This window comes from Netta rufina, assembly GCF_964035555.1.
Source record: "Netta rufina genome assembly, chromosome: 1".
Lineage (NCBI taxonomy): Eukaryota > Metazoa > Chordata > Aves > Anseriformes > Anatidae > Netta > Netta rufina.
The window spans coordinates 70010247-70229696 of NC_140123.1; the positions used below are offsets into that span (position 1 = coordinate 70010247).

At 38.4% G+C, this 219450-nt stretch overlaps 1 protein-coding gene across 1 annotated transcript; it reads right to left on the reverse strand.

Annotated features, from left to right (window-relative positions):
• Nucleotides 1-767: 767 nt before the first annotated feature.
• On the reverse strand, nt 768-213628 carry OCA2 (OCA2 melanosomal transmembrane protein; the record flags this gene model as incomplete). Its single annotated transcript, XM_084297206.1, has 24 exons — nt 213499-213628; nt 180392-180681; nt 158082-158180; nt 157260-157448; nt 153574-153631; nt 152298-152370; nt 143165-143322; nt 140919-141001; nt 140428-140581; nt 123947-124018; nt 122997-123062; nt 121851-121907; nt 120747-120871; nt 117053-117191; nt 107396-107528; nt 91345-91492; nt 89725-89782; nt 88227-88335; nt 71889-72016; nt 66964-67023; nt 66372-66476; nt 50374-50467; nt 38116-38209; nt 768-855 (listed from the first exon to the last, which is right to left on the reverse strand). The coding sequence occupies exons 2-24, from the start codon at nt 180658-180660 to the stop codon at nt 768-770; spliced, it is 2559 nt and encodes an 852-aa protein (XP_084153332.1). The 5' UTR covers nt 180661-180681; nt 213499-213628.
• Between the last annotated feature and the right edge of the window lie 5822 nt (nt 213629-219450).

The following is a 219450-nucleotide window of genomic DNA, read 5'->3' on the forward strand; positions in this document are numbered from 1 at the left end:
ATACTGTATTAACCTATTTAAAGACTTAGAATACTCCATCACAGAAGTGACTTAATAATTAAATGGAAAATGTCTGGTGCTTTATCACACTTTATGTCTCTGCTTTGGTAAAGTGAGGGGCATTTGCTTATTTTAAGAAAAAAAATAAAACAGTTTAACACTGATGAGGAGCTTTAGAATGAAAAACAAAGCCTCCATAGAATGTAATTTCATATCCAAAATAATAATTCCTTCCACAGCACATTTTCAGGAGCTGTGTTTATTTTTAAACATAGATAATGATACATCCTCCATAGTGCACAGACTGCTTAACTGTCTATTACAACTTGAATATTAGTTACTTTAATACAAATAGCTAAATACATTGACAAAGACGAATGAAGACCTAAAAAGAAATTAACGAACATCTGCTATTATGAATGAGTTTTTCATCTGTGACTACTCATATTGTGTTGATACAAATTTTTAGGCACAACATATTCACTGGCGATGGTGCCTTTTCATCCGCACAGTAACTTTTTTCACAATTAAATATAAGTATTCTTTCAGTTTTGAATGTCTAGTCCTGCAAATTGTTCACAGAACAGAAGAAGAATGACCAAACCTGACAAGACAGTCATCTTGATTTATACCACTCGTGGGTTTTATTTTGGTTGGTTGGTACGTTGGTTTTTACCACCTTTTTCCTTTTATGTATCTTCTTTGTATTCTGACATACAAACTAAACGAAACAGAAAGCTTTTTTTGAGTCTTGAAAGTATAAATTATTATGAGTTCCAACCTACTACAACATGAGCAACAAGAAGATAGCACATCCCGATGGTACAGGACACAATCATCATGGGGAAACCTAACCTGAAACAACAAGAAAACAAAAGAAATATCAATAACATTACAATATTTTGTTCTCCAAGTACATAATGAAAAGGAAGTTTAAGTTATCCTGCACATTCCAAGCCTGGAATATGCTTATGCAGTGCCAAAAGCATGGTTATACTGTGAGATCATGACAAGGTCAAGGAATCTAATATTCAATTTCACATTTCTTCTGCTGGCCTGTTTAAAAGATAGGTGGACAAAATCAACATAATTTCATTGATTTCAGTTCATCTCTTCCAATTTACTTTGTCTCAGAATCTGGCATGCCCAGTTGTTTCTTTTTCTTTTTACATTTTTCTCCCCCCCCCCCCCCCCCAACAATAAGCAATTATACAGGTAAAATAACAATTCTTAGAAGTTAGGTAATGTTGGAATAGATCGTTCAGTAAGTATCACATCAGTATGGTGCTTTATTACAATCTTTGGCTCAAACTCCTTATATCGTTTCCCTGTTGAGCTGTAGTCACATACAGATGGTATTCCTCTCACCAGGTTTAACGGATTTTAATATTAAATCCCAGACAGCTGTAAAAGTGCTAAAACATTGCTGTTGTATTGAGAACGGCTATTTGCTTTTCATCACAGATTAAGCTTTTCACACCACACCCATCATTTTTATAGCTTTCTTTAGCCTGGCAAACACAAGCAGCAGAAATGGACAACTAGAAAGGGTGTTGTGGGGTTGTCTGAGTCCTGCTCACAGGACTCTTCCACATCTGTGAAAATAAGTGAGTTTTCTGAAACTTAAAAATGTTGTTGTATGGCTCTGAAAGACTATGAAGTACCACTTTTTTGATCACACTTTTTTTTTTTTTTTTTTTTGTTACTAAAATTATAAGAATTGAGATGAGAAAATGATTTTGTGACAAACAACTCTCCTTATGTAATACCTTTTGTCAAGTTCAGTCATGAATTTCCATAAACCTCATCAGAGCATGGTAATGTTCTCTGAAGTGCAGCATTTCATTTATTCTCTTCCTTGAAGTAAGACCTGCTTATTACATATGGGTATATTACTTGTGCCTTTTTGCCTTGCTTGTTAGGCGTCCTTGGTAAGGTTCCAGGAGCATATTTGTTGATGATAGGAGAACATTCTTGAGCTTGAGTGGATGAATAGCTCCTTGCCTTAAGAAGCTACAGCTAAAAGGGACTTCTTGGTGCATTAAATCTGGCCACCACTTCCTCAGTATATGAAACCACTCACATAAAATTAAAATTAAACTTCTCAATGGATCACTGCAGCCTGATCACCTTTCCTCTTTCTACCTGCAGCTCCAATGTTATTCTAAACCTTGTGATTTTCAGAAGTCATGTTTTTTTTCACTGCTTTTTTGCTGAAAAACAGACTGAAAGAAGCATAGCTGTGACCAACAGAATACAGGAGCTCTCACCTTAACAGTCATTCAAGCTACAGACAATAGAATTTGTTCAGGAAACAGGGTCACAGCCAGCATACACACACTGACCTATAAAGTTGACAGAACAATTAGGAAACTAATAAAATTCAAACACTATAAAGAAAATGTTGGAATTATTTAGTGAAGAATAATCTTGCCCATAATGATGGCTATGTGGCTGTTCTTGACCTCCTATCAAAGTGAAGCCATCCCAAGTAATGGTAGAAATAGAGGCAAACCAAGAAAATAAAAATACCTGCAAGGCTGGAAATGTATAAGGGCTAACAGATCATCTCATTTCTGTCTCCTTGAAAGAAGAAGAACCTGGCATTGCCCCATGTCCATGACCAAATATTGCCTGTACCAAAAGGACAGTTCCAATGCCTGGCTCTAGTGTCTCTGCCTCTCCAGGATTTAGGACCTGGTGTGCCAGCCACTTCTGCCATTCATGTAAGAGTCATTATTATTGGTATTCTAGCTTCAAATGTGTTAACATGAAGTTGGTATTTGGAATTGGAAAAGAAGAAAGAATGACAGGGTTTGTTCAAGTGCTGAAAAGTATGAAGAATTGTTAGAAAGGATCATAGGATTTTCACAGCATTCAAATCATCAGAAGTCTGCAATACATTTGGAAGTGCTCATTTATTTTTCTTTTTTTGTTGTTCAGATGAATATGCGTAACTATACTGCAGGTAAGTGTTATTTCAAATTCAAATGGTTAGATCCTTGTTTTTGAACAACTCTTTACTAGAAAGAGCTGAGTCAGTAATCAGCTCTTTATCGTTATATTTTCTTATTCAGTATTCACTAAATGGTCAAGTTGATAATAAATGATCAAGCTGAAAATATTACAAAGCAGGAGAAAAAGCTAAATCCATTGGAAATATTTTAGAAAAAAAAAAAAAAAAAAAGTAAAATTAATTTGATGTCTAGATAATTGCTCGGAGTCCTTCCTTCCTTCTCTCAGCATATCTGACCTCCAGACCTCCCTAATTTCACTAACATAAAAGTATCGAGATAGGACAAAAAAAGCAAAACCAGCTATGGCTGTGGGAATAAAATAGCATGGCTATAAAATCCTCTTACATCCTTTAGTATATCTCATGAACATTCCCCTGCAGCTGTATCCACATGGCAGGCTGGTGAACCAGAGATTTCTACAACTCTCATAAGAAAACAGGTTGTTATTTGACAGAAAACAGAATTTTATTGACCTCACAGTTAGCAAACAAAGAACCGGTACTGGGAGGAGAGGGGATAGTGCAGATCTTAATCTGTACTAATACAACCTAACAAACCTCCGTGGGGAAAGCACAGCAGCTCAGCAGTGACTGGCAACAAAATGCCTTTGTAAAGACTGGCAAGGGTAGGGGAGAATCCAAACAGATTTAGTGGCTCTTGGACCATGAAAAAGAGAACAGAAAAACTAACCCCAGGTCGGGGGTAGGGGGTGGGTTCATGTGAGAAAATGGATGAATTATATGGGACCACATATAAATATGCAGGCATTCTAATTATGCCCTACTTAGAGTGGGAGTCAAAGCAAGTAGCCAGAGCCACACACAGCCTGGGGAGGTACCTCACTTCATTTAGCCTGGATGTTTGCACAGGGCCCAGGTATAAAGCCATTACTCTCATTGCATGGACAATTAGCCCTCAACTTGAGGCCTGAATCTTAGGCCCACTGGCCTGAGCACAAATGTAATTGTATCAAATTCACCGTGGAATCTGTGCACCAGGGAGAGAGGAGATGAAGCCTGCTCAGTGAGTATTAGGTACTGGAGAGTTAGTTGATTACCCAAATCAGTTTAGTGCCCTATTGTGCTATTGCATGACATCAAAGATACAACTCCTGTCCCAGCCTATGCACAACATAACGTTTAGCCACCTACATTTTCACAGAATCACAGAATCGTCTAGGTTGGAAGAGACCTTCAAGATCACCTAGTCCAACCTCTGTCCTAACACTAACCAGTCCTCCACTAAACCATATCACTGAGCTCTACATCTAAACGCCTTTTAAAGACCTCCAGGGATGGTGACTCAACCACTTCCCTGGGCTGCCATATCTTTCCAATGCCTGATAACAATCTCCTTTAGTTACATCAAATAAGAACACGCTTTAAACAATGTGAAAATTCCTTTCCATAAATGCTCGTTTGCTGCATACATGTGGGTCAAAAAGCAACATGTCAGTTGTTGTTCCTGCCCAGGAAAAACAAACAGCAGGGTGTCGTGGTTCCGCTCGAGTGGGCAGCCGAGCTCCACCACAGCCGCTCTCTCACTCCCCCTCCTCAAAGAGGAATGGGGAGAAAATATGTGAAAAGGGCTCAAGGATTGAGATAAGGACGAGAAAATCACGCAATAATTATTGTAACGGGCAAAACAGACTCGGCATAAGGAGATAGTAAGATTTATTGCCTACAACTAACAAGCGAGAGAAGTGAGAAAACAAAGGAAAAAAAACAAACAAAAGCACCTTCCCCCCCCATCCACCCTCTTCCACCTCCTCCCCCCGAGCGGCGCAGGGGAACGGGGAATGGGGGTTATGGTCAGTCTACAGCACTTCTTCTCTGCCGCTCCTTCTCGGTCACTCTCGTCCCCTGTGCTGTGGGGTCCCACCCACGGGATGCAGTCCTTGATGAACTGATCCGGCGTGGGCTTCCCACAGGCAGCAGCTCTTCCAGAACTGCTCCAGATATGGGTCCGTACCACGGGGTCCATCCCTCAGGAGAAAACTGCTCCAACCTGGCTCCCCTACGGGCAGCAGCTCCTGCCAGGTCACCTGCTCCTGTGTGGGCTCCTCTCCACGGGCTACAGGTCCGGCCCGGAATCTGCTCCGGCAGGGGTCTTCCACAGGCGGCAGCCTCCGTCGGTGCAGGGCCACCTGCTCCACCGTGGTCTCCTCCACGGGCTGCAGCGTGGAACCCTGCTCCACCGTGGTACTCCATGGGCTGCAGGGGGACATCCTGCTTCACCATGGTCCTCACCACAGGCCGCAGGGGACTTCTGCTCCGGCGCCTGGAGCACCTCTCCCCCTCCTTCTACACTGACCTTGGTGCAAGGCTGTTCTCTCACTCCCTTGACTCTCCCGGCTGCTGTGTGGCGCAGCGTTTTTTCCCTGTCTTAAATATGCTCTCACAGAGGCACAAAACAACATCGCTTATTGGCTCGGATCTGGAAAACAATGGGGCCCTTCCCAAACATGGGGCAGCTTCTAGATCTTTCTCACAGAAACCACCCCTATGGCTCCATGCTACCAAAACCTTGCCACGTAAACCCACTACACAGGGCTTAGAAGTTCTAAAAACTTCTGAAGTTTTAGTTCAAGAGATTAGTAAGAAACACTAATTAGCCTCTGTCATAAAAACTCATTTTTCCATGACCCTGTAACAGCAGCACATCTGATATGACATTTCTATGTACCAACTAAGGAAAGAGGACAGATGTACCCTGCGTTGGGCAGCCTTTCATCCCTCATGCCCACTGCACACAGGGAGAAACACAAGTGCTGCACGGCCCTGACCCTCCACAGCTCATGGAGACTGCACTGAGTTTTCACTGCTTCAGAGATGAAGAACAAGGAAGGGACAGATGACAGAATCATTCACCCTAGACTTCCCTCCTCTTCTTCTTAACAGAAGTTTACATATAAAACTGTAATCTAAATGAAATCATGCAGCTTAAATATACACAACATGCAGATGTTAGTTCAGTGTGAGATACCGAGAACAGTTCCAGCAGAAGCCCTAGGGATTTGTCTTAGACAAAGTTTTGCTTATTAATAACTTCAATGACCCACTGGTGAAGACCTTGCAAATCACCTCAGTGCAGGAGAGATGTCAGACTCTGGAGAACAGAATTCAGCATGTTCTTAACAAATTAAAATGAGAATTTGAAACGTACAAGACAAAACTCTGTAAAGATAGCTGTGAAGTATGCATTAGGAGAAGTCAAACCATGGGCACAAAAAAAGCAAGGAAAGAGAAGCTTTTTACTTTTAATGACCTAGTTATTTTTGATCCTGCCTCACTGCAAGATGTCTGGCCCTGTGCATACTTAGAGGAAAAGGAAACTGTTGTATAATTATTCTGGGGATAAATCCCATTTTAATGAGTACCTATTGATGTGAATATTACAGTTTTCTTAGCTTATATGTTTATTTAATTGTATTTGCTAAATACTAATAGTGAAGCCTTTAGGGTCTGAATTGCATTTTTCTGAACAAACTGATCTCTTACAGTACCTTGAAGCTCTGGTCTGTCATGCTTCAAGAGCCAGCAGGACCAGGGATGTACAAGACCCAGGTTCAGTGACTTGTTCTGCCTGACTTGGGACATGACATGACTCTTATCTGTAAAACCATACCTACAGGCACCACCTTCCTGACATTTCTGAGCCAGTAAATTACGCAGCCTGTGCATCCTCAGGGGGATCTGTGGAAGAACAACACATCCAAGGAAATGAGGAACCTTCAGCTGCTCCTCATTGGGAAAGCAACAGCATAAAAATCCCAGACAAAACCACTGGCAATGAAAGAAAACTGGTAGTTTTCTTTCCTCTTTTACCAGGGGTAAGAGTTAGTGCTAAAAACTTCTGCTCCTGCTTTCACTCACAATTTAATGCACAGTTCACGTTATACTGGTGGAGTTTGCATCAGGCTTAAAATTTTGCTTTTCTCACTTCATATCTGTTTCACCAAAGGTTCTGTAGAAGGTATAACCTTCCCACCCACCCACTTGTTCCTCCATTATTCAGCACAGGGTACAAAAGCATCATCTGCACATCTAAAGATTGCCATGCCATCTGAAAATATTTAACAAAAGAAAGATAGTGGGTAATTCACCTCATTCTTGGACACTTACTATGCAGTGCCTTGCTCTGGAAGTTGGACAAACACAAGCTCGTTTTTAAAAGCATATCTAAATGTCTACAAAAGCAGCCTCAAAAATGAGACTCAGATAAGGTACATTTTTAAGATACATAAAGTTATTTCTGAATGAAAGAAAAGTTACACCTATTAATGTAATTTCACAATTCAATTTGCAAAGTAACTCATCTATATTTCATCTAAACAATAAGGTAAAACTGCAATATTCATGGATCTTAATTAAAAGAAAATCATAACCTTCATGAATCAAACAATACCGGTTGTTCTCTGGATACCCAGTACCCTGAGCTGGTGGAAGGGGATGGGGAGCAGGATGTGGCCCTCACTATCCATGAAGAACTGGTTGGTGACCTGCTACGGCACTTGTATGTGCACAAGTCGATGGGGCCGGATGGGATCCACTCAAGGGTACTGAGAGAACTGGCAGAGGAGCTGGCCAAGCCACTGTCCATCATTTATCAGACGTCCTGGCGATCGGGGGAGGTCCCAGTTAACTGGCGGCTAGCAAATGTGACGCCCATCTACAAGAAGGGCCGGAGGGCAGACCCGGGAAACTACAGGCCTGTCAGTTTGACCTCAGTGCCAGGGAAGCTCATGGAGCAGATCCTCCTGAGAGTCATCATGCAGCACTTGCAGGGCAAGCAGGCAATCAGGCCCAGTCAGCATGGGTTTATGAAAGGCAGATCCTGCTTGACGAACCTGATCTCCTTCTATGACAAAGTGACGCGCTGGGTGGATGAGGGAAAGGCTGTGGATGTGGTCTACCTTGACTTCAGCAAGGCTTTTGACACCGTCTCCCACAGCATTCTCCTCAAGAAACTGGCTGCTCTTGGCTTGGACTGGCGCACGCTTCGTTGGGTTAGAAACTGGCTGGATAGCCGGGCCCAAAGAGTCGTGGTGAATGGAGCTAAGTCCAGTTGGAGGCCAGTCACTAGTGGCGTCCCCCAGGGCTCGGTGCTGGGGCCGGTCCTCTTTAATATCTTCATCGATGATCTGGACAAGGGCATCGAGTGCACCCTCAGTAAGTTTGCAGATGACACCAAGTTAGGTGCCTGTATCGATCTGCTCGAGGGTAGGAAAGCTCTGCAGGAGGATCTGAATAGGCTGCACCGATGGGCTGAGGTCAACTGCATGAAGTTCAACAAGGCCAATGCCGGGTCCTGCACCTGGGGCGCAATAACCCCAAGCAGAGCTACAGGCTGGGAGAGGAATGGTTGGAGAGCTCCCAGGCAGAGAAGGACCTGGGAGTGATGGTGGATAGTCGGCTGAATATGAGCCAGCAGTGTGCTCAGGTGGCCAAGAAGGCCAACGGCATCCTGGCTTGTATAAGAAACAGTGTGACCAGCAGGGCTAGGGAGGTGATCGTCCCCCTGTACTCAGTTCTGGTGAGGCCACACCTCAAGTACTGTGTTCAGTTTTGGGCCCCTCACTACAAAAAGGACATTGAGCGGGTGCAGAGAAGGGCGACGAAGCTGGTGAGGGGCCTGGAGAACAAGTCCTACGAGGAGCGGCTGAGGGAGCTGGGCTTGTTCAGCCTGGAGAAGAGGAGGCTCAGGGGCGACCTTATCGCTCTCTATAGGTACCTCAAGGGAGGCTGTAGCGAGGTGGGGGTTGGTCTGTTCTCCCACGTGCCTGGTGACAGGACGAGGGGGAATGGGCTAAAGTTGCGCCAGTGGAGTTTTAGGTTGGATCTTAGGAAGAACTTCTTCACCGAAAGGGTTGTTAGACATTGGAAGAGGCTGCTCAGGGAAGTGGTGGAGTCACCATCCCTGGAAGTCTTCAAAAGACGTTTAGATGTAGAGCTTAGGGATATGGTTTAGTGGGGACTGCTAGCGTTAGGTCAGAGGTTGGACTCGATGATCTTGAGGTCTCTTCCAACCTAGAAATTCTGTGATTCTGTGAAATCAGCTAGTTAACAAAACTTATATAGGTCCATGTAAGTCATAGTTCACACAGTACAGCTCAGTGAGCAAATTCTTTTTCTATACATCAGCTAAGATTAAATAGCATAGGGAAATATTGGGGTGAGGAGGGGAAGAAAATGAGACATAACATTACCATTACAGATTTATTATTATTTTATTTCTATTAACATTCTTAGGTATATAGATCATTTTCATTGTGATTACTTTCTGTCGCATTCTGCTACAAAGAGATTTTCTGGAAAGATTATGTTGACTTTTGATACTAATTGTTAAAAAAAAATGCTCAATTTTTTGAAAAAAAAAATCCATTTTTATTAACTCTATTGATTAATTCTTTACTTTTTTTTCCACCTTTGGCTTTGTGAAGGAGTAGAAACTGAAAGGAAAGATTTTAAATTTCTTGTCTGCTTTACTCTCAAAGCCACTGACAATTCCACTCTTCACTAATTTCTCTGTTTTTATCATATTTATGATCACTGTCTTGTCATCCTATTTCTTCACTGCCTTTCTTTCAATGCAGACTGCATGTCCTGTCAGTTTGGTTGTGTCAACCTTGCCATCATTTCAAGTCTTTGACATACCGATCCAGTTTACCTGAAAGGTAAGTACAGGCTTAACTATACATTCCTATACTTAAAGAAAACCCCTAAAAAATATTTATAACATGCCCATGACCTCTTCAAATCTAACACCTGTTGTACCTCAAAAAACAGGTGGCTAAAACTGCCAGTGAGCATTAATGCAACATTAAATTGCTGTGAATTTCATATAGTGTAGAATTACATAAAAATTACAGTGTAGTCACCTACCAGTTACCATACACAGGTGTTACTGTGTAATTGAAATCACAGAACAAAACCTATAATCCCATTTTCTTCTGATTGCCAATTTTTTTTTTTTATTTTTTTTTTGTGATATTCTATCTGTTTTGAGTCTATGCCAAGATTTTCCATACAGTCACTAACAGGACTAAAACTGAGATTAGGAAAATCAGTGAGGAAATCTAAAGGTGTTAAGTTTTGCCTCCTACAGTCTGGAACATCTGGAAACATTCACTGTAAACCTCTGATCTTATGTGCAGAACAAGTAATAGGCTTTTCCTTGACCTTCCAAACTTCTGAGTATCTAAATAAAAAAGTTCATTCATTGCAAAAGAGCACTTAGTCTGGCAGCTCCACCTGGCAGACTCAAATGACCATTGATAGAATATTTGTTGCAGTATCTGTTTGTGTCTCTGTGGTACAAATGAGATAAAATACAAGACTGTCAGAACAAGAGACTCTGATAACTATGGGGAAAAAAAAAAAAAAAAAAAAGGAAAACATGTCAAATTCTACTTTAAAAAAAATAAAATGTTGTAATTGATTATTTAAAGAAGAAAGACACCACTTGTTAGATGATAAACAACATCTGGCCTTTCTGTTAGAACCAAACATGCACCCATGCACCTCCAATAGGAAATGATGAAATTCAGGAGACACCCAAGAAACTAAAGCTCAAATACAGAAACAATCCTGAAAATACAGAACTAGCAGTGACATTTTACTGGGGAAGAGCAACATATCACCAATAAATATGTGAAAGTTGTTTTATTTTTTCTTGTTCTTCTAATATCCTTTTAAGTTAATAAATCAGTATGACTAATTTACTAACACGCATGAGGTGTCCAGAACCTCATATATATCTGACAACAGGGAAAAAACAGTAACTTTCCACATTTAGCTTTTGGCCATGACCAACATAAATACCCCACATTTAAATGAGAAAAAGAACGACTTTGAACAAGCTCATTGGAGTCACAGCATGTAAAGGAAGCTAGACTAAGACCTCTATGTGTGTCAGAATGTTTTATTAAAGCTATAGAGCATACAAAACCAGATTACCTTGCTCTATAAATTAGGCCATAGTAGGATGATATTATAGAGATATACGCAAGCCAATAGCTGAAAAATCTCTTAAGCTTACATCAGAGGAATAATGCCATAAAGTAGAAAACAAAATGAAGTGTTGTGCTAGATCAGGAGTCAAATAGACAATCAAGTGACCCCCATGTAAATCATCTGCAGAGTTTCTTCTGGAAGATGACCAAAAGCAGGAAAGCCAACATAACAGTAGGACACTGTGGATTCCCCTGTTTTCCCAGCTTTGCTGTACCTGTGGGAGTTCTAACTTTTCTTCATCTAAATGCCCTATGGCATAAAATACCCCTCAGAGTCTCCAACAGCAGTTGGAGTTTCAGCTTTAGTTGTAGCTTCAAGTAAAGATTTAGTTACTCTTGACATTAATGATACAGTAACCCAAAGCAACTCAGATTTTCCAAAGTTTAACACTGATAGCTTTCTAATTAACAATACCTACAGTGAACCAACCATGTTTGAACACTCCAGTCACATCCTTTCTTCAAGAAAGCTTGCAGCAACCTTCAGCCAAGGTGAGAGCCAGAAACACAGAGAGCAGAGGAAGCTCTTGCATTAAGGATGGCCAGCTGAGACTGCTCCCAGCACTTTCCTTTTCCTGAGACTTGTATAACTATTAATTACATAAGAGAAAGTTGCAGGTGGCCATGACACACTCACTTTACACAGCTGAAACTCTATCACATGCTATTCTCGTTTTACATGAAGTGGGCTAATCTTTTATTAGTTTCCAGAAGAGCGTGATCTCCTACACAGTTGTGCAACATTTTGACACCCAGAGGGGCTGGACAAACCCACACTTTTATAAAGAGAAAGCAGCCTTTACAAAGTCAAGACTATGACTATAAGACTTAATTCACATAAGAAAATTTTACATTCAGACCTTGTATACCATTACAGCTTTAAACAACTAATTTGAGCACTTGAATTTTTGCTAGATCTCCTGAGTCTTAATAATAACAATAATAATAAATAAAAAATAAATCACGTATCTTTCATCTTGTTTTTTAAAAAATGGGCAAGCACTTTGTGCTAGTAACTTGAACAATATTTGTATATAGCTCAGAGCACCAGTATTATATCACAACATTGAGAAACAATTGAGAAAATAAATGTTGCCAATACAACAAGGCCAATACTAACACTAACTAATTACAATTAAAAAAAAATAAAAAAAATCTTAGATTACACTAGATGCTTTCCAAAATCCAGTAAAAAAACTGGGCAGAGTGAAATAATCTGGAAGCATCTTTCCTCTTTTTTGTTCAGATTTTTCCATTCAAATATAATGCAAGTTTAGTTTTCCTGTTTTACCTTATTTTATTTCTAAGCCCCCATGAAAAACAGAAGATACAGCAGAGTAAAACTGTGTGCCATTATAGTCATCATATTTTCTATCATATATAGTCTCTTTAGAGATACAAAGGTCCTTCAAGCAATTTTATTAGACAGCTTTGTATGTAAGCAGCTTTCCTGAAGTTTTAATACTACTAAAATCTACAAGTCCCTTGAAAATCTAAATTGCTTTGTATTTCCTTCTTCTCAGTAATTCAGTCTCTATATACATGTACATTCCATTTAAAAGGATGTATTTTCTCTTTTCCATCAAGAGATACTCCCAAGAAACATGCAATACACATTGTTAAAGCTCCAAAGCAAGCTGTCTAAACTATGAAAGTTTATAGTCAAATAACTCTATTCTCTGCCAAGAAGTGTTATGACTATTAGAAAGCACGTGATATTATACATCATATGTTGGCAAAAGGGAGCATGCCTCACATTGAATTTCAGTTCCATCCTCAGTCAGATTTTTCTTATTTTTACAATGTAACATACTTGTTCTTGTTTCTGACATTTGTGTTTCAAAGAGACCGAAGAATTACAAACACAGTATGTGTCTGTGAGATAATGGGTATGGCAAAAATTAATGATGATTTATTTTAGTTCCAAAATGTTTCAAAATTAAAAGACTCTGCATTGTGTTGCTTTTCCTTGGTGAGGATTCAGGAATAGAAGTTGCCTGAATGTCATTTCCATGAATGTGATTAATCCCAACCCTCACAAACCGTATTGTGGAACACTTTTCTTAGTCTCTCTCTCTCTCTCTCTCTCTTTATTTCATTGTGCTCTTTTATTTTCATTAAAGCACAAGATAAAAGGAAAACTTCAGTTTTCCAGTAGAGATTAATCATTTAATTCTTTAATAATATCAACAGGGCATTCTGAACTGTTATAAAAGTCATGGAGCTCAAAAAAAAACAGATGCTACATAAGAAAAAACATGATCTGTTTCATTCTCCTCTTCTCCTTCTACTTGCTTTGAGACTCCTAGTTGTGTGCCACATAATGTGATGACAGAGAATTCATGTAGAGCAGTTTGCCAGGACAAAGGAGCAAAGTAACTGCATGATATAACAATAATAATTAAGAATATATTTTAAAACCATATCTTTAATTTAAAATAGAAGCATGCCTCTAGTTTAGCAAGATTATTTTTCATTAAGAACTCAGAAGATGCCTTCTGATAAAAATTTATTGTTTTTATAAGGCCAGTAAACTTTCTACCACAAACCCTATGCTTTAGGAGTCCTCAGACCCAGTCTAGGGTAGGAGCAGAAAGTGAGATATTTTCTTTCCAGCAGTGTGAACTGGAATACTTCTCTCCAGCCATGAAATGCCAGTCAGAAGGAAATAAGGGACCAGCAGGAACCTGGTCTTACCACAGGTCTGATTTTAAGTACACTAGCAAACTAAGGCGAAGCCTAAAGTGAATCCAGTTCTAAGTCCATCTGTTCCTTCAGAAGTTAAAGCTCTGGTGTACAAAGCACCAGAAAAATGCATTCTGTATAAATATATGTCCACAGACTATCACAAGTATATACCAATATTTCTTATGAAATGGAAAAGACCTAACAGATAGGCAAGATAGGAAAAGCGTAGCATAGAGATGCAGGTAAGTATTGCTAGCAGGTTGATTTAATATGGACTAGCTACATGACCAGTTCACAGACACTGCAAGTCAAAAAGAAGCATCAAAAGGAGTTGGCTGCCAAATTATTATGGATGGCGCATAACCCCTAAGTTGCTCCAAGTTGAAAGGTCAGAGCCTGAGAAACTTCAGTTCTCTACTCCTAGAAAAGCATATGCTAAATTTTCAGAGGTCATCTAAACTGCACCATCAAGAGTGTTATTCAGGCCCACATTAGAAACAAGGATAAGAGAGTGACTGAAATGAAGGAAATACAGGAATGAAATTATTAGGCTTTTAAGATTTATAAAGATATTTTACTAAGTTCACATTTTCAACAAACACATGAAAACTAACCCAGCTGTTTGACTAATTTCTGCCTCCTTCCTCCTGTCTCCATCTCTGCAGTGGAAAAGATGGATTGCTCTCCGGCAATGCAAGCATCTACCAGCAGTTGAGTTATGCAGATGGTCTGGCCCAGCTATTTATACAAAGGCTGCATGTACCACAGTCTTCCTTCTTTATTATTTTAGATGTTTTATTTTCATTTGAACGGTTTGGACAATCAAGTGGTTGGTTTAAATGTCATCAAGTGATTCTGAACCATTCCTAAGTCCCACCAAAACATCATCTTATTATCTTTCTAAAATATCAGGATCATTGTTTCAGGTATGTTATGACATTTTTCATTTTAGTTTATTTCTCTGAATTTGGTCTTTTTTTTTTGCCAAGGTCAATAGACTTTTGAATTTCTTGTCTTAGAAACAGATGGTGCAGAGATGTATTTTAATGAAATTCAGCTGTACAATTATGGAACAAAATCTTAAGGAAATGCTTGTCATTAATATCCTTAAAATGCTAGAAACAGAATCTGAATATTTCTTGACTGGCTGGAATAATCTAGTTTCTCTTTTTACTTTGGAAAATCTATTCATTAGATTGTTTTCCTACTACTACAGAAACTATTTACATGTATAGTTGACACTTAGTTTGAACTTCTCTCATTTTTTTATTCAGCCTTCATTATCAGTGGATAGAAAAGGCTTAATGAACAACAACGAATTTGAAAACTAATATTTTAGTAGTATATGTTACATACTATTACAAGAGAAAACAAAAATAAACAACAATGACAACAAAAAAAGAATCAAAACAAAACAACAACAAAACAGAATTCCATTTCAAACTGTCCTAGGATGATTTCTTCCCTTTTCCTTACTAGACTTTTCAAGGCATATAGAATGAAATGAATCCCTAAAAAACAACAACAAAATAAAAAATTTTAAAAATATTCAAAACATTATCTCTCTTTCAGGAAAAGGTCCTATATTATCCCAAAGAGCAGCTCTTAGTCATTATCGGTTTAAAACTGAAATCATTAAATAACCATTACCCTTTTTGCCTATTTAACTGATACATGTGATCTTCAAACTTGAATCTCGTTATTTAAGTAACTCTCACTGAAGCTGAACAACTGCAAATATTGACCTAGGAAGTTATTATTCAAGTGATTTAAAAATGTAATACTGTTTAAAATAATATAATACCCCTGAGTGCAAGTATTATCAGGAAAATAATAATTTTAAGAGGTTATCAAAATTCATTGCTAAGTTCAAGCAGTAAACAGAAATATAGTAATTGCAACCATATTTTTTATGTGAGAAACAATGGCCAGCTTACACAAGAAAATAAAAATCTACTTACTCTTTCATGTAAAAGAGCTAGTTGCTTTGAGTAGTTCTTGTTTCAAATGCATTATAATGAAGATAATGTAACCATTAAATCCTCCTTTCTTCTGATTGTCTTGGTATATGTGTATGTCTGACACCTTATTTAGTAACAGAGGGGAACACACCTTTCTATTCCTATTAAAATTTTTCTGAGGAAATGAAATACTACATAAAATATGATTCTGATGTAATTTTCAATGTCTATATGTTTTGGCAAGCAAATATGAAGCATGGGATAATGTAAATTCAAGCTGAGGAGAATTAATATATTCTCTCTGAACAAGGCTTATTAGTCAGGGTTCATAGACAAATACAAGTTCAAACATCCAATATTCTCCGGTTCCAAGACTTCGTGTCTCTTCCTGCTATGTAAACTACCTTTGTATTTGGAACTCATGCTGTTTTGCAAAACAATGTTACAAGATACAAAATTTATCTGAGCAAATATTTTCAATACAGCACTTTCTGACTAAATTCTGTTAATTACCAAAGTACCCTATTTACGTAGAAAATCACTTTCTAATTTTGATATTCTTTGAATAAGACTCTTGTTCAGTAACGATACTGTCTAATCAAATTGAGCATATTCTAATTAACTGTACACTTGGCACTTGATGTAACTACATGAAATAACTATATGAAGCTGAAAAAAGTAGTGATGTCTTGGGTAACAAAAACTATTTATACCATCACATACAATATGCAAGGGTTCAAATATGCCTTGTTTGATACCAAAAATATATAAAAAATTTATGTCAACTCCCAGTTGGAATGAAAATAGAAGCTAACTCAAGACCGTTTGATTTTGCATGTCACCAAGTCAAATTAGAAAATGCATGAAAATGAGCAAATATTTCACTAATTCTCTTCTTGCAATCACCCCTACGTGACTCAACTTATACCCTGTCCAAACTCTCCTTTTTCCACTAACTTGTCTCCAGCTTAAGACACACAATTTTTCAGAACAGGACTTTTTCCACTCTGCTCTTCATGAGCTCATAACCCCTTCCTGGGCATACAGCTCATACTTTTTGACCATTACTGAGGACAGTGTTGGCCCCACAACTCCCCATAAAACTCTTAGGCTACCAGTAGTCAAAAAGTGACAGTAATAATCAGCCAGGAACACCCAAGAAGATTTGGAGATATGCTTCTCCAGTGAGAGATCAACCAGACTGAAGAAAGGAGATTTTCAGTTCAGTCTCAAAATCATGAGTCACACCTGGAATCACAATACAGCACTCTCATTCCGGGGAGTACAGTGACTGATCAGCTAGTTGTTTCTTTAAAATCCAGACACAAATGATCAATGTATGTTTAACTCCAATGAACTATGAGCAGATGAACAAAACACTGTAGCCAAATCATCTTACCCTCACTATGATTACTTCAGTTTCTTTATATAGAAACTCTTGGCCACAGTTCCTCCCTGCATCTCGCTGAAGTTGAGTGCCACCTTTGCCTGCCATTACCCAATACTTTTGTTTTGCTTTACGACTCGATCTTTAAAACAGACCACACCACAGGCTTTCATATCTGTTTAACGGCAGTTATCCTTAAAAAGGCACTAAATGAACATGTGGAAAAAGATTATTTGTTGTGGTACACATCTGTAAAAGACTAAATCTGAGTGACTGGCCTTTCTAGGACACAATTTGTTTGACTTCTATTAGATGCATACATTGGGACGAAAAGAATCATTATCCAAAACTTATTTCTTTCCGTTGACTATAATGAGAGCCATCAATGACTAGTTGAAATAAAGATATCAACAATGTCTAATGGAAAAGTGAGATGAGATCTATCTTACCTTTACTGACAAGCAGCTCTGTGAACACTGGGAAGTAATGAAGCCTTATTTCCTACCAATTTGTGTCTTAAGTTTGATTGACTTTCTGTCTAAGTAGAAAGCTCCAACTGAACCTTTCTTCTATAACCTATATTGATGTTCTCCTGGATGTTTTTTCAGCATGTGAGGACATATGGGCTCAGACTGTACATTCCCTTGCTGGAATACTAATAAGAGTTTCTATTTCTCTTTCCAGCCACCAAATTTGATGACATTTCAGGGATTTTAATTATATTTGAGAAATTAAGCCCCTTTTCCCCATCCTCTCCTCTGTCAAATGTGTTTGAAGTTGATAAGCACTTCAGAAGTTATTAGGTGGGAGACACACAGACACATTCACAGCAGTATGATTGCACAGGAAACCAGATAAAAAGTTAGGCTTTGATGGAAAGAAAGGAACAAAGAGCTTTTCTAAAGCTTTTTTTTTTTTTTTTTGAAACATACTTGTAACAGATAGCTAACTGATATAGCTAACTGAAACACTTACTATGACATAACTCAAGAATGACTAAAGAAAGAGATCTACCTTTGCATGTGCTTACATTATGTAGTTCTAGTTTCCAACTTATTATCAGAATGCTTGTAGGCGTGGGAAGGTAATGGGGAAGAGAAAGAAATGTGAAGTTAAAAGTCAGCATGAATTAGCATATATTTTGATTTGAAATTTCATACAATCCCTAAGGAATTAAGTTAAACATAAAAACTAAAATTCACTTATTAAGCTATAAGAAATAAAAATTATCACAATTAAATTGTAAATCTCAAGGCAATCTTGACTAGAGTGATTCTGCTGATACTCCTGCAGTATATAGCTCAGAATTTAATATAAAATAGAAAAGTGAAGTGCCATTTACCAAAATATTTTAAAGCACCTCTGTGATCTGATAAATGATCTCTAACAAAGTCCAAATAAAAGAAGCATTTTAATCAGTCTATTACTTAGATGTATACATGAAAACATTGCTGGACTAAGAAATAATTTATCATTATTACTCCAAGTGATAATACTTCTGCATGCACTTTGCATTCAGAATATATAACTATTCTGAACAATATTCAGAAATCTCACAAAACCAAACATTAATATTCTAGCAGCATACCTCATATCTGAAAAGTCTATGTATTCTTACAATGAAGAATAATATCTGACAAAATACAAAGAACAATTGAACTGCTTGTATTTCTTGGTTAAAATCATTAAAATATGAAATATGTATTTGAAGTTGTTTTTCCAAATGTGACTACATCCTTAGTTTGCACCAATATACCATGCTCTGCTAGTTACAATGGAAATAAACAACTTGTACCAGTGTCACTGGAGTAATTTATTTAATTATAAGCTTCAGCACGTTATTTAGTATTTCAAAATCTTCTATGCATTGACATACTAATTGCTAGCACTTCAGAATATATACTGACTAAATATATTTTGTGTCAGAAGAATACACTCACCAGATTTTCTGTACAATATTCAAAACGTGATAATCTTAGTAACCATTTAAGTGAGGAGATCTTTATTCTGAAGTCTGACTAGTACAATGCCAGAACACCACAGTCCATGTAAATAGGCGAAGTGACTGCAGATTTAACTTTGTCTTTTTGAATGTCAGTATATCAGACATAAAACTTTTCCTTGGTATGCATGCGCATGCATTTTTTGGCAGGGAAAGGAAATGAGTTAACCCTGTAAGCCAAAAAGCCTTGCAATGGCAATGTGAAAGATATATATCTCTTGTTGCTTACTTCTCCTTGTGGGGAGCATACATCTTGTGCACTATTCACAGCATCTGGTGTCTAATTCATGTTAATATATGTACATGTTTCAAAAACTATGATTTTCCTCAATTAAGCCATGATGTAAACTACTACAGTCAAATACAGATATAATTTCAGGCCTTAGCTTGATCCCCAGCCTGTTTCTTTTTTCTCTTCAGTCAGTGACAGAAACTAAAATTACTTTATTTTACTAAAACATTTTATTTTACTGACAAGAAAATCACTCTCACCAAAGTCCATTCTACTGACCTCTCAAGAGAAACTAGCAGCAATGTTCCTTACTCATCCTCCCAGAGAGTCACTGCTTTTGACATGGCTGCCTATACTATTCTTGGGTTTGGAGGCTGATTCATCTTCCATCTCTCTGATCTCTCTTCATATGTGCTTCAACTGATCCTTCACTGTATTTTCTCTTGCTGAAGAGATGTTGTTCTTGATCTTCTTCTCCTTCTTTCTCTGTCACTCATCTCTGCGAAATTTCACCACAGATGACGTGTAATTCAACAGCATTCCCTGTGCTAAAAATTCACTTGATTTCATCCCCTCCAATTAAACTAACCTTACTTTTTCCAAATCAAATGTTAGTGCAGTCTTTTGCCAGGCTTTTATTAATCTCTAGCTATGAGTTTACTCTCAACACCATCCCAGCACCGTTCTAATTTTTTTCCCTGCAAATATTCTCCTTCATTTCCTTTCTTCACAGTACTGTAATCGTACTCCTTACCTTCACATATCATTTTAGTCAGTTTGGATTTACGTCTCTCTTCTCACATCCAACCTACATTTAAAATTCTTGAAGATTGCCTCTGCATAAGTCTTCTTTCCTGCTTATTCATGTAATGAAAATGCTAACCTAGGACTCTCTCATCTCAGTTTCTTAACATCCTTTTCTTTGGCCTCAAGAAATACAAAGGGTTAATTTCCAATATCAACAGTACAATCCTTTCAAGACCCTTGTTGCATTCTCCCATTTGTTTCCTTTTGCACAAAGCAGAAGCTTTTTTCAATTTATATACACTATCAAAGCCTACACCACCTCATTAATTATCTGCTTATTCACAGCAAAATGTTTACAGCTGCATCACAGTGCCAGCCCTCATCAACACTTTTCATATTTTCTACCAGTACCTTACCCCCACAATACTTCCCAGCGTTGGTAGGAATCCCCTACAACTGGTTATAAAGCTACCTTACCAGTATGCCTCTATTCCATTTTGCCCTGATACAATGATATTACTTACCTATATATTAGACCCTTCCTCACCTTTGGTAGAGCAAAGCATTACTCTTCTGTTTGTCATTTGCCGAGTTTTGCTAACACAGCTCCATAACCATTTCTAGAGTGCTATCTCTTACTATATAATTGGACTAAATTAATTAGAATTCTAAGGAGTAATGCGGGCTCACGAGAGTTTTTTGCTCCAGCTTTCCCATATGATGAAGTAACTGTCACGTTAGTGCTAAGCCAAAGTGCATGCAAACACAATATGAAATCAATGATAATATTCTGTTTATATTGACCACAAAGAATATACACGGCAAGGTGAATACCTCACTTTAGTAGTCTAAATAAGGTGAGATGAATCCTACTGTTTGTATCCATTACTATTGGACAAGTTTGCATTCAGTTTATAGACTGGCTGCACAGATAGCATGTTTTTGATCATTTTAGAGTGCACTCCTTTTTTACTGTGCTGGGCTTTGACAAGAGCTTGTGGTAACAGGAAATTCAAGAATCAGCACAACCAACCTAAGTGGAATAGACAGCCCTGGGTTGAGGACACACATATGAATGCTATCCTCTTGAAACTGCCTACACAATAAACCCACCTTGCGCTATTGCAGCATAAATCAGAAGTGCAATGTGTTTCTAAGGCAAGACAAAAGAAATGCTTACTAGAAGAAACACAGTGATCTCCTCAAATTGGGTTGATATCAAATGAACCAGGAAAATTCTGTGATAACAAAATATTTTGCCTTGACTGTCTCAGTTCACAGTCCTGACACCACACATTATGGTAACCTTAGGGGATACATAACTCCTATAGACTAGGGAACTGAAATTCTGTTACATTAATTTATATACCTGCATCTTCTTTGGGATTGTACTTTTCCATGAATTACATTTAAATTAACAAACACAGAAAGAAAGAAAAAAAAGAAAAAAAAAAAAAGTGGTATCAGCAACAAGCAGATGCAGGTACTAGATTAACCAAACAATTCGGGTCCCAAGGCAAGGCAAATGGCTCAAGAGTCATTTAGTATTTTATAAGCAGACTTGTAATCATCTATCAGCAAGGTACAGCTCCATCTGGCAGAAGAAAATTTCTTGCATTACATTTCTTGTATCGCCTCCTGGGTTACACCACATTACTGAACTATCTCATAAACCTGTATATAATCCAACAGCGCCTACAATGACAGCACACAGTCTAAATGTTTGGATGAAGACAAAAAAATTCTTTCACAGCAGTAGGTAAAACAAATGTACAAGAGAAAATCTAAATATCATTAAACTGCAAGTAAAAAATATTTTTCTGGTTCAAGGCTATCATTAGCAGGACTAGTATTTGTTCCATCAATGTCTAAAACTTAAGGAGGCATGAGCAACAGTGGAGTTTTTCAATAGGGCATGGTCTGGCCTCATTCTGCCCTCCTCCAAACTCACTGGATAATGTCCATTAGCTTCAATTAAGGCATTATTAGGCCAACAATGTATACATTCAGCAGAGTCCTCGCTGTTTTGTTTTTAAAAAATGATCAGCCTTGGCAAAGAGCAATAAAAGAAAAACAGTTCAGCCTTTTATTTTTCCATCTGTCTCAGAAACAAGGTTAAGAGCAATCGTGTGTGACATGGACCTCAGTACAGTGAATGAAATGGATGTCCCTCATTGAGAGCAGAACTCTCTGCATCTCTAACATGCACATTTAGAGCCAGAGGCATACTGGACAGTGGTAACAGCTGTTGCCTTAAAATATCAAATCCAACCATCCCATGCACAAAGAGCTCCTGAAAAAATAAATAAATAAATAATAAAAAAGAAACAGGTATTGTACCAGTCTAAGGATTCTGTTCCATTTTCTCAGAAGTACTTGCAGAATGTGGGCAGACAGATTTTGGTTTTCCCAGTGTTTGGCTGCAGGGTACTTATTCCTGGATGTACACTAGTTGAGACATGTGCCCTTATCTAAAATGAATCAGATCATTTATTTTGCGAGAAAACACAACTTGCTGGTTTTCCACATTCCACTGTCTGCTATTAAGAGAAGATTATTTATTTATTTAATAGTAAGATGGCTTGCTTGGGATGTATGGCATCACAGTTATAGCAAAGATCTCAGTACTTTGGAAACAACATGAAAAGGGCTGAGCTAGCATTACATTTGCAAGTAAAGGTACCAGCCACAGTCTAATCCCAGCAGTAGGCTGTTCAGAATTTTCTGCTTTTCAAGTGCTCCTGCAGCTGGACTGTGATTACACTGATACAGCTGATTAAGGCCTGAAAGGTGCCTTGTGTTTAGACATTTACGTGAGATGCGGCTGAGTTCTCACTGCAGCCCGTGGAAACCTAGCAAACAGAAACTGCAGAAGTGTTTACCTGATCCTGCTTTGACACCTGGATTTTGTAAATGAGAAACTTTTTACAGATAGACAAAACTCTTGAGGAGAAAGAAATTTTTGTTTGTTTTTAACTATTTAAATAGACTGACAAACGTAAACTAAAAAGTATTTATGTCAGCCGTTCCTGTTTTTCTATGTTTAAACATGTCTTTTTTCCACTAAGAGTTTACATAAAGATGCACAAAGCACAGATTCTCTCTGTAAAAAGCTGCTTGTGATGGCAATGAAATCAAAAGATAAACCAGACTACCTTATTCTTTCCCACTGTCACCATATCAAAATGCCCCCACTGTCTAAGACTTACTTGCAACACAATTCACTGTTCATCCCAAGAGTGATAAATAAATATTTTAATAGTATAAGATCAGGAATCTTATACAGACCAAAATTATTTGTAAATTCCAAAGTTTTGTAATTTCCTGTTGATTTCCAAAAGGAGAGCCAACAGACACCAGCAGAAATAACATATGTTCTGTAGAAAACTTTATTAGATATTATTAATATTATTAGGGCTTGTAAGATTTAGGACATCCCAGAAGCCTAAGTTCTCCAAGTTTTTATTATAAGAAGTGTTTTTACCATATGTCCTGTTACCTTCTCTCTGATGCCAGTCAGCATTTAACCAAAAGGCAACAATCAAAGTTTCTCTCTAACTTATTGTCATGTCATTCAGACAGCATTTTATTTTCTTTGGCCTGCTTAATCATGTAAAAATACCTATGGTGTTGTACAGTTCTTAATTCATGAGTTATATGAAGTCTGACCTTGTTTATATTCTGTCAGTTGTGGTCCTTCAGTAGAACACAAATAAGAAATAAAAATAAGTAAATCATTTGAAACGTCTATTTCCAAAATGAAGTCAACCCTGTTGAGTTTCTGACATTCAAGTAATCCAATTCTCTCCTCCCATAATTTCATGTAACAAAAGTCTAAAGCCAACTCTTTTTTCAGACCTCTCTCTTAACTTGGATGTTTAGGTTTCTTCTAAAGGAGAGATACCTTCATTTTGTAACTTTATAATTCAGGGATTTTCTTGTGTTTACTGTGAACTACATACATCCTGATTTCCTGATATGGAGCACATAAAGTACTACAGGACCAAAGATTTTCCAGCAGATTTTCACTGGGCTGCTAAAGTAACTGTATATTCACATAAAGTAGCAGTTGCTTGACTAATTCAAATAGGCATGTATGTATACGTTGGAACAATTTTTTTAATGTACTGTTAAATGGAAAGCTCATTACAACCTTAGCCACTTTTGTATTTAACTTTCTGCAAAAGAATGTTGATGAAAAATAAAAACAAACACTTTTATTTAAGGTAAACCCTGACCCATAGTACTAAAGAAAATTTTTAAAATATACATTATTAATTATTTGCTAGTAAAATAGTCTAGCTAATTATTATTTTATTGATTTATTTATTAATTATTATTTATTTATTTATTTCTAGCTAATGAATTGTAAGTATGTCTAATAGACTTGTAAATAATTAGATAAAATGTTTTGAGAAATGAGATGACAAGCTGAAAAATAAAACAAAGTTGATCTATGGATATACTAAGAGTACACCCTGCTTCAAAGCTGATGAGGTAAACATAGGTTATTATTTGAGGTTCTAGAAACAACAGAAGTTTTCATTCCAGATTACCATTTTCAGAACCCGAAAGTGCACAACACCTAGATAGCAAAATATATTTTTTGGATACCAGCATGGAAAACCTTCCCAACTAAATTTAATTTAAAAATAAATAAAATAAAACAGAACTGGATGAATAGACAAACATTATATTACATGCTAAATCACAAATTTAAGATTTAGTTGATTAGGTTGGCACTAGCAACTAGCAACTGCAACAATGATATAGAAGGAAACAACTACATAAGAAAAAGAAAGGCTAACAATAGCATTGTTCCTGTAGAAAAAATTAGGAGGCCATTCAAGAAGGTCACAAAGATAAAATGTTACTGAATGAATAAATAGACAGTTTTTTATGCAAAACCAACCAAGCAAAATATTTCATTGATGTAGCTAGTGAATCCTGTAGCCAAAAATACTTATAAAATTCCACGTAATTTCCGATTTTTATTTTTGGCCTTTGTCCAGCAAAATACTTAAACCACAAGTATCCTTTTGGTTTAAATAGACTCTTTCCATGCTTAAAATTAGGTATATTATTGGGCAGCCATGAGAACTGGAACTTTTCTTATTTTTGTTCATCAACATGAATTTGAATTATGAAAAAAAAATCATGAAACTGAATTATGAAAACAAAGATCATGCAATCTATGTGACTACACCCATGAGGACAGAAGGAAAGGCCTATCCTAGTTACAGATATCACAGATAACTAGTGATAGGACTAGAGGGAATGGCCTCAAGTTGCACCAGGGGAGGTTTAGGTTGGAGATTAGGAGACATTTCATCTCAGAAAGAGTGGTTAAGCATTGGAATGGGTTGCCGAGGAAGTGGCAGAGTCCCTGTCCCTGGGGGTGTTTAAGGAAAAGTTGGTTGTGGTGCTTGGGGACATGGCTTAGTGGGTGATATAGGTGGTAGAGTGATGGTTGGACCAGATGATCTTGGAGGTCTTTTTGAACCTTAATGATTCTATGATTAGTTTCAGGTTTACCTTTGACTTTCAGCAGAGTTTGTCCTGAGCATACCTGCTCTTAATTTAAAATTATTCTAATTTGTGCTTCAGTCATTGTTTTCACTGGTTTTGAAAATCATATGGAAATATTTCTAATTATCCTCAGTTTAATAAAGGAATCTACTTTGTGGTCACAACATAGTTCAGGATCACAACAGTCTTTCTATCTGTAACAAGTCTTGGCAATGGGAAATGTACAGAAAAAAAAATTGTAGTTTATGCCATGAAGGCCCTGGGCAATAACCAGATGGTGTTTGATTTACTGTTCTTGCACCAGGAAGGCTTTGATTATTTTGATGTTAAATGGCAATGCAATTAATTAAATCCTTAACAGCTTTGCCATTGGAATGCATATTTGTATGTGTATAAAGACAGAATGTGTTCCCCTCTGAACAAACATCATGCTTCTTTGAATTATGTGATTTATGACAAGTATCAGCACCTACCAATGAGAATACTTTAATTCCAGACTACTGTATCATTTTCAGCAGGAACTTATTTCTGATAGATAGCTGCTTTCAATGAAATAATTTATACACAAATAATCACAGTTAATGTTGAAATTTGCAAAAATTCTGTTCATATCACGGGTTTAACTAACTCCTTTTTCAAAATTATCCCTAGATGGTCATCATCTAAGGAAAAATAATAAATCACTTATTTAGAAACATAGCAAAGGATGTAGGAAGCCAGGCAAAAAAAAAACGTTAAAAAAGAAACCTGAGTAAAAGTTGTAAGACGATTATGAGTTTGATAGAGAATAATTATTATGGGACCACAGGTGTTTCTATGATCTAAAAACATAAATGGCTAATTTTGTATTTCTTGCGCAGCAAAAATTCCAACTAGCCACTTTAGCATTAAGGTTCCTATCAAATGCATGATCAGACTCAAAAATTATACCTGTGTCTATACACAAAACACAATTCTTACAGAAGTTATTCTCATAAATCTGATAAACTCAAATGAAATTAAAAATATAGCACATGACAACAGAAGCATAAAAAATATTTTCACAGGGATGAGAACTTTAAGATGAAGCAAACATAGCAAAAGTGTTATTTTTAACATGTTATATGACTGGCTAGTAAAGAACTTTAGGTTGTTAGCTAAATATACTCTTCTCAGTTGGAAAAACAAAAACAAGTCAGTTTCCTTTCCTTTTTACCTTCTGAATACTCTGGACAAATGATGTCTGCTTGCTGCGTGCGTATTTTTTATGAAAGGTGAAATACAATTATTGTGACTAGTTGCCCAAGCATTCATGCACAATATTCAACAAGACTGAGATGTTCAGGGAAAGCCACTCAGACTTTCCTAGGATACAACTGAATGTATTATCCATATGCTTCATTCTCATGAAAGCATGGCCCCTTAGGCCTAACTTATACTACATGAAAGTAACAATATGGTCATTGCAGTGTTTGGAGATAAAGTCTACGTGAAGAAAAGTAGTAGAATGGGAGGAGAGCTGCCCAGCCATGCTGAAGTCAAAGCCCCAGGCTGTCCTAAGCCTAAGGTTCTAGGGACAACACCTTCCCCAGTGTCCTCAGGGCCTTTTACCTGTCCTCTGCTCACAACCAGGCCCAGGGAAACAGACTTTTAAATATGAAAATCAGAACAAGACCCTCAACAGCCCCAAAACAGCAGGTAGTTAGCTAAAGAAGGTGTTTATCATTTAAAGCCCTTTCCATTTATTTAGCCAGATGAAGAATAGTTTTGAACTCAACTCAGAAAGGTCCCAATGTGAAGACGTGACCACTCACCTAACAGTTGTTCAGAAGCTTTTACTTTTGAAGTATTAGGTCTTTTTCTCTGCCTTTCTCATTAGAATCATAGAATCATTAAGGTTGGAAAAGGCCTTCAAGATCATCTGGCCAACCATCACCCTACTACCAATGTCATCCACTGAACCATGTCCCTAAGCACCACATCCAACCTTTCCTTAACATTCCCAGGGACAGGGACTCTGCCACTTCCTCGGCAACCCATTCCAATGCTTAACCACTCTTTCTGAGATGAAATGTCTCCTAATCTCCAACCTAAACCTCCCCTGGTGCAACTTGAGGCCATTCCCTCTAGTTCTATCACTAGTTATCTGCAAGACCAACCCCCAGCTCCCCACATCTTCCTTTCAGGTAGTTGTAGAGAGCAATAAGGTCTCCCTTGAGCATCCTCTTATTCTTGCATATCTCTATGGGAGGAAAAAAAAATTCTACATGCTACTGGGCAGGAAATAACAAAGAAAGAGATATGAATAGATGGAAAAAGCAGACCAACATTAGGGGACAAAGAGAAGAAAGAGTAGAGAGTTAAAAAGAAAAATGAACATAGATGAACATGTTGCACCCCTTCCTCAAGTTCATTATAATATTGAGATTCAAGATATTTTTGTTATATGAACATAGCAGAATATAAATTGTTATAACAGTACATTTATTCAATTTTTATTCAACACTTCTCTTGGATAAAATTAGCCTGGGAAATTTACTGCTTTCATTGGTCAATAATGTCTGAAGATTGCATTAGAATGGTTAGAAGTCTTAATTATTTTAAAATTGATGTTGTTTTAATTTGCTTGTTTTTAAGTAGAATTGTTAATTATCCACTAAAATTATCCACTAAATTAATTATCCACTAAAAATTGTCAAGAATGAATGGTTTCACCATTTAGCTCTCATGAATCAGGAAGTAGTAAAAATAATGTCATATATCAATATATTTAAATATATATGCTATACTAAAGTCTTTACCTAAGAGCTGTTAAAAAAATCAACTATACTTATGGTTTACCAAATATATGATTTGTATTATTTAGCTTTAGGACACAGGAGTAGGTGGTTATTTTTAGTCAGATATGAGAATGGGGCTTCCATAAAGTAATTCTTCCCATCTCACATATCCCTTTAAGATGTCAGGACAAGTTTCCCTTTTCCTCTCCACTGACTGCAGAAGGAACACAAATGAATAGCTTGAATTAAAGGGATGAACTCAGGTGTGATGAGGTGCATTTCAACACAAGTTGAACAATACTTCAAAACATTTTTACGTGGTCTTGTTCTCTGAAAGGAAAAAGGAGAATATCCTGGAGTAACATGACCATAGGGAAAATGTTTAACTTCTGTGAGGTGAAGGTTGACCCAGAAAGGCCACTAACCACACTAAACTTCTTCTAAAATAATATATAAAACTATAGAAATTCACACTTCTTAATGCACAGGTTTTTGTGCTGTGCCTTATTGCTATATGCACACCAGACAGAATAGCCTGCAGACACTGTTCATGTTGGTCAAGTTACACTTCATCTGATTTTCAATTGCATTACCATAGCCCCAAGGGTCCTCACTGACCACACTGCCCGTGCGCATACCCCCTCAAAGCTCCACCCCATCCATCTCATGGGCCAGGACCTCATTCAAGGTTCCTCAGGTGCTCCTCCATTCAGATGTTCTTAATGTCAGAAAACCATGCTGTACCTCCAACAGCAGTGTGCTTTAGCACGTTCTTCTTTTTTTTTTTTTTTTTTAACAGCAATATGCATTAAAACAAAAATGTTTTCTATGCTATAATTTGCTAGAATAGTTCAGAAATTAGTTGTTAATTAATAATAGTTCTTAAAGTATTTTTTGAATTTCCACAGAATCAGAAATATTAAATATTTCCAAGCCTGATACTACTCTATCTGCAACTGTAATTACAACAAGCCCTGGCTTATTATGTTTTTCTTAATTATTTCAGTAATGGTTGTTGATTTTTTTTATTAATAGAGTCATATTCACTGTCTCAAAGCTTACAGAAAAGCTGACCATTCATTTTGAATATGTTTCTATCAAATAGTCATAGAATTAATATTTTTTATGGCAGTTTATTCTGTGCATACAAAAGTGTCAATTGTTTTTAACCTCTAAACTCAGAGAAGGCACATTGTCACTGAACTTTTGAGTCTGACATCAATCAAAGTTCTCCCATTAAAAAGAAGTTATTAGAGCAACACGAAGTCACACAATCAATCTGTCAAAAGCGATATTCCTGTAAAACCTTAAAAAAAAAAAAAAAAACAACTATCTGTGCCTGAGAGGCAAAATTTATAGATGGCAAATTTAACTTCAAAATTAAAGCCCAGAGATCTCCAGACCCCTACTTTGCTCCCATGCTCATGGCAAATAGGAGCTTTTTTTTTTAATATTACTACATTTAAGTAATAAAATGTGATAGACTATGTATTGTATATAAATACTGCCATGTTTCTCACAAGATTACTTATTAGGCCAAATAACCCATACAGTGACAGTTCTAAAATGAGACCATTTAGGTTGCCTTTATTCTCACACAGTTTATATATGTAAGCATATATAATATTAAAATATACTACATTCCAGTATATTAATAAAGCAATGGCCACCTGCTATCTGTACGTCAATGGAAATAATGGATAGGAATATCACAGTCAACAATTTAATCCAAAGTCTTTGGAATTTAACAGAGACCATCGATTTTAATGAGTTCCCAATGAAGCAATGAAAGCAAAGGACTCCATAAGTCATAAACCTGTATTTCACTCTTTTCCCAGTCACTGTAAATAGCCTTTACTATAAACAGCCTTCACCAATATATCATATATAAGAAACACGACAGATTTTGATATATTTTTTTTAATTTTGCTGATTTCAGCTTTTGGTCTTTTGGAATGGCCTCAATTTTATTCTCTCTCTCCTTGTTTTCATTATTCATAGCCATATTGCTCAAATTCTTTTTTTTTTTTTTTTTTTTTTTTTAAACATTTCATTTATCAGCATTACTATACGTAGACCTCCTGCTCTGGCTAAGATCACACTTTAAAGATTTTAAAACCTCCTCATTACAGTGGGAGAAGTAAGAATGGAATTCAGCGTGCTTCAGAGTGAATTCTCTTAAAGACATATGAAGTTTCAGTCACAAAGAAACAAATTAGTAAAGAAAGTTCACATTAATAGTGTGTATGGCACATGAAGAGAAATCAAATGATTTTTTTCATTCTGGCCAACACCTGGGTAAGGCAAATATTCACAGTTTTTTAACAAATTGAAATAACAGTGTTTCAGTACAGATTCCAAATTTGCTTTTTAAAAGGCAAGAACTTAGCCAAAAGGCAACAATGTAGAACCTTTCCAGAAGACACACTATGAGAATAATTAATAAAATAAATACATAAAAAACTTGCAAGATCAAGAGAAACCTATGCAGTAGCTGCTGTCTTTCAGACAGAAAAATAGGAAGAGAGATTAAAGCACATGGCTGTGAAACTGAAATAAAAGACAGAAATGTTTCCAATAAATCCTATACACAAGTTCTATACAAAAGTCTATAAAAATGATCTGGAAATACTTAGCAGGATTATTGTTAGTTCACTTCTTCATATGTGTGCTATTTACACTGTCCTGAAGGGCCATAACAAATGGCTACGGAAAGGCAGGATTTGTTCTGACCACCTGAAAGGCAGAAAACCCAGCTGAGGGAGATGAGTGAGAGAGTGGCTTGGTGGGTAACTGGCAGCCATCCAAGGTTAACCCACATTTCAAAAATAATCTGTTCGTTTCAGGATAAAAAATAAAATAAAATAAAATAAAATAAAATAAAATAAAATAAAATAAAATAAAATAAAATAAAATAAAATAAAATAAAATAAAATAAAATAAATACTAAATGAGGTAAAGATTAACAATTTGCATTATTATATTTTTCCCTTTGTATAACATACAGCTTTTTCAGCACTATACAGCACACAGGCTAACTAGGAGCCACATCTATCAAAAGTAGGCCCTTGCCTTTTCCTTGTGCTATATGAACGGAGATGGTAACAAGAAGAAATTCAGTCCAGCTTCTAGTTTCAAGACATGATGAGGGAAAGTATCAAAGGCTATTTAAATCCTGCTTCTCTTCTTGACAGAAATATTCCTCTAATCTTAGTAAAAAAGCAGGCAATATGAGGCTAGGAATGATTATCAGTGAGTGGTGTAACTAGAAAGAGAATGAAGATGCTCTCTCCTCTCTTCTTACGTGGACCTACTCACAGCATGTAAAGTACTGGCACAGTTTTCATTTAGTTATCTACTAAACAAGCACTAGACCACAATGGCAGTAGAGATGTGGATAGAATAATACTTGACACGTGTCCCACATCTTCATTAACACTACTGACATTGATGAATTTTCTCAGAAAATAATGCACTGACCTCTTAACTACAGAAAATCTCTCTGAATGAACAGTCTCCATGTTTGCTCTTTTATTATTATCTTATTTTTCAACCACAGTCATGAAAAGCCTAACAACATAATGGTACATATGAACTTCACTTTGTACATTTTAGCTTTTAAAAAAAGCATATGCACCTCAACAGAAAGTATAAACTACAGCACAAGGCTCCAGCTTTGATACTGTAGAAGTTTAATCACTTAGAGAGCCTGTTTTCACTCCACGTGCTCCTAAAACTGGGTAACACATTTTAATTATAAGACCTTATATCTAACCATGAAATGCTGTACATTCAGATACAGTACCACTCAAAATAGTTTGAGTATCTGGTAGAAATCAAATTCAGTGAAATGAAAAATGTGGTAATTTACTTGCCTTTTAAAAGCCTGCTAGAAAGGTGAATAGTCTCAACTGATCTCAGCCAATGTTAGTAGTGTTAAAATATGAACCCTCATGGTCAGACGAAAGGACTTTTATTTAAACTCCACCACCTACCAGTGAAAAATTGTTCAATGCAGATTTTTCTAGCATTTCATTCTTCAAGTTTTTACATGACTGCTATTTAAAGAGACACTGAAGAAGCACTGAATTGTTCTTTGGAGCAGATATTCTGATTTTCAAATACACTTTTCAGCACAAGTTAGTCTGCAACTAAAAACCTGGGCCAGACAATTCATGTGCAATTGTCATAGGGAAAATATCATCTATAAAAACTTCAGCATTAAACTAGAGTGTAAAGAAATAAGAAAAGATTTTAAGTCTTTCACAAATACTGAGCTAAGGTGATAGTGAACTTCTCTTTCACAGATAGTGGTTAAAACCACCATATTAGAGTGATTTATTTATTTATTTATTTATTTATTATTTTTGGACTGCCCTATTGTAAAGGCAAAAAAATGCAATAGAAGAAATCACAATTTTTGTCTTTGTGTTAGCTACAAGCATCACTCCATTCTGACACATATTTGATTTTACTTGTGCTTCAGTGTTCATCTTTATGTCAAAACACATTAAATTTCACAGTTCAACACCATGGCAGTAGAGAAGAGGGCTAAGACAAATACAGGTGAAGTATAGGAAGCTAGGAGGAAAAGTGAGACATTTTGCTTGCTCTTAATAGCAGCATGAGAAACCTTGCACCAGAACATGAGCAGTCTCTAAGTAAGCTGTATTCTAGCTATGTACCAGCTCCAATCTGAAATGAGACCTGGGCACACAAAGGCATCTCTTATCCATTTTTTTCCCTCCCCACCTCTTCTCCCATTACCTTCTCCCCTTTGGTTTCTACAGGAAGGAAAGAGAAATAGAAATGCTAGACTGGAGATACAGTACATTTGAACTCATATGTCAAAATGGAAGACTTATGGTCAAGGACAAAGTGAAGGACCATGATACTTCATATCTGCTCCTTGCATTGTTAAGTCCCTTTAACTCATTGGATACTGCTTTGTGAGAATAACCCACGATAGCAAAGTGGCATGTACGTTCCTGGAGAATCAATGCTTCCTATAGAGCCCAATGAAGAAAATGAATGATTGCAATTGTTTTCTAGAAGCTCTTTTTCAGATTTTTGAAAATGGTATGTTTCATTTCATAGTCTTCAAAATATAAAACAATAAAAATAGAATTAAAAAAAATGAATAACAGAATCTTATGCAGTTTAAACTAAGATTAATTAGTTAGATTTCATCTATCTTTTGTGAAAAGTGATTTGCAAATCCAGAAGACTTCACAGCAAAAAGAGAAGGAAAAACAATGCTTGTATGCCCACAGGCCAAATAATTCAAAGATACTGACTTTAGTTAGAAGATATACGTTTGTTAAACTCCACATAAAACTTCACATGGTACAGAAAACTCCTATTTCAAGTTTGAAAATGAAATATCTCCACATTTAAGGGTTCAAAATAGTCTTTCTCCTTTTTTCTTTTTTTTTCTTCCAAAAAATATGACAAAACACAATAGTTCATCTTTCCATTTATGGTAGTTCTTATTCTTAAATAAAAATCAAAAGACACATTCATAAACGCTTATAACTCATGAATTATTCTTAAAATGGTTTGTACTACACTGTTGCAAGAATACTTCAGTTCATGGAGTATACAACTATTTAAAATAAGCAAAGTTCACCTTAATCAATTGAAATGGATGTTAATGTGGCATTTGCTTATTTAAGAGTACTCATTTGGCCAGTGCTGACAATTTAAAATCTTGCAATGGTTATTCTTGGATAGCTGAAAGAAAACTGGCATTCTTCTTAACAAGCCCAGCCTAGAATCTAACACTGAAAAATTTACTACCTTTCTACCTCAGTGAAAGATCAGCTGAAAAATCAACAGATAGTCTAAAGCTTTGCCCTTCCTAATACAATAGTGAATAGGATGTTAAAGTCCAGAGTATATTTTTTAAACTCATTTCCCTAAGTGTATTAATGAATAGAGCATTTTCATGTATAAATGTATTTTAAGTTTATGGTTAAAATAAGGTATTTCTAATAAACCTTCTAATGTTTTCCATACATAAGCAAAGAAGCCAAGATAAAGACAAAAAAGATGACGCAATATACCTTAAAAAAAAAAAAAAAAAAAAAAGCAAACATGGATTTTCAAAGACAAGTTTAATGAGGCATTAGTTGTAAAACAAAAACTTGCACAGATTGAACTAATGTCTTTGTTGAAGTGTTGTGTTTATACTTACCTGTGCAGAAGTCTGTTATCGTGTCATATATCAGCATTTAACCCATGACCCATTTAACCCATTACTCTTCTTTACTCATCATAAAAGTTGTGGGAAATGAGATGAGGCTAACCTGTGTGTCTTTCTCATTAACCATTCCACAGCAGTTCATTGAATCATTGAACTTTAAGCATCCTGAAAACGTATGTTCTGGAGTTTCACAGCTGATAGAAAGCCCAGAGGTGAATTGTATTCAGGCGTTTGAATGCCACATTGCTCAGCTGAAGTCTCCACCACTGAAGTTCACATCCAAGGTAACAGGGCGGGTTTTATTCTGAACAGAATCAGCCTTAAACTACCAACAGTGTTTAGCATAGAGTGGTGTTAATAACAAGGAAAGAAGAAAAAATGACACTAATTGAACTGGAATGAACAGGACTACTAATATCTAACACATAATCAAGCCATTTATATGGCTTTACAGAGCCTAATGTTGGGTTTGTTTGTTTGTTTGTTTTTTAAGTATTTTTTTTAAATCATGTAAATAGGATACACAGGAGTAGGAAAGGAAACCACATTTGTCCTCCCGTGTGCATGAATGATAATTTCCACCGGAAGCACTGTTTCACAGTCATTATGGATGATCACCAGAGAAGTTGTGGATGCCCCATCCCTGAAGGTGTTCAAAGCCAGGTTGAATGGGGCCTTGGCCAACCTGATCAAGTGCGATCAAACCTGATCAACCTGATCAAGGGTGGCATCCCTGCCTATGGCATGGGGGTTGGAACTAAGTGATCTTTAAGTAATCTTCCAAGGCAAGCCATTCAGTGATTTTATGATTGTTCTCATGCTGGGATAAAGGGATACAAGCAGGGATATCCTACTGTAAATATTTTTGCTGTGAATAACTCCCAAGATAAATCCTATGTTGAGAACATTTTTTAGTAAGCTATTATCAGAAACCAATATTTTTTGACACTTCCAAATAATTGTTACTACCAGTGATATTAATTCAGAATATTAAACCAGAATATTAATTCAGATCTTCAGATACCATACGAAGGAAAAGTAACAGAAAAATGCAAAACCTGAAAATATGCACAACACTTGCAGGATCATGCCCAGCTAACTTTAACACTGTTATCTAAATTAGGTCCCTTGGGCTCATACCGTGTTCTTCCAGGCAGACTGAATTCCTCATGTATCAAATCATCTCTCCCATATACTCATCCTAATACATAGTTATACAATCCATTCCTCTTTTGCCTATATATTCCACGTCATGATATATTCACAGTCAGACAAAAATTACATTAAATAAAATTAGAGCATTTCCCTTAATCCTTTCTTCCAGGAGAAGACTTTCTTCTCCTGTCATATAGCTCAAGCATTTATCTGTTTTTTGTTATTTTTTCTAAATCACATTATATATCAAAGACACACAGTGGTGATTGGTATTGTACTGAAGAAAGACGATGGAACATTACTTATTTTATGTTTGAAATACCACGTACATTTAAAAGGTTATAAATGCATTTCTTAAAGAGAAGATTAAAACTCAAGCCAGCAATTTTATTAGCATGTAGAAACAGATAATTACAGACCCTACAGCAATGAGCACTTCTTATGCTATGAAAGTTGGAAGCAAATTTTTCATTGGTAACAAAAATATTTCTGTGGGTCATTTTCATAATCCATAGGGCAGATTGACCTAGTGTGATGCTATATGAAAAACACACTCAGAGATAGATTAGCAAAAATTTAAAGCTAACAAAAAATGCAGTACCTCAGTTAGAAGAGACATCTTCAATGCTCTCTGTCTTCTCAAGAAAAACAAAATTTTCTACACCCTTGATAGATATAAAATTTCTATGTTGACCTCTGGAAATCATTCAGGCAAGAAGACTATACTGTCTTTATTTGATCATTTGCTAAAAGAAATAGTATCAGTATTACACAGGCAGCCCTCCTTTATGTCAATTGTCTTGTTTATGATTGCAAGTTTCTTTGATAGCCAGACTAAAAATCATACTATGCATATTATCTTTCCCTGCCTTCTGCTTACTTATATATGCTGTCACTCAGTAATTACCTTCACATCAAAAAAGAAAAGAGAAAGCTAAAGAGAAGGCTCCAGGGTGAACTCATTGAGGCTTTTCAGTACTTAAAGGGGACTTATAAAAAAGATGGAGAGCGACTCCTTGCTCAACCAGATAATGGCATGACAAGGGGGGATGGTTTTAGCTAAAAGAGGGGAGATTTAGATTAGAGGTTAGAAGGAAATTCTTCACTCAGAGGGATGTGAGTCAATGGAACAGGTTGCCCAGAGAGGTTGTGAATGCCCCATCCCTGGAGGTGTTTTGAGACACTGGTAGAAGCTCTACAGAAGACCTTGAATCAGAGGTGTGAAACCTAATGAGGGACCCTGGGAAAACAAGGAAGAAATGCAGAAAAGAATCACTCTGTTCTTTGAGGAAACCTTCATGAATAAAAGTACGCAAGATCAAAATCTTCAAGATACACATAATACCTTTTAACACCAGGGGAAGCCTCTGAGTATATTGAATCAGGGTACATTTGACTAAAATAAATCTTTTCCTAAGGCAAGTTATGGAAGAACTCATGAACTGCCTGCTCAGGGAATGAGAAGCTAGCAAAAGTGGCCTTTTATGTTCTTTCTGCTAATTAATATCCAACACTACCTTCCTGTGACTGTTCTGGATTCAGTCGTCCCATCTTTCCTCACAATTACCACAGCTTTCCTCAGTAACTATTTCCACTGAAAGTATACATAAAGAAGGTAACTTCAGAACGTCTGAATATCATCTTCAGTTTTTCCAAAGAGTAAATTCCAGTGAATAATGCTGAAAGGACTGGTTACACTTTAAACATCTTTGTATCTGCTTACCCTAAGCCTGTGAAGACTTGATTTAGAGACTCTCGGTGAAGAACCATTTCCTAATATTTAGCCTGAACTTCCCCCAACAGAACTTCATGTTGTTCCCTTGTTGTTATTAAACAATTATTAATTAATAATTGAACCAGTATTAAACAACAACTTGAGCTGCTACTGACCATTGATTTCACTTTCACTTAGAGCTGCTGAGCAGGTGGCCAAAAAAAATAGTAATTGCCTTTAGATAAATCAGTTTACTTAAGGGGATTGTGAAGTTCTACTCAGTCTGAACTGGGGCATCCCACCTTCTCCCAGGGTTTCAATGTAATCACAACACCTTTATACACTCTATCCACACTACATAAAAATTACATGAGCAGCCTTGTGCTGGCATTTCAGTTCCCAAAAACAAATTAGGAACACAGAGTCACAGCATGGCTAAGGTTAGAAGGGACCTCTGGTCCAAGCCTGCTACCAAGCAGGGTCACCTAACGCATGTTGCACAGAATCACATCCAGGTAGGTTTTGAATATCTCCAAAGAAGGAGACTCCATAACCCCAGTGCTCTGTCACCCTTACAGTAAAGAAACAAATCTATTTTATAGACCTATTCAATAGATTTTCTCATTGGAGGATCCACTGTGTGTCTAAGAAAAAAAAAAAAGAAAAAAAAAAAGACACATTTAAAGAAAGAAGTTTAAAATTTACCTGAAAAACTCCATGAAAGAGAAGCCGTAACCATGCTGTTCAGCAATTCCTGCACAAACAACATTTGCAGATGCTCCAATCAATGTCCCGTTACCTGCAGTTCAGAAAACAAATACTGGTTTGTAGTCATGCTCTGTTTCTCACCTTTCTTGTGTTTATTCTGTCCTAAAGTCCTTAGATGTACCAGTTAGAAAAAATAAATTTAAAAAAAAAAAAATCAATTTCTGTTGTATAGACTTGAAAAGAAACATACAGACAGTATTTCTACATCCTATAAATAGTTCCTTGCTTTCAGAGATAAGCCTGGTATCATTCTCTAACTCTACATAAGCCAGGAAAATAGGAACATAACACCAATCTAACAGTCATCAAAGTGACACCAGAGACTTGCATTCAGATAAACTTGCTGATTTTTTTGTTCCTTATACAATAAGATGTCATCAGATGAGCTGAAAACAAAGGATGAGATAGCACAGGGAAGAAAACAGAATTTTGCAGCAATATCTTCAACTAACATTTGAGGATGTTAAGAAAAATGGATGCTTTTTTTCCCTTCACAGGCTTGACATTGACAAATTAATGTCTTTTATATATATATATGATAACTAATTGCTGGTTGGGTTTTGTGTTGCTTTTTTAATAAATAGAAAAGTCAGACAATGGAAGAGACTAGATCTGTTTCACATGTATTTACTGAAGTCAAAAGGATCACCATAGTTATAAAGTTTGTTTGCCAAACCATAATGTTTCTTTATTAAATGGAAGAAAATACCTTTATTTACTGAACTTCAACAAATTACATTATACAGGTCCCCTTACGAGAGGAAAATGCAAAGGCAAAAAATGCCTTTGTGTACATGTTTATAAATGTCTATAAATGTGCATGTTTATAAAGCACATCTGTCTTCTTGAGAGAACTGCATATCTCTTTTTTCTTTATCTCTTTCTGCTCCCTCAGGAGCTATGCTAGGTGAGCTGCCTCCTACTTGCTGTTTTTAAGGCTTTGACCTTCCAAGGCAACTGAGCTTGTTTCCCTTGTCCTGTCTTTGACTAAAAGTGTATTTTAGTTACTTTAATACTTCAGAGATATTAAATTGAACTTAGAACACCAGAATTCCTGGTAGGCTTTCGCATAACAAAGGCAAAACACAAAGCACGTGACTTAATACAAAAACAGAGCAAGTTAATACAGCTGAAGTTATTAGAGAAGTCAGGCAGGAACACTTAAATAATTTTCAATTCCAAAGCTAATCACTAGTCTTCAGCCTCCAAACATTTCATAAGAGGTTTCTGCTCTACATGTAGTGCAATTAGACATCACCATCAGAATAATATTACTATAGACAAGGAATATATCTCTGGTTTCAAATTAAGGAAACAGGAATGAAACTATACGTGTCCCATGACTGTGACAAGATACAGCCAAGATCTCCAAACAGCACACTCTCTTCAATACTGTACATGTGTTACAGTAATGCCTTCAAATAATGAGGTATTATGGAAAGAGTTTCTGGTTCAGCATTGAATTGATTTCCCTGAGTAGATTTCACTTGAGGAGAAATCATCACCTTAAATGTTATCTGAAAGAAGTGGTATTTCTTTTTCATTCGTTCAGAATGTGTGTACAGTTTAATTAGGTATTGGCTCAGCAGGCTTCAAAGAACCGCACTGAAATTAACAACCAAAGCAAACTTTTGTTTCCCCTCCAAGGAACATCCATCTCAATGGCAGGCATTTAACTGAGCAGTGAAATAATGAAACCATGACCTCTGAATCACAGATAAGTCAAGTCTAGATACATGTACATGGGAACCTATACACATTAAATTTGTTCAAATTGATGCAAATGAAGAATAAGTATTTTCTAGGCTTTCACAGAATCTTCAACTCATCATCACTTCATCTTCAATCTTAAGAATAATTAATCTAAAAAAAACATAGCAAAGAATCCTATTTGCTTGTATGCTCAAGCTGTAATAGCACATTGGTCAACTGTATCAAAGTACAACACCGTAATAACCAGTATATCAGTTTTGATGACTACCGTAACTCATCCTTTATCACAGAGCATATAGTTATCAAGAAACTATATTCATTACAATGAATTAAATGCAATATTTCTAATGTCCATAGTAGGTGATATGTTTGAGGTAAACCATAAATATTATCTTTCATACCTATTCTGCCTTTTTTTCTTGGTATACTGCAGTCATTATTGTCAATGCTAATTATGCTTAACAATTCATAACCATGAAATCAATAAAATATTTTTTCTTAATGCAAAAAATATATACATATATATTCACTTTGATGTGTGATCATAGAAAGATCCAGACATGTCAGTTAAAGTGCCAATGCTATGCAGGCTATATAGAAGAAAATAATGAAGGAATCCTTATGGATCATTGATCATTTTTCTATGGACATGCCCTAGCTTTGCACAATTATTTCAGAAGCACAGTAGAAGGTCTTTGAACATTTCTGTCTAGAAAAGGTGACATAAAAATATCTTTTCTCACAGCAAATTACTTTGAATATATTTAGGGAATGCAAAATCAAGTACAAGAAAGTATTCAACAGTTGTAGTTTAAAATAAATTCATTTATAAAATATCCAAAACCAAAACCTACTTATTTAAACATGTCTTTCTATATCAATCCAGCTTAGAGAAACAAGTGGGAAGATGTTGAGAGAGTTTGGTAAGTCTGATTTGATACCTGCAGTATCTAACAGACCAGCTTCTTCCAGCCTTTTACTTCCATTTGCACTACTTCCTCTCAACACAGTGTTCACAGTTATTACACTCTGATATAGCCCTGTAGAGACTACTAAATTCAAGCCTAGAACTGGTATACCATATCTAATGCACCTCCCTGGCTCAGCAGGCCTCTGCCTTGGTAAACAAAGTTCATCCACGTGGCTACAATCTGCAATGCACTGAAAAATACTTTGGGGAGAACTGATTAATCTTACCAAAGGAAGGAGCTGGGAAATTGGGGAAGAACCATAATAAGCAAAGGGAGAGACAGTTTACATCAGTAATGTTTCCTCTCACTTTAAACCTCATTCTCAGCTGTTGGTTTTACTTGGTAGCAGCACATCTATTACATCCAAGTACCATCAGTTCTTAGGAGTCTTTGGTATTGCCCTTGAAGAAAAACCTAACCCTTGGGTCTGCTGCACTCTTAATATGTTTGCCTGGAGAATCACCCTCAAAGTGTCTGGCAGAATCTGTGTTTCTTATTCAAAGCACCAAGAAATCAAAGGAAAGGGATTATCACCAATAAAGCTATTTCGCCTGGCATGAACAGCCTTCATAAAAATGGTTTCTCAGAATATAAAGGAGATCGTACCTTGTGCAACAGCAAGTTTAAAAGAGGATTGCTCTTTTCTGAGAGAAAAAAAAAAAAAAAAAAAAAAAAAAAAAAAAGGTCTTGTTTTTTTCTGTCCTTAACACACCACTTCTCCACATGGCCTAACAGCAGATAGCAAGCTACACATGGACTTAACCAACAGACTTTCTGCATTTTCTCTTCCCTATATCTCTGGCTAGCTAATGCAGAAGCAAAAAGACTACACTGCTTTCATAACAACTGCTGAGCTAAGGCTATTATTTAGCCATGTGCCAGTAGAGAAAAGTGTTTATCATTTTTCTGTAATCCAATTATTTCAATTGCAAAGCTAAAAATCACTGTCCTGTAGCCACAGTAAAAGACATATGCAGCACTCAACATAAGCCATGAAAGCAGATTTACCCTTAGCCTTGGACAAACATCTATGCAAGGCACAGTTTTGCACAGGCACAGTTCTGTGTACTGCTTTGTCCCAGGCAAATATTCTTATTTTGAAGCCAGGAGTTCACCACAGAATCATGAATAATTTCAGGATGAGGTTTCTCAGACCTGCTTTTTGCTGTAAACAATCTCATTATAGTGTCTACACAAAACCTACTGAAGGAAGCCAGCTCCTTGTTTTCCATACGTTTTCAAAACTATGCAGTCTTCCATGCACTTAATTCAGTTAAGAATAAGCAGACTGAAGTGTGTGGCTTTCTTTCCATAGCATGTCATTTCTATACTCAAAGCACATCCCGAGCAAATGTGACAAACCTGGTTACAGAACTGAACACTGAACAGTTATAATTTTGATTACCCTTATAGGTGACAACCTTCACAGCTTTCACTAATTTTCTGTTTCACGTTAATCTAATCCAGATTTGCCTCATTAAACAGAGCCACTTATATTCATGTCTTAAGGGTGTACAACTCTTGAATATCTTTTAATATTGTTTATGAGTAAAAATAAACAAGCCCTGGATAATCAAATTTGCAATCAATAAAGAGATAAAGAATTAAGGCCATGTAAACTGTTACCAATCCTTACAATAACCAGAATCCTCAGCTCATAAGCAGTAAGGAGAAAAGGCCTGCATGAACTCATTGAACATAGTTATATGTCACAGACTTCAATTATACAATATTTATTTATTTACTTATTTTAATTTTACCTGTTTGGAAACATGTTGAATTGGACATTTCTGTCCAATTGCCTAGATGTGAAATTTACAGGGAAAACACTGAAGGTGAATCACAGTTTTGAGTTAATTTTTCCAAAGGCTTCATTGACCTAACCATTCAATTCAACATCTTGAATCATGTGAACTTTGTCCTACTTTACTACTACTACTGTTCTGCCAGCTGTAAAGCTGCTGTAACTATTACTTTATTCAGTGCTCATTGTTTTCTTTCTTCTATGACAGTAAAAGTTAAAATTTTCCTGGGCACACAAATCCCAGGTTACACTTTTTTTTCTCTCTCTAATTTTTAGATACTGACATTTAAATTGTCTGCTCAATTTCACAGCTTCTCCACATATGGCACCACTAGGGACCAAATGTTGAAAAATAGTTCCATAGGAATATCAAAATAAAAGTATATTATTCAACTTTATACTTCAGAGGTGAGCAGAACAATGTAATATTATTCAAAACTAAATGTCCCTCCATTAAGTTATTTTAGAATGTTCAGTGCTTAAAATTCAGATTCCATCTTTACACAAATTGACTTTCAATTGGAGCTTAGCTGTTACGCTTTGCTACGATTCAAGTGCCTTGCTTAAAAAGAGTTCACAACTCCTGCTCATTACCCTTATTTGTTTTAGGTGTATTAACTGCAATTGTGCTGCAGATATTAATATATGTATAGGTAATAAGGGTACCAGTATAACTTTCTTTAGTGTCACACAGAGTGTCTGATTGATTATCTGATTCATCACTATAAATCAATTATATCAGAGACAGAGATATTATTTTCCTTTTGCACCACTCAACACTGCTGCAAGCAGCACGTTATTTATTTTCCAGAAAAAAAGAAAAAAAAAGAAAAAAAAAAAAAGGTGTGTTGTCTGGAAAGTGCCTGCAGTGAGAGTGGAAGGAGGAGAGGAGAAAGAGAAGGAGAGGCCAGTATTATCTTCTACGCTTAGAGTTTCAAAGCTTGCTATAGCTTCCTTTTCTTGTTATGTCTGATAGCCCAAATGCTACCTTCTAACTGAATATACCTCTTCTGCTGACAGCTGTGTAGAGTCTGTATTCTCATATTGCAGTGACTCAGTAATACAAAATAATGAGTTTAAATATTCTATATTATTCTAAAAATAGAAATGGTCAAGGCTTCTAAGAAGAACCCTTCATAATTTATGATAGATAAATGCACAAAGCAAGGAAATAAAATTAAACAAAACTCTGCTTTGCAGGAGTCTTCGATGTCATCTCTGCTGTCAGCACTGATCATTAACCTTTCTCTAATTTGCAGAACTCTTTAGCAAGCAATTATTTTACACAGATTGAAAACAATACGATCATTTCAAATTCATCAGCAATGTAAGCATTTTTATGAAGTGAGCTTATGTTTGGTGCAAATTCTTTTTAAAAATTACTTTTGAATACTACTGAATTCTGTATATTACATACATATTCTTCTCCTTTCCATTTTAAAATCTAAGATTTACCATCTGAACTATAAATCCTCATCAGTACAGATGACATGAAATAGCATGTCCTCTACCCCATATACTTCATATTTTACCCTTAATAACATGCATACATAGATATATATATATGTGTCTGCCAAGATAACTCTTTTCAAGCTTAGAAAAATGGCCTTGCTAAGAAAAACTGACTGGGTTCAATATGTTTTTTGATTCCGTATTAACTCAATGTCTTAAAGCCAAGCAGGCCTCTGATATTTCCTTAATACAGACATCGATATGTCCATCAAATGTACACATTGAGGTTTAGCTGTTTTTACATTTTACATTCACAGCTTTATTCTCTATTTCTTCCATGTCACAGAGGATTATCTTCAGTAATCTTAAAGATTAGAGAATCTCCTCTAGCTGCAGGTACATTGGTAATGAGCCTGGCTCTCACATCACAGACTTTAAAGCATTGCTGGCCTTTAAGCAGAACTTCATACCGAAAAAGTGTGAAGATGCCCCAGAGTTTGAATGTCATGAAAAAGCTAAGAAAAACAGCACTTGGATTTTTATAGGAGGTTGAAGGTCTTGTCTGTTTCATAAAACAGCATGAGATTATTTTGGACACTTGAATACTGATGCAGAGAAAAGATTTCTTGTGCTCATATCTGATGATACTGCTCTTAGGGCTACAACAAAAATGAAACATTCAGTTAATACCTGAAGAGAGATCTTCATTAAGAAAAAGCAAACAGTACTACCATTTACTGGAGTCATTGTTTAAAGTCCAAATTACTTCTTTCCATTACAGCAAACACTACAGAAACAATGTAAAGTATATTCAGAAAGGAAATTAGATATTAGGATAAGATATATAAAACACCTGCTGTATTTGCTTCTTGATATGTAAAATTTAAAGGTATAATACTGCTAAACACCACACAGATCTTTAAAACTGAGACACTTACTGAATTTCCTCATTTGTCTTGCCTGCCTTTTAAAATCAAGAGCAGTAGCAGCCTTTTCCTTTTGAAAGATCACATATTACTTTCATTGATTCCCTATGGTCCTAGTTTTTATTTGGATTATAAATTGTATAACAAGCAACAAAAAAATTAACCAAGTCAGAGGTGTCTCACCCACAGACATAGAACTGAACCTCAGGATTTCACATCCTCAAAAGACTCCATTGACCTTTAGAAACAACCGAAACTTGCAATATCAGCATCCTGGCTAAATTCAAGCTTAGGTAAATATATTCTCTCAACAGATTATTTTTTCCTACAGTTTCAATTACATTCCATTGTATACAACAATTAATTTTGTAGTAGTACTCCTACTAGCAGTTGGTGAGTACTCAACTAGTAGTTGCTGAGTAGTACGCCTCAACTGCTGTGTTTTCACTTTGGATTTTGGCATACTTTTTGAACATTTCAAATTGAAAAGCCTTAAACAAATGTGATCTGTTGCAACTATAATTGAACTTCAAAAGGATCTACAGAGGTGCTATTTTCATAATATTAATTAAGAATTATATATTTTAATGTTTTATTGAAGGCTTTTACTTTTCCCTCATATTGCAAAGAAGCAGGGTTGATTTAGTAATATAAACAATATTTCTAGATTTATAGCTTCACCGTGCCTGAAGCTTTACAGCTAGTTTAGGATTTTACTGAGCAGAATCAGTGGGAATAATAAATGAGTAAGTCTCCACTGTGCATGGTCCAATCTGCATCAGGCATGTAAAGAGGCTTGCCAAGAGACAGAACAGCTACAGCATTGAACCACCAAGAGAAATCCAACTTTTTTAGTTGCAGTGTGGGTTTCAGTCTTTTAATAGCTGTAATTGTCCTGTGGATAATGGATATTAGTCACACCTGGGTTTTGACCCTGTAAGGTTAGAAGAAAAATGCTCTTTTCGCCTCCTTTCTCAAGGTACAACCAAGCTTGCAAGAACAATACAGCTGTATGCATCCTAGAGCTTGCCTCTGTCAGCAGAATTATGACAAAGACAACTTTCAGGTGTTGTCCTCCAGGAAAATATACTGAGAAAAAAAATAGCACAATACTATAAGCCACAGAAAATGCTCCCTTTAGACTACTGGAGTACTTACTGTAGCAGATATATACTTTTCTTACACTAGCAACAGAGAACTCAAATGCTAGTGACTTTCAAGTATGATTTCAGTCAACTTTTAACTCAAGCTTTTTTTTTCTTCTTTTTGCAAACGTACGTTTTATGAATCAAAAAAAAAAAAAAAAAAAAAAAAAGAGAGAGAGAGAGATAAAAAGACAAATAAATGCCAGCTGTACAAATGTCAAATGTACAAAATCCTTTCAAGCAATGTCTTAGCTATAACCTCTTCAGCTCACTAAAGAATCTAGTCCTACACAATTGAACAGTCTTAACAGGTGCATTTCTGACTGTGCACTTACTCAAATTGAGTTGAATCCATATTTCTTGTTATTTTACAACTTATAAATCAATAAAATCTACACGATTAAAGCTCCTCCTGTTCTGAAATTGCTGGAACTAGCAATCTTCATTTATGCTCCAAAATTTCAGAGCAGCATTCTCTACACACTGTTGGAAGGCCTATGTACATCTCAGTCTCAAGAGATACCATAATTTCATCATGTACTAGAATAGGAAGCATTAATGAATAAAGCTTTATTCAATGTCATCTCCTGAAAAAGAAATATGAATATATTTGTCAGAACACCAGAACACCGCAGAAAATGACTGAAGCTATTTCCTTGTTTGTTTCCTTCAGTTTATTTTAAACTTATTGTTGTCTTTCCCTCATAGTCAAAGCACAATTGAAATACTGGCAGATAATACATTAAAAAAAAAAAAAAAAGTAAGCAATACAATTTTTCAATCTATTGCATAGACATCCTGACCATTAATGACCAGACAGACATGAGCTAATAGGGCTATTCAGCGTTCAGAAAAATTGACAAACCAGGAGGCCCTGAGGCCAGAATTCATTTGACTTATCTTTGGATATCCCTCTGAGCTCCTGAATTTCTGTACGTTAAGGGCTCCTACATACTCTGCAGAGAATGTCTCACATTTTCAGTGGATGAGTAAACATCTGCCTCTTGGAAATGCCAGTCTCCCCAGCACAAAACAAGGAGCCCAGGGCAGCAAGACTCCTAATTTACAACTTCATATAAATTCTTAAAGATAATTGTGTTATCTTTAATATCTTAGAGATAATCTAGCTCTAAATTTCCAGAACTAGATCTCCTGGCAATTTACTATGTTTACTTTTTAACTGCATAAGATTAACCTGACCTGACCAAGAAAATTTCTGCCAGAATGGAGCTGCAAATTCTGTGGAAGACCGAAAGGTTTCAAAATTGTGGTCACCTCACCAGGAACTGCCAATGGCCACCAGTCTTGTTGGCTTTCTTTATTAAGAGACAGGATTTTTTCATTCCTTCTCACTTCCAGATACACATTTTACAGAACAAGGATCATCTGTGCTATTTTCAGTTACTCCTTATCTCTGAACCCAATGCCATGAAAGACAGAAATTTAATAGCAGCAGCTTTCTTTTGGGAGACACTGGTGAAGATGACAACAATATGGTAGTTATACTGGCAAAGGTCTCTCTATCTTGCTTGAGATTGATTCAATCCTTTCATTTCCAGGACAACAGCTAAAGCAATGAAAGAAAATTACAGTCTTTTCTCATCCCATCATCTTCCAAAACAGTAGGTGGCTGTGCAGTTTGTGACAGTAGAAAAATTGTACCCACTGGAAATTTTCCAGGACAACATGTTGCACAGTATTTCCAACATGAGCACAAATGATAATGTTCCCTTCATGGTCACGTAAGCATACGGCAGTGTTTACCCTGAACCCAAGAAACACCATCCAATTACAAGTACAGAAGCTGTGTATTATGTAGTAAACAACAACCTCTGAAATCTATGCCTTTAATGTATTATTTAATCAGGCACTTTTACAAAATGTCTTGTTTGTCAAACTCCTTTGGTTGCATAAGGAGCAATAAGATAAAATCTTTTGCCTTAGGCATCAGACAATAATGATATAATTTTCAGTTTCCTATTACAAAATGAGATTAGATCCTGAGGATTCTTTCATATCACTTCGGTGCTGATAAGCCTTTATTTTGGAAATAATTTTAAAGGCCATATGAATTTTTTGTTTTGGTATGTGTTTTTTGTTGTTGTTGTTGTTGTTGTGGTTGGTTGGTTGGCTGGTTGGTTGGGTTTTGTTTGGTTGGTTTGGGTTTTGTTTGCTTTTAAAAAGCTCCTTCTCTTCCACTTTTTGAGGGTTTATGAGATTTTTCAAAGTAAAATATTTTCTTAAGAATAAACTGCCATCCATTAGCTTCTGGTTTTGAAAAGGGAAAGTCAGGACTATATTAACCTTCAGACTAACATTCTCATGAGACCTTTGCCAGTATAAGTCATAATTCACTCAGCTTTATCCTAATAGAGTACTATTTGGAGTATTTAAGCTTTCACAAACAATGATAATGCTCTAACTTTTTATCAGAGTACTTATATGTAGTCTATTTTAATACGTGAGAACTTCCTATGTACATGTATCTCTACTACCTTGAATTCAAACAACGCTTATGGTACTGCTTATATTGTTATTGTTGTTTCATATGGCATACACACAGAAGTCTGTGTTAAAATCCCAGCAGCCCTTCAAAAATCAAATTAAAGGTATTTGGGTTAATACAATAACTGATACTTTAGGAATATCAACTGATGTTTCTAAAGATGAAAGATAATACAGTAAAGGCTCCAAGGCTGGTGAAGTGCTTCCCACTCAGAATATGTCAGTGTAATCTGGCCAACTTTACATACCTTATGCTTTTTTTTTTTTTTTTTTTTAAATATCTGAAAGTTTAATGAAATCAGTATCTTTGATGATTAGCAAATTGAGAAGAAAGATGATATTTTATGGCAAACATCTATATAAAGACATGCTGATTATTCAAATCACTGGTTTTAAAGAGGAACAGATTTGCCGATTAAAGTCACAATATAATGAGTAATGATGAGTACAAAAAGACATTCCTAAAATGAATAACTCTTGTTTGGTATAAATTGACCTGTCTTTGCAACACGCTCTTAAAATTCAATCTGTAAATTACATCATTATAATCTTTGTTAGGTATTAAGGTCACTTGTACTAGCAATCACTTAGCTAAATAAACAAACCAGAACTTGTATTAAACACAAAACTGGTTTTGGTTTTAATCTCCATAAAGTAAAGGAAACTATTTGGAGGATTTCAGAGGTAGGAAGGGGTGGATTCATTGCAGAATACTATCCATTTTAATGTTATTTAACCTAACTGTCTAAATATTTATGGATCAGAACACAGACCAATACAATGTAATTAGCATTAAATCTCTCACTAGTTAAAAACAATGCTAACTCTACTTCTCATTAAAAGCTTATACATTTCAATTGTACTTAGTACACTTGCTGTTTGCATCAAAACACTTTCATAAGCTATTAGTAGAACATAGAGTAATCCAGTATAAACATTAATTTAAAAACTACCGGATTGCTATTCTTCTTTGTTGTTATAACAAATAGAGTGGAAATCTTGGACCTACTGTGGAAACATGATAGATTTTTAACTAAAAATAAATAAATAAATGAAGTCATGAAGCCATCTGCTTGTTTTATGGTAGTGTACTGACAAATACAAGAAATCCCAAGTTAACACCAATATGGGTATTAGAAGAATGGCTATTAGCTTTCTTTATTTGAGGTAAATTTCCCAAATATTTCAGTGAGATCTTCCACAGAGTAAGGAGTGCTAAATAGGCCAGCAAATGGATAGTCAACCCAGTTCTGTAAGCAAGCTAGAAAACCTCCCAGTGACTTCAATAGACCCTGAATCAAGCCTTCAGATCTCAGCTATTATACATTTTATGTACCTTTTCAATGAACAATGATGGGCCTCTGCTCTGGAAGCTAAACGTATCTTTGTATTTTCTCTCTCAAAAGGTCAGAACCCCAGAAGCACCATCTGGACTGCTGCTCTGTGTGTTTGTACTTTATGCAGATACCATCTTCAAACACAGACTGCAAAAATCCTATTGTAGTTTATGCAGCAGACAGTGGCTGGGATCCTTATCCAGGAGTCCTTTGAAGTCAAAAGGAGCTGCACGAGGCCCTATGTTTTGCATAACAAAATCATTGGACGTATTTGAACTAGTTAATACATATCATAATTTCAAAGTTATTGCCTCATGTTAGCTTTCTTGCATAGGCTCTTACCTCCAAGGCATGCACCCATGGCCAACGAGAAGATTAATGGCTTCATAGGCAAGTTAACGTCAGGATCTTTACTCAGGTTGAGAAGCACAGGAATCTATGGTTAAAGAAAAGGAGAGAGTGAAATTCAGGAGACATTACCCAACCATCAGTACGTTATAAATAAAATCAATTTAAGTCAAAAACTGAAAACACGAGCAAGTCTAAAGTATAACTGTTTTTCAATGAGCATCTTTGCCTAATATTCTTGTTTTCTGCTCAGTTTTTCCCACTAATTGTGCTGGTCCTGCAGTTCAAGAGAAGTTACTGGCAATGTCAAGCCAACCCTGGCACTGGTTGACTGCTTACAAAACCAGAGATCCCTTAAGGTTGTGATTGCCTCCCATTGAGCCTTCTATTTCAACTGGGAACTGTCAGTGACTATAAGCAATTCCCCTTCCACTTCCCATAACCTGAAGGACAGATCTATCTCTTCTTCCTGGAAACAGCTGTGAGAGATGTCCAGACCTCGACCTGGTTGTATACCATGCATCAATAACTAAAATATTCCTGAGTTCTTTTTATAATTAAATGTGTCTGATCTGTTAGGGAGACACTGAGAAAGAAGATCAATGCAGCTGGCTTCTGAATTCACAAGTAGAGCTGAATTATTCTGCTTTTTAGTCTAATATTACATTTACCAGAAAATGTATATTTGTTCTCCTGGGAAATATTTGCAAATGTTTATTAATTTCATTTAATATTTTTAGCAAATAAAATAAATTATTTAAAAAAAACACACACAACTTGTAAGTCAAATGAGGTTTGTAAGGAAACATAAAAGATTTCATTAGGCAACTGGTGTAGAGCCAAAAAGTACAGCAGGCAAGCTTTCTAGTAACACCAAATCTTAGTCAGTAGCAACCTTCAAAGCTACGCAACTTGAGTTTTGATTGGGGAAAACTGTTTATACTTCCACTTTATTGTATAACTGCTTCTTTTGAAAGAAAGGCATGATTAATACCTGTAGAGAAAGAGTTATTAGCAAGGTGAGAGTTGATAATGCTATTGATCTGCTTTTAACATGTCTGTGGGACCAAAGGACAGAGAAAGAATAAGCAAACATGGAACACTAAGAAACCAAGAGGCAAGGGATGTACGTAAATAACTGTAATTTGCCTAAAGCTGAATGCTTTCTCAGAATTCGGGATCTTCAGTAGTGATTAGAGTTATGACTTTTAATCCTCTGATTTGTCATTTGGATGTATTTCAAAGGTCCCCCTCAAGGGCTGTGATCTCAGAGATGGACCAGCCACTTCCTGAAAAATGTTCTCAATTTGATGACTGAATAATGCTCCCCTTTACTGACTGGATCAATATATTGGCTTTATGAAGAATTACAATCCTTTCTTTCTCCCTCTCTCCTGCCATTGGTGCTAATCATTCCTCTTAAATCCTCTAATAGGTTAACATAGATAAGGTAATGTTTAAGTAATTATTCCTGAACTGTACATTGCCTGAAGATGGGTACTTCTATTTCAGGCCTAAAGAAGAGTCAGCATGCCCAGTATCTTGTCTGTTGTTTTTGCTGGATTTTTTTTGTTTGTTTTTTGTTGTTGATATTCTTTTTTTTTTCACAAGACAGTAATAAAAAAAATCATTTCCCCCCATAAACTTTGTTTCTCTCAAACCACTGCTGCCAGAACATGATACGCAATTCAAACCACAATTATATTTATGTTTCATCATAAAATGAAATAAATTTAAACAAAAATACTGAAATCCCAGAATAAGCCATCTTGCTCAATCTAAATAAAGCATTTCTTCCTGCTGTGTAATTTTGTAAGAACCAAAGCCAATTATTAGCTCCTTGGAATTATTTGCAAGTATCCTGTTATACTACATTAACTCTCTTGTTGTAGGACACAACCCTGAACCATGCAGGACTTTTTAAAACACTTTTTAAACCAGATGACCTTGTGCCATCCACTGCCCTGCAGACATGGTGGAGGTGCATTAAGATGACAATCCTATTTTCTTACTTTTGAGGTCAATCCTAAAACTGTTGCCAGCAGGATCCTAAGTGCAGACCGAGTAATGCTATTTTCATACCTCACTGATGAGAACTGTGTGGAAAGCAGAGCCCTGTGGCCCTCCAGGGGCTCTTCCCTATATAAAGCACTGTGAAGGATGTGAGAAGCAAGAAGTGGAATGTAGATACCAGGCAGAAAGTCATTCAGGTAACTCTCCACTTAGTATTTGCAGCTAGACATGCACAATACTCCCATCAGAAAGTTTGGTTCTCTCTGTTTACTGAAGGAGCTCCGCTCTGTGAGCTCTAAGTGATTCATAAATCCCTACTGGTTGAAGACACTGAAACTATTTAGAAGAAAGTCTCTAATCAAAGGTTTGAAATTCATGGTTTGAAATTCACTCTATCTTCTTTAAAACACAAAGATGCATTGCAATGCATAAAGAGAAAGTGAAATTTTTAAGCCCAAGAAAATATTTCAGGAGTGCAAATACAAACTTGACCCCTCTGGTTTTATTGGTATCTCCTTGACATAATATTGCTTCCCTTCCACTTGATTTAAAAAAAAAAAAAAATCTTCATAAAAATTAATTATCTATGTTAAAATTATCATCAGTGATGTCATGCTTCTAAGTACATTAACTGGCAGCAGGCTAGATCAGTGATCTCTGCTCCCATAAATGTCTGCTTTTTCAGCAAGAGACAAGTACTGAAACATGCCTTAGGAATATATATTTATGTACAGTTAAATTTGGGTGTTTCCCTTATTTAAAGGAATTCATGTCTACCAACGTATAGCAGTTATGGTTATAAAGAGAATGGAAGATCTATAGATCTCCATCATATGCTTGAATTTAGATCTAGCATGCATGTAACCTCTGTAAAGAAGAGATATTTCTAACAAGGAATGCCACCCCATAAGTTTCAGTTTTAAATAATCAGATGAAAAATGAATGCAAAACATTCAGTTAATTTTCTAGTGATTCAGATAAAAATATTTAGTTATCCATAGAGTGCACCAAGTTTTTGCAAACATTATGGAATATTCTGGCAACTACACGTCACAAAGGCTCCAAAAGTCACTAGCATCATTTTTTTGTTATATAAAAGTAAGTATAATACAAATAGTGTTCTAATTTCCATCTTCAGAACATTCATGACCCAAAAGCAATGAAGAATTAGGAAATTTGATCACCAGCAAGAGCTTTTAAATAGATATTGCAAAGCAATTAAAGCCAATAACATCTCTTAGTGCTTGAGCAATTACCTTTTAAATAGATAAGGGTCATAAACAGGCTGTTACAAAGGGAACCTCTGCTTCCCATAAAATCACCTTAGATATATATTTTTATCATATTCATTCATGCAATTACATATTGGGCAACACTTTTGCACTACAAATACCTCAAACTTCAGCTTTATTTACTGTTATATTTAACCCAAGTGACAAAAAAAATGCAGACTATGAAAGGGTTAGAAAAAAATACACAACATATACAACAGCATCAAAAGCAAACCATGCTAGGATAGTTTGCAAGCTGGAACATAGCTTGCTGCAATACATATTGTACAAATACATTTGTCGATTAATTTAAATGGAATGCAGCCTTTTTCATAGTTTTTCTAAGTGCTGCCCCTAAAAAGATAAAAAAAAAAATAAAGCTTAAAAAACTCATGTTTCCATTATTATTCCATCTTTAGATTACATAAACAGCATCTTTATCAATATTGGAATGAAAATCGTAATGTCTTTTCAGGAAGATAGCATTAATTTCTTATAGCCTTTATTTCAACAGTCTTAGCAAGAGAAATCTTAGCAAAAAAAGTCTGGAAAATTTGATATTGAACCACATTTCACCCTACATTACTGCTTGATTGGCAGAATTTAAATAAAATGAGTGACATAGCTCAAGACAGCAGAGCCAAATCACCCCCCTTACCCATTCTATATGACTCACTATCTCATCTTACTATCTATATGACTTCAGCCTGAAGAAGAGAAGACTGAGGGGAGACCTCATCGTGGTCTACATCTTCCTCACAAGGTGGGGCAGGTGTTGATCTCCTCTCTCTGGTGATCAGTGATAGGACCTGAGAAAAAGGCTTGAAGCTGAGAAAGAGGTGGTTCAGGCTTTGTCTTAGGAAAAGGTTCTTCACTGAGAGGATGGCTGAGCACTGGAACAAGTTCCCCAGGGCAATGGTCACAGCACTGAGCCTGCTGTGTTCAAGTGTTTGGACAATGCTCTCAGACACATGGTCTGATTTCTTGGGTGGTCCTTTTGGGACCCAGGAGTTGGACTTGATGATCCTTGTGGATCTCTTCCAACTTGGGATATTCTGTGATTCTATGATTCTGTGTCTCCGAGTACTAAAACATCAAAACATAACTATAAGAAATAATAAGCGTACCTGGAAAAAGGAGGGTGTCCTCAAAGACTTGATATAGAGAGGTACTAGTCATTAATCTCTATTGTATACAGGACATTAAATTTGTTATAGAGAGAGAATAAAAGCTGATGCACAAACAACACAACTATTTAATGATGCTGGCACATTTGTCTATATAGTTATCCTAGTCAAAATCAACCCTTGTGAACAAAATTTTTTTTTACTGTATACATTTTGGAAATACATAGTGTGTGTTACAAACATTAAAAGACCAAAAATGCAAATGTATATATATTCTAATATTTCATGCTCATTTTAATCTTGAATAGTTCTGAAAGCTTTTAAAAAATGAGTTGGGTTTTATTACTCTTATACAATTGCCCACCTTCCCTAGAAAATATACCATGTATTAACAATTAATAATATTAGGAATATATTGAATCCAAATATATAATTCTGCAGGACAGCATATTTCTTCTCATTCCTCTCTGCTCTTCATCATCCTGAAAATTTAAGCAAGATTTAAGCATCCACAAATAGAGGAAGCTTAATTTTTACTTTAAATTAATGCTTTGGAAAATAGAAAACTGGAAGATTTTAGACTAGAATTATATATGTAAATTACTACCAAGCTAAATTTTATAAAATACTGTAATTTTTCTCAATAGAGTCCTTGCATTTATATTGTGGTAGGCAATCCCTTTTTTTGAAAGAGAATATTGGGGGTCAGAATTGAATGTCTCAATTCTGTTTTTCAGAGGGGATCTATTCAACCCCTCACAAGCCTTTTTCCTTCCAGTTTTCCTGGGATGAAAGTGGAACAGAGGGCCTCCAGCATTTTGCTTTCACATTTATTTTGATACATAAACTTTGGAAGCAAATGTGTGACCAAACAGTTAACATTTTCACACCTTGCTGCCACAGACTCTTTTCCATGACTCCTGATTACCAAAGAGCAAGTTGAATCAAGACCTTTATTCTATCAACCTATTTTTATGACAAAGCTTGCTCGTGAGCGTGACATTTAACTAGTCAAGATCAAGAAGTAAGAGCTCTTTTGAACCTTTGAAGACTCTCTTCTGAAATACAAGCAGAGATGATGATTTAGCTTAACTAGCTGAACCCTAGATATGTAGGGAGGAAACCGAAGAGGAGAGACAGTGCTGCTCTGTCAGTGAGAGATGCCTCTTGGGGTGGAAGAAGATTCATAAGCAACAGCAGGGTAAGCCCCCTCTGCTTTCCAAAAATATTTGTAAAAGTAATCACGCATCCCCATCATGCAAGCAGGGTAACTTAGCCGCTCATTCATGTTTTTCCCATATTTATGCAGCACAAGAGAAGTCATCAGGTCATATTGCCCATCTTGTCTATTTGTGCAACATGACAGTAAAGCAGCAATTTACATCTTTATTTTAGGAATTCATTGCTGTTCTACAATATGGGTTTTCACAGCACACACTTTGCTAAGAACCGCATGTGGTAAAGATATTTTCTATGAAAACTGCAGAGAATGTACATTAATAGAATAAAAGCTATTTCTAGTTTCCCAAACTGTTGATGATTGGTCTGTCTCTGCAGACTGTGAGGGTACAGTCTTACACATTAATTGAACATTGAAATGAAGAACATAGAAAACTCCAGTAGGGCAGAAGGGAAAGAAGATCCAAAAATAAAAGTGGCACTAAGAACATGAGATACTGATGAAATATTCAGTAGTGCAAATGAAGACTGATAGTTTTAGGGGTAAGAAGTAGTTGGCCAAAATTTATCTGATTTCTAACAAAGACCTGTCAGAGACTAAGTCACCTTGCCAGCCAGGTGGCTAATGGAAATTGCTTGTTACAATGTATTGAGGAAATAGTATTTAGACTCAGCTAAAACAAAGATTTACTATGGCTATATTTTTAGTTCCGATAATAAAAGAAAAACATAAACAGATGGCTCCAGCATATGCAGCTGATAAAACATGTCAATTAAATTAAAGAGCGTGCTGGTAATAAAATCATGTCACCTAACATTCTAAGGGCAGAAATGCACGGCTATTTAAATGACAATACTAGGAAAATACAGGTCTTAAAAATGAGTAAGACTACCTATTAAGGAACGTCATTGTGAGTTTAGTCTGTTCAAAAGGGAAGAAAAATATCAGCGGATTAATAGAATGACACACAGAGCATCACTACGTGATTCACCACATTTGTTCTTCAGACAAAGAAAGCTGGATATCCAACATGAAAAAAATAAAAATAAAAATCCTCTCCATTCTGGAAAATAAAATGCATAAGACTTAATAACTAAGCTCCTGCTTTTTTAAGTCTTTATGGACAGACTTTTGTGGGTTGTTTTTAAGCAATTCACAGATAAGTTTACATCTAGTAGGTTTGAAACTGGCAACATAGACCTTTGCATAGAGTTCATGGATTTTCCCACAAAGTACATATTGAATTCAAAATATTTTGCCAGGGTAGATTTTTTAAATATTGACAAAAAAAAAAATATTGATTTTAATATGTGTGGGCAGCTATCACAGGTGCCAGGCATGTTTATGCAACTAAATACAATAAACAGTCACCCTGATAAACATTTTAATTAGGGAGCTGGGCCTTCACTTTCCAATGCATTAAAAGTAGGGAAAAATCTTCTGGTTACAGTTCAACAACTCAGTTTCAATCTCTTCATCTTGTTCTGGGGCAGTTCATGACCTTTGCATTCATGGCAAATTATATGAAACAAGCAAATGGAATATGGTCTGAATACTGCTGCTTTATCTTTCTGTGGGTGCAAAGATTTATTTTAGTTTAGCACAGAATTTCACCAAAACATAAACAGTTAAGAGTAATCAAACTATGATGAGCTAAGTCACTTCAGAAACCCAGTCCACTCTTTCAAGTACACAATTAACTTCATAAAGCGTCCTCTCTAGTATGAAATCTTCCTCACCAACAACAAGGGGCAGTGGGGAAAGTAAAGCTAAATGACAATGAAATGGCAAAGTTTGTAAGCCTGAAGGCAGCAAGGAAGGAGCACAGCAAGCTCACTACTCTGGACTTGAGGAGAGCAGACTTCAGCCTCTTCAGGGATCTGCTTGGTAGAGTACCATGGGACAAAGCCCTGGCGAGAAGAGGGGACCAAGAAAGCTGGTTACTATTCAAGGATCACCTCCTCCAAGCTCAGGAGTGATGCATCCCAACAAGAGGAAGTCAGGCAAAAACTCCAGGAGGCCTGCATGGATGAACAAGAAGCTCCTTAAACTCAAGCAGAAAAAAGGGTGGAAGGGCGGTCAGAGCTCAGAACATAGCAGAGGGTGGAAGAAAGGACAGGTAGCCTGGGAGAAATACAGAGAAATCATCTGAGCAGCCAGGGATCAGGTTAGGAAAGCTAAAGCCCTATTAGAATTACATTTGTACAGGGACATCAAGAGCAACAAGAAAAGTTTCCATATGTTGGTGGTAAAAGGAAGACTAGGGAAATTGTGGGCCCTGTCCAGAAGGAAAGAGGAGACCTGGTTACCTGGGACACAGAGAAGGCCAAGGTACTCAATGACTTATCCGCATCAGTCTTCACCAAGTGTTCTAGACAAACAGCCCATGTCACAGAAGGCAAAGGCAGGGACTGGGAGAATGAAAATCCATCTACTGTAGGAGAAGATCAGGTCTGAGACCATCTAAGGAATCTAAAGGTGCACAAGCCCATTGGACCAGAGAAGATGCATCTGCAGGTCCTAAGGGAATTGGTGGATGAAGTTAAGTCAAAGTCCATCATGTTTGAGAAGTTGTGGCAATCCAGTGAAGTTCCAGATGACTGGAAGAGGGGAAACATAACCCCATTTTTAAAAAGGGAAAAAAGGAAAATGTTGGAAAATAAGGAGGAGACTGGTGACAGCCAACATGGTTTCACTAAGGGCAGATCATGCCTGACAAATATGGTGGCCTTCAACAATGGAGTTACAGCACTGATGGATAGAGAAAGAGCAACTGATGCAATCTACCTGGACTTATGCAAAGCATTTGACACTGTCCCCCATGATATCCTTGTCTCTAAATTGGAGACATAGGTTTGACATATGGAACACTCACTAGGTAAGGAATTGGCTGAATGGTTGCACTCAAAGAGTTGCAGTCAGCATCTCTTGTGGAGATCAGTGACGAGTGGTGTTCCTTGAGGGTCAGTATTGGGACCAGCACTTTTTAACATCTTTGTCAGTGACATGGACAGTAGGATTTAGCACACCCTCTGAATGTTTGCCAGTTACACCAGGATGTGTAGAGTGGTCAACACACTGGAGAGAAGGGATGCCATCCAGAGGGACCTGCACAGGCTTGAGAGGTGGGCCTGTGCAAACCTGATGGAGTACAACAAGGCCAAGTGCAAGGTCCTGCATCTGGGCTGGGGCAATCCCAAGCACAAATACAGGCTGGGTGAAGAATGGGTTGAGAACCGCCCTGAGGAGAAGGACCTGGGGGTGTTAATTGATGAGAAGCTTGACGTGAGCTGGCAGTGTGCTCTTGCCACCCAGAAAGCCAATTGTATCCTGAGGTGTATCAAAACATGCATGACCAGCAGATCAAGGGAAGTGGTTTTCCCCCCTTGCATTGCAGACCCCACCTGGAGTACTGCATTCAGCTCTGGGGCACCCAATGTAGGAAGGACATGGACCTATTAGAGCATGTCCAGAGGAGGGCCACAAGGATAATCAGAGGTCTGGAGCACCTCTCCTACACAGACTGGCTGAGAGAGCTGGGGTCATTCAGCCTGGAGAAGACAAGGCCCTGGGGAGACCTTATAGTGGCCTTCCAGTACCTAAAGAGGGCCTATAGGAAAGGTGGGAAGTATAGTGACAGGACAAGGTGTAATGGCTTTAAAATAAAAGTGCGTAGATTTGAATTACATATAAAGAAGAAATTCTTTACTATGAGGGTGATGAGGCACTAGAATAGGTTGCTCAGAGAGATTGTAGATGCCCAATCCCTGGAGGTGTTCAAGGCCAGGTTGCGTGGGATTTTGAGCAACATGGCCTAGTGGGAGGTGTCCTTGCCCATGGCAGGATGGGGTGGAATTAAATGGTCTTTAAGGTCCCTTCCAATCCAAACCATTCTGTAATTCTATGATTCTATGATAAAATACTTGCTATGTTCTGAGCTCTGTACAGAATACAGTTTCACTGCCTCTATATCGTTGGGTTAGAAACTGGCTGGATAGCCGGGCCCAAAGAGTCGTGGTAAATGGAGTCAAATCCAGTTGGAGGCCAGTCACTAGTGGCGTTCCCCAGGGCTCGGAGCTGGGGCCGGTCCTCTTTAATATCTTCATCGATGATCTGGATGAGGGCATTGAGTGCACCCTCAGTAAGTTTGCAGATGACACCAAGTTAGGTGCCTGTATCGATCTGCTCGAGGGTAGCAAGGCTGTGCAGGAGGATCTGGATAGGCTGCACTGATGGGCTGAGGTCAACTGTATGAAGTTCAATAAGGCCAAGTGCCGGGTCCTGCACCTGGGGCACAATAACCCCAAGCAGAGCTACAGGCTGGGAGATGAGTGGTTGGAGAGCTCCCAGGCAGAGAAGGACCTGGGAGTGATGGTTGATAGTCAGCTGAATATGAGCCAGCAGTGTGCTCAGGTGGCCAAGAAGGCCAACAGCATCCTGGCTTGTATCAGAAACAGTGTGACCAGCAGGGCTAGGGAGGTGATCGTCCCCCTGTACTCAGCTCTGGTGAGGCCGCACCTCGAGTACTGTGTTCAGTTTTGGGCCCCTCACTACAAGAAGGACATTGAGGTGCTTGCGCGAGTCCAGAGAAGGGTGACGAAGCTGGTGAGGGGCCTGGAGAACAAGTCCTACGAGGAGTGGCTGAGGGAGCTGGGCTTGTTCAGCCTGGAGAAAAGGAGGCTCAGGGGCGACCTTATCGCTCTCTACAGGTACCTTAAAGGAGGTTGTAGAGAGGTGGGGGTTGGTCTATTCTCCCACGTGCCTGGTGACAGGACGAGGGGGAATGGGCTTAAGTTGCGCCAGGGGAGTTTTAGGTTGGATCTTAGGAAGAACTTCTTTACCGAAAGGGTTGTTAGACATTGGAACAGGCTGCTCAGGGAAGTGGTGGAGTCACCATCCCTGGAGGTCTTTAAAAGACATTTAGATGTAGAGCTTAGGGATATGGTTTTGTGGGGACTGCTAGCGTTAGGTCAGAGGTTGGACTCGATGATCTTGAGGTCTCTTCCAACCTAGAAATTCCGTGATTCCGTGATATATATGAATTCCATGCGGTATGACAATTTTGAAGGGGATGTTGGACCAGATTTACTATTGTCTAGAGCAAAGAAGAATTTGAACAGTTTTGCCCTGTTGCACTGAAAAAATAGGGTAAGATACATCAGGATAAGACACTTCAAATAATAAACTAATTCTGTTTCTATTTTTTTTGGATTTTTTTTATAGAGCAGAATGCTAGAGAGGTGCTGAAAAATATCAACATGTAATAGATGCTTAAATACATTAATATTTTGCACCATACAACATTTCTATCTTAAAACAACTAAAAAAAATAGATTTTATTCTTAAGATTGCAGATAATTTATTGTGCTTATGTTTTAGGAGAAACAGGAATCCTAACTTCTCTACATAGATAATTAACAAGCCTTGAAAATGCTTACATTTTCTTATAGGAAACAATTTTTGAAATCTGTTTTCATTACTTCAATTCATAAAACAGGTTGTTTCCTTGAATTCTTAGTTGTGCTGTCTCAGATACATTCATGTTTTAATTAGTTATTTTCAGTAATGATCAACAGTTTCCACATTTCACATCCTATTAAGGTAATAAACGGACAGCTATAAAATTTAATACTGTGAAATTTGACACTTAAAATGGACCAGTCAGCTTTATCCAAAATCAGACAAAATGAATTTTTTCATCTATGTTTCCATTCATTAGCCATCCAGAGTTTTTTCATTTTTCTTTACACAAAGCAAGTCATTATAAATCTAATTATCCCACTGTACAAACAAAAAAGCTGAAGTGAAAATCTGGACTGCCACACTTCAAAGTTTTTTATTTGGTTGGTTGGTTGCTTGCTTGTTTTTTACTGAAACAGCATCATATTTACAGACCTCTCTGTATTTTTTTCTCTTTTTGTTTAACACAACTATGCCCCTTAGAAGTCAAGCTGCAGGCCTTCTTACATGCTACATGTAGAGTGGAATTCTTCCATTTCTCAGGCACATCTGTTGCCAAAACACTTTACGTAACAACTTCTATGTTAGCAAGTAATGCATGTAATAGGAGAAGGTCAGGAGACTGAAAGAGCTGGAGCTGAGACTACTCTCATCTACATTGCCTCCAGTCTATGGGGGCTTTCTCTGAATTAGATATATAGTCTGAATTTACAGTATGGCACAGGGCTAAATGCATCCTGTGAGTATATGGTTTCAAATTTTCTGCAGGAAAAGTAACACATAAACACATCTGCGTCTATAGGGCCTTCCAAAAATCACCACAGTATCTTTCTGTGTCTTACACAAATGATGTTAAGATGCCACTTCCCCATCACAGTCACCGCACATTGGAGACCCTTACTCCTGTCTGTTTTCACACCATGTCTGAGTTGCTGTACAAGAGTCTGTAGCCCATCTTACCCCTCTGCTCCAAGTCTGGACAGCACATGCTACACCTTGTTGTGGGGGGTGAGTGGAAGACCTCATACAACAGCTGCAGAGGCAGTGTTGGGGACATTTCATGGATGAACTGATGCTTGTCTCCTTGCACCTCCTCACCCATGAAGAAAAGCAGGTTTGTGACTTTTTGGGTGCCCTTGCCATTGCAATGGTTGTGCCCACAGTCAGCTAGAGGTTTGTGGCCAGAAGAGCTGAGACTGTAAGACTGTCATCCATGGAATATAGAAAACAAGCACCGGATACACTCCTTTTGAATACAGAAGAGATAGAGCTGGGGCCCTTAACTGTGAGCTGTCACCAAGCCTTTCACTGTCTTTGAACGATATTTCAGGAATCTTTATCTATGTACAAGTCAAACAGCCTGTCACCCCGTGAGCCCGGTTTCCCCTTACTCCTACTGGTCAGTTGCTAATCAGTTTGGGATGGGTAAATTCAATACTGGAAGAGACCTCTGATGCCATCCTCCAAATACTCTTTGCTCAGTCAGTCCACACAGCTGATATTTATGAAAACCACACAGATATACAGATTTTGGGCATCTGTAGGTTCAAAAAACTGGAGGAAATTGATGGCCCCTCATTCCTACCCATTATAAGGTCCATTAAGGCTATGACTGCAAAATTCACAAGACCAATTTCCCCATTGTCTTGCAGATACATTGTTCACCACTGAAGGAGATTTATGGACGTCTTGGAGGGCTTCACTGGAGAGAGTCAGTTTTTCTGTGTCTTTTATATTCTCTGTCATCTACCTGGACTTGTCATCTACCTGGAATTCTGTAAGGCCTTTGGCAAGGTCCCACATGATATCCTGGTCTCCAGATTGGAGAGAGAGGGTGGACCATTCAGTAGATAAGGAGTAGGCTTGAAGGTCACACCCAGAGAGTGGTGGTCAATGGCTCTATGTCCAAGTGGAGGCTGGTGACAAGTGGTGTACCTCAGGGGTCTGTCTTGGGACCAGAACTGTTTAATACCTTTATCAGTGACATAGACAATGTATCGAGTGCACCGTCAGCAAATTTACGGATGACACGAAGCTAAGTGATGAGGTTGATACAACAGAAGGAAGGCGTGCCATACAAAGGGACCCACTCAAGCTTGAGAAGTGGGCCCATGTGAAACTAATGAGGTTCAACAAGTCAAAGTGCAAGGTGCTGCACCAGGGCTGGGGCAATCCCAGAAATGAGTAAAGACTGGGTAAAGGACTCATTGAGAGCAGCCCTGCAGAGAAGGACTTGAAGTTTCTGGTGGACAAAAGGCTTGACATGAGCTAGCAGTGTATGCTTGCAGCCCAGAAGGCCAACTGTATCCTGGGCTGCATCACCAGAGGACTGTCTAGCAGGGCGAGTGAGGGGATTGTGCCCCTCTGCTCTGCCCTTGTGAGGCCCCACTTGGAGTCCTGCATCCAAGTGTGGGGCCCCCAGCACATGAAGGATGTGGGGCTGTTAGAGTAGGTCCAGAGGAGGGCCATTAATATGATCAGAGGTCTAGAGCACCTCTCCTATGAAGAAAGGCTGAGAGAGCTGGGGCTGTTCAGCCTATAGAAAAGAAAGCTCCGAGGTGACCTCTTTACAACATTTCAGGACTTACAGGAGACTAATAAAAAAGATGAAGATTGACTCTGCTCTGTCAGATAATAACAGGATGAGAAGGAATGGTTTTAAACTAAAAGAGGGGAGATTTTGATTTGAGGTTAGGAGGAAATTATTCATTCAGAAAGTAGTGAGGTTGCCCAGAGAAGCTGTGGATGCCCCATCCCTGGAGGTGTTCAAGACCAGGTTGGATGAGGCCCTGGGCAACCTGACCTAGGGGGTTGCATTGCTCAGGAGGCATGGAACTAGATGATCTATGACGTCTCTTCCAACCCAAGCCATTCTATGATTCTATGACTATAAAGGTTTGGACTCAGCCATGAAGCTGACAGCTTTTGCCAGAAGAGGGCAGGATCATTCAAGGTTATACCATAGCAGATCTTCCATATTCCTATATTCTACAGTAGGTGAAACCAAACTTATATCCATGCATATGCCAATATGATCCTCTGGTTCTGACGGTCAACTTGGGGTTGACCTCCAAGCTTTTATTCCCCCTGGGTAACAGTGTGAAAGTGTGAATGAACTATGTGGCTGAATGACTGAATTAGCTGTGTGGAAGACTACCTGCTCTTCATAGTTGCAGGTTGATTCTGTAAATAAACAAGTCAATAAATAAAAGGTCTTCTGAGAAATACTGGTTGCACTGTGTATACTACATGCACACACACACTGTACCCATTTAGATAAAAGATAATCTACAAAGGATATGGGTTCAAAACATGTAATACTCCACATCTGGAGTTTATAACTTTGACATGAGTGCTGTTAAATATCCTTCCAAAAGCAATTATTGTTGTTTCATCAGTAGGAACTAAGTGCCAAAGAGACAAAAAAAAAAATAATATTAACTGAAAACACGTACAATCTTACATAAAAAAAAAAAAAAAAAAAAAAAAAAAAAAAAAACTGTGACTTAGTTTTTCAGGAATTTTGTGATGAAGAATAACAAAGACCAAAGTCCTAGTTCATTCTTTGAGCTAGCCAATGCTAGGTCTTGGCTTCAGTCTGCCATATACAGGAATTTCATAACACCTCAGCTGTTGACAGCTTTTGCATAGATGAAAATATACCTGCATTTTTCTTCCTTCCTTCCTTCCCTCTCCACCTATTTTCCAAGAAAATAGGTTGCAACAGCCTTAGGTTTGGCCCAGAATAGAATGGAAAAGATATGTATTTGAAATTTCTAAAATGTTGCCAGGAATCATTTCTTGTCTGCCTGTATTTACATCCCTCAAAGATTCAAAAGCCATGGTCTACAACCCAAAAGATTCCTGTGTTTCAGTACCATTCCACAAAACACACAGTCTTTAAAAGAGGTTTGCTTTCAAAATCTCTAAAAGTCCTTTTGGTCTATGTGCATAGAGATGCTTTTTGTTATTATTCAAAACCAATTTTTATAGACTAGCTGGATATGAGGTAAAACCTTCTAAGTTAAGATTTTTGCATTATTGCTTAATTGTCCTTAAGTGTTTGCTGGGAGGTGATTCATCCTGAACCAGCCTTTGCCTTCTACATATTGCTTGCAGTCTGTTGTTAAATCAATATTATTCCACAGGAAACACCATGGTGATCAGACCAAAATACCATATTAGCATATAATTATAGAATAGTTGCAAATCCATCCAACCTGTCATATGCCCTGTAGGAAGCGTCTTAACTCTTGACTCAAGCTAAGGGTGCACATGGCCACCCAATGACAATGGCAGAAAAAAAAGCACCAAAAAATTCTGAATTTTTGTTACATGCTGTAACAGTGAATCATTCCTATGGCATAATTAAGGAATTACTGCACTTTAAATACAGGTCTTGATTGAATAAATCTATCTGACCATGCCCTAATTTGTTATAATTTGATACTTTTCTGATATTTAGGATCAGCTGCTGAAAACAATTTTTATATTTAATATTATTTGCTGTTTTTTGAATTAATAACTTATGGAAGTTATAAAAGGTTATAAAAGTATTTTAAAAAATTGCATAACTACATGGCAAATAGAGAGAAAACACCGACAGAAGTAGACGGATAATGACAGTTTCCATCCAGAAAGATTATTTTACTTTTCAGCTATCTATTTTGATATAACAAGGAAAGTGCAAAAACGCAGCTAAAACAGTGCACTAGTTCAATAGACGACTACAAATGCAACTACTAGTTCAACAGACAACTGCAGCAATGGCCAGCCAGACATCTAAAGAACATGAGTAAGTTTGTAATAATGATGGAGTCTCAGGTAATAAAGTAAATTACAACATAGCAGAGGTCAAAAAAAAAGCAAATTGTAACCAGCAGGCTCAGCTCCCTTCCCAGCACCAGGAGGAGGAAACGTCAAACCTGTATCGACTCCTACCATCGTAGCTGTGAACGGAATATTGTCAATCACAGACGAGGCCAAAGCAGACACCCAGAGCACTAAAATGATGGCTACCACCAAGCGCTGATCTTCAGGAACAACCTGGAATTGAAAGAGTTACAACTTTGATGAGATCAGTATTGCTCTGTCCCCCTAACGGCACAATCACACAGGGTCTTCATGGTTTTAGTTTATCAACATTTTTTATTTCTTCAGGCTCTCAGATAGAATAATAATATACTCAAATATAAGATATATAATATAAAGATAGAATAATAAATACTCAAATTAACTGTGTAACTGCAAATTTTCCCCTTTTACTCTTTATATTTGTTTGCACCTTGGGATTTTTTGTTTATTAGGCTGTAAAAAAAAAAGGCTTCCTTTTTGCACTTATAGCAACATTTCTTCTGCCCATAGATACACACTGAATGTCATCCACCCAAAAGTATGACATACCTTCTCAATATTACTGATGTAGAAATATAATATTTAACATAAAATTCCAAAATAAAAATATTATTTAGCATTTTATTAGCATACCACTGTTTTCCTTACCTGAAAAACACTGTCAATGTTTTAAACATACCTTTATTAACAAAGCTGTCTGCTCCCCTATGTAGTCTATTAAATGCAAATGAGCCAAAGCCTAAAAAAAGACAAAGATATCAGCTAGTGAAGCCACATTTTTTCAGTAGATGTAAGCATACACAATTCATTTCTATTCACAAGATCTTGAAATTCATCTCTTGCAGCTTTTACAGCAACTTTGCAGTTGGTGGAAAGAACAGACAGAAATGGTAGCTGTATTTGCAGAAGTGGGCTGGTTGTAGTGGATAGACTAGTGGGATTGCTTCAAGAGCCTGGGGCAAAGGCATCAGAGAATGGCTGAAATGTCAAGATTACATTCTTCAGTGAACAAGTTTTCCTGAATACCTGAGGACAACTGACTTTTATTCAGTGGCCCCAAAACCTTGGACATAACCACAATGTAGACCGAAGTGTATCATATTTAAAAAGGTCAGGCATCTTGTGTTCAGGCCTATGTGAAGGAAAATAGAAAACAAAATATATTTTTCTGTTAAACAGCTGCATCGCACCTGTAAAAACTAACACTACCCATCTGCTAAAACCAGGCCAGAGGCTTTGGGTGAATGAAAATTGGCACAGAGGCAGCAGAACCTATAAGACAGGAAAAGCAGCTCCCCAATGCCCACATCAAGCATCCAGCCTGAGAAGGAGAGCCCTGTAACCACTGGGCCAGGGGACAACCTGCTCCACAGTGCCCTGTCCTCCCTGTGGGAACTATTCTCATTTGTGCGGGATACCTGGGTAGTACCCCAGACAGCCATGGTTACTACCAGGCATGAAAAGACATAGCAAGACTCCAGCCCAGTGGTTCTGGTTCTGTTCTCTCCTTGGGCAGATAGGAGTGAAAGGCAAACTGAGTCCTCACACCAGAAGTATGATCTATTCCTTCAAAACACAAGGTAAGGGGGTAAATTTATCTCAGAAGGGACTTTAATTTACATTGATTTTGTTTTACTTTCTTACAAGAATTCGTAATGAAGCACTATTTCCAGGCTGAATGAGGTATATCTATTTTTTTGACTTTTCAGTATCTCGGGGCAGAAAATTGCATCATTTTTGGTGCAGCCCAGACCAAGGTGGTTAGTCTACTTTCCATTTTCCTGCCATGACAATGAATCAGTTAGATGCAACACTGTGCAGCCTGAGAGCATCACCACACAGAGATGCAGAAGTCAGCATTCACATGGCATGATGCTGTGCAACCTGCACAGCGGGCAGTCAGACAGAGCTCTTCAGAGACATCACTGCGGGGAAAAAAACAGCATTGAACTCACACACTGTCAAATCCCATGACAGAGACAGACAAAGATCCTAATAGGTACCGAGTAGTATGGCACAGTAGACATAGTAATGACAGAGTGACAGCGGGGCTGACATTGAGACCAGCAATTCCTCAGCTGGGCAGCAGTGTGTAATTGTTTGGGTACCACCAGCAGCACAGGGCAGCAGCACCCACATGCTGCAGGAGCACCAATACCATGGCTGGGCTGGTAGTTTTCCACTCGCCACATGAGTAAAAGATGCATAGGTAAAGGCAGGTCAGCTGTATCTCATAAAAGACAGGATGTCTCACTCAGAAGTTCTAAGTGAACACCATCCCATTGAGAAGGAAAACAAGGAGGAGAGCAGAGCCAGTAGTGCCACATATTAAATATGACCCAGAGACTGTATTTACTTTTAACAACTCGTCTCATGGGAAGGTACATCTACATTTAAAAATGCTGCATTCAGAAAACAGATGATAAAGCTTTAAGATGCATACACATACCCTTTACATTAAAAAATAAGGACATTTTTCATGGCTTTAACAAATAAATTTTTATATTCTTAAGTTACTATTTTGATTCTAAGCTACCTGTGTCACCCCTTAGATCAGATTGTCCAGAGCCTCATCCAGCCTGGTCTTGAACACCTCCAGGGATGGGGCATCCACAGCTTCTCTGAGCAACCCGTTTCAGTGCCTCACTTCCTCCTAACATCTAATCTAAATTTCCCCTCTTTTTATCTTAATACTATTCCCCCTTGTCTTATCATTGCCTGCCTGATCAAAAAGTTACTCTCCATTTTTTTTGTAAGACCCCTTTAAAAATCTAAAGGCTGCAGTTAGGTCACCTTCAGCCTTCTCTTCTCCAGGCTGAATAGCCCCAGCTCTCTCAGCCTTTCTCCATAGGAGAGGTGCTTCAAACCTCTGGTCATATGCGTGGCCTCTTCCGGACCCTTTCTAACAGCCCCACATCCTTCTTGTGCTGGGGGCCCCAGACCTGGATGCAGCACTCCAAGTGGGGCCTCACAAGGGCAGAGCAGAGGGGCACAATCCCCTCACTCACCCTGCTAGACAGTCCTCTGGTGATGCAGCCCAGGATACAGTTGGCCTTCTGGGCTGCAAGTGTGCAATGCTGGCTCATGTCAAGCTTTTTGTCTAGCAGAACCCTCAAGTCCTTCTCTGCAGGGTTGCTCTCAATGAGTTCTCCACCCATATTAACTCAATATTTATCAAAGTGATTTTTAAAATGTATGTAAAAGCAGTAATATTGTCTTTTTTTTTTCTTTTCTGCAATTGCTTTGTGTTCACACCTTAAAATAAACTTCTCACATAGTCGTCAGCAAGCAGTGCTAAGTGTTACATTTGGTTAACAGTGCTGCCTTGTTATTTAATTATCCATCAACACAACGTATTTCTTTTCAGTATCACCCAAAATTTCTTCTGGAATCCAGACATGGTACTACAGAAGATATGTTCAGGAAAGAGGAAAGTGAGTAAAGGATGGGAATGAGGGAAGTGAGTAACAGATATGCACATTGCTCCTTCAAGAGAGTCAGTCTGCAGGTAGCTCATCATGTTGGATATGATGACAGTGTTAATCATGCAACCAACTTTAAGATGTCTATAATATCCAGACTTATTGCCTGCAAGCATGTAACTGAAAGGCAGCAATTAGTACCATGCCACTGGCTTCCCCAGGATGTAAACTGCACAGAGGGTCTCCTGGATCTTCCTGTGTCCTGAGAGGAATGAGCATTACTGCACTAATTGGTGCCTTCCAGCATATGATTTCCAGTTTGACAGCTCAAGATTAGAGCTTTACTGCAGAAAAAAAAAAAATCATGTAACATTTTAGACTGAACTTTATGCACACAAATTTGCATCAAACCCTTTTATGGGCAGTATGTCATGATGACTGCTGTCAATATACTGTCTCCCACTTTTTCTCTTGACTCCCAGGATAAGTGCCTTTCATGACTATAAATTGCTGTTATACTAAAGAGCCAGGAAATTTTTTCTTTCATTAGCAAACTATTCACTGGTGACCTGAGAAACCATAAAAGTGAAGAACTGAAATTCAGTGAATTATAGCAGTCATATCTGAAGTCTGGCAGTAAATGGCAAATAACTTCCTGTGTGTTTTACTATGTTATTGTACAGTCAGACTGCACTCAAATCAAAACTGTTCAATTCAAGCTAAAACAATAAATACGTCAGGGAATGCAACTAATAGACTGTTACAGCAGCAGCTAACAAAATAAAAATGGCTTCAGTATGGATTCCCTATGAGAGCTAGAAAACACAAGGATATATAGAACCTGATAACACAGAACTAAAAATTGCCTGTGCTAATAAGTGTGCAATACATCAGTATTTCCTTGATGAATTTTAGACCTACTAGGTCTCAAACAAGCTTCCTAATGATAATCAGAGTGCCTATTCATCTTTTCAGAGGTGACCAGATTTTAACTTCCAGTTTGGAATTAATTAGATTTAGTTGAGTTATTCAATGCTTGTATTTGCTTCAAATTTATTCCCTTTTTTTTTTTTTTTTCCTTAATAAATTGTTTTTTTATAGATCCCAATTTACAAAGTCTGTGTTTTTTCCAATACTGTAGTGTATAGTAGGGGCAAAGCTGTGCAAGATAATTTGTTATTCCAGGCTTTTCCCAGACTGCTCACAAAGACAATTCACTACCCAGTGATTATTCTTGTTTTATCAATCATGTTTCTACAACTTAACAACATCATTTAAATGGAAAAAGTAACAACTAAGAAATACCAAATATTTTAGGAAATGCACAGACACCTTATTGACATACAAATATGGATATTCATACAAAGATTTCTCCAAACATTTGGAGTAAAACTAAATCCACTAAATCAAATACATCAAACAGTAAAACAAAGAATCAAAAACATCAACTGGTAAATATAAATATATTGTATTATATTATTGTATTGTATTATTGTATTATTTTAAATTTATATAATGTAATGTAAAAATATAAAAATTAAAAATAATATTAATTATAAATATTAAAAAAGGAGTATAAAACATGGATGGATCAAAAAGACTATTAGAACAGACAAATACACAAAAATGACACAATGAGATATCCAGACAGCTCAAGTAAAAAATCTTTTGCAATTACAACTGGAAACTGAAACTCAGTGATATTATCCCTTCAAACCATCCTCCCATGAAAGCTCTCAGGCCATTTGGTAACCAGCATGTAGCTGACAGTATTAGAAGCAGTTTTCAGCTATGGTCTATTCTTGCTCTTTTATTTTTTCTATTGCTTGTCTAAAGAATTTCAAAATAAATACATAAATATATATATAAACTACCTGAATGAATGGAGCAGAGACAAACCTGGGAACAAAAATTCCACTTATGGAAAATGATTGTGTTGGATGTGCACAGCAAATGCAGCAGAAGGAGAGTAGGACCAAGCTTACAGTGAAAAATTAGTCAAAAATATCTGGCTTCTACCACTCCACCGTTTCACTCCATACTACTGTGACTGCATTCAATTTTCATTTTGTTAGCAGAATTGAATCTGCAAGACATCTTTGGCTGGCAACATACATGTCCTCAAAATTCACGTTTTAAGTTGGTTCTATCTGCTCAGGCTTTAGAAATCACAAAATCTTACCTCCATGAGAACAAACAATGCTGCAAAGAAAAGAAGGGTTGCCCATTCCACTCGGTTTAATATCATCTCAAAGTCATGGATGTCTGCTAGCACTAGCAGCCAAATTGCTCCCAAAATGGCAATCCAGCCTGCATTAGAAAAAGAGAGAGCACATTGGGAAAAGAGAGAACAATACTTCACACTTCACACATTATGTACTAGTAATGTGAAAGTTATGGTATTGCATTTTTCAGTTAAAGGTTTTTGCCACACTTTCACTCTGACTCTTTAAAAGGAGAAATTCAAAAGTACTCCAGGAAGAATGTTTTGTGCTTTCTAATTTATATCTATATCTATATCTAATCTATATCTATACATACACATAGGAAAAAAAAATTCCATATGAGGGCCAGGCTGCTAGCAGCTTTCTACTAGGGCCAGAAAGGAGAAAGAAATACAAGAGTCTGCAAGCATAATTAAGAAAGGAAAGAAGGTGTGTCTGGGTTACCCAAAAATAAACAAAAAAGCAAACAGACAAACAAAAACACAAACAAAGCAAAACAAAAATAGTGACTTTTAATCACAAAGAAAATTTTATGTGGTTAGGAGATGGTTGGAAGGACTCTGCAGCCCCCTGAAAGGCTGGCTGCAGCCACAGGGCATTGAAGACTCACAGGCTAAATGTGCTGGCAGATAATCTCAGGATGTGTAATGATCTTTGAAACAGGAGAACATCTTTAAACAGCAAAATAGACTCTCTGCAAACAGGATCCCTCTATACACCATGATGTTTTAAGACACATTTTGGTAGATGACTAAGAGAAAATGCAGATGAAATGCACAGTCAGACAGAGAATATAAGCAGTGAATCTCTTGTCCAAGCAAGACTCGCTTTTGCCCTGCACAGCTGAAGGTCTTTCTGAAGCTGTTTAATTCTTCTGGCACATTTATCTTTAACAGTAGAATGGGATTTCAGACCAAAAAAAAAAAAAAAAAACCCACACAGATTTTGTTGGCATTTTTTTCCTCAGGATGATGTTCTCTTTTCTTTCTTCTTCTCTACTTTTTCTTAAATAGCAGATTTTTTATTTTTTTTTAATGCGTAGAACTGAAATACATAATTTAGGATTTTTTAATGGCACGGAAATAAAGCATCCCACCTCTTCAAGTAATTTCTCTCTTTGTTGTGATTCTTTCAGATACCTAATGCTATCTCATATATTCACTGTAGAAAAATGATGGATTCAAAAAAACTGCAGAACAAGTGAGGAAGAAAGAAGAATAACAATCTTGAGTGGGGAAAAAAAAAAAAAAAACTTTAAATCACAAAGTTATAATCAAAGACCAAATGTGAATAGGCCCCTGCTGCAAAGCAGGTAGATGAATAAAGTGAGCCTTCAAGAACCACAGCTGTAAGAAAATTCAAGAATAGAAGACATTCATAAAAGTTTAGGCCATTTGACTTGCAGCTTATGCACATGGGTTTGTTTTTCTCTTAGGTTAAAGAAAGAAAGGGATCCAAAATCATTCAACAGATTAAAACTAAGATCAACCAATATTCTATTTAAATTCCATGTAAATACAAAAGAATAAAGAGACCAAAGGTTCTGCCTCATCACAAAGCTGTAAACATTATTTTTTTAATTTTTTTCCTCCAAGTGCCACTTTCTCCTCTGTGCAGCTCTACTCTTGATTTCCCTAAAGTGGCTTCTGACCTCAGCATGACCAAAAACATGCTTTCCAGCATTATGAACAATTTTTCCTTTCCCCAGCTTCTCCCCATGATCCTTCTTGACACCACTGATCACTTTGGTTCTGCTGATTCCTTGATAAGCAACTCTCATGAGAACTTTTCTTAGCCTGGTGTGAAGCTAATCTAGAGCAAAATGCAGGGAAATCCTTGTAAGGAAACAGATATAAGGACTAGGAAATCTAATGGTTTACCAGCAGAAAGACCTCCATACAAACAAAGCCAAAACTAAATAAGGCTGAAAACTCTGAAGGAAGTTTATATCTGGAATTTTGTAGCTTCAGCTCCTATATTGTTTCCTGATAGAGATTTTGAGTAAAATCTCAACTGAGTGCCTCACTGGTCCCAAAAAACATGTCTCACAACTATCTCTGCTCATCACCAGTGCTACCATGCTGGAAACTGAGCAAATCTAGTCCCTGCTTTGCTCACAGTGATCTAAGTCATCCTCAGTCAAAAGTAGCTCATACATGAACATTACACTGCAAGAGAGGAGGAGAGCAAAAACCAGCACAAAAGAGAGCAGGGTGGGGACAGCCCAGATGGTCCATCTCAGAAGTCTCTTAGCAGTGAAGTCAACCCACACTCAGGGCATGCAGGCTCTAAAAGCAAACTCTCATTTGGCCATCCTCTACCCTACTGAGTATGAAACATGGCACAGGCAGGGTCAAATCCACCCCACATCATTGACGCAGGCAGATAGATACCAAGTGGTAGAAAAGGTCTGGTTCATCTGTATCAGGAGGAAAGCTGGATGTGGCGTACTGGGGTAAAGGATACATAACATGCCTTTGCATTTGATAAAGTCTTTATCTTCACAAAGGTTGGTGGGGTGTTTGGTTGGTTTGTTTTAGCAATGAAAAAAGTACTGTGTCATAATCATCTCAGCCATCCAAATTTTACAAGGGGCTTATCAGCCACATTCCTGATTTGTGTAAAAGACCCTGTTTCGTAGCTCCAGGTACCCACAATCTTGCTTTTCTTCTTTCTGCAAATTCATTGTGCTCTGCTAAGCAGCTAGCAAATTTTCTCGTGAAGAATGGAATTTTTACCAACTGTTGGGAAGAGGCTCCTGGACTGACCTAGGAGTGGTAATACTCTGTACTGCTCAAGGTAAATGCTGGATTGTGGCATAAGCTGAAAATGGGTACAGCTTTTTTGCTCTCCTGGCCCTGGATATGCACATAGCCTGAATACTGAAATGGTGAAGCTCATACAGAAGATCTTCCAGGAAAATGTTTTGAAAATCTTAGATAGTCTTATTCTTACCAAAGGCAAATCAGACTGAAGAAACAGTTATAAATTGCTTTAGGAGTTTCCAAAATAGCAAAAGAAAGTAAGTAGGGAACTGTCAGTTCCTGACATCTACCACATTTTTTGCTATCGTTATTGAATTGCTTTCTGCCTTTCCCTAAAGCAAGGTGGATCTATCCATGCAAATGTAATAGTTATTTTCTCTGAGCACAAAGAAAATGGTATGGACTTGGACTGGCTAATTTCAAATCTTAGCTATTCTCCAAATTCCAGCAAAAAACACTGGGCCTTAAATGCAGATTATTGCAATTTGTATTAGAGGGACACTTCAATGGAAGCAGATGGGTACAGATCTGGAGCTTAAAAGCAGAATTTTACTGCTATTTTGTACAGCTGTAAGTGACAACATTAGGTACAATGAAGTGAAGGATTAAAGAACAGAGACTTCTATGCAATTCTGGAATAATCTGTGATAAAAGCTGGGATTATTTCTACACCCCTACCAAAAACAAATCAGTTTGAGCATGGTAGATGGAGATAATCACTTGCTAAAACTAATGAAATATGAGTTGCACGAGAGGTGGACCGAGCCAAGCATTTTGTTGCAACATGGGTTTTAGCAGCACGCATTAGCTCTATGCACACAGCTTGGCATGAGAACAGTGCCCTTCGTTATGATAGTGTTCACAGGGAATACAAATGGGTAGGGGATGTGTCCTCCTGCAGTACTCCAGCAAGTACAGATCTCGAGAATTGAAGATGTCACCTACTTATTGCAGTCTACTTGCACAGTCTTTACAGAGTGTATTTGTTGTTTTTTTTTTGTTGTTGTAACTGCAAAGAGAAGAGATAGCTACCCATCTCTCAGAGGATGAACACAGGTTGGGAGCAAAGAAAAGGGGAGAGGAAGGAGGGAGTCTCTCAAGGAGTTTTGGAGGACTTCCTGTAAGATCTTGAGGTTTGACTTCAAGCACCCTGCAACTGGGCAAGAGTAACATCTTCTAGTGCCTGAAGACCACAGTAGTCAGTATGGGCTGTAACTGCTTGATTGATTGTTCTCTGCCACGCTGCTTGTCAAAGTCAACTACATCTGTACAGATATTATGTAGCCACTTGCCTCTCTAAATGGGCAGGTTTCCCGAGTCTTTTCTAAGTAATGTTCTTGCTAATGACATTCATGACAGCGTTTTATATATTTGGGTGTCTTTGCATTTGCTCTGGATTCAATTTGAAACATTCCTTCATTTTCAAAGAACTGAAAGTCCCAGGGTGCATTAAAGACTGTCATCTCTGTTTCTTTATTTTCTAGCTTACTGGGCCACAAAAGGTAGCCAGGAAGAAGAAAAATATAAATAATTTCAAAAAATAACTTCTCATTACTACAGTGAAAGCAAAGCCCACTTGTATTTCCCAAAACCACTTCTTTTACTGCCTTTCAGTGCTTCTGTTTCACAACAATTGGTGTTCTGGAAATATAATGTTGAGAGAAACTGAATCTAAATTCCATTTCTGCACTCACACAGCACCTGTTGAAGACAGAGACAGTTTCTATTTATTTTAGGGAAAATAAAATGATTTTTTATTATAAAATGCACTTTGCAAATTTATAATGCATTCTTCACAGAAAAGATTCCTGTGTCTTGTCAGAAACCAGGAAAATGGCACAGGAGAAATAGCTTGAGTGCTTTGCTTTTCTGATTCACTTTACCCAGTAGGGAAAACCACATTTGGAACAATAAATAGCTTATGATGAGCAGAATACAACTGCAATCCATCTTAAAAAAAATAAAATAAATAAATAAAAAATACAAAAATAAAAACTTATTTTGAAATAATCAAGCAGAAGAAGTAGAGAACAGAAAACAATCTAATAGAATCCAAAAGAAGACTAGGATATGTGGGAGGAAGATAGGTGAAAGAGAAAGAAATGAAAGGATGAAAATACTGTGTAATCTACAGGCTTTTCAAATGCTCATTAAGCAAAATTTGTATTCCTTAGTAAAGGTAATTTTGTCTGACCTACTAGCAGTTGAAAAGCATAATAAGCTTCCTCATAACAATGTGAACATGTAGATACTGTATGTTTCCTTTACGTGCATAGAATTTGAAATAATTTACTTCTATATGAAGACTGATAGTGCATTCTCTCTTCTGGAAACTGAAATGGCGCTTGAGATGTTTACCCAGAAAGCCGATGCCAGGATAACCCTACACCACCTCAGTACTGGCCTGGACAAAACAGAGGGCTGCTCAAGAAAGACAGGTGCAAGGTACTACAATTAGGCAGGAAGATTTTAAACTACACAAATCCAAGCTGGGAAGCACCTGAATACCTAACAGTCCTGCAGAAAAGACTCAAGAAATACAGTGGATCACAACAGAACCTAATGGCCTCCTGAAATCCAGGGTCAGGATAAAAAACAGCAAATCCTGTGAAGCAGCCTTTTCTCTCTTCATCACCAGTAAACCCAGAAAATGTGTACTGTCAGATGCCTACCCATTAGAAAACAAGGGCAGAGAAGTATGGTTAACAGTCTGAAAACTTTAATTTTGATGAAAAATTAAAAGATTCTGGGATGTTTAGTTAAAAGATAAGAAGATTTAATTGCAAGTCTTCAGGCAAATACCAGGCTTCTTCAGAGGGGAGAGAGCAATCTGTTTACTGTGGCAGTAATGGATAGGACAAAAGGGAGTGAGGAGGCATAATAGCAGTGAGAAAGACTCAAGCTACACAGTATGCAGAATCACATACATGCTGAGAAGTAAAGAGGGATTTTTAAGAATCAGCCAGACCAGCATCTACTAGATCAAAGTATAATTCTCCTTTCTGGAAACAGTGGAATGGATACATGGATTTTTTGTAACTGAGCAAAGCAGGATATTCTTTTGCTTTGATGTTACCAATTTTCTACTTGTCAAAATGGCCACAGCAACTTTTTGTGAATTGCATTAAAACACTCCTAGCCCACAACATCCATAACAGGCTAGAACGTATTTGTCTCTTACCTTTGAATCATGGTTTACATAGCATGTAATTGAATATATGAGGAAGTAAAGTTCATCATTGTGTCCCAACAGCTTAATCAGAAGTCCAGATACCTCCATAACCCTTCACAACTTAACCTAAAGATACATGTCAGTCCTTCATACTCTATGCTACAGTTGTAATGTTATATATAAGCATTCATTCAATTATACTCTTATGTACTTTTATAGAAATATTTCCATGAAACAATTAAACCAAAGACATTTACCATAGTGCTCACTCTACTTATGCAATACATTTCATCAGTACTACTGGATGTGAATTAAAATGCCCTATATTTAGGTTTTTGTCAATTCCTCTTTTTAATTTTACCAGTCATGAAATTGTACATTCTAAAGTCATACCGAATAAGCAACAGTTGTCAATTCATAAGCACTGTTTTATCTTTAATATAGATATTATTTTAAATATATATATAATGACAATCTTAAAAACAACCTGCTGGTCTTTTGAACAGTCTCTTTTCATTGGCATAGCTTCATAGAAATCATTTGTACCTGTTCTATGCTATTTTTAGAACCAAGCTTAAGGCTGTTTCTTGGGGACAGAACTATGATAGTGACAGTTCAGAACAGTTTACACTGCAACAGAAAATGCTTTGTAGAATACAAGATAGAAAGGAATGTGAAAGAAGTTGATGGAAACTATAAATCTATGAAAGGCAGACAAAACAGAAACCTACACTGATAGAAGGAAATTTTTAAAGTTAAAAGCAAGAAGTGTATCATAAAACAAAGAAGCAGAGGACTAGCTGTTCTGTAATCACAGATCAGACTCTTTGTATAGGGGCGGGATGGGCTGGACTTTACTGCAGAGCTGTAGTATTGTCAGGTCAGAATGGAGTAATCACATTCACCGTTGTGTGGCAATGTCAACACCCAACTTTTTTAATTCTCCTGAACAATCTAAAATGGCATCCGAGCTAGAATGCTGTAAGCAAGAAACCTTGGTTGGAGATTGCTATAGCAAGGTGTTACATCTAACAGAGAAGATAAGTTGACACATATAGCTGTGTATATTGTACCAATCTGTCTTTAAAAAATGATAATATTATCTCAGTAAAGGTCACTGAAAAAAAACACTATTGCTGTAGCCTCATTGGCTCTTGGAAAATAAAAATTATTTAAGAAGATGCAAATATCAAGATAAAGTGAAGCTCAACTTTTCTAGAAGAAAAAACTAAAGAACTAAAATGCAAAAGGTTCACTAGCAGATACAACTGCTGCTGATTCCTGTTTTTTCTCACATTGAGTGTACAGGCAACTGCAAGGACAGATAATAATTTCTATGTTTAATTACATGTTCTTAAAGATGACTGGGCAATTTCAAGGGTGTAATTTTTTTGAAGACTAGCCTCAGAGAAATAAAAACTGCAAGGACCACAGAAAACAGATTTCTCTTATTTTCAGAAAGAATGTGTTATGCTGAGAAAAAAGAATAACTAAGATCTGAACAGGACTATCTGAGTCATAGTCAATGCTGACTGCATCAATTTAGCTCCACTCCAACATTCTGAGTACTACAAAATAATTGTCAAATTTATTTTTAACTCATATTCATACACACTTGACCAGGATTTTTTTCAACATCAGTATGAATCAAACATATATTAACCTTGTAAATACAATTATGTTTATTATCATCTTAAAGCAATGTGCACCTTCATGGCACAATCAAATCTCCATGTTACATACTCAGAGACCAGAAGGTCAGTCATGTACAGTACTCTTCTTGATCTCAAGTAAAAATACAGAACAATTTAAGCGAATGCTACTACATGCCAGAACAAAAAACAGAACAGATGAATGAAGCAAAAGCAGAGAGGAAAAGAGTACTAAATGAGGCCAAATGATCCAGACTCCATTGACACCTTTGACAGTAGTAGTTGATATCACCTGAAAAAAAAAAGGGCTGAAAGCACAGCTTCAGGAAGCTGGAAGGAACTCCAGAAAGGGTTGGGTGCTTTCAAAGAGGAGAAGAGCGCCTAAAAGCTAAGGTATCTTACTACAGTAGGCTGGATACTCTTGTCAGATGCTATAATTTGTTGTTCTGTTTACCATTACAAGGTCAGGATTTAAAGAATCTAAAGCAAAAAGAAACAATTAGTTATCCAATCAGTCTTGTTCTGCTCTGGTGAGGCTGCACCTTGAGTACAGTGTTCAGTTTTGGGCCCCTCAGTAAAAGAAGGACATCAAGGCCCTGGACAGTTTCCAGAGAAGGTCTACAGAGCTGGTGAAGGGCTGGAACACCAGTCCTATGAGGAGCGTCTGAGGGAAGAGGGAACAGGGGTTGTTTGGTCTGGAGAAGAGGAGGCTCAAACTTTATTGCTCTCTACAACTACCTGAAAGGAAGGTGTGGGGAGCTGGGGATCAGTCTCTTCTTTCAGGTGGTAGGACTAGAGGGAATGACCACAAGTTGCACCAGGGGAGGTTCAGGTTGGAAATCAGGAGACATTTCTTCTCAGAAAGAGCAGTCAGGCATTGGAACAGGTTGCCCAGGGAAGTGGTGGAGTCACCACCCCTGAGGGTGTTTAAGGAAAGGTTGGACCTGGCACTTAGAGACGTGGTTTATTGGGTGATAGTGGTGGTAGGGGGATAGCTGGACCAGATGATCTTGGAGGTCTTCTGCAACCTTAATGATTCTCTGAAATTCTATATTCTATATTTCTATGAAAGATGATACAAAAATATCCAAAACCTAAAATCAGAAAACATACCGAATTCTGTTTTTGCTTTTTATTTTATTTTTTTATTATATATTTATGCTTTTTATTTTTATTTTATGCTTATTTTATTTTTATGCTTATTTTTATGCTATATATATTTATGCTTTTTTTTATTTTGTATAATTGTGTGGCTTCATGCATATTGGTATCAGTTCCTGTATAGCTAGGAATTACAATTTTTGATGCTGTGTATAATGAGCTACTTATGACCTGAACCTAATAACACAGCATAAAGGAGTATAGGTGTGAAGTGATAGGAAAGGTCTTGAAAGTGAGGGCATAGGATGATAGTAAGTACTTTAGGACTATCAGCAACTCAGCAGCCAGTAGTAAGGGATAATAATGCAAACTTAGACATGAGTCAAAGACTATTTTTGAAGTTAAAAAAAAAAAAAAAGGACAAGGAATAAGTATGTAACATACAACACTGTATCTGACAAAATTGAACTTAATGCAGAATTGAAGAAAAGATTTAAAAAAGCAAGGCATGAAGTTTCAAAAAATGGATAAAATTGAGCTCAAGTCGACTCAAGCACAAGAAGGAAGAAACCATCAGCATTATACATCTTCTGGTAAAGAGGAGAAAGAAACCCTTGTAATGCTACCCCAAGCAAAGACCTGAAGGTATCAACTCGTCATGTCTCTACTCAGCCTAAAACTGTAAACTTTTGCACCCCACATTGCATCAAAGGATAACCATAACATTAGTATAGAAGGGGAAGATACTAGGAATATGTTTTTTTATTATTTTTATTTATTTATTTATTAGCAACAGCTTTAATTGTTAATGAGTTTGCTTTTGTATTCATTAAGTAACTCAATGTGTTAGAGTTATCATAAGTACACAAACAATAACTGTTTGTTTTGTTTTGCTTAAACTGATAACAGTTTTAATTAGACTAACAATAAATTCATAGTTCCAGATATAATGAGGTTCTCTTTTTTGCCCACAATATCATGAGCATGACACCATCACAGATACGTTGAAAGCTGGAGCCTATTGCTCTATGCAAAGAAGGCATCCCTAATCCAAATGTTTTGGGGACCAAAACAATCTACCTCACTGAAATGTGTGAAGGAGTTTCCAGGCAACCACAGATTATTTGGATGATATTTTTAGCTGTTTAGAAAAGGTCCGTAAACATTGGTTCCCAAGCTTTGCATCTGGTTCTTTATCTCATCAAACCAGGTTGGAAAGCTTTACAAAAAATACAGGAGAAAAAATATTGTCTCTAACAGATTTAAATATAGTTGATAATTTAGTCTTATATGAGAAGTTACTTAGCAGTCAATGCCAATAAGCTCTCCTCAGTTAAAACCAGATAATATGTCAGCTCCTAGTTAGCCTGGAGATAAATGTTAGATTCAGTAACAAAATGGTGCAAGATGTGCTAACCTTAACAATATAGCCTTTGGCATTAAGCCTATGCTTTCCTAAATATATGTCATTCACCAATTTTTATAGCTTAATGGCTGTTTGTCTCACCAGGATTTTTGTTGTTCTTAAGCACTAAACAATTATACAGTGGTTTCTTAAATTGATCTTGTGTGAAGTGGTTTGGGTTTTTGTTTGTTTGTTTTTCAAACATTTTATAAAATAATAACTCTTCAGTAAGTTGAATAGTTCTATGACAGACCTTTCACAAGATTTGCACAAATTATCCTGAAAGCAAGCATCTCCAAAATATAAACACTTTTCCTTACCCTTCCTATGGGTACAAACACATTTTGAAAACATAATTTGTTTCATTCTGCATATATGATTGTATTGTTTGTAAACAGTGTAGATTTATATAACTCCACCATTATACCGAAGAATAGCATAAGATGGTTTAAGCGATTTACCACCAATGGTAGATGAGAAAAATGTTCCAGAATAACAGTTCAAAGAGCTGTTTAAAATTCTTAGAGTTCTTCTTACACAGCTTTCTGAGTTAAACATTCAGAATAAAACTGCACAGACTACATTTATTTCACCTGTGTGATATTAAACAATTAGAATTAAATAGAATTAAACAATTTAGTCAAAGATCTCAAAGCTTATGGTTTCTGGCATTAGTCAAACATTGCTAAATCTCTTACACATACTGGCAGTCTGTCTCGAAGTTTTTAAGGAAGAATCATTGCTACAGAAAAGTTCTTTTATCACTTATTGAAAATAATGTAGAATAGAAAATGGATTAAGTTAGTTATTAAAATGCACTAATGGAGAACTAGATTTGGTGTTTCTAAGCCAAGTAAATATCAGTACAGAATTTCTGACATTCTGTGATTCAATACCAAATTCAAGTAAATTTGAGAAGTTCTTTAGGGTAATGAAGGACTTTCTTCATCATCAGGAAAGTATCACTCAGTCTCTAATCTATTCTGAATTATTGGTTCACCTATGTACACTACAGTGTTAACTGAAAATTGCGCATATCCACTTAAACAAAAGCAGGTTGAAAACCAAGAGAAATTATATGGAAGGAATTTCAGAGCCACTCCACTTCCCTGAAGTTGAGGTGTCACTCCTCTGCAGGTTAAGACAAACTTTTTGCTATAATTTGCATAACATTCTCTGTAGAAATCATTTGTTGTGAGTTGTGTTTTGTTGTTGTTGTTGTTTTGGTTTGGTTTGGTTTGTGTTTTTTTTTTTTTGTTGTTCTGCTGATGTGTTTATCCAATTAAGGTATTTAATTTCTCCTGTGAATTTCAACAAATTTTCTGTAAATTACAGAAATTAGTCAGAAAATATGACAACTGGCATCCAAAGGAGTGACAGGATAACAGGAGACTTTTGTATCTACAGCTAATAAACGCATTTCTCCTTGAATGTACTGGCCATAAAATAAAAAGGAGCTCTGCACAATATGGCCATCCAAACAAAAAGTTATTTTAAATTAAATGAAAAGAACATTTTCCCTCCTTTTCCACTGTTTCAATCACAGATTTTAAAATTTTCAATGCAGCAAGATACAACTATTCAAAGCAAATTGAAAGGAGACAGATTCTCAAAGGTATCTGCAGCAGAATTTGCTGTGCAACCTCACAGTCAGAAGTAAAACCATAGTGGATATAGAAGACAGGGAAGAGTTTTCCAGGAGAAACTAGATTTAACTACATAAATGAGTTCTCAGCAAACAAGATAACCGTTGTATATAAATATTGAGGAACTTTAGCTTTAGAGAAAGGACAACAGGGAAAATTTATGTCTAGGAGGTTTTCTTGAAAGAAGTGATGCAGCATGTTGACTTATAGAACTTGTCCAAGTACCCAGAAAGTTCATGGTAACCGTGATTGTTAAATTAATACAATCATATTTTTTTTTAGAAGTTCATATGTTTAGGTTCTTTACTAACACTGTTTTGTTTAGTAATACTACATCTGATTTTAGTTAATACTGAAATCCCCCAAAAATGAATAACCAAACCAAAAGTCCATCTACCTGTTATGGTTTTGTTCTTATCTGTAACTGAAACTCAGTATAAATTGAGAAGAGACCCTCTGGCACATGAAGAGTGAAATAACGTAGAGTAAGGTGACTCTTTTCATGAATTACCCCTCTAAAGCAGGTCAGGCAAATCACAGTGGTTAATCACCTCCATTGAGTATTGATCTCCTGCACAGATTATTTTAAGGGCAGCTGAAGATAATTAGCTTCAACATTGGTTGAAGTGTTGTTCTTGTGCATTGGTTGTGCATTGTGCATTGGCTGAAGTGCTTGTGATCTGAAGGATCACAAGCATCCACAGCACGAAAGGAACCAGAATGAGATCAGGCAATGGTGTGAAGACAAAACCACTCAACAGAAACATGAAAAGACATGATTGCTCCCTCAGAGTTTATGATTTATTGGCATCATGGAGATGTGGTGGGATAGCTCCTATGTCTGGAGTGTTGGAGAAGTAGGATGCAGGCTCTTTGGAAAGAACAGGCTGGGGAGAAGAGCAGAGTGTGCTGCACTCTATGACTGCTGAAGTACATGGAGCTCTACCAGAGGATGGATGAGGACCTGACTGAGATTCCCTAGGTAGAGAATCTAAACTCAGGAGGTGTAAGTGACACACGAGAGGGCTGTGCAGCCATCCAAAGTGTATTTGTCAGGCTGAAGAGGTGGACTTACAGAAATCTCATGAAGGTCAGCACAGAGAAGTGCAAAAAGCTGCACCTGGTGAGAAATAACCCAAGGTACCAGTACATGTCGGGGGCCATCCAGCTGGGAAGCAGCTCTGCAGAAAAGGACTTTGGAGTCCTGGGAGACACCAGATTGAACATGAATCAGCAGTGTACCCTTGCTTCTAAAGCTAATTGTATTTGTGGCTGCATTAGATGAAGCATTGCCAGCAGGACAAGAGGGTCAAGAGAAGTGATCCTCACCTCCTACTCAGCATTGGTGAGACCACAGCTGGAGTGTTGAGTTCAGTTCTGGGCACCCTGTAAAAGAGAGACATGAACATGCTGGAAAGAGTCCAACAGAGGTCCAGCAAGATGATCAAGTGACTGGAGCACCACTCCTATGAGGAGGCTGAGAGAGCTGGGACTGTTTAGTATGGAGTAGTCTCACAGAGGAATCTCATCAATGTTTACAAATACCTGAAGGAAGAATGCAATGAAGATGGAGCCCAGTGGTGCCCAGTGCCAGGACAAGAGGCAATGGGCACAAACTGGAACACAGGAGGCACTTCTTTACTGTGTAGCTGACATAGCACTGGCACAGGTTTCCTGCAGATGAGACCAAAAGAACCATAAAATCATAGAATATCCCGAGTCAGAAGGGACCCATAAGGATCATCGAATCATCTGTTGCAACCCTTTAAAAGGAGGAGAGGACCTTCCACTGTCTCAGAAATGACCGAACCTTGCCCTAAGAAGAGAGGGTTCAGAGGTGGAAGGAAGAATGATTGTAAGGGGTCTGCAAGGAATGAGGTACTTCCACTGCATGCAGAGGTCGCTGAGGGAGGCAGACAACAGCAGAGCAACAGCGGTGATGGATACTCAAAGGAACTGCACAGAGATCACAGTAGCTCAGCAAATCACTGAAATGAGTGAAACCAAACCAAAGAGAAAGGACCTACCCCAAAGGAAGTAGCTTATAAATTGATTTTGTCTATTCTGTCTGAACTGGTCAATCTGAGCATCCCTTAACATAAATAAACAAATATTCTAGATTCTATTCCAATAAAATTTTGTTTTATTTTACTTTAAAAAAAAAAAAATCTTTTGTCTCTGTAGGGGAAACTCATTATAGTTCAAAGCTCTAGACATGCCTGCCTAAAACTTGAAGTCAAAATAGGAGCCAAGTAGAAACATCAAAGGGGCTTTATTTTCCTCTCTTGTTATCTTTTCTGAGATGCTTTACCAATGATTTATCAACAAAGTAATATCCCATAGGAACAGAATGAAAGTACTGTAGAAGTCTAAAGTTTGCCATATTTGTTTATTTAAAGTCTCCGTATTAATCTTTCATATTTCATAGAATTATACTAAACAAACTGATGAACAGGTAAAAGAAAGCTGAATAGGAAAGTGTTCTGCATTTTAAAAGAGAGTTAAGTACGCAAACTTTATAATTTAAATTAAAACATCAGTTCCCTCAAATTATATCAATGATTCCAAGTTCATAATGGAAAAATTGTATCAGGGCTGGGGACAGATAAAGAATTCTATAATCTTTCTAATTCACTCTTCCAAATGCAATTAAAAGTTATTAGATTTCTAACACATAAGCTTCTATATAAAACATTATTCTGTTAGGAAATTAAACACTGAACTACAATCTCCTTTCATTTTTATGCAAAAAATTTATTGAACAAATTTAACCAAACCACCAGAGTGCAAGTGCTGTATTTTAGGAAATTTATTTGCATGCACTGGAGGACTAAAATCCATAGAAACTCATAGCAGCACTATCTTCAGTAATGATAAATAAGTGGCAGCAAGCATCAAGACAGTGGAATTCAGGAGTCAACAATGAGACCTTGGTATAAGTCTGTAGGTTCCGTTAAATGTTATTAGAAATTATGCATATGATTTAATAATACTTTTCCATTAATCTGACAGGCTTGCTGTGAATACAGAACAGGGGGAAGCTACACAGAACACATACAGTCCATGTTTATTCTCAAGGTTACAGCTGAAGATCAACTAGTGAATAAAAGAAACCTGAGCTGCCAACCATGTCATGTTTTTCATTTATTTTACTGACATGAAGTAGGACAAAAAAACAGTCATCATTTATTAGGTTTCTTCTAGTACTCCAACTACTCTGAAGTTTTGAAAGAATACCTTACCAGGGGCATATGCAACCAGCGCTATATGGCCTTTACTGACTGACTGTGGGTTTTCAAAAACACTTTTAGATGATGGGTTTACTTCAGAAAATCCTACATGGTTCAGTGTCTACTTATCTGAGGCAGAAAAGTAAGGGTGAAAATTGATTTCTTAAATTGCTGATGTGAGCTCCTTCCTTACATTCTTAGCCACACTGACTTCAAATGCCTTCAAGTGTCTTCAATTCCGGCTTCTTCCTACACTTTAGTAAAGTTGCAGTTTTGTGCTTATAATGCATCAGTACAGCTTAGAACTTCTTAGCAGCCAATATTATTTATTGGATTAAATCACCCATCATGATTTGTCCATCACGACAAATACTCTGGAACAAGGAAGTTGACAAAGCAGCCATGCCACTAGTGTCACTGTTTGACACCCTTTCCTCAACCTGATTGCCACTGTACAGCTAAAACTAGCCCTATGAGGCATAATAAAAATCTATAGTATAGTTCAATCAATGTTTTATTCATTATGAGTTATTCTTCTTCAAGACTGTTGCATCTTTCAGTCACTGGATGTACACAGTGGGGGATTCAGAAATTGTAAGTGCTCAGCAGCCAAAAATATATTTTTAATTTTCATAGGCCAATGCACAGGCAGGTTTTATGACTGCCCTTTAGTTATATGTGAATTTTAATTTGGTTCTATTGTTAGGACATGTAGAACATGTCCACACATAGATATACACATAACTGTATAAAAATCCACACATATAAGTCTAGGCTTAGAAAGTATACACGTTATTTTTATTTCACACATATACAGTGTCTTCCTTTTTTTAGTTTGGGAAATTATTTATTCTGGTGATAATGCAATGATGACTGGAAGTCACGTAAAGAGGTATATACACTGAAGAAATAATGCCAGACTACTTTGTTCCTTACTTGGGAACAATTTCTGATCTCCGGGATGAATTTTTGTCATTTATTCATATCTACAGTGAGATCATGCTAAGGTCAAATTTGCTCATTCTGTAATGTTTACCCACCTAGCTAATACTGGGAAGTCAGAAAAATTAAGTCATGAGCTCTACCTGCTACTCCTCCTGGGGTGACTAAGACGTGACTGCATTTCAAAAACCTGTTCTGAGAAGCTGCTGTTCTGACTAATCTGGTGAAATTGTGAGGCAAGGAACATAAAGAAAAGAGCTTTCCAAACTGACACAGACTCAGAAAAATCTTACAATTTGGCTGGCTTTGTTGTTGTTGTTGTTTTGATTTATTTTATTTATTTATTTATTTCAACTAAATAGAACAAAACTATGAAACTTACCAAGATCTAGGTAGACACCGGGAACAAATGAGTTGAGAAAAAACATAAGAATAACACATCCCAGCACAGTCAGGCATTTGATAAGAAGGATTTTGTCTGTTATTCTGTGCTGTAAAGAGGAAAAAGAATTGAGTAACTGTATTAAAGAAGGAGCTATCTATTACGCATTAAGTTCAAAAGAGCATGTGTGAAGTACAAACTGCTGTTCCTGTATTGTATATCCTTCTTCAGCATAAAAGACATAAATATTTAAGTTGAAGCATTTCATGTACACTATATTTTGAATATGTAGGAACAAAGGCCCAATGTGAAGCTAAGAAACGCAAGCAGCTAACTGCTGAATACACCTAGATGTGTCCATCTAATCTTACCACAACATCATTACGTAATTATATGGTTGAAACAGTTTCTACTATAGACAGAACTTCAGGTGCTCTGTGGTTTCACAACCCTGGACAAAATCACCCTTTGTTGCAATTATTTTCTGAAAACCTATAATCCAACCTAGAGGCCAGATCCATATACTTCCTGTGGAACATTCAAGGACATGCCAATCCCTAATCCCTATGCAGCTCCTGTTCCCCTGTGCCCAGAGCTCCTCATACTCTCACTCTCAGACCCAGCCACTTTCCACTGTGCCCGATTCTGTACTCTGATCTCACTTTTACCACCAACCCAGGGAATCACCTTCTCCCAGCCTCAGTATCTCTCATTTCCAGTCTCTTCCACACAGTTTAAAGCTCTACAGAAATACAATTAAATCTCTGTTCTTTAAGAAGTTTGTCATTTATGCAATGCTTTGAAAAAAAAAAAAAAGTGTAAAAACTAATCAGATAGTCCTGTTGACCTTGTTCTGTTTTGGTATGACATATAGGACAGAGAGGTACCAACCAAGGACATGAGTTCCCAAGCACAGGCCAGTACTCATTAGTGCTAATGAGATGGAGAGGATGTGACATTTAGACATTTACATTTAGTTGAAATTAATCCCACTACAGAGTACATGTCTTGTCAGACTCAGCTTTGGCATATAAGACATAAGCAGTGTTAATGTGTGCACAACAAAGAAAAAAGAATTCCTGAAAGTGGTTTATCTATACTTGAATAATAAAGCAGGCGTGTCACAGACAATGTAGTAAATTAGAATTGGTATTAGGTACATCAGCAGGAGTATACTCTACCATCATGCATCATGGTTATAAACAACCTATTGACACCTCCTGGGTCTCTCTGGCCATAGATTAAAATTTTAAGAAAACACTGCTGAATCATTTATTGATCCTTTAAGCAACCTATTTCTAAGGAACATAAGTATAAAACCTGACAAATACTCGCAACGTGGTTCAGTAACCCTGTTCAACTGAGGCCAGCCAGCCTGCCTGCCAGCTTTTCTGCTATCATGAGAGTTATTAAATTTGCATTGGGTTCAAAAGACTCTCTCCATACAAAGGCATAGGTTCACTTACACTGGAACTGAGAAGAACTGCCATCTACTTACTTTTTTCTGAAGTTCCTGAATATTTGTTTCCCAGTTTTTATCTTCTTGTGAAATTTGCCTGAAAGAAAATGACACCTGCTTTTTTCCAGTGTGAAATTAGAGCTCTGCCAAAATTATTGGACTAAATCCCTCTCATCACAACCAGATCATCCTTTTACCCATAAGGAGTATCTCATACCAGAAAGGAACTGTGTGCAACATGGTCAGTAGCAAAATTCCAGTGACAGGTCACTTAAGACCCCACTTTTGTAACAAGCGCTACTAGTACATACACGGTTAAGTTCATGAAGAGTGCCACAGGCTTGGAAGGAGCAAGCATCCAGAGTATGAACGCTTGTATAGGAGCTGGCTACATGCAATATGTAGTTCCCTTAATAGTTTCAGAAGGTAATGTGTGCCCATCTGCGATAAAACAAGGGTCATGTGCTAACAAGTCAGAACACATATGTGTTACATTTTCATTTTATAATGAAGTTTTTACAATCTGAATAACTTATTAAACTTATAAAATAGTTGTGTTATCAGCATAGTCAGCCTTCCAGCAAAAGGCTGTAGGGGTTGCAGTTTGGGAGCTCTGTTGTTAATACTAATGAATTTTTACATTGCTATAAATGTACTTGTGCTGGAGAAATCCTGATTTTCAAATTAAATGTACAATTTTCATGTATACTTCAGAAAACTCCCCTTTGAGTATTGTAAACTCAACGTTATTTTTTTTTTTAATTGAAGTAACAGACTTGTTTGTCACTCTGTTCAAAATGCACAATATAAGCAAAAATTATTAAGTAAAAAAAATAAGTAAATTATTAAGTAAAAATTATTACTGGAATGGTTTAAGAAATCTTATTTACATTCCCTTGTTCATACTGTGTATTTAATTAGCATGTTTATTAATTAAAAAAAAATAAATAAATCTATTTCATTTTCACTTTAGTCTAGAGTCAATTCAAGTTAAGGAAATTTATCACCGCCATTCTCAGACATCAAATTCCATTGCATAACAGCTAGTTTTGCTGGAACCTAAACAAAATAGGGTTAGCATCTTGTTAGTCCCGGTTTATAAAAACTACTTTTCTATACATAAATGGTTAATTATGCCTATGCTCAGGTCAACACTGATGGCTTGATTACAAAACAATTTTAAAATGCAGTAAATCACTAGTGGTATGTTTCTCAAACTCAACAGTTCACTGAAGAACACTTGAATTTTTCAGCAGAAAAGAATTTGCAGCATTTTACTACATTGTAGTCACTACTGCAAAGAAAAGCATAATGAAGTATTTATGATCTTTTTAAAACAAAAGTCATATGAAATTTCTAGGCCTTTATGTTTGGATCCTATTGACATATATTTTCCAAACTCTACACATTCGGGTTTTTTCCAAAAATACTGAGGCTGAGGGTGGCTCTTCGTACTTGCCCCAACACACATCTGATTAAAAGACAACTAAGAGTATAGGTCTCATCCCACTGAAGACATTAGCAAAGCCACAGTATCATTTCCAGCTGTCGTCTGAGATGAGCAGGAGCTCCATGTCAGTCCAACAAACCACCCATGTCTACAGCTCATCCTATCAAGAGTGGGAGCAAGGGAGGTGGCACACGCTGGCACCCACTCACTTGTGGAACGTCCTAAGCTTCTTCCTCAGCAGCATCTCCAGAGTCAGCACCTTCTGCATCAAGAGGCATTTCACAGCAGTCTCTTCCCTGCTGGCAGGGTTAATGCGCTGTGCAGTCAACCTCCAAACATAGATCTCATGTTTCAGCTCTAAAAATAAGCAAAATTGCTTATGTTAAAGCAGGTGCAATGCATATAAAACCGGAGACCTACAAAATATGTGTAAGGTGTTCTGGACTCAAGCTCTTAAAATAATTGGAATGGTTTCCCAACAATTTGCCACTTTGACAGCTGCTTTTACCATTCATTTTGCAGAGCTGAAGGGAATGGAAAATCAATATGAACATTTCAAAATTTTATATAAATTAATCTCAAAGTCATTAAAAAAAAAAAAGTACTGTCTACAAACACTTGCATATAACAGCCAATACATATTAATATAATACTAAATGCAGACCTGAATGATATCTGGTCCTGTGTAAGTTTAAACAGACTTATTAACACTTCAAATCGGCCTCCAAAGTGTTGTCAGGATTTTGAATGTTTTGGTTTATTTTTTCCAGTATTGTCAAGACCTTGGAGAATGACTGAAAAGTGTGTGCTCCTGTTGAGGACAGGCATTAGATTGGGTATGCAAAAAATATCCTTTGGGTTTTCCAGGAAATTCCTAAATAAATGAATGCTGAATATTCATTCAGAAACTGCGTGCATAAATACTTCTGGATGAAATAACAGGATACTTCCTCCCACTTCCTTTTTTTTTCCATCAAAATTTATATCATTGAAGAGAATGTGTCGAGAATTCATGGTTTTATATCTTAAGATCCCTGTTTAATGTGCAAATTGTTCTTATCTTAAGAAATGGACACCTTTGTGACCAAGTATTTATAGCCATGATATAGAGTGAATCATGTAAAGATTGACCGTAAGAGGAAATTAGACTTGACAGAACTCAAACATTTAAGAATAAAAGTAAGGGTGTCCAGAGCCATCATAACTTGCCTGAACAGCTGATGAACAGCAGACGACTCACATTTTCTATTGGTCACATCTCTAGATGAACACACAGTTTGCAAGCCATCAAAACAATTATCTTTGCCTTGGCTTTATGATGTAAGACTGAAAATGTAAATTCACACTATACAAAGCCAAATTTCGTATATGAAAAACCCATTTATATGTGGTTCATATCTGAACCACATATATCAGAGGTACAGAATCTACCACCTTGGTGATTGATTCTTGCCAGGATTATGCCAGGATACTACATTGATTAAAATCTGATACTACATTGTATTAAAACATGGATAGGTGCAAGTCTTATCAGAGGATCCACATGAGTTTGTGCAGATGCCCATTCTAGCCATCATTTACATTTCCATCAGCAGTTGTGATACCCACAAATATATCAGCAGTGATTTTCTGTTCTCTTCCAGAACATAAAGAAGAAAGAGACAGAGCTTTAAGCCACAGCTAATCTTCTGCTTCCAACCAAATATATAAATTTATTTGTTTGGTTTTTTTTGAGGATTAAGGTGGATCGGAGCCGTACAAAAAACATATTTTAAACCTTACGACTGGTGGATTTTTTTTCCTTTGAAAAACATTCCTAAGTTCTTCAGGGTGAAAGAGATATTTCTACCACCCTTCAAGCTTCCCTACACTAAATGAAATAGAAACATCTGTATTTAATTTAAGCATATGAAGGAGGAAAATCCCCCTCAACAGGTGAACGGTCCTTTTTGTTCTGTTCTCTCACAACATTTTAAGTCCAATAGACTGTGGCTTATAAACTCTTGCCATCAGTTCAAGAGAGAGAATGTGTTGGTTTTTTTTGTTGTTGTTGTTGTTGGTTGGTTGGTTTTTTTTGTTTGTTTGTTTGTTGTTTGGTTGTTTTTTTGTTTGCTTTTTGTTTTTTTCTCTGGCAAATGCTCATGAAGCATAATTATCCAGTTTGCTATTCTGCTTCTGACGGGCTGTCTTTGCTGCAACACCTTTTCAGATCATATGATCAAACAATGGTTTGGGTTGGGAGCCACCTTGAAGACCATCTAATTTCAGCCTGCCCTGCCATGGCTCTCACCAGATCAGGCTGCTAACAGCCCCATCCAGCCTGGCTTTGAACACCTCCAGGGATGGGGCTTACACATATCTGTGCAGCCAGTTCCAGTGCCTCACCACCCTCGTAATGAAGAATTTCTTCTGAACATCTGCTCCAAATCTGTCCTGTTTCTGTTTAAAAACCATTATCACTATCACTTGTCCCATAACTACTTGCCCTTGTAAAAATTCTCTCTCCATGTCTGTTCACAATTGTCTGTTCATCCTGCCACATTTCTCTTATCCTTTCCAACTGAAATGTCACCAAGGATTTTGCTGATGGAAAAAAGTTGAATCTTTCATCCTCTAAATGAGATGCAGATCCCCAGTGGGAATTTTCACAGAGTCTTTATCATCATTCTTTCGGAAAGGAACAGCTAACATCACTATAGCTGTGCCACAAACAAAACCACAGAGCAGAAAGCAGCTCAGCTGGGTTGCACATTCCTGCTCCATGTCTGAAATGCTGTGGGGCTAGTCTCCAGGCTCAGCAAAATCTCATCTGTGTTAAAAAATATGTGTTTTCACATGGCTTTGATCTTGCCTTTATGTACAGCAAGTGCATGCTTTATTGTTCAGACTCTTTAGTTTTCTAAACATCCCAAGCATGCAAACATCTAAGCGGTTGTGAAATTCACTTCAGAGCAACATGACCTGCAAAAATCAGAAGAGTCGATACATCTTTTACACTGCTACTCCATTTATGCCAAGAATTTCTGAAGAGTTTTTCCAAGTTTTTAACAAAACCTTCTAACAGAAAGTTCTTCCTTTTTCAGTTCCAGGCACATTTTTATTGTAAATGTGTTTTATGGCGCCAGGTGCTGTATATATATATATGTATATATGTATATATGTATATATGTATATATGTATATATATGTATATATGTATATATATATATATGCATGTGTTAGCAGTAGTTTTTGCTGTGAAGGAAATATAATGCAATACCCTTGATTTCATTGAGAACACTGAACGCAACCAGAAACCTTTGGGCCTTTATCTTGTCCTACCATCTCAGGTCTGCAAACCCACTTGGGTATCAACCTGTACAGTTTGGGAATAACTGATCTTTTAACTGTGTTAAACACAAGTGACAAGAGTTTATGAAGCTTCAGGTTCTTATCAATTACTTTGAAACTATAGCTAAAGCAGTAGGACAGCATTTGGCTGGCCCTGAGCGAGAAGGTCTTATACCTCATTTCCACATTTCCATAAGTTTCCATTCCCTACTCAGATGGGAGGTGATGGTCAGGGCACACTGACTCCACTCACTCATCCAGGAAAACCCAGTCTGCAGGTTTTTTGCAAGGTTAACCTTACTGTGTCTCAGCCTACATTTATTATCCCATTATATGATATCAAAAAATCTTTGTGAAAATGGTGCATTCATAAAGTCCACAAGGTACTATAGAAGAATACCTACCATTGTTTTTTCACAGACATTTTTTTTTTGCTAGAAAGTCCAGTTCCAACAAGAAAATAATATTTTGTCATATCTCTTGGATTAAAAAAAGAAAAAAGAAAAAAAAAAAAAGGATCAGCAAATGTACAATCCCTATGCTGCTAATCTGTTTTGTCCATAGGATTCTAGAATGGTTTGCATTGGAAGGGATCTTAAAGCTCATCCAGTTCCAAGCCCCATACCATAGGCAGAGATGTCACCCAGTAGATCAGATTGCCCAGGATCTCATCCAACCTGATCTTGAACACCGCTAGGGATGGGGCATCCACAGTTTCTCTGGGCAACCTGTTTCAGTGCCTCTCCACCCTCTAAGTGAAGAATTTCCTCCTAACATCTAATCCAAATCTCCCCTCTTTTAGTTTAGAACCATTATCCTTTGCCCTATCATTATCTGCCTGAACAAAAAGCAGTTGTTTTTTTTTTTTTTTTTTTTTTTTTTAATAAGCCCTCTATAAGTATTGAAGTGAGGTCTCCCCAGAACCTTCTCTTCCATAGACTGAAATCCCCAGCTCTCTCAGCCTTTCTTCATAGCAGAGGCACTCTAGCCCTCTGATCATATGTGTGGCCCTCCTCTGGACCCACTTTAACAGATCAACATCATTCTTGTGCTGGGGGCCCCAGACCTGGATGCAGAACTCCAAGTGGTAGAGTAGAGGAGAACAATCACCTCCCTCACCCTGCTGACTGTTCTCCTGTTGATGCAGCCCAGGATGCAGTTGGTCTTCTGGGCTGCAAGCACACACTGCTGGCTCATGTTGAGCTTTTTGTCCACCAGAACCCCCACGTCCTTCTCTGCAGGGCTGCTCTCAATGAGTTCTTCTCCCAGTCTGTGCTCATGTCTGGGGTTTCCCTGAGCCAGGTGCAGCACCTTGCACTTAGACCTGTAAAACCTCATTAGGTTCTACACACTTTTCGTTGTTGTTGTTCTACATGCTTTTTCCCATTTCTCAACCTTGTCCAGGTCTCTTTGGATGGCATGCCTTCCTTCTGTTGTATCAACTGCACTACTCAGCTTGGTGTCATCTGCAAATTTCCTGAGGGTGCTCTCAGTCCCATTGTCTGTTGTTGACAAAGATCTTAAACGTTTCCAGTCCCAAGAGGGACCCCTGAGGGACACCACTCATCACCAGCCTTCACTTGGACATAGAGCCATTGACCATCACTCTGTGTGTGTGACCTTCACGCCAATTCCTTATCCACTGAAGGGTCCACCTTTCAAATCCATCTCTCCCCAAGTTGGAGACCAGGATGTCATGTGGGACTGTGTCAAAGGCCTTATAGAAGTCCAGGTAGATGACATTGGTAGCTCTCCCCTGTTAAGTGATGCAGTCACTCCATCATAGAAGGACACCAGATTCGTCAAGCACAATTTGCTCTTGGTGAAGGCATGCTGGTTGTCTCAGATCACCTGCTTGTCTTGCATGTGCCTTGACATTGCTTCCAGGAGGGCCTTTCCCATGGTCTTTCCAGGCACTGTGGTGGTTTTACCGTACTAGGCAACTAAACGCCACAACCACTCTCTCACTCCCCCCCTGCTTAGATGAGGAGGGGAAGAAGCATAGTAAAGAACAACTCACAGGTTGAGATAAGGATAATTTAATTAAAGAAAAAAAGTATTATTATTATTATTACGGAAAGATTATTATTAACTAAACGATTTAACTAAAGGGGAAAAAAAGAAAAAAAAGAAAGGGGAAAAGGGTGGGGGAAACAAAAAATATAAAAATAAATAAATAAATAAATAAAAATGAAGGCTATGTGGAAGTGCAGAGGAAAAAAATTACTCTCCACTTCCCACAGATGAGTGATGCTTGACCACGTCCTTGAAGCAGGGCCTCAACACATACAGCCATTGTCCAGAAGGACAGACATTTTCACAACAAGAGCCCACCCTCTTTGCTTACAGTGGGAGGGATTTGGGGTTTGGAACTAGATGATCTTTAAAGTCCCTTCCAACCCAAGCCATTCTATGATTCCATTCTATGACTTTGCCCCCCAGGCCCTCACCTACAGGTTCAGGAAAATGAGATGTGGGAAGCCTGACTGACAGTGAAGACTGAGGGAAAGAAGTTGTTGAGTACCTCAGCCTTCTACACGTCTGTTGTTACCAGTTCTCCCTTCTCCTTTATCAGAGGTGGAACACTCTCCTTGGCCTCTCTTTTCTGGCAAATGTACCTATAGATTCCCTTCTTGTTATTTTTTACATCCCTTGCCAATCTCAGTTCTACTTGTGTCTTGGCTTTCCTGAACCTGTCCCTGCATACCTGGGCAGCAGCCCTGTACAGCGCAGGCCACATGTCCTCCACTGTTATTGTCATTTAGCATATTTCACCATGGAAAGAACAGGCTCGAAGTCCTGGACTCATTGAAATTAACAGAACATCAGCTACAGACCTGAGCTGTGACATTTTAGGTAAGATTTTCTACATTTTAGAAAACATTGTTTCACCAAAAATACATATTCTTTCTGCAGTGAACCAATTAATAGTCAGACTGATTTTCACTTAATCATACCCTCCCTCCCACCTGACTGCCAATAACAAAGAAGACATTCTAAAAACTGAGTGTAATTAATTCCCAGTCTCAGAATCTGAAGAGGACAGTCTTGTTTATTGAAGATACTCAGAAGAGCATGACCAATCTTGATGAGATGATAAGAATTATCATAAAATGACAATTTTTAACCTGCAAGTGCACTAAATATATTATCTACCTTTTTGCAAGCAAGACAATTTGGGGCTGTGACTAACAAAATTCAAAGCATGTTCCTGTGAAAGCATTTTTTCTCCACATGATATTGTAGCTTAACTTTTTCCAGTGAAGCAGTTATTTTTCTTAGCTAACTTAGCTAACAAGGATACTTCTGTTTAAAAGTTAACTGAAAAGTAAATTAAGTACTATGAATTATAGCTTAATCTAGCAATATTAATACCTATAACTTTAAGTAAATTTTTAAATCCCTGATATAATGTAATTTATTTCCTCAGTATTATTAGAGTGTAAGTAAATGTCATCTCCATTTTAAAAGCTCAGAAACTAAGTTAGAAAGGTGAAGTCCAAGTGTGGAAAGAATTTGCCTTGAGGAATTTCCAGCTCAACAACTGACACCTCTTTCCTGGAAGCAGCACCCCTCAAGAGGAGATGAGCATAAACTCTAATTCTGGAAAGGAAAAAATAATAATTTTATATATATATATATATATGTGTGTGTGTGTGTGTATACATATATATATATATGAAACGTCCTTGTCTTTATTCTGTTGAGTAGGACAATTTATAAGTCATGTGGATAGAGGTAAGCAGACGCAAAAATATTGCAGGGTCTTCAAAACTGCAACAAAACACACTTTGCCTGATTCAGCTAAATACTTGCAAAGGAATGCAAGAAATCTGCACAGTGCTGCATAAAGTGATACAGAAGATTTATATCAGCTTTCAGACTGTTGGAGCCCCATTTGGTCACTGAAGCACCTAGGACATATTCAGATGCTCTGCGTGGGATTGCAGCCATGGCATAAGAAGTACAAGAGACCCTTGTCCCTGCAATAAAGCAGCTGAAGCCCAGGCAGAAAACTGCATGGCATTTCAGATTGAGCCACATTTTTAAACCACCTCTGTAGAGTTTTCTTCTGGGCAAGCTAGGGCAGACAACAACAGCCACAGGAGCCAGGCTGTTAAAAAAGATGAAAAACAGCAAGCATCTTTCTTAAAAACTGAAATGTATTTTCCTCATTGTGCTTTGGATTGTCCCCTGTAATTTTAACTACTAAAAGAAGCATGAGGAATTTCAGCAAAACACTACAAGATCACCGCTACATTTTATGAGAGAGTAGTCAATTCAATACCTTTATGATGGTCACATAACACTCAGATGGAGTGATCTGCAGATATTAAAGAGAGTTAGGTCTCTCACAGTGTTTCAAGGTGGTTGAAAAAGATATACATTACTCTCCAGCTGGTTTCTTACTGAATGAGAGATGGGGTCTCAGGAAATATATACTCTGTTCTCCGACTTAGAGATGCAACATTATTTCAGTCATTTTGGATTTGCCCCTTAATTTCCTGTGCTTTATTTCCCCATCCTTCAAAAGCAGAAGTATGAGTATATTTAGGCTCCATGTGTACCATAAGCACTTGCCCAATATTATCACAATAATCTCTTCTGCTTGAGAATAGCAAAGGGTCATAGGAAGTAAAGAATAAAGTATTTTCAGCCTAAAATTTATCTAAAATCCCAGTACAGTTTATTTCAGAAGAAAAGTCATCTGGTCTGAAATCTATAAAAATAATTCCTGTTTACTCTCTATCAAGACATTTTAACTCAGGCTGCTAGACTTAGCAATTGAAAGCCAATGTTTTCCATTAAAGTACAACCACCTCATAATTAAAAAAAAAAAAAAAAAATGTTCAACTCACTATCCTTTTTTTTAGAAGTGGACAGATAAACTCCAATCATAAAACATTTTGCAGTAAACCAAACAACTGTTGAGGTCATTTCAATACCAAGGAAAAAAGAAAGTGCTACAAGCAAAGACTGAAAGACGGTATTCCCCGAGTCCTATTAAGGGAAAAGAACCATGAAAAGATACAGCCTCAAGAGGATACCTCTCATAATCCAAAAGATAAAAAAGAAAATGGTTCATCTAAGGGCAAAATGAAGAGCAAAATAAGCTCACTTCAGAACTAGCATATCTTTTTGCTACTGGTTTAAGTGTAAGAAATGGTTACTAATAAGTTCAGCTCATTCAGCTTTGATACATAAAAAATGGCAAAAATAATTTTAAAATGTCAAGATTATGCTTTTTTTGTGAACAGTCATCACAGTAAAAGCTCTTTGGAGCAAAATGATACAGGGCATGTACTAAATTAACATAATATGTAGCGCTGTATACCAGGAAGATTTTAGGAGCTTTAGCACCAAAAGAGCAAAGTGAAAACTTTGTCATAGTGTATCATAAAACACTGTTAAAGAATTCCCAGGCCTTCCTGGAAAATGTATATCCATACTATTGTTCTGCAGTTGTGGTATGCACACAAAAATCTAGGGGGACAAGTGCTGTAAAAGAAACTGCAGGTATCGCTTCCTAAATTTTTACCTCCCATCAGAGATTTTTCTGTACTGAATCCTTCAATGAAAAATGTATATAATAAAATTGTGAAGTGCTGCTCTATTGATTCAAAATACCACTGTATTATACTTTCTTTCTGAATAAGGCAGGTAAAGTAATATTACTGCAACCTTCTTCTGACAACTGCATTATCAATACACTAGGCAAATAAAATGCAATTGTCATATTTCCCTTATTCTGCAATGTCAGAATATCATTTTTATGACTTAAAAAACAAGAAAAGACAGATCAACATTTTCCTCTTTCCACGGGAAATACTCCATCAACTCTAAAGGAATGCAAAGGACACATACAAGGATTTTAAACATAAAATGTTTTGAAATCTTTAAAAAAATATAAAAATCTTGAATACATGTAAAGTAAATAACTACAATTATTTTTATTCCTGATTATAGAAGAGCTACTGAAAGTGAAAATAATAAGAGATTATTTTTCGTTACATTTTCAAACATAAAACCATGACCCCTGGTGGATAGAACTGTGTTGGTGAAACAAAAGTAGACAGGTCCACAGGGACCATAAGACTAGTTCCTTTGAAACTGAAAGTCTTACCATTGTATAAAATAAAAGATGTAAAATGTACAATAAATATATGGTCTTAGATTCCAACATAATTTGTAAGAAAGCTACATCTTTTAGCTTAGCACACTATACACTACAGTAGGAAAGCTAAAATACTAACTATTCATTGTTAATATACACAACTGGATTGCAGAGAAGAAAAAAAAAAAAAAAAAGTTTTCCTATTCCACACTGTTCTTCAAGATTTAAAAATGCTTTCCATACACTGGGATGAGAGAGAGAGTGTGAGCAAGCTCAAAATATGAGTATTACCTATAATGTCAAATAGGGCAAAGTTTGGAGTATTCATGTATCCTTCATATCAAATCACTCATTTTTTATTCTGAAGCTCAAGGGAACATGCTAATGTACACATAGGCAGGCTGATCTCTCTCTTCCGTGCTTTGATTTTAAGCAGAAAAATCAATTCTAGGGTTGAGAAACATTTCCTAATCTAATTTTAATCATAACTGATTGAAAAAGAAATTCACAAGAAGTTGTGATAGATTCCCTATCTTGGGTGAGGACAGTAGAGTGCAATGTATGTTGCAAAACTGCCAGCCAGATCTAGCTTGGAGTTGAGTGCTTGAAAGCATTTTAAAATATTCCTTTCTTTGGACATTATTCTCTGAATAATCTGACTGTTGAATATCTCACCTGAACCAGCTTCCAAGTAAGCCAGCCTACTGCTTTCAACAGCTATGCTGAAACACCAATAGTGCTTTACTGGCAGTTAGTACCTACATAGGTACAAACACACCAGAGGACAGAGATTTACTGATGTATTTAATCCAGCTCAGTACATGACTTACCTCTCAGTGATTCTAACATGAAATGGTCCCCACTGTTACAAGTACCTTACTAACTAAAATAGGACTAAAGATCTTTCTCTGGCCCTGAGGAAAAGCATTACACAAAGTTGCAATGATCCTCCATGACACCTTATACCCTGTGTCCCTGCAGTGTCCCTGTGGCCCTGGACATTATTTGTATTTTATGTGGGATTTTTTCATTTGAAAGTGTCTGAAACCAGCATTGGGATTGTCTTGCAAATCATCAGAGTAGTTCTTCACTAGCATTAAACCAAAAGGTTGTACACCACACTGCAGGCCAGGGCATGAAGGTACACAACAGTGCTAGAGGATGCAGAGGCAACCAGGGTAGCATTGGAGGACTGTGTGAGTATTCAGGGAGCCAAACCTGTTGTCTTGTAAAAAACATCTTTGGAAGTGGTCCCTAGACTGAACTGGGGTGATGACGGGGGGAGAGATCCTACAAGTGCCCCAAAACCAAGCAAAATACAAAATTTAAACACACATTTATTTGACACAACTGATGTGACTAAATCATTTTTTAAATATCCTGTTATCAGCACTTTTAAGTGCCTACTGACAAACTTTGACTGATAAGCTATGTCTCAAGGCCAGAAAGAAACTATGAATCTGTTTGAATGATTGTCACAAAAGAATTATAGCTTGAGTGTGCTTGACAGGCCTAGGACCAACCTGTGTCTACATGGAACCCCAGGCTAGCGTCACAGGCCATGAGAGCCTGGTACAGAGAGAGTACATGACTTCTTCAAGCAGCAGGCAGGACATCTCATGCCATAATAAAACACAAAAGCTGTTAAACCACAGCCACATGCCCTGGGGTTTGTTCCCTGAGGCAAGCACCTCAGAACCACAGCAGGCAAGGGGGTTCACAATGACAACACTGGGTTATACCTTGGGGTTAGCTACAGTTACAGCCTATGCTACTATGGGACCCAGAGAAATTCGTCAGAATTTAAGTGCTGAACAGGTTTTTCAGTTCCATCTTCCCTTCTGTCTTGACTTTCTTTCTAGCTGTGTCATCCTTTGGATAGTTTCATGCGAAATGAGGCCTGATGTAAGCAACACACTCTACATCCAGGAACATCTGGACATCTCGTGTACACAGCCAGCACAGTCCTATATGTTGTACATCTGACAACCCTGTTATCACTCCCCTATTCTTTTCTCTTTTTCCATTCTAAAGTTTCTACCTATTTTCTGCTAGTTTTGTGCCTGTTTTTGTTTGTTTTCTTTTTGATCGTTTGTTTGTTTGTTTCCTCCTCCTTTCTAAGTTCTTCCTTTATAGAAGCAGCTGCAAAGCTCCACATGGAAGAAACAGATTTGCTCACTCATCTGGTTACCACATTTCACGCTGAGGGAAACAGTGTCATGTTTTTTCACACATTAAGCGTTTCACACACGACTGTGATTAATTAGAAAATTCCTTCTGCTGTAGGTTTTGCATACTATCCTACTACCACAGCATTATTTTCCCAGATGCTGCAGACAGTGAACTACATAGAGAATAAACATGCTCCCCCCTCACTTATCATCACCCCTCCTGTTTCAATAGTGGGTCTCTCTTTTAACAAGCAAAACAATCAAGAACTGGAGCAAGCAACACAGAAGAAATTGGGAGCTGGTGCTAAATCAGTCATCACAGCAAGTGAATGTTCTTCTTCTTTGGCAAAGAATGTCAAGCATAATACTTGTCACCAAACTACATGTCAACCACTGTCCTGGGGAAAAGGATCTTCCCAAGCACTAAGGTCCACAGATCCACAGTCTCATAAGTGAAACATAACAGCATATTTTCATATTCATATATGTATCATTTCATATTTCATATATATATCATTTTCATGCTTCCCAGGGACTAAGTAACACTAGGTTAACCCTTAAGGGATGTAAAAACTTTGATTTCAAGTAAGAAAATGTCTTGGGAGTGTGAAGGAGAGGGGACAGAACAGCTACATTAATTCCTCTGCCACTCATATACTGTTATTTTGCCTTATTTATTCTATTGGGAAAGTGTACATATACCTTTTAAAACTTCATAGAAGCCTACTCCAGTCCTAGCATCTTTTTCCACAACACAGAACAAGGTGCAGGTTTATCAGATGAAAGTCAAACTCAAAAAATTCCTTATGATATCCCTTCATTTTTCAGAAGAATTTATCTCTTCCATGGTTGAGTTCTTCAGATTCTTTTTTTATGTTGTAATATGCTACGCTTCAAGTAACTGCAGGTAAATGGTACTACTGGGGAAGAGATATGTGTTTTTCTTGCTGCACAAGTGCTACAGCTCAGTTCAAAGACAACAACTTAAAGACACTGGTAACACACTGCATTGAAATCAATCTGCCAATGTGTTGTCAGAATAACAGCACTGTTTTTTCTTAAAATTAAGAAAATTAAATTCTTCAGTATAGGCCAAAACAACAGAAAAATCTTAAAGCACAAGGAAGACTAAAAAAAAAAAAAAAATCTTAGGAGAATAATACAAGTGTCACATATCTTGCTTAATTGCTAATTGGGGGCAGAATGAGGGAAGGCAGAAATTTAGCTGATTAAAGCAGCTGCTTCAAACAAGCCATTTCAAGTTAACACAGAATCATTGCCATCTGAAATGCAAGGACCTCTGAAAACACCTTGGAACACATTGTGCTCCTTCTGCAAATCCAAATTGCTCCAGCTACCTATTAATAGAGCCTGTGTTTGTTGCTTTCTCTTCCCATTTCACTGAAAATTTCAATAGAAGAAGCACTGCTTTAGCATTTGTTCTAATTGAACGGCTACTGATTAGCTTTGCAGCAATGGAGGAGCTGCTGATTATGAGAAAAGATACATGGTATACTGATTATAAGGCTGCTATATCTGAACATACTAAGCTGCAAGTAGCAATGATTACTGGGAGATGAATTGAAATATGCTAGCTTCTGTACAGTGTTTCATTCACAAAAATGTTATGTAAGTGAATAGATTGTACTGTTCAAGGTAACCCAACAGTTATTATGTGTACTTGGTTTCTAAAAAAAAAATAAAAAATAAAATAAATTTAAAAGCATGTTTTAAATTTTATGGATGAAAGAAAAATAATTGTATTTTCTAAAATGTGTATTCACAAAATAATGCTTTTATGCTAGGAGTAAAATTGCTCAGAGTTGATAAAATGAATTTTCAGACTTTGCAGATATTACTTATCTCAGGACACTTTTCAAGGTGGCATTTTTAAAGATAATTGAAGTATATAACTCTAGTTATTCATGGAAAGGTCCACAAAGCTATGATTTTTATTAGAAAATAAGAAATGAATAAAAGTAAATTAATTCTCTTTAAATAAGAAAGTTGGCAAGTTACAAAAAATGCTGAGTACCAAAGATTTTAATAATATACTTCCAAGCAACAAAGAAAAATAATCATTTTTTATAATGATGCATAATTACAAATGGCTTTATCTGGAAGGTTCAAGGGTTTCTTTTCTCCTTAACAAAAAGATAAGTCCTCTCCCAGAGATGATCTCATCCACAAAAGATTGTCATTCTTGAGTCCTGTGTAGAACAGGTGGGAACTTACACTTCAGCATTTTGGTACAGAAGAGAGTGAGCAATAGAAACATGAGCGAATTGCCTACATGTTCAGATTATGCATTATTTTCAGCAATAGTGTCTTCCCATAAGGCAAAACTCAACATTAAGTATTTCAAGGGGACAAATTTGAGGCATATCTGTGGCTAGGTGAGGAGAACATCCTCTTCTGCATGCTAGCACCACCAATTTTCATTGAGTTAGTCATTTCCTCTAAAGGTATTCCTGGCTCCCAAGATAAAAATTGAGCTTTTTGAATGTATACTGATGTAGTATATAAAGGTGAGCCAGAATTGTCTTATCATTTTGTCTACCAGCAAATAAAATATTTTCTCTCTTTGACCCAGAACCACATGGTCAATAGATTTATTTATCAGGTGAGGAAAACTTCTTGCAGTGCCCTCTCCAGTATGAGAAGTTAGGAAAATAAGATTCTCAATGGCATTTCTGAAAAAAAAAAAAAAAAAAAAATCTTGTTTTGTGGTGTGACAGATAAATATTTAGGCATTTTAGAGACTGACCTCATTGCTTTATTTCTCTTGCTCTCAGGATCAAATGTCTAAGGATGCAGAAAGCCTCATCTGTTGTACAATAGCACAGTAATGAATACGTGTATCTCATACCAAGAAAACAAACAGAAATTTATCTTTAATTTTCTTAGAAAACTGTTAGGCAGAACACCCCAAAAACTCTTTTCTTCTTAACATTGAGCAGGACTTTGACCCCTAGAGCTGTGAACAGATAGGCTGAGAGCACTTTGTGCTGAATGGGCACTGCAGTCACAGAATCCCAGAACGGTTGAGGTTGGAAGGGACCTCTGAAGATCATCTAGTTCAACACCCCTGTTGAGCAGGACAACCTAGAGCACATTGTGCGGGATGGCATCCAAGCAGGTTTTGAATATCTCCAGAGAGGGAGACTCCACAACCTCTCTGGGCAACCTATGCCAGTGCTCTGTCACCCTCACAGCACAGAAGTGCCCTCTCATATTCAGTTGGAACTTCCTGTGCTTCAGTTTGTGGTCATTGCCCCTCAGTCCCTCAAAACCAGATATCTGCACAAAAGCCAACTTCCCAGGTGGTGAAATCTCTGTCCGAACTTTCTTACAGATGAGATTCAAGAGACAGGATACATCTGCTGAGGAGAGAGGACTGTTGTTTCTGTCTTTTTAATACTCCTAAAGCTAGTTTTCCTTGTGCCAAGGCAAGTCACTACTAGAGGTACTCATCTTGCCTAAATTAGGCATGTATTGTGAAAATCTCTACCACTCAATCACCTTAATCTCCCTTTAAACCCAAAGGAGAGTTATAAACTTTCTGGGATGTGATATATCTGTTCTATTGTAGACTGCTATATTAAGCTTTAGAAGGGCTTATCTTCTTCTGTGGGTTATAAAAGAAGCCAAGTTATATCAGCCATATCAAAATCTGTCCTCACCATACTAAACAGACCCCACATTCACGGTTCATTCACATGGTCTATGGTAGCCTGGATCCCGAGTCTCAACAAGCAAAAATGAAAAACCTTCACTCCTGGAGAAGAAACAGTTATACTCAGCTATCTTTGTAGTACAAAACCCATTAAGAAATTATGATTTGTGAATCATTTCTCACCTCATAAAGAAATTATAGACATTTGGGTGTTATTATTAAGTTTCACCACTCAAACAGAAGCCTGAGAACAATGACGAAAACTTCAAAACCACCAAATAGAAAGACATAAAAGCACAAAGACAAAAAGGGACTGACGTACTCAACAGCTATTGTAAAGGCCAGTGGAACATCATTACCAAGACTTCTAGAAACTATGAAAGTATGCAATCTAAAAAAAAAATACATTTAGATGTACTAAATTACAGAAATTATACACCAGAGAAAGCTAAGTTTGGAAAAGCCACAGAGGAAAGCTGGAAAAATTCTTCTAGCATTGAAGAAACATTCTTCACTGACTGCAGACCAGGAAAATATGGCTGAAAAAATCCAGTGGGAGAAACCAACAGTGAGGGAATATATTAGTGCATTCTCATAAGGGAAACCTGGCATATATCTAAAACAAAGCTGTGAACTGAGCACCTTGAGCAGATGGTAACTATTGTGATACAGAACACTCCGGTATTCAAGCCTTTGGCTATAAATGATGCAAGTTATCCCCATAAAATTTGAAAGATATTTAATTATTCATATCAATACCTCAAGCTTAGCATCAAGAAAAATATCTATTTCTAGAAGTCAGAAAATATCACAATTAAAAATCAAACCTTAAAATGTAATATTCAGAGACTGAAGGTGAATGGGCACATCCTCTGAGGACAACATTGTTGTAGGCACTAATCAGTCCCTACTTAACATATATTCCTATTAAAGTAGTGTTTATTACAATGTTTTCATGCTCACACTTACCAACAATTTCACTCGGCTCCTTATTGTAAAGTTTTTTGTTCCAGTAAAGAAGTCTGAGAAAAGGAAAGGAGACCAGAACAACAAGGCAGATACCAACAAACATATGTCCTGTGAAGGCTGCAAAATCCAATCCCTGGAAATAAAAATGAAAACATAAATTAAAAAAAAAAAAAAAAATCAGTTATTTTCCTATAATACCTACAGGGAAAAGTATTCAATTATATGTACTTTAGCAATCAATAATAAATAGAAAGCAATAAAATGAGTTCCAAGTACTGTATATGCTGTATTTCATCTGTTTCAAGGAGACATGCAACATTACAATTTAGTTCAGAGAACTCAAAAATAGTGTTAGGAGTTATTCTGAAATGCATTCAGTGTTCCTAAAACAGATTTTAAAAGAAAAAAAAATTACTTTCATCACTTTAACTTCATTTTAAAATCATACTGAATCACAGAAATAGGTATTTTTAATGATCAACTTTGTTTTAAACTGAAGACAACATGGATTTTACAATAATCCTATCAGAGCCAGGATTTCATTTAAAGTAAGTAATGTTCTTCTACAATAAAATATACCTCAACAGTCTGACTATTTTTCTGCGTGCTTAATAAACACATATATTTCTTTATATTTTGCATAATGAACCCCTTTAATTAAGAAGTTCTTAAAAATATAAAGTGTAATATGTTAAAAAGCTGCTGCTTTAAACAATTAAAATTGATAGTGACCATTTTCCCTAATACTATGAAGTTGGCCATGCTTTGATTAGGACATAGGACTAGACAGCCTTCTGGACTAGACATTGGACTAGATAGCCTTTCAACTGAATTACTCTGTAATTCTGTATTATACAAGCTGTAGTGGACCAAGGTTAGCCTTTCAGCTGGGATATTCTGAACTAGTCAGGACCAACCTGTCCAAAACAAGTTACACACAAAGATTCAAGGGGGATCATGTCCAAGCATTCAGGTAGCAAGGAACTGTCCCATATCCACAGGGCAGAGGTTGCCTGAAATGGCGATCTCTGCAGAGCAGCTCCTTGACTCTTGGGAGCACAGTAACTCTATGGGTAACTCAGACTGTCCAAACTGAACCTTCAAAGTTTCTGCTGACTTTCCAGTCTCTAGAAAGTCATGGGATCTCCCCATGCCACCCTATGTCTGTGCAACAGTGAGTGACTTGTCTTGTACCAAATATTTGTGTGCTACCTTCTGTAATGCCAATACAAATTAAAAACAGTTTCCCATGCAGCATTACCTCCTGTGTGTTAAGACTACTGAGGATTTACTAACTGAAATATGGGTTCTTGTGTATTGTCTCCTACTAAAACAATTTACATAAAAATGTTCTAGCTGAAATTACTTCAGTTTAAAAAAGGGGGGGAAATGTTTCCCCATTACATCACAGGGTATAATAAAAGATAATAATAATACTTTTTTTTTTTTTGATAGCACAAGAAACTGATTAAAGTAATTAAGAACTTTCATAGACAGATAAAGATTAGTGGTCTTTAAAAAAAAAAAAAAGAATAAATAAATCCATAGTTTGCAGACAAGCACAATCAAGTAAATATGCAGACCTGGGTTTAGAATTTAGTCCTACTAAAAATACAGGATTCTGCTACATTAACTCAAGAAATTTATCATTAGTTACTATTTAGTAGTAGATTCTTTGCCTATTCCACAGACACTAAAAGGTAAAACTGCATGCACTGGCTTTTCATTATAACTCAGCTAGTTCCATATTTTTTATGACAAAAGAAAGAAGATTCTTCAGGAACTGGAACAAGACTTTTTTTTTTTTTTTTTTTTTTTTAAGAATCGGACAGAAAAACATGATACCACAATGGAAAATAATATACCTTCATTCAGTTTGCCTACCTATTAGTTCAGCCAGTTGAATGTCTGACACCGCTGCAAGATGCTCTTTACTACCAAACTTTTATTAATGCTCAGAAAGTTTGGCCTGTAGGCATCAAGTCAAGATTTCAGACTACAAGACATATTTCTATGAAGGATGAAATCAGCATTCATAGATCAGGAAATTTACAAATAGCAATGAAAGAAGAAAAAAAATCTACAAAGGATCAATATTTGTAAGACCTGTTCCCAAAGTATATAAGGTCCATATCCCCCACACTTTTTTCCTTAATTACAGACATTTGCCATGAGCAGTGAATCTAATTCTTATACAGGTTGTCTCTAAGATTATGGCCAAAATGAAAAATCAGAAAATTTTGTCTGGACATTGAGAATCCTGAAAACCAAAGAGAACTGAATTTCTGTTCAGAAATTGCTCAGATATTGACAACATGCCATTTAAGAGTCTTGGAAGTATGGAAAATAAGTATTCAGTTTTAGGTGGTCTTTAAAACGATCTGAGAGTTAGGAACTTGAAAGGAGTTAAGCTGTAAAAACACTGTAGCTACACCAGACAAAACAGTAATGCCTAAATCTGCCTGAAAAGAAAAAAAAAAAAAAAAGAAAAAGAAAAAAAAAAAAGTTATCCTCTGACTAACCAAATGGCTGGGAACCAGCTGGTTGAGGACCAATAAAGAAATGAAGTGTTAGCAGAATATACCTAACCCACAATTACCAGAACTAGGAAAATCACTTTTACATCCGACCTAGTGTCAATAAGCATAGTGGCCACAAAGCTTTCTTAGGCTGCCAACAACATGTTCTCATCCTGAAGGAGGGTGCCAGCTACCAGGTGGAGTATTCTCTGCAGAGATACTCAGGCATAAAGCTAATTGCTAGTGTAGGAGATAAAGAAATAAAATAGGAACCTGAAGAATCCCAGAAAACTAGAGTTTAAGCTGGTGATGGCCCCACCATATGTTAATAGAACTTAAGTGGCTCATGGCAAACAACTACTAAGATTTACAAAGTCGCCTCCTGGAAGTTTTGGATACCAAACACCAATTTTAAAGCAAAACAACTGTGCTTTATTATTGAAGTACTGCAATGCAGGAGCTTCTCAAACAAAAAATACAGCAAAAGAAATGTGCTCCCTGAAACCCATAAAACTAATTTCTCTATGAAAACGAAAGTCACATCAACCTGGAAGACAAACTAAAATACTGAGGTTAATAAGGAGGTCTCAGGACTGACAGAGATGAAAGGAATCAAAATGAGATATAGCTCACAATACTCTTAAAAATCAGGTTTAATATAGTTTCACAACATAAGAGCTGACACAGTCTGAAGAGTGATTTGCAGACATCATCAGAAGAGGGAAAAAAAATATCTACCTGATTTTTAGCATCCTATCTGGAAGCTTACTCAAACTTTTCAAAGAGCAGCTGGGTTGAGATTCAGAATTTTGTTAAACTTCATAATATCACCCCATTGATCTCTCTTATATCTGAGATCCTTGGGGAAGAACAAAATGTGCTTCTCTGCTGTGACTGCAGAACAGCTTTCCAATTCGGCTGAAACAAATAATTTTCTGACATGGAGTGTGTTTATTTCAGGAAAGAGCTTGCACAATGATATTGCCCACAATAGTGCAAGGCTGGATTCAATTCTCCTCTCTTCGCTTGCTTCCAGCTTTTTTTCTTGTTTCCTCCTTACAGCAATCCGCAGCAGCCAGCATGTGAAAATGACACCTGATGATCAGTAGCACCTTGGATAACTTGTTGCCAGTATGAGGAAGCTGAGGACTACAATGTGCAATCCCTCTTACTCCCAATATCAGAAGCACTGGTGGTGCAAATGAGTTTCCCGCCCACCCTGATGCTTTGGGCTGGGTGCTTAGTACCCACCTCTCCAGCACACAGAATATGCTCTCAGGGAAGGAGCAGGCAGATTTATTTCCCACCAGACATTCTCAGGTAACTAGTAGCCAACTGGCAGCTTCTGGAGAACTTTCAAAAACCATTTCTATTTTCTGAGAAGGAAATAGAAAAGAGGAAAGGGAATAGGATAAGGAGGAATGAGTTTGGCAAAACCAAGCTCTGACAATAGGGCAACATACTGATTTGTTAATTTAGCAGAGGAACGATCATGACAGAGATCCTCAGGTTTCCTGCTGCTCTGTTACAAAGAGTTTAGGTCACATCACAGATACCAATATCACAGCAGAGGATCGCAAGATGGTGGCACAGACAATTCACCCGTCGCTCCTGCTCCCTTGCCCACACTCTGGTAAGGGCATGCAACATCTACACAGAGCCTGTATTCATACTCTGTGTGCCTTTTATACCTCCTGAGTTCTCTGCACTGCTGGGACCAAGATTCAGCATTTATAAAAACACATTAAAGCGTTCCACATGTCTGCTGCATACAACAAAATGTCTTTTTCATAAAGATTTTCTTTTTTCCTGCACAATAGACTGAAATAAAATTGACATGCACAAAAGGCAAGAAATACTTTTCTTCCAGAGGATTTCAATCCATCAGATAAATACATGCCTCAAATGTCCCCTACTTGAGGCTATGCTGATTGTGTTAAATTTCTCCTGTTCCCCAGACAACAATGAAAATCTAAAGATTTTGTTTTACGGAGACAGCAGCCTAAAGGTTCCCTTGCCTACAGACTCAAAGCTGAAAGAGTGGGCATCTTTCTTTAGTTTATGGTTTTAAACATGAAGTCAAATATATCAATTTCGTATTAGGAGGAAGTGTCATACTGTTTTCCTGAAATGCTAGCTTTCCATCATCCTGACCTGTTTTGTTTGTTTGTTTATGGGGGAGAGGGGTTGACTGCTTTTGGAGCTGCGAAATTAAATTGTAGTATTTCAGACTTTTCCAGAAGAAAGCAGCCATTTTAAAGAAAAGAGAAAGCAAAAATTATAGCTAGATGCATGAATTCAGGGATCACCAAATGCTGTGCTTCTAGTCAGAGTGCCCTTCAATTATTTTTTTTAAGCTAATAAAATGAAGAAGAGCAAGAGTAATTTATTATTTCTACACTGGCTTAAACATCCCTTCAAGCTGAGTGACTGAGATGTATGTTGTGTCAGGAAGAACTGCTCATGATGTTGCTGAGAGACAAATCACTGATGGTCTAACAGCTACATAAAGATAATGCCTGAGACATTGATGAGAACCTTTTTTTGCCTTGCACTGTATTCTTTAATGATTACTACATGCAGAGATAGGGAAAAAAAAAAAAATCTAAAATCAGCCATAAAACCACACATTTTATTTCATATACCTTACTTAGGGTTTCATTTTTCTTGAGGAAAGGAATCAATGAAACATTGACAGAATAAGCAGAAGATTTACAAACTGATTAAAAGTTTTACCAAGCTTGTATACAGCAACCTCAACAAAAATAGCCTACAAGCTATGGGAATCCATTTCACAGTCTGCCAGTGCTTGAAATACCTTAATAGATTTACATATAGGATTTTCTCTGTTCCATTGGTCAGAATTATCTACTTCTATTCATACATTTTTTGGCACCAAAATTTATCATACAATAAAACCAATTAATATAGCATTATGCTAAATTTCAGCATGAAAACTGAAAGCCTCTGAAATGTAAGTGTCCTGGTTTTGGCTAGAATAGAGTTAATTTTCCTCCCAGAAGCTGGTATGGTGCTGTGTTTGGGATTTAGGATGAGAATAATGTTGATACCACACTGATGTTTTAATTGTTGCAGAGCAGTGCTTACACTAAGCCGAGGACTTTTCAGCTTCTTGTTCTGTCCTGCCAGCAGGCAGGCTGGTCGTACAGCAGGAGCTGAGAGGGGACAGACCCAGGACAGCTGACCCCAACAGGCCAAAGGGGTATTCCATACCATATGGAGTCATGCTGAGCAATTAATATGGGGGGGCTGGCCAGGGTGGGGGAACCACTGCTCGGGATGGGATGGGCATCGGTCAGCGGGTGGTGAGCAATTGCCTTGTGCATCACTTGTTTGTACACATTAGTAGTAGTAGTACTGTTATCATTGTTGTTTTCATTTCTTTCCTAATAAACCATCTTTAACTCATCCCACAAACTTTCATTTTTTTCCTGATTCTCTCCCCCTTCCTACTTGGGGGGGTGTGGAGGGCGAGCAAAGAGCTGTGTGGCGCTTAGCTGCCGGCCGGGTTAAACCACAACAGCAGGACAGGAGATCCCTATGGCTGTTCATTTTCTGGGGAATTCCTGTCAAATTGCAAGAATAACTCTGAATGGGTTGCTGAATATCCAAAATCTTCAGCAAACATCAGATAAACAGTGCAAGCTTTATCACATACCAACACTGTAAATAAATGGGGACCCTCAAGAGGATATAATCCAGCAAAAGCTAAAACTGTCTTCACTCTTATCATTACCTCTTCTAGATAAAGCTCAATACACTAACATACGCTATGTTCACGCCATTTTGCACTGGAGACCTATTCGCCATCCCTTGTCCAAAGATCATGTAATCACAGCCTAAGCTTAGGGCCCAAACAACTTCAGATATCAAAGGCATGATTGCAGATACTTGGGAAATTCCCAAATACAGAGGACTTAACACTCAACCTTTCTGAAAGCAATGGCTGGTTTGAAACAGTTTGTGCCATACTATGTATATAAAACAGAGTTCCCAAATTCCAAAGCAAATACCTCTTCAAGACAAAAATATAATTTTGCTAACAATGGCCACTCAGTAGCAGTATTCTGAAGGTAATAAAATTTTTTGAAGTTTTGTATTCACTGAATGAGTTTCTTGCTTGCTCTTAATGAAATCTCTTTATTTTCATCATTTTCTTTTCCTAATATCACAATATAAATGCTATTTTGTGAGACTTCTTCCAGCTTCATCCTAAGAAGAAGTAAGAGTACAACAAATCTTTATCTCCTATTATGCAAATGTTCCACTAATTCCAGACACGATGATGCTATCATAAATTAACTGCTGCTATTAAAAAACAAAACAGAAAAAAAAAAAAAAAACACCCTTAGGTATTCATTCATGCCTCAGGACAAATAAACAGACTTATCCTTACATTTTAATGAGTAAGGTTTAACATAATGCTTATTTATTCAAATATACTTCTCATAAAATATTTTTTATATGGCATGAGTTTTCCCTAGAACCTAGGTAAAAAGATCTCTTCAGCACTACAGTAAACAAAGAGTAAAACATTTCTAATGCTTTAACACAACAACAGCATCCAATGTAACAGGGCTGCACTTCATTTTGTATTTATTTAACAAATCAAGCTTTCCTAAGAAAGTGTGAACCTGTATAATGTCTCACTAGGCTGCTTTTAGAGGTAAAAGTACAACAGAAAAACTTCAGAAAGACTGGGAAAATTCTCATTCTTATCGCACCTTCTAAAATAGAAAAAACAATCCTCTTCACAGTGCAATGAGCTATCGGCCTCTTACAGGGGCAGTTATCCAAGTACTCCTGTATTACTAGAGTAAAAATAACACTGGAAAAGACGCATAAGAGAATGAAGAGAGACATTTCAATGAAAATTCTCCTTAACAGGAGAAAATTTTCATAGAATGGTAAAACCATGTTTGAGGACATGAAAAAGAAGGAAAAAAATACAGCTATTTTCTTTAGAAAACAAAGGAATAAATACTTCAAACAATATTGCATGAAGTGCTGTTTCCAAAATGCCACTAAAATAAGTAATTGTATTCAAAAATTTGTACCTCTGAAACACCAAAAAATAAAAATAAAAAAATCACTTAGTACAAATGTAGCTGGCATTCCACGCATTTTGGTGGTGGACTTGAGTTTGATCCTATAAACTACCCTCTCAGCAGCTACTAGAACTAGCATCAGAAACAATGTCTACATTTCATCTTTGAATAAAAGAGAGCTTGCTAGAGTGGATGGACAAAATTAAGAATCTAGATATTAGTTCAACAGCATAGACTGCGGGATTCCAGATGGTCCAGGTCTCTCCATGCCCTTTCCCCTGGCTTTATCCCACTTCTCCTGCTATCACTCTTCTAGGCAGATCCCCTCCAGAGGGGCTGAGACCTAAACACCGAGAACACAAACAGTGAGGACAAAAGCCATGCCACCTCAGAGCCCAGGACGGGTCTTTGACCCTTTCTGATTTATATATATTGAGATATAACAGATGACAATGTAGGAAGGAAGAAGTACAAGTCACATGATCCTGTGCTGCATCTTATCTCTTTTCTTACATTCTTACTTCTTTGATCCAACAAAGGTATGAAAAAGCTCCAGAGTGAAAATGTTTGCAAAGTTTTTCTGCTTGTTTAAAATATAGAATTTGCGATAGTGTCACATCTTCTAGAGTATGTATACATCTGAGTCCTCCTAAAATTATCAATACCTCATTCAAGAAAAATATAAAATTGTTTCCTTTCAATGTGATTGCTTAATTGCTTACTGTGTTTATAGCCCCTGCAAAAGGTTTTACAGAGATGATGAGTTTCTGAGTATTTAGGAAAATGACCTGTGTGGCAGGTGCTAATTATTCTCCTTTAGAAAAGGAGGTTGCAATAATTGCACAGATTTTATATTTTAAAATGTAAAATTTAGCAATCAAATCCTCAGCCAGGAATATTACAGAGTCTCCAAAGTCACCATTCAACCAAACTAATTGCAGCACATTTCAAATATTTTGAAAGTAAATGTTTAATTCATTAAACACTATTAACTTTCAAAGACATTTTCCAACCTGGACAGCACTTAATTAATTTGAGTGTATGCAGTTAATTAGAAGATAATTTTTTTAGTACAACAGAAATGTAATTAACTCCAGATTAAAAAAAAAAAAAAGTTTTATACTAAAAATCTGTTATCCCACTTGCACAGATATTTTCACACTAGCCCATATGTTACACTAAATCGCTTTAAATTCATATATGGCATTAGCGTCACAAAATAATATGGGGTTTATGACACCTAGAAAAAATAGAAAGCACATGGTTGGTGCCCTTACAGGACGGAGAGAAGATGGTAAGACCAGGACAGTCCCCCTGGCAGGGGTAGGAGTGTCCCACCCAGCACCTGTCACCATAGCCTTCCCTTTGGCACCACTCATCTACCAAACTGAAAAGAGTTTTATCCATAAATAAAACAGACAAGTGCAGGAAGTTAAAATCCCTCATTGTAGCCTGAGGATATCAACAGGTTGGCAGGAGGTGGGAGCCAGCTGAGCCTGTGCTGCATGGCAAGAGCCCCTGCTACCCTCACCCCCACTTCCCAAAGGGCTGCAGCTAGAGGACAAATCCACCACCTGCAGCAGGGTCACGTGTGACAGGTCTACAGGGGCTATGTGGTCTCTTGCGGTGTGCACAGGTGTGTTCAGACAGTTATTTCTTGTTTAAAAGTCCCAATAAGGCATTGAACAGTCTCAATATATTTAAAGTTTGGATTTTCATACTCATTTTCATGTCCCTTTCTTATTTTATCCAACTTACTGCCTTTACAGCCCTCCATTGTTTTGATTCCTTCTTCACTTGGTCATTGACAAAGAAAACCCCCAAAATAAAAGGAAACCAGTATTCTCAGTCCATATCAAAACGTCTGTTCTTCATCACAGTTGTTGTTTTTTTTTTTTCCCAGAAGATCACTCTGTTCTGTCTGATTGCCCTACTAAGAAAGAAATAGCATGGCAGAACAAGCGGATTGTGTTCTGCTCATATGGCTGTCGGGGGGGAGAAAAGGTTCAACACAGCATAAATCAGCATCAGCACTTAATTTCAGTAGCAGAGTAGCTTACAGTACGTACCTCTTTCCTCAGCTCCTGCTTTGAAACAATAATCACATTTGGAGGATCCCCAACAGCTGTGGCAGCCCCCCCAATATTTGTGAAAATTACTTCTGCAATCAGGACATGCCTGGGATCAAGATTAAGTACTTCACAGAGCCTGCAGATGAAAGAAAATTGAATTAACCTTTTAAAACTATAATTATATTCCCTTGAATCTTAAAATCTATAAAATTTACAAAACAAAGTTCTTCAACTGAAAAATTTCAGGATGTGAAACATAATAAAAACTGTGTGTACAGTTGAAATTTTCATTTTATATATACTTTGGTAATTATAGCAGTATCAATGCAAAAAATATAGACATTTTACATTTACAATGCAATAGTTAATGGTAAATGAAACTGATGTGTTTAAAACAGAATTTCATTAGAAGTAATCAATTATTCCAAAAGTTGAACTACACGGAAAGTTTCAAATTTAAAACCCCATTCTAAGTGCTATACAGCTTTTTAAGCCATGGTTCCCAGGTGGCACTGACATATGGAGAATTATTCTGGGCAAACACAAGCTCTGTACTCAGCCCTAGTTATTGACTATCGTGTGGGGAGCAGAAGCAGAGGACAGGCCACCTATCAGCCATGAATCATCCATCTATCATTGACCTCCATTTTCAGCCAAAGTTTACCCATTTCTTTCTGCTCCTGGTTCTCCCCCTTCCCTATAGCTTAATAACAAATAAGGATTGGTGTGATTCGGAAGCCTACATCTCAGGTACCCACTCCTGAGCACAGCACGGCAGCTGGGGTAAAAGCCCAGAGAGAAATTCCTCTGTTTTTCAAGGGGGCATGCTTAAACTATTGCCCCCTCTACCTAATACAGGATGTGGGAAAGCCTAGGCAGTGAGCATTCATCCTCAGGATTTCGTTCATTGTAGTGCTGTCAGTGATTTCCCTGAAGGAAGTTGAGCTTTACAGTTCAACCGAAGTCTATATTATTAAAACTTATATTTCAAAGAGAAAAGCATGTGTTACACAAAAGCTTACCTTGATACACTTACTCTGTCACCAACAGTATCAATTTAAAAATCAGAAAAAGCACTGTTAGCTTATACATATATCAGTACATAAAAAGTCCAGAACAAAGTAACTTTGCAAAAATGCATTATTTCCCAAACAGTGTAAAATTATGCAGTTAAAAGTGTACTCTGTAGTACAGATGGCCCAATTACACAAGTTGTGGCACAATACTACAATCATACTTTGAACTTCATCACTCCATTGTTTCCAGCATTTCTAAATAAAGTTAACATTTTATTAGTGTTTGGCTCGGTTTGGTGTTGATTTGTTTTGATGTGCCTCGTGGTAGCTTGAGGAATGAACAGCAGATGTACTCCAAGAAAGGCCAAGCCCAAAGTACAGAACAATTACAGTGTGTTAGCTGTACCATAGGACTGAACTTTCTCAGTACACTTACCCTAGTTATATAATTTCCCATGTGAACAACCATTAGCCTTTTCCAGTTCCCAATAACAAAGCATTTTGAAAATAACCCATAGCTAAGAATGGGTAGTTATTAATTTTTTATCAGCTTACTTCAAAATGCAGAGAGAAACAAATATCATGTTTTATGCCTTATTAATGGCAGTCTAAATCCTTATATTCACAGAATCAGTAGCATTTTCTGCAAGCTCTATCTCCATGGCAATGCAGCGCAGGGTGATGTAGTGAAGCTTTAGATGAGGGCTGAAGACAATGACAGTAAGATAAAAACAACAAATGACCCCCAGCATGATGTTTTTAGAAATAGGCTATTATTTGTTTCGATTAGAGCAAATTTTATTTTCACTTTGATAGTAATTCAAATACAAATGTTTCCTGCACACTGAATTTGCCCTTTTTCAGTGTTACAAACTCATTTGGTAAAAAAAGGAATAAATGCTACAGTAACTCTGCCTGTGAACTGTAGTTCATGATGCACTGACATCTGTGTTTCAATCCATTCCCAATTATAGTTAATACAAAATATTCTGCAACACAGCTAAAGAAAACTTGGTGTTTAATAATTCCAATGTTGCTTACTGTTAGAGGTGAAATTATTGACTGGAGTAAGGCAAAGTGATCTCTTTAAAATATAATCAGACAGAAGACAAATGGTGCTTTCACTCACCAGCTGTTTCCCAATCTAGAATAAATGCCACTTGCAAAATTGGTTTTTACTGCTTTACACTACCTTTTAAAATGGCAGCATATCTTAATAGAATTTTGTGTATTCTAATGATGTGCTTTAATACTTTTTTTAATGATGTCATAATCATGGATGAAAAGCTCGACATGAGCCAGCAGTGCACACTTGCAGCCCAGAAGCCCAACTGCATCCTGGGTTGCATCAACAGAGTGGCCAGCAGGGTGAGGTGATTGTGCTCCTCTGCTTTGCCCTTGTGAGGCCCCACCTGGAGTGCTGTATCCAGGTCTGGAGTCCCCAGCACAAGAAAGACATGGTTCTATTAGAGAAAGTCCAGACAAAACCCACAAAGTTGATCAGAGGGCTGGAGCACCTCTCCTATGAAGAAAGGCTGAGAGAGCCAGGGATGTTCAGTCTGGAGAAGAAGATATTCTGGGGAGACCTTGTTGTAGCTCTTCAATACATAAAGGGATCTTATAAAAAAGATGGAGAGTGTCTTTTTACATGGACAGATAGAGATGGGACAAGGGATAATGGCTTTAAACTAAAAGAGGGAAGATTTAGATTAGAAATAAGGAATGTTTACTGTGATGCTGATGATACACCAGAAAAGGTCGCCCAGAGAAGCTGTGGGTATCCCATCCCTGGAATTGTTCAAGGCCAGGCTGGATGGGGCCCTGGGCAACCTGATCTAGTGGGTGCCATCCCTGCTTATGGAAGTGGGTCGGAACTGGGTGATCTTAAATGACCCTAAAGGTGCCTTTCACCCCAAGCCATTCTATTATTCTATGAATGACTGGAAGAATTACATCACTCTGGATTATTTTAAAACCACACTAGATCTTTCAGAAACTAAACTGGATTAACTAGACACTGGTTAAATTTAGGTTAAACAGCGATTTCTAGTCACACATTCATAGAAGTTGCAAATCATGTGTTAACTTACATAACCTGAAGTAATTAAAGTCACTGTTTTTAAAATTTCAAAGATTTAATCTCCAACTGCAGAATTGATCTGTGACTGTACCAATGTCATGATCACCATCAGGAAGAAAATTCAGAGTCTCATATCTCAAAGGAAGATTCTTACTTGAAATCTGGAAGCCTTTTAACAAGTATTAGAAGGGATAACACATGTAAAACATAGGTTACTAGACAAAATTGTATATAGCCCGTAAAGGACAAAACATTAATTAAAAAAAATCTCCCTGCTTATAGGACAAAAAGTCATCTTCTAGGGAGCATTTGGTGCAATATCCTATTGCAGTTCAGATATGGAGACAAACCAGGGTGGTTAACTCCGAAGGCGGTTAAACAGGCTTCAGATATATGTTCACCAAACAACACAAAAGGAAAACAACCACTGATCCCTTTGAAAACATCAGCTCTTTACCCTAATACAATAGGAGTATTTGAAGTTTTAATTTCCATTTAGACAAACAAAAAAGTCCAAACAAGCATTTATGCACACATGCCTGCTACTGACTGCTGGCTATAAAAGACTAAGTCCAAAACCATAACAGTAAAGTACCTTATGGTTACTGGCGTAAAGAGCAGCATAGTGGTAACGTTGTCCAAAAATGCAGAAAGAATTGCAGCAATAAGGCACAGAAGCGTAATCATGGCCCACACCTTGCCTCTAGAGAATCGATAAGCCTAATAAAAAACAAGCAAATAACAACAAAATTAAGGGACTACACCATTCCAGCTGAGCTGTCAAAAAATGACAGATAAACTACTTCACGAAAGATGAAACAACAGTGAGCTCAGAGCATTTACTACTCCATGCACGTCCATCACTGCCCTCTCCAATATGAATTCATTTAGCAACAAAACACATATTGGAAGCTGGCAAACATCTCCATCATACAGTTGTGAAGAGACCTCATAGTCCACTGCCAGGCATGGGTGGGGCCTGAGCCCCCACCTTCTGCCTGCATGACAGGGTGGACTAACATGGCTCAGCCCTCCTGTCACCTTCACAAGCTGGGACACCTTCCTCATCCTCACAGCAGCACCACCAGGGCTACACAGTCTGGATATCTATCTAGACAGGTTTTTTGTCCACGTGCATTTTGCTTGGGTGTTCTGTGCTCAAAGCAGTCCCCTTTATTGCTTTTGTTTTATTTCTTTCCACAGTTCTCAGGAAAATTAAGCTTTGCAACAGGAGTCCCTCACTATAGGTAATACTTGCTTTACAGCCAATCCATCAGAATTACCCTTTTCATGTAATCTTTGCTACTGTACAAAGGTCTGTGGCCATTTATCATGTGTGACTGTAAAGCTAATGATTGTTCCCATATTTCCTCTCTCCTACTGCCAGACATAAATACAGATTTCAGCTACAGAGGAACTGCAGTCCTGGGCAAGTTAGTGGGATAATTCAACTTTATGTTGTCCACATGCTTGTGTATCCTACTGGGGGCCTTTGCCTTTCTCCTGTAGAAAGAGAATTGCCTTAAAGACTTCCTTTCATCCCTAAAAGATTTTCTTGCAAAACTACAAGTCACACTACTGCCATTTGTAGTGTGATACACACTGCCCAAAGAAAAGTTCTATTAAAGTTCTTTGATGATCTTATTAAATGCTAACCTGATTAAACTAGAAATAATTAAGAGTACCAAAACAAGCCTACCTTTACCGCACAGTAGTCAAAGAATCCAGTTTCTGAAAATATGGCCACCAAAACCATCTACCAAAAGAAGAAAAAAAAAGAAAAAAGAAAAAAGAAATAAAAAAAAAAAGAATAGCTTGCAATTGAATTATGCAAAAACAGTGTCATATAGTTTGTGGCCCTAACAAAAGTCCCTTGTATCTGCCACCGTTTTGAGAATCTGATCGTTTTCATATCAGGATAACTACTACAGCTGTTGGTTATCTCAGATATCATATGGTGAAATTTAGTTCTCAGCGTTAGCAGTCTATAAATTACTCTAGTTGAATTTTATTTGTAATGACTAAGTAGGCGTCACACATTAAAGAATCAATGTGTCTCCCTTGCATCATTAATCAAGAGAAGCCAATAACTGTGTGCTTTCTGCAGTAATGCTCTACAGATTACAGAAAATATCAGCTCCAAGAATTACCTGCACTTTCCCACTTTTCTGGGCTGTTGCCTGTGATTCCATCTTTCCTCCCAAATGTTTTTTTTTTTTTTGCTTTCCTTTTTTGTGGGGAGGGCAGAGGGGCCCAGAGCATTGTCAGTAAATAAAAAAAAAAAAAAGCTCAGAATGGAAACAGAAAATGGTAATTTTTCCTGCATAAACTGCGTATTTTATATCAGCATTTAATCACACTTGGACAATACTTTTTATCATAAATAGCTCTGGGCAAAATAATATAGCATATTATTATAATCTAATCATATATTTCTCCTCCATTTCTGGTTTTCTCTTTTTGGCTCCAAACATGACATTAAGACAAAGAAAGCCAGTAGAGCATGTTTGAGGAAGTTTTTGAGTAAACAAAATTAACAAGATAAATGAGAGTGATAAAACTTGACACTTAAACAGGTTTTCTAATTTATAGACCTCAGTCATGTTTTTTGTGTGTTACCAATATGATTCTACAGATTAAAAAAAAAAAAAAAAAAAAAAAAAAGCAATATTTTCAAAGGCTCCTTCAAAGGTATGCTCATCATCCTTTTTGATAAATATCTTCCAATTTTTCATCAGAACACGTCCCAGTAAAGTGCAATTAACAAAACATTTTAAAAAGTAACATCTAGATATTGAATGTGATTATCTCAACACATTTAGAGCAAGAGATACATTTTAATTACCATTCCAAACAGTAGCGCCAGTGTCTCATAATCAATCCACTCTACCACTTTGACCATACTTGGTCTCTGCAATCAAAAAATACAATTACCAGTAAATACCACGGAACATCTAACTTGTGATTAGATATGAAGTATAAATTCCACTTAACTGATGAGACATTTAAATAAACTCTGACAGAAGTTAATAAGTGTTCCTACAAGGCACACAAAAAGGACTCTTTTTTTATTACTCCATTATTATTATTGTTATTACTATTACTTTAAAGTACTGTAGGCATCCTAAGTGGGTCACTATCGAAAGCCTACATTAAGCTCTTCGTTTATCTACTTGTTCCTTATGTAGCTTTGAGTAATAAATTATAACAGAATTATATGGTACACCCCATTTTTCCTTTTCATAAGATAACAAAAGCATACAGGTTCACCTGTGAACACATCGGACGGAATTTAAAAGAACATAGCAATGATGTGGTGACTATTTATAAGAAAAAAATGAAGAAAAAAAATCAATCAGACTTTTCACTAAACATCAACTAAGAGTAAGTGGGGGCAACAGGGGGGAACAAAGGGATTGGAAAGTATAAGCAGGAGGTGTAAATATTTAGGGCAGCATAAGGCAGTGTATTTTCCATTTAGGTTTGATTGGTAACCTAACATTACTGAAAATAACAGTGCTAAAATAAATCTGAATTATGATAAAAACAGCTGTACTCAGCTTCCTGCAAATCATAACTAAATGCATCAACTGACTTTTTACTCCTCTTCTGTTCCATAGGCTCTCCTGCTTTCCCCATGGTGACTCCCCATCCTAATATCTGTCCTACCATCTTGTTCTATTTAAAAAGGCTGCTGTCCCCTGTGTCCACTCACAACATGGCAACCCCTGGATTTTGTGATATCATAGACAGAATTGAAGTGAGGAAGTAAGCGCTTACAGTTTGATAACTTACCTCCCCCACAGCAGCTAATGCAGCTAAAGCTGCCAAAGAACCCAACATCGCTGCAAGGGTCCTGTGAACAATCTGCAAGAAAGTTTAAAAAGTGACCAAAGACTCCTTTTAACATCTCATTATTATTAAAATAATACAAAATTCTGTAGTTGAATCTTTTCTTGTTTTGTTGTTTTGTTTTGCTGTTTGTTTTTTTTTTTTTTTTTTTTTGACCACACTATCCTCTCAATAACAAATAAATAAATAAATAAAGCTTAGGAGAAAATGGCTGATTACTTTGACTCATTATAGGATTAAAAATAAATAAATAAATGCCACATCCGTGGGAACCCTGTAGGAAGTCTCAACTCTGATCTCAAGGCAGAGAAGGAACTTGGGCACACATTTCCTATATTTGCCACCTAGTGGCTTGAGTAGGAAAGCCATTAATCTTCCCAGTTTAAGAATCAAAAAGTCAGGCATCTCTGCCTGAGCTAGTCTTGCTGGTTTCCCTTCACAGCCCATGGGAAGAAGACACATGGCCAAGAGGTGGTCTACCTCATTCTTTCTAGGCACTTGTTTATATCCAATGAACTACAAAGATCTACAAATACAAAGCAATACCAAAGCACATAGCTCAGACCTGGGGCAGATGAATCTTACACAGACATACTACATTGAGTTTCTAGGTCCATTTTGTGGCCTGGGGCACCGATAGATCTTGCAAACTTGCATACTTGCTTTTGCACTCTCACACACTGTATTTGAACATGTCAGATCAGAGACAGCTCCAGACAGCTCCAAAAGGGACCCACTGCTGGCCAGAGCCGAGCCAGGGAGTGATGCTGGGTGGGCCTCTGGGAGAGCAGAGTTAAGGAAGCTGCACAACAGCAGCTGGGAGAAAGGAGTGAGAAAATGTGAGAGAAGCAGCCCTGCAGGCACCAAGGTCAGCACAGAAGAAGGGCACGAGGTGCTCCAGGCACACAGCAGCTGTTCCCCTGCAGCCCGTAGAGGAGCCCCTGGTGGAGCAGGCTGCCCCCTACAGCCCATGGGTCCCACATGGAGCAGATCTCCACGCTGCAGCCCCCCCATGGGTGGAGGAGCCCCCGGTGCAGCAGGTGGATGCGGCCTGGAGGAGGCTGCGGCCCATGGAGAGCCCCCGCAGGAGCAGGCCCCGGGCCGGAGCTGCAGCCCATGGAGAGGAGCCCACACAGAAGCAGGGGGTCTGGGGGGAGCTGCCGCCCACCTGTGGGGGACCCGTGCTGGAGCAGTTTGCTCCTGGGGGATGGACCCCATGGGATGGAGCCATGTGGGAGCAGTGCTTGAAGAGCTGCTGCCTGTGGGCAGCCCCCGCAGGCTCAGTTCAGGAAGGATGGCATCCCATGGGAGGGACCCCACGGGGAGCAGGGGCAGGGAGTGACCATGAAGGAGCAGAGGAGACAGTGTTAGGGACTGACCGCAGCCTCCATTCCCCATTCACCTGTGACACGGGGGGGAATGACATAGAAGAGGGTGTTTTTAGTTTGACACTGCTCTGCACTGCTAGTGAAAGACAATAAATTGCATTACTCTCCCTATGTGGAGTCTGTTTGTCTGTGACAGCAATTGGTGAGTGATCTCCCCGTCCTTATCTCAACCCTTGAGCTCTTTTCCATAGTATTTTCTCTCAAAGGAACATCCTTTGCATGGCTGTGCTAGAGTTTAGCTGCATAGCAGGGTAAAACCACCACATCACAGAACATTATGCTTTCATACAGTGTTTTTTTTTTACATCAGTGTTTTCTCTGAAAAAAAAAAAAATGTTTTGGCTTCAATAAAGCCATATACTTCAGCTAAAATCTACTGGACACCCTTGTCTCTTGTAGTCCTTCAAAAGTTTCTTCCACCAGTGTCTAGCCTAACCAGCCCTTGAACACTGCTTCTGCCCTTCTCTAATGTTTCTCTAGTATGTGAGCAATGCATCTGAAAATAGGATCCATACTTTGGACTGCAACACAACTTTTAGGAGATACTGTTTTAGTACTTTAACAGTTCATACAACATACAGACATTTATCCATGTCTATATATCCAATAAACAAATTGCATTTAAAATTCTCAAAGAGAAAGTATGAAAGCAGACAAGCCCTGAAAAATGTGCTTTTTCCTCTTCCAAGTGCTCGTTTGTAATTATTTAATCCACCATGTCTGGAAGATCACATACTGTGTAAAATAACTCAAAGTTAGAATGTAATTAATAAAAATCACACTACAAAAGACCAAATCTAATCAACAGCATTTACTATTAATGTGTTTAAATATTCAGACAGAAGCAAGAATTATATCCCAAAGAAATAAGACAGTCTAGAAATATTTCCTTTGCTGCTAATTTTATAAAAAATATTTTGCTGATAAGGAAAATAGGACATGGACATCTCAAGGCCCTCCCACCTGCTTATATAGGAAAAGAAAAAGAAAACATTTGGCTTTGATTTTTTCCTTGAACATAAAATTTTAACACTAATGCTAAACAACAAGGCAATTTACCAAATGACTAGAAAAATAAATATTTAATTGACTAATTTTAGGAGTCACATGAAAATCTGTCTCATTTTCCTGTTTTCATTCAAAATGCACTGAAGAATTAGTTATTCATAGTAACAAATAACAAAGCAGGAGATTGGACCAACATTTCTATGTCCTAATGATGTAAAAGTGTGTAGCACAGATTACGTCTCCAACCAGCTCCCACAGAAGTGGGTGATAAGTCACCTTTTAATTTAGTTCTTTTGATTAGTTCTTTTGCAGTTCTCAGAAAAACATCATGGATTTTCCAAGATTTGATTGGTCTTAGATACTTTGTTTTGTTACTTTGGCATATTTCCACATAAGCATTTTTGTTATCATTAAACACTTAATTGAATATATTAGGTTGACAGCATTTTTAGTTTCCAAGAGGCACCTATGGTTAAAATTTGCTTTTGTTTCTGCAGAAAGATGGGGACAAATGCACAAATGGAGTCATCCATCAGCTCCTTCACCCTGGTGATCTATACAAAAGTATATCCTAAAGAATGAAAAAAGACTGTTCAGGTACAAAGCTCTACTGCTAAAATCTTGTAAAATGTGCAACTCTTCACTCCAGCAAATTATTAAGTGGGAGTTGTACAGAAATATAAACACTAGAAAGCTCCAACAGATGTAGTTATCCAAAAGTTGAGGCAATCTGGGGGAGGTTTAGGAAAGAGTAGATTACTCTTTGATTTTCTTTTCACATAAATCAAACCCCAATCAAACAAAGTTTTTGTGGATGCATTTTAAAAACTTACAAATGGAGAAAATAGATACAGTTTAAAAGCTATGATACTCTGAGCTATGGTTCCATCTAATATCTATATTGTGTATCTCTGGAAAATCTCACATATGGAGGATATCAAGTTGGGCAAAAATCCATTATTATTCTTTTGGAAAGCACTGTGGACCCAATCCAAACCCTTTTTGAAGTCTGAAAAGAAGATGAATATCATTTCAGGATGAATCTGAGTATATGCATAAGCAACAACCCAGGTACAGAATTGAAAGAGCTCAGAAATAAATTTTCCTGGGCCTTTTAGCCCCAGGAAAGCTGAGAGATTTGATGAACTTCTGAATCTAAAGAAATTTTGAAAGATAAAGTGAGAAATCATCCATATTAAATTGGTCTTTCTCATACTTGGGAAAGTGTATCTTTGTACATTCTTTTTTAAATAAAGACAATATGCTGAAAGAACCATGATTTATAAGGAATTTCTCTTTCAAACAGAAATTGCCTGTAATATCAAAAATTTGGATTGGCTGTCTACACCTGATTGGATGGAGTCTCCATTTTATAAGCTAAGAAAGTAAGTATAGGCAAATGACTGGCCTCTACTTTCTTTCAGTTACAAATGACAGGAAAAGTTGGGTGGTAATCCCAGGGTTATAGCACTAAACTCTGATCAGTCCAGCTGTTTTAAGTAGACTTCTGGTGTTGGAGATAACCAGTTATGGAGCAATCAGAGCAGCTCAAAGATTTACTTCTGGTTGCATTTGGTGGAGGAAGAGAAGACTCCTATATATACTCCTTCTATATACAGTATTGCCCGTGACACACTAGTTCTAGATAACTGAGAGGCACAATTTTGGATGCTTGGGCTGTAATACACATTTGCACAAGGCTCAGTGCAATGTGTCCTCATCAAATACACTGGTATAGTCAATAACTCTTATAGACCTTTCTATGGTACCTGAACCTTACTCTCTATTTCATCTCTCCTTTCCAAGAATCCATTTCCTGCACTCATAACCTCTTGACTGGACCACAGTTCAGCTACACAGTACTCATTATTCCTTTGACAAAAACCATCACTAAAATACTTTCCATACTGCACACTGCATATCAGAGCACCTCTTCTCTTTTTCATTCTCTCTCCAACTTGCCTCTTGTCCAAATTTCTGTTTCAAAAGTAATTACTCCTAATGTCTTTTCTGATCCTCATTCTGTCAAAGGCACATACCAAAATGACATCTTATTTTCAAGACACTCATTTATTCCATCCCACAAATGGATCCCCACTGCAATTGCAATGATTTTAGGCCATTCTGTAAAATGCACTTCTTATAAAAGTTCCTTTCCTGATTTCCTGGGAAGTTTTCCAGAAAAAAATAATAATAATAATAAAAATAATATTTTTATTAAAAAAAAAAAAAAAAAGAAAAAAGGCCATTGAGAAGAAAAGGCAGAACAGATGCTAGAAGATGCAAAGCCTTTGGTCTATCAGTTTGCATGCTAGAGTTCCTCACCTTCCTTGACTACAAGCCTTATAATCTCTTCTCAGAAGGGACACCTTCATCGTCACCATCACCTTCGTTTTTGTCTGAAGAACACCTAGCAGTGCTTACTTAATGAAACAGCGAAAGATGGCACATGCATTTTACAAATGGATAGTTATCTCAGTGGAAACTGCTTCTGAAAACAATGTAGCCTTTACAATGCAAAGCTCAGACCTTAAGCTTGCCTGCACTTAGGCTGAGAGCTGAGAAAATAGAATGGTAATTTACAGCATATTATGTAAATAATGAAAACATACGAAGATGCAAAACTGGAGGCTATTAAAAATAACATCAGCAATGTAGGTGTTGTTATAACAACATAGGATCATGCTATAAGGTCAGAATACAATGGGCAGATATTAGAAAAATTTCTGTAAGAGATTTGTTTTGTAATTATCTGAAGGAAGACTTTCTCATGACTGCCCGATGTGTGACAATGTGCCAAATGCTGACACTATATGATAGTTTCCATACTCTTAATTCAGAAGTTAATTCTAACATTAGAAATCAACCCAAATAATTTATGACCCAAGTTTATTGTGCTTGATATTAATTAAAAATATACATTTCCACAACTTTAATGCAAATTGGATTTAGGCAACTTAGACCTTCTTCAGATTTAAATTTCTTTATCCATCTGAACATGTTTTAAAATGTTTGCACTGAGTTCATCTTTTTTTTTTTTTTTTTGGGGGGGGGGGGGGGGAGGGGGTTGAGGAGGAGAAGGGAGGGGGAAGAGGGTGTTAGACTACAATAGCTTCATTATAAAAATGATCCAAAATTCCATAGACTTTATCCTGTAAAGCACACCAGGAGGTAAAAGAAAATTATTTAGGAGCCCAGTGAATGATGACCTGTATGCTATTTCAGAGCATATACTTCCTAGCTGAAATCTAGGGCATGCATATTTCTAAAATGTGCTTCTGAAGATATTTGATAAATGATACATCATAACAAACATTTTATTTCCACAAGTCTTTCTTTGTAAGTGATAAATGGCAGTTGAAATATGACTGTCAGTGACTTTAATGTAAAGCTTCACACACAGCCTCAATTCATTTCTTTTTTTTTTTTTTTTTCCATTGAAGCCTGTTGCATTAAAATACTTCTTTTCCTGAAAAATTCATTTTCATATGATAGAATGGCAGCATTGCTACTTTCAGGAGGTGGTTATTCCCAAGCCTATATTCACATATGGGTTTTATACATTTTCCACCCACCTTCAGAGTAGCTGAGACCTTTGCTATAAAAATCAACTTCCAAATCCCTCTAAGACTTCACAAAGTCTCTAGTTCAATTATTTATTCTCAGGGGACAGGGAGAAAGAGAATGCAGATAAAATTTGCTCTAGGATAGTTTTTTTCTGACTTAATGTTTTATATCTTTTCCTTTTTATGTTTTAATAAGTCTTTATTTGGTTAAAAAAAATATCCTCAGCAGTGAAGAGAATTTTTTGAAACATTTCTTTTTTTTTTTCTTTTTTTTTTTTTTTTCCCAGAGAGGAACAGTTTGCTTTTTCTAAAGATAATCAAGACAGCATTACCTTGATTGCCTCTGGAAATGTATTCTTCAGATCCCTGCAATGGAGATTTCATGTACTTTATAAATTTTGGTACTCTGCACTGCCCTGGACTGGATTGGCTGTTTAAGAGTGCATTTAAATGTTTCCACTAAGTTCTCTTCTCCCCCCACCCCCCCTCTTTTTCTTTTCTTTTTTTTTTTTTAATAACAAGATAGAGACAAAACTTCAGTCTTTCATGTCACACAAAATTAATCCATTTATGGTCTAGAAAAATTAACACCAAATACTGAAACTGGCATCAGAAACTGAAATCAAAACTGACATTTCTAGAAAACCAACAGTAATTTAGCTAACCGACTTAGGTAATTTTTCTTTACTCTGTCAAGCAACATAATGGAAAATATGAGTTTATGTTAAAAAAAAAACAAGGGTCAAAAAAGCTTTGCAATAGCCTGGAGTAAACCCACTTCAAAGCTGAATGACATCAAATTCTCAGTACATGAAAATGTGCTTTACTTCTGACAAATTGCACAATCTGGACACAATATAAACCAATAGACTAGAAATGCAGGATATAGTCAGGTACAGATGAGATCAGAGCAGAAGAAAAGGGGATTCAATGGAGCCAGTCATATTTATTTTATTTTCTTCATGCTCACCTATATTAAAGAAGCCATCTAGCCAGCACCAGCTATTGAAGGCATAGCAACATACCTTCCCTTTAGCTGGTGATGGCAGCTAATGCTTTATGTCCTCTTGTTTGTTCCCCACAAGAGCTCTTCAGAAGCAGTTCTGCTGCTTCTTCAGCCCCAAAGCACTCTTCCCAGTGCCTGGGAACCCCATACAGGGGACCTGTCTCAACAGCTAGTGCAAAATGAATGATAACAGAAAATTAATTGCCTCAGAATTACATAGCTAAGCAGTAGAGAGTAAATTCTCCAGGGAGCCTAATGAGCCAAAAGGGAGCTGCTCGATACATTTTAGAAAGTATAACTTATACTGATGAAGTATTCAGGGAAGGACTAAAGCATCTCTTGAGGCAAACACGCAGGGTACAGCTGCTGAAAGATGATGTGTATCAAGGATCCCAAAGGAACTGGAAGCATCACCAAAAAAAAAAACTGACAGCAAGAACAGCTATTTATATCTTTGTCTGCAGATTAGGATACTATCTATATGTATTCTATACATGTGACTAGGCAAATCATAAAATAAGAATTTACACTAGGTTAAATTTTTAGAAAATCTTATTTTGGCTTACAAAAATAAGCTTAGTAATATCAAAACAACTGGACATAAGAATGCCTTGCTGGAAAAAAATAACTGAACAGATGGTTTACTTTTACAAGAATTCAATAGTGATTCAATATAGTATTGCCACATACATGAAATGTGTGCTTAGGTTCAGCTAAGAATATAGACAAGAATGCTGCGGACTTGTAAATATAAGCTACATATTTTAGAATTAACATGCATTCTCATTAATCATACGATAAACGGTTGATACCTATAACTCTGAAAATAATGTTCAACATACATTCAATAAGCAGTTTTTACAGGCACATTCCCAACCCAAAAAGGCTTTTTTTAATGCAAACAATACATTCTACAACAAACTGCATAAATCTTAAAGAACATCTACACAACCATGAGGTAAGAAAGCACCAATCTAAGCCATTCTGCTGTAAAAGATGTTTTCACTCAGTGTGCCAAGTTACTTGTTCTAATTCAATGTCAGTGCAGAGAGTCATGGTTTAAACAACCCTGCCTTAAGGTAAAGGCATAAGTAAAAGTAAAGCAGTTGCACTTCCTCATGCAATTTTTCAAAATATTAGATAAATTCAAGGCCACAAATATCTTGGGAACTCTGTCTAGGCAAAATAGCCTCAAAATTCAGTGATTAAGTAAATAAATTAAGTTTCACCAACTGATATCAGTTCTTCCTACTTAAAAAAAAAATGCATTAAAAAAGAGGGCTGAGGGGAAAACTAAGGAAGTCAAATTATCTGAATAATCCATTCCCTTCTTCCATTAAACTGGAGAAAAGAAGGGAGAGCAACAGTACTCATACAAATGTTGACTGGAGTCTCTAGAAGAAGATTTGTTCCTATATCAAGAGGCTAAAATAACTGCTAAACTTCAAGGTTGAATATGTTTTTCAAAATTAGCTCCCTGCTCAGGATATTGCTAAGAGCCAGAGTTGTTAAAAAAAAAAAAAAAAAAAGTCTATCAGTCTGTCATACCAATATAATTACAGACATTGGTGGGTGTTTTCCAGCCTTTACCTGTTGAGATGACTGATAACAGAACTGTTTTCAGACCCCTCCAGGACTTACTGGATGTGGAAATCCAGTAACATCTGATGATTTGAGAGCCACACAAACTCAAATTTTAAAAGCACGTCTTTTTATTTGCTTTAAATTTGGGAGTTTTGTCTTAATGTGAAATTGGAGAGGCACACAGAGAGATGAATGAACTGAGGTTTTGTAAATCAAGGCCTTGAGTCAGGTCAGATGAATAGAAAGCAGAGCCCTGTGGAAAAACAGGATGATAATCATTTTTATGTGCCAAGGCATATTGTTCCTGTGATATTTTAGCTACAAAAACATTTGCTATATGACTGAAGCAGAGAGATCAGGTCCTGTGCCAGTAAAGGACTTAGTGTTGCTACCCAGAAGATGATAAACCAAACCACTACTGCAGACTGACATAACCAAAGCCATTGGATGTTGACAGGTTGGCCTGGCAACAAGTTTTCAGTCTTGCTAAAACCTTCGCAGCTGTGGAACATTTTCTTGAAACCAAAGATGGCAGCATCTGCATTTTCCCAGTTATCACAACATCGTAAAGATTAACTACATTATAGTTTCTAATGTAAAGAAATTACACAGAGAAAACCACAAAACTAAGGTGTAAGTCTATTTTACTTTCCTGGTGTGAATATTCATCCCTCTTCTTTAACAGCGGCATATTATGACCGTACAGAATTGGAGCCATGCACTATGAACAGTATGGCTAACTGCAGCACCTGCCTTGCCTTTACAGGGAGCTGTCTGCTCCAGCTGGCTGTTTCTCTGGTGCATCTCTCATCTCTGGCATCTCCTCTCTTCCTCACTTCGTTTTTCTTCTCTGTATTTTTTTTTCCTCTTTAGATTGTGCCATCAAATATGCTTTCAGTACCCCTCCACTGCCTTGTGTTTGTTTATTCCTTTTTTCCCTGCTCATGCTGAAGGAAGACATCATCTAAGGCCCCAGAAGAAGCCAAGTGGTTCTCATCCCCATTTGCGTGCATTAGAAGTGTATGTGAGTTTTAACACCTTGTTAAAATTTTAAGACTTCATGGCTCTCTGCCCCTCTGTTTGCCGTAGGTGGGGTAGAAGCTGAACAGCAACATTCAATTAAGCTAATTTAATGTTCTATTGCCCGTCTCAAAAAAAAATAAAAAAAAAAGCAACGTACGTAGTATGCAAGGCAGGCAAGACATTTATGCTTGACAGTCTCACAAATTGAACAAAATGCAGTTTGAAATTAATTTTAAAAAGCAATAGTGAATAGAAAATGGACACTTAGAAATTAGTTTTTACACAGCATTGGAAATATGACTCCTATTATTTCAGAAAAAAAAAAAAAAAATAGCATTCTGTGAAAAGTGGAGCCTGGGTTCCAGCATCTTTTAAAGCTAGCAGTAATGCCATCCCTTCCCTGGAATAGCAAGCAGCACCATCCTGTGGCAATTTCTTTTCTTTTTTTTTTTTTTTTTTTGTATTAAGTTCTTAATTAAGGCCAATTTACACATTACAGAAGTACCATCATCTAAGATAGTATTCTTTAAAGCGCACACATGTAGACACACACACACACAGAGCAGAGACAGGCTTCTACCAAGACGGAGCTAACAATTAGGCAATAGTGGGTGTAAAATCAACAATCATATTGAATTAATAATACAAAACTATTTTTAGAACAGAGCAAACTGAGGGTTCTGCTTTCTGTTATACTGTATTTTTGTTTTAATTTAAACTTATCCTATCCTTGTCTTTAAGTACTCTGTGCTTCCTTTACTTAAATCATAAAATCACAGAATCATTAAGGTTGGAAAAGACCTCTAAGATCATCTAGTTTAACTCTCCACCTATTGATATTGCCCACTTTACACTTCCTTTGTTGCAGTTGTGGCAGGTAAAAATGGCTGTAGTTCATCTAACTGGTGTTAGATCTGTCCTATTGGAGGCAGTATCTCTGCTCTACCCAAGAGGTAGAAATCCCAGCACCTGGCCAGTACTGCTGCTCATAAGGAACAACTTGTCACATCATCCTCCTAAATTACAGGGAGGAAAAAAAAAAAAAGAATTACCCTGACAGGCCACGTTGCTTAATTGCTAGCTCAGTTGCAAGTCTTGTTTGGGCCTCACAAACACTCTTGGAGAACATCCAGGGTAAAGTTTGAAGAAAAATTCCCTCAAGGGAACAGGAGAGATGGATCTGCCCTACATCTGGATCCCCTTGCTCAATCCAGTCCTCCATCTTAGCAAGCTTTGCTGCCTCCTGACACTCGCTTCATAGGCCTCAACACCGTTCCCAGTGCATACCATCAGTTTTATGTCATGAAAGCACATTACTCACAGACACAGCAAGACAGCCCTCATTACCTCACACATTTTCAGCTAGAAAAATAGAAAAAGGAGGCATTTGAATGGCAATGGTCTATCATGGTACTGGGGACTCCAACGCAGACCTGCAACCACCTGCTGCCCAGGAAAGATGTAGCCAGCCAGCTCCATAGAAAGCTAGGTTTTTCTACTGGGTTTTACATTTTAGATATCACCAAGGTGGATTCAGATTCCATGCAACTCACAGCATCATGACATTAATGATCTCTGCCTCCATCCAGCAAGTTCACTCTCTGTGCCCTAGCTCCTGGCTCCATTTCTACCTCACTGTAAAACAGTGCAGATGATCAAGACAGTCAAGAAATCTTTGCTCTCCAGCATGTTTGTGCTGCTGGAAGCTGGCTGGCACACCCAGCAGGCAATGGTTTACCAGCTCTGCCCCCAACTTGTGCTTTTTTTTCTTCCCAGTCCCAGACAGGAGGGCAGAAGAGGACAAATTTTATCTTGCCTTATGAGGTATGGTTCAGACTCTTCACCAAAAAAAAAGGATAGATGGTTTCTTCTTATCTGCCCTAATTTTCTGCCAACACCTACAGCAGTGTTTTAATGCCTCTTCACAATTTTTGCATCCTAGCACAACTGGAAATAATACTAGCAGGAATTTATTTATTTCCCACTAAGGCCAGGGAGAGCAGCAGTTCCGATTTTCTTTTTTATGCTGCCTTTTCAAATAAAGACTATGGATTTTCTTCCGTCCCTGTACTAACAATCTTTTGGTAGGATATATGTGTAAGTGGGAAGACTCTAGTCCACTCTATTCATTATCTATATTTAAGCACAGATCAATATGAGGATGGATGGGAAGTGAGAAACCGTGCTGAATAAGCTCATCTCCAGTTTCGGTGAATCTCCTCACCAGGAAAAAAATCTACCTTAAATTTAGTCTATTGCAATCTCTTTGTATTATGTTTTGTACACCAGTGAATATTTCTTCTCTTTTCCTATTCCCTCTCTAAAGTATAATTTCCCATGTGCAAATAAATAGCCTCTTACTGGAAATAAAAATTAAAAAAATAAAATAAAAAATAAAAGAGGACTGCGTGAGCATAGACAGTAGTAATAAGAAACATGTTATTCCATTTGTAAAAGAGTTTTCTGACATTGGTTTAAGCAGCCCACAATGCTAGAAAAAATGGTTGTACTAAACCACATACTAAAATGTAAAAAAATTTTATGTCTGCAGCTAGTTTCTACTGGTTAGATGCTATTAAAAAAAAAAAAAACACTCTATATTAAAGAAATTGAGCTTAAGGTATGTTCATTCATAATTTAAACCAGTTAATAATAGAAAAGTGATATGGAAAGAAACTGATACTCCATATTTCCATTAAATTGAAAATTGTGATTAATAGTCCATGCTTCACAAAACAAGAAGCTAGACATTTTAAAGCCAGATCTTGCACTTTCATGTATTTGCATTTTAAGGAGAAATACAGACTTGTAAATGTTATTCAAGATGCCAGATCACTAAAATACTATTTGAAAGATCCTGACAAGATCTTTCTTAGGGATACCTAGAGGACAGGATATGAAAATAAATGCTAGGTGCTGTGATAATGCTAGGTCCAATGGAGGTTCTCACAGAATTTCAGGCACCTGACAGTATCACTTTTCTGCCATTTGAAGTACTAGAAGTACTTTCTTATTATTTAATAAAATGACTATTATTCTAGCTTTTATTCCTGACTAGATAAAATGCTTCATAAAATAGGTGTTTTTTTAATTTTATTTTTTATTGTTGTTTGTTTGTTTTTTAAGATTATTAAGTAAACCAGAAAATATGAAGTTAAGTATCAGAAACAGTTAACACTCCATTTTAGCCCACAACATAAAATATGCAATTAATAGAAAACAGTGGACAAGTGTACACAATTAATAATTCATTCAAATTAACGATCTCTGTCCTTTAATAATAAATGTTACACATTCCTTCTTATATATTTCTAATTAATGCATGTTCAGCATAGCTACAATTATGCAATTTGTAATTACTATTAAGAACTTTATGAACTCAAGAAGCTTTTCTAAACACCAATAAAACTTTCTAATATTAACAAGTATTTTAAGATATGGATAGGCAGATAGATTTCTTTTCGAGGTCACCAGTGTATTATTCCATTATCTACATACACAAAAGGAGAGAAGTCAAAAATCAAAAGTATCTTACTGTATTGAAAAGGGAACCTATGAGATTTTTAACCATAAAACTAATTTAGCACAGCAACATCTATGTAAAACTCCAGACATCTGGACTTTTCACTATATGATCCTGTAGAAAATGTCAAAACATACCTATAGCCCACCTGTTCCTCAGTAACCCTGAAGGATCAGATGTCAGACCTGACATCAAAACAGGTAGATCTGAACCTCCTGAAGTGTACCTTTGCTTTAATTTCCTGTGCAGTGTAGCCTTCCAGGAAGGAAATGAAATACTTCATTGTTTTCTACAACACTATACAATAGCTTAATTCAGAAATATCACAAGAATATCACAAGAAGCAGGTTTTTTTCTTTTTTCTCCTCTGGGAGAAGGGAAGGGAAGAGAAGACTGAAATGCAAAGAGGTAACTGTTCAATATTTGAAGAAAAATCAATTTCAAGAGAATGAATGTCTAGTTACTGAAGGAAAGAATGATTATGTGAAGAAAAATAATAATAAAAAAAAAAAACTAAAAAAATAAAAAAGAAAGAAAGAAAAAAAGAAAAAGGAACATACAGATTTCACAAAGGAAACGTAACTAAGAGATGTCCAGAGTTAAAGGCAATATATGAAAGCTCCAAGGGGTAGAGTAGGATGGTGAGTACAAAAATATTCATGTTTATGGCAAGCATATAGAAGAAATTATTAGAAATTGAAGATGAGAAAGTGAAATCTTCCTTTACCAAAAATGTATTAATATTTTTATGATCAAATAACACAATCAGTTTTAAAAGAAGTAGCACTTAAAATAAATGCATGAAAAAAAAAAGGTTCAGTGGCTTAACGTGTCTCAGAATGTGCTGTTCTTCAGAAGATGCTAAGACCCCCTCTGACAAGGACTGGTTCTTGATATACTTTGAGCTCCTACAAATTCAGTGCCAAAAAAGATGCAAACAGCTACTTCAGAGCAGAATTTTGCACATGTTTTTACACTGCTGCAAGTTTAGAGGAGACTGTTTACAGCAAATGCATTTCATTTTTCAGTCAGAATATGTTCCTCTGTATCTGTGGAAGGCAGAAGCTCTTGCAGTCTGTTTCCTATATACTCCCTGATGAATAAGGTAGCAAAGGGCAGGCTGAGAAGGGGAAGGAAGGATTAAGATGAGGACAGTGGGTTTGAGGAGGCTGGGGGCACAAGATCTGGAGTTCCTGTATGGGGAAAAAGGGCTGTGCAGTTGGAGCAAAAGGCACACCACCTTTGGACAGCTCATGTGTTGTAACAGAAAAAAGGCTTCCTCTTTCTTTACCATCACAAGAAAATATGTGAAGATATAGCTCTAAAACCTGTTTGGGTGTCTGCACTGCCTGAAGTTGAACCTATATTGGCAATGATAATGAATAAAACACAGGAAACTAGAATAAAGACAGATAAAAAAAGGGGAGCAGCAACACAGAAAATGAAAATCCATGAGAGATCGCTCCTGCAGCAACACCAATTGATTTCTCTAACAGTGATAACTGCTAATGGATTAGAGTGCAATGTGTTGAGAAAGCAGGACTTCAGGCACCAAAGTAATAAATATCAAATATAAGGTAAGCCACTATTCCATATACTAAGAATATTAACATCCACGTCTTGGAAGAGTTCCATGATGGAACCAAACAACAGTCAAGTTTTATTTTATGTTAGTTATTGCCAGCTTATAAATTCATAGTTTAAAATTTACTCTAGTTGCAGCATTTGCCATTCCTACAAAAATTATGGAGAAAGCAGCTAAAATTGTGATGCAATAGGTGACTTCCCACACTTTAATATTCAAAAAACGTTTACTTATAAAGATCTATTTCTGTCTTTGAATTTGCTGGAATAATTTTTCTGCCATCAACAGAAATTTTTCCATGATCATTTCACAGAAGCAATGAACTAATGAGTAGTTTCAGAGCTTTTTCTTAGAAACAACAGGAAAATGTGTGCTTTTCTTAGTTTTGCTCTTCAGTTTCAAGCCTTTATTTCCTGTGCACACATGAATTGTTCAAAAGTGACTTTCTAGGATGAAACAAGAAATCTCAGCCATTGCATATTAAAAAATAATAATAATAATAATAAAGTTTTGCAATTGTTATAGGATTGCATAGGTTGTGTTTTTTTTTAAAGCTGCATTAAAGACCATAAAGCTTATTTTGGTGTTGTGTTGCATTCCTACCTATGTATATATCAAGATCTAGTTCAAACCACCTTCACACTTAATATTAGGTCTCTTTGTTCAGTTAGAAAATACATAGAACCAGTTTTAGCCTCATAAATAAATCACCAGTCTTGAATCACATAATCTAAGCATCTGAAGCATCTGTCATGTTACATGTGCCTATTGCTGATATTTGATAAGAAAGCATTTACCTATCTTTCTTACCATTTCAGCAAGTAACAGGATGAAAAGCTTAAGGTACACAAGGGATATGTATAAGTAGTGAGCATGCCAGACATTACTAAGCACCGTATAGACCTGATTCACTTCTCTGTTTCATACTAGTGGAACTCCTGGAAAATTCATGGAGAATGTATATACTCACAGGATCTTAAAAAAAAAAAAAAAAAAAAAAAAAAGATGAAGAAGGTAGGCCTGTATTTCAAGATAATCAGACAGTTAATGATTTCAGTTCAAAGAAGTTTGTAGGAGCTGGAGCTCTTTCTGACATGTTTCTCATCCTTAGTGCTGATTTGAGGTATTTTCTTTGGGTCTGGTAACTCAAGGCTTTGGAATTAAATTACAATATATGTTTAAAGTTCCTCATCCCTTGACTTCTTCATGTTAACTTAAACTCTTTTTCTTTAAATACTACAGTAAAAGCATTTCTAAATGTCAGTGATATTAAAAAGTGTGCACAGTTTAACCTTTTAAAAGTAAGCAAAATTATAGTTTGAGGTGCCTTAGAAAAAGGAATAACTGAAGTTTAAAAAAAAAAAAAAAGTTAATTGCTTTTAACCTTTTTAAGATTTGATTTTCTGCATCTTTTATAAACCAAATTTATTTTTTAACTCTTATAGCCAAGTTGTAATCCTGCTAAAATACTAAAACACTAAGAGGTGCTAGTAGAAGAACATGCAAAAACCACTGTAATGTTGGTATAGCTAACCAGAATCAGTTGCAATTCAGAACAACTTCCTCACACATACCTTGTTCATTCCACTAGCAACGATAATGATTGAGCAAGGATTCAGATACAGATCTTAAAAGTATGTTACAGCTCAAGAATGAAACTCTTCCTCACGTTCCATTTGCAATTTTTTTTTTGCAATTTGCAATTGCAAAAAATAAAACCAAAGCACAAAACATGACTTACTTCCAGTATGATCAGCACATAGACACCAACTAAGATGATGGATGCAATTGTTACTTGTGCCTCTATATTAGCATGAAGGTATTGATGTTTCATGGAGAGAGGAACACTTCCAGGCTCCTGCAGGAAAGCTTGAATGTTTATGAAGATGGTGCCCCTGGGGAAAGGAAAAAAAGTTTGGTTTTTATTCTGTAATGAAAACTCATTCATTTTACTTATGCATTAATTTTATATTAAGAATCTATAAATATGTTATATTTTTGCAATTACAAGAGACTTTTCAAATATTTTCACTCTATCCCTCTAGATAGCTTTGCTTGGAAGATAACTCAGCAAGCCACCCTTGGAAATGCATTTAGAAAGCAAAGGAGATGTCATGATTTCCTGCCCCTCTGAAACAGTCAGTGACAGATTATTTTTAGAATGTTATCTTATTCTTTGGCAGTCAAGTCTATGTAAACTTCAATGGTTTGTTTCTGAGTCTTGTAGCCAACCTGTTTGGCATCTGAAAGGTTCTAGTTGTGATGATTTGCTGATTTCTTCTTGAACTTAAAGGTAGAGACCAGTTGTACACCACCTGCAAAAGGGTCAGATTTGGTGATATTAGTAAGAATCAGTGAAAGTGATAAACCTCTGTTCTGGCTTTTATTCTTCATTCTATCTCCTTTGCAGCGTGGAGGATTTTTATGGACAGGAGATCAGACACACCACCCTAAATTCATTCCACTTTGTTAGTTATGTTAACAGCCTTCAGCAAGTTTATCCTCATCCCCTCATTCTATGAGTGAAGCTGGAAACAACTCCAGGAGATGCTCTAGAGAGGGGAGACCACATCACACTTTCTGTTTGGCTTTAGGGAACATCTAGGGCAGCTAGGCTCCTCACCTAAGCATCTCAGCTAGGTGACACAACACAAGGCTACTGTGGGCATTTCCACACTGCAAGAGCCACAAATCCCAGGAGCAATCCCAAACTTCCAGACAATTGGTACAGAGTTTCTGAATTTTGCACAGTCCTCTTTGACTCTTTAACCTGCAACACAAACTGCATGGTACTTAGGACAGGTGTCCTCCAGACTCTGAGTCTCTGAGTGGTGCCCTTGTGGCCCAAGATATTTTTACTTAAATTCAAATGGCTTGGGAGAGAAAAAAAAAAAAAAAAAAAAAAAAAAAAGAATTACAGACAGTCAGTGTGGTGCTTTTATATTATGATGCTAAAGATATTCTTTCTTGGCAGATTTAAGGTGGAGGACCTGCCAGGAGAGCATTAGATGACTACATAAGGGAAAACAGCCAAAGTTGCTGAAGTGTCCATCGTCCTTCCACAGGCAATAGTCCCTGGAGTGACCTGTCATCTAAGCCATAGAAGAGACAATGTGGTTTGCTCCTAAAGACTGCCTAGGAAGAAAACTATCAGACATAAGGTACAGATGATGAGAAGCCCAACAGCAAGATCCTACCCCCAGACGTTATGAAGAATACATGCTAGAATTTCAGCAAACAGAAACAGAATTCCTTCCTTTGCTGATCTAGGAAGAGGAATGAGAGAAAGGAACAAGAGCAAAGAGAGTGAAAAGAGCCTCAGAAAATAAAAAACTGAAACTTTACCTACTAAAATACACTGATATACTGGCAAACTTAGTCAAATGTCATTACATACAGATACATAATTTTATTTTTTTTTTAAGAAAATAAATGTAAATAAATGTAAGATTCAGTTAATTGTAGTGTAAATCCTGAATCTGTCTTGACCCTATGTGCTACAAATTGCAGAAGAAAAACAAACAAACAAACCAAAAAAAAAAACAGCATAATCAGCCAACTTGGAACACCTGATGCAGAGAAATGCCTGAGGAGCACGCAGACAGGGAAAGTCATTCTGAGTAGCATAATCTGGTCATGTCAGGACCACCACTGGAGTGCCAGTGGGAGGTGGGCTGCTACAACAAACTGTGCTCTGGCTACCTGCAGCAGTGCAAAGGCTCCTTGGGGATCACTGCCTTGGGGATGCATTCTCCACATCAGGGAGTTCAGTGGTTTAAGGCTGTAATTGCCATTATCGTATTATTTGGCACACCGAGGTAGTGGGATTAATCTTTCGCTGTAGTATTGGGTGTAAGCGGGCATACTGTTGATGTTATTCAGCTAAATTATCACTGGTACAGGACACCACCTATACAGAATGAGAAGCAGCAGTTTGTATGCCAATACTATTTATTAAATGATGAAGCTTATTTTCATTGTTCAGTGATACACAATGACACCTCATAAAAGATCCTCCTTCACTGAGTTCTCAGGAAGGGAGCAGCAGGAAGTTGCTACAGACAACATCGGCAATGAAAAAGCCTTAAGAGAAAAAAAAGCCAATAAGTGTGACAACTTGCCTGAAAAAATAATTTGCAACAAAATGTGAAAATGTATTTCAGTGAGTGCAAAAAGGCACTTTACACTTGTTTCTTCTTCGTAAGACAATTTTTGAAATGTTGCCAACTTTTAACACTTGAACTTTCATGCAAGATATCAGTCAAGAGATATCAGGTTTAGAAAATTTTGATTGGAAGTTAAAGAAAGTCTTGCAAAGGCTTAGTCTAATTATTTTTCTAATAATTTTTCCAATGCTGACCTTCACACAGGTTTTCCCACAGGGAAAAGCATGACCAACTAACGCACATACCAATGACGGAAATACAAAAGATAAAACACATCTCAGAAAAAGTGAAAGAAAATGCAAAGGCCATCACCTGCTGCTGGTGTCTCCTCCTTGGGACAGCATCTTCAGTCTGGCTGATTTGCACTAAAACGTATTCCTCTGTTTGCTCATCTTCTACATCTGCTACAAATGGACCTCCAAGGTCTAACCTCAACAGAGCAGAATCATGAAAATCTGTCAGATTCATAGCTGTTAATAAGGTTGTTAAGGTTTGAATTTCCAGTAAAAATGAGTATAAATTGTACCAACTCCAGAAGAAAAAATAGAAATTGGTCAAAAAAAAAAAAAAAAGAAAAAAAAAAAAAAACAACAAGGCAACAAAACCACATTCACCTAAAATAATCAAGAAATTATGAAAAGAACAAAAAAAACATTTCCTTCTTCAGCAAGGAGCACTGTTTTGGCCAGGTTTCCTAAGGAAACAGAATTTACAGAATTTACAGGATCACAATACTTCTGTCCTTTCCTAGCAACTTGTAAGATCAATCAGTTTCAGCTGACATTGCAGATCTACCAAAGCTCCAAAAGAGTGTATGGAAATATGCAGAGAGACTGAGAAAGCTCTTTAAGTGTCTGTATAGATGAAAGGCTGCATCATTAGCTCAGAAATTTAAACATCACAGAAATTGTACTGGGAAAAACACTGTGTAAGCTACAACCACATGGGAAACTAAATCAGAATCAATGCCCCATTCATGATGGAGAATTTGCTTTTTGGTCAAAACTTCATTCACAAGTTTGCTAACATCTAAAAACATATATTCAAGCTTCTGCCAGCATACTCATGGTCTCTTTCTCCTCCAGCTCCTTTTCTACTTTTTCTTTCTCAGGTATAGCATGAGGTATGGTCAAACTACATTCCTAGTCTAATATAATTAAGAAATCAGCCAACAGTGAGAGACAAATCCATTAAATATATATATATTTATTTATTAAAATAAAAATTAAAAAGCCTAGCATTACTTATCCAGTACATCTAGGACTATTTAGACTCAGTATTGTTAGGAGTTCATTTTTGGCTTGAATGAGAAAGAATTATCCCTGGAGGCCTGGGGAAAAAGGAAAACCTGAGCTTTGAAAGCCCTCACAGACTTTAAAAAGACTACAACAGAAAGACAGTGGAATTGTTTTGCAGCTGTCTGTGATGAGGTAGAGAGCAAAAGCATCATCAATATACGTGTGTATATTTATGGATATATATGGGTATGATGAGAAAGAAGACACTTGACTTTACACATATATGCCCTGTTGAAATCACGCAACTCAGACACATGCTTGACTATCCTAACAACCTTAACTTCTGACATTTAATTTAATATACTACAAAAAAATTAATCTAACGTAAAAAAATGTACAAGACTGTTTAACTACCAGAAGGATTTTTCCAGAAAGAGCTTCCATTACCCACAGAACTCAGAAATTTTAATAAACACAGAATAGTTAGAGGGTACCTAGTGCATTGCTATGCCCCACTTCCCAGTGAGCCCCAGTAATGCCATCTATAGAGGACCAGGCTCTTCCTACACTCTGATGGGGAAAGCCTGAGACCTTATGCAGAGTTCTTTCATCTTTAAAAGAAAGTTGTTGCCTGGACAATAGATACCTCTCACACTCTGTAACCAAAAAAAATCCTAGCAGATCTAGTGGCAGTTGAACAGCCAGTGCATTGCAAGGTGATATAAATTTCATCCTGCTTAGTTGAACCACCTCTTGAACCACCTCTGTTCACACACTGTTCATCAAGAATGACCCACCCAGTCACCCCCAGACATCTATTTGCTTAAAGAAATTGCATAGGAAACCACAGAAAATAACCCCAGATGCAACAAACTTGGAAACTAATTCCAGTCAAGATAATTTACACGTGCAGCCCTTAGCAAACATAAATATAAATTAGTACAGTTCCTTCCCTTTCTGAAGGTTTTAAGTGTGACTTGGTATCATAGTTTTTTGGTGTCCTAATATATGATATTAGTGTCCACTGGAACTATATGTATACCTTTAGCTAGAGACATTAATTATATTTTCTAAGAGGCCTGCTGACCTGAAATCATTAACCCAATGATTTGGGACACCTCTTGACAGTCTGCTTTTTATTAGAAGTGTAGCCAGTAATTTATGTCTCAAAAAGCTTCAGGTGCATATAATTATGGCAGCTCCCTTTTAAGCAATACTTTTAAAATAAATCCTGTAATTACTCAGATGACATATTCAGAAGCTATTATAAAGGATGCTTTAAATTAAAGGGGGAAAAATGAAACCTTATTTCCAAGAAGAGTTCTTCCTTCTTTTCCTGTGAAGATGGGGATACTTTAGATGTTTTTTCCATTCCTTTCTGTGCATTTATAAAACTATCCAAAAAAAAAAAAAAAAAAAAAAGGTTCTCCTTTGATTGCAAGTGGAACTGAACATCATTCACTGATCTGCAATGAGGCACTTAGAGCTGAAATCCCATCAAAGTTATCTTTCTCCAAAAAAAATATTTAGAGACTCTGTCATAATTCCATTGTTAGACTGCAGCAGATCACAGCCTTTATGAAAGGTAGAATCAAACTAACCTGGGAGAAAACTTCAGCCATGTTTTGATAAGTCAAAATGCACTTTTTTTTACCAGGCAGCTCCTCAGAATAGTTCTGCCTTATCTTGGTTTTATATTGCCCTTAAATTGCCAGAATGTGATCTCTTCTCCATTTCAATCATTCAGATGTGACTTCAACTTTTGGGAAAACTATCTTTTTATTTCTAGCATCCCCTCTTACTCTGCAATTTAACCATGCTGGTATTTTTTTTCTGTTCTTAACATTTTTGCAGCATTTGCCTTTAAAGAAAAAAAAAAAATCCCTGACAAGATTTACAGCTGGAGTTGTTATTTTTTATTTCACTTCAGCTAAGCTGCCTCATTTTTCTGTAGTTCCATTCTTGAAATTATATTACTGCTGTGAATTATCCTGTCAAGGGATTTTGGTTTGCATATGCTTTGTGCACCATTACACAGTGGCTCTCTGTATTTACATCTGGCACCAGCCTGGGTGCATCGCTCAAAGCTAAACCAAGAGTTGTTTTTTTCCATTCTTCGTTTTCTGACTAGCTGCTCAGAGAAGGTATTGAAGACAGTGTGAGAGTCACCTCAAGTCACTTTACTTTTTTGTAGCTTACATAAACAACATGATAAAATGGGATGCAGTGGCTAAATATTTAAATTATAATTCATTCACCACAGTTTCTACTTCTGTACTGATAATATCTGCATCTCAGCTGGTTACTCTGATTCCCTTAAAATCAGTGAAAAGAAAGTGCTTTTGAGATGGAATTCATTGCCTTAATTTAGACCACCACATTAAGTTAAGAGGAATCACTCATTAGAAGCACCAGCTGCCTCTGTAAACTATAAAGAGGGCCCAGGATGACTAACTCAGGTGTAGCTGAGATGAGTCACACCCTAAGTAGAGTCCCTGCGTTACCTTGCATCAAGCCATTTATTCAGTATGTACAGAACCAACCAAAAAGCTATGAATGACAGCGATTCTCTCTTATATTTGCGTGCAGATGGCTGACTTTACACCTTCTTTAACATCTGTTTGTATCACCTACTTTGTCTACTGTAAAATGTAGCTTGACATTATTACAACTATTGATTATTTTTCACCAAGTTTCTGATATGCATGTACATGTATGCTATTGATTCTGATTTATGACCACATTGCTCAGGCTGGTTTCTTTGGTTTTGCTGGTTTTAAAAGACATTTCTCCTGGACCTTACTACATTTTTACATGTTGCCCTGGGATTATTTCTGCATTTTTCAATTTTCTCTCTTGATGTAAAGCAGATTGCTGTAACTAGTTAGGGGGTTTTTACATCATCCCTTCAAAACGTAGCATGTAGAAACACAAGTTCTTCTATAACTGTTGGTTTCCCTATCTGAAGAATTCTCCATAACTCTTCAGAAGTTTTATGAGTTCTTAATAAACTATTTTTCATAACATTTTCTCAACCATACTTTGATATTCTGCTTCTTTGCCTGCCACTGTACGTGGTCCTCATCTTCATCCATCTACTTAGCAGCTTGAACACTGCCTGTGGGTCAAAATGCTTAGTTTGTTTCCAAGAGCAACAACAAACTTAAACCATTTTTAAATGTGTTCTGCAAGGAAAAAATTACCAGGGAGTGTCTGACAGTAGAGGGCTAAAGTAACAAACAAAATAAATTCAAAGAGAAAAAAGAATCAAAGGGATTTGAGAAGCTGTTTCATTCATTCATTCATTCATTTAAATTATGTTTCTTGGAAAAAGAACCCTTTTTTTTTTTTTAATTTCCATGGATGTTGAAAATCTGATAAATTCTGTACATGCTCTTTGCCTCATAGTTGTTCTTTCTATAAATACCTCTGGTTCAAGGAGCAGAAAAGGTGATTTTCAGTGTCATTAATGGTCATGGCATGATTACAAGTTTACCTAGTGACCTTTTCTTGCTACTTGATTAATATATTTGACCCACCATTCAAACTCATGCAACCTAATAGAGGAATTTGATATTAAGGTCAGCATATCTTCGTCTTCTCTGTCTAAAGCCTCTCCTATCAATTTCCATATGTGGAATTTTTCTAAATGGTTCCACTGAATTCAAATAAAATAAGAAATCTAGCCTATGAAATATATTTCATATATATATTTCAGTAATATATTTCAATATATTACTGAGATACAGTTTCTACTTGAGAATTTGAGATCTTAACACTGGATGGGGCATGTTTAAATTGCTCAGAGCCACTGAGAATAGAGCTAAGCCAGATGAAATAGCTACTGACTAGTCAATTTGATATCTATAGTTTTTCGGATGACCAGAGACATGTTCAGTCACAACTTGAGAGTATTTTCTCTAACTTTTGTTTTGTGGTGATAATATTTCAGGAGCAAGTGAGTAAGGAACCCCTACTGTAGGTGCTGTGGAAATATATACCTTGCAAAGTGTCAGTTCTCACTCCAAAATTTTTAATGAGAAGATGTCAAGCATATAAAGCAAACAATTAGATCAGGACTGAAAGTATTTAAAATACATTCAAAAAAAAGAAAAATTTGGGGGCAGACTCAGAAAGAATTCAAAGTCCTCTCTCCAGTTATTATTAGTTTTCAGGTCCACAATAGCAGGACCCGAAGTAAGTTCTGACAAGAAATCTGAAAAGGGAAAATGGAATTGCTGCACCTAGACTAACCTAACTTTCCCTCACCTACAGCAGTAACTGGCACAAGTACAGATGTTCTTGAGAGGGAAGCAAACAAGATTGTAAATGAAATACTTGTCAGGGACAGAGTAAAGATGGAAATTCACAACTCTAAGAGGTAGGTGTGAGACCCATCACACCAGTACTGCACTGGAAGATTTATCTTTTCTTGTAAAAAGCCAAAGTTTCTACTATTGAGAAGTGAAGAAATAGCAATAATTGTATCAGGTGCAGTGAAAGAAAAGAAGACAGTCCATTAGGGAGACAGACACTTCTTTAAATGACAGGTAGAGTTTGATTGCGTAATTCCTCAGTAACATCCACAAATCCCCATTACTTTTTAATTTCATAAAGCCTTGTTCAATTCTACAGGTTAATGCACAGCTCTGCTCCAGCTGTCTGTTCCCTACTGTTTGAGAAATATTTAAAATTTTACTTAGGTCAGGGCAGAATAGTTTAGAAGTGAAGGAATAAACACAGAGTATTGTAAGCATTTCAGAACATTCTTAAGACTGAAAACTTACATGGTTAGGAAAGAATTGTGGGAATAGTTCTCATTCTTTCTGTGGTCAACCAGCTAAGGTACCGAGGTTACTTCAAAGTTTGAATGGCAAAAGAGTTACAGAAAATAAATACGTTCATGTGTTAGAATAGGTATCTGTAACTAAACTAGGAAATATCTCTTCTATTTTTATTTATGTCCACTTTCCAAAGGTACATCATCTTATTAATTATTGATGTGTTCCATTTAACATACAGCCTTTCAGCAAAGGTCTGAAAATGCTGCATAGATATACATTAATAGAGGTATTGAATCTTACTTCCTGCAGAAGAGGGTCTTTCAACCTGGCTTTATACTAAACTTACTTCTCTCTGCTATTAAACAGTTTACTGTTAGAATTTATAAGCAAATAAATTCCGAGTGTTTTCAAAAAGGAACAATATTGCCACTACTTTGAAAAATTATACTAAGTCAACTGAACTTGGATCTGGTGGCAATAGCAAAACCAGTATTAAAAAATATATTAAGTACTCAGAAAGCTTCTATTAATTCAGGGGAGGCAAGCTGCTGTGTTCAGAAACTGTAGCCAGCACTCCTCAGTGCTACGTGTCAGGCTTGTATCCATGGGGATGGACAAAGCAAAGGGCAATACAAGTGAGCTATTAGAAAAGACACAGAAGACAGTGAGGGGGAAAAAAATAGAGTAAATCCAAGCAATAGATTAAACTACGGAAACATCAAAAAGGAACTAAAGCAATGGAAAAGGGCTATGGAGACATCACATTAAAAGCAGGTCACCCCCATGCCAGCAAGTCTCTCCCAACAGCCAGAGACTGAAAGTCCCACCAGGTCTGAGATCTAATGGCCATGACAGGAAAAGAAAAAAACGACAAAAAAAAAAAAAAAAATAAGTGGCACTAATGAATGAAGTCCAAAGGGACTACTCAGTTTGATTTTAAAAATATTTCCATCTTTGGCTTTAGATTTCATAGATTTTTCTAGTGTATGCAGACATTGTATACATGAGACTGTACATACTCAAAACAGAAATCAATTTACATGGGCTTTTCTGGAAAAGCATAGAAATTAAGGATTTTATTTTTTTAAAGCATAATGAGTATACGGCACTTAGTACCAATTTGACACTTTTTAACAGCTTTCTAAGAACTGAGCTACAAGAGGCAAAGTGTTCATTTGCATAATTTAGCATCATATGAGCTAGGACACTTCTTTCTCACCCAAGGCAGTCTTGTATAATAACCTCTGAGGGTTTTGTGACAAGGACAGTTGCAACACACCTGCCTGCCTACCATGAAATTCTTGTAGATGTTCAGAGAGTAGTGCTCAGTATCCACTGAGAATACTACAGTCTGTCAGCCAGAATAAATCGCATATTTGACATTTGTGTGTGAATGGTTAGCATTACTCAAGTCTAGCCAAAAAGGTGAAAACTTTCTTCACTGTGTGACCAAGTGGAGGACAAACACATGAGCTTACATCTGCATAAATGAAGACTAGCAGCAATGGTGAGATGACATTCAGAATTGCTCATGCCTTTTCAAAACCTCATTTAGGAATGAAATCTTCCTCCTTGACCCTTCTGCTTGAATTGCTGTGTCACCTTGAAAATGAAGCATAGCTTTCTTCTCACATATTTTCTCCTATCTCATTGACCTCAGGTAGGAATGCAAGGACAGAACATCCAGTTTTCAACACATATGACACAAACTAAGAAGATGCAGCTCCAGGTTTGTCAAGTAAAGAAGGGGGATGCTGTATTCTGTCTGACAGCTACTTGGCTAGAGCATCCTGACATGACAGGTAAAATGCGAAATCTGGGAATACTTGTTTTTGTCTTCATATCCCAGTCCCAACAGCATTTCCTGAAACAAGCAAAAAGTATAACTGGCTGCAGAATCAACAGGCACAATGCAGAAGCTATGGTTCTAACCCAACATCTGTGGAAAGACATCTAATCCTCAAGTTATGCTCTGAGAGCTGACTAAAATTTGAACTCAAAGACTTGCCACCAATGCACCCTGATTTGGCAGTCTCTGTCATTACAGCTCTGGTGCTGTTCAAGACCAAATGCATATGTAAATAGGACCTTTCAACAACAGTTTCAAAGAGGAAAAAAGTACCGGTGTGAACAAGATACTGATGGGAGTTTACCATTGAAGTTGTCACTGGTCCCACTGGTCCTATTCACTTGCACTCCTCCAAAAAACAATCTCCACTTCTAATTATAAATGGCCCTCAAGACATTTTCTTCCTCATTTACCCTAGCAGTCATGTAATATTGTGTCATTATTTGCAATAGTGAGAATGCTAAAAATCAAAGCTATTTAAAGTGGACTTTCCCTGCTCAAAGCTACAGACCTGCCCAGTTAAGCAGAAGAAATCACTCTTTTAAAATGTAATAATCACACTTTTTCAGAACAAGACACTTCCCAGGAGCCCATAAAGTATATCTGTAGCTTGAATCATCTTCTAACATTAGTGAAATAATAAACAAGTAAATTGTAGACCAAAGTGATAAAATTAGAAATATATTGAGAATACGAAATGTGATTTTTGTTTGTTTACTAACTGAATGCTCATCCTTCAAAGACCTTTGACATTCAGGTCTGCATTCACCTGCAATGAATCATTTTTATTTTGGATTATTCTGTTGCTTGTTCTTTTGAAGAGTTTGTTGAAGATCTGTGGACTTAAATTCACTATTGAGCAATTTTACATGGAAAAAAAAAAAAGAAAAGAAAAGAAAAGAAAAGAAAAAAGAAAAGAAAAGAAAAGAAAAGAAAAGAAAAGAAAAGAAAAGAAAAGAAAAGAAAAGAAAAGAAAAGAAAAGAAAAGAAAAGAAAAGAAAAGAAAAGAAAAGAAAAGAAAAGAAAAGAAAAGAAAAAGATTCCACACCTCCACTGAAAAATATCTACAGATGCACAAAACTAAACATATGCCTGTGCTAAGCTGTTCTGGAAACAGGTCTGTGAATCACCTAGTTTGCTGCTTTTGAAGGAGTTCACTGAGTAGCATCATGGTCCAAGTACATTATACCCTACATGCTACAGATGACAGCATGGAGAGCATGGACAGCATCCAGAGCAAGTGGCCTGGAGAGCAGTTGCTACAGCCAGGGGCATGTGCTAGTCATGGTCAGAGCTATTTTCTGGGGCTTGATCCCACTAGGTCCCACTTACACACCTCAGGTTTCATACAAAGAGATGGAACTTAACTGGATGGGAACCACAAGACATCCCAGACAGGTGCTATACATTATAGCTCAAATGTGGAGCATGACTGTGCTTTGCATCAAGTAATGAGTCTAAGTGCAGCCCAGGCTCTGAGGACACTAAATCCTTCCTGGGCATAGCGAGAAAACAGCCATTCAACCACTTTATCAATGAAACCAGTTCAGTTTTCTTCAATGAAAGAAGGATACAGAAGCTTTCCAGAGGCGAGACAGCCAACATCTGCCAGGACATACCTTGATCTGGATAAATGCCAAATAAAACCTAGGATGAGGATAAAAATCAAATATACATTAATAATACAAAAACTCAAAAAGACCTGTTAAGCTTATTTTAGAAACTTACAGAAGATTCTTTCAAACAGTACATTAAATCTTAAGATTGCTTTCCATATTTTCAGGTATGCTTCCCCCACAGCTGATAAGTGGCCCAGAGACACATATCAAGGACACATAATACTTACTGTCAAAGGCACTTCTTCAATATATGCCATCCAAGTGTTTCTTAGGACAAAGGAACTTAACCTCTTCAACTAGCTGTCTCACAGCATCACAGGATGGGTGAAATTAACAGCCAAAATGGTGATGAATTTACATGGAGAGGGAGGTACAATGAAGACTAAGAACAGCTCTAGTGGGAGAGGGAAGGAGAGGAAAACAGACTGAAAAGTGCTGGGAACAGGACAGGAAAACAAAATCTTGCCTGGAGTATATCAGCAAACAAAGCCAAGGAGAGAACATTTCTCATAGAATGACAAAGTCAACCAGAGGAAGAAGGAAGGAGAACAGAGTGGTGAAAAAGAGAGAAGTCAGAAAAAAGAACTGAGAACGGGAGAGGTTTTTTTAAAGACATGCTGGGGTCTCTGGTCTGCCTAGAGAGCACAGATCTTCTCTTGTATTTTTGTAGATTTTCCTTTCAACACTCATATTCTGGGGAGTTCCTGCCTACTCTTATTGACTGCTAGTGCTCACTGGTGGGAACTGCTCCCAGCTGCCCTTTTTCAGCAGCCACTCAGAAAAGCAGAAGACACAAAAATTTTTTATACATTTTAGTGGCTTCCATGAGAGAATGGCTGCTCAAAGGGCTATAGGAGGAGATACACATTTTTCTAGAGGAAAAACCTACCAACATTCCCCAAGTTTTAAGCAACATCTGAAGACCCGTCTTAAATTCAAGAAGGAAACACTGAGGACACACAAATTTAAGTTAAAACTGACTGCTCAAACCCAGCTACCTGCCCTACTACATTGTCCAGGGTGGTGGCTAGTGCACTGAGCAGTTGTCTGATTAGGCATAAGAATCTGCACAACATTTTCGTGTTTGTTTTTTCGTTTTTTTTTTTGCCATCTTGCTCCCACCCTTGATACATTTTTTTATTACCAAAGACCAAATATCACAACTTGTTTTAAACTAATTGTAAGAAATTTAATAGAAAGAGGGGGAAAGGATTGCCAATTCAATACTTACAGAGCAGACAACTACAAAGATAAAAAGACCTGAAACTTTCAGGAATTTTAGACAGCACCTGAAAAGTAAGAAACATGTATTTACTGTATGGTTATTAAAAATAAAAATTAAAAAAAAAAAAAAGTATTCTTAATTGTTCTGCCATTTCAGAAATACCATGTTGAGCACTTAGAAGTGATATCACACCACGTCAGAGTGTGAACACAACTACACAGGGTCAGCAAAGGATTAGGAAGCCATGGTGACTATAAGGGCTTTCTGTCCCCACTCTGCCACCAGACTGCTCTTAATGCATGGGAAGGAAGTTTTACCCTTCAGGAAAGCCAAGTGAATGCTGCAGCATGAGCTGGTGCTGGGACCTGGAGCCACTTTCCTGCTGCTACTGATGGCTCCCAAGAGACCCAAAGCACCTTTAATTCTCCCTGACCTCTCCCAGGGCTGCAAAGGAAACCATAGCCACTGCAGGAGGGTGACACATCTGAGCAGAAATGACAGATTGCTGCATAGAGGGGTACTGTCATGAACGAATTCCCCAAAACCAGACTTCCAATATGCATCCTGAAAGTTATTCATAGGATGCCCAATAGGCATCCTGAAAAGATAGTTTGAAGACAAGAGCAAGCTTTAATAATCTCCCAGTTTTAATAGTATATCTTCAAACCAAATATGCTGTGTGAGCATCTCTACATAAACCGTCTAGCAAAACTCAATTTTTTTTTCCATAGCACATCTGTTCCTTTTGAGGGAATGCCCAGTTCTGGAGATTCAATGCCATAAAATCTTCTGAAGTGTCAGAGCTTACTACGGAGTGGGTTAGCAAGAATAACTCTAAATTCAAATGTTGAAAAATTATGCTCTCGTGTAAGAAATCTTAAGATTTATCACTGTTAAATTACCAGCTCTTTTATCTTACCATAAGAGGCAACTCTTTAATTATTTTCTTGTTGCCCATCAGAATGTTACACAGATGTCTTAATTTACAGAACTCTTTTTGTTATTTGCCCTTATTACATCTCTTCACTAATTGAAGCCACTGATGTTCTCATCACATTTTTTCAAAAGTAAACACTAAATCATTGCTTTTCTGAGAGAATGATAAATGCAAGGTTTGATTTAAGCCTGATGACAAGCAAGAAGAAAAACATTTCAAGTCACTAGGATAATTAGTTGAGAAGGGAACAGTGCAATAAATAGCTCTGTTGACAGATGCTATAGAACAAAATATTAAAGTGGAGTAATCTGGAGTCAGAAATAATTTTTAATCACAGTGGATATAAGTCCCTAAATCGAGTTCATTGACTGAAAGTAATATGAGTGACCGGAGACCCATTTTTTGAAAAAACTTTTTTCCTAAAAATTCCTTCCTCTAGAGTTTATAAAAAAAAAAAAAAAAAAAAAAAAAAAAAAGTAGCTGATTAAAATATGATGCCACAGTCAAACTGGTACAAAGGGACTAAAACATCCTACAAAAAAAAAAAAAAAAAAAAAAAAAAGTGGTAGCAAGTTTATGCGAACTTTGCACAGGAGAAACATCAGAGAAAGCAAAGGAAGACAGGAAGCCAGCTAGGTGGCTTCTTCCAGAAGCACCAGAGAGCCCTGCTCTAACAAAAAACAAGGTAGAGTGGGAGAGAGGGTAATAAAGATCTGAAAAGAGAAGAATGACAGCAAAAGTCATTATCAGCACCCCACATAATTCTGATAATTCTTTCAGCTGATGATTCTTTTAGTATTCTTTTGAGTATGATTTATGGAAAATACCTAGTGCTAGCTTTGTCATGTAGCCTCTCTCCTACTTGTCTAGTCTCCCTATCTTCACATCACAGCTGTTTCAGTATTTTTGAGAACTTATCATGTTATGAACTACTAAAGCCCAGTCCAGATTGGTTTAATTTTAATGTATTTAGTATTTTCTGTTTGCACTTCCAAATTATCATTCCAAATAATAATAATTCAAATTACTGTTGAACCAAGAAACAGTAATAACTAGATTTTAAAACATAAGAGAAATCAAAAAGCATTAATTAAGACTTCATAAATTTATAAACACTTGTCTGCAAATAACAGAAACTCATCTCAAGGAGCTGTCAAGATATAATAAAAAAAAAGCTTTTGGAAATGGTTATTTTATTAAATGTAGAATTTTAAAGCCTCTTTTCCTCCCATCTGTTTGTTTTCATGGCATTTTGTATTAAGGAAGCAGTGCTTTTAACAGCTTACAGTTGAGAAGCGACGAGCCTTTGACTCGTCCGTGTTTTGCAATCTGTCTCTTTCCAGAGTGCTAATCTGGCACGGTGATGCAAGCACAAACTGCATGCCAAACTCTGTGCTGATATATGCCTCCAGCACAATCCTATTTGACTTCAGCTGGAAATGCATGAAGTATAAATCTATGAAGGATTTCACCCCCTGTTCTAAACCAAATGATTTTTAGTCTGATCTGCATGTGGTGTCAGGCAGTTTAGCTCCATTTATTATCTCAGCAGAGTTATGCTGAATTACGACAGCCAAGAAGCTGGCCCCATATGTACAACCAGCACTATAGCAATGAAAATATTTCACAGGAAGTTCTGCCAGAGAAATACACCACTCTCCAGATTATAAACGTATGCTATACTGGAAACAATTGATTCTGCTCTCCCGCTCGATGCCTTTGTTCCATGAAATACCAGGGAAAGCTACTGTGAGCGTGAAGAAAGACGCCTGCCAAACTTCTTCACATCTGCTCATATTGCACTAATTGCAGCCATTGAAATTCTCCTGCTCCATTTGTTTAGCAGCGGTGCAGGAGAGTGGCACTCCACACAGTACCATATGCACAATGAAAGAAGGAAAACAATTGTGAAGTGATGAGCTAAGACAACATACAGATTGGGAAAAGAGGCATGGACATCTTGTCGAAAAAGCTCCATGGATCAATGATGAGGACATGCAGTACTGGGCTCTATGCAAATCTTTAGCACTATTAGCAGGGTCCAAACCAAAGTAGGTGAAAGTGCTGAAACTCCAGAAAAGACAGAGAGAATTAGTATCTGAGGTTAAAGAGTTTGTTAGCTACAACCCCAGGTGAAAATATCCTGAGAAAATTTGAATTTAAGCTCTTACTATATTGACATGTTTTAATACATTAAAAGATTCAAGGTCATCGTCGCCTAAATGAGGCAAAAGATTACTTTGAGAGTAATCAAAGAGTGAAATATATAGATGTACCTAAAGACAAAAAAAAAAAAAGTTCTTGTTTATATTTTGCATTGTGTATTTGCAAAAAGCTACTGTCATGACTCCAGAAATCATTGTTAGTACCTAAAAAACTGTGTATGTATATATATATATTTTAATTAAAGACAAATATTTCATAAAAGCACACTGAAAAATAAATCTGGAGTCAACAAAGAGGCTTTTATGAAATGGCTTTCAAAATGTTAAAAGCAAAGACAGTATTTAATTTCAAATTTAGAATAGGAGTTGTGATTAATGCTTCTAAGAACAAGCGGCTATTGATCATTAGGCTGTAATCAATGTCATCAGGGTTTATTTATAAATTATCAATAGCAAAATACGGCCTAAATATGGAGTCTTACTTTATTCATTTGCAGAAAATAAAACATTTTCTAGCCAGCTATACTTAAAAACTAAAACTAATGAAAAAAAAATGCAAAAAATAAGTAACTGAAGATTTGAATTCAGACCTCATCTTTGATGAATTGAACTTGGCATGAAGGTTGTCCAAGATTTCATATTTCTCAGAAGAAGCAGATCTAGACAAACTGGTCATTTCACTTCCCAGTTGAAATCTTTGCTCAAATTCTGCAGAGCTGTTGTCCCATGAATCATCATCTGTGGTAAAATCTGGATTGTGAATAGCCATGCACAGCAACCTGTCACGCATTTTCAGTAAATAAAAAAATAAATAAAACAAAACAGTGGTTTATTTCAACAGATAGTATATGTAACTGACCTTACATATTCTTAGCTTCATTATGATGTATTTCAATGGAAAAACAAAAACATAGATTTACATGTATTCAGTACAGAGCTCCCCTTCGTGATACAGCTGGATAGACAGCAGATCAAAGATAAAGACCTCATGATGCTTCGGGCGTACCTGAGAAAATCAGCATTTTGAAGTACCAGGCATACATGTTTCAGGATTTAGTGTGTAAAATCCTCATCAGAACTGGGCACATAGCTCTGCTGTATCTTGCAGTGCACCTGATGTAACACCACATGAAGCAAATGAGAGCAGCTGCCTGTCCTAAGGACTTTCTAATCACCCTGACCTCAGACCTTACATCATTCCCTGTCCCATTTATAGTCCCTTCTTTCCACTCAAGTTCCTCCAAAGTAATTCTCTGCTTGCAACCCCTGACATTCACTTTATTTCCCATCAGGTTTGCTGTCAGGATATAAGAAAGAACCATGCACAATTAAATAGAAGAGAACTTAGAAAAGAAAAAAAAAAAAAAAAAAAAAAAAAAAAAAGTATTTTGAGTAAAATGAAAGTAACCAACCCATTGTCCTCTGAGGAGACCTTCAGCAGTGGTGTCTTCTCTGTAAAGCAAGTGTTTCTTGACCTTGAGCTGAATAATTTGGAAAAATTGAAGTGATACCTTTGGAGAGAGGGAAAAAAGAACAGTTAGTTTGCATTGCAACAATTCACTGCAGTTCTATAGAATATTTTGGTACAAGAACATCTAATCAGTTTAATTTAGGAATGGTGTTTGCCTAACTTATGGTTTTCACAAAGCTTGAACTAGTCAAGGTAGTTACTCCCTTACAGTCATGGTGGCCAAACAAGAGAAATTTACCTCATCTTAAAAGTGGTGTCTAAAATAGTCAATGAAATTCCCTCCAAATGCCAGATGAGCAATATACAAATAATCCACACTTGGATGCTTACATTTCACAGTGCTTAAATTTACAGTGGAACAATTGCACTGTAAAAAAAAAAAAAAAAAAAAAATCTTAAGGAAAATAATTACATATATTCATGTAAGTTTATGTAAGTATACCATAGAAAACAAAATAAAAGGATAATATTTGTTCCACATGTGTCCTTTGGGTCATACATGTAGATAACAGAAATCTAGTAAACTCTACAGCAACCATGCCCCCCTTTGCACAGGGAAGAAAGTTTTATCTGAAGTACATCATCCCTGCAGCACAACCACTTCCAAACAGTTTCCGTCAAGTCTTGGTACTGGTGCTGCAGATAATTAACGAAGATCGAGCTATGTCTTGCCATATTGCAGCTTAGCATTGTTACTTTTTTTTGCTAAAATATAAATCCTGAAGTTTAAGGGACAGCTGAAGAGAATCAAACACAATAAAGGGGGTCTGACTTTGGAGCAGGCATCTGGGAGAGATGAAATACTTGAACCATTTAGAGCACTTTCCTAAACCTGACTCTTCCAGAGATGTTTCCCATCAATACAATCATTATTCAGATGCATTCAAATTCACTCCTTTCATAACTTCAGGCACTCACCACCAGAATGTTCCAAAGAAATTTCCTAGACATATAGTCAATATGTAGATGTCTTTACTCCAGAATACACCTAGATTTGATGGCCACAACTATAAGAAAACCTAAAGTGTCTTTTACTATTCCTGGACTGTGAGGGGAAAAATTATAAAGTCATAGACAAACAAATTAATATGCAAATGCATCCCTTTACATATAAAGTCTAAAAAGAAGGATCTGTGTGTTTAACCTTATAATACAGTGGAAGATAGTGGAATTCCTTTCAGTTTATAGAGTTATATGAGCCTGCATAGGGTCACAAAAATGACCAAGGGACTGGAGCCCCTCTCCTGTGAAGGAAGCCTGGGAGAGCTGCAACGGTTCAGCCTGGAGGAGAGGAGGCCCAGGGGGGAATCTCATGAGTGTCTATAAACACCTCAAGGGAAGGTACAAAGATGGAGCCAAGATCTTTTTAGTTGTGCCCAGTGCTAGGCCAGGAAACAATGGGCACAAGCAGGCCCCCAGCAGGCTCCCTCTGAGCACCAGGCAGCACTTCTGTGCTGTGCGGGTGAGGAGCCCTGGCACAGGCTGCCCAGAGAGGCTGTGGGGTCTCCTCCTTGCGGATCTCCAAAAGCCGCCTGGAGATGGGCCTGGGCAGCTTGCACTGGGTGGCCCTGCTGGAGCAGGCCTTGGTCCTGATGGCCTCCAGAGGGCCCTGCCAACCTCAGCCACTCTGTAACTATGAAAATTCAGACTTTGTAAAATTAAAACCTCTGGTTAATGCTTCAGCTTTCTTGTTGAGTAGTTTTACCAATTCAGGAGCCATGCTAGTTGTGTAGAAAATGGATATGGTTATTTTAGCCTTGAGTGGGCAAAGTACTTCTTCAAACTCTGCTTTAAGCACCATATTTGCAGTCTCAATAAGAGAGAACAAAGTGTTAGAGAGACTGAATTATCCAGTACATCAGGTCAAACACTGGACAGATTAGAACTCAGGTGCTACATTGCACTGACACATCATCTGTGAAGAGATGATTGCATACTTTGAAACTATCGAAGTACTTCCTTTTTTAAATAGGAGAACATCATTCACACAAAATGTTTAAGTGGAGAAACTCTGATATTTTACAGCAAGTGCTATTTTAATCTTATCTTAGCCTTAGATGTAAAAGATTACCTAGTGCTTTCACAGAATGTAATCCATAAGGAGAGTAAAAACACTATTAGGACTTTAAGCGTGTACTCAAATGCAATACTGATATGCTTCTGGCTGATCCTGGCATTCCTCTACATTTGGAATTTGCATCCCAAGGTGACACATTTAATAAAAATTCTGATGGTAGGCCTTGAACTCGCACATTCAGAAATTTAACTGATGCAAAGACTGATTAGCTGTTTCCGATGTTAAAAAAAAAAAAAAATGATGCCATTTGTTTCACACATGCACACACACACACACAAAAGAAAGAAAAAGATTCCAAAAAGTATTGTATGGTATGCTATTCTTCTCTAACCTTACATTGTGCATACCACTAACCTTTCCACACTTACTTTACTTCTTTTCCTCGTAGGACAGGTGCAAAATCTAAGATCAGTAACCAGAAAACTTTCTACAAAAACATCCATTTTCTTCCATTGAATTGTTAGTGTATTACCTAAACTGCTTTGTGTTATCTTTCTGTGTGTATATATATATATATAGAAATCTATAGAGATAGATAAACAATCCCCATCCTCAAGCACCAGTGAGGGCTGATTAGAGCGTGCTGCCACCACAAACCCACCATGTCCTGCCGCAGTGCCCAGGTCTGCATGGTGAGCAGGGCAGGGACTCGTAACACACCACTCCTCACATGCATGAAAAGGGAAGCGGAGAGTGGAACAGCTGATCATGCTGCCTCTATGTAAAGACTCTTGCATGGTAATCACATGTGAATTCAGAAAAACTAGTTCTGAAACTGCTTTTAACCCAGAAGCTTCCCAATACTAAGCTGAAGTACTGATAGCAGAACAGCTGGAGCAGCACAGAAACACTGGCCAGTTAAAAATTGGCACTTTGTGTAGACATCCTCAGGTAAGCATACATTCAGCTTCATCACAGACATGTCAGAGTTGATATGTTCTGCTCTTTATCCCAGAGTGCACAGTAAGTCCACATCACTACCATGAATGAGTGACCACTGTGGAAACAGTGCTGCAAGCCAAAGCAACTTCAGCTACGGCGACCAGGCAGAGGCCCAAGATTTGGTGGAAGATTATTTAAATGACCAAACATGAAGTGAAGAATCCAGAAGTCTAGTTAAAGACATTACCCTCTCTTTATTCTGTGCATCTGTTATCCCCGCTGACTGGTATATGTCTTGCAATACTTAAATGGGACTACAGAGCTTCACAGATTGCCAAGAAGGGCCAATATAGTAAAATTGGGAAGGTTCTTCAGATAAAATGAAATCCATTAGTACATGACAACATCAATTTGTAAAGAGTAAAAACACATGGACAAAAATAAGCAGCGGGAAACAGCCAGGCTTGACAAAACAAAAATAATTAGAGAAAAAGCAGGAGAGCTTCAACTCCCCCATGATGTGATTACCCTAATTAGAGTATGAGAGTAATATAAACAATAAAGCTAATTAGGGCATAAAAAATCTTGAAGGCTGAAAGCTCTAGAAAGAAATGTTGGGGGAAAAAATCATGAAAGAATAGCACAGATTATAAAAATGAACATCATCCCAATGTAGAAAGCCTAACGCAAGCACCTTTGCACCTCTCACACTTCTGCAGAGACACTACAGCAGGATTTGATCATCAGGTTCAGATTTTCTGCAAACAAAATGTGGGAAGGCCTAAAGAGTCCTTGCTATTACGAAAGCAAGTCTGCAGTGCTCAAAAATGCTAGCAGCATCATTCTCAATGCTCTTTGGCCCTGCAAGTGGCTGACAATTATGACACTGTGTAAATAAGAGAAAGTAATCAGTGTGACGTATTTCAAAACCTGAGATCAGCTCATACTTTGAATGTTATCTTCACGATCGAAACAGATGGGAACTTTGATCATATCTATGCACTAGAATGGAGCGCAGTCTCTCTCTAGTGAGCAATTCATCAACATTACCAAGGAGCTAATCACTAGGTCAGCTGGTTAGCACATTATGAATAGATTTGCTCTTAAGATCTGAAGATGGGTCTGAATTTATACTATGTGCAGGTGAGGAGCTGGTAAGCAGGATAACACTTGTGCCCATTGTTTTTCTCTCATGATTCAGAGTCAAAAGTCATTAGCATGTTAATCATCAAAAGAAGAGGCATGAAAAAATTGCTTTTACATATGTGTGAATTTATATGTACATACACATAGACCTTTGCACAAAAGATAAACATTCCCATTTCACTTTCCTTCCAAAGAGATGAGAAAAGTACTTGTGCAGAAACACCTTCATTCTTCTGAGACACCGTAACTTAAAATGGCAAAGCATCCAACCAACCAAAATCTTAGTAGAAAGTATTTGATGAGGATTCCTTCAAAGACTCATAAAGTAACATTCATGTGGAAAGATCCATATAGAACTGACATTATAAAAAGAAGAGTATGACCTGCCTCCTGTGTAACTACAGCTGTGGTCACATTCATTTTCACATTTGCTACAGCTGGGCTTTTTTTTTTTTTTAATTAAAAGAAATCTTTCAAAGAGAAGATTGTGTTCTTAACCACTTGGCTACTGCTGTGACAGCCTTATATACAGATTTTGGCTCTCTCCACAGGAGTATAGGTTTGTTCTGAGGAAGTGTGCATTTTCTGAGCTCGTTACTTGCAGTCAAAGTCATACTTTCCTATTGCTAATCTTTCAAGCAATTACAATTTCTGTCTCCATAGTAACCCAGAAGATGAACCAGAGCTGTAGGAGGTCTATCCCTGCCACAGATGATAGAGTAGGTCCTGCCAAGCCATGGTGTCCACAGATGAATCTCCAGCTGTCTGACAGCAGATGGAGAAGGATCCCACCAACACATTAAAAAATACAAGGGTCTGAATACAAGCCAAAGGTATCTATTGCAGAAGCCCCCACAATCTGTGGATGTGCCACTGCTCCCAAGCAGTGGTAAGTTGTACTTCACTACAGCTGTAAGCGGAGATGTGACCTTCAATCTCCTACACTCATTTGGGCAGTGTAAGGAGAAGTAGGCTCCCCCTGACCTCCTGGACATGCAGAAGAGCACAAGGAGAGCTGCAGAGGAAAAGAAGAAATGTGGGAGTCTCCAGCCATTCCCTCCGATGATCTGACAACTCTTCAGGTGTTATTCAGAGTCAGTGGCAGAAGAGTCTACAACAAGCTACTGTTTTCCATTAACTGCAAATTATTACTTCCAAATTACTTCAGGGGACTTGGGATGAAGTCCACAGAGAGAACTCCATTCCTGCACCTTGAACATGTGAGCACTGCCTTTTCAGACCTTTCTGATGTGTTTACACATGCCATTTTAAATGATTTTGTTAGGAACAATTTTTCAGCAATGAACAACCTTTCAATCCCAAATACACTGAAGTAGAGGATACCAAAAGGTACCTACAGGAACCTGAGGAAGAAAAAGACCACACTCATCCTAGTTAGCTGGCAAACATTTAAAATATTCACTAGGTTTGGTTAGAGCCTATTATTTAGCCTCATATTGAAAAGATTAATCACAACACACAATACATTAAGTTTACACTATAATAAAAAAGCATACATTTTAAACATCAGCAAATATAATGCTTCATATGTTAAGTCATGCACGCAAATATCAGTAAAAGAGCTATTTCTATGACAACAGAAAGCAATGATTCTCACTTACGAAGAAAGGATTGGGTCAGAAGAGGTGAATATGGAAGCATACATATTGTGCAAGAACATCAGCAGTTTTGAGCATAACTTATTGAGAATTTCACTATATAAAACATTGAAGCAGAATCTCTTCAGAAAAAAAAAAAAAAGAAAAAAAAAAAAGAAAAAAAAAGTAGCATACTTTCCTGAATTAATAGTCGCTAAAACATTGTGTGAGCTTTCCTCATAAACAAAAGACTAAAATTACTAGATACAAGAGATTATATCAAAGTTAATAAAAACTTAAGTTTCCTAGAGAAGACTTGAGTAAGAACATGAGAGATAATTAATCATGCAGGAGTCTAGAAACAACTATAAGACTTTAATTTATCATTTCTACATTGTTGTAGGCTAAAGCCTAGTTTCAGAAGCACTCTCTTCCTTGATTAGAGAATATTTATCCTTACATTAAGTCATGTGTACTGAACTAATTACTCTTATCATAGCTGTAAACAAGCACATTGTAGAAATAAATTGAAAAACATTTTTTTATGAAAACAAAACAAAAATAAATCAAACAAACAAACAAAAGAAAAATACAAAAAGACAAGCCTATACCAGTATTTGATCACATTTAACACACATTCTTCCACCAGATTTTGTATTTGTCAGTATCTAATCAAATCCACTTTTGGACAGTAGTTGTGTGGTACTAACTGTGCTGACCAAAATCCAAGTATTCAGCTTTTAAACACTGATTGTGGACTAAGCAGCAGTATGCATACATCCGTCAACCTCATGATATGTAAGTGCCTACACAGAGACACAACCTTCCATCATGATTTGTCCTTAGTGGTAGCACGTCATGGAGGAACTGTTATGACTACCCACACCAAATGAAATATGGTCAGCTGATATACTAATTGTCAAGGGAAGGATCGAAGACTCCACAGCTCACATCTCTAAACAGGCTCCAGACATTTCCCCATGACTGCTTTATGTAGCTTCAACTAAATCAGCCAATAACCTCTCAACCCTTTAAAAGCATGCACTATTAAAATGTCAGGCAAATTTAGCAATGAAAGCATTACTTAATCCAGGCTCATTTTCTCTTTGACTTTCCTAATTTTTTATTAGACAGGACTGTACAGGATTCCCCAGAGGACTGTGGTACTGGCACTACCTGACAGCAAGGCACTGCCAAAGGCAAAGCCAACTGGCAGGTCTCATGTTGAGAAGCACCTGCTGTGTGCCAAGTCCCCAGGCAAATAAAGAGCATGCTTAAGACAGATGTAGTGAAATGTGTGCTGAGCTTGTCCCAGACAAAAATGGTTCCTTATATAGGACTTAGGTAATGTGTTGAATTCATTCAGTTCTGCTGGATCTTGGGAGGCGGATATGTCCCACAAGATGTGGCAGTGGTGTCTTCTCCTCTATTTTTTCAATATTCTGCTACTTGAAGAATTAAGACAAATTTAAAGTTCAGAAATAGCTTGGAAAATATAACACTTCCGGTGTTTTTGTTTGTTTGTTTGTTTGAAATCCAATCAGTCTTTGAGGGGTTATTGCACTCCCCTGAAAAATACAACTTTCGGATACCTCTAGGACTTGACTGCTCCTTTTCCTCAAGAGCCTTTGCCTGCTTCTGCCAGGGGAAATCTCCATCAAAAAGACTTCAGGATATGGTTAACAACATATATCGACCAGGACTCCACTGCACTGGGTGAAGCTAAAAGAAAATACTTAATCCTTAAACTGCCCCAATCCTTAAAATGCCCTGAAGCTCATCTGGTTCTACCTGAGAGGACTATGCTCTTCTCCATGCATTTTCTGCTCCCATGTCATGATGCCACAAGGGCTGACTGCCCCATCAGGAGGAAGCCAGGAGCAGAGGGTGGCTATGGGACTGGCAGGGCTGTGCCCTCCACAGCCAAGGCCCATCCCACAGCAAGCAGTGGAGGAATAAGGATGAGACTAGGACAGGAACCAGGGCCAGACCAGAGCCTTGTGACCACCTAGCAGGAACACAGTGATGGGGCAGACACAAAAAGACCACCCTTTGAAAGACTAACAGGTTGTATTGAGAAAGCATGGCTGCTGTTTCTTCCTCTCCATTCTCTGCTTCAGCAAAGAAAATTGGAAAGCTACCAGGGGCAGCATACAAAAACTGTGGATAGTCTGAAGGAGAAAATACATTTCAGGAGCAGGTGCTGCCAAAACAGTTTAGCTGTTGGTGACTGCCAGCTAGCTACAAATCCGAAATAGGCAGCAGTAGCCAGGGTTGGTAGTGGTCCAAGTTCCAAAACCCAGTCTCTCTGTGGATTACATAGATAACCTGTTAAGAGGTATTATTCTCCAATACTGCAGAATATGCTGAAAAATGAATCTGCTACTAGGAGGCAATTTATCAGCAATTCTTTAAGCATGGCTGCATTCATAATACTTTAGTATATTCTGCAAGCCTGGCTTTTAAATGCCAGCTTTTCTCTCTGGCATTCGCTATGGGATTTTAGCTTAACCAACTCTGATGCTAACTGAATTTATGGCAAATAAAACAGGTAGAGAGGAGGGGCATAATTTTTCACAGTTTGTGAGACAATTCCAAGAATCTCAAAAGTTAAAAAAGTAGTCACAACTTTATGTTTTAACTTTCTATCTAACCAGGGTCTCTTAAAGATGCAATTAGAGGCACTGGGATGACAAAAACATGAGCAGAAAGACAGGTCTGAAAAGGAACTGGATGATGTGCCCAGAGAAGTTGTGGATGCCCAGAGAAGCCGTGGATGCTCCATCCCTGGAGGTGTTCAAGGCCAGGCTGGATAGGGCCTTGGCCAACCTGATCTAGTGGGTGGCATCCCTGCCAATGGCAGGGGTGTTGGAACTGGGCAATCCTTAAGGTGCCTTCCAACCCAAGTCATTCTATGATTCCACAATGTGACCATAAAGTTATTCTCCAAGCACTACATTGGTGAAATGTTGTACTCTCAAAGGTTTGGGACATGTATGTTGAAGAATGAAGATTCACTATCAGACTGGATCAATTTAAGGACAATAAAAGAAAATTAAGTACTGTTAGAAGACCATTGACCATATCCAAAATTAGGGAACACTTTCCTACAGAATGATGAGAAAGGATTTTTTTGATATAATTTTCATTAATCCAAGTGATGTACCGACAAACTGTCACATGTAATTATGCTTTTGGCCTTGCATACTCAAAATTTGGTTTTGTATGCTATTCACCCCAGCTTTGGAGATTGAAAAGAGTAATTAGTAAGCTATACTTAGAGATGAAATCGTAAAGAAGCCATTTTTCTTCTTTTTTAAATTGTTGCTCTGTTATGTTTTATTTCAGGAATTAGGAGATAACACTATTCATACCTGCAACTTTTAAAGAAAAAAAAAAATTAACTTTGTAATGAAAAACAAAGTATTCTCATTGCTTAGAGTTTAAAAAGGAAAAGAAAAGGAAAAAGGTAGAGGAAGGGGAAGGGGAATAAAAAGAAGATGAAAAGAAGGAAGGAAGGAAGGAAAAGGCCTGGCAGATGACAGATATAGGAAAAAAAAAATCATTAACAACATGAAAAAAGTATGATTGGTTTCTGTGCCTGGAGAGATGTTGGAGAGAGGAGGCAAAGGCAAGCAACAGACCACCCCATAGATTATAAAATTCAAGATCTCATCAAATTAAACATTATTTTAAAAAACACATGCTGGATCCCAACTAATGTAACCTTGCTGGGACTTGTATTTTGTCCTTTGTCCACTATAAAATGAAACAAGGCAAGTTCAAGAGCTCAGACACATATCTGGTAAATGATTAGGTCCTCCTAAGACATTACGCTGTAACTCATTTGGCCTTTATCTAGACCTTGATCTCAGTGGATTTGACCCAGCAAAAAAATGTTAAAATTCTCTCCAAATCTAGGACACAATACTCAGAGTAGGCAGAAACATGAGGAAATTTTTAAGATTAAAAAATCATTTGTAGGAGCGATATAGCTATTATATATTGAAATAGCACTATTAAGTTGATAAAATAATGTTGTTTTTTTTTCACTAGAATGGAAGTTCTTCCATTATATTTAATCTTTTCATTATTTTGGTTACAATGGAGGTATTAAAATTTCTTTTTCAGCTTTTGGCTGAGCATAAGACACTGAAATTATTCATATAACTTTTGCCATCTAAAGGTCTGGTCTAGGATAGTTACAGTCACTGGCAAGGGACAGAACTCCTCAAATCATTTTCCTCCACCCATCCCTCATATTGACTATACAATCAACCTGACAAATTTACTTCCCTCAGTAAGTTTGCAGACGACTCCAGGTTAGGCACGAGTGTTGATCTGCTCCAGTGTAAAAGCGCTCTGCAGGGGACTCTGGATAGGCTGGACTGAAGAGCTGAAACCAGCTGGATGAGGTTCCACAAGGTTAAGGGCTGGGTCCTGCACTTGGGGCACAACAACTCCATGCAGCACTACAGGCTGGGGGAAGAGTGGCTGGAAAGCTGCCTGGTGGAAAGGGACCTGGGGGTATTGGTTAATAGGTGGTAGAATGTGAGCCACCCGTGTGCTCAGGTGGCCAAAAAGGCCAACATCAATCCTGGTTTGTATCAGAAATAGCATGGCCAGCAGGACTAGGGAAGTGACTACCCCCCTCTACTTGGCTCTGGTGAGGCCATACCTCAAGAACTGTGTTCAGTTTTGGGCCCCTCGCTACAAGAAGGACAACAAGGTGCTGGAGCATGACCAAAGAAGGGCAACAAAGCTGGTGAAGTCTTATGAGGAGCAGCTGAGGGAGCTGGGGTTGTTTAGCCTGGAGAAAAGGAGGCTCAGGAAGACCTTATTGTACTTTACAATTGCCTTGAAGGAGGTTGTAGAGAGGTGTGGATCAGGCTTTTCTCCCAAACACCAAGTGATAAGATGAGAAATGGCCTCCAGTTGCACCAGGGAGGTTTATGTTGGACATTAGGGAAAATTTCTTCACTGAAAGGGTTGTGTAGCATTGGAATAGGCTGCCCAGGGAAGTGGTTGAGTCACCATCCCTGGAGGTCTTCAAGAAATGTGTAGATGTAGAGCTTAGTAGCATGGTTTAATGGTGGACTTGTAAGTATTAGGTTAAAGGCTGGACTAGATGATCTTAGAGGTCTTTTCCAACATGAATGATTCTATGATTCTATGAACTTTGAGTGAGTTTACTCATTAAAAAAAATATATAAGCCTCACACAAACAATGTTTATATTAGCCTCCAGATTTTCATGCTTCTTTTTCATGTATTTTTTTAAAACACTGAAAATCCCAGAGGAACAAATTAAAGAAACGAGGCAGAATATAAAGGTAGCTGATAATAATACACTATTTACTGTCAACATTTGCAGAATATTGATTGAAACGATACAAGAATAAATGCAGTTTATTTCTCACAAAGATTACGCTTTTCCCTGTAGCAGCCCTTCACTAAGAGCATTGTAACATGTAAACACATACAGTTTCTGAGCCTCAGGAAACTCGTTCCACAGTGTTGGGTTCTGTTTTGCCACCAGATATCTTTTTTCTGCCCTTAAAGGCTGATATCTGTAGGGACCTCAAGGCTACAGTGTCAGAAAGGAACTATCTAATTTATGTTAACAAGAAGCTTTAAAACATAGGTTTTTGATTCAGTGGAATGGAATATGACTTTGAAACATAAGATCTGAGTCTGCAAACACAGTAAATATAGGTTTTCACAAATAAAAATAATAATAATAAACTATTATAAATTATGCATTCCAAGAAATTCTGAGAATTTCCTTGTCTCATTCTGACTAGCATGAAAATTATATCTGCAAGTCTCACCCCAAAGGGTGAGACTTATCAGAAAAAGTAAAGAATAATGATGCCATTTCAGCTTCCTTTCCTCCTGATTTAAGCTGTTATCATTCTCCAGCTAACAACATCATCCCGTGCACTGAAAAAGTCAACAAAACAAAATCAGGTCTTTCAGGGTTCAGAAGGAAATTCCTTTTCCTACTTGTCAGGTGGCTTTGTTCCAGCAACACGGTTTAACTGTACATCATACTTCTTGATAGCAACGATGCAGTACTTCCCTCCCTATCACACAGATGCCAGATTCTCTCTTCTCAGACACTGCATTCCTTCTGGACCTCTACAGAGTGACACTTTGATTACTCCATAATCTCACAGAGGTGATTTCTTTCCATCTTGCTCCTGACCTAGCATATTCTTGATGAGAAATGTCACGACATTTGCTATGCATGTTCTAAAAATCAGTGGCCTCCCAAAGCTAAACAAGACCTGGATATTGATCACCATAAAAAGATAGGATTCTGCTCAGTAGGCATATGGATAATAAGTCTGCATCCACATAAAAATTTCTGACTATCCAGACAGGAGGTTACATAAATAAAACCTCATTCTGTGCTCCCAAACAAAAAGAAAAGAGAAAAGGGAGAGAGTCAATGCTGCTGGCTACAAAAAGATAATTCTCCAGCAAGACAGTATCTGCAGAAAAGGGGAAACCCCATGCTGACAGAGCAGCCCATTGCCCTCAGCTTCTTTCTGTCTTCTTCCTCTCATTAAGGCAGAAGGCTCCAAGTTGCTACACAAAGAGAGATGAAAAACCAGCAGGTCCTTACAAATGAATACCACTAAAGAAGCAAGACAAATATGACTGTTTCCAAAAGCAGAAGAATTGAGACAAAGAATCTCTCTTATTGGTCCCGTCCTGGCAGAAGTGCCATGGAGCACGGCTAATTCAGACAGTTAAAGATGGAAGAAAGTTTATAAGTGTTTTGTTTCTTGAAGAAGGTTACTGCTTGAATAATCTATTAATTTTCAATCAAAAACACCCGTTAGCATTTTGAAAAGCATGAACTAACAGGCTTTTCATCAGAAAAATAAAAAAATATTAAAAATTAAAAATTAAAAATAATAATAATAATTAAAAAAAGCAAAGCCTATCCTTTGCTATGCACTGGACCAGTTACACAGCTGTTTGGTTATAAAATCAAACATATCAAAAAGGTTTAGTGCTCTTAAATTAACAGCATCTCCAAATAAGAGAAGTCTGACAGGCACATCAGATGCCTGAAAGCTGGATAAAGTGTAATGCCAACAAAACACAGCTTCTCACATGTATCTTTTGAATAAAACAACTGAAGAAACTGTTGCAAAGATAAACAGCCACTGCACTAACAAATGTCTTTTTAATATAGTCTGCACAAGCAGTTTGCAGAAAAGAAATTATCAATAGGGCATGGTATAGCATGAAATCTGAAGGGCACTCTGACAATACGAAAACACAAAGGAAAAAGAAAGGTAAGCAGATACACTAGGCAGAGGAGCAATGAAGTGGGGGGAAAAAGAGAGAAAACAAGACAAAAGAGAGACAATAAAATGACTGCTACCATAGAATCATAGAATCATAGAATATCCTGAGTTGGAAGGGACCCATAAGGATCATCAAGTCCAACTCCTGGCACCCCACAGGTCTACACAAAATTTTAGACCATGTGACTAACTGCACAGTCCAATAGCTTCTTAGTCATTGCTCTTAAAAGTTGTAATGTATAGGTAGCTCTTTTACACCTCCATAATCAGTATGTAACAATGGTTGTTCCTCTACACAAACAGAACAACTTTAAAGCCCAGATAATGGCATTGCACTTGACTCATGTCACTTAAAAGTAGATTGCAATTTATAGAATTATAGAACTTGGGTTGGAAGGGACCTTAAAGATTGCCCAGTTCCAGCCCCCTGCCATGGGCAGGGACACCTCCCACCAGACCGCATTGCTCAAAGCCCCATCCAACATGGCCTTGAACATTTCCTGGGATGGGGCAGCCACAGCTTCTCTGAGAAACGTGTTCCAGTGACCCACTGCCCTATGAGTGAAGAATTTCCTCTTAATATCTCATCTAAATCTCCCCTCTTTTAGTTTAAAACCACTATTCCTGGTCCTATTATTATCTTCCCAAGTGAAAAGTCACCCTGCATCCTTTCTGTAAGACCCCATTGAATACTAAAAAGCTGCAACGAGGTCTCTCGGGAGCCTTCTCTTCTCCAGGCTGAACATCCCCAGCTCTCTCAGCCTTTCTTCATAGGAGAAGTGCTCCAGCCCTCTGATCATCTTTGTTGCCCTCCCTTGTACCTGCTCTAACAGATCAACATCCTTTTTGTGCTGGGGGCCCCAGACCTGGATGCAGCACTCCAAGTGGGGCCACACAAGAGCAGAGCAGAGGGGACACAATCACCTCCCTCGCCCTGCTGGACACTCCCCTGTTGATGCAGCCCAGGATGCAGTTGGCCTTCTGGGCTGCAAGCACTGCTGGCTCATGTGAAGCTTTTCATCCACCAATTTCAAATAAATGTTTTAAAAAACAAACCAAAAATGAAATGCATGAGAAGCAGAAGTATGTTTTATACTACTTTAAGGTTATGTAATCTGAAAATTAATCAGAATAGTGAAAGAACTAAAACTACAGGAATTATCTCCCCTGGAAGCATTAGGTAAAATTGTGGGCTAGATAGGAGAAATATCATTACTCATGGTGGAGATAAAAAAGTAAAATTTAACTTAAGCCAAAAATGTATAGACATTAAATTTTTAAAATGCTATAAATTTAGAAAGGAAGGATAGACTCCATCAACATTCCTTCTTCATTGCTATAAGTATGGTTAAAATCTCAACCCTGTAGTGTTACGGCAGTTTATATATTAACTTAACTTTGGTGAATAACACTGAAACCTCAACAGGACAGGTTATGATGTCACTAAGATCATCCTTCTTGACAACAAAGACCAAATGTGATGTAGACCATGATACTGTGAAGATCTTGTCCATGAAGAAATGCATAGACAGCAGGGGCAGGAACCTGATAACTAATTCTGCATACAAGTAAATAAATACCTTTACATATAAGGAAGCTGGTGTCAATAGTTTATTTGGATAACCTCAAGGCATTATTTGTACGACCTAAATCTCCCTAGATTTATACAGTGCTTGACAAGTACGAAGACCAGAATTTTCTTTTCTCTGTCTCGCCTGTTTGAGCCTCTAAAACATTTGTTGGATTGACACAAGAAAATTCAGTCCTACTCTAAATTGTATATAAATTGGTACATTTGTTAACTGCTTGTGATGTGGAACTCGTGTTCTGCCTCACAAACATCATATTTCCAGCTGAAGAAAAGCATGACAGGTCCAGTGACGTTAATGGAGCTCTTTCAACTGCTGTTGACAGACCTACAGGTTCAAAGCTGCGACTAGTACTATATCCAAACACACAAATACTTATGACAATCTATCTTTCTTTTCTGCCAATGATAGTCTGTCTTCTGCAAAAATAGGCTAGTTGAAATATTTCTGGCCCTATAATCCTCTTCAGTACTGTTATACAACTATGAACAGATTTGCAATGGGTGTATGTTGTTATTTAATTTGTGGTCAAAAACAATAGCTTTCCACAAGCTGACGTTTAATTTTTTTACTCTGAAACATCCCTATTACTTACAGCTCTGGCTTAGCTCATATCTGGGGACAGTCCATTGTGCCACAACACATTGAGAGTTTGGTCTTATTGACCTGCACAAACAAGCAGTGGGAGCTACTCTGTACAGTAGGCAAAGAAGTGTACTGTGCAGCCACTCTGTACAGCTCGGCAAAGAAGCCATGTGCTACCAATAGATGTTATAAAACTGTGTATTTATGTAATATTATGACATATCCCTGCTGTTTAGGTTACACAATTAAAGATGCATCAGACAAAAACAGAGTGTATTCTCTGTTACCCTCCCTTCTGGGTTTACAGTTCCTTTTATCAGACTAAATTCAGGTTCATGCTTTTCACTCTAAGAGGTTTACATGCTGTACCAGCTGTCAATACACTCCTAAAGAGGATTGCAGCTCACATGTCATTGACATGGCTGAGGAGGTAGAGTTGCTCGTATCACTACTAGAAAGATTGGAGACAAAAGAATATTTCAAGCTGCTTTTACTTTTTTATTTTATAAGAAGAGAAAATCAATTGCATAAGACCACAAGAGTGGGTAGAAAAGTCACTGAGAAATATTTACCTACCTCATTAAAGGAAGCACTGCATTAGGTAAGGATTAGACTAACAATAATTTTATCAATAATATAGCGCTTCCTTCTCAAACAGCAAATGCAGCAAATGTTTTGCCACACATACCAGTTCAATATAACTGCCAGCATGGCTGTCTGAGACAAATGCTTTCATACTCCATCATTGCCAGAGCTTCACTTCAGGCAGGGGAGCCCTTATAAAAACTCTCCTGGATGACACCAGGAAGTGACTGGCAGATGGACTGTGTTTACTGTCCCTACTAACTGGCAGAGAAAAAGGGAATTGCTCAGAAAGTGTGAGCAAAACCCTCAGCCCTTCACAGCTGCTTCTGAATGATGCTAATTCACAGGCAGTACTGAGTCAGTATCTTCTGCTGCATTTATGAAAACTGTGAGTTTCTGTAAGTGCCAATCTATCTATTTTCTATTTCACCCTGCCTGAAAGAAATATAAAATGTGCAAAGGAAAAAAAAAAATGATCAAGTACATTAATTCTGAACCTACCCACTTTTGACAGGACCTGGCTCCAGCTCACTATTCTGTCCCTGACTTAGCTCTGACCTGCTGTGGACAGAGCTCTGTGTGGTCTCTGACTTCTGCTGGTCCATTAGCACAATTATTCCAGGTTGCCCATGAAGTCCCATTAGTACCTATCAAGCAGAGAATTGCTTGCTTGGTCACTGTAAGCATTTCGGTGACTCATTTATCAGCTTTTGCTGTATTTCAGAGTAAATCACTTGAGCTCCTTATGAATAACAGTTTTGGGGAGAAAAAAAAAAAAATGATTTGCCAGACTACAGACTCTGATCCTTTTTTTTTTTTTTTTAATTCACTGGCTAACTCTTGCCATCTCCACTTATCTATTTTTCCATCAAGTACATTCAATTTAACATGAACTTCAGCTCTTAAATGTATGACTGCCACCATTCTGGAAACTTTTGCTGTAGCTGAGGAATGATTTCCAGTGCTTCTAATGCAAAAGGACAAACCAATCTGATGCTAATTAATTCTAATGGAGAGACATTTAAAGTGTTGGGCAGACTGAAACACATCTCTACCACCAAGCAGAACTGTGCCCTAAAACAGTAAACAGGGTGTTAAAAAAAAAAAAAAAAAAAAAAAAAAAAAAAAAAAAAAGAGAGAGAGAAAGAAAGAAAGAAAGGAACCAAATGTATATTTTTGTAGGACTGTTTAGTGTGGGTGGAGTTGTTTGTTGTTTGTTTGTTTGTTTTTTGAGGGATCATGGGCTTCCATGTTATTTTGCTAACACTTCTAATCTTTTGTTGGAAGATGGAGTTGTAAATACTCACTAGTGCAAGGTATTCAGAGAAAACAAGGAGTGCCATTAGGTCTGCTGGCTCGTTTCAAGGTTTGGGACTGACAGTTTAACTGCAGCTTTGGGAATGTTAGGATGTTTTATCTTAACTGGGGACTGGTCACATTAAAGCCTGGCTTACAACCATGGCATTTACTTCCTTTTATCTGTCTCATTCCACAGTTCACCACATCCTGGTCTCACTCTACTTCACACCATTTTGGCTTCGCCCAGTGTCTTTCTGTAGCCACATACAAGGGCTTGCATTCATCCTCCTCAATATTGCTACTGCCTGCATTTTCATGATATCTCTCCTGCCAGATACTTCTCCATCCACCTGTGTCCCAGAGCCCCCTCTGTGCTCAGCAGCAATTCTCCAGGAGCCAGTCCTGGGCAGAGGCTGTGGCAATATTTTTTGGCAAACACTCAGTATGAACTAAGATATCCCAGCTCTCACCTAGCTACCCTAACTACTGGGAGCAACAGTATCCTGCAAACCCTTCATCTCTCCCTTGAGACCCTTTTATCTTCAACAAAATAATCACTGGAAGAAGGAACAAGAGAAAGAGATAAAACAATGCTGATTATCAGATTTACTTAGAAACTAGAATACCTACCTTACAGTTCCTCCTTCAATGGATGTTTCATGATTTAGAGAGATAAAAGCATACAGAACAAGGCATACAGAACAGTTTTTCAAAGAAAAGGCTTCACTGAGGTATACTGAGTGACTGAGTTATTTGCTTCATCTTACACTGATAGCTCCTCACATCAGCTATTTAAGCCCCATGCATGCCCTCCTGCTCAGCTGTGATTGCCTCTATGCAACACATTTCTTCTCAAAGTCTGGCTGTCTTGTTGGATTGGTGGATTTTTGCTTACAAAAATGTCCTGTCAGAATCAAAAAGCAGTTGAGTGTCTACAGGGGACTGCTAGGGTTTTAGTCTGCTGATGACAGAACAGAAATAGTAATACATGACTAATTTGAAACATTGTAAATAATTATAACAAATAAGCACTGAGATGAAAAATAGTACACAGAAACAGAAGAACTAAAGAACTCTGAACACAGGAAAATTCATCATGAGTGAGGTTTCTGTCTCTGTATTTCATTAACAGAAAAGAAAAAAAAAAAGTTAAAATCAGTCTTATGTGTGACATGCATATTTTGTTCAAGTGAAACCCAACATTGCCCTTAAGTTATGTCATACAACCACGTTTCTGCCATCCTTCTGCTACCACTCTCAGAAGCTCTTTTCCAGGAACTGGGGAACATCTAGTTAGAAGGGGGCAGCAGAACTTTCCAATAATCTATTTTCCTATTTTGCATAACATTGTCTTTCTGTTATACTTCCTATCTTTCAAGCTAAAAGTTTGCTAGAAGTGCTGACTGCTTCTTTCGAGGTACAGCTTCCGTTTTTGAGGGGGATTTTGTGATGCAGTTGGGGCAGCAACAGAGAACTGTAATCGGAACTGACAGAGTCTCTGCAGTCCTGTGCACCCACACAGTGTGCTCACAGCAAGCTGTGTTGGAGCTGTATTATAGCTGTATTATTGCTAATATGGAGGCCACATGCCTCCATATTAGCAATGAACACTTGAGAGCATATTCAGCATCAAATGAACCACATTAGATCAATTAGCGAAGACGTGACTTTAAAATTTCTTCAATATTACTTGTTCACTGCAGTGTCACATCATTTCAGGATCCTCACAGGAAATTCAAAACTCAGAAACATTCACTACTGATAAGAAATGAAAAGAAAGACAAAAGTGTCACCAGTCAAGCAGTGAGCAATATCACTAGAAGCTACACAAGAATGATGTATGTGTCAGTTTGCTGTGAAGTCACTTATCTATCCTGGACTACTTCTCTAATGTTTGCATGATTGACATGAAAAATCAGAATGGTTCCTACATAAACATGCAATTATAATGTGAAAACAACTGCTTTCCCTGTGTGGCTGTTGAATAGAAGAAGATCCCACTTTATTCTAATAGCCAACGATCAAAATTAGTCTTAGGACACATAAAGAGTGTTTTGAATGTTTTTGAGCTATTTTTTCCTCAGTCATTTTCCCCTGTCTGAAGAAGCTTTTAAATTGTCACATAAATTTTACTTATTTAGACAGTAACCATGTCTTCTTTTGACATCAAATTCTAACTCGCATAAATGTCCTTTAAATTAGCAATATGTCATCATAATTATAAATCAAAACTAAGATTTATAATCCCTCACTCCTAAAGGCATAATTTCACTTTCTTACAATACAGTACAATAGCTTATCCTCTCCCAGCTTCTCCAACTAACAGGAAATGCAATTGCAATCTTTCTGTTGTATTGGTGCAAACCAAGAATTCAATAGAGATTTTTACCTCACTGACCTTCTCACTGCAAACCAATCATTTCCCTACTGATCCTGGGACCACAGATTCAGGGTAAAGGAAGAGATGAATTTGGTTGATTGTTTTTACCTTTCCTTACAGAAATGAGCATTACGTAAGTGAAACTGAAAGACAGGAGAAATACTGAGAGAAATAGTTTTGCCTGATGAAACACAAATTCAAGCATATTCAAAAAAAAAAAAAAAAAGTGTTATTTTTTATCATGGGGATCTATCTTCTTAATGAGGCATTAAAGTTAAAGAAGATATTTCCAAGGACTATCTTATTAAATAACCAACAAATTCCAGGGCCAAATTCATCTAAATGTAACTAAAGTGGAGTTATTCTAGGGCTTGGTTTCATCACCTTCTTTTCACTGTCTAATTTCTCATGAAAAGTTCACAAATATACTCAGTGCACAACTGCCATCATTTTTTAATTTTATTTTAAGAAGATAACAATATTATCTGACCACCTAAAAGAGGTACAGCCAGAAATTACATCAAAAAAAAAAAAAAAAGGGACCAAAAGGACAACATGAAATGAATGCAACAGGGTCTGGTTACTTTATTACCCACTCTTCCACCACTTTTGTATTCCAAAGAAGAACTTTCTTTTTTCAGTAACATAGTTTTTAATAGCATCAGAAAGTAATTGGTTAAAAGGGATTACTATTCATCTTATTTCTATAGAAAAATTTATTTCTATGGTGGCCTTTGAAGCTCACTAACTCCTAGGCTGAAAACAGTTGACATCACCCCCTTCCAGTGGATCAAAAAGGAGGATTTCAGATTTGGTTGACACAAAGATATGTTTGGCTTCTCCTGTGGAAGCAGCACTGCTGCTGATGACACCAAGAAGACTGAAGAGCCTTTCTCTGTGGACATAGCTTGTACATGCATAGACAAGATGGAAGAAAATAGCCTGTGCTTTTGGAAATGTCAGGGCTAACCTAAAAAGCATGGCCAGAGAGCAGTGTCAAACCTTCCTGCAAGGTAAGGGACTTGGGAAGGTGTCATGGCACGGTGTCTATGAGCTGAAAGGCATTTTCATGTACCAAGATGATAATAAGATATTAATGAAAAAGAGCCTGATCAACCCATTACGCAAAGGCTGAGGAGAATGAATGAAGTTCAAAATCAAAATCCAAACTTCAATAGTGTTTTGCACTATGTTAAAACCTGTATTTCTAGTAGACCACTATATACCACACAGTGCAGTTCAGTGTAAATAAACACCTCAGACAGATGCAGTCCCACTGAACACCACTAGACCTCATTTGCTGTGCAGTTCAGAGGAACATGCCTGTGTTTCCTATAGTGAGGAGTACTGGAGGAAGTCTGACTCTTATTTCAGTGTGAAGGATGTTCTGTGCATGGTCCAGGACCACTGTGGATGGTCCAGTCTTCATACAGAGCCCAGAGAACCTAATGCAATGTAACAAAAGCTGGAGGGTATTGTTCTTCAATATGTGATGGAAATTAGAAAGCATTTTGACAGGTAGGCAGCTCAAGACAACACACACACTAACCATAAAATACCTAGAGGATTATGCTGTAGTCAAATGAAAATGTTCAGTCCAAAATAGGGTGGATATCTACTTCCCTAAAAAAAAGGACCTCAGTTAATTCAAGAACACCTTCTTAAAGGTAATTTTTGCAACTGAGATAAATCCTCTGTTCTGTTAAATGTTTTTTTTAGAAAGTCTGGTCTCAGTTCACATTTGAACAATTCAGAAAGCCTTGGAATCTTATCCCTGAAAGATAATTCAGCAATTTAAGTTAAGTAGATGCATTAAAACAAACCATAAAGACATGCCAGTTTAGTGAACCTTTATATGGAGAAAAAAAAAAAAAAAAAAAAAAAAAGATTTACTCTCCTCTCTCCTCCTTTTTTAATGGTTAGTACTCTTCTTTGCAAGCAAAAGAACAATTGACATTAAAAGTTAATACTTATTCTACTGAAACTCGTCAAAAAACTTGTGAACCTGCAAAAGTTTATCCATGGTTTTATCTGCATTCTGTCGAGTAGTCACATTGATTAAAGGGTAATTACTCATAATAGAGGGGTCACATAGATAACATTAGTATTTTAATTGCAGCTGACATACATTGGCTAAAATATACACTACAAGCCAGACACGATTCATCTCTATATATCTATAGATAGATATATATATATATAATATGTATATATATATTTTGCAGGAGCAAGAGAGGTAAAAATTAAACAAGGAGAAACTTCAGGAGATTCTTTCCTGATCCCTAATATATTACTATAAAACATCAGATATACATTTGTCTGTAAGACAGCATAGAGATGTTTCTTTAATTTTACGCCTATTCCTGAGTCACTCACGGTGACTACATTTTACTCAACAGGAAAAGTGTTATCAGAAGGCCTGGAGCTACTGCCTGCCTTTGCAGGAAGGTGGGTGCAGCTTTCTGAAAAAGATGGGGGCTGAGGCCTGAAGACTGCTTTATCCCTGTATGTTTTATGTCACTTTGTGACACCAAGCAAGGAAGGAAAACCACATGTCTAATCTTGAAAAGAGCAAAATGGGCCCATAGCTGCTATTAAAGCTGAGATTAGTTCAGAAATCCACCACCCTCCTAAGGCAATTAAGACTGCTCTGATGTCCCATTAAGCTTTCTGTTCACTTTGTGGGAGAAAAAACATTTTCTTATTGACAATACATATCTTCTTTGCAAGGAAGTAAAAATGAATTTGAATTAGAAGAAAAATATTCTGTTTGTCCTGATTCTTACCTTCCCTGTATGGGAACTTGAGTGAAATCCTTCCCCAAAGCAACACAGTCATCCTCCCCTATTGCTCTGTTTTCACAAAGCATCTGTGGCTCTCCAAGACTAGCTACCATGCCATGATATTCTCTTAATAGTCGCAGCTCATTGCAACTTCTCGTCCCCGGTTTGGATGCCACTGTTGCAGATAAACCAGTTTCATGTGAAGGGGTCTGATTCAGCTCCATCTCTTGTTGTCTAGAAATTGTACTGTCATCTTTGTTATCCAAGTACATCTGTCCCTGGGGGGTGTTCTCCTAAAGAAAGTGAAAACAAATATATTAGGACTAAATTGAATTGACTCAATGTTTACTTCAGTACAAGCGTGTTAAAAATGCCAAGCAGTAGATTTTTGTGTGCACCTTTGGATATCTCTCTTGTTGGTTTATTTCCACCAGGAATAAATCCAAAGTTTTAAACCTCTTTGTAACTTCAAAATTAGTCATTATAAAAAAGCACAGAAATATATAAAGAGACCTTTTCCATGTCTGCCATGATTTTCTCCCACAAATTTTCCAGGAACTTGCACTGACCTGTCCCACAAAATAAGCCATAATCACTTATGGATCAGTGTGGGCTGGCATTGTGGCTGGTTAATGAGAAACAAATGCAGCCACAGTGCTATCAGTGAGCTTTGGGATTTACTTCAGAAGCACAAAAATACCAATTCTTCAAGATCTGTGTGCGTGGAAATCCAGCTTATGCCAGGAAGAATTAACTCAGATTTACAGACCTCTTAACATTGGGAAAGTGGGACTGGAAACAAAATTCTGGCCAAATTTGAAGGGGAGATTTATCTGTTGATAAATCAGATATGAAGACAGAACATCAGATATGAAGACAGTGAGACCCAAGCTCCTGTTGGATGCAGCAACTGCACATGCCAGCTCTTCTGCCACCCAGCACCTGGGCACAGGCCTGGGCCAACAGGGACTGGCGCAGAGGCCACAGACTCAGAAAGGCTCCCCCTGCAGAATACTTGGGGTTGTGTTAATGCCATTTCACCACATCATATGGCTTTTACCTTGACCACAGCAGTGGCCATGGCCCTACTGAAACCACTGCTCCCTTCCCGGCCCACAAGCTCCCTCTGAAAGCCATTGTCAGGCTGAAGTGCTGCCACAGGCAGCAGCCCTTCGTTAAGCAGATCAGATATTCAAGGTTTCTGAAGACAAAATGCCATTTCACCAGCTGCCAGCGGCACTTATGAAATGTGAATCCAACCTTGATGAAAATTAGGTTCTATTATATGATTATTAACAGTGATTATAATAAAACTTAGTGCGTAACAGTCAAAAAGCTTTTATACTTTGATCATTAAAATTCGATGTGAAAAGTTACAAAAAAAAAAAGCACTTCAGAATACCACAAAGTGCCCAAATCAGACACAGAGACCGAGTTAGAGAGCAGCCCTTCTTGAACACATGCTGAGGAACCTAATTATGGGTCTATTTAAGTGCAAAGTGGCAAAGCCACCACAGAGGACAGCAAAAGCCTGGGACACAGGCCTGCCAGCCTTGTGTGTCCGAAAGGCAGGGGACAGCAGCCATTTTGGAGCATGTCCCCACTCCTCCCTTCAGGGACCTCAGCAAAGGACAGGCAGGTAGACCTGCAGGGCCATGGGGCAGAAATAGCACAGTAATAGGGAATAGGCCCAGCAGGAGAAATCACTGGAAATGGAAATAACAGAAAGTCAATTGTGGCTTCGTGCAGCTTTGAGCTCTCCCAGTCGCACAGCTCAAAAAGGATAGAGGACCCTGAAAGGAATGACTGAAATAGTAATAGAAACACAGATCTTGGCTCCAAGCAAAGATGGGCTTGCAAGACAAATCTAAATCAGAATTTCCCCAGGTGGCATATCCTTCTCTAGTGCTTTCTATTCCCAGTATCCTTCGTTCTCATATCCTAATCTTCTTCACCTGACTTTATAAGGACCTGCACTTAGATTGTCTAATTTGACTCTTGCCATCATTAGCAGCCTGGAAAACATCAGCACAAATAAGCCTTTGTTTACTTGGCCTTTCTTGGTTTTCTTGAAAGAGAGGAGAAAGGAAGGGAAGGCAGTAGGGAGAGTGTGCTGAATTGCTGGAAGAAGTCAGCAAAGCTACTCCCTTCACAGGGATCCCACTTTGGGGCATGACTGGCACGCATCACAAAACACTAATGACACTTAAATTTGCGATGGATGATACTCTCCCCCAGATATTTCCTTGAAGGGACAAGTCCCTTTGTCACCCAGTATAAGGAGCAGAAGCATGGCTGATGTAGTACCAACTACACCATCAGTGAGCTGGTCCAGGCATTTTCTACTGTCTGGAAAGCACTGAATATTGGTGACCCGTGACAAAATCCTGAGTAAAAGTCCAGGAAAGCTGGGCTTGTTGCATTGTACCTTGAGATGAAAGGCTGGTGGTGTGGGGCAGGCCAACTCACAGCACATGGAGGCCAACACCACCCCATCAACACCCTTATGCCACCTCTGGTAAGCTGCTGCCCTACAAGGCAGCCACTTGCTGCCTGTGCTAAAATCACAACCTTCCTTCCACTCTAATAGATAAGTTTGGAATGCAAATATTTCAAACTGCACATGGAAAATATAATAGTTCTTGTCTTCAATCTCACTATATATATTTACATACTGGTTTTATTAAGACTGTAAATTATAATTGAGCTATCTTCCCACTTGTTACATTTTTCATAACATTTGGTTTGTCTGAGCACCTGCTGTGAAAGTATACAGACCTTCAAGTGATGTCAGGCTGTGGAAACATGAGCTCCATCTGTACTAGTTTTTTTTAAAGACAAGAACCTGAACACAACCTCTAAAATTGATCCCGTGTCACCCCCAAAAAATGGGAGTTTTATCTTGAGTTGAGTAAGGACTAAATCAGTTAGGGTCTTATAAGTACAGAGCCTTAGCCTGAAAGAAATTTATTTTAAGAACTAACATCAATGAAAAATAAAAGAATGCCAAGGACAAAAAGCTTGAGAGAAAACCTGATGCCTGGATACCAAATCATAAACCACATTATTGCACATTCACAAAAGCTTTGCAAAAAAAAATAAAATAATACAGCATCATTTTGCCACAAGAGACAGGTTTGATTGTGATTACCCACGTAGCTAAAACATTGCTAAGGCAACTATCACCATGGTATCTAAGCTTCTAAGACATCGGTGCATTTACCATTCAAGAAAATCTCAAATGACTGCACTTCTCTGTAGTTACAGAACTTTTTTTCACTTTTATTTCTTCTTCCTTTTTCTTATCTTACAATGCCTCCATCAGCAATGAGACATAGGTGAGATGTTACCATGTGAAGGTGAGGAGAGATTTTAGCCAAGGAAAGTTCATTTGGGGTTCATCTGTCTGGAGCCACACACCAGCAAGAGTTTTTTAGCCACAGCTAGAAATTGATCCAGCAACCACCCATCTGGACTTTGCCTATGAATACAGTATTTAAGCAATATTTGTTATCCTTTTTCATCCTTTTCATCCCAGTCCAAGCAGTTGAACATCTGTTTTTAAAGTACTAGTACAGAATTTCTTTTTTTGTTAAGTTTTCAGATGTTAATAAGATCAACAGGCTATCTGAATTATTTTATTTAAGAGGGTTTGTGTAGCATGTATTTTAGTTGCAAAACGTAATGCTGGAGGCAAATGATGTAGCTGGTAATATATCATTTAAAACATTATTTTCCTCAGTATCACTAAGCACAAGGTAGCATCTCTGCAATCAAAAATGAAGAAGAATTTAATCTTAGAGCCCATGAGGCTACAAAATATGACATCTTCTTGAGAGAATATCCATAAGCAGCATGTTTTCTGTCTTGTGCATCTCATGATCCATCAAAGCCTTTCTCCCACCAAGACTGGAAAAAATATTACCTCTACACTCAGTCACCTTTGCATTACCAGGCAGAAAGCCAAATTCTAAAAAATATATACTGGAAGAGGGAATGTGTGGTGCTGCCCAGCAGGATATGCCACCATGCCTGCCTGGCTCAGGCAAAGGAAAGCGTGGCTTTTTAAGCAACTGTCATGTTCACCCCCCCCAGGGCTCAGATGTGCCAGGGAGCCTCTCTCCCAAGGCAAATTAAAGCCAGATATCACCTGCCTGGGAAGGCTCTCTACATCACCCGAGCCTAAATAAACCTCTCTCCCACCAAATCCTCTCTCAGCCTGCCCCTGTGCCAGAAGCAGAGGCCAGAGGTACAAACTGCTGAGAAGGAGCTCACAAAGTGCTCACAGAGCACCCCAAGGCAGATGTGCCACCAAGGCAGCTTTCTATATATGCATCTCCCTCTGGGTATGCATCTCATGACAGCTTCACCACAAGTCAGACAGGTAATACTGTACTGGCCTCCTGTGGCAAAGATGCCTAAAAATTTTCTCAGCTGCAGGGAGGAAAGTAACAACTCCTAGTCTATGGCCCTGAGAAACAGCAGGGCTTCAGCACTACAGATGAGAAGTCCTCCCATGGCAGGGTTGTTCCTACAAGGCCATTGCCCTGCATAACCCTGACCCTGCTGCCCAAAGGACAGGCGAGAACCGTTCCCAACACTGGGTAAAATTCTTTACCCTAGACTGCAGCCAAAAAAAGACACCACACACACAAAAGCTCCCACACCAGCACTGCCAAAATATGCTTATTTATACTTATTTACTTTACTTGAAGAAAAGGTGCTGGGGTGTCTAACACTATGATGTGCAAGCAAGAATTCCCAGTGTTTCTTATTTGGTAGGTTTTGTCTTATAAACAGAAAGTGTTTGTAACTGTAGGAAGCAGGTGAGACTGGTTTGGGCTTAGAGGGTGTAACAAATTATTTTGACATACATGATTTGACAGTATATCCCACTGCTGCTATTTTCCACAGAAGCTGTGCCTATCCTACTTAAAGGATCTCCTTTATCCCATAGGGTGGCATTAGTGATTGCATGGAATAATGCTGCACAGAGCAGTCCTCCCTTGTGTGTCTGAGTGGGAAGACTACAGAGCAGGGCTGGCCACAATGGATTGTCACTACTTTTCCTTCAATGACTTTGGGGTCTTCTTTTCTTTGGAGGTGAGACAGCATGGAGCCATTTGCTGTGGCCTCACACTTTATGTTGTCACTCAGGGATGGGCCCACATGTGTCCAGGAAAGTGAGGAAGGGCTCCAGCCACAGTGCCTTGCAAGAATTCAGCAGAGGCCCCAAAATCTCACTGCTGCAAGATAGTGGCTGCCCTTTTGGTGGCTTCCTGCATTTGGGAGGCAGCCCTTGATGGATCACAGCCTTCACAGTCTTACAGACTTCCCAGCTCAGCAAAAGCCCTGACACCTTGCTTCTCAGACCTTTCACACATGGGACCATGACCTTGTTGGTGCCTTGCCTCCTTTGGACTGGCATCCCATATGTGACCACAGAGCTCAGGGAAGATACGGGAGCAATGGCCTGGCAGGATGGATGTCCCTCGCTGCAGAGGGGTGATGGCCAGGCTAGGAGGTCCTCAGATGGGGCAAGGTGGACTGGACAATCAGAGTGAGTAAATGGGAAGTCTGCTTCAGGACGAGGAGTGAGGGAAGTTGTGGGGGGTCTGGGCATGGCTGGTGACAGAGTACGAGGAGGAAGATTTTGGGCTGGTCATGATGGTGATGGTCATGATGGAGAGGGCTGCGCAGTGGGCAAACTTATTGTGTAGTCCTGATTCAAATAACTAACCAGATAGCACCACTTGCAGGCTATGAGACCATAGACAAGTAACTCAGGGGAGAAACCACTTTCAGGCCACCAGACAAAAGAAAAAGACTTGGTGCTATTTTTGTTTTTAGAGTGCAGTCACACAGACAACTGCACCAGTGGCAGCAAACCACAGCAGAGGAGCAAAACCAAGCAGCCCAGGTGGCAACTCCTTTACAGAACGAAGATGTCTAATTGCATCCCAAAAAAGCGTAAAACCACTGGGCTGGCTAAGAAAAGTAGCTGAAAAGCGAGTGGGGAAAAGCCACGGCACCGCCACCGCGGCAGCACTGCGGGTACGCGGGCAGACGCTGACCCCTGCTGGCAGCCTCGCCGCCTGCCAGAAAAGGGTTTTCCCCAGAAAAATAAATAAATAAATGCATGTATACACAGGAACACACGTTTTTAAAGCAGGGTGTCCCCCAAGCCACACGCGGGTCCACTGGTGGGGTGAGGGGTGATCGCAGAGCAAGTATTTGCACACTTAGGGTGTGCAGAGGAGAGTCTGGCCGTCATTGAGTCTCCTCCCGCTGCAGGATTCACCTGGTTGTTCATGGATAAAATATCTATAAATAGCTGGGAGACAGTGTTTCTGGGTAGGCAGCAATGATCTCATAGGGCTTTTGTACACAGCTGAGGCAGGTAATGTTTGTAATGTATTTTGAGATATTGATTAGCAGTGGTCAGCTGGATTTTAAGGATCAGTAAAATAAAAAAGTTAAACTGTTTAGGGGGTCTCATTCAGTCAAGTTGAAGATGCCGTTGGCACAGAGAGTCCTGTCATCATCAGGACAGCAACTAAGCATCCTGTTTGAGAGCTTCAGATACATCAGAAATTAGGCTTTTTTTTTTTTTTTTTTTTTTTTAAAGAAAAAAATGTCCCTGCATAACTGCATCACAATGCCCTGCTCTTGCTCTATCTAAATAGTCAGTTTGGGGAGCCCTTTAGGAGGAGTTCTTGATGAAGGAATAATTTTAAATGAAGACCTATCAGCTTGGTTATTAGGAGCAGGGTGCATTGTAGGCATTATGACAATCAAACGAGCCAGTTCAAAAAAAAAAAAAAAAAAAAAAAAAAAAAAAAGCCCAGAAAAACAGTAATTTCCTTTTTTTGTCTCAATAGGCACAGTTCTCAAGTGTCTGATCAGACACAGATAGCTAAGCTGCAATACTTCGTATGGTTAGGCCCCAGTTAATGCCCTGGGTCCACATACAGCCCATGGAAAGGAACAAGCCCTGGCCACCAGGCTCACCTGAGCACCTGAGACAGGGCAAATGCATCATACTCCAGAAATTCCTGCATCTCCCACTGACCACCAAGGGACCTGGGGGTGAGGGAGATGTGTACTGTACCACAAAGCAATGCTGTACAGTTACTGAGGTCAACATCGGGGCTTGGCCATTTGAAGATTTGCTTAAGCTGTCACATTTCTGAAACAGTACAGTTGTTGAAGCAGATTTCTTGCTGGCAAGCTGAGCAGGTAAAGGGAGAGGGAGAATGAAAGTCAGTATTAATACAAGTCACTGGACAACTTAGTCAGGCAATGCTGTTCAAGAACTATAGATGCATCATCAGCACACAGGACCTGTGAAGCACCCTCACTGGAGACAAAATGGCTCCCACCTTGTGGAGGGAATGGGAGGGAGAAGCACCGTTCCTGATGAGCCTGGAGATGCAGGGTGCTGTGTTAGAAGGAGGCTATATCAGAAGGAAGATGATACAACTTTCAAATAGATTCTTTTGGATTTAGGGCTTGGTCTTACTTTAGGGGAAAAAAAAAAATACTCTAGAAGAGACTTGTAAAATGTAGCTCCAAACTATTCAGGAAATGCAGTTTGCTTTAGTTGAGACATACTGAGAAACCAGGCAGGTTCGAAAGGAAAAACAGTCTCTTTCCTGTCATGACCCATATGCAAACCCAGAGAGAGTTTTCTTCTCTCCTTCAGCTATGAAAGTTCTTTTTATGCCATAAAGTTAATGCTATTCTTTTAAAAATGCATTCTGTATTCTTTTAAAAATGAGATCAATAGCAAATACCATGTTACAGGAAAGCTACCTAGCCTGCTGAGATGCCGAAGGCCTTTCATGAAGCCTCTGTGCAAGAATATGAAATGATTGACACTGATGAGGAAAACTCCAGCACTATAGCCTTGCTAGAGGACTTTTGAGAGTCTTTTTGACTTCTCTCTGGCGCTTTCATAACCCATCATTACATATTCATGGGAAAGCAACAAGATCTCATGTGCTCAGATCACCCTGAAGCACATCTGTGGGTAACCCCTGAGGTCCCAAGGCAGAGGCTGACAAGGAACACCTGGCTCCACAGCCCTTGCCAGGGCCTTGTGCCTCTCCAGCTGCTGCAGGCAAAGGCAGCACAGGGTGACCACAGGTGAGGCAGGAAAGGCTGTTGGAGAAGAGTATTCTGAAATCTGAAATGACTTCTAATAGGCCTTTATTGGTGATTGCAGATTGCTGGTCTTGTTTTTACTTTGGGTTCCTTATCCTTCAGACACGTCACAGTTTGTAGCAGTGCTCTAGTCTCATATTGGGTGTGTATAAAGGTCTTTATATCTTTAAATATTATTTGCATAGTTTTTTAAGTAAAAAGCAAGACTGTAGGAAGGGGTTGATTAATTGACACTATACTTTTAAATCATTAAAATAACCCTGGCTAGTTTCAGTGGTGTTTTAGAGAAAAGAAAACTCAGGTTGCCAAGTTGAAAACGAATAATATTAAGGGACATTTTTATATTACTTTTATGCCCATACTCTGCTAATAAATGTTACAAGTTCTTAACAAATTATTCTACAGACTTTCAAGCTGAACACCAAACTCCCTAAAACAAAGTGCAGAAAAATGTGTTATTGCCCCCGGAATGACATGTCTAGATGATTGTTATTCCCACAGTGTCAATCTTTCTTATGTCTAACTTGATAAACTGCAGGTGCTCGAAATTGCTGCAGCAGCTAGAATACTGAGAGGCAATAAGTGTTCATGTCACATTTCTCCTGTCCGCTGTTAGCCTAAATTTACTTCATAGAAAAGATGATGATAAGGAGTCTCTTTGCACAAAGGAATTAGAGCATCCATATGCCTTGGCAGCTGTACCATGGAAAAATAAAATACCAACAGGTGCAGAAGAGCAGAGTTCATGGTACTGATGGTTTCTCCTATATTCTAAATATACAGCAAAGCAGAATAAAATACATCTCTTTCATACAGAACCCCAGCGCAAATAGAGGTAGCGGTGACATAGACACAGTTTTAGCACACCTCTTTGTCCTAGTATCTATCAGACTGGAATTTGTTTGTGAAATGTCCTTTGGCACAGCTACTATTTCAACTACAAACAAAGCAGCATACTAGGTATGATTATATTTTACAAAGTGAATGTAAATATTTCATACACTGTTAATGTGGCTGGAATTTTTACTTCCCTGTGGGTAAAAATAACTGACCCTCATTTATTGACACTGGCTATAATATACTCAAGATAATTAAACCAAGAGGGAACATTAAGGGAGCTAGTTAAGTATTTTGTATGTATCTATTTCTATGTTCTATGATAAAAAAAAAAAAAAAAAGTTTACTTTCTACAAATAATTTGTTGGAGTTATTAATATTTTTTTTCCTTCCTGGACTAAAAGGTTTCATGGCTATATTCAGAAATTAATCATCACCACAAGACAAAACTATAGTGGAATGAATGCTAAAATAATATTTTTCTGAGACAGCCATGGCAAATAGCAAAACATTCTAGAAACCAGAAAATGACCACTGTAAATGGACATATCTGTACTGATTGCAAGCATCATTAGTACTTATTCTTCTTTCCAGATAGCCAAAGGGATTTGATTCACTCTGTATGAAAATTATGCTTTGATTTCAGCTGGGAGAGGGTAAGACCTGACTGAGCTAATAAACTTCAGTTTCAGCTAGAAATTTCAGTGTTATTCTAACAACCTGTTCTTGTGTAAATTAAAAAAAAAAAAAAAAAAAAATCAATAAAACACTAAACAAACAAGGGAAAAAAAAAAAAAAAAAGTAAAGAGACATATTTAGCACTTACTTTTCTGGAATTTGGGTGTTCCATTAGCACCCTACTGCTGTACACAGCTTTTTGCCTTTCTTGTGTTGCAACTGAGCCTGCTTTTATATACATTTCTACTTCTTTCAAATGATCATGCACTAAAAAGAAGCACAGCTTCATTGATAAAACTAGTGTGCCCATACTGTTGATGGCACTGGTTCATGTTACAGTCCTGACAAATTCATTAATTTCTCCCTCAGCTTTAAAACATTCTTACAAAACCAAGAAGCTGAAAGCACATGCTATGAGATGTAGATTTGTGAAGCTGGCAGCTTTCTGGAGTGCTAAAGCTTATGAAAATCCAAATCCAAGGTAAAATGTGTGGAATGTGAGCCTTGGGGCTTTATCCAAAATACATGGAGGCTAGTGAGAGTCCTTCCACTGTCTTCACTCGACTTTGGATCAAGCCCTTCAAAGATGTAAAACAGAGGCTTAAAATGCCAAGCTTGCAAGAGATACTTGGTTACAGATAGAAGTTGCCAGGATCATGCACAGGGGAAATACAGGAAGGGAGGGATATCAGACCATCCCCTCCGGGTCCACAGCATTTCTCCTCTCATGGCAGACAATGGTTTCATGTTGATGGGAATTGGGTCGTGAATTATTTTATTTAGGTATCCCTGGGAAGAAGATATTTCAAATACAGCACAGAAGCAGAGCTTTCCTACCAAAATAAAGAGCACTAAAATCTCAAAACTAATCAAGCAACTTCATTGTTTCAGCAACTAGGAATTGCTTTAAGTGCTTGGGAGTGAAACCACAGCCAAGCAGCTGCCACCAACCTGGAGATGAGAATTGGGATTGCTGTTCCCTGCTTTGCCGTCTGTCTGTCTTGGGGCAAAGATGTGCCTTGTCTGCTAAGTAACTTTCATCCAGCAGGGTTCGCTCAGCAAAGCTGTAAATTGTTTTGAAGTTCTCAGGCAGAAGGCACTGGGAAGTGCATTGTAATATCAATAGTAACTGCATTTTCTCAGCAAAATGTTTGCACTCTACATGAGAGTACGTTTCATGGGAAGGGGGAACAAGAGTGGCCTCTTCATTCAGATTATCTTAACCAAACCACCTCTGACAAGTGCTTATGTTCCTTGGCATTCACTTCAGATGGTGCATTCCTAGGCAGAAAGTTCATTGCACAGAAGATTCATTAGCAAGTCCTTCTGTGAATCCCAATAAACACTGTGCCCTCCAAGTCTCCAGAAGGTCTGAAGCAAGCATGCATTTCTGAACTAGCTGCTTAAAGATCTGAGGGAAACTTGGCTGGAGGAATAGCCACATGATCCTCCATCCCCTTTAGAATTTTTGGCTTTCAAACACTAAGTCCAACGTGACTTGACAGCCTTATACAATCAAAAACTCACCATAGACCAACCGAGCAATGCAATACTGGGAAGGTTAACCAGAAGAGGGAGGGAGATGAGTATCCAAATTCCCTTTCTTTCTGTCTCCTCATTTGAAGATTTTACCTTATAACTACTCAAACAGAAGTGAAAACTTCCCACGGGGAATCTGGCTGTTGGGCAGTGCAGCATTACTGGCTGACAAAAGGCAAGATCCTTTTCCTGACCATGCAGAGCAATCCACACAGGGCTTGTATGAGCACAGCACTAATGTGAATCAGGGCAGACCCCACTGCAAGGACAGCTCTGAGCTTTTGAGATGTTGGGATGAGTGTGCATACTTTGGGTCCAGAAAGAAGGATCTTGGGAGTCCACGAGCAGAGCTTTCAGTGCTTTTTTTTTATCTCTAGTCCTTCATCATCATACTCTCTTTTTAAGAATCCCTATTGAAAAATAACCCTTAGAAAATACAATTTGCTGGTCATAGACCTCAACAGGGTGCTGGAAGAAACTAATATCTTGACTGGATCCACTGTGCTCCTAGTACCTGTCCCTATATTCAGGAGGTGACACCTCATTCCCACTGTGGGTCACGGGAACTAATGCAAAAGGAAAAGGAGACAAAACTGTTGGGTCTGACATTCACACTAATTACTCTTCTCCCTACGCTAAAACCAGTGAGAGATGTGTTTGCACTTACTCTAAATCCTCTTTTCACAGTCAAAGCAGTGTAAATGAATGCTGGGATTGGTGGAAATAAGGACTGCTATCTTCAAAGTGATTGTTTGACCTACCTAAACTTTGCAGCAATTCCCCTGTAATATTTTTTTATTTTTTTACCCTGACACATTGTGGAAATCTCACACTAGCAGTCATGAGAAAGTGGAAGACAATGACTAGATAATTTGGTGCATCCCAAAGTCTTTAATTTAATCATGGATTGTACTTCGGGAGATGTGTTATTTAAAGATATGTATGAATTTCATATCAGACTGCAGACATTTGTTTCTTTTACTTCATGAAAGATAATTGCTGGATTATGGATAATTGTTAGATAAAATACTCTTTTCACTTATCAGAGTTCACAAAAGTTACCTCATAGCAGAAATAGTTCTGAGTTAACCCAGCAATGAAGAATTCTAAATTATTAACTTCCTCTGACATCCAAGTAGTCTGCATTTTAAAGCTAAATACCATTTATCTGGAAGTAAATCAAGTCTCTCTGGTGCTCAGAGTTGTAGTTCAACTAATTTATTCCTTAGCAAAGTCCAGAAATTGTTGTGTTTACTACATTCAACTTTTTTTGAAAGTGTTCATGAAATGTGTTAGATTTAATATGTTAAGCATTTTTTTTCTGGTTTATGGGACTTTACAGCAGTCTGTGGGTAGATGCAGAAAAATCTTTTTGCCAAAAAGATTGGTTTCTCTTCTGTATCATTAAAGACAGATAAATTGAACTCTAGTTTGATTTCTAGAACAGTAAATAAATGGCTAAAGAAAACCAATTTGCATGAAGAGGGAAAAGGTGTCTATAGTCCATGAATGATTGATAAACATAGGTAAAACATTTCAAAAGGAATGCAAAAGTTTGTTCTTTTCTAAATGCAAGGAGAAATGGTAACAGCTGTTTAACTGGAAGTCCTGCATTGGCCACAGCTGTTGTGAAAAGTATCCCTGTGGGAATACAGACCTTTAGCTTCAGTTTATATGCCCTGATATTAATGAGATACACTTTTTTTAATGGATAGCCTTGCAGTTTGAATTTTGTATTATTACAGCCTGTTTTAAGGCAGCCATCTGGGCCCAGTCAGACCAAGGATCTCTGCATACAGACCTGGGCGCATAATAGGTCGAGGACCAAAGAGTGCAGCCTATTTACAGACAGTGAAGCTATGTAGCGAGGAGCAGTGGCCCTGCAAGGTGCTCCAGCATTTAACAAGGAACTCAGCCTGCATCCTCCTGCACCATGGAGCAAAAAGGACAAATGTAATCCCTGAAGGCTTAAGGCCAAATAGCACACAGGTATTGAGGCTTGATCTCTTGCCATGTTAGAATTTGTTTCCTACCAAGTACTAGGGCTCTCCTTTTGGAAAGGAATTTGGAAGAAGAGAGGCAGTGCAGAAAACTCACAATGCAAATAATTCAAGGGCTTGAGAAATGCCTTACTGCAAAGTCCCATTAAAAAAAAAAAAAAAAAATGGAGCGATGACTCAGTTATTAGGCCACCTCCACAGAGAGCAAATATCTGGTACTAATGCATACTTTAACTTAGTGGAAAAGGCAAGATAAAAACTGATGTCTGCAAGATGAAGCCAGATAAATCCAAACAGGAAATACAGCAATTTTTTATGACATTTTTAAGTGGTCACATAGATTAACTGCTGAAACATGAAACAAGCTACTGAGGACAGCAGACTGGCAATATCTTCCCATCTAGACTTATCACTGGGACACTACTCAATCCAAGACTTGGGAAAACTGTATAAAATGTGAAAATGTGTGATACAAGAGTGCAAGTTAGAGATGAGAGTCCCCTTTAAACCCAAGCTATGTGAAAGTCTGGCTTTACACATTTCCTTTCATCTCACTATCATTTAGGGTTCATTTTCCAGATTGTATTAATGAGTGTCAGTATCAACTGAAATTTGTTTTTTAGACCGTAGCTTTGCAGATCTTTGGGGGAAAAAAAAAAAAAAAAAAGAAAAAGGAAAAACAGATACCGTTATCACAGTAGAAGAAGTTATTTCAAAAATCCTTACAGTAATCTATTCCTTTTGGACCTATAAAACCTTTAGGATGCTTAGGGAAAAAAAAAAAAAAAATCTAGTTACTGAGATTTTTTTGTGCATTTTCATGCTTAAAAAGCAATGCTTTGGCTGGCAATTTTCATTGAACACTGCTATTTATAGAGCCACTTCAGCAATGAAATAGGAAGCTGTAATCGCACTCTACATGCTTTGGCAGCTCTTGACATGGGCAGGATGTCTGAAAGGTACTGTATTCAGACTCTTCTTTTCCTTTCTTAATAAAAATCTGTCTTCAGAACTTCCGTATAAAAGGGGAGAACTCATTAGCTGAGAGGCACACAAAATGCAAAGAGCTCATTATGCTTTTGGGATAAAGATAGCAAGTTTAGCCAGATATTGTATTTTAATTGGATTTCCCAGCAATAAGAGAAAAACACTCTCAAAATGAACCCTCCAAGGGAGGAGAAGGCAGGACTCTGCTCTTTCTCTGCAGTCCCTGTAGCTGGTGGGACTTGTGCAGATCTTTCCTCCTTGTGACTCCGGTACCAGTGGAGCACCTCACCCACTCTGCAGAGGAAGAAACCACACTGATAAGTGCTGCTGTCTGCAGCCTCCCTCCCTTGCCCTGAGGCACTGAACCTGCAGAAATTCTTCTAATAAACAAAAAGATGGCTGGTTATGTGCTCCTCATGTCAACCCACCTCTTGTTTCAAACCTGAAATATCTTGACCTTGCTTCTCCTTGGGAAGCTGCTAAAACAGACCCTTTTGACAAAGGGGATGGCATGGGGTCACTGGCACTCATGGGCACTTATGCTTAGCAGATGAACTGCCAGGAAGACAGCACTGCCTGTCCCGGCACCCACACAGGTATGTGCTGCTCTTCCTGCATACAGCACGAGCACAGTCTGTCCAACAGCCCTGCAGAGGATGTCTCTGACCAACACTGTGTTTTTACACCAGGCACCTAAAACAGAGCGACTGGGCTGCCCATCCAACAGCAGCCCTGCTCCTGACTCTTCAAAAACCAAGAGATTTTGTGTGTGGTGTCAGCTTTGTGCTGTCAAAGGGTTGTGTAGGAGATATCTTCATAGCTGACTGGGGAGAGAAACTTCCAGGAAAAAGGTTTACTGGTGGCAATAGCAGTCCCTCTGTGCTGTTTTCCATGAGAAATGAAGCATCTCCACAAATTTTTGCCCAAACCAAGAATTTTGCACAAAACCACAACAGCTACCAGCTAAGGGCTGCCTCCTGACCTGCTAGTACCTGAAAGAAATGATGGTCTTTGGATGTGAACACAAAAGCAAGTTGTCTCTGCAAACCTGCAAGGTCAGGGTGTGCTGGCTCTCTCCCCAGAGTTTTCCCTCTGATGGTCCTCAGTGGGGCCTCCATGCCAATCCTGGAAATGGCAACCCCAAATACCTCAAGGTCCCGCCTCACAAAACACCAGTCTTGTTCAGTGTTGAACATTAGCCTTCCTTGGACAACTTTTTGGGGTATTCATATCCTAAAGTTGCTTTAGAAAAATGGTTTGGATGAAACCTTGGTGCCCTTGAAATTCATCCTTATTGAAGTCAATGGCAAAGACTTTCTCCTTTGCACCCCTGGCAAAACAGAAAAATACACACTTCTGAAATCAAAATGAAGGTGGCTGCAGCTTCATAGATTGAGCAAGGCTGGAAAATCTCAGCTTCACTGCTGTTCTTACATGCATGCAAATGAACTGCTTTACTATTTAATTTAGAGCACTTGAGTTACTGAAGGTGAAGCATGCATGTTGTGACAGATTTGAGACTTCAGCCTGCTGCTGAAGTTTGCCACAGCCACGCCATAAACAATTAGATAAGAAAGAGATGCAAAAAATGGTAACAGTGAGAGGGAAGGTACAAAACACAGTCACTGGTTTAATCCTTGGTCATACAATCTTTGATGCATGCTGAGAGGAATTTCATCGGGATCTGGGGCATGTCATCTAGGATCATTTCCTTACAGAGACTTACCCAAATGCACTGGGTCCCAGCACTCAAACAGCCTGTATGTCCAAGACAAGAAAAGGACTATGTAATGAAAACATGATACACAGAAAAATTTAGCAGAATGTGGTATTCCTGAGGCACTATAGTTGTGCAGCCTTTTTAAAGATATACAGTCTGAAGTAATAACCCTCATATTTGGCATGTATTGGTGCTAGACTGTGCATACACAACACCAAATATATCCCATGCTGGCCAAAGACAAGCTATCATGTGACACACTGCATCAATTAGAACATACTTGCTGAGAAATTCCTTGAAAACAGAAAAAAAAGAGTGTATGAGAATTGTCCCTTCACGCATCAGGTCCCTGCTCAACCCCAGGCCAAGTTAGGCGTGATTTGTGTGAAGCTACTCCAGATTTGTTATGGCCAGTTACCATTCAGATTATTGAGAAGGACATTTTCTAGGCTCAAGCTAAAGCACAGTCTTCCCAGTGAGGCGTTTCATAGAAGTTGAAGCATCCACTGCATTTGAGTGTGTCACACACAGACAGTCTAAAAGGGAAGGCAAAGGAGCAGACAACATGGCTAAGAGACACTGAGAGAGGTTTTAGAGAACTGACCTAATAAAGAGAGAAGCACAGTGTTAAGGAAAGGTTAAGGCACAGCTCGGTGAATCTGCTTGTAGATATCCCAGGGCAGCTCAGAGCTGCCCTCCTTCACCCTGAATCTCATGTCCTGCCTTCCCCAGTCCCCAGGGTTTTGCGGCTCCTGAACTGGTGATGGTAGCTTTGTTCTCCATGGCCCTTGTAGGATTTGACAAGAAGCTCAACATGAGCCAGCAATGTGCAGCAATGTGAGCCCAGAAAGCCAACGGCATCCTGGGCTGCATCAAAAGCAGCGTGGCCATCAGGGAAAGGGTGGCAATTCTCCCCCTCTGCTCTGCTCTCATGAGACCCCACCTGGAGCCCTGCATTCAGCTCTGGGGCTCCTAGCACAAGAAAGATGTGGACCTACTAGAACAGGTCCAGAGGAGGGCCACAAAGATGATCAGAGGGCTGGAGACCCTCTCCTATGAAGACAGGCTGAGGGAGTTGGGGTTGTTCAGCCTGGAGAAGAGAAGGCTCTGGTGAGACCTTACAGTGTCCTTCCAGTACCTAAAGGGGGCCTACAGGAAAGCTGTCAGGGAGTGTAGTGATAGGACAAGGGGTAATAGCATTAAACTAAAAAAAATAGTAGGTTTAGATTAGATATTAGAAAGAAATTCTTTACTCTGAGAGTGGTGAGGCACTGGCACAGGTTGTCCAGGGATGCCCCATCCCTGGAGGTGTTCAAGGCCAGGCTGGATGGGGCTTTGGACAACCTGGTCTGGTGGGAGGTGTCCCTGCCATGGGCAGGGAGTTGGAATTAGATGGGCTTTAAGGTCTCTTCCAACCCAAACCATTCTGTGGTTCTATGATTCTGTCATTTCTGTGGCATGAATTTGACCAGCCACTTTCTGAATGCAGAAAAAAAAAATGCCAAATATTCATAACTTCCTCTTGCAAAGTGCTTCTGGCCCATGGCAATTCACTGCAAGTGATGCTTTATTAATAGAAGGGTTTTCCTGGAAAGCTGCAAGCATTCTGGTTAAAAGCAAACCAAAAGACAGACCCTAAAACATTAAAAAGACCAAGCGGTTACTGCAAATACAGCAGAGTTGGATTAAAATCTCTGTTCAGTCCAAAGCTCAGTTTTTATCTGATCGTCCCTCCAGCACGGCATGTGACATGACTCCAGGTATTCTGCTGCTGCTATCTACCAGTACAAGCTGCTGGAGCTGTACCAGTTTCTGCAGAGGAGTTGTCTGTACAAGTTTCTGCGTATCTCTTGGGCTGGTGCAAAGGAGAATTGGCAGCCTGTGGTCAGGGCATTCATTTCCTGTGTGGATGATGCAGCTTGAGATTTCTTACATCCCCAAAAGATTTAAAGCCATCTGAAGCCCCACAATGAAGGGGGACACAGAACAAAATACAATTCACCCTGCGAGGGACCTCTGGAAGTCGTCTGCCTCTTATTCCCAAATTCTTTATTTCTTCTCAGAACCAATGGGAAAGCTTTGGAAATGTTACAGTTTCTGAGGACCACAAGCTTAATTCCAGTTCTGGAAGGGCTCAGGCAGAACTGGGTATCTCCCTATCAATCCATAAGGTTGTTTTTCAAAACTGATAGAAGTTATTTTATTTTATCAACACTTTCTGAAAAGTTTATCCTCCATCTCCTCCTTGCAAGGCCCCAGCTGAAACTACACCATACACCAGGCCCCCATCCACCTAGAAGCACATGAAACCAAGACCACAAAGCTTGCAGCAAGCCATACCAGGCGAGGGCCAGGCAACACACAACAGCAGTGAGAGCACTTGGCTGACATTCATTCCTCAGCTGACCGGCCTGACCCTGAGGTAAAATTCCTCAGCCAGCAGAGAAGTGTTCCTGGTAAAACACAGACAGCCTGAGGAGCAGCTGAGTATGAACCCACGGTGTGAGGAGGCCACATTTCCCTGCACACTGACAGCAGGCCCCTGAGACCCTGCTCTACCAGAGGCTTGAGCTGTCACATGAGGAGCCATCACAACCCAGCTCCAGCTCAGATGACAGATAATTGTCCACTGCTGACTATGGTGAAACATATTTTTTCTCCTGCACTGCTTGGCTTCCTAGTGCAATGCACCAGGAAAAGTGGTTTCAGCAGGAAATTGTATCTCCAGGGTGAAGGAACAGCTTATAAATTAAATTAGCCTCATTCAGCCTGCTATGAAATTTTAAAGCAAATCAGGCAAGGGCATATCAACACAAGACTGTGGATCTTGGGGAAAAAATAAATAGTAGATCTAAAATCAAATATTAAACACTATGTCATGGCTTAACCCAAGCAGGCAGCTATGTGCCACACAGCCACTTGCCCAGGTGGGATGGGGGAGACAATTGGAAAGGTAAAAGTGAGAGAATTCATGGGTTAAGACAATGACAATTTACTAGGTCAGGCAAAAGCAACGTGTGGCATGGACAGCCACAGTCACTTTGAGGTGCTCATGGCTGCTCTGATGCAGCCTTTTCCATCAGCCACAGAGGTGCCTTCAGAGGTGTCTTCAGACACTTCTGCTGTGTTGTGGTCTTACCCATGGCCACAGACACTTTGAGGTATTCTGGTGTGGCCTTACCTGCAGCCACAGACACTGCAAGGTGTGCTTGCTGCAGCATGGACTTCTCCCTGGCCATAGATGCTTCGAGGTGTGCTTGCTCTGGAGTGGACTTACCCATGGCCAGAGACATTTTGGGATGTACATGCTCTACATGGGCTCATCCACAGGTCCCAGTCCCTCTGGCACGAGTTCATTCTGGAGTTCCAGCCTGTCCCGAGCAGCAGCACAGGAACAGCAGCAATGCCCTGGCCACCAGCCAGCCCAGGTGGATGACCACAGCTCTTATCAAAGCGTTCCCAGGCACAGCAAAGCAAGATGACAAGGAATAGAGCAAATGGCAGAAGCAAAAGCAGCCACTAACAAGCATTGGACTCTAACATACAGTAAGGCAAGCCAGCCCCGTGACAAGCACAAAAGCCTGCCTATTAGCAGCTAAACAGCTATAACATCTATAAATTCAGTCTAGCACACTCCATACCCCAAGCAAATCTATCCTCTTCTCAAACCTTCTGTGCCCCATGTTGGGGCACAAAACCAGATTGCCAGAGCTACAAAACAGGTAGAAACTGTTCTTGCTTTAAAAACAGCCTTCTTAACCAGAAATGTTCCTGCATATGTTCCTAAATACAAATGGAAAGTATTCAAAATGCTATATGGTATGGAGAGTACAGATGATAAATAGATACCACTTAGGCAAATATTTCTGTCTGCAGAACACAGCTTAGCTTGATTAAGACAAATCTCTAAATTAGCCATCAGTCATGATATCTCCACAGTGTTGTGAAATTTGCAGCAGCTCCTATAGAATAACGCCTGCCTGGCACTAAAAAAAATCAGCATTCTTGCAAAGAACCACAATGACTGAAATTACCAGACACCAATTTTAAGACAAATAACTAGGGATAGACGTGCAAACAATGGAATGGCTCATTCAGAAGCACAGAACATTTGGCTCTGCAGACAAAAAGATGCCCCAGCTATACATATGCCTACAGGTTATGAATAATGTCTTGCATAGCAGAGCCTGTGGTTTAAGAGCAGTAGTAGTTTGAGAGAGGTCTGTCATGCTGGATGCTGAACATTTGCAATGCCTCCCCAGTTTTACTTGTAGTTGCTTTGGGTACTTTTTCCCTTGATCACCGCCCTGGCCCCAAGAAAATGTTACAAAATTCCTACATATTTAGGGTGCTTGTGTTATGACTTAAATATAGTGTTCAAGAAGCATTTTCACCGATTGTGCTGTTCTGCTAAAAATAAAAAATAAAAATAAAAAATAAAAGAAATAACAAACCTGTAAGCTAACAAAGCCATAACTAAATTGGATTTTTGTGACAAGCAATTACAAAGTGCTGGACCTCACTGCAATAGAAAGGGAACCTCTTTCAGAGGAAAAATCACCCATAAATGCCCTTTGGGGGGTGTTCAAGGAACAGGAACTGCTGCACTTGCATTTCTGCTTTGATTTTGCCAGCTTCCAGCCAGCTTCTCTGCTGAAGCAATGGGGCAGAGCCAGCCCCTGCCCCAGGCAGAGAGAAGAGTGGCTTCACGGCGCTCGCCCTGCTGCTCCTGGCAGGACACAAAGTGCAGCCCAGCTGTGCAGCTGTCTTGAGGGATGGCCGCTTCCCTGCACTGTGCTTAACAGATCCACGCTAATCTGTCACCAGAAAGCCAACAAAAGTCATGTAAATGGCTCTATGACTGGGAGGAAAATGTATGCTGCAAGTCCTCCTAGGTTGATGACAGGTAAAGAAAATGAGCTTTTAACAAATCAGCCCATGAATGATGGAAAAGAAAATACTGCACAGGTCAATGCAATGTTATATTTGACTTAAAATTTCTCAGGGTGCGGTTGTTTCACCCAGTGAAAAGCAATGATCCCAACGCCATTCCTCCAGGAAGAGAGCTCTGTACAGGGCATCCCTGTCAGGCTGCTGGGGCATGAATGAGGCCCCAGCTCATTCCTGCATGCTGCAGGACCACAGCAATGGTATTAGCAGAAGGCAGTCCTGTTGGGCCTGGGCAGAATTCAATAGCTGGGAACTAGCACAAAAAAAACAACCACAACAACAGCAACAAGAACAAAAGTGCTGTTCCTTTGTGTGAAACAACAGAGATCACAGCCTGGTCAACTAAAAAAAGAATCATCAATGCTGCTTTCAATTTTGAAATTACAAGGTTATAAGGCTTATCATGCCAGGAATCTTTATTTGATTAAACCAGAAATGTAGCAGAAACAGAAATGTAGCAGATGGGTTTTCTATGTTAAATTAAATAATTGTAATGATATATGTAAAAGAGATGAAGTTCTCTGCTATCTACAGGTTTCATCAGTGAAGGGAAATGGTCACAAGAGACCACAAGTGTAGCATCCACAGTGTGTGCTGGTATTTCTACAGATCAAGAAAGCACAACAGTAATAAGCCTTCCCAAGAGAGTAAAAGTCATGTGTTTACGCAAACCAAGGAAAGGCAATGAGCATCAAATAAGATGGCTACAGTGCTGAGCTGGGTGACACAGCAAAACTCTGACATGTGACACATATGGCCGTGGAAGAAGATAAGGGTATCTCATCTGCTGCTGATGGAGAGCGAGGCTGGCAAAGCACAAGAAAAAATCTGTGCACGACAGACCCCTCCATGCCACATAGCTAAAGGGTCTTATGACACTGCAATAGATCCTGGATCAGGTACTTTTGTTCCTAGGTAGGCTCCATTTTAAAAAACGTCTTCTCTGAGAGATACGTCCAGGGCTTCACTATTCCCTGCTGTGGCCAAAGCTGCCAATTATCTCGGTCCCCTCTTCAATACTTTCTTTGCTCTTTTTTGTAGGTTCCTGAAATACCACAGACCGGGTACCTAAACCCATTGATAGCTGCAGGAGGATTTCTGCCGGCTTAGCTTTACTCTCAATAGGTGCTGTGCAGATGACTTAAAAATTAAATGACTTTTTAAAAAAAAAAAAAAAAAAAGGTCACTAGTCAACCAGAAGATGCTGTATCCTGCTGTAACCTGCCCTTTTTGAAGGAAAACACTGGGTGCAGTCATATTCCTGCAGGGATTAAGAATTCCAGAAGACCAGTGAGATCACAGGTCTAGGATCAGAGGTAAGGCGTGGAAATGCGAGGGACATGAAAGTCCGAATGTTGATTTATGAGTGAATATGTTTATGTTCCACACATCTTCAAGTGAATGAATGGTTTTGGCAGCACTCTGCAGCTCTTCTAGTGAACACAGAATGTTTTCTTTCTTCTCTCGGGCAAATTAAAATGTCAGTAGGCTCATTCCTCTTTCTTGTTTGATCTGTTCCTAGCTGGACATAGAGATTTGAAAGCCTGTGATGATCCTATAGTGACCACATTAAAAATGCAAACATCTGCCAACCATTACCACACAGCGGTTTCTGAAATAATGCTCCATTTGTCCCTGCTCAGAGCAGAGACACACACAGCGTGCAATCCCTAACCATAACAGCCGGTGCCTGTCAGAAAATACTAGGGTTTTTGCAGTGGCTTGTTTGCCCAAAAATCACAGGAAGGGTCATCCAACCTTTGGCACACAGACTTCAGTAGCTTTCTTTCGTAAGTATGACGGGCTGACATGGTTTTGTAAAGTTCTCGAAAAAGAAACTGAGTCATTGCTGTATCAATAGGCAAACTTTATTGCAGTACTAACAACATCCTGTAAAAATAATTTACTGAAGCCACGGCAGTTTAATCTATTCTGTGAGAGAGAGAATGGCCAAGTCTTAACGGTGAGAACCTAAAGGCTTTCTGCTGTAACAGGATTTAGCAATAACTTTTAATTGGCAGTTCAAAGTTAATCCTCAGGGGAAAATGTGATCTGGCAAAAGCACCCAGTCACAAAGAAAAGGAAAAATCATTAGACTGTGGATTTTTTTATTTTTTTTTTTGTCTCAGTATTTCTCCAGCTATTGTTACTGGGAAAAATTAGAGAATTAATTGTTGCATTGTCTTGGCCTAACAAGGCTCTTCAGAGGTGACACGTTTTTACCCCTTCTGTATTTAATTTCCCTACCAGTGAAAAAAAAAGGGCAAAAGTTTAAGTGTGTCAGTGCTCCTAGTGGGTTTTACCTTTATTTAACACACCTTCTGGAGGGAAAACCATAGGCAAATCCCCTAGACTAATATTCCACTCTTCCTTTGTCTCTCAACATTATTTTCACAGAGTCACAGTCCCAAATTTTTCTTCCATTTTTACTTAAACAGCATCTCCCAAAGGCTTGCAGTGAGGAACCATTTCTCCTCCTGGATTTAGCTGCAGGAAAAGCCCATCACCCAGACAAATCTTCTCATTATGTCACCAGGATCTGTTCAGCAGTTCTGTCATCCATGATTTCCTTGCTTTGTTCCAGTGACATTTAAAACTAACTTATGGTGACCTGCTTAACCCAGAAGAAAGTTTATGGATGTTTCAACAGAGAACAGATGAGGTCCAAATTAGCCTCCTACTGACAGAACAAAGCCTGCAGTGAAAGCTGAGTTGTCAATAAAAACTCTGGAGCTGCCCTCATGTAACAACCACAAACTCTGACAGGAAGATGTGAAAACACCTTATCTGAGATTTCAGGTAGCAAATATGTCCACCTGTGACCATATTGAGAAATATGAAGAGTTTCCTATGCATCAGCCAAACCAGGTTTCTTGAAAGGTGCAGCTCTTTAGTCTCTGTTTTATATGAGTACTAGATTCTGTTCTTGAAAGAAATACATTATACAAATATTCCCCATAAAAATTATGTAGCTATCTTTAACTGATTAATCCGCTGATCTCTTGCCTTAAGTTTCATTGAAATCCAAATGCTCATATCTTTGTAAAATCTCAAACTCTTGGGAAGGAGGGCAGCTTTGCCCTTGTCCTCTTGCAAAATATGCAGCGCTGAACAGAACAGCGCATTGTTGGTCAGACAGACTGCTCTCTTTCTGCTCAAGACTACTCAAGCAAGACAACTAGAAAAATCACAAGAGCTTGTTACAAGTACAATCAACATGAGTAAAATCCATGAAAAGGAATGTTTCTGAAAAGTAATAGTAGTATTCTATGAACTACTTCATTCATTTTTATTAAATCATTTTACTTTAGAGATGCATTCACTCTACAACATCTGTGTGTCACCTCAATATGCAGACCTAAACATATTTTTAAGTGTGTCTATGTTTTACAGAATACCCAGCCCAAATAGTAAGTCTGATCTACTTCTCTTACACATAAATGCAATAGGAAGAGCAAAAAAATAAATGTCATAAATTAAGTGAAATTTGAGTTCCCAAAGGATCTACAATCTAAGCTAAGTTAAAAGAATTTTTAAAATATTTAATATTCTGGGAAAGGTTAATGCAGAGGTAAAAGGAAATGCAGCTGAAAGAAGCACTGAATTTTATAACATATACTTGACATGTTTCATTAATGTTCTAAAATGCTGAATGCTCAGGTACATATAAATGTTATACAGAAAACTCTGTGCTGTTTGCAAAGTTAGAGTAACTTTTAATATGTATTATTTTATCGTGCATATTAAAACTTCTCTCAAAATAACAGAATTGCATTAAACCATCCTAGAAAAAAAAAATGTCTTGTAGAAAGATTGCATTTTACCTGCGTTTTGGAAGAAGTCCCAAAGTGGTCCTTTTGTTTGAGAATAAGATCTCCAAAAGGAAGAAAAAAAACAAGGTGCACAGAAGTGAGAAATAAAACACTTGGTTCAGCTGAAGGAGCTGCAAGATGCCTGTTTTTTTTCTGAATAGAAAGTTTGTTTGGATGAATGGCTTTGTTGGTGTGCAGTGCAGCTCAGCTCTTTGTAGTAAGCATCTCTAGATGAGAAGAGAGTGACATTTCATCCTGTGCACTCTCATAAATGAAGCAGGAATTCCCAGATTTGCCATCACGTGATTTCAGTGAGGAACTAGCATTCATTTCACTCCCAGCACCCGTTACTCCCTGCCCAAACAAAGCTCTTCCAAAGCCTGAGATGGTTGTAACAAGTGGCAAAGACTGAAAGGGTAAACAGATTGCTATGAGCTTCACTGATCAGACGCTTAACACGCTGCCTCGAGTTCAGGCCAGAAGCAGGAAAAAATGTCCCGAGGAGGACAGAGCAAATGTACCCTTGTTAAAGTGCCACAGAAGTTATAAAAGAGCAGATTTATCAGTTTTCTCTAGGAAAAACAGCCAGCATTTGAAAGGGAAGAAAAGTAACTTCTGCTTTTCTGCCATAAGGGAGTACTAAAAAGATTATCCTGACAAATACTCATTCTCATTCTTTATACTGGAATTTCAAAGATCTACACATTCCACTGCAGCACGCAATGCAAGGTTAATTAAGCACTGTACCAGCCAAGCTCTTTTTGCCCTTATCAAACATAAATTGGCAGAACAACAATGTTGTAGTCCTGTCTGTCTACAGTCCCAGTCCCAATACGGTATATGCCAACAGAAAGAACAGATGCTACATTAATATGATAGCTTTGAGCAGAATAGAGAAAAGGAAAAATAATATAAAATTCATTCTTCACAAAGAAAATGACACTATTGACATTTTGCTTTATTAAGTAGAAATGATGGTTTCTGCTAGCTGAGCCTTCCTAAAGAAGCAATTTTTCGTGAAAGATACGCGGCTATTTTTGACCTTCTAAGACTCAAGGCAGAGATGAACACTTCCAGCTCAACTCATGGTTATCCATAAGGTCATTAATAGGTATCTCCAGCACTCTCATTTGATGCACATCCATGTTGTACATCCAAGACCTGTTTTCTCTCTTGCTGCTGGAGAGGTGCTTGCTGCATGAGTCTGGTGAGAAAATGTGATGATATGGACCATTGCACAATTTGTATTATGATATTCCATCTGTGCTGTTGCTGGAGGTCCTTAACTGTCCCAAAGTGTGCTTTTCAGTGTTTTTTTGTTTGTCTGTTTGTTTTTTCATGGTTGTTGTTGCTGCTGTTTTGTGGTTTGTTTGTGCGTGTTGGGTTTTTTGGGGTGGTAGAGTACAAGTAATGGCTGCTCTTTTGATGTAAAATAGGTTCCAACTTAGTCTAATCGTCTACAAACATCAAGGTGATAATAGCCTAGGCTTGAGGAAGTCATTGACAGCTCTGTAACTCAGGCAGCCCAATCATGTTTTGTGAATGCAAATCTATTTATACCTACAACCAATATCACAGGAGGGCTACTTGCTGACTTCCTCAAGGTACAGTGACACATACTTTTTTCACCACCATAAACATCATTGTCATGAAAATATTAGTTTATGGAGAGCTTACAAACAAACAGGTGTCATTCCATATTTTTTTTTTTTTTTTTTTTTTTTTTTTTTTTTTTTTTGCACAGCAGCTTGTATGGTGTTGGTTTGGATTTGTGACCAAATAGTGCTGATAACACACCATTGCTGCTGAGCACTGCACACACAGCCTCGGGACCTTCTCCATTTCTTGCACTGCCCCATCAGCGGATGAGGGTGCATCCAGGACAGCTGACCCCACCTGACCAAAGGGATATCCCATAACTTAGGGTGTCCTGCTAAGCAATAAAACTGGGGAAGGGAGAAGGAAGGAGTCCCATTCAGAGTTACAGCGTGTGCCTTCCCAAGTAACACTAACACATGATACAGCCCTGCTTTCCTGGAAATGACTGAATATCTGCCTGCTGACAGGAAGCAGTGAATAAATTCCTTATTTTGCTTTGCTTCTGCAGGCAGCTTTGGCTTTACTAATTAAACTGTCTTTGTCTCAATCCACGAGTTTTCTCATTTTTTCCCTTCTTGATTCTCTTCCCCATTCCACTGAGAGGGGTTAAGCGAGAGCCTCTGTGGAGCTTAGCAGCCAACTGGAGTTAAACCACTGCATGTGGATCCAGTACTCCTTTTAAAGATTATTCTGATACACACACACAAAATCCCTTTATTAAGGTAAATTATTCAGCCCTCCAACTCTGCCACCATTTATTTGTGTTTCTATTGCTTAGATGCTCCAGCTGTGGCTAAGGACCCTAAAGCAGGAGATGCTGCACAAACAGAAAAAGATGAAGTTTTCATCTCTACAGATGAGATGCAACACAGAAGTCAGCAAGCAGGGCAAGAAGTGACTAAGACAACACTGATCAGCATAGTGATATACAAGTAGTATTTTAGGAAGGCATAGACCTAAGGGATGCACACTGTTCAGTTTGCCAAGGGAACAGCATGAAGCTGCATTAGCAGAGATTCATTTTGGATATTAGGAAAAAGTTCTTCACTGAGATGGTGGCAGGAGTTCAAGAAGTGTTTGGATAACACTCAGACATATATTTTGATTTTGGGGTGATTCTGTATGGAGGCATGAGTTGTACATGATGATCCTTGTGAGTCTCTTTTACCTTGGGATATTCTGTGATTATATGGTTCTGTGATTAACAGTGGACAGCCAGGCAGAAATTCCAGGAATCAAAAGAAATGTTTCTGACGCTTATATGTTTGTGGTGGGTTGACGTTTTCCGGCTGCCAGATGCCCACCAAGCTGCTCTGTCACTCCCCACCCTCAGAAAAACAAGAGAAGAAAATAAAATGAAAAAGTTCGTGTATCAGGATAAGGATGGGGAGACCACTCACCAGTTATTGTGATGCGCAAAACAGACTTGACATGGAGAAGATCAATTTATTTTATTGCCAATTAAAAACAGAGTAGGATAGTGAGAAACAAACAAACAAACCCATGTATTCCCTCCCACCATCACTTCTTCCCAGGCTCAACTTCACTCCTTAATTTCCAGCTCTTCTACCTTCTCCCCCCAGGCAGTGCAGGTGAACAGGGAATGGGGGCTGCGGTCAGTCCCTGATGCTTCGTCTCTACCACTCCTTCATGGTCACTCCCTGCCCCTGCTCCCCATGGGGTCCCTCCCATGGGATGCCGTCCTTCCCCAGCTGAGCCTGCAGGGGCTGCCCACAGGCAGCAGCTCTTTAAGCACTGTTCCCACACGGCTCCGTCCCACAGGGTCCATCCATCCCCCAGGAGCAAACTGCTCCAGCACGGGTCCCCCACGGGTGGGCGGCAGCTCCCCCCAGACCCCCTGCTCCTGCATGGGCTCCTCTCCACGGGCTGCAGCTCCGGCCCGGGGCCTGCTCCTGCGGGGGCTCTCCATGGGCCGCAGCCTCCTCCAGGCCCCATCCACCTGCTCCACCGGGGGCTCCTCCACCCATGGGGGGGCTGCAGCGTGGAGATCTGCTCCATGTGGGACCCATGGGCTGCAGGGGGACAGCCTGCACCACCAGGGGCCTCTCCACAGGCTGCAGGGGAACAGCTGCTGTGTGCCTGGAGCACCTCCTGCCCTCCTGCTGCACTGACCTTGGCTGTTTCTCTGTACACTTTCTCACTCACTTTACCAGCTGCTTTCATACAGCAGTTTTTTCCATTTCTGAAATATGATTTCACAGTGGTGCCACCAGCTGATGGGTTCAGCTCTGCCCAGCAGTGGGTTTCTTTTGGAGCCATCTCGAACCTGCTGTGTCCTACATGGGGGCAGCCCCTGGTCTCTTTTCATGCAAGACATCCCTGCAGCACCAGCCTACCTCCACACCCCTCTACTACCAAAACCTCACCATGGGAAAAAAATACAATGTTAAAGAAGAAAGTTCATGCACTCTAGTGGAATGGGAAATTCAAGCTATGCATTTGCATGTTTCCTATACGTCTTTAACTGTCAATCTAGCTGTAGAAATGAGGGCATTCCCTGGCAAATGTAGAACTAATCTAAAATCCATATATAAATTTGTGGTAATTTGGAGGCCACTGTGCACAGGGAAATGAGTTGCAGCATTTCTCTCCCAGGTTATGAGTCTGAAAGAGTCAAGTCTACCCAGACAAGAGTACTGAAGTGATTAAGTCAGTTAACTACTCCTCACCAATCTGCAAGAACAGAAGATAGCTGCCCAGCAGCACAGATAGGAGCTAATATATCCTTAGGGGAAATAGATAATGGCAAAGTAAATACACTGAGCATGTTTGGGACAAAATAAAAATAGGAAGCAGATGAGTACCTGATGGTAGAAAGGGGTTTCAGAAGTCAGTTAGCTGCCAATCCTGTGGAAACCTGGGCAGACCTGAAAGACTCCATGATTCAGGAGAAGATAATAGGTGCACTTCAGTACCCTGAGTGATGTCCTGAGAAACCGGAGCTGATGTCTGAGCATGGTGAGAAATGGGACAGAAATGCATCAAGGATTTATTATTGTTTTAGTAGATCCATAAAGCAAGGGAAATAGGAACTTCAACAAAATTGCACAAAACCAAGCTTTCCCTTCTTCCAGTCACTGACTCGTAGCAGGGACTGTCCATGTAGCCTGGGTGTGTGGGGACATCTCACTGAGGCAGACAGAGGGCAGATGGGGACAGGAGGATGGGTCCCACCTTGGGGCAGGCAGGCAGCTCATCCCCTGGAGCCTTGTAGAGCAGCTATACAGCTTGTGTCCAGACAGGTCTTGACCAAAGCTGTGACACAAACACTAAGTATGGGAATGACTCTGTGGTTATGGAAAAGCAGGCATCAATGCAGAGGCTGGAGTACAAAGTCAGCAGAGGTCAGAAAGGTCTGAATCCATAATATGAGACCACTCTATTGTTTATAAAGTCTGTTCCTAGCACGACAATCAAAGGATGACTGAGGAGAAGAGGTGGAGAGGAAAATATAACCAGCAAGCAGTTGGGGCAGACAAGCTTAGAAATAAACAAAAAGAAAGAAAGAAAGAAGAGAGCTCAAACACCTCCAGGGATGGGGCATCCACAACCTCTCTGGGCAACCTGTTCCAGTGCCTCACCATCTGAGGTGAGTGAGGCACTGGAAAAATTTTAAGTGAAGAATTTCCTCCTAACATCTAAGCTAAATATCCCCTCTTTTAGTTTAAAACCATTCCCCCTCATCCTGTCATTATCTGATTGAGCAAAGAGTTGCTCCCCATCTTTTTTATAAGTTCCCTTCAAGTGTCCTCATTCATTCCAGGAATACATTGGGTGCAAGAAGTATGAAAGCTGAGGATGCTATTTTGTTGGATTCATTTATGTTGCAGGTAAAAAATATTTTCCTTCCCTAATTCTCTTATTAAGTTTAAGAAAAAACTGCATAGCATCATCACATAATTGCACTAGAGAAAGTGGCACTTTCATGTCTCATGTCCCTAAAAATGTGTTCAGCACATAGCTGAGATACTATGTGGAACGTCACACAATGGGAAAAAAAGATAACAAATAATACTGCTAAATTATGAAATCATGTCCACAGAAGACTGCAAAGAGAAAGCTGCGATGTTGCTCAGTTCAATTTAGGATTTCATGTCCATAAGGCTGTACAGTATAACAGGAGCTAGCTGGGGTCTGGATTCAAACCGATCATTTTTCTAATACTGAGCTTGGAAACTGCTCTGTTTCCATGGATTAGAACTGAACACAGCTGGGAAGGAAACCAAGCATGGTTTTAGTTTCATTATCTATATTTTCAGAGCAAAAAACAGGGTTCCCAATGCCTTCCATAAATTCTTTTATGGAGAAAATTTCCATGTAGTTCTGTTTTTCGAGTTAGGATAGATAAATAAATAGATAACTAAACAAGATCATCGCCCACGTGATTGCAGCAAGTCCCAGCTGTAGCCCCAGAGCAAACATCAGTTTCTCGGTAGGGAACAGCAAGCCTGTGAACAGGCCGGCCGTTGTGTGGACGTGGCATTGCTCAGACTAGCGGAGAGGGGCTCAGACTAGCGAAGAGGGGGTTTTGCATTCCTGACAGACTTTCCTGCCATGCCAGGGCTGTTCCCTCAACACTGAGGCCTGGGGGAGGCAGGGAATAGTGCTGGGCCTGCCTGTCCACCATGACAGGACAGTGCCTGTGTGAGGCACAGAGGGCACGGGCAGGGAAGAGCGGTGTCAGGGCTCACACCAAATGAAGCTAGTTCTGGGGAACTTGTGGTGTGTTTTTTAGGAATCTTCCTAAAGGTTTTTTTAGGAATCTTCTTCCATCTTCCTTCGGGATTTAGGAAAAACACACACACACAAAGGCCAAGCCAGTGATATGTGGAGTTTATATTACTTTTGTTTTTGACCAGTGCAGGCCCACATTCAAGAAAACACTTGAGGCCACAACTTCCATTAAATCTGTTTAAAATCTGGGTGTCTAGTCTAACCAGTCTCCAACACTTAATACAGATACAGACACCTCTAATGGATAAAATCATCGCACCATAAGGTAGGAGGGATTTGTGCTGGCAAACTTAAGGTGTCTACATGAAAACTGCAGGTTTAAACTCCCTCTTCTAATCCTTGGAGATGCAAAGTCCATGCAGTCTGAGAAAGGATGCCCCAGCCCCATCTGGGTGTCCACCTCAGGGTGAGATTAAAAATTCTCAAGACTGTATTGACTGTATTGATTAATCATTCACATCCCAAAACAGGGAGAATAGACATGAAGTTCACACATGGACACTTTCACCATAGACACCTACATTTATAAGGCCTTGGGTGATTCAGCTGAGTAGTCCTCTGGAGGGAAATGCCTGTATTTCCCTCCTGCACAGTGAACGGGGAGAGAGAGATGACTTTTCATGGGGTCTTCCTAACTGGGAACAGTTTGGTCCACCTCAGGCAGGTGTCCTGTAGCTGCAGACTTGTTTGCCCGTGTTTTCTGGAGCTGCCCCAAGTAAATGCACGCCAGGCTCTGACAAGCCCAAGTCCAGCAGTGGCTGGGCTCTTTACTAGGCTTTGTTCCTTTCTCCTCAACTTTCTTCCTGGCTATTCCTCTTGTCTGCTGTCCCTGTGAGGGCCTGTCTGCAACAGAGAGGAGATTGGAGAGGAGACGGATGGTAAGAGTAGTGGGAGCTAGCAGATGTGGTGAAAACACAGTTGCATAAATCTGCTTGGCACCAACCTGAAATAGCATAATTTTTTTCTCAGAGGGAAGAGTAGACAGGTAACAGACATGGCAGAAGAAATGCCTAGTCTAGTTTATACCTGCAAAGTGGCCAGACATAATGAGTGTGACAACAGGCTGGCTTCCTCTGCACTGGTAGTGAGCAGAAAAAAATAGAGTTTTCCAGCAACAGTGTATGCTCAGTGGCAAGTTAGAAGTTAGGTGTTGATTTGCCACCTTGAGCTGACAGTCTAAGTCTGTGCTGTGTTGGAACCAAACAAAAGAAATTAAATTATCCAGTGAACTTAAATGAAAGATTCACTTTCTGGTGAACAAATTGTTCAATCCAGGCAAGGCTGCAGCACAGAAAATCAGAGGAAATCCACCCCTGGTAGCCAACCTCATGCTCTTTTTCTTTCAGGGTGAGGCTAAGACAGTACTGGTAGTCCCATCATTCAGTCCCCGCTGGTATTAGACAAACCTACCCCTGATGGCTACTGTTGGAGGTCTCCAAGTGCTTCATGTGAAGGTTTTCATCACACCAGTCAGCCTAGCACTGAGTATGCCTGGCCAGCAGTGGGGAGGCCTCCAAGGAAGAGCTGAGTGCCCATGAACTTTAAGTCCTTGCACATTGCTGGCAAGGAGACAGGGACACATCCCAGCCCTCCCATCTGTGCCTGGATGCACTGTGTAAGGCTCTGCACACCAGGTCATGAGATGTGGTCAGGGAGAGACACAGATAACAATGGTAGCCTTTCAGTTCCAGGCCCTGAAAGGTGGCATTCACTGCCTATCTGACGCTGCTCTGGCTCCAGCCACAGCCCCCGGCCACCGCAGCGGCCCCACATGCTGAGCACTTGCCTGTCTTCACAGGCCATGGAGCTGCTGTGTGGCTATGGCTTGTTTCAGGGACACAAGGAGAGGAGAGGAGAGCAGCCAGAAGGGCTGTTAGGACCTTTAAGTGACTATCCAAGAAGTAATTACAAGATTGAACACTCTTTTATGCATGAGCACATACATCAGAAAAAGCATGAGATGGTACTTGTTGTATAAGAGGAGCTTCATTTTCAAAAGTCATCCCATATCCTTTGGGTTAATCATAACTCAGCTGAGGCAATTACAAACATCATTTGTGTCAATACCTTATCTCCATTGAGAAAGAACTGCTCCGTAGCTCCACACCCCTGTCTCTCTGCGCCTATGCCAATCTCCACTTATAGTCCAGAATAACAGCGTGTGCCTCCTCTCCAGTTCCCCACCCAGAGATGATCTGCAGTAGAGCAAGAGACATAATTACTCCAGGAGAGTGGACTCAGTTCAACAGGGCTATGCTGTCATTATTTATGTGTGCAAGGCAGAGCGTAGGTTTTTGTCTACAGCAGATGTGAAACTAGTTTGCTTAAACTGGGAAATTTTCTGAAATTTTGTAAAAGAAGGCATTTCTCAATGAAGTATAAAAGTGGTTGACAAGGTTTCTTCTTCCCATCAAAGTTACATATTCTCTCCTGTTATTATTTTTTCCATAAATACATATGATTTATACAAACATTATATATGATTCTGCTAGGAAAGTTATAACATTACACATAGCCTGTCATCTTCCTTTTCACAGAATCCATCATGCTAACCTGGTTGAGCAGAAACATCTCCAGCCCCTGCAGGGTTTAACACAACATTTGCCAGACTGGTGAAAAGAATTTTCTTTCCAGCGTCCTTAATGCATAGCTGAGTACCATGAACTTTCCTATAAGAACACCTCACCTTCATCCACACATCAAACCTGAAGAGGAGTGGATTTCACAAGTCATTCTTTCAATTCAGTTCACAGTTTTTTGTTTCTGACTCTACCTGGGAAAGGAGCACCCTTATCTTTGGGAATGGAACCAAGCTGTTAAAAGTTCCAGATGCAGCAGTGCCCACTGGTTATTTTTGGCTTCTCTTCCTTTTCTATCTTCTATATTGTTTGCATTTATTTATTTTTTTTTCTTTGTGCTAGTTACAGACTGTCAAGTCTCTTCAAGGGCTAATTCATCATGGTTGACATGGGTTATTCACTTCTTTGAGGATCCAGTATCCTATGACAGAAAACTGCAGGGCTATAATGACTGTTGAAAAATTTAGTAAAAATCCTACTTGCCTATGTAAATCTATCAAATCAAATGCCATGCCAAAAGATAACCAGCTCTGCATCACTTGAAGGAGTATTCTCTCTGGACGATAGCCAACCTCACATTTCTGAGTTGTGTGGAAATGCTCATCTCTGAAGAACGCATTTCTTCACACAGGGTGCTAAGACCTTCCCAACGCTGGCAAACCAAAGTCCATCTCAGTGGTAGGAAAACATCATTTCACTTCAGGACAATTCGTAACTCTCTAGATGAAAGTCCTCTGCCATGCAAAAATCCCAGATGCACTTGGGACCTCATCTTCTGGAGATTGTCTACTCGATACACAATTATGGGAAAAAAAAAATCAGAAAATTTCAAAATCACAGAACGGATGAGGTTGGAGGGGATGTCTAGAGGTTACCTGGTCCAATGGCCTGAAGAAGCAGGGACATCTAAAGCAGGTTGCCCAGGACCTTCATCCAACAGCAAGTAGTTTTGCCAACTGAGACCAGTTAGTATTGAATGTGGCTGTTTGGAAGGCAAGGACACGGGTTTTTTAAGCTTTTGCAAGACCAAGGGGACATACTTTTCACCTATTCCCATTGCTTTTTTTAACACAGTCCTGCAAAAATATAAATAAATAATTAAACAGATAAATAAAAATTAAAAGCCATGAGTAAGCTATATGTACATCATCACATTCACTGCTTAAAAATGTCAGCTGCAATTTGTGGCTGGATCTTCGTGGAGGACACCAGTGAGCTCAGTGGCTACATCTTGCTCTAACCTAAACAAGGAGACTCAGGTGAGGTCAAAGTGTTAAAAGCCCTCAAATCTACCTCAAATTTGTCCTTCATTCTTGCACTATCTCTTTTGTCCCGTTTTCTTCGCTGTCCTCAGAATTATTTGTCTCATTATTATGGCCACATTTTGTCCACCCCCACACATAGGTATAGCCCCTTCTCGGAGCAGTCAGTCATCTCCAAGCTGGCTCTTCAAGCAAGGTGATGTTTAACCCAGAGCAGATACCTTGCAATCCCTCCCAGCACAGCAGTACCATAAATGTGATGTTATTAGTAGAATCTGACATCTTCTTCATGCAAGACAAGTTACTGAAATCTCAGGAAAATGACCCCAAAACCAGCCATGTCAGTAAACGAGTGCTCAGTAGCTGCAAACTACATCTTTCCTAAAAGCAGATGGGATGCTGGATCTAGGCTCTGATGTGTAGAGGGGGCCCTGAGTACTGCTGCAAACACTACTGTCTCAGAATAGCTTTGAGACTACAAAATATCCTGAATTTCCCAGAGGTGCCACAAGGCAGTTGTTTTACCACCTCCAGTAAGGCCTTGGCAGCAATTGTCACTATTCTGTAAGAGTTAAGAAGATGATAACAAGGTTTGTACCACTCCCAAATGGAAAGAAGCAGATTGTACAGCTATCTTTCAAATTAAACAGCCCATAAGCAAATTCTAGTTAGGGATTTTGTCCTCCCCGCTTCCGTCTTTAAAGCCCTGCATAAAACAGACAGATATCCCAAAGCACATTTTGAGCTTGTGAGCTATTTCTGTAGCCTGTTACTGTACAAAAATATTTTCTCAAACCGTTTTCCATTGGCAAACAATACCCCAACATTCATTTGTTTCAAAACATACAAGGGCAGTGCCACTGCATTTCCTGCCTGCGGGTATGCTGACCACATCCTTCCCAGCTCTCGTGACACAATGTGACCCAAGCAATCGCAGCCATCACTGCCCTTTCCTCTGCCCACTCCGCGCTCACCACTCGAAGCCACCTTCATGGCCATGGCAATGTACGTTTTACCAGAGCAGTGAGGACCGGCGGCGCCCGTCCTTGCTCCCTGTTCTGATCAGCAGCCTTCTGTAGGTGGGACGAGCCAGTTCTCCACCATGCACCGGCTGGTGGGAACAATTCCTCGGCCCCATCAAAGAAGTGTGTGTAGCACTCCTATGAGATCACTCCTATCAATGCAGCCTATGTGTTGAAATAGCATTTCTGTACAATGGGGGGACTTTGATCTCCTGACTCCCGGTCCTGTGCCTTAACCACAGAGGAAGCTTGAAAACCTCCTGAAGACTTCTTCGCTGGTCATGATCATACAAAGTTTTCTTAACACCATTGCAAACTGCCTGCGATCAAAGCAAGGCCATCTTGAAAGCAGACATCAGGATTGTTTTGACATCCTATGGCATGCAGGCACTTCTAGTTGTAGAACCAAGACTGAGAGGTGAGCCCAGTCTTGGAGCCAAGTACCTGGAGCCAAGACCAATGTCATCTGGAGCCATACCTGCCTTTTTTATGTAGAATTTTATAACAAATGTGTTTCTTACAGGGCCTTTCTAACATATACAACGCATTATATTTAAGTCTTCTTACAGTGCACACACATGTTTAAATAGATTACTGCCATCCAAAGTAGCCACCATTTTCACAGCAGTTAATTTGGATTTGTGCATAACAAACTAGAAAGACAAACTACCTGGCCACAGGATTGCATTTTCCCACTGAAATTGTCAATATTGTCACAATAAAAAATTTAGATCAGCTTCATACAGACTCCAGGAAAGCCAGTAACTAACCTCAAGCTGGGTTTAACAGTATTTGCTTTTCCCACTGTAATCATTTGAGCAAGTCACTCTTAGTTAAATGAGTTTACACAACTTCTCGTTATCCATACCATGGGGCAGTGCCATTTCTGCTCCGACAGCAGAAGCCTTGAAGCTGGGCTTTCCAGCCCCCTGCCCCAATCATGCATGGTTGTCCCATGGAGCCTAGAGGAGGGCAAACATTTTGGATGATACCTACAGTCTCAGAGGGTTGTTAAAGAGGAATGATAGGGAGGACTTGAGGGCAGGGATGTTTCAGAGGTACTTGCTCTCCCCTGCTGCTTGTTCTTCCCCCTTCCCATCCCACTGGACCAGTGCAATTGGTTGCGGGGCCAACTTCAACAGAAGAAGGAAATGATCCCATCAAAAAACAACCAGCAGCAACCTTGGGGCAGAGGATTTTAGTGCAGAAGTGTTTCTTGAGAAACAAAATACAAATGTGATGGCTTAACTCAGCTGCTACTTCCCAAGCTGCTTGGAAGACTGCCATGTGCTGCTGCTTTGTTGCTCCACCATTTTTTTTCTCCCCCAAGGCTGACAGGTGTATCTACACTGCTGTATTAAACAGAGCTGGCAGCAGAGGGTTAGCAGCTGATTTAGGTGAGAGCAGCTGTGCTGTACGTCCATAAACCAAAAAACCACTGCAGGAAGGCACCGGGGGACTCCTGCAGCACTGAGCTGCAGTGCATCTTTATCTAACTCCACAGGATAAATCACCAAGCCCTGATGGAGTTGGGGAGAGCTGCGTGAGCAGCAGAATTAGCATCTGGTTAAGGTGTTACTGAAGAAGAAAAGATCCTGTTGAGCCAATGCAGGTCCACAATGGAAAAGCTGAAAAGTTTCAGTGTCTTCGCTTAATCCTGATGGGATTTAAAGGGTTTTGTCTGCAGTAAGTTTGGATGTCTCAAGGCACCTTGGTTAGAACATGATGAAGAGGGTATAATTGCTGAGTCTATCCTACCTACCAGAAACACATTTTGGAGATAAAGAACAAAGCATTGCAGGAATAACAAATAAGCTGAAAGGACTCAACAGAATGGTTTGGACAGCTGCCTGGCTGAGAGTAGATCAATGATTGTCGGATCATCACCAAGAGATGTCTAACAAGATTTTTAAAACCTGTATTATTAACTCAAATTCTTGACCTGCCTAGACGGATGATTATGGTGGCAAATTGTCTTTACAGTTACAAATCGTGGTGGTGGGTGGGTGTCAAGTATTGCTACTGTTTCTTCTAAACTTGCTTTGGATAACCACAGACAATCAATCATTTCCTCCTTAATCCCAATGTTCTTTGAGAAGATGCAGGCCACAGCTTTGTTTACCTACATCCCGTATCTAGAAAAAACAGTATTCAGTCTGGGAGCGTGAATTGCCAGAGTAGCCCGCTCCCCAGACAGAAAATCTGGTCCACATCTGCAGATGGAGACCTCTGGAAACAGTTCAAAGCCTGTCAGACCACTGACTGCAGGCCAGACCCTCCCCAAACGCACAGGCAGGCAATTAGCCTTCTCCTGCCTCTCTACACATCTTCCACTTGTCTACTAAGTCGTGGTGAGACACACATCAGCACCCTGAAATTGCTCTTGAAGAGAGTATTTCACTCTATAGGGTATAAATGTGCTTCTTTACTTGCTTGTCATCATCATTGACATTTTGACGACCAACTTGTCCATGCCTCAGTAATCATCTCCAGACAGGGTGCCACGCAGCTGATTCCTCAGCAGCACAACCCAACAATAAATCATGTCTGGCCACACTTGTAAGGTGTGGAAGGACAGTGTCAGCTCCTCTACAGGCAGCTCACCCAGGGAGCGATTACAGGAACACACAAACACGGCCAACACGCAAAAGGGGAGGTTGTGATGAGAATATTAGAAGACAGAACACGTCCAGACCACACCAGCCAGGCCACCGGTGTAGTGCAGTTTTCTTCCTCTCAGACTTGTACGTCCATCCCCTCATCTCCTTCCTGGTTTTGTCCAGACAGTTGTCCCCCAGAAATATCCCTTCCTCTACAGGAGCATGGAGAAAAAGCAACTCACCCAGGCCAGCCCAAATCCCACCTGCCCCCACCCCCAGCTATTTCATATTTTTAATTTCTTCTTTCAGACAACCCTTCACCTATCAGCTTCATTTTGGGCATGGAGCCTGTTCTCCAGTTTACTTTTAGGGATGACTCTAAGTCAATGTGATGAACTTGATTTAAAAAAAAAAAAAAAAAGACACTTGCAGGATTCTTACTTGAAAAGTTTTTCAAGGTTCAGATGGAACATAACACGTGGATGCAATTTTACCTCCACCTCATTTGAGAGACTTTAGTCTCCTTACAAAAGTAACGAAGAGAGAAGTTACCAAA